The 288358-nt window shown below is 44.0% G+C and overlaps 1 long non-coding RNA gene across 1 annotated transcript; it reads left to right on the forward strand.

The window, feature by feature from the left end:
* The first annotated feature begins 30365 nt into the window (after positions 1–30365).
* Positions 30366–232843, forward strand: LOC307181268. The gene is made up of 3 exons (XR_013826265.1): positions 30366–30440; positions 139949–140030; positions 232755–232843. It is a non-coding gene; the product is annotated as an uncharacterized lncRNA (long non-coding RNA).
* Positions 232844–288358: the final 55515 nt, after the last annotated feature.

Consider the following 288358-nt stretch of genomic DNA (forward strand, 5'->3'; position numbering starts at 1 on the left):
TATCACTGCTGCGTTTATTCCCCTGTACACATGCTTGATTCTCTTTCGGAGACATAGTAATCCATAGGTTTTAAGATACTTACTAGTCAGGTACATTCTTAGGAGTTTAATATGGGGTGTTGAGTCCTTTTCGTTGAGCAAGTAGTAGCTTTTGTCTATTCCATATTTGGCTTAAGGAACTTTATCTGTGCTCATTTCAATCTCTGGTTTTATGCAGCACCCCAACTCACCTTTCCCCTTAAGCAAGCATAAGTTGGTTTTCTAAATTTGAGACCCTGTTCTGTTCTGTAATTCAGTTCCTGTGTAGCCAAGTTTACATTCCGTGTATTAGTGATATCTTATGATGTTTCTTTTTCTGTGTGACTTATTTCCGTTAGAATCATCATACCTGAATCCACTCGTTGTGCTGCTAAGGGCCTGATGACATAGATTTCATTGCTGAGTGATATTGCTTTGTAACTAATTACCACAAGTTCTTTATCCATTTTTCAATTTCTGCGATGTTGAACTTGTACTGTAAACGAGGTTCTTGTAAACAGAGCCGTTCCAAACTTTGGGGTGGCTGTGTCTTTTTGATTTTAATTTCCCTAAGCTATAGGACCATAAGTGGAAGTGCCCTAGGCTCTGTTGCTTTGTTTTTTAGATGTTTCAGGAAACACCATACACTTCTCCCGAGTGTCTGTTGGCAATTTACATCCCGCCCATCAGCATAACAAGGCTCCCAGCTCTCCATGGCCTGTCCTGCCTTTCTGGATTTTACACTTTTTTCAGATGGCCCTTTTGACAGGGGGGAAGTGAGACTTCATTGTAGTGCAGATTTCCTTTGCAAGTTTGCTTGGTTGGCCAAAAAGGGCGTATGCCTTTTTTCCTGAATATATTCAGGAAAAAAGGCATACGCCCTTTTTGGCCAAGTGCATCATTGTGGACGTTCTGCCTCTTCTCCTATGCTTTCAATGCAATTCCAGTCTACCTCCTGAAATCGGTTTCCTGCAATTCTGCCCCGCTTTCAAGTCCTCTTGGCAGCCTTACTTCAGTATATTTTTGGACGATAGCTGTCATTTATAACTCTGCACGTTTGTGAAATACAGTGCCCCTGAGCTCCTTTCTTCAACTCGCTTTCTTGTGACCTGGCCGCAACACCGCAGGATGGCTTCAGGCCCTAATCTGGTTCCGGCACGGCACGCTGAGCCTTTGGTTAATTCCTCTTCCTGGTGGGAAATGAGAGTTAAATTTGCCCGTCCAGACACCTCCAGCTAGTCTCTCATTGGTTCTCGCTATACTTGTTCATCTTCCACAGAAATTGCAAACTGGGCCAAACAGGAGGTTAAAGGGACTGACTCTCCAAGTCGGGAGAGTGTTAGTAAAGCGTCTGGAATGTTGCACCCAAGTACCAGGGGAGGAAAACTGAGACATATTTGAACACGTCTCCCGTTCACACGGTTGGTCATACTCTAGGTTCTGCATGCATGTTTTAGCTGAAGGAAGAATACCTTAAACCTGGAGAGTTGAGACCCGTGGAATGGGTACAATGCAATATGACTTCAAAGGGTCTTCATTTGCTCACCGAACCTCTCCAATCATATCACTGCTGCGTTTATACCCCTGTACACACGCTTGATTCTCTTTTGGAGACATAGCAATCCATAGGTTTTAAGATACTTACTAGTCAGATACATTCTTAGGCGTTTAATATGGGGTGTTGAGTCCATTTCGTTGAGCAAGGAGTAGCTCTTGTCTATTCCATATTTGGCTTAAGGAACTTTATCTGTGTTCATTTCAATCTCTGGTTTTATGCAGCACCCCAACTCACCTTTCCCCTTAAGCAAGCATAAGTTGGTTTTGTAAATTTGAGACCCTGTTCTCTTTTGGAATTCAGTTCCTGTGTAGCCAAGTTTACATTCTGTGTATTAGTGATATCTTATGATGTTTCTTTTTCTGTGTGACTTATTTCAGTTAGAATCATCGTACCTGAATCCACTCATTATGCTGCTACGGGCCTGATGACATAGATTTCATTGCTGAGTGATGCTGCATTGTACGTAAGTACCACAAGTTCTTTATCCATTTTTCACTTTCTGTGATATTGAACTTGTACGGTAAACGAGGTTCTTGTAAACAGAGGCGTCCCAAACTTTGGGGTGGCTGTGTCTTTTTGATTTTAATTTCCCTAAGCTATAGGACCATAAGTGGAAGTGCCCTAGGCTCTGTTGCTTTGTTGTTTAGATGTTTCAGGAAACACCATACACTTCTCCCGAGTGTCTGTTGGCAATTTACATCCCGCCCATCAGCATAACAAGGCTCCCAGTTCTCCATGGCCTGTCCAGCCTTTCTGGATTTTACACTTTTTTCTGATGGCCCTTTTGACCGGGGGGAAGTGAGACTTCATTGTAGTGCAGATTTCCTTTGCAAGTTTGCTTGGTTGGCCAAAAAGGGCGTATGCGTTTTTTCCTGAATATATTCAGGAAAAAACGCATACGCCCTTTTTGGCCAAGTGCATGATTGTGGACGTTCTGCCTCTTTTCCTATGCTTTCAATGCAATTCCAGTCTACCTCCTGAAATCGGTTTCCTGCAATTCTGCCCCGCTTTCAAGTCCTCTAGGCAGCCTTACTTCAGTATATTTTTGGACGATAGCTGTCATTTATAACTCTGCAGGTTTGTGAATTACAGTGCCCCTGAGCTCCTTTCTTCAACTCGCTTTCTTGTGACCTGGCCGCAACACCGCAGGATGGCTTCAGGCCCTAATCTGGTTCCGGCACGGCACGCTGAGCCTTTGGTTAATTCCTCTTCCTGGTGGGAAATGAGTTAAATTTGCCCGTCCAGACACCTCCAGCTAGTCTCTCATTGGTTCTCGCTATTCCTGTTCATCTTCCGCAGAAATTGCAAACTGGGCCAAACAGGAGGTTAAAGGGACTGACTCTCCAAGTCGGGAGAGTGTTAGTAAAGCGTCTGGAATGTTGCACCCGAGTACCAGGGTACGAAAACTGAGACATATTTGAACACGTCTCCCGATCACATGGTTGATCATACTCTAGGTTCCACATGCATGTTTTAGCTGAAGGAAGAATCCCTTAAACCTGGAGAGTTGAGACCCGTGTAATGGGTACCATGCAATATGACTTCAAAGGGTCTTCATTTGCTCACCGAACCTCTCCAGTCCTATCACTGCTGCGTTTATGCCACTGTACATAGGCTTGATTCTCTTTTGGAGACATAACAATCCATAGGTTTTAAGATACTTACTAGTCAGGTACATTCTTAGGCGTTTAATATGCGGTGTTGTGTCCATTTCGTTGAGCAAGGAGTAGCTCTTGTCTATTCCATATTTGGCTTAAGGAACTTTATCTGTGCTCATTTCAATCTCTGGTTTTATGCAGCACCCCAACTCACCTTTCCCCTTAAGCAAGCATAAGTTGGTTTTCTAAATTGGAAACCCGGTTCTGTTCTGTAATTCAGTTCCTGTGTAGCCAAGTTTACATTCCGTGTATTAGTGATATCTTATGATGTTTCTTTTTCTGTGTGAGTTATTTCAGTTAGAATCATCGTACCTGAATCCACTCATTATGCTGCTATGGGCCTGATGACATAGATTTCATTGCTGAGTGATGCTGCATTGTACGTAAGTACCACAAGTTCTTTATCCATTTTTCACTTTCTGTGATATTGAACTTGTACGGTAAACGAGGTTCTTGTAAACAGAGGCGTCCCAAACTTTGGGGTGGCTGTGTCGTTTTGATTTTAATTTCCCTAAGCTATAGAACCATAAGTGGAAGTGCCCTAGGCTCTGTTGCTTTGTTTTTTAGATGTTTCAGGAAACACCATACACTTCTCCCCAGTGTCTGTTGGCAATTTACATCCCGCCCATCAGCATAACAAGACTCCCAGTTCTCCATGGCCTGTACTGCCTTTCTGGATTTTACACTTTTTTCAGATGGCCCTTTTGACCGGGGGGAAGTGAGACTTCATTGTAGTGCAGATTTCCTTTGCAAGTTTGCTTGGTTGGCCAAAAAGGGCGTATGCGTTTTTTCCTGAATATATTCAGGAAAAAACGCATACGCCCTTTTTGGCCAAGTGCATCATTGTGGACGTTCTTCCTGTTTTCCTACGCTTTCAATGCAATTCCAGTCTACCTCCTGAAATCGGTTTCCTGCAATTCTGCCCCGCTTTCAAGTCCTCTTGGCAGCCTTACTTCAGTATATTTTTGGACGATAGCTGTCATTTATAACTCTGCAGGTTTGTGAATTACAGTGCCCCTGAGCTCCTTTCTTCAACTCGCTTTCTTGTGAGCTGGCCGCAACACCGCAGGATGGCTTCAGGCCCTAATCTGGTTCCGGCACGGCACGCTGAGCCTTTGGTTAATTCCTCTTCCTTGTGGGAAATGAGTTAAATTTGCCCGTCCAGACACCTCCAGCTAGTCTCTCATTGGTTCTCGCTATTCCTGTTCATCTTCCGCAGAAATTGCAAACTGGGCCAAACAGGAGGTTAAAGGGACTGACTCTCCAAGTCGGGAGAGTGTTAGTAAAGCGTGTGGAATGTTACACCCGAGTACCAGGGTACGAAAACTGAGACATATTTGAACACGTCTCCCGTTCACACGGTTGATCATACTCTAGGTTCTGCATGCATGTTTTAGCTGAAGGAAGAATACCTTAAACCTGGAGAGTTGAGACCCATGGAATGGGTACCATGCAATATGACTTCAAAGGGTCTTCATTTGCTCACCGAACCTCTCCAATCCTATCACTGCTGCGTTTATACCCCTGTACACACGCTTGATTCTCTTTTGGAGACATAGCAATCCATAGGTTTTAAGATACTTACTAGTCAGATACATTCTTAGGCGTTTAATATGGGGTGTTGAGTCCATTTCGTTGAGCAAGGAGTAGCTCTTGTCTATTCCATATTTGGCTTAAGGAACTTTATCTGTGTTCATTTCAATCTCTGGTTTTATGCAGCACCCCAACTCACCTTTCCCCTTAAGCAAGCATAAGTTGGTTTTGTAAATTTGAGACCCTGTTCTCTTTTGGAATTCAGTTCCTGTGTAGCCAAGTTTACATTCTGTGTATTAGTGATATCTTATGATGTTTCTTTTTCTGTGTGACTTATTTCAGTTAGAATCATCGTACCTGAATCCACTCATTATGCTGCTACGGGCCTGATGACATAGATTTCATTGCTGATTGATGCTGCATTGTACGTAAGTACCACAAGTTCTTTATCCATTTTTCACTTTCTGTGATGTTGAACTTGTACGGTAAACGAGGTTCTTGTAAACAGAGGCATCCCAAACTTTGGGGTGGCTGTGTCTTTTTGATTTTAATTTCCCTAAGCTATAGGACCATAAGTGGAAGTGCCCTAGGCTCTGTTGCTTTGTTGTTTAGATGTTTCAGGAAACACCATACACTTCTCCCGAGTGTCTGTTGGCAATTTACATCCCGCCCATCAGCATAACAAGGCTCCCAGTTCTCCATGGCCTGTCCAGCCTTTCTGGATTTTACACTTTTTTCAGATGGCCGTTTTGACCGGGGGGAAGTGAGACTTCATTGTAGTGCAGATTTCCTTTGCAAGTTTGCTTGGTTGGCCAAAAAGGGCGTATGCGTTTTTTCCTGAATATATTCAGGAAAAAACGCATACGCCCTTTTTGGCCAAGTGCATGATTGTGGACGTTCTGCCTCTTTTCCTATGCTTTCAATGCAATTCCAGTCTACCTCCTGAAATCGGTTTCCTGCAATTCTGCCCCGCTTTCAAGTCCTCTTGGCAGCCTTACTTCAGTATATTTTTGGATGATAGCTGTCATTTATAACTCTGCAGGTTTGTGAATTACAGTGTCCCTGAGCTCCTTTCTTCAACTCGCTTTCTTTTGACCTGGCCGCAACACCGCAGGATGGCTTCAGGCCCTAATCTGGTTCTAGCCCGGCACGCTGAGCCTTTGGTTAATTCCTCTTCCTGGTAGGAAATGAGAGTTAAATTTGCCCGTCCAGACACCTCCAGCTAGTCTCTCATTGGTTCTCGCTATTCCTGTTCATCTTCCGCAGAAATTGCAAACTGGGCGAAACAGGAGGTTAAAGGTACTGACTCTCCAAGTCGGGAGAGTGTTAGTAAAGCGTCTGGAATGTTGCACCCGAGTACCAGGGTACGGAAACTGAGACATATTTGAACACGTCTCCCGATCACATGGTTAATCATACTCTAGGTTCCACATGCATGTTTTAGCTGAAGGAAGAATACCTTAAAACTGGGTAGTTGAAACCCGTGGAATGGGTACCATGCAATATGACTACAAAGGGCCTTCATTTGCTCACCGAATCTCTCCAATCCTATCACTGCTGTGTTTATGCCCCTGTACACATGCTCGATTCCCTTTCGGAGACATAGCAATCCATAGGTTTTAAGATACTTACTAGTCAGGTACATTCTTAGGCGTTTAATATGGGGTGTTGAGTCCTTTTCGTTGAGCAAGGAGTAGGTCTTGTCTATTCCATATTTGGCTTAAGGAACTTTATCTGTGCTTATTTCAATCTCTGGTTTTATGCAGCACCCCAACTCACCTTTCCCCTTAAGCAAGCATAAGTTGGTTTTCTAAATTAGAGACCCTGTTCTGTTCTGTAATTCAGTTCCTGTGTAGCCAAGTTTACATTCCGTGTATTACTGATATCTTATGATGTTTCTTTTTCTGTGTGACTTATTTCAGTTAGAATCATCATACCTGAATCCACTCATTATGCTGCTACGGGCCTGATGACATAGATTTCATTGCTGAGTGATACTGCATTGTACGTAAGTACCAGAAGTTCTTTATCCATTTTTCATTTTCTGTGATATTGAACTTGTACGGTAAATGAGGTTCTTGTAAACAGAGGCGTCCCAAACTTTGGGGTGGCTGTGTCTTTTTGATTTTAATTTCCCTAAGCTATAGGACCATAAGTGGAAGTGCCCTAGGCTCTGTTGCTTTGTTTTTTAGATGTTTCAGGAAACACCATACACTTCTCCCGAGTGTCTGTTGGCAATTTACATCCCGCCCATCAGCATAACAAGGCTCCCAGTTCTCCATGGCCTGTCCTGCCTTTCTGGATTTTACACTTTTTTCAGATGGCCCTTTTGACCGGGGGGAAGTGAGACTTCATTGTAGTGCAGATTTCCTTTGCAAGTTTGCTTGGTTGGCCAAAAAGGGCGTATGCGTTTTTTCTTGAATATATTCAGGAAAAAACGCATACGCCCTTTTTGGCCAAGTGCATCATTGTGGACGTTCTGCCTCTTTTCCCATGCTTTCAATGCAATTCCAGTCTACCTCCTCAAATCGGTTTCCTGCAATTCTGCCCCGCTTTCAAGTCCTCTTGGCAGCCTTACTTCAGTATATTTTTGGACGATAGCTCTCATTTATAACTCTGCAGGTTTGTGAATTACAGTGCCCCTGAGCTCCTTTCTTCCACTCGCTTTCTTGTGACCTGGCCGCAACACCGCAGGATGGCTTCAGGCCCTAATCTGGTTCCGGCACGGCACGCTGAGCCTTTGGTTAATTCCTCTTCCTGGTGGGAAATGAGAGTTAAATTTGCCCGTCCACACACCTCCAGCTAGTCTCTCATTGCTTCTCCCTATTCCTGTTCATCTTCCGCAGAAATTGCAAACTGGGCCAAACAGGAGGTTAAAGGTGCTGACTCTCCAAGTGGGGAGAGTGTTAGTAAAGCGTCTGGAATGTTGCACCCGAATACCAGGGGAGGAAAACTGAGACATATTTGAACACGTCTCCCGTTCACACGGTTGATCATACTCTGGGTTCCACATGCATGTTTTAGCTGAAGGAAGAATACCTTAAACCCTGGAGAGTTGAGACCCATGGAATGGGTACCATGCAATATGACTTCAAAGGGTCTTCATTTGCTCACCGAACCTCTCCAATCCTATCACTGCTGCGTTTATGCCCCTGCACACACGCTTGACTCTCTTTTGGAGACATAGCAATCCATAGGTTTTAAGATACTTACTAGTCAGGTACATTCTTAGGCGTTTAATATGCGGTGTTGAGTCCATTTCGTTGAGCAAGGAGTAGCTCTTGTCTATTCCATATTTGGCTTAAGGAACTTTATCTGTGCTCATTTCAATCTCTGGTTTTATGCAGCACCCCAACTCACCTTTCCCCTTAAGCAAGCATAAGTTGGTTTTCTAAATTTGAGACCCTGTTCTGTTCTGTAATTCAGTTCCTGTGTAGCCAAGTTTACATTCCATGTATTACTGATATCTTATGATGTTTCTTTTTCTGTGTGACTTATTTCAGTTAGAATCATCATACCTGTATCCACTCATTGTTTTGCTAAGGGCCTGATGACATAGATTTCATTGCTGAGTGATATTGCTTTGTAAGTAAATACCACAACTTCTTTATCCATTTTTCACTTTCTGCGATGTTGAACTTGTACTGTAAACGAGGTTCTTGTAAACAGAGGCGTCCCAAACTTTGGGGTGGCTGTGTCTTTTTGATTTTAATTTCCCTAAGCTATAGGACCATAAGTGGAAGTGCCCTAGGCTCTGTTGCTTTGTTTTTTAGATGTTTCAGGAAACACCATACACTTCTCCCGAGTGTCTGTTGGCAATTTACATCCCGCCCATCAGCATAACAAGGCTCCCAGTTCTCCATGGCCTGTCCTGCCTTTCTGGATTTTACACTTTTTTCAGATGGCCCTTTTGACCGGGGGGAAGTGAGACTTCATTGTAGTGCAGATTTCCTTTGCAAGTTTGCTTGGTTGGCCAAAAAGGGCGTATGCGTTTTTTCCTGAATATATTCAGGAAAAAACGCATACGCCCTTTTTGGCCAAGTGCATCATTGTGGACGTTCTGCCTCTTTTCCTATGCTTTCAATGCAATTCCAGTCTACCTCCTGAAATCGGTTTCCTGCAATTCTGCCCCGCTTTCAAGTCCTCTTGGCAGCCTTACTTCAGTATATTTTTGGACGATAGCTGTCATTTATAACTCTGCAGGTTTGTGAATTACAGTGCCCCTGAGCTCCTTTCTTCAACTTGCTTTCTTTTGAGCTGGCCGCAACACCGCAGTATGGCTTCAGGCCCTAATCTGGTTCTGGCACGGCACGCTGAGCCTTTGGTTATTTCCTCTTCCTGGTGGGAAATGAGAGTTAAATTTGCCCGTCCAGACACCTCCAGCTAGTCTCTCATTGGTTCTCGCTATTCCTGTTCATCTTCCGCAGAAATTGCAAACTGGGCCAAACAGGAGGTTAAAGGCGCTGACTCTCCAAGTGGGGAGAGTGTTAGTAAAGCGTCTGGAATGTTGCACCCGAGTACCAGGGGAGGAAAACTGAGACATATTTGAACACATCTCCCGTTCACACGGTTGATCATACTCTGGGTTCCAGATGCATGTTTTAGCTGAAGGAAGAATACCTTAAACCTGGAGAGTTGAGACCCGTGTAATGGGTACCATGCAATATGACTTCAAAGGGTCTTCATTTGCTCACCAAACCTCTCCAATCCTATCACTGCTGCGTTTATGCCCCTGTACACATGCTTGATTCTCTTTAGGAGAAATAGCAATCCATAGGTTTTAAGATACTTACTAGTCAGGTACATTCTTAGGCGTTTAATATGGGGTGTTGAGTCCTTTTCGTTGAGCAAGGAGTAGGTCTTGTCTATTCCATATTTGGCTTAAGGAACTTTATCTGTGCTTATTTCAATCTCTGGTTTTATGCAGCACCCCAACTCACCTTTCCCCTTAAGCAAGCATAAGTTGGTTTTCTAAATTAGAGACCCTGTTCTGTTCTGTAATTCAGTTCCTGTGTAGCCAAGTTTACATTCCGTGTATTACTGATATCTTATGATGTTTCTTTTTCTGTGTGACTTATTTCAGTTAGAATCATCATACCTGAATCCACTCATTATGCTGCTACGGGCCTGATGACATAGATTTCATTGCTGAGTGATACTGCATTGTACGTAAGTACCAGAAGTTCTTTATCCATTTTTCATTTTCTGTGATATTGAACTTGTACGGTAAATGAGGTTCTTGTAAACAGAGGCGTCCCAAACTTTGGGGTGGCTGTGTCTTTTTGATTTTAATTTCCCTAAGCTATAGGACCATAAGTGGAAGTGCCCTAGGCTCTGTTGCTTTGTTTTTTAGATGTTTCAGGAAACACCATACACTTCTCCCGAGTGTCTGTTGGCAATTTACATCCCGCCCATCAGCATAACAAGGCTCCCAGTTCTCCATGGCCTGTCCTGCCTTTCTGGATTTTACACTTTTTTCAGATGGCCCTTTTGACCGGGGGGAAGTGAGACTTCATTGTAGTGCAGATTTCCTTTGCAAGTTTGCTTGGTTGGCCAAAAAGGGCGTATGCGTTTTTTCTTGAATATATTCAGGAAAAAACGCATACGCCCTTTTTGGCCAAGTGCATCATTGTGGACGTTCTGCCTCTTTTCCCATGCTTTCAATGCAATTCCAGTCTACCTCCTCAAATCGGTTTCCTGCAATTCTGCCCCGCTTTCAAGTCCTCTTGGCAGCCTTACTTCAGTATATTTTTGGACGATAGCTCTCATTTATAACTCTGCAGGTTTGTGAATTACAGTGCCCCTGAGCTCCTTTCTTCCACTCGCTTTCTTGTGACCTGGCCGCAACACCGCAGGATGGCTTCAGGCCCTAATCTGGTTCCGGCACGGCACGCTGAGCCTTTGGTTAATTCCTCTTCCTGGTGGGAAATGAGAGTTAAATTTGCCCGTCCACACACCTCCAGCTAGTCTCTCATTGCTTCTCCCTATTCCTGTTCATCTTCCGCAGAAATTGCAAACTGGGCCAAACAGGAGGTTAAAGGCGCTGACTCTCCAAGTGGGGAGAGTGTTAGTAAAGCGTCTGGAATGTTGCACCCGAATACCAGGGGAGGAAAACTGAGACATATTTGAACACGTCTCCCGTTCACACGGTTGATCATACTCTGGGTTCCACATGCATGTTTTAGCTGAAGGAAGAATACCTTAAACCCTGGAGAGTTGAGACCCATGGAATGGGTACCATGCAATATGACTTCAAAGGGTCTTCATTTGCTCACCGAACCTCTCCAATCCTATCACTGCTGCGTTTATGCCCCTGCACACACGCTTGACTCTCTTTTGGAGACATAGCAATCCATAGGTTTTAAGATACTTACTAGTCAGGTACATTCTTAGGCGTTTAATATGCGGTGTTGAGTCCATTTCGTTGAGCAAGGAGTAGCTCTTGTCTATTCCATATTTGGCTTAAGGAACTTTATCTGTGCTCATTTCAATCTCTGGTTTTATGCAGCACCCCAACTCACCTTTCCCCTTAAGCAAGCATAAGTTGGTTTTCTAAATTTGAGACCCTGTTCTGTTCTGTAATTCAGTTCCTGTGTAGCCAAGTTTACATTCCATGTATTACTGATATCTTATGATGTTTCTTTTTCTGTGTGACTTATTTCAGTTAGAATCATCATACCTGTATCCACTCATTGTTTTGCTAAGGGCCTGATGACATAGATTTCATTGCTGAGTGATATTGCTTTGTAAGTAAATACCACAAGTTCTTTATCCATTTTTCACTTTCTGCGATGTTGAACTTGTACTGTAAACGAGGTTCTTGTAAACAGAGGCGTCCCAAACTTTGGGGTGGCTGTGTCTTTTTGATTTTAATTTCCCTAAGCTATAGGACCATAAGTGGAAGTGCCCTAGGCTCTGTTGCTTTGTTTTTTAGATGTTTCAGGAAACACCATACACTTCTCCCGAGTGTCTGTTGGCAATTTACATCCCGCCCATCAGCATAACAAGGCTCCCAGTTCTCCATGGCCTGTCCTGCCTTTCTGGATTTTACACTTTTTTCAGATGGCCCTTTTGACCGGGGGGAAGTGAGACTTCATTGTAGTGCAGATTTCCTTTGCAAGTTTGCTTGGTTGGCCAAAAAGGGCGTATGCGTTTTTTCCTGAATATATTCAGGAAAAAACGCATACGCCCTTTTTGGCCAAGTGCATCATTGTGGACGTTCTGCCTCTTTTCCTATGCTTTCAATGCAATTCCAGTCTACCTCCTGAAATCGGTTTCCTGCAATTCTGCCCCGCTTTCAAGTCCTCTTGGCAGCCTTACTTCAGTATATTTTTGGACGATAGCTGTCATTTATAACTCTGCAGGTTTGTGAATTACAGTGCCCCTGAGCTCCTTTCTTCAACTTGCTTTCTTTTGAGCTGGCCGCAACACCGCAGTATGACTTCAGGCCCTAATCTGGTTCTGGCACGGCACGCTGAGCCTTTGGTTATTTCCTCTTCCTGGTGGGAAATGAGAGTTAAATTTGCCCGTCCAGACACCTCCAGCTAGTCTCTCATTGGTTCTCGCTATTCCTGTTCATCTTCCGCAGAAATTGCAAACTGGGCCAAACAGGAGGTTAAAGGCGCTGACTCTCCAAGTGGGGAGAGTGTTAGTAAAGCGTCTGGAATGTTGCACCCGAGTACCAGGGGAGGAAAACTGAGACATATTTGAACACATCTCCCGTTCACACGGTTGATCATACTCTGGGTTCCAGATGCATGTTTTAGCTGAAGGAAGAATACCTTAAACCTGGAGAGTTGAGACCCGTGGAATGGGTACCATGCAATATGACTTCAAAGGGTCTTCATTTGCTTACCGAACCTTTCCAATCCTATCACTGCTGCGTTTATGCCCCTGTACACACGCTTGATTCTCTTTTGGAGACATAGCAATCCATAGGTTTTAAGATACTTACTAGTCAGGTACATTCTTAGGCGTTTAATATGCGGTGTTGAGTCCATTTCGTTGAGCAAGGAGTAGCTCTTGTCTATTCCATATTTGGCTTAAGGAACTTTATCTGTGCTCATTTCAATCTCTGGTTTTATGCAGCACCCCAACTCACCTTTCCCCTTAAGCAAGCATAAGTTGGTTTTCTAAATTTGAGACCCTGTTCTGTTCTGTAATTCAGTTCCTGTGTAGCCAAGTTTACATTCCATGTATTACTGATATCTTATGATGTTTCTTTTTCTGTGTGACTTATTTCAGTTAGAATCATCATACCTGTATCCACTCATTGTTTTGCTAAGGGCCTGATGACATAGATTTCATTGCTGAGTGATATTGCTTTGTAAGTAAATACCACAACTTCTTTATCCATTTTTCACTTTCTGCGATGTTGAACTTGTACTGTAAACGAGGTTCTTGTAAACAGAGGCGTCCCAAACTTTGGGGTGGCTGTGTCTTTTTGATTTTAATTTCCCTAAGCTATAGGACCATAAGTGGAAGTGCCCTAGGCTCTGTTGCTTTGTTTTTTAGATGTTTCAGGAAACACCATACACTTGTCCCGAGTGTCTGTTGGCAATTTACATCCCGCCCATCAGCATAACAAGGCTCCCAGTTCTCCATGGCCTGTCCTGCCTTTCTGGATTTTACACTTTTTTCAGATGGCCCTTTTGACCGGGGGGAAGTGAGACTTCATTGTAGTGCAGATTTCCTTTGCAAGTTTGCTTGGTTGGCCAAAAAGGGCGTATGCGTTTTTTCCTGAATATATTCAGGAAAAAACGCATACGCCCTTTTTGGCCAAGTGCATCATTGTGGACGTTCTGCCTCTTTTCCTATGCTTTCAATGCAATTCCAGTCTACCTCCTGAAATCGGTTTCCTGCAATTCTGCCCCACTTTCAAGTCCTCTCGGCAGCCTTACTTCAGTATATTTTTGGACGATAGCTGTCATTTATAACTCTGCAGGTTTGTGAATTACAGTGCCCCTGAGCTCCTTTCTTCAACTCGCTTTCTTTTGAGCTGGCCGCAACACCGCAGGATGGCTTCAGGCCCTAATCTGGTTCCGGCACGGCACGCTGAGCCTTTGGTTATTTCCTCTTCCTGGTGGGAAATGAGAGTTAAATTTGCCCGTCCAGACACCTCCAGCTAGTCTCTCATTGGTTCTCGCTATTCCTGTTCATCTTCTGCAGAAATTGCAAACTGGGCCAAACAGGAGGTTAAAGGCGCTGACTCTCCAAGTGGGGAGAGTGTTAGTAAAGCGTCTGGAATGTTGCACCTGAGTACCAGGGGAGGAAAACTGAGACATATTTGAACACATCTCCCGTTCACACGGTTGATCATACTCTGGGTTCCAGATGCATGTTTTAGCTGAAGGAAGAATACCTTAAACCTGGAGAGTTGAGACCCGTGGAATGGGTACCATGCAATATGACTTCAAAGGGTCTTCATTTGCTTACCGAACCTTTCCAATCCTATCACTGCTGCGTTTATGCCCCTGTACACACGCTTGATTCTCTTTTGGAGACATAGCAATCCATAGGTTTTAAGATACTTACTAGTCAGGTACATTCTTAGGCGTTTAATATGCGGTGTTGAGTCCATTTCGTTGAGCAAGGAGTAGCTCTTGTCTATTCCATATTTGGCTTAAGGAACTTTATCTGTGCTCATTTCAATCTCTGGTTTTATGCAGCACCCCAACTCACCTTTCCCCTTAAGCAAACATAAGTTGGTTTTCTAAATTTGAGACCCTGTTCTGTTTTGTAATTCAGTTCCTGTGTAGCCAAGTTTACATTCCGTGTATTAGTGATATCTTATGATGTTTCTTTTTCTGTGTGATTATTTCAGTTAGAATCATCGTACCTGAATCCACTCATTATGCTGCTACGGGCCTGTTGACATAGATTTCATTGCTGAGTGATACTGCATTGTACGTAAGTACCACAACTTCTTTATCCATTTTTCACTTTCTGCGATGTTGAACTTGTACTGTAAACGAGGTTCTTGTAAACAGAGGCGTCCCAAACTTTGGGGTGGCTGTGTCTTTTTGATTTTAATTTCCCTAAACTATAGGACCAAAAGTGGAAGTGCCCTGGGCTCTGTTGCTTTGTTTTTTAGATGTTTCAGGAAACACCATACACTTCTCCCGAGTGTCTGTTGGCAATTTACATCCCGCCCATCAGCATAACAAGGCTCCCAGTTCTCCATGGCCTGTCCTGCCTTTCTGGATGTTAAACTTTTTTCAGATGGCCCTTTTGACCGGGGGGAAGTGAGACTTCATGGTAGTGCAGATTTCATTTGCAAGCTTGTTGGTTGGCCAAAAAGGGCGTATGCGTTTTTTCCTGAATATATTCAGGAAAAAACGCATATGTGTTTTTTGGCCAAGTGCATCATTGTGGACGTTCTGCCTCTTTTCCTATGCTTTCAATGCAATTCCTGTCTACCTCCTGAAATCGGTTTCCTGCAATTCTGCCCCGCTTTCAAGCCCTCTTGGCAGCCTTACTTCAGTATATTTTTGGACGATAGCTGTCATTTATAACTCTGCAGGTTTGTGAATTACAGTGCCCCTGAGCTCCTTTCTTCAAATCGCTTTCTTTTGAGCTGGCCGAAACACCGCAGGATGGCTTCAGGCCCTAATCTGGTTCCGGCACGGCACGCTGAGCCTTTGGTTATTTCCTCTTCCTGGTGGGAAATGAGAGTTAAATTTGCCCGTCCAGACACCTCCAGCTAGTCTCTCATTGGTTCTCCCTATTCCTGTTCATCTTCCGCAGAAATTGCAAACTGGGCCAAACAGGAGGTTAAAGGCACTGACTCTCCAAGTGGGGAGAGTGTTAGTAAAGCGTCTGGAATGTTGCACCCGAGTACCAGGGGAGGAAAACTGAGACATATTTGAACACGTCTCCCGTTCACACCATTGATCATACTCTGGGTTCCACATGCATGTTTTAGCTGAAGGAAGAATACCTTAAACCTGGAGAGTTGAGACCCGTGGAATGGGTACCATGCAATATGACTTCAAAGGGTCTTCATTTACTCACCGAACCTCTCCAATCCTATCACTGCTGCGTTTATGCCCCTGTACACATGCTAGATTCTGTTTTGGAGACATAGCAATCCATAGGTTTTAAGATACTTACTAGTCAGGTACATTCTTAGGCATTTAATATGGGGTGTTGAGTCCATTTCGTTGGGCAAGGAGTGGCTCTTGTCTATTCCATATTTGGCTTAAGGAACTTTATCTGTGCCCATTACAATCTCTGGTTTTATGTAGCACCCCAACTCACCTTTCCCCTTAAGCAAGCATAAGTTGGTTTTCTAAATTTGAGACCCTGTTCTGTTTTGGAATTCAGTTCCTCTGTAGCCAAGTTTACATTCCGTGTATTAGTGATATCTTATGATGTTTCTTTTTCTGTGTGACTTATTTCAGTTAGAATCATCGTACCTGAATCCACTCATTGTGCTGCTAAGGGCCTGATGACATAGATTTCATTGCTGAGTGAGATTGCTTTGTAAGTAAATACCACAACTTCTTTATCCATTTTTCACTTTCTGTGATGTTGAACTTGTACTGTAAACGAGGTTCTTGTGAACAGAGGAGTCCCAAACTTTGGGGTGGCTGTTTCTTTTTGATTTTAATTTCCCTAAGCTATAGGACCATAAGTGGAAGTGCCCTAGGCTCTGTTGCTTTGTTTTTTAGATGTTTCAGGAAACACCATACACTTCTCCCGAGTGACTCTTGGCAATTTACCTCCCGCCCATCAGCATAACAAGGCTCCCAGTTCTCCATGGCCTGTCCTGCCTTTCTGGATGTTACACTTTTTTCAGATGGCCCTTTTGACTGGGGGGAAGTGAGACTTCATTGTAGTGCAGATTTCCTTTGCAAGCTTGCTTGGTTGGCCAAAAAGGGCGTATGCGTTTTTTCCTGAATATATTCAGGAAAAAACGCATACGCCCTTTTTGGCCAAGTGCATCATTGTGGACGCTCTGCCTCTTTTCCTACGCTTTCAATGCAATTCCAGTCTACCTCCTGAAATCGGTTTCCTGCAATTCTAGCCCGCTTTCAAGTCCTCTTGGCAGCCTTACTTCAGTATATTTTTGGACGATAGCTGTCATTTACAACTCTGCAGGTTTGTGAATTACAGTGCCCCTGAGCTCCTTTCTTCAACTCGCTTTCTTGTGAGCTGGCCGCAACACCGCAGGATGGCTTCAGGCCCTAATCTGGTTCCGGCACGGCACGCTGATCCTTTGGTTATTTCCTCTTCCTGGTGGGAAAGGAGAGTTAAATTTGCCCGTCCAGACACCTCCAGCTAGTCTCTCATTGGTTCTCGCTATTCCTGTTCATCTTCCGCAGAAATTGCAAACTGGGCCAAACAGGAGGTTAAAGGCGCTGACTCTCCAAGTGGGGAGAGTGTAAGTAAAGCGTCTGGAATGTTGCACCCGAGTACAAGGGGAGGAAAACTGAGACATATTTGAACACATCTCCCGTTCACACGGTTGATCATACTCTGGGTTCCACATGCATGTTTTAGCTGAAGGAAGAATACCTTAAACCTAGAGAGTTGAGACCCGTTTAATGGGTACCATGCAATATGACTTCAAAGGGTCTTCATTTGCTCACCGAACCTCTCCAATCCTATCACTGCTGCGTTTATGCCCCTGTACACACGCTTGATTCTCTTTTGGAGACATAGCAATCCATAGCTTTTAAGATACTTACTAGTCAGGTACATTCATAGGCGTTTACTATGGGGTGTTGAGTCCATTTCGTTGAGCAAGGAGTAGCTCTTGTCTATTCCATATTTGTCTGAAGGAACTTTATCTGTGCTCATTTCAATCTCTGGTTTTATGCAGCACCCCAACTCACCTTTACCCTTAAGCAAGCATAAGTTGGTTTTCTAAATTTGAGACCGTGTTCTGTTTTGGAATTCAGTTCCTGTGTAGCCAAGTTTACATTCCGTGTATTAGGGATATCTTATGATGTTTCTTTTTCTGTGTGACTTATTTCAGTTAGAATCATCGTACCTAAATCCACTCATTATGCTGCTATGGGCCTGATGACATAGATTTCATTGCTGAGTGATACTGCATTGTACGTAAGTACCACAAGTTCTTTATCCATTTTTCACTTTCTGTGATATTGAACTTGTACGGTAAACGAGGTTCTTGTAAACACAGGCGTCCCAAACATTGGGGTGGCTGTGTCTTTTTGATTTTAATTTCCCTAAGCTATAGGACCATAAGTGGAAGTGCCCTAGGCTCTGTTGCTTTATTTTTTAGATGTTTCAGGAAACACCATACACTTCTCCCGAGTGTCTCTTGGCAATTTACATCCCGCCCATCAGCATAACAAGGCTCCCAGTTCTCCATGGCCTGTCCTGCCTTTCTGGATTTTACACTTTTTTCAGATGGCCCTTTTGACCTGGGGGAAGTGAGACTTCATTGTAGTGCAGATTTCCTTTGCAAGCTTGCTTGGTTGGCCAAAAAGGGCGTATGCGTTTTTTCCTGAATATATTCAGGAAAAAACGCATACGCCCTTTTTGGCCAAGTGCATCATTGTGGACGTTCTGCCTCTTTTCCTATGCTTTCAATGCAATTCCAGTCTACCTCCTGAAATCGGTTTCCTGCAATTCTGACCCGCTTTCAAGTCCTATTGGCAGCCTTACTTCAGTATATTTTTGGACGGTAGCTGTCACTTATAACTCTGCAGGTTTGTGAATTACAGTGCCCCTGAGCTCCTTTCTTCAACTCGCTTTCTTTTGAGCTGGCCGCAACACCGCAGGATGGCTTCAGGCCCTAATCTGGTTCCGGCACGGCACGCTGAGCCTTTGGTTATTTCCTCTTCCTGGTGGGAAATGAGAGTTAAATTTGCCCGTCCAGACACCTCCAGCTAGTCTCTCATTGGTTCTCCCTATTCCTGTTCATCTTCCGCAGAAATTGCAAACTGGGCCAAACACGAGGTTAAAGGCGCTGACTCTCCAAGTCGGGAGAGTGTTACTAAAGCCTCTGGAATGTTGCACCCGAGTACCAGGGGAGGAAAACTGAGACATATTTGAACACGTCTCCCATTCACACGGTTGATCATACTCTGGGTTCCACATGCATGTTTTAGCTGAAGGAAGAATACCTTAAACCTGAGTATTTGAAACCTGTGGAACGGGTACCGTGCAATATGACTTCAAAGGGTCTTCATTTGCTCACGGAACCTCTCCAATCCTATCTCTGCTGCGTTTATGCCCCTGTACACACGCTTGATTCTCTTTTGGATACATAGCAATCCATAGGTTTTAAGATACTTACTAGTCAGGTACATTCTTAGGCGTTTAATATGGGGTGTTGAGTCCATTTCGTTGAGCAAGGAGTAGCTCTTGTCTATTCCATATTTGGCTTAAGGAACTTTATCTGTGCTCATTTCAATCTCTGGTTTTATGCAGCACCCCAACTCACCTTTCCCCTTAAGCAAGCATAAGTTGGTTTTCTAAATTTGAGACCCTGTTCTGTTTTGGAATTCAGTTCCTGTGTAGCCAAGTTTACATTCCGTGTATTAGTGATATCTTATGATGTTTCTTTTTCTGTGTGACTTATTTCAGTTAGAATCATCGTACCTGAATCCACTCATTATGCTGCTACGGGCCTGATGACATAGATTTCATTGCTGAGTGATACTGCATTGTATGTAAGTACCACAAGTTCTATATCCATTTTTCACTTTCTGTGATATTGAACTTGTACGGTAAATGAGGTTCTTGTAAACAGAGGCGTCCCAAACTTTGGGGTGGCTGTGTCTTTTTGATTTTAATTTCCCTAAGCTATAGGACCATAAGTGGAAGTGCCCTAGGCTCTGTTGCTTTGTTTTTTAGATGTTTCAGGAAACACCATACACTTGTCCTGAGTGTCTGTTGGCAATTTACATCCCGCCCATCAGCATAACAAGGCTCCCAGTTCTCCATGGCCTGTCCTGCCTTTCTGGATTTTACACTTTTTTCAGATGGCCCTTTTGACCGGGGGGAAGTGAGACTTCATTGTAGTGCAGATTTCCTTTGCAAGCTTGCTTGGTGGGCCAAAAAGCGCATATGCGTTTTTTCCTGAATATATTCAGGAAAAAACGCATACGCCCTTTTTGGCCAAGTGCATCATTGTGGACGTTCTGCCTCTTTTCCTATGCTTTCAATGCAATTCCAGTCTACCTCCTGAAATCGGTTTCCTGCAATTCTGCCCCACTTTCAAGTTCTCTTGGCAGCCTTACTTCAGTATATTTTTGGACGATAGCTGTCATTTATAACTCTGCAGGTTTGTGAATTACAGTGCCCCTGAGCTCATTTCTTCAACTCGCTTTCTTGTGAGCTGGCCGCAACACCGCAGGATGGCTTCAGGCCCTAATCTGGTTCCGGCACGGCACGCTGATCCTTTGGTTATTTCCTCTTCCTGGTGGGAAAGGAGAGTTAAATTTGCCCGTCCAGACACCTCCAGCTAGTCTCTCATTGGTTCTCGCAATTCCTGTTCATCTTCCGTAGAAATTGCAAACTGGGCCAAACAGGAGGTTAAAGGGACTGACTCTCCAAGTCGGGAGAGTGTTAGTAAAGCGTCTGGAATGTTGCACCCGAGTACTAGCGTACGAAAACTGAGACATATTTGAACACGTCTCCCGATCACATGTTTGATCATACTCTAGGTTCCACATGCATGTTTTAGCTGAAGGAAGAATACCTTAAACCTGGGTAGTTGAAACCCGTGGAATGCGTACCATGCAATATGACTTCATAGGGTCTTCATTTGCTCACCGAACCTCTCGAATCCTATCACTGCTGCGTTTATGCCCCTGTACACATGCTTGATTCTCTTTCGGAGACATAGCAATCCATAGGTTTTAAGATACTTACTAGTCAGGTACATTCTTAGGCGTTTAATATGCGGTTTTGAGTCCATTTCGTTGAGCAAGGAGTAGCTCTTGTCTATTCCATATTTGGCTTAAGGAACTTTATCTGTGCTCATTTCAATCTCTGGTTTTATGCAGCACCCCAACTCACCTTTCCCCTTAAGCAAGCATAAGTTGATTTTCTAAATTTGAGACCCTGTTCTGTTCTGTAATTCAGTTCCTGTGTAGCCAAGTTTACATTCCATGTATTACTGATATGTTATGATGTTTCTTTTTCTGTGTGACTTATTTCAGTTAGAATCATCATACCTGAATCCACTCATTGTGCTGCTAAGGGCCTGATGACATAGATTTCATTCCTGAGTGATATTGCTTTGTAAGTAAATACCGCAAGTGCTTTATCCATTTTTCACTTTCTGCGATGTTGAACTTGTATTGTAAACGAGGTTCTTGTAAACAGAGCCCTTCCAAACATTGGGGTGGCTGTGTCTTTTTGATTTTAATTTCCCTAAGCTATAGGACCATAAGTGGAAGTGCCCTAGGCTCTGTTGCTTTGTTTTTTAGATGTTTCAGGAAACACCATACACTTCTCCCGAGTGTCTGTTGGCAATTTACATCCCGCCCATCAGCATAACAAGGCTCCCAGTTCTCCATGGCCTGTCCTGCCTTTCTGGATTTTACACTTTATTCAGATGGCCCTTTTGACGGGGGGGAAGTGAGACTTCATTGTAGTGCAGATTTCCTTTGCAAGCTTGCTTGGTTGGCCAAAAAGGGCGTATGCGTTTTCTCCTGAATATATTCAGGAGAAAACGCATACGCCCTTTTTGGCCAAGTGCATCATTGTGGACGTTCTGCCTCTTTTCCAATGCTTTCAATGCAATTCCAGTCTATCTCCTGAAATCGGTTTCCTGCAATTCTGCCCCGCTTTCAAGTCCTCTTTGCAGCCTTACTTCAGTATATTTTTGGACGATAGTTGTCATTTATAACTCTTCAGGTTTGTGAATTACAGTGCCCCTGAGCTCCTTTCTTCAACTCGCTTTCTTGTGACCTGGCCGCAACACCACAGGATGGCTTCAGGCCCTAATCTGGTTCCGGCACGGCACGCAGAGCCTTTGGTTAATTCCTCTTCTTGGTGGGAAATGAGAGTTAAATTTGCCCGTCCAGACACCTCCAGCTAGTCTCTCATTGTTTCTCGCTATTCCTGTTCATCTTCCGCAGAAATTGCAAACTGGGCGAAACAGGAGGTTAAAGGGACTGACTCTCCAAGTCGGGAGAGTGTTAGTAAAGCGTCTGGAATGTTGCACCCGAGTACCAGAGTACGAAAACTGAGACATATTTGAACACGTCTCCCAATCACATGGTTGATCACACTCTAGGTTCCACATGCATGTTTTAGCTGAAGGAAGAATACCTTAAACCTGGGTAGTTGAAACCCGTGGAATGGGTACCATACAATATGACTTCAAAGGATCTTCATTTGCTCACCGAACCTCTCCAATCCTATCACTGCTGCGTTTATGCCTCTGTACACATGCTTGATTCTCTTTCGGAGACATAGCAATCCATAGGTTTTAAGATACTTACTAGTCAGGTACATTCTTAGGCATTTAATATGCGGTGTTGAGTCCATTTCGTTGAGCAAGGAGTAGCTCTTGTCTATTCCATATTTGGCTTAAGGAAGTTTATCTGTGCTCATTTCAATCTCTGGTTTTATGCAGCACCCCAACTCACCTTTCCCCTTAAGCAAGCATAAGTTGGTTTTCTAAATTTGAGACCCTGTTCTGTTCTGTAATTCAGTTCCTGTGTAGCCAAGTTTACATTCCGTGTATTACTGATATCTTATGATGTTTCTTTTTCTGTGTGACTTATTTCAGTTAGAATCATCATACCTGAATCCACTCATTGTGCTGCTAAGGGCCTGATGACACAGATTTCATTGCTGAGTGATATTGCTTTGTAAGTAAATACCACAAGTGCTTTATCCATTTTTCACTTTCTGCAATGTTGAACTTGTATTGTAAATGAGGTTCTTGTAAACAGAGCCGTTCCCAACTTTGGGGTGGCTGTGTCTTTTTGATTTTAATTTCCCTAAGCTATAGGACCATAAGTGGAAGTGCCCTAGGCTCTGTTGCTTTGATTTTTAGATGTTTCAGGAAACACCATACACTTCTCCCGAGTGTCTGTTGGCAATTTACATCCCGCCCATCAGCATAACAAGGCTCCCAGTTCTCCATGGCCTGTCCTGCCTTTCTGGATTTTACACTTTATTCAGATGGCCCTTTTGACCGGGGGGAAGTGAGACTTCATTGTAGTGCAGATTTCCTTTGCAAGCTTGCTTGGTTGGCCTAAAAGGGCGTATGCGTTTTTTCCTGAATATATTCAGGAAAATTTTGGCCAAGTGGATCATTATGGACGTTCTGCCTCTTTTCCTATGCTTTCAATGCAATTCCAGTCTACCTCCTGAAATCGGTTTCCTGCAATTCTGCCCCGCTTTCAAGTCCTCTTGGCAACCTTACTTCAGTATATCTTTGGACGATAGCTGTCATTTATAGCTCTGCAGGTTTGTGAATTACACTGCCCCTGAGCTCCTTTCTTGAACTCGCTTTCTTGTGAGCTGGCCGCAACACCGCAGGATGGCTTCAGGCCCTAATCTGGTTCCGGCACGGCACGCTGAGCCTTTGGTTATTTCCTCTTCCTGGTGGGAAATGAGAGTTAAATTTGCCCGTCCAGACACCTCCAGCTAGTCTCTCATTGGTTCTCGCTATTCCTGTTCATCTTCCGCAGAAATTGCAAACTGGGCCAAACAGGAGGTTAAAGGTGCTGACTCTCCAAGTGGGGAGTGTGTTAGTAAAGCGTCTGGAATGTTGCACCCGAGTACCAGGGGAGGAAAACTGAGACATATTTGAACACGTCTCCCGTTCACACGGTTGATCATACTCTGGGTTCCACATGCATGTTTTAGCTGAAGGAAGAATACCTTAAACCTGGGTAGTTGAAACCCGTGGAATGGGTACCATGCAATATGACTTCAAAGGGTCTTCATTTGCTCACCGAACCTCTCCAATCCTATCACTGCTGCATTTATGCCCCTGTACACACGCTTGATTCTCTTTCGGAGACATAGCAATCCATAGGTTTTAAGATACTTACTAGTCAGGTACATTCTTAGGCGTTTAATATGGGGTGTTGAGTCCATTTCGTTGAGCAAGGAGTAGCTCTTGTCTATTCCATATTGGGCTTAAGGACCTTTATCTGTGCTCATTTCAATCTCTGGTTTTATGCAGCACCCCAACTCACCTTTCCCCTTAAGCAAGAAGAAGTTGGTTTTCTAAATTTGAGACCCTGTTCTGTTCTGTAATTCAGTTCCTGTGTAGCCAAGTTTACATTCCGTGTATTAGTGATATCTTATGATGTTTCTTTTTCTGTGTGACTTATTTCAGTTAGAATCATCATACATGAATCCACTCATTGTGCTTCTAAGGGACTGATGTCATAGATTTCATTGCTGATTGATATTGCATTGTACGTAAATACCACAACTTCTTTATCCATTTTTCACTGTCTGCTATATTGAACTTGTATGGTAAACGAGGTTCTTGTAAACAGAGGCGTCCCAAACTTTGGGGTGGCTGTGTCTTTTTGATTTTAATTTCCCTAAGCTATAGGACCATAAGTGGAAGTGCCCTAGGCTCTGTTGCTTTGTTTTTTAGATGTTTCAGGAAACACCATACACTTCTCCCGAGTGTCTCTTGGCAATTTCCCTCCCGCCTATCAGCATAACAAGGCTCACAGTTCTCCATGGCCTGTCCTGCCTTTCTGAACTTTACACTTTTTTCCGATGGCCCTTTTGACCGGGGGGAAGTGAGACTTCATTGTAGTGCAGATTTCCTTTGCAAGCTTGCTTGGTTGGCCAAAAAGGGCATATGCGTTTTTTCCTGAATATATTCAGGAAAATTTTGGCAAAGTGGATCATTATGGACGTTCTGCCTCTTTTCCTATGCTTTCAATGCAATTCCAGTCTACCTCCTGAAATCGGTTTCCTGCAATTCTGACCCGCTTTCAAGTCCTCTTGGCAGCCTTACTTCAGTATATTTTTGGACGATAGCTGTCATTTATAACTCTGCAGGTTTGTGAATTACAGTGCCCCTGAGCTCCTTTCTTCAACTCGCTTTCTTGTGAGCTGGCCGCAACACCGCATGATGGCTTCAGGCCCTAATCTGGTTCCGGCACGGCATGCTGAGCCTTTGGTTAATTCCTCTTCCTGGTGGGAAATGAGAGTTAAATTTGCCCGTCCAGACACCTCCAGCTAGTCTCTCATTGGTTCTCGCTATTCCTGTTCATCTTCCGCAGAAATTGCAAACTGGGCCAAACAGGAGGTTAAAGGGACTGACTCTCCAAGTCGGGAGAGTGTTAGTAAAGCGTCTGGAATGTTGCACCCGAGTACCGGGGTACGAAAACTGAGACATATTTGAACACGTCTCCCGATCACATGGTTGATCATACTCTAGGTTCCACATGCATGTTTTAGCTGAAGGAAGAATACCTTAAACCTGGGTAGTTGAAACCCGTGGAATGGGTACCATGCAATATGACTTCAAAGGGTCTTCATTTGCTCACCGAACCTCTCCAATCCTATCACTGCTGCGTTTATGCAACTGTACACACGCTTGACTCTCCTTCGGAGACATAACAATCCATAGGTTTTAAGATACTTACTAGTCAGGTACATACTTATGCGTTTAATATGGGGTGTTGAGTCCATTTCGTTGAGCAAGGAGTAGCTCTTGTCTATTCCATATTTGGCTTAAGGAACTTTATCTGTGCTCATTTCAATCTCTGGTTTTATGCAGCACCCCAACTCACCTTTCCCCTTAAGCAAGCATAAGTTGGTTTTCTAAATTTGAGACCCTGTTCTGTTTTGGAATTCAGTTCCTGTGTAGCCAAGTTTACATTCCGTGTATTAGTGATATCTCATGATGTTTCTTTTTCTGTGTGACTTATTTCAGTTAGAATCATCGTACCTGAATCCACTCATTATACTGCTACGGGCCTGATGACATAGATTTCATTGCTGAGTGATACTGCATTGTACGTAAGTACCACAAGTTCTTTATCCATTTTTCACTTTCTGTGATATTGAACTTGTATGGTAAACGAGGTTCTTGTAAACAGAGGCGTCCCAAACTTTGGGGTGGCTGTGTCTTTTTGATTTTAATTTCCCTAAGCTATAGGACCATAAGTGGAAGTGCCCTAGGCGCTGTTGCTTTGTTTTTTAGATGTTTCAGGAAACACCATACACTTCTCCCGAGTGTCTGTTGGCAATTTCCATCCCGCCCATCAGCATAACAAGGCTCCCAGTTCTCCATGGCCTGTCCTGCCTTTCTGGATTTTACACTTTTTTCAGATGGCCCTTTTGACCGGGGGGAAGTCAGACTTCATTGTAGTGCAGATTTCCTTTGCAAGCTTGCTTGGTTGGCCAAAAAGTGCGTATGCGTTTTTTCCTGAATATATTCAGGAAAAAACGCATACGCCCTTTTTGGCCAAGTGCATCATTGTGGACGTTCTGCCTCTTTTCCTATGCTTTCAATGCAATTCCAGTCTACCTCCTCAAATCGGTTTCCTGCAATTCTGCCCCGCTTTCAAGTCCTCTTGGCAGCCTTACTTCAGTATATTTTTGGACGATAGCTGTCATTTATAACTCTGCAGGTTTGTGAATTACAGTGCCCCTGAGCTCCTTTCTTCAACTCGCTTTCTTGTGACCTGGCCGCAACACCGCAGGATGGCTTCAGGCCCTAATCTGGTTCCGGCACGGCACGCTGAGCCTTTGGTTAATTCCTCTTCCTGGTGGGAAATGAGAGTTAAATTTGCCCGTCCAGACACCTCCAGCTAGTCTCTCATTGGTTCTCCCTATTCCTGTTCATCTTCCGCAGAAATTGCAAACTAGGCCAAACAGGAGGTTAAAGGCGCTGACTCTCCAAGTCGGGAGAGTGTTAGTAAAGCGTCTGGAATGTTGCACCAGAGTACCAGGGTACGAAAAATGAGACATATTTGAACACGTCTCCCGATCACATGGTTGATCATACTCTAGGTTCCACATGCATGTTTTAGCTGAAGGAAGAATACCTTAAACCTGGGTAGTTGAAACCCGTGGAATGGGTACCATACAATATGACTTCAAAGGATCTTCATTTGCTCACCGAACCTCTCCAATCCTATCACTGCTGCGTTTATGCCCCTGTACACATGCTTGATTCTCTTTCGGAGTCATAGCAATCCATAGGTTTTAAGATACTTACTAGTCAGGTACATTCTTAGGCATTTAATATGCGGTGTTGAGTCCATTTCGTTGAGCAAGGAGTAGCTCTTGTCTATTCCATATTTGACTTAAGGAACTTTATCTGTGCTCATTTCAATCTCTGGTTTTATGCAGCACCCCAACTCACCTTTACCCTTAAGCAAGCATAAGTTGCTTTTCTAAATTTGAGACCCTGTTCTGTTCTGTAATTCAGTTCCTGTGTAGCCAAGTTTACATTCCGTGTATTACTGATATCTTATGATGTTTCTTTTTCTGTGTGACTTATTTCAGTTAGAATCATCATACCTGAATCCACTCATTGTGCTGCTAAGGACCTGATGACATGGATTTCATTGCTGAGTGATATTGCTTTGTAAGTAAATACCACAAGTGCTTTATCCATTTTTCACTTTCTGCAATGTTGAACTTGTATTGTAAATGAGGTTCTTGTAAACAGAGCCATTCCCAACTTTGGGGTGGCTGTGTCTTTTTGATTTTAATTTCCCTAAGCTATAGGACCATAAGTGGAAGTGCCCTAGGCTCTGTTGCTTTGTTTTTTAGATGTTTCAGGAAACACCATACACTTCTCCCAAGTGTCTGTTGGCAATTTACATCCCGCCCATCAGCATAACAAGGCTCCCAGTTCTCCGTGGCCTGTCCTGCCTTTCTGGATTTTACACTTTTTTCAGATGGCCCTTTTGACCGGGGGGAAGTGAGACTTCATTGTAGTGCAGATTTCCTTTGCAAGCATGCTTGGTTGGCCAAAAAGTGCGTATGCGTTTTCTCCTGAATATATTCAGGAAAAAACGCATACGCCCTTTTTGGCCAAGTGCATCATTGTGGACGTTCTGCCTCTTTTCCTATGCTTTCAATGCAATTCCAGTCTACCTCCTGAAATCGGTTTCCTGCAATTCTGTCCCGCTTTCAAGTCCTCTTGGCAGCCTTACTTCAGTCTATTTTTGGACGATAGCTGTCATTTATAACTCTGCAGGTTTGTGAATTACAGTGCCCCTGAGCTCCTTTCTTCAACTCGCTTTCTTGTGAACTGGCCGCAACACCGCAGGATGGCTTCAGGCCCTAATCTGGTTCCGGCACGGCACGCTGAGCCTTTGGTTAATTCCTCTTCCTGGTGGGAAATGAGAGTTACATTTGCCCGTGCAGACACCTCCAGCTAGTCTCTCATTGGTTCTCACTATTCCTGTTCATCTTCCGCAGAAATTGCAAACTGGGCCAAACAGTAGGTTAAAGGGACTGACTCTCCAAGTCGGGAGAGTGTTAGTAGAGCGTCTGGAATGTTGCACCCGAGTACCAGGGTACGAAAACTGAGACATATTTGAACACGTCTCCCGATCACATGGTTGATCATACTCTAGGTTCCACATGCATGTTTTAGCTGAAGGAAGAATACCTTAAACCTGGGTAGTTGAAACCCGTGGAATGGGTACCATGCAATATGACTTCAAAGGGTCTTCATTTGCTCACCGAACCTCTCCAATCCTATCACTGCTGCGTTTATGCCCCAGTACACATGCTTGATTCTCTTTCGGAGACATAGCAATCCATAGGTTTTAAGATACTTACTAGTCAGGTACATTCTTAGGCATTTAATATGCGGTGTTGAGTCCATTTCGTTGAGCAAGGAGTAGCTCTTGTCTATTCCATATTTGGCTTAAGGAACTTTATCTGTGCTCATTTCAATCTCTGGTTTTATGCAGCACCCCAACTCACCTTTCCCCTTAAGCAAGCATAAGTTGGTTTTCTAAATTTGAGACCCTGTTCTGTTCTGTAATTCAGTTCCTGTGTAGCCAAGTTTACATTCCGTGTATTACTGATATCTTATGATGTTTCTTTTTCTGTGTGACTTATTTCAGTTAGAATCATCATACCTGAATCCACTCATTGTGCTGCTAAGGGCCTGATGACATAGATTTCATTGCTGAGTGATATTGCTTTGTAAGTAAATACCACAAGTGCTTTATCCATTTTTCACTTTCTGCAATGTTGAACTTGTATTGTAAATGAGGTTCTTGTAAACAGAGCCGTTCCCAACTTTGGGGTGGCTGTGTCTTTTTGATTTTAATTTCCCTAAGCTATAGGACCATAAGTGGAAGTGCCCTAGGCTCTGTTGCTTTGTTTTTTAGATGTTTCAGGAAACACCATACACTTCTCCGGAGTGTCTGTTGGCAATTTACATCCCGCCCATCAGCATAACAAGGCTCCCAGTTCTCCATGGCCTGTCTTGCCTTTCTGGATTTTACACTTTTTTCAGATGGCCCTTTTGACCAGGGGAAGTGAGACTTCATTGTAGTGCAGATTTCCTTTGCAAGCATGCTTGGTTGGCCAAAAAGTGCGTATGCGTTTTCTCCTGAATATATTCAGGAAAAAACGCATACGCCCTTTTTGTCCAAGTGCATCATTGTGGACGTTCTGCCTCTTTTCCTATGCTTTCAATGCAATTCCAGTCTACCTCCTGAAATCGGTTTCCTGCAATTCTGCCCCGCTTTCAAGTCCTGTTGGCAGCGTTACTTCAGTATATTTTTGGACGATAGCTGTCATTTATAACTCTGCAGGTTTGTGAATTACAGCCCCTGAGCTCCTTTCTTCAACTCGCTTTCTTGTGACCTGGCCGCAACACCCCAGGATGTCTGCAGGCCCTAATCTGGTTCCGGCATGGCACGCTGAGCCTTTGGTTAATTCCTCTTCCTGGTGGGAAATGAGAGTTACATTTGCCCGTCCAGACACCTCCAGCTAGTCTCTCATTGGTTCTCACTATTCCTGTTCATCTTCCGCAGAAATTGCAACCTGGGCCAAACAGTAGGTTAAAGGGACTGACTCTCCAAGTCGGGAGAGTGTTAGTTAAGCGTCTGGAATGTTGCACCCGAGTACCAGGGTACGAAAACTGAGACATATTTGAACACGTCTCCCGATCACATGGTTGATCATACTCTAGGTTCCACATGCATGTTTTAGCTGAAGGAAGAATACCTTAAACCTGGGTAGTTGAAACCCGTGTAATGGGTACCATGCAATATGAGTTCAAAGGGTCTTCATTTGCTCACCGAACCTCTCCAATCCTATCACTGCTGCGTTTATGCCCCTGTACACATGCTTGATTCTCTTTCGGAGACATAGCAATCCATAGGTTTTAAGATACTTACTAGTCAGGTACATTCTTAGGCATTTAATATGCGGTGTTGAGTCCATTTCGTTGAGCAAGGAGTAGCTCTTGTCTATTCCATATTTGGCTTAAGGAACTTTATCTGTGCTCATTTCAATCTCTGGTTTTATGCAGCACCCCAACTCACCTTTCCCCTTAAGCAAGCATAAGTTGGTTTTCTAAATTTGAGACCCTGTTCTGTTCTGTAATTCAGTTCCTGTGTAGCCAAGTTTACATTCCGTGTATTACTGATATCTTATGATGTTTCTTTTTCTGTGTGACTTATTTCAGTTAGAATCATCATACCTGAATCCACTCATTGTGCTGCTAAGGGCCTGATGACATAGATTTCATTGCTGAGCGATATTGCTTTGTAAGTAAATACCACAACTTCTTTATCCATTTTTCACTTTCTGCGATGTTGAAGTTGTATTGTAAACGAAGTTCTTGTAAACAGAGCCCTTCCAAACTTTGGGGTGGCTGTGTCTTTTTGATTTTAATTTCCCTAAGCTATAGGACCATAAGTGGAAGTGCCCTAGGCTCTGTTGCTTTGTTTTTTAGATGTTTCAGGAAACACCATACACTTCTCCGGAGTGTCTGTTGGCAATTTACATCCCGCCCATCAGCATAACAAGGCTCCCAGTTCTCCATGGCCTGTCCTGCCTTTCTGGATTTTACACTTTTTTCAGATGGCCCTTTAGCCCGGGGGGAAGTGAGACTTCATTGTAGTGCAGATTTCCTTTGCAAGCTTGCTTGGTTGGCCAAAAAGTGCGTATGCGTTTTCTCCTGAATATATTCAGGAAAAAACACATACGCCCTTTTTGGCCAAGTGCATCATTGTGGACGTTCTGCCTCTTTTCCAATGCTTTCAATGCAATTCCAGTCTACCTCCTGAAATCGGTTTCCTGCAATTCTGCCCCGCTTTCAAGTCCTCTTGGCAGCCTTACTTCAGTATATTTTTGGACGATATCTGTCATTTAGAACTCTGCAGGTTTGTGAATTACAGCCCCTGAGCTCCTTTCTTCAACTCGCTTTCTTGTGACCTTGCCGCAACACCCCAGGATGGCTCAGGCCCTAATCTGGTTCCGGCACGGCACGCTGAGCCTTTGGTTAATTCCTCTTCTTGGTGGGAAATGAGAGTTAAATTTGCCCGTCCAGACACCTCCAGCTAGTCTCTCATTGGTTCTCGCTATTCCTGTTCATCTTCCGCAGAAATTGCAAACTGGGCCAAACAGGGGGTTAAAGGGACTGACTCTCCAAGTGGGGAGAGTGTTAGTAAAGCGTCCGGAATGTTGCACCCGAGTACCGGGGAGGAAAACTGAGACATATTTGAACACGTCTCCCGTTCACACGGTTGATCATACTCTGGGTTCCGCATGCATGTTTTAGCTGAAGGAAGAATACCTTAAACTTGGAGAGTTGAGACCCGTGTAATGGGTACCATGCAATATGACTTCAAAGGGTCTTCATTTGCTCACCGAACCTCTCCAATCCTATCACTGCTGCGTTTATGCCCCTGTAAACACGCTTGATTCTCTTTTGGAGACATAGCAATCCATAGGTTTTAAGATACTTACTAGTCAGGTACATTCTTAGGCGTTTAATATGGGGTGTTGAGTCCATTTCGTTGAGCAAGGAGTAGCTCTTGACTATTTCATATTTGGCTTAAGGAAATTTATCTGTGCTCATTTCAATCTCTGGTTTTATGCAGCACCCCAACTCACCTTTCCCCTTAAGCAAGCATAAGTTGGTTTTCTAAATTTGAGACCCTGTTCTGTTCTGTAATTCAGTTCCTGTGTAGCCAAGTTTACATTCCGTGTATTACTGATATCTTATGATGTTTCTTTTTCTGTGTGACTTATTTCAGTTAGAATCATCATACCTGAATCCACTCATTGTGCTGCTACGTGCCTGATGACATAGATTTCATTGCTGAGTGATATTGCTTTGTAAGTAAATACCACAACTTCTTTATCCATTTTTCACTTTCTGTGATATTGAACTTGTACTGTAAACGAGGTTGTTGTAAACAGAGCCGTTCCAAACTTTGGGGTGGCTGTGTCTTTTTGATTTTAATTTCCCTAAGCTATAGGACCATAAGTGGAAGTGCCCTAGGCTCTGTTGCTTTGTTTTTTAGATGTTTCAGGAAACACCATACACTTCTCCCGAGTGTCTGTTGGCAATTTACATCCCGCCCATCAGCATAACAAGGCTCCCAGTTCTCCATGGCCTGTCCTGCCTTTCTGGATTTTACACTTTTTTCAGATGGCCCTTTTGACCGGGGGGAAGTGAGACTTCATTGTAGTGCAGATTTCCTTTGCAAGCTTGCTTGGTTGGCCAAAAACGGCGTATGCGTTTTCTCCTGAATATATTCAGGAAAAAACACATACACCCTTTTTGGCCAAGTGCATCATTGTGGACGTTCTGCCTCTTTTCCAATGCTTTCAATGCAATTCCAGTCTACCTCCTGAAATCGGTTTCCTGCAATTCTGCCCCGCTTTCAAGTCCTCTTGGCAGCCTTACTTCAGTATATTTTTGGACGATAGCTGTCATTTAGAACTCTGCAGGTTTGTGAATTACAGTGGCCCTGAGCTCCTTAATTCAACTCGCTTTCTTGTGACCTTGCCGCAACACCCCAGGATGGCTTCAGGCCCTAATCTGGTTCTGGCACGGCATGCTGAGCCTTTGGTTAATTCCTCTTCTTGGTGGGAAATGAGAGTTAAATTTTCCCGTCCAGACACCTCCAGCTAGTCTCTCATTGGTTCTCGCTATTCCTGTTCATCTTCCGCAGAAATTGCAAACTGGGCCAAACAGGGGGTTAAAGGGACTGACTCTCCAAGTCGGGAGAGTGTTAGTAAAGCGTCTGGAATGTTGCACCCGAGTACCGGGGAGGAAAACTGAGACATATTTGAACACGTCTCCCATTCACATGGTTGATCATACTCTGGGTTCCACATGCATGTTTTAGCTGAAGGAAGAATAACTTAAACCTGGAGAGTTGAGACCCGTGTAATGGGTACCATGCAATATGACTTCAAAGGGTCTTCATTTGCTCACCGAACCTCTCCAATCCTATCACTGCTGCGTTTATGCCCCTGTAAACACGCTTGATTCTCTTTTGGAGACATAGCAATCCATAGGTTTTAAGATACTTACTAGTCAGGTACATTCTTAGGCGTTTAATATGGGGTGTTGAGTCCATTTCGTTGAGCAAGGAGTAGCTCTTGACTATTTCATATTTGGCTTAAGGAAATTTATCTGTGCTCATTTCAATCTCTGGTTTTATGCAGCACCCCAACTCACCTTTCCCCTTAAGCAAGCATAAGTTGGTTTTCTAAATTTGAGACCCTGTTCTGTTCTGTAATTCAGTTCCTGTGTAGCCAAGTTTACATTCCGTGTATTACTGATATCTTATGATGTTTCTTTTTCTGTGTGACTTATTTCAGTTAGAATCATCATACCTGAATCCACTCATTGTGCTGCTACGTGCCTGATGACATAGATTTCATTGCTGAGTGATATTGCTTTGTAAGTAAATACCACAACTTCTTTATCCATTTTTCACTTTCTGTGATATTGAACTTGTACTGTAAACGAGGTTGTTGTAAACAGAGCCGTTCCAAACTTTGGGGTGGCTGTGTCTTTTTGATTTTAATTTCCCTAAGCTATAGGACCATAAGTGGAAGTGCCCTAGGCTCTGTTGCTTTGTTTTTTAGATGTTTCAGGAAACACCATACACTTCTCCCGAGTGTCTGTTGGCAATTTACATCCCGCCCATCAGCATAACAAGGCTCCCAGTTCTCCATGGCCTGTCCTGCCTTTCTGGATTTTACACTTTTTTCAGATGGCCCTTTTGACCGGGGGGAAGTGAGACTTCATTGTAGTGCAGATTTCCTTTGCAAGCTTGCTTGGTTGGCCAAAAACGGCGTATGCGTTTTCTCCTGAATATATTCAGGAAAAAACACATACACCCTTTTTGGCCAAGTGCATCATTGTGGACGTTCTGCCTCTTTTCCAATGCTTTCAATGCAATTCCAGTCTACCTCCTGAAATCGGTTTCCTGCAATTCTGCCCCGCTTTCAAGTCCTCTTGGCAGCCTTACTTCAGTATATTTTTGGACGATAGCTGTCATTTAGAACTCTGCAGGTTTGTGAATTACAGTGGCCCTGAGCTCCTTAATTCAACTCGCTTTCTTGTGACCTTGCCGCAACACCCCAGGATGGCTTCAGGCCCTAATCTGGTTCTGGCACGGCATGCTGAGCCTTTGGTTAATTCCTCTTCTTGGTGGGAAATGAGAGTTAAATTTTCCCGTCCAGACACCTCCAGCTAGTCTCTCATTGGTTCTCGCTATTCCTGTTCATCTTCCGCAGAAATTGCAAACTGGGCCAAACAGGGGGTTAAAGGGACTGACTCTCCAAGTCGGGAGAGTGTTAGTAAAGCGTCTGGAATGTTGCACCCAAGTACCGGGGAGGAAAACTGAGACATATTTGAACACGTCTCCCATTCACATGGTTGATCATACTCTGGGTTCCACATGCATGTTTTAGCTGAAGGAAGAATAACTTAAACCTGGAGAGTTGAGACCCGTGTAATGGGTACCATGCAATATGACTTCAAAGGGTCTTCATTTGCTCACCGAACCTCTCCAATCCTATCACTGCTGCGTTTATGCCCCTGTACACATGCTTGATTCTCTTTCGGAGACATAGCAATCCATAGGTTTTAAGATGCTTACTAGTCAGGTACATTCTTAGGCATTTAATATGCGGTGTTGAGTCCATTTCGTTGAGCAAGGAGTAGCTCTTGTCTATTCCATATTTGGCTTAAGGAACTTTATCGGTGCTCATTTCAATCTCTGGTTTTATGCAGCACCCCAACTCACCTTTCCCCTTAAGCAAGCATAAGTTGGTTTTCTAAATTGGAGACCCTGTTCTGTTCTGTAATTCAGTTCCTGTGTAGCCAAGTTTACATTCCGTGTATTACTGATATCTTATGATGTTTCTTTTTCTGTGTGACTTATTTCAGTTAGAATCATCATACCTGAATCCACTCATTGTGCTGCTAAGGGCCTGATGACATAGATTTCATTGCTGAGTGATATTGCTTTGTAAGTAAATACCACAACTTCTTTATCCATTTTTCACTTTCTGCGATGTTGAACTTGTACTGTAAACGAGGTTCTTGTAAACAGAGGCGTCCCAAAAATTGGTTTGGCCCTGTCTTTTTGATTTTAATTTCCCTAAGCTATAGGACCATAAGTGGAAGTGCCCTAGGCTCTGTTGCTTTGTTTTTTAGATGTTTCAGGAAACACCATACACTTCTCCCGAGTGTCTGTTGGCAATTTACATCCCGCCCATCAGCATAACAAGGCTCCCAGTTCTCCATGGCCTGTCCTGCCTTTCTGGATTTTACACTCTTTTCAGATGGCCCTTTTGAACGGGGGGAAGTGAGACTTCATTGTAGTGCAGATTTCCTTTGCAAGCTTGCTTGGTTGGCCAAAAAGGGCGTATGCGTTTTTTCCTGAATATATTCAGGAAATAACGCATACGCCCTTTTAGGCCAAGTGCATCATTGTGGACGTTCTGCCTCTTTTCCTATGCTTTCAATGCAATTCCAGTCTACCTCCTGAAATCGGTTACCTGCAATTCTGCCCCACTTTCAAGTCCTCTTGGCAGCCTTACTTCAGTCTATTTTTGGACGATAGCTGTCATTTATAACTCTGCAGGTTTGTGAATTACAGTGCCCCTGAGCTCCTTTCTTCAACTCGCATTCTTTTGAGCTGGCCGCAACACCGCAGGATGGCTTCAGGCCCTAATCTGGTTCCGGCATTGCACGCTGGGCCTTTGGTTATTTCCTCTTCCTGGTGGGAAATGAGAGTTAAATTTGCCCGTCCAGACACCTCCAGCTGGTCTCTCATTGGTTCTCCCTATTCCTGTTCATCTTCCACAGAAATTGCAAACTGGGCCAAACAGGAGGTTAAACGCGCTCACTCTCCAAGTGGGGAGAGTGTTAGTAAAGCATCTGGAATGTTGCACCCGAGTACCAGGGGAGGAAAACTGAGACATATTTGAACACGTCTCCCGTTCAAAAGGTTGATCATACTCTGGGTTCCACATGCATGTTTTAGCTGAAGGAAGAATACCTTAAACCTGTAGAGTTGAGACCCGTGTAATGGGTACCATGCAATATGACTTCAAAGGGTCTTCATTTGCTCACCGAACCTCTCCAATCCTATCACTGCTGCGTTTATGCCCCTGTACACACGCTTGATTCTCTTTTGGAGACATAGCAATCCATAGGTTTTAAGATACTTACTAGTCAGGTACATTCTTAGGTGTTTAATATGGGGTGTTGAGTCCATTTCGTTGAGCAAGGAGTAGCTCTTGTCTATTCCATATTTGGCTTAAGGAACTTTATCTGTGCTCATTTCAATCTCTGGTTTTATGCAGCACCCCAACTCACCTTTCCCCTTAAGCAAGAAGAAGTTGCTTTTCTAAATTTGAGACCCTGTTGTGTTTTGGAATTCAGTTCCTGTGTAGCCAAGTTTACATTCCGTGTATTAGTGATATCTTATGATGTTTCTTTTTCTGTGTGACTTATTTCAGTTAGAATCATCGTACCTGAATCCAGTCATTATGCGGCTACGGGCCTGATGACATAGATTTCATTACTGAGTGATACTGCATTGTACGTAAGTACCACAAGTTCTTTATCCATTTTTCACTTTCTGTGATATTGAACTTGTACGGGAAACGAGGTTCTTGTAAACAGAGGCGTCCCAAACTTTGGGGTGGCTGTGTCCTTTTGATTTTAATTTCCCTAAGCTATAGGACCATAAGTGGAAGTGCCCTAGGCTCTGTTGCTTTGTTTTTTAGATGTTTCAGGAAACACCATACATTTCTCCCGAGTGTCTGTTGGCAATTTCCATCCCGCCCATCAGCATAACAAGGCTCCCAGTTCTTCATGGCCTGTCCTGCCTTTCTGGATTTTACACTTTTTTCAGATGGCCCTTTTGACCGGGGGGAAGTGAGACTTCATTGTAGTGCAGATTTCCTTTGCAAGCTTGCTTGGTTGGCCAAAAAGGGCGTATGCGTTTTTTCCTGAATATATTCAGGAAAAAACACATACGCCCTTTTTGGCCAAGTGCATCATTGTGGACGATCTGCCTCTTTTCCTATGCTTTCAATGCAATTCCAGTCTACCTCCTGAAATCGGTTTCCTGCAATTCTGCCCCGCTTTCAAGTCCTCTTGGCAGCCTTACTTCAGTATATCTTTGGACGATAGCTGTCATTTATAACTGTGCAGGTTTGTGAATTACAGTGCCCCTGAGCTCCTTTCTTCAACTCTCTTTCTTGTGAGCTGGCCGCAACACCGCAGGATGGCTTCAGGCCCTAATCTGGTTCCGGCACGGCACGCTGATCCTTTGGTTAATTCCTCTTCCTGGTGGGAAATCAGAGTTAAATTTGCCCGTCCAGACACCTCCAGCTAGTCTCTCATTGGTTCTCGCTATTCCTGTTCATCTTCCGCAGAAATTGCAAACTTGGCCAAACAGGAGTTTAAAGGGACTGACTCTCCAAGTCGGGAGAGTGGTAGTAGAGCGTCTGGAATGTTGCACCCGAGTACCAGGGTACGAAAACTGAGACATATTTGAACACGTCTCCCAATCACATGGTTGATCATACTCTAGGTTCCACATGCATGTTTTAGCTGAAGGAAGAATACCTTCAACCTGGGTAGTTGAAACACGTGGAATGGGTACCATGCAATATGACTTCAAAGGGTCTTCATTTGCTCACCGAACCTCTCCAATCCTATCACTGCTGCGTTTATGCCCCTGTACACATGCTTGATTCTCTTTCGGAGACATAGCAATCCATAGGTTTTAAGATACTTACTAGTCAGGTACATTCTTAGGCGTTTAATATGCGGTGTTGAGTCCATTTCGTTGAGCAAGGAGTAGCTCTTGTCTATTCCATATTTGGCTTAAGGAACTTTATCTGTGCTCATTTCAATCTCTGGTTTTATGCAGCACCCCAACTCACCTTTCCCCTTAAGCAAGCATAAGTTGGTTTTCTAAATTTGAGACCCTGTTCTGTTTTGGAATTCAGTTCCTGTGTAGCCAAGTTTACATTCCGTGTATTAGTGATATCTTATGATGTTTCTTTTTCTGTGTGACTTATTTCAGTTAGAATCATCGTACCTGAATCCACTCATTATGCTGCTACGGGCCTGATGACATAGATTTCTTTGCTGAGTGATACTGCATTGTACGTAAGTACCACAAGTTCTTTATCCATTTTTCACTTTCTGTGATATTGAACTTGTACGGGAAACGAGGTTCTTGTAAACAGAGGCGTCCCAAACTTTGGGGTGGCAGTGTCCTTTTGATTTTAATTTCCCTAAGCTATAGGACCATAAGTGGAAGTGCCCTAGGCTCTGTTGCTTTGTTTTTTAGATGTTTCAGGAAACACCATACACTTGTCCCGAGTGTCTGTTGGCAATTTACATCCCGCCCATCAGCATAACAAGGCTCCCAGTTCTCCATGGCCTGTCCTGCCTTTCTGGATTTTACACTTTTTTCAGATGGCCCTTTTGACCGGGGGGAAGTGAGACTTCATTGTAGTGCAGATTTCCTTTGCAAGCTTGCTTGGTTGGCCAAAAAGGGCGTATGCGTTTTTTCCTGAATATATTCAGGAAAAAACGCATACGCCCTTTTTGGCCAAGTGCATCATTGTGGACGTTCTGCCTCTTTTCCTATGCTTTCAATGCAATTCCAGTCTACCTCCTGAAATCGGTTTCCTGCAATTCTGCCCCGCTTTCATGTCCTCTTGGCAGCCTTACTTCAGTATATTTTTGGACGATAGCTGTCATTTATAACTCTGCAGGTTTGTGAATTACAGTGCCCCTGAGCTCCTTTCTTCAACTCGCTTTCTTGTGACCTGGGTGCAACACCGCAGGATGGCTTCAGGCCCTAATCTGGTTCTGGCACGGCACGCTGAGCCTTTGGTTAATTCCTCTTCCTGGTGGGAAATGAGAGTTAAATTTGCCGGTCCAGACACCTCCAGCTAGTCTCTCATTGGTTCTCGCTATTCCTGTTCATCTTCCGCAGAAATTGCAAACTGGGCCAAGCAAGTTAAAAGCGCTGACTCTCCAAGTGGGGAGAGTGTTAGTAAAGCGTCTGGAATGTTGCACCTGAGTACCAGGGGAGGAAAACTGAGACATATTTGAACACGTCTCCCATTCACATGGTTGATCATACTCTGGGTTCCACATACATGTTTTAGCTGAAGGAAGAATACCTTAAACCTGGAGAGTTGAGACCCGTGGAATGGGTACCATGCAATATGACTTCAAAGGGTCTTCATTTGCTCACCGAACCTCTCCAATCCTATCACTGCTGCGTTTATGCCCCTGTACACACGCTTGATTCTCTTTTGGAGACATAGCAATCCATAGGTTTTAAGATACTTACTAGTCAGGTACATTCTTAGGTGTTTAATATGGGGTGTTGAGTCCATTTCGTTGAGCAAGGAGTAGCTCTTGTCTATTCCATATTTGGCTTAAGGAACTTTATCTGTGCTCATTTCAATCTCTGGTTTTATGCAGCACCCAAACTCAGCTTTCCGCTTAAGGAAGCAGAAGTTGCTTTTCTAAATTTGAGACCCTGTTCTGTTTTGGAATTCAGTTCCTGTGTAGCCAAGTTTACATTCCGTGTATTACTGATATCTTATGATGTTTCTTTTTCTGTGTGACTTATTTCAGTTAGAATTATCATACCTAAATCCACTCATTGTGCTGCTAAGGGCCTGATGACATAGATTTCATTGCTGAGTGATATTGCTTTATAAGTAAGTACCACAACTCCTTTATCCATTTTTCACTTTCTGCGATGTTGAACTTGTACTGTAAACGAGGTTCTTGTAAACAGAGACGTCCCAAACCTTGGGGTGGCTGTGTCTTTTTGATTTTCATTTCCCTATGCTATAGGACCATAGGTTGAAGTGCCCTAGGCTCTGTTGCTTTGTTTTTTAGATGTTTCAGGAAACACCATACACTTCCCCCCAGTGTCTGTTGGCAATTTACATCCCGCCCATCAGCACAACAAGGCTCCCAGTTCTCCATGGCCTGTCCTGCCTTTCTGGATTTTACACTTTTTTCAGATGACCCTTTTGACCGGGGGGGGAAGTGAGACTTCATTGTAGTGCAGATTTCCTTTGCAAGCTTGCTTGGTTGGCCAAAAAGGGCGTATGCGTTTTTTCCTGAATATATTCAGGAAAAAACGCATACGCCCTTTTTGGCCAAGTGCATCATTGTTGACGTTCTTCCTCTTTTCCTATGCTTGAAATGCAATTCTAGTCTACCTCCTGAAATCGGTTTCCTGCAATTCTGCCCCGCTTTCAAGTCCTCTTGGCAGCCTTAGTTCAGTATATTTTTGGACGATAGCTGTCATTTATAACTCTGCAGGATTGTGAATTACAGTGCCCCTGAGCTCCTTTCTTCAACTCGCTTCCTTATGAGCTGGCCACAACACCGCAGGATGGCTTCAGGTACTAATATGGTTCCGGTACGACATGCTGATCCTTTGGTTAATTCCTCTTCCTGTTGGGAAATGAGAGTTAAATTTGCCCGTCCAGACACCTCTAGCTAGTCTCTCATTGGTTCTCGCTATTCCTTTTCATCTTCCGCAGAAATTGCCAACTGGGCCAAACAGGAGGTTAAAGGGACTGACTCTCCAAGTCGGGAGAGTGTTAGTAAAGCGTCTGGAATGTTGCACCCGAGTACCAGGGGACGAAAACTCAGACATATTTGAACATGTCTCCCTTTCACACGGTTGATCATACTCTGTGTTCCACATGCATGTTTTAGCTGAAGGAAGAATACCTTAAACCTGGAGAGTTGAGACCCGTGGAATGGGTACCACGCAATATGACTTCAAAGGGTCTTCATTTGCTCACCGAACCTCTCCAATCCTATGACTGCTGCGTTTATGCCCCTGTACACATGCTTGATTCTCTTTCGGAGACATAGCAATCCCTAGGTTTTAAGATACTTACTAGTCAGGTACATTCTTAGGCGTTGAATATGCAGTGTTGAGTCCATTTCGTTGAGCAAGGAGTAGCTCTTGTCTATTCCATATTTGGCTTAAGGAACTTTATCTGTGCTCACTTCAATCTCTGGTTTTATGCAGCACCCCAACTCACTTTTCCCCTTAAGCAAGCATAAGTTGCTTTTCTAAATTAGAGACCATGTTCTGTTCTGTAATTCAGTTCCTGTGTAGCCAAGTTTACATTCCGTGTATTACTGATATTTTATGATGTTTCATTTTCTGTGTGACTTATTTCAGTTAGAATTATCATACCTAAATCCACTCATTGTGCTGCTAAGGGCCTGATGACATAGATTTCATTGCTGAGTGATATTGCTTTGTAAGTATATACCACAACTTCTTTATCCATTTTTCACTTTCTGCAATGTTGAACTTGTACTGTAAACGAGGTTCTTGTAAACAGCGGCGTTCCAAAATTTGGGGTGGCTGTGTCTTTTTGATTGTAATTTCCCTAAGCTATAGGACCATAGGTTGAAGTGCCCTAGGCTCTGTTGCTTTGTTTTTTAGATGTTTCAGGAAACACCATACACTTCCCCCGAGTGTCTGTTGGCAATTTACATCCCGCCCATCAGCACAACAAGGCTCCCAGTTCTCCATGGCCTGTCCTGCCTTTCTGGATTTTACACTTTTTTCAGATGACCCTTTTGACCGGGGGGGAAGTGAGACTTCATTGTAGTGCAGATTTCCTTTGCAAGCTTGCTTGGTTGGCCAAAAAGGGCGTATGCGTTTTTTCCTGAATATATTCAGGAAAAAACGCATATGCCCTTTTTGGCCAAGTGCCTCATTGTGGACGTTCTGCCTCTTTTCCTATGCTTTCAATGCAATTCTAGTCTACCTCCTGAAATCGGTTTCCTGCAATTCTGCCCCGCTTTCAAGTCCTCTTGGCAGCCTTACTTCAGTATATTTTTGGACGATAGCTGTCATTTATATCTCTGCAGGTTTGTGAATTACAGTGCCCCTGAGCTCCTTTCTTCAACTCGCTTCCTTATGAGCTCGCCACAACACCGCAGGATGGCTTCAGGCACTAATATGGTTCCGGTACGACATGCTGATCCTTTGGTTAATTCCTCTTCCTGGTGGGAAATGAGAGTTAAATTTGCCCGTCCAGACACCTCCAGCTAGTCTCTCATTGGTTCTCGCTATTCCTGTTCATCTTCCGCAGAAATTGCCAACTGGGCCAAACAGGAGGTTAAAGGGACTGACTCTCCAAGTCGGGAGAGTGTTAGTAAAGCGTCTGGAATGTTGCACCCGAGTACCAGGGGACGAAAACTCAGACATATTTGAACATGTCTCCCGTTCACACGGTTGATCATACTCTGGGTTCCACATGCATGTTTTAGCTGAAGGAAGAATACCTTAAACCTGGAGAGTTGAGACCCGTGGAATGGGTACCACGCAATATGACTTCAAAGGGTCTTCATTTGCTCACCGAACCTCTCCAATCCTATGACTGCTGCGTTTATGCCCCTGTACACATGCTTGATTCTCTTTCGGAGACATAGCAATCCCTAGGTTTTAAGATACTTACTAGTCAGGTACATTCTTAGGCGTTGAATATGCAGTGTTGAGTCCATTTCGTTGAGCAAGGAGTAGCTCTTGTCTATTCCATATTTGGCTTAAGGAACTTTATCTGTGCTCACTTCAATCTCTGGTTTTATGCAGCACCCCAACTCACCTTTCCCCTTAAGCAAGCATAAGTTGCTTTTCTAAATTAGAGACCATGTTCTGTTCTGTAATTCAGTTCCTGTGTAGCCAAGTTTACATTCCGTGTATTAGTGATATCTTATGATGTTTCATTTTCTGTGTGACTTATTTCAGTTAGAATTATCATACCTAAATCCACTCATTGTGCTGCTAAGGGCCTGATGACATAGATTTCATTGCTGAGTGATATTGCTTTGTAAGTGTATACCACAACTTCTTTATCCATTTTTCACTTTCTGCAATGTTGAACTTGTACTGTAAACGAGGTTCTTGTAAACAGCGGCGTTCCAAAGTTTGGGGTGGCTGTGTCTTTTTGATTGTAATTTCCCTAAGCTATAGGACCATAGGTTGAAGTGCCCTAGGCTCTGTTGCTTTGTTTTTTAGATGTTTCAGGAAACACCATACACTTCCCCCGAGTGTCTGTTGGCAATTTACATCCCGCCCATCAGCACAACAAGGCTCCCAGTTCTCCATGGTCTGTCCTGCCTTTCTGGATTTTACACTTTTTTCAGATGACCCTTTTGACCGGGGGGGAAGTGAGACTTCATTGTATTGCAGATTTCCTTTGCAAGCTTGCTTGGTTGGCCAAAAAGGGCATATGCGTTTTTTCCTGAATATATTCAGGAAAAAACGCATACGCCCTTTTTGGCCAAGTGCCTCATTGTGGACGTTCTGCCTCTTTTCCTATGCTTTCAATGCAATTCTAGTCTACCTCCTGAAATCGGTTTCCTGCAATTCTGCCCCGCTTTCAAGTCCTCTTGGCAGCCTTACTTCAGTATATTTTTGGACGATAGCTGTCATTTATATCTCTGCAGGTTTGTGAATTACAGTGCCCCTGAGCTCCTTTCTTCAACTCGCTTTCTTATGAGCTGGCCACAACACCGCAGGATGGCTTCAGGCACTAATATGGTTCCGGTATGGCACGCTGATCCTTTGGTTAATTCCTCTGCCTGGTGGGAAATGAGAGTTAAATTTGCCCGTTCAGACACCTCCAGCTAGTCTCTCATTGGTTCTCGCTATTCCTGTTCATCTTCCGCAGAAATTGCCAACTGGGCCAAACAGGAGGTTAAAGGGACTGACTCTCCAAGACGGGAGAGTGTTAGTAATGCGTCTGGAATGTTGCACCCGAGTACCAGGGGACGAAAACTGAGACTTATTTGAACACGTCTCCCGTTCAGACGGTTGATCATACTCTGGGTTCCACATGCATGTTTTAGCTGAAGGAAGAATACCTTAAACCTGGAGAGTTGAGACCCGTGGAATGGGTACCACGCAATATGACTTCAAAGGGTCTTCATTTGCTCACCGAACCTCTCCAATCCTATGACTGCTGCGTTTATGCCCCTGTACACATGCTTGATTCTCTTTCGGAGACATAGCAATCCCTAGGTTTTAAGATACTTACTAGTCAGGTACATTCTTAGGCGTTGAATATGCAGTGTTGAGTCCATTTCGTTGAGCAAGGAGTAGCTCTTGTCTATTCCATATTTGGCTTAAGGAACTTTATCTGTGCTCACTTCAATCTCTGGTTTTATGCAGCACCCCAACTCACCTTTCCCCTTAAGCAAGCATAAGTTGCTTTTCTAAATTAGAGACCATGTTCTGTTCTGTAATTCAGTTCCTGTGTAGCCAAGTTTACATTCCGTGTATTACTGATATTTTATGATGTTTCATTTTCTGTGTGACTTATTTCAGTTAGAATTATCATACCTAAATCCACTCATTGTGCTGCTAAGGGCCTGATGACATAGATTTCATTGCTGAGTGATATTGCTTTGTAAGTATATACCACAACTTCTTTATCCATTTTTCACTTTCTGCAATGTTGAACTTGTACTGTAAACGAGGTTCTTGTAAACAGCGGCGTTCCAAAATTTGGGGTGGCTGTGTCTTTTTGATTGTAATTTCCCTAAGCTATAGGACCATAGGTTGAAGTGCCCTAGGCTCTGTTGCTTTGTTTTTTAGATGTTTCAGGAAACACCATACACTTCCCCCGAGTGTCTGTTGGCAATTTACATCCCGCCCATCAGCACAACAAGGCTCCCAGTTCTCCATGGCCTGTCCTGCCTTTCTGGATTTTACACTTTTTTCAGATGACCCTTTTGACCGGGGGGGAAGTGAGACTTCATTGTAGTGCAGATTTCCTTTGCAAGCTTGCTTGGTTGGCCAAAAAGGGCGTATGCGTTTTTTCCTAAATATATTCAGGAAAAAACGCATATGCCCTTTTTGGCCAAGTGCCTCATTGTGGACGTTCTGCCTCTTTTCCTATGCTTTCAATGCAATTCTAGTCTACCTCCTGAAATCGGTTTCCTGCAATTCTGCCCCGCTTTCAAGTCCTCTTGGCAGCCTTACTTCAGTATATTTTTGGACGATAGCTGTCATTTATATCTCTGCAGGTTTGTGAATTACAGTGCCCCTGAGCTCCTTTCTTCAACTCGCTTCCTTATGAGCTCGCCACAACACCGCAGGATGGCTTCAGGCACTAATATGGTTCCGGTACGACATGCTGATCCTTTGGTTAATTCCTCTTCCTGTTGGGAAATGAGAGTTAAATTTGCCCGTCCAGACACCTCCAGCTAGTCTCTCATTGGTTCTCGCTATTCCTGTTCATCTTCCGCAGAAATTGCCAACTGGGCCAAACAGGAGGTTAAAGGGACTGACTCTCCAAGTCGGGAGAGTGTTAGTAAAGCGTCTGGAATGTTGCACCCGAGTACCAGGGGACGAAAACTCAGACATATTTGAACATGTCTCCCGTTCACACGGTTGATCATACTCTGGGTTCCACATGCATGTTTTAGCTGAAGGAAGAATACCTTAAACCTGGAGAGTTGAGACCCGTGGAATGGGTACCACGCAATATGACTTCAAAGGGTCTTCATTTGCTCACCGAACCTCTCCAATCCTATGACTGCTGCGTTTATGCCCCTGTACACATGCTTGATTCTCTTTCAGAGACATAGCAATCCCTAGGTTTTAAGATACTTACTAGTCAGGTACATTCTTAGGCGTTGAATATGCAGTGTTGAGTCCATTTCGTTGAGCAAGGAGTAGCTCTTGTCTATTCCATATTTGGCTTAAGGAACTTTATCTGTGCTCACTTCAATCAATGGTTTTATGCAGCACCCCAACTCACCTTTCCCCTTAAGCAAGCATAAGTTGCTTTTCTAAATTAGAGACCATGTTCTGTTCTGTAATTCAGTTCCTGTGTAGCCAAGTTTACATTCCGTGTATTAGTGATATCTTATGATGTTTCATTTTCTGTGTGACTTATTTCAGTTAGAATTATCATACCTAAATCCACTCATTGTGCTGCTAAGGGCCTGATGACATAGATTTCATTGCTGAGTGATATTGCTTTGTAAGTATATACCACAACTTCTTTATCCATTTTTCACTTTCTGCAATGTTGAACTTGTACTGTAAACGAGGTTCTTGTAAACAGCGGCGTTCCAAAGTTTGGGGTGGCTGTGTCTTTTTGATTGTAATTTCCCTAAGCTATAGGACCATAGGTTGAAGTGCCCTAGGCTCTGTTGCTTTGTTTTTTAGATGTTTCAGGAAACACCATACACTTCCCCCGAGTGTCTGTTGGCAATTTACATCCCGCCCATCAGCACAACAAGGCTCCCAGTTCTCCATGGTCTGTCCTGCCTTTCTGGATTTTACACTTTTTTCAGATGACCCTTTTGACCGGGGGGGAAGTGAGACTTCATTGTAGTGCAGATTTCCTTTGCAAGCTTGCTTGGTTGGCCAAAAAGGGCGTATGCGTTTTTTCCTGAATATATTCAGGAAAAAACGCATACGCCCTTTTTGGCCAAGTGCCTCATTGTGGACGTTCTGCCTCTTTTCCTATGCTTTCAATGCAATTCTAGTCTACCTCCTGAAATCGGTTTCCTGCAATTCTGCCCCGCTTTCAAGTCCTCTTGGCAGCCTTACTTCAGTATATTTTTGGACGATAGCTGTCATTTATATCTCTGCAGGTTTGTGAATTACAGTGCCCCTGAGCTCCTTTCTTCAACTCGCTTTCTTATGAGCTGGCCACAACACCGCAGGATGGCTTCAGGCACTAATATGGTTCCGGTATGGCACGCTGATCCTTTGGTTAATTCCTCTGCCTGGTGGGAAATGAGAGTTAAATTTGCCCGTCCAGACACCTCCAGCTAGTCTCTCATTGGTTCTCGCTATTCCTGTTCATCTTCCGCAGAAATTGCCAACTGGGCCAAACAGGAGGTTAAAGGGACTGACTCTCCAAGACGTGAGAGTGTTAGTAATGCGTCTGGAATGTTGCACCCGAGTACCAGGGGACGAAAACTGAGACTTATTTGAACACGTCTCCCGTTCACACGGTTGATCATACTCTGGGTTCCACATGCATGTTTTAGCTGAAGGAAGAATACCTTAAACCTGGAGAGTTGAGACCCGTGGAATGGGTACCATGCAATATGACTTCAAAGGGTCTTCATTTGCTCAACGAACCTCTCCAATCCTATCACTGCTGCGTTTATGCCCCTGTACACATGCTTGATTTTCTTTCGGAGACATAGCAATCCCTAGGTTTTAAAATACTTACTAGTCAGGTACATTCTTAGGCGTTTAATATGGGCTGTTGAGTCTGTTTCGTTGAGCAAGGAGTAGCTCTTGTCTATTCCATATTTGGCTTAAGGAACTTTATCTGTGCTCATTTCAATCTCTGGTTTTATGCAGCATCCCAACTCACCTGTCCCCTTAAGCAAGCATAAGTTGGTTTCCTAAATTTGAGACCCTGTTCTGTTTTGGAATTCAGTTCCTGTGTAGCCAAGTTTACATTCCGTGTATTAGTGATATCTTATGATGTTTCTTTTTCTGTGTGACTTATTTCAGTTAGAATCATCGTACCTGAATCCACTCATTATGCTGCTACGGGCCTGATGACATAGATTTCATTGCTGAGTGATACTGCATTGTATGTAAGTACCACAAGTTCTTTATCCATTTTTCACTTTCTGCGATATTGAACTTGTACCGTAAACGAGGTTCTTGTAAACAGAGGCGTCCGAAACTTTGGGGTGGCTGTGTCTTTTTGATTTTAATTTCCCTAAGCTATAGGACCATAAGTGGAAGTGCCCTTGGCTCTGTTGCTTTGTTTTTTACATGTTTAAGGAAACACAATACACTTCTGCTGAGTGGCTGTTGGCAATTTACATCCCGCCCATCAGCATAACAAGGCTCCCAGTTCTCCATGGCCTGTCGTGCCTTTCTGGATTTTACACTTTTTTCAGATGGCCCTTTTGACCCGGGGGAAGTGAGACTTTATTTTAGTGCAGATTTCCTTTGCAAGCTTGCTTGGTTGGCCAAAAAGGGCGTATGCGTTTTTTCCTGAATATATTCAGGAAAAAACGCATACGCCCTTTTTGGCCAAGTGCATCATTGTGGACGCTCTGCCTCTTTTCCTATGCTTTGAATGCAATTCCAGTCTACCTCCTGAAATCGGTCTCCTGCAATTCTGCCCCGCTTTCAAGTCCTCTTGGCAGCCTTACTTCAGTATATTTTTGGACGATAGCTGTCATTTATAACTCTGCAGGTTTGTGAATTACAGTGCCCCAGAGCTCCTTTCTTCAACTCGCTTTCTTGTGAGCTGGCCACAACACCGCAGGATGGCTTCAGGCCCTAATCTGGTTCCGGCATGGCACGCTGAGCCTTTGGTTAATTCCTCTTCCTGGTGGGAAATGAGAGTTACATTTGCCCGTCCAGACACCTCCAGCTAGTCTCTCATTGGCTCTCCCTATTCCTGTTCATCTTCGGCAGAAATTGCAAACTGGGCCAAACAGGAGGTTAAAGGCGCTGACTGTCCAAGTGGGGAGAGTGTTAGTAAAGTGTCTGGAATGTTGCACCCGAGTACCAGGGGACGAAAACTGAGACATATTTGAACACGTCTCCCGTTCACAAGGTTGGTCATACTCTGGGTTCCACATGCATGTTTTAGCTGAAATAAGAATACCTTAAACCTGGAGAGTTGACCCGTGGAATGGGTACCATGCAATATGACTTCAAAGGGTCTTCATTTGCTCACCGAACCTCTCCAATCCTATCACTGCTACGTTTATGCCCATGTACACACGCTTGATTCTCTTTTGGAGATATAGCAATCCATAGGTTTTAAGATACTTACTAGTCAGGTACATTTTTAGGCGTTTAATAGGCGGTGTTGAGTCCATTTCGTTGAGCAAGGAGTAGCTCTTGTCTATTCCATATTTGGCTTAAGGAACTTTCTCTGTGCTCATTTCAATCTCTGGTTTTATGCAGCACCCCAACTCACCTTTCCCCTTAAGCAAGCATAAGTTGGTTTTCTAAATTTGATACCCTGTTCTGTTCTGTAATTCAGTTCCTGTGTAGCCAAGTTTACATTCCGTGTATTACTGATATCTTATGATGTTTCTTTTTCTGTGTGACTTATTTCAGTTAGAATCACCATACCTGAATCCACTCATTATGCTGCTACGGGCCTGATGACATAGATTTCATTGCTGAGTGATACTGCATTGTACATAAGTACCACATGTTCTTTATCCATTTTTCACTTTCTGTGATACTGAACTTGTACTGTAAACGAGGTTCTTGTAAAAAGAGGCGTCCCAGAAATTGGTTTGGCTGTGTCTTTTTGATTTTAATTTCCCTAAGCTATAGGACCATAAGTGGATGTGTCCTAGGCTCCGTTGCTTTGTTTTTTACATGTTTCAGGAAACACCATACACTTCTCCCGAGTGTCTGTTGGCAATTTACATCCCGCCCATCAGCATAACAAGGCTCCCAGTTCTCCATGGCCTGTCCTGACTTTCTGGATTTTACACTTTTTTGAGATGGCCCTTTTGACCGGGGGGAAGTGAGACTTCATTGTAGTGCAGATTTCCTTTGCAAGCTTGCTTGGTTGGCCAAAAAGTGCGTATGCGTTTTTTCCTGAATATATTCAGGAAAAAACGCATACGCCCTTTTTGGCCAAGTGCATCATTGTGGACGCTCTGCCTCTTTTCCTATGCTTTCAATGCAATTCCAGTCTACCTCCTGAAATCGGTTTCCTGCAATTCTGCCCCGCTTTCAAGTCCTCTTGGCAGCCTTACTTCAGTATATTTTTGGACGATAGCTGTCATTTATAACTCTGCAGGTTTGTGAATTACAGTGCCCCTGAGCTCCTTTCTTCAACTCGCTTTCTTGTGACCTGGCCGCAACACCGCAGGATGGCTTCAGGCCCTAATCTGGTTCCGGCATGGCACGCTGAGCCTTTGGTTAATTCCTCTTCCTGGTGGGAAATGAGAGTTAAATTTGCCCGTCCAGACACCTCCAGCTAGTCTCTCATTGGTTCTCCCTATTCCTGTTCATCTTTCGCAGAAATTGCAAACTGGGCCATACAGGAGGTTAAAGGCGCTGACTCTGCAAGTGGGGAGAGTGTTATTAAAGCGACTGGAATGTTGCACCCGAGTGCCAGGGGAGGAAAACTGAGACATATTTGAACACGTCTCCTGTTCACACGGTTGATCATACTCTGGGTTCCACATGCATGTTTTAGCTGAAGGAAGAATACCTTAAACCCTGGAGAGTTGAGACCCGTGGAATGGGTACCATGCAATATGACTTCAAAGGGTCTTCATTTTCTCACCGAACCTCTCCAATCCTATCACTGCTGCGTTTATGCCCCTGTACACACGCTGGATTCTCTTTCGGAGACATAGCAATCCATAGGTTTTAAGATAGTTACTAGTCAGGTACATTTTTAGGCGTTTAATATGCGGTGTTGAGTCCATTTCGTTGAGGAAGGAGTAGCTCTTTTCTATTCCATATTTGGCTTAAGGAACTTTATCTGTGCTCATTTCAATCTCTGGTTTTATGCAGCACCCCAACTCACCTTTCCCCTTAAGCAAGCATAAGTTGGTTTTCTAAATTTGAGACACTGTTTTGTTTTGGAATTCAGTTCCTGTGTAGCCAAGTTTACATTCCGTGTATTAGTGATATCTTATGATGTTTCTTTTTCTGTGTGACTTATTTCAGTTAGAATCATCGTACCTGAATCCACTCATTATGCCGCTACGGGCCTGATGACATAGATTTCATTGCTGAGTGATACTGCATTGTACGTAAGTACCACAAGTTCTTTATCCATTTTTCACTTTCTGCGATATTGAACTTGTATAGTAAACGAGGTTCTTGTAAACAGAGGCGTCCCAAACTTTGGGGTGGCTGTGTCTTTTTGATTTTAATTTCCCTAATCTATAGGACCATAAGTGGAAGTGCTCTAGGCTCTGTTGCATTGTTTTTTAGATGTTTCAGGAAACACCATACACTTCTCCCGAGTGTCTGTTGGCAATTTACATCCCGCCCATCAGCATAACAAGGCTCCCAGTTCTCCATGGCCTGTCCTGCCTTTCTGGGTTTTACACTTTTTTCAGATGGCCCTTTTGACCGGGGGGAAGTGAGACTTCATTGTAGTGCAGATTTCCTTTGCAAGCTTGCTTGGTTGGCCAAAAAGGGCGTATGCGTTTTTTCCTGAATATATTCAGGAAAAAACGCATACGCCCTTTTTGGCCAAGTGCATCATTGTGGACGTTCTGCCTCTTTTCCTATGCTTTCAATGCAATTCCAGTCTACCTCCTGAAATCGGTTTCTTGCAATTCTGCCCCGCTTTCAAGTCCTCTTGGCAGCCTTACTTCAGTATATTTTTGGACGATAGCTGTCATTTATAACTCTGCAGGTTTGTGAATTACAGTGCCCCTGAGCTCCTTTCTTCAACTCGCTTTCTTGTGACCTGGCCGCAACACCGCAGGATGGCTTCAGGCCCTAATCTGGTTCCGGCATGGCACGCTGAGCCTTTGGTTAATTCCTCTTCCTGGTGGGAAATGAGAGTTAAATTTGCCCGTCCAGACACCTCCAGCTAGTCTCTCATTGGTTCTCCCTATTCCTGTTCATCTTTCGCAGAAATTGCAAACTGGGCCATACAGGAGGTTAAAGGCGCTGACTCTCCAAGTGGGGAGAGTGTTATTAAAGCGACTGGAATGTTGCACCCGAGTACCAGGGGAGGAAAACTGAGACATATTTGAACACGTCTCCTGTTCACACGGTTGATCATACTCTGGGTTCCACATGCATGTTTTAGCTGAAGGAAGAATACCTTAAACCTGGAGAGTTGAGACCCGTGGAATGGGTACCATGCAATATGACTTCAAAGGGTCTTCATTTGCTCACCGAACCTCTCCAATCCTATCACTGCTGCGTTTATGCCCCTGTACACACGCTGGATTCTCTTTCGGAGACATAGCAATCCATAGGTTTTAAGATAGTTACTAGTCAGGTACATTCTTAGGCGTTTAATATGCGGTGTTGAGTCCATTTCGTTGAGGAAGGAGTAGCTCTTGTCTATTCCATATTTGGCTTAAGGAACTTTATCTGTGCTCATTTCAATCTCTGGTTTTATGCAGCACCCCAACTCACCTTTCCCCTTAAGCAAGCATAAGTTGGTTTTCTAAATTTGAGACCCTGTTCTGTTTTGGAATTCAGTTCCTGTGTAGCCAAGTTTACATTCCGTGTATTAGTGATATCTTATGATGTTTCTTTTTCTGTGTGACTTATTTCAGTTAGAATCATCGTACCTGAATCCACTCATTATGCTGCTACGGGCCTGATGACATAGATTTCATTGCTGAGTGATACTGCATTGTACGTAAGTACCACAAGTTCTTTATCCATTTTTCACTTTCTGCGATAATGAACTTGTATGGTAAACGAGGTTCTTGTAAACAGAGGCGTCCCAAACTTTGGGGTGGCTGTGTCTTTTTGATTTTAATTTCCCTAATCTATAGGACCATAAGTGGAAGTTCTCTAGGCTCTGTTGCATTGTTTTTTAGATGTTTCAGGAAACACCATACACTTCTCCCGAGTGTCTGTTGGCAATTTACATCCCGCCCATCAGCATAACAAGGCTCCCAGTTCTCCATGGCCTATCCTGACTTTCTGGGTTTTACACTTTTTTCAGATGGCCCTTTTGACCGGGGGGAAGTGAGACTTCATTGTAGTGCAGATTTCCTTTGCAAGCTTGCTTGGTTGGCCAAAAAGGGCGTATGCGTTTTTTCCTGAATATATTCAGGAAAAAACGCATACGCCCTTTTTGGCCAAGTGCATCATTGTGGACGTTCTGCCTCTTTTCCTATGCTTTCAATGCAATTCCAGTCTACCTCCTGAAATCGGTTTCCTGCAATTCTGCCCCGCTTTCAAGTCCTCTTGGCAGCCTTACTTCAGTATATTTTTGGACGATAGCTGTCATTTATAATTCTGCAGGTTTGTTAATTACAGTGCCCCTGAGCTCCTTTCTTCAACTCGCTTTCTTGTGAGCTGGCCGCAACACCACAGGATGGCTTCAGGCCCTAATCTGGTTCTGGCACGGTACGGTGAGCCTTTGGTTAATTCCTCTTCCTGGTGGGAAATGAGAGTTAAATTTGCCCGTCCAGACACCTCCAGCTAGTCTCTCATTGGTTCTCCCTATTCCTGTTCATCTTCCGCAGAGATTGCAAACTGGGCCAAACAGGAGGTTAAAGGGACTGACTCTCCAAGTCGGGAGAGTGTTAGTAAAGCGTCTGGAATGTTGCACTTGAGTACCAGGGTACGAAAACTGAGACATATTTGAACACGTCTCCCGATCACATGGTTGATCATACTCTAGGTTCCACATGCATGTTTTAGCTGAAGGAAGAATACCTTAAACCTGGGTAGTTGAAACCCGTGGAATGGTTACCATACAATATGACTTCAAAGGGTCTTCATTTGCTCACCGAACCTCTCCAATCCTATCACTGCTGCGTTTATGCCCCTGTACACATGCTTGATTCTCTTTCGGAGACATAGCAATCCATAGGTTTTAAGATACTTACTAGTCAGGTACATTCTTAGGCGTTTAATATGGGGTGTTGAGTCCATTTCATTGAGCAAGGAGTAGCTCTTGTCTATTCCATATTTGGCTTAAGGAACTTTATCTGTGCTCATTTCAATCTCTGGTTTTATGCAGCACCCCAACTCACCTTTCCCCTTAAGCAAGCATAAGTTGGTTTTCTAAATTTGAGACCCTGTTCTGTTCTGTAATTCAGTTCCTGTGTAGCCAAGTTTACATTCCGTGTATTACTGATATCTTATGATGTTTCTTTTTCTGTGTGACTTATTTCAGTTAGAATCACCATACCTGAATCCACTCATTATGCTGCTACGGGCCTGATGACATAGATTTCATTGCTGAGTGATACTGCATTGTACATAAGTACCACATGTTCTTTATCCATTTTTCACTTTCTGTGATACTGAACTTGTACTGTAAACGAGGTTCTTGTAAAAAGAGGCGTCCCAAAAATTGGTTTGGCTGTGTCTTTTTGATTTTAATTTCCCTAAGCTATAGGACCATAAGTGGATGTGTCCTAGGCTCCGTTGCTTTGTTTTTTACATGTTTCAGGAAACACCATACACTTCTCCGGAGTGTCTGTTGGCAATTTACATCCCGCCCATCAGCATAACAAGGCTCCCAGTTCTCCATGGCCTGTCCTGCCTTTCTGGATTTTACACTTTTTTGAGATGGCCCGTTTGACCGGGGGGAAGTGAGACTTCATTGTAGTGCAGATTTCCTTTGCAAGCTTGCTTGGTTGGCCAAAAAGGGCGTATGCGTTTTTTCCTGAATATATTCAGGAAAAAACGCATACGCCCTTTTTGGCCAAGTGCATCATTGTGGACGCTCTGCCTCTTTTCCTATGCTTTCAATGCAATTCCAGTCTACCTCCTGAAATCGGTTTCTTGCAATTCTGCCCCGCTTTCAAGTCCTCTTGGCAGCCTTACTTCAGTATATTTTTGGACGATAGCTGTCATTTATAACTCTGCAGGTTTGTGAATTACAGTGCCCCTGAGCTCGTTTCTTCAACTCGCTTTCTTGTGACCTGGCCGCAACACCGCAGGATGGCTTCAGGCCCTAATCTGGTTCCGGCATGGCACGCTGAGCCTTTGGTTAATTCCTCTTCCTGGTGGGAAATGAGAGTTAAATTTGCCCGTCCAGACACCTCCAGCTAGTCTCTCATTGGTTCTCCCTATTCCTGTTCATCTTTCGCAGAAATTGCAAACTGGGCCATACAGGAGGTTAAAGGCGCTGACTCTCCAAGTGGGGAGAGTGTTATTAAAGCGACTGGAATGTTGCACCCGAGTACCAGGGGAGGAAAACTGAGACATATTTGAACACGTCTCCTGTTCACACGGTTGATCATACTCTGGGTTCCACATGCATGTTTTAGCTGAAGGAAGAATACCTTAAACCTGGAGAGTTGAGACCCGTGGAATGGGTACCATGCAATATGACTTCAAAGGGTCTTCATTTGCTCACCGAACCTCTCCAATCCTATCACTGCTGCGTTTATGCCCCTGTACACACGCTGGATTCTCTTTCGGAGACATAGCAATCCATAGGTTTTAAGATAGTTACTAGTCAGGTACATTCTTAGGCGTTTAATATGCGGTGTTGAGTCCATTTCATTGAGGAAGGAGTAGCTCTTGTCTATTCCATATTTGGCTTAAGGAACTTTATCTGTGCTCATTTCAATCTCTGGTTTTATGCAGCACCCCAACTCACCTTTCCCCTTAAGCAAGCATAAGTTGGTTTTCTAAATTTGAGACCCTGTTCTGTTTTGGAATTCAGTTCCTGTGTAGCCAAGTTTACATTCCGTGTATTACTGATATCTTATGATGTTTCTTTTTCTGTGTGACTTATTTCAGTTAGAATCATCGTACCTGAATCCACTCAATATGCTGGTACGGGCCTGATGACATAGATTTCATTGCTGAGTGATACTGCATTGTACGTAAGTACCACAAGTTCTTTATCCATTTTTCACTTTCTGCGATATTGAACTTGTATGGTAAACGAGGTTCTTGTAAACAGAGGCGTCCCAAACTTTGGGGTGGCTGTGTCTTTTTGATTTTAATTTCCCTAATCTATAGGACCATAAGTGGAAGTGCTCTAGGCTCTGTTGCATTGTTTTTTAGATGTTTCAGGAAACACCATACACTTCTCCCGAGTGTCTGTTGGCAATTTACATCCCGCCCATCAGCATAACAAGGCTCCCAGTTCTCCATGGCCTGTCCTGCCTTTCTGGGTTTTACACTTTTTTCAGATGGCCCTTTTGACCGGGGGGAAGTGAGACTTCATTGTAGTGCAGATTTCCTTTGCAAGCTTGCTTGGTTGGCCAAAAAGGGCGTATGCGTTTTTTCCTGAATATATTCAGGAAAAAACGCATACGCCCTTTTTGGCCAAGTGCATCATTGTGGACGTTCTGCCTCTTTTCCTATGCTTTCAATGCAATTCCAGTCTACCTCCTGAAATCGGTTTCCTGCAATTCTGCCCCGCTTTCAAGTCCTCTTGGCAGCCTTACTTCAGTATATTTTTGGACGATAGCTGTCATTTATAATTCTGCAGGTTTGTTAATTACAGTGCCCCTGAGCTCCTTTCTTCAACTCGCTTTCTTGTGAGCTGGCCGCAACACCGCAGGATGGCTTCAGGCCCTAATCTGGTTCTGGCACGGTACGGTGAGCCTTTGGTTAATTCCTCTTCCTGGTGGGAAATGAGAGTTAAATTTGCCCGTCCAGACACCTCCAGCTAGTCTCTCATTGGTTCTCGCTATTCCTGTTCATCTTCCGCAGAGATTGCAAACTGGGCCAAACAGGAGGTTAAAGGGACTGACTCTCCAAGTCGGGAGAGTGTTAGTAAAGCGTCTGGAATGTTGCACTTGAGTACCAGGGTACGAAAACTGAGACATATTTGAACACGTCTCCCGATCACATGGTTGATCATACTCTAGGTTCCACATGCATGTTTTAGCTGAAGGAAGAATACCTTAAACCTGGGTAGTTGAAACCCGTGGAATGGTTACCATACAATATGACTTCAAAGGGTCTTCATTTGCTCACCGAACCTCTCCAATCCTATCACTGCTGCGTTTATGCCCCTGTACACATGCTTGATTCTCTTTCGGAGACATAGCAATCCATAGGTTTCAAGATACTTACTAGTCAGGTACATTCTTAGGCGTTTAATATGGGGTGTTTTGTCCATTTCATTGAGCAAGGAGTAGCTCTTGTCTATTCCATATTTGGCTTAAGGAACTTTATCTGTGCTCATTTCAATCTCTGGTTTTATGCAGCACCCCAACTCACCTTTCCCCTTAAGCAAGCATAAGTTGGTTTTCTAAATTTGAGACCCTGTTCTGTTCTGTAATTCAGTTCCTGTGTAGCCAAGTTTACATTCCGTGTATTACTGATATCTTATGATGTTTCTTTTTCTGTGTGACTTATTTCAGTTACAATCATCATACCTGAATCCTCTCATTGTGCTGCTAAGGGCCTGATGACATAGATTTCATTGCTGAGTGATATTGCTTTGTAAGTAAATACCACAACTTCTTTATCCATTTTTCACTTTCTGTGATGTTGAACTTGTACGGGAAACGAGGTTGTTGTAAACAGAGCCATTCCAAATTTTGGGGTGGCTGTGTCTTTTTGATTTTAATTTCCCTAAGCTATAGGACCATAAGTGGAAGTGCCCTAGGCTCTGTTGCTTTGTTTTTTAGATGTTTCAGGAAACACCATACACTTCTCCCGAGTGTCTCTTGGCAATTTCCATCTTGCCCATCAGCATAACAAGGCTCCCAGTTCTCCATGGCCTGTCCTGCCTTTCTGGATTTTACACTTTTTTCAGATGGCCCTTTTGACCGGGGGGAAGTGAGACTTCATTGTAGTGCAGATTTCCTTTGCAAGCTTGCTTGGTTGGCCAAAAAGGGCGTATGCGTTTTTTCCTGAATATATTCAGGAAAAAACGCATACGCCCTTTTTGGCCAAGTGCATCATTGTGGACGTTCTGCCTCTTTTCCTATGCTTTCAATGCAATTCCAGTCCACCTCCTGAAATCGGTTTCCTGCAATTCTGCCCCGCTTTCAAGTCCTCTTGGCAGCCTTACTTCAATATATTTTTGGACGATAGCTGTCATTTATAACTCTGCAGGTTTGTGAATTACAGTGCCCCTGAGCTCCTTTCTTGAACTCGCTTTCTTGTGACCTGGCCGCAACACCGCAGGATGGCTTCAGGCCCTAATCTGGTTCCGGCACGGCACGCTGAGCCTTTGGTTATTTCCTCTTCCTGGTGGGAAATGAGAGTTAAATTTGCCCGTCCAGACACCTCCAGCTAGTCTCTCATTGGTTCTCGCTATTCCTGTTCATCTTCCGCAGAAATTGCAAACTGGGCCAAACAGGAGGTTAAAGGCGCTGACTCTCCAAGTGGGGAGAGTGTTAGTAAAGCGTCTGGAATGTTGCACCCGAGTACCAGGGGAGGAAAACTGAGACATATTTGAACACGTCTCCCGATCACACGGTTGATCATACTCTGGGTTCCACATACATGTTTTAGCTGAAGGAAGAATACCTTAAACCTGGGTAGTTGAAACCCGTGGAATGGGTACCTTGCAATATGACTTCAAAGGGTCTTCATTTGCTCACCGAACCTCTAAAATCCTATCACTGCTGCGTTTATGCCCCTGTACACACGCTTGATTCTCTTTCAGAGACATAGCAATCCATAGGTTTTAAGATATTTACTAGTCAGGTACATTCTTAGGCGTTTAATATGGGGTGTTGAGTCCATTTCGTTGAGCAAGGAGTAGCTCTTGTCTATTCCATATTTGTCTTAAGGACCTTTATCTGTGCTCATTTCAATCTCTGGTTTTATGCAGCACCCCAACTCACCTTTCCCCTTAAGCAAGAAGAAGTTGGTTTTCTAAATTGAGACGCTGTTCTGTTTTGGAATTCAGTTCCTGTGTAGCCAAGTTTACATTCCGTGTATTAGTGATATCTTATGATGTTTCTTTTTCTGTGTGACTTATTTCAATTAGAATCATCGTACCTGAATCCACTCATTATGCTGCTACGGGCCTGATGACATAGATTTCATTGCTGAGTGATACTGCATTGTACGTAAGTACCACAAGTTGTTTATCCATTTTTCACTTTCTGTGATATTGAACTTGTATGGTAAACGAGGTTCTTGTAAACAGAGGCGTCCCAAACTTTGGGGTGGCTGTGTCTTTTTGATTTTAATTTCCCTAAGCTATAGGACCATAAGTGGAAGTGCCCTAGGCTCTGTTGCTTTGTTTTTTAGATGTTTCAGGAAACACCATACACTTCTCCAGAGTGTCTCTTGGCAATTTACATCCCGCCCCTCAGCATAACAAGGCTCCCAGTTCTCCATGGCCTGTCCTGCCTTTCTGGATTTTACACTTTTTTCAGATGGCCCTTTTCACAGGGGGGAAGTGAGACTTCATTGTAGTGCAGATTTCCTTTGCAAGCTTGCTTGGTTGGCCAAAAAGGGCGTATGCGTTTTTTCCTGAATATATTCAGGAAAAAACGCATACGCACTTTTTGGCCAAGTGCATCATTGTGGACGTTCTGCCTCTTTTCCTATGCTTTCAATGCAATTCCAGTCTACCTCCTGAAATCGGTTTCCTGCAATTCTGCCCCGCTTTCAAGTCCTCTTGGCAGCCTTACTTCAGTATATCTTTGGACGATAGCTGTCATTTATAACTCTGCAGGTTTGTGAATTACAGTGCCCCTGAGCTCCTTTCTTCAACTCGCTTTCTTGTGACCTGGCCGCAACACCGCAGGATGGCTTCAGGCCCTAATCTGGTTCCGGCACGGCACGCTGAGCCTTTGGTTAATTCCTCTTCCTGGTGGGAAAAGAGAGTTAAATTTGCCCGTCCAGACACCTCCAGCTAGTCTCTCATTGGTTCTCACTATTCCTATTCATCTTCCGCAAAAATTGCAAACTGGGCCAAACAGGAGGTTAAAGGGACTGAGTCTCCAAGTCGGGAGAGTGTTAGTAAAGCGTCTGGAATGTTGCACCCGAATACCAGGGGAGGAAAACTGAGACATATTTGAACACGTCTCCCGTTCACACGGTTGATCATACTCTGGGTTCCACATGCATGTTTTAGCTGAAGGAAGAATACCTTAAACCCTGGAGAGTTGAGACCCATGGAATGGGTACCATGCAATATGACTTCAAAGGGTCTTCATTTGCTCACCGAACCTCTCCAATCCTATCACTGCTGCGTTTATGCCCCTGTACACATGCTTGATTCTCTTTCGGAGACATAGCAATCCATAGGTTTTAAGATACTTACCAGTGAGGTACATTCTTAGGCGTTTAATATGGGGTGTTGAGTCCATTTCGTTGAGCAAGGAGTAGCTCTTGTCTATTCCATATTTGGCTTAAGGAATTTTATCTGTGCTCATTTCAATCTCTGGTTTTATGCAGCACCCCAACTCACCTTTCCCCTTAAGCAAGCATAAGTTGGTTTTCTAAATTTGAGACCCTGTTCTGTTCTGTAATTCAGTTCCTGTGTAGCCAAGTTTACATTCCGTGTATTACTGATATCTTATGATGTTTCTTTTTCTGTGTGACTTATTTCAGTTAGAATCATCATACCTGAATCCACTCATTGTGCTGCTAAGGGCCTGATGACAGAGATTTCATTGCTGAGTGATATTGCTTTGTAAGTAAATAGCACAACTTCTTTATCCATTTTTCACTTTCTGCAATGTTGAACTTGTACTGTAAACGAGGTTCTTGTAAACAGAGCCATTCCATACTTTGGGGTGGCTGTGTCTTTTTGATTTTAATTTCCCTAAGCTATAGGACCATAAGTGGAAGTGCCCTAGGCTCTGTTGCTTTGTTTTTTAGATGTTTCAGGAAACACTATACACTTGTCCGGAGTGTCTGTTGGCAATTTACATCCCGCCCATCAGCATAACAAGCCTCCCAGTTCTCCATGGCCTGTCCTACCTTTCTGGATTTTACCCTTTTTTTCAGATGTCCCGTTTGACCAGGGGGATGTGAGACTTCATTGTAGTGCAGATTTCCTTTGCAAGCTTGCTTGGTTGGCCAAAAAGGGCGTATGCGTTTTTTCCTGAATATATTCAAGAAAAAACGCATACGCCCTTTTTGGCCAAGTGCATCATTGTGGACGCTCTGCCTCTTTTCCTATGCTTTCAATGCAATTCCAGTCTACCTCCTGAAATCGGTTTCCTGCAATTCTGCCCCGCTTTCAAGTCCTCTTGGCAGCCTTACTTCAGTATATTTTTGGACGATAGCTGTCATTTATAACTCTGCAGGTTTGTGAATTACAGTGCCCCTGAGCTCCTTTCTTCAACTCGCTTTTTTGTGACCTGGCCGCAACACCGCAGGATGGCTTCAGGCCCTAATCTGGTTCCGGCACGGCATGCTGAGCCTTTGTTTAATTCCTCTTCCTGGTGGGAAATGAGAGTTAAATTTGCCCGTCCAGACACCTCCAGCTAGTCTCTCATTGGTTCTCGCTATTCCTGTTCATCTTCCGCAGAAATTGCAAACTGGGCCAAACAGTACGGTAAAGGTGCTGACTCTCCACGTGGGGAGAGTGTTAGTAAAGCATCTGGAATGTTGCACCCGAGTACCGGGAAGGAAAACTGAGACAAATTTGAAAACGTCTCCCGTTCACACGGTTGATCATACTCTGGGTTCCACATGCATGTTTTAGCTGAAGGAAGAATACCTTAAACCTGGAGAGTTGAGACCCGTGTAATGGGTACCATGCAATATGACTTCAAAGGGTCTTCATTTGCTCACCGAACCTCTCCAATCCTATCACTGCTGCGTTTATGCCCCTGTACAAACGTCTGATTCTCTTTTGGAGACATAGCAATCCATAGGTTTTAAGATACTTACTAGTCAGGTACATTCTTAGGCGTTTAATATGCGGTGTTGAGTCCATTTCGTTGAGCAAGGAGTAGCTCTTGTCTATTCCATATTTGGCTTAAGGAACTTTATCTGTGCTCATTTCAATCTCTGGTTTTATGCAGCTCCCCAACTCACCTTTCCCCTTAAGCAAGCATAAGTTGGTTTTCTAAATTTAAGAACCTGTTCTGTTCTGTAATTCATCCTGTGTAGCCAAGTTCACATTCCGTGTATTAGTGATACCTTATGATGTTTCTTTTTCTGTGTGACTTATTTCAGTTAGAATCATCATACCTGAATCCACGCATTGTGCTGCTAAGGGCCTGATGACATGGATTTCATTGCTGAGTGATATTGCTTTGTAAGTAAATACCACAACTTCTTTATCCATTTTTCACTTTCTGCGATGTTGACCGTGTACTGTAAACGAGGTTCTTGTAAACAGAGGCGTCCCAATCTTTGGGGTGGCTGTGTCTTTTTGATTTTAATTTCCCTAAGCTATAGGACCATAAGTGGAAGTGCCCTAGGCTCTGTTGCTTTGTTTCTTAGATGTTTCAGGAAACACCATACACTTGTCCCGAGTGTCTGTTGGCAATTTACATCCCGCCCATCAGCATAACAAGGCTCCCAGTTCTCCATGGCCTGTCCTGCCTTTCTGGATTTTACACTTTTTTCAGATGGCCCTTTTGACCGGGGGGAAGTGAGACTTCATTGTAGTGCAGATTTCCTTTGCAAGCTTGCTTGGTTGGCCAAAAAGTGCGTATGCGTTTTTTCCTGAATATATTCAGGAAAAAACGCATACGCCCTTTTTGGCCAAGTGCATCATTGTGGACGTTCTGCCTCTTTTCCTATGCTTTCAATGCAATTCCAGTCTACCTCCTGAAATCGTTTTCCTGCAATTCTGCCCCACTTTCAAGGTCTCTTGGCAGCATTACTTCAGTATATTTTTGGACGATAGCTGTCATTTATAACTCTGCAGGTTTGTGAATTACAGTGCCCCTGAGCTCCTTTCTTCAACTCGCTTTCTTGTGACCTGGCCGCAACACCGCAGAATGGCTTCAGGCCCTAATCTGTTTCCAGCACGGCACGCTGAGCCTTTGGTTATTTCCTCTTCCTGGTGGGAAATGAGAGTTAACTTTGCACATCCAGACACCTCCAGCTAGTCTCTCATTGGTTCTCGCTATTCCTGTTCATCTTCCGCAGAAATCGCAAACTGGGCCAAACAGGAGGTTAAAGGGACTGACTCTCCAAGTCGGGAGAGTGTAAGTAAAGCATCTGGAATGTTGCACCCGAGTACCAGGGTACGAAAACTGAGACATATTTGAACACGTCTCCTGATCAAACGGTTGATCATACTCTAGGTTCCACATGCATGTTTTAGCTGAAGGAAGAATACCTTAAACCTGGGTAGTTGAAACCCGTGGAATGAGTACCATGCAATATGACTTCAAAGGGTCTTCATTTGCTCACTGAACCTCTCCAATCCTATCACTGCTGCGTTTATGCCCCTGTACACACGCTTGATTCTCTTTTGGAGACATAGCAATCCATAGGTTTTAAGATACTTACTAGTCAGGTACATTCTTAGGCGTTTAATATGGGGTGTTGAGTCCATTTCGTTGAGCAAGGAGTAGCTCTTGTCTATTCCATATTTGGCTTTAGGAACTTTATCTGTGCTCATTTCAATCTCTGGTTTTATGCAGCACCCCAACTCACCTTTCCCCTTAAGCAAGCATAAGTTGGTTTTCTAAATTTGAGACCCTGTTCTGTTCTGTAATTCAGTTCCTGTGTAGCCAGGTTTACATTCCGTGTATTACTGATATCTTATGATGTTTCTTTTTCCGTGTGACTTATTTCAGTTAGAATCATCATACCTGAATCCACTCATTGTGCTGCTAAGGGCCTGATGACATAGATTTCATTGCTGAATGATACTGCATTGTACGTAAGTACCACAAGTTCTTTATCCATTTTTCACTTTCTGTGATATTGAACTTGTACGGTAAACGAGGTTCTTGTAAACAGAGGTGTCCCAAACTTTGGGGTGGCTGTGTCCTTTTGATTTTAATTTCCCTAAGCTATAGGACCATAAGTGGAACTGCCCTAGGTTCTGTTGCTTTGTTTTTTAGATGTTTCAGGAAACACCATACACTTCTCCCGAGTGTCAGTTGGCAATTTCCATCCCGCCCATCAGCATAACAAGGCTCCCAGTTCTCCATGGCCTGTCCTGCCTTTCTGGATTTTACATTTTTTTCAGATGGTCCTTTTGACGGGGGGAAGTGAGACTTCATTGTAGTGCAGATTTCCTTTGCAAGCTTGCTTGGTTGGCCAAAAAGGGCGTATGCGTTTTTTCCTGAATATATTCAGGAAAAAACGCATACGCCCTTTTTGGCCAAGGGTATCATTGTGGGCGTTCTGCCTCTTTTCTTATGCTTGAAATGCAATTCCAGTCTACCTCCTGAAATCGGTTTCCTGCAATTCTGCCCCGCTTTCAAGTCCTCTTGGCAGCCTTACTTCAGTATATTTTTGGACGATAGCTGTCATTTATAACTCTGCAGGTTTGTGAATTACAGTGCCCCTGAGCTCCTTTCTTCAACTCGCTTTCTTTTGAGCTGGCCGCAACACCGCAAGATGGCTTCAGGTCCTAATCTGGTTCCGGCACGGCATGCTGAGCCTTTGGTTAATTCCTCTTCCTGGTGGGAAATGAGAGTTAAATTTGCCGGTCCAGACACCTCCAGCTAGTCTCTCATTGGTTCTCGCTATTCCTGTTCATCTTCCGCAGAAATTGCAAACTGGGCCAAACAGGAGGTTAAAGGGACTGACTCCCCAAGTCGGGAGAGTGTTAGTAAAGCATCTGGAATGTTGCACCCGAGTACCAGGGTATGACAAATGAGACATATTTGAACACGTCTCCCGATCACATGGTTGATCATACTCTAGGTTCCACATGCATGTTTTAGCTGAAGGAAGAATACCTTAAACCTAGGTAGTTGAAACCTGTGGAATGGGTACCATGCAATATGACTTCAAAGGGTCTTCATTTGCTCACCGAACCTCTCCAATCCTATCACTGCTGCGTTTATGCCCCTGTACACATGCTTGATTCTCTTTCGGAGACATAGCAATCCCTAGGTTTTAAGATACTTACTAGTCAGGTACATTCTTAGGCGTTTAATATGCGGTGTTGAGTCCATTTCGTTGAGCAAGGAGTAGCTCTTGTCTATTCCATATTTGGCTTAAGGAACTTTATCTGTGCTCATTTCAATCTCTGGTTTTATGCAGCACCCCAACTCACCTTTCCCCTTAAGCAAGCATAAGTTGGTTTTCTAAATTTGAGACCCTGTTCTGTTCTGTAATTCAGTTCCTGTGTAGCCAAGTTTACATTCCATGTATTACTGATATCTTATGATGTTTCTTTTTCTGTGTGACTTATTTCAGTTAGAATCATCATACCTGAATCCACTCATTGTGCTGCTAAGGGCCTGATGACATAGATTTCATTGCTGAGTGATATTGCTTTGTAAGTAAATACCACAACTTCTTTATCCATTTTCAACTTTCTGAGATGTTGAACTTGTACAGTAAACGAGGTTCTTGTAAACAGAGGCGTCCCAAACTTTGGGGTGGCTGTGTATTTTTGATTTTAATTTCCCTAAGCTATAGGACCATAAGTGGAAGTTCCCTAGGCTCTGTTGCTTTGTTTTTTAGATGTTTCAGGAAACACCATACACTTCTCCCGAGTGTCTGTTGGCAATTTACATCCCGCCCATCAGCATAACAAGGCTCCCAGTTCTCCATGGCCTGTCCTGCCTTTCTGGATTTTACACTTTTTTCAGATGGCCCTTTTGACCGGGGGGAAGTGAGACTTCATTGTAGTGCAGATTTCCTTTGCAAGCATGCTTGGTTGGCCAAAAAGGGCGTATGCGTTTTTTCCTGAATATATTCAGGAAAAAACGTATAGCACTTTTTGGCCAAGTGCATCATTGTGCACGTTCTGCCTCTTTTCCTATGCTTTCAATGCAATTCCTGTCTACCTCCTGAAATCGGTTTCCTGCAATTCTGCCCCGCATTCAAGTCCTCTTGGCAGCCTTACTTCAGTATATTTTTGGACGATATCTGTCATTTATAACTCTGCAGGTTTGTGAATTACAGTGCCCCTGAGCTCCTTTCTTCAACTCGCTTTCTTGTGACCTGGCAGCAACACCCCATGATAGCTTCAGGCCCTAATCTGGTTCCGGCACGGCATGCTGAGCATTTGGTTAATTCCTCTTCCTGGTGGGAAATGAGAGTTAAATTTGCCCGTCCAGACACCCCCAGCTAGTCTCTCATTGGTTCTCGCTATTCTTGTTCATCTTCCGCAGAAATTGCAAACTGGGCCAAACAGGAGGTTAAAGGGACTGACTCTCCAAGTCAGGAGAGTGTTAGTAAAGCGTCTGGAATGTTGCACCCGAGTACCAGGGTACGAAAACTGAGACATATTTGAACACGTCTCCCGATCACATGGTTGATCATACTCTAGGTTCCACATGCATGTTTTAGCTGAAGGAAGAATACCTTAAACCTGGGTAGTTGAAACCCGTGGAATGGGTACCATGCAATATGACTTCAAAGGGTCTTCATTTGCTCACCGAACCTCTCCAATCCTATCACTGCTGCGTTTATGCCCCTGTACACATGTTTGCTTCTCTTTTGGAGACATAGCAATCCATAGGTTTTAAGATACTTACTAGTCAGGTACATTCTTAGGCGTTTAATATGGGGTGTTGAGTCCATTTCGTTGAGCAAGGAGTAGCTCTTGTCTATTCCATATTTGGCTTAAGGAACTTTATCTGTGCTCATTTCAATCTCTCGTTTTATGCAGCACCCGAACTCACCTTGCCCCTTAAGCAAGCATAAGTTGGTTTTCTAAATTTGAGACCCTGTTCTGTTCTGTAATTCAGTTCCTTGTAGCCAAGTTTACATTCCGTGTATTACTGATATCTTATGATGTTTCTTTTTCTGTGTGACTTATTTCAGTTAGAATCATCATACCTGAATCCACTCATTGTCCTGCTAAGGGCCTGATGAAATAGATTTCATTGCTGAGTGATATTGCTTTGTAAGTAAATACCACAACTTCTTTATCCATTTTCAACTTTCTGCGATGTTGAACTTGTACAGTAAACGAGGTTCTTGTAAACAGAGGCCTCCCAAACTTTGGGGTGGCTGTGTCTTTTTGATTTTAATTTCCCTAAGCTATAGGACCATAAGTGGAAGTGCCCTAGGCTCTGTTGCTTTGTTTTTTAGATGTTTCAGGAAACACCATACACTTGTCCCGCGTGTCTGTTGGCAATTTACATCCCGCCCATCAGCATAACAAGGCTCCCAGTTCTCCATGGCCTGTCCTACCTTTCTGGATTTTACACTTTTTTTCAGATGTCCCGTTTGACCAGGGGGATGTGAGACTTCATTGTAGTGCAGATTTCCTTTGCAAGCTTGCTTGGTTGGCCAAAAAGGGCGTATGCGTTTTTTCCTGAATATATTCAGGAAAAAACGCATACGCCCTTTTTGGCCAAGTGCATCATTGTGGACGCTCTGCCTCTTTTCCTATGCTTTCAATGCAATTCCAGTCTACCTCCTGAAATCGGTTTCCTGCAATTCTGCCCCGCTTTCAAGTCCTCTTGGCAGCCTTACTTCAGTATATTTTTGGACGATAGCTGTCATTTATAACTCTGCAGGTTTGTGAATTACAGTGCCCCTGAGCTCCTTTCTTCAACTCGCTTTTTTGTGACCTGGCCGCAACACCGCAGGATGGCTTCAGGCCCTAATCTGGTTCCGGCACGGCATGCTGAACCTTTGGTTAATTCCTCTTCCTGGTGGGAAATGAGAGTTAAATTTGCCCGTCCAGACACCTCCAGCTAGTCTCTCATTGGTTCTCCCTATTCCTGTTCATCTTCCGCAGAAATTGCAAACTGGGCCAAACAGGAGGTTAAAAGGACTGACTCCCCAAGTCGGGAGAGAGTTAGTAAAGCGTCTGGAATGTTGCACCCGAGTACCAGGGTACGAAAAATGAGACATATTTGAACACGTCTCCCGATCACATGGTTGATCATACTCTAGGTTCCACATGCATGTTTTAGCTGAAGCAAGAATACCTTAAAGCTAGGTAGTTGAAACCTGTGGAATGGGTACCATGCAATATGACTTCAAAGGGTCTTCATTTGCTCACCGAACCTCTCCAATCCTATCACTGCTGCGTTTATGCCCCTGTACACAGGCTTGCTTCTCTTTTGGAGACAGAGCAATCCATAGGTTTTAAGATACTTAGTAGTCAGGTACATTCTTAGGCGTTTAATATGGGGTGTTGAGTCCATTTCGTTGAGCAAGGAGTAGCTCTTGTCTATTCCATATTTGGCTTAAGGAACTTTATCTGTGCTCATTTCAATCTCTGGTTTTATGCAGCACTCCAACTCACCTTTCCCCTTAAGCAAGCATAAGTTGGTTTTCTAAATTTGAGACCCTGTTCTGTTTTGGAATTCAGTTCCTGTGTAGCCAAGTTTACATTCCGTGTATTAGTGATATCTTATGATGTTTCTTTTTCTGTGTGACTTATTTCAGTTAGAATCATCGTACCTGAATCCACTCATTATGCTGCTACGGGCCTGATGACATAGATTTCATTGCTGAGTGATACTGCATTGTACGTAAGTACCGCAAGTTCTTTATCCATTTTTCACTTTCTGTGATACTGAACTTGTACGGTAAACGAGGTTCTTGTAAACAAATGCATCCCAAACTTTGGGGTGGCTGTGTCCTTTTGATTTTAATTTCCCTAAGCTATAGGACCATAAGTGGAAGTGCCCTAGGCTCTGTTGCTTTGTTTTTTAGATGTTTCAGGAAACACCATACACTTCTCCCGAGTGTCTGTTGGCAATTTACATCCCGCCCATCAGCATAACAAGGTTCCCAGTTCTCCATGGCCTGTCCTGCCTTTCTGGATTTTACACTTTTTTCAGATGGTCCTTTTGACCGGGGGGAAGTGACACTTCATTGTAGTGCAGATTTCCTTTGCAAGCTTCCTGGGTTGGCCAAAAAGGGCGTATACGTTTTTTCCTGAATATATTCAGGAAAAAACGCATACGCCCTTTTTGGCCAAGTGCATCATTGTGGACGCTCTGCCTCTTTTCCTATGCTTTCAATGCAATTCCAGTCTACCTCCTGAAATTGGTTTCCTGCAATTCTGCCCCGCTTTCAAGTCCTCTTGGCAGCCTTACTTCAGTATATTTTTGGACGATAGCTGTCATTTATAACTCTGCAGGTTTGTGAATTACAGTGCCCCTGAGCTCCTTTCTTCAACTCTCTTTCTTGTGAGCTGGCTGCAACACCGCAGGATGGCTTCAGGCCCTAATCTGGTTCCAGCACGGCACACTGAGCCTTTGGTTATTTCCTCTTCCTGGTGGGAAATGAGAGTTAAATTTGCCCGTCCAGACACCTCCAGCTAGTCTCTCAGTTGTTCTCCCTATTTCTGTTCATCTTCCGCAGAAATTGCAAACTAGGCCAAACAGGAGGTTAAAGGCGCTGACTCTCCAAGTGGAAAGAGTGTTAGTAAAGCGTCTGGAATGTTGCACCCGTGTACCAGGGTACGAAAACTGAGACATATTTGAACACGTCTCCCGTTCACATGGTTGTTCATACTCTGGGTTCCACATGCATGTTTTAGCTGAAGGAAGAATACCTTAAACCTGGAGAGTTGAGACCCGTGTAACGGGTACCATGCAATATGACTTCAAAGGGTCTTCATTTGCTCAGCGAACCTCTCCAATCCTATCACTGCTGCGTTTATGCCCCTGTACACACGCTTGCTTCTCTATTGGAGACAGAGCAATCCATAGGTTTTAAGATACTTACTAGTCAGGTACATTCTTAGGCGTTTAATATGCGGTGTTGAGACCATTTCATTGAGCAAGGAGTAGCTCTTGTCTATTCCATATTTGGCTTAAGGAACTTTATCTGTGCTCATTTCAATCTCTGGTTTTATGCAGCACCCCAACTCACCTTTCCCCTTAAGCAAGCATAAGTTGGTTTTCTAAATTTGAGACCCTGTTCTGTTCTGTAATTCAGTTCCTGTGTAGCCAAGTTTACATTCCGTGTATTACTGATATCTTATGATGTTTCTTTTTCTGTGTGACTTATTTCAGTTAGAATCATCGTACCTGAATCCACTCATTATGCTGCTACGGGCCTGATGACATAGATTTCATTGCTGAGTGATACTGCATTGTACGTAAGTACCACAACTTCTTTATCCATTTTTCACTTTCTGTGATATTGAACTTGTATGGTAAACGAGGTTCTTGTAAACAGAGGCGTCCCAAACTTTGGGGTGGCTGTGTCTTTTTGATTTTAATTTCCCTAAGCTATAGGACCATAAGTGGAAGTGCCCTAGGCTCTGTTGCTTTGTTTCTTAGATGTTTCAGGAAACACCATACACTTGTCCCGAGTGTCTGTTGGCAATTTCCATCCCGCCCATCAGTATAACAAGGCTCCCAGTTCTCCATGGCCTGTCCTGCCTTTCTGGATTTTACACTTTTTTCAGATGGTCCTTTTGACCGGGGGGAAGTGAGACTTCATTGTAGTGCAGATTTCCTTTGCAAGCTTGCTTGGTTGGCCAAAAAGGGCGTATACGTTTCTTCCTGAATATATTCAGCAAAAAACGCATACGCTCTTTTTGGCCAAGTGCATCATTGTGGACGTTCTGCCTCTTTTCCTATGCTTTCAATGCAATTCCAGTCTACCTCCTGAAATCGGTTTCCTGCAATTCTGCCCCGCTTTCAAGTCCTCTTGGCAGCCTTACTTCAGTATATTTTTGGACGATAACTGTCATTTATAACTCTGCAGGTTTGTGAATTACAGTGCCCCTGAGCTCCTTTCTTCAACTCGCTTTCTTGTGAGCTGGCCGCAACACCGCAGGATGGCTTCAGGCCCTAATCTGGTTCCGGCACTGCACGCTGAGCCTTTGGTTAATTCCTCTTCCTGGTGGGAAATGAGAGTTAAATTTGCCCGTCCAGACACCTCCAGCTAGTCTCTCATTGGTTCTCCCTATTCCTCTTCATCTTCCGCAGAAATTGCAAACTGGGCCAAACAGGAGGTTAAAGGGACTGACTCTCCAAGTCGGAAGAGTGTTAGTAAAGCGTCTGGAATGTGGCACCGGAGTACCAGGGTAAGAAAACTGAGACATATTTGAACACGTCTCCCTATCACATGGCTGATTATACTCTAGGTTCCACATGCATGTTTTAGCTGAAGGAAGAATACCTTAAACCTGGGTAGTTGAAACCCGTGGAATGGGTACCATGCAATATGACTTCAAAGGGTCTTCATTTGCTCACCGAAACTCTCCAATCCTATCACTGCTGCGTTTATGCCCCTGTACACATGCTTGATTCTCTTTCGGAGACATAGCAATCCATAGGTTTTAAGATACTTACTAGTCAGGTACATTCTTAGGCGTTTAATATGCGGTGTTGAGTCCATTTCGTTGAGCAAGGAGTAGCTCTTGTCTATTCCATATTTGGCTTAAGGAACTTTATCTGTGCTCATTTCAATCTCTGGTTTTATGCAGCACCCCAACTCACCTTTCCCCTTAAGCAAGCATAAGTTGGTTTTCTAAATTTGAGACCCTGTTCTGTTCTGTAATTCAGTTCCTGTGTAGCCAAGTTTACATTCCGTGTATTACTGATATCTTATGATGTTTCTTTTTCTGTGTGACTTATTTCAGTTAGAATCATCGTACCTGAATCCACTCATTATGCTGCTATGGGCCTGATGACATAGATTTCATTGCTGAGTGATACTGCATTGTACGTAAGTACCACAAGTTCTTTATCCATTTTTCACTTTCTGTGATATTGAACTTGTACGGTAAACGAGGTTCTTGTAAACAGAGGCGTCCCAAACTTTGGGGTGGCTGTGTCTTTTTGAGTTTAATTTCACTAAGCTATAGGACCATAAGTGGAAGTGCCTTAGGCTCTGTTGCTTTGTTTTCCAGATGTTTCAGGAAACACCATACACTTGTCCCGAGTGTCTGTTGGCAATTTACATCCCGCCCATCAGCATAACAAGGCTCCCAGTTCTCCATGGCCTGTCCTGCCTTTCTGGATTTTACACTTTTTTCAGATGGCCCTTTTGACCGGGGGGGAAGTGAGACTTCATTGTAGTGCAGATTTCCTTTGCAAGCTTGCTTGGTTGGCCAAAAACGGCGTATGCGTTTTTTCCTGAATACATTCAGGAAAAAACGCATACGCCCTTTTTGGCCAAGTGCATCATTGTGGACGTTCTGCCTCTTTTCCTATGCTTTCAATGCAATTCCAGTCTACCTCCTGAAATCGGTTTCCTGCAATTCTGCCCCGCATTCAAGTCCTCTTGGCAGCCTTACTTCAGTATATTTTTGGACAATAGCTGTCATTTATAACTCTGCAGGTTTGTGAATTACAGTGGCCCTGAGCTCCTTTCTTCAACTCGCTTTCTTGTGAGCTGGCCGCAACACCGCAGGATGGCTTCAGGTCCTAATCTGGTTCCGGCATGGCACGCTGAGCCTTTGGTTAATTCCTCCTCCTGGTGGGAAATGAGAGTTAAATTTGCCCGTCCAGACACCTCCAGCTAGTCTCTCATTGGTTCTCCCTATTCCTGTTCATCTTCCACAGAAATTGCAAACTGGGCCAAACAGGAGGTTAAAGGGACTGACTCTCCAAGTGGGGACAGTGTTAGTAAAGCGTCTGGAATGTTGCACCCGAGTACCAGGGTACGAAAACTGAGACATATTTGAACACGTCTCCCGTTCACATGGTTGATCATACTCTGGGTTCCACATGCATGTTTTAGCTGAAGGAAGAATACCTTAAACCTGGGTAGTTGAAACCCGTGGAATGGGTACCATGCAATATGACTTCAAAGGGTCTTCATTTGCTCAGCGAACCTCTCCAATCCTATCACTGCTGAGTTTATGCCCCTGTACACACGCTTGATTCTCTTTCGGAGACATAGCAATCCATAGGTTTTAAGATACTTACTAGTCAGGTACATTCTTAGGCGTTTAATATGCGGTGTTGAGTCCATTTCGTTGAGCAAGGAGTAGCTCTTGTCTATTCCATATTTGGCTTAAGGAACTTTATCTGTGCTCATTTCAATCTCTGGTTTTATGCAGCACCCCAACTCACCTTTCCCCTTAAGCAAGCATAAGTTGGTTTTCTAACTGTGAGACCCCGTTCTGTTCTGTAATTCAGTTCCTGTGTAGCCAAGTTTACATTCCGTGTATTACTGATATCTTATGATGTTTCTTTTTCTGTGTGACTTATTTCAGTTAGAATCATCGTACCTGAATCCACTCATTATGCTGCTACGGGCCTGATGACATAGATTTCATTGCTGAGTGATACTGCATTGTACGTAAGTACCACGAGTTCTTTATCCATTTTTCACTTTCTGTGATATTGAACTTGTACGGTAAACGAGGTTCTTGTAAACAGAGGCGTCCCAAACTTTGGGGTGGCTGTGTCTTTTTTATTTTAATTTCCCTAAGCTATAGGACCATAAGTGGAAGTGCCCTAAGCTCTGTTGCTTTGTTTTTTAGATGTTTCAGGAAACACCATACACTTCTCCTGAGTGTCTGTTGGCAATTTACATCCCGCCCATCAGCATAACAAGGCTCCCAGTTCTCCATGGCCTGTCCTGCCTTTCTGGACTTTACACTTTTTTCAGATGGCCCTTTTGACCAGGGGGAAGTGAGACTTCATTGTAGTGCAAATTTCCTTTGCAAGCTTGCTTGGTTGGCCAAAAAGGGCGTATGCGTTTTTTCCTGAATACATTCAGGAAAAAACGCATACGCCCTTTTTGGCCAAGTGCATCATTGTGGACGTTCTGCCTCTTTTCCTATGCTTTCAATGCAATTCCAGTCTACCTCCTGAAATCGGTTTCCTGCAATTCTGCCCCGCTTTCAAGTCCTCTTGGCAGCCTTACTTCAGTATATTTTTGGACGATATCTGTAATTTATAACTCTGCAGGTTTGTGAATTACAGTGCCCCTGAGCTCCTTTCTTCAACTCGCTTTCTTGTGACCTGGCAGCAACACCTCAGGATGGCTTCAGGCCCTAATCTGGTTCCGGCACGGCACACTGAGCCTTTGGTTAATTCCTCTTCCTGGTGGGAAATGTGAATTAAGTTTGCCTGTTCAGACACCTCCAGCTAGTCTCTCATTGGTCCTCCCTATTCCTGTTCATCTTCCGCAGAAATTGCAAACTGAGCCAAACAGGAGGTTAAAGGGACTGACTCTCCAAGTCGGGAGAGTGTTAGTAAAGCGTCTGGAATGTGGCACCCGAGTACCAGGGTACGACAACTGAGACATATTTGAACACGTCTCCCGATCACATCGTTGATTATACTCGAGGTTCCACATGCATGTTTTAGCTGAAGGAAGAATACCTTAAACCTGGGTAGTTGAAACCCGTGGAATGGGTACCATGCAATATGAGTTCAAAGGGTCTTCATTTGCTCACCGAAACTCTCCAATCCTATCACTGCTGCGTTTATGCCCCTGTACACACGCTTGATTCTCTTTCGGAGACATAGCAATCCATAGGTTTTAAGATACTTACTAGTCAGGTACATTCTTAGGCGTTTAATATGGGGTGTTGAGTCCATTTCGTTGAGCAAGGAGTAGCTCTTGTCTATTCCATATTTGGCTTAAGGAACTTTATCTGTGCTCATTTCAATCTCTGGTTTTATGCAGCACCCCAACTCACCTTTCCCCTTAAGCAAGCATAAGTTGGTTTTCTAAATTTGAGACCCTGTTCTGTTCTGTAATTCAGTTCCTGTGTAGCCAGATTTACATTCCGTGTATTACTGATATCTTATGATGTTTCTTTTTCTGTGTGACTTATTTCAGTTAGAATCATCGTACCTGAATCCACTCATTATGCTGCTACAGGCCTGATGACATAGATTTCATTGCTGAGTGATACTGCATTGTACGTAAGTACCACAAGTTCTTTATCCATTTTTCACTTTCTGTGATACTGAACTTGTACGGTAAACGAGGTTCTTGTAAACAGAGGCGTCCCAAACTTTGGGGTGGCTGTGTCTTTTTGATTTTAATTTCCCTAAGCTATAGGACCATAAGTGGAAGTGCCCTAGGCTCTGTTGCTTTGTTTTTTAGATGTTTCAGGAAACACCATACACTTCTCTGGAGTGTCTGTTGGCAATTTACATCCCGCCCATCAGCATAACAAGGCTCCCAGTTCTCCATGGCCTGTCCTGCCTTTCTGGATTTTACACTTTTTTCAGATGGCCCTTTTGACGGGGGGAAGTGAGACTTCATTGTAGTGCAGATTTCCTTTGCAAGCTTGCTTGGTTGGCCAAAAAAGGCGTATGCGTTTTTTCCTGAATATATTCAGGAAAACACGCATACGCCCTTTTTGGCCAAGTGCATCATTGTGGACGTTCTGCCTCTTTTCTTATGCTTGAAATGCAATTCCAGTCTACCTCCTGAAATCGGTTTCCTGCAATTCTGCCCCGCTTTCAAGTCCTCTTGGCAGCCTTACTTCAGTATATTTTTGGACGATAGCTGTCATTTATAACTCTGCAGGTTTGTGAATTACAGTGCCCCTGAGCTCCTTTCTTCAACTCTCTTTCTTTTGAACTGGCCGCAACACCGCAGGATGGCTTCAGGCCCTAATCTGGTTCTGGCACGGCACACTGAGCCTTTGGTTATTTCCTCTTCCTGTTGGGAAATGAGAGTTAAATTTGCCCGTCCGGACACCTCCAGCTAGTCTCTCATTGGTTCTCCCTATTCCTGTTCATCTTCCGCAGAAATTGCAAACTGGGCCAAACAGGAGGTTAAAGGGACTGACTCTCCAAGTCGGGAGAGTGTTAGTAAAGCGTCTGGAATGTTGCACCCGAGTACCAGGGGAGGAAAACTGAGACAAATCTGAACACGTCTCCCGTTCACACGGTTGATCATACTCTGGGTTCCACATGCATGTTTTAGCTGAAGGAAGAATACCTTAAACCTGGAGAGTTGAGACCCGTGTAATGGGTACCATGCAATATGACTTCAAAGGGTCTTCATTTGCTCACCGAACCTCTCCAATCCTATCACTGCTGCGTTTATGCCCCTGTACACACGCTTGATTCTCTTTTGGAGACATAGCAATCCATAGGTTTTAAGATACTTACTAGTCAGGTACATTCTTAGGCGTTTAATATGGGGTGTTGAGTCCATTTCATTGAGCAAGGAGTAGCTCTTGTCTATTCCATATTTGGCTTAAGGAACTTTATCTGTGCTCATTTCAATCTCTGGTTTTATGCAGCACCCCAACTCACCTTTCCCCTTAAGCAAGCATAAGTTGCTTTTCTAAATTTGAGACCCTGTTCTGTTCTGTAATTCAGTTCCTGTGTAGCCAGGTTTACATTCCATGTATTAGTGATATCTAATGATGTTTGTTTTTCTGTGTTACTTATTTCAGTTAGAATCATCATACCTGAATCCACTCATTGTGCTGCTAAGGGCCTGATGACATAGATTTCATTGCTGAGTGATATTGCTTTGTAAGTAAATACCACAACTTCTTTATCCATTTTTCACTTTCTGCAATGTTGAACTTGTACTGTAAACGAGGTTCTTGTAAACAGAGGTGTCCCAAACTTTGGGGTTGCTGTGTCTTTTTGATTTTAATTTCCCTAAGCTATAGGACCATAAGTGGAAGTGCCCTAGGCTCGGTTGCTTTGTTTTTTAGATGTTTCAGGAAACACCATACACTTCTCCCGAGTGTCAGTTGGCAATTTCCATCCCGCCCATCAGCATAACAAGGCTCCCAGTTCTCCATGGCCTGTCCGGTCTTTCTGGATTTTACACTTTTTTCAGATGGCCCTTTTGACCGGGGGGAAGTGAGACTTCATTGTAGTGCAGATTTCCTTTGCAAGCTTGCTTGGTTGGCCAAAAAGGGCGTATGCGTTTTTTCCTGAATATATTCAGGAAAAAACGCATACGCCCTTTTTGGCCAAGTGCATCATTGTGGACGTTCTGCCTCTTCTCCTATGCTTTCAATGCAATTCCAGTCTACCTCCTGAAATCGGTTTCCTGCAATTCTGCCCCGCTTTCAAGTCCTCTTGTCAGCCTTACTTCAGTATATTTTTGGACGATAGCTGTCATTTATAACTCTGCAGGTTTGTGAATTACAGTGCCCCTGAGCTCCTTTCTTCAACTCGCTTTCTTGCGACCTGGCCACAACACCACAGGATGGCTTCAGGCCCTAATCTGGTTCCAGCACTGCACGCTGAGCCTTTGGTTAATTCCTCTTCCTGGTGGGAAATGAGAGTTAAATTTGCCCGTCCAGACACCTCCAGCTAGTGTCTCATTGGTTCTCCCTATTCCTGTTCATCTTCCACAGAAATTGCAAACTGGGCCAAACAGGAGGTTAAAGGGACTGACTCTCCAAGTCGTGAGAGTGTTAGTAAAGCGTCTGGAATGTGGCACCCGAGTACCAGGGTAAGAAAACTGAGACATATTTGAACACGTCTCCCGATCACATGGTTGATTATACTCTAGGTTCCACATGCATGTTTTAGCTGAAGGAAGAATACCTTAAACCTGGGTAGTTGAAACCCGTGGAATGTGTACCATGCAATATGACTTCAAAGGGTCTTCATTTGCTCACCGAACCTCTCCAATCCTATCACTGCTGCGTTTATGCCCCTGTACACATGCTTGATTCTCTTTCGGAGACATAGCAATCCATAGGTTTTAAGATACTTACTAGTCAGGTACATTCTTAGGATTTTAATATGCGGTGTTGTGTCCATTTCGTTGAGCAAGGAGTAGCTCTTGTCTATTCCATAATTGGCTTAAGGAACTTTATCTGTGCTCATTTCAATCTCTTGTTTTATGCAGCACCCCAACTCACCTTTCCCCTTAAGCAAGCATAAGTTGGTTTTCTAAATTTGAGACCCTGTTCTGTTTTGGAATTCAGTTCCTGTGTAGCCAAGTTTACATTCCGTGTATTAGTGATATCTTATGATGTTTCTATTTCTGTGTGACTTATTTCAGTTAGAATCACCATACCTGAATCCACTCATTGTGCTGCTAAGGGCCTGATGACATAGATTTCATTGCTGAGTGATATTGCTTTGTAAGTAAATACCACAACTTCTTTATCCATTTTTCACTTTCTGCTATGTTTGAACTTGTACTATAAACGAGGTTCTTGTAAACAGAGCCGTCCCAAACGTTGGGGTGGCTGTGTCTTTTTGATTTTAATTTCCCTAAGCTATAGGACCATAAGTGGAATTGCCCTAGGCTCTGTTGCTTTGTTTTTTAGATGTTTCAGGAAACACCATACACTTCTCCCCAGTGTCTGTTGGCATTTACATCCCGCCCATCAGCATTACAAGGCTCCCAGTTCTCCATGGCCTCTCCTGCCTTTCTGGATGTTACACTTTTTTCACATGGCCCTTTTGACCGGGGGGAAGTGAGACTTCATTGTTGTGCAGATTTCCTCTGCAAGCTTGCTTGGTTGGCCAAAAAGGGCGTATGCGTTTTTTCCTGAATATATTCAGGAAAAAACGCATACGCCCTTTTTGGCTAAGTGCATTATTGTGGACGTTCTGCCTCTTTGCCTATGCTTTCAATGCAATTCCAGTCTACCTCCTGAAATCGGTTTCCTGCAATTCTGCCCCGCTTTCAAGTCCTCTTGGCAGCCTTATTTCAGTATATTTTTGGACGATAGCTGTCATTTATAACTCTGCAGGATTGTGAATTACAGTGCCCCTGAGCTCCTTTCTTCAACTCGCTTTCTTGTGAGCTGGCCACAACACCGCAGGATGGCTTCAGGCCCTCATCTGGTTCCGGCACGGCACGCTGAGCCTTTGGTTAATTCCTCTTCCTGGTGGGAAATGAGAGTTAAATTTGCTCGTTCAGACACCTCCAGCTAGTCTCTCATTGGTTCTCCCTATTCCTGTTCATCTTCCGCAGAAATTGCAAACTGGGCCAAACAGGAGTTTAAAGGCACTGACTCTCCAAGTGGGGAGAGTGTTAGTAAAGCGTTTGGGATTTTGCACCCATGTACCAGGGGATGAGAACTGAGACATATTTGAACTCGTCTCGCGATCACATGGTTGATCATACTCTGGTTTCCACATGCATATTTTAGCTGAAGGAAGAATCCCTTAAACCTGGAGAGTTGAGACCCGTGAAATGCGTACCATGCAATATGACTTCAAAGGGTCTTCATTTGCTCACCGAACCTCTCCAATCCTATCACTGCTGCGTTTATGCCCCTGGACACTCGCTTGATTCTCTTTCCGACACATAGCAATCCATAGGATTTCAGATACTTATTAGTCAGGTACATTCTTAGGCGTTTAATATGGGGTGTTGAGTCCATTTCGTTGAGCAAGGAGTAGCTCTTGTCTATTCCATATTTGGCTTAAGGAACTTTATCTGTGCTCATTTCAATCTCTGGTTTTATGCAGCACCAAAACTCACCTTTCCCCTTAAGCAAGCATAAGTTGCTTTTCTAAATTTGCGACCCTGTTCTGTTTTGGAATTCAGTTCCTCTGTAGCCAAGTTTACATTCCGTGTATTAGTGATATCTTATGATGTTTCTTTTTCTGTGTGACTTATTTCAGTTAGAATCATCATACCTGAATCCACTCATTGTGCTGCTAAGGGCCTGATGACACAGATTTCATTGCTGAGTGATATTGCTTTGTAAGTAAATACCACACCTTCTTTATCCATTTTTCACTTTCTGCGATGTTGAACTTGTACTGTAAACGAGGTTCTTGTAAACAGAGCCGTTCCAAACTTTGGGGTGGCTGTGTCTTTTTGATTTTAATTTCCCTAAGCTATAGGACCATAAGTGGAAGTGCCCTAGGTTCTGTTGCTTTGTTTTTTAGATGTTTCAGGAAACACCATACACTTCTCCCGAGTGGTTGTTGGCAATTTACATCCCGCCCATCAGCATAACAAGGCTCCCAGTTCTCCATGGCCTGTCCTGCCTTTCTGGATTTTACACTTTTTTCAGATGGCCCTTTTGACCGGGGGGAAGTGAGACTTCATTGTAGTGCAGATTTCCTTTGCAAGCTTGCTTGGTTGGCCAAAAAGGGCGTATGCGTTTTTTCCTGAATATATTCAGGAAAAAACGCATACGCCCTTTTTGGCCAAGTGCATCATTGTGGACGTTCTGCCTCTTTTCCTATGCTTTCAATGCAATTCCAGTCTACCTCCTGAAATCGGTTTCCTGCAATTCTGCCCCGCTTTCAAGTCCTCTTGGCAGCCTTAGTTCAGTATATTTTTGGACGATAGCTGTCATTTATAACTCTGCAGGTTTGTGAATTACAGTGCCCCTGAGCTCCTTTCTTCAACTCGCTTTCTTGTGAGCTGGCCGCAACACCGCAGGATGGCTTCAGGCCCTAATCTGGTTCCGGCACGGCACGCTGAGCCTTTGGTTAATTCCTCTTCCTGGTGGGAAATGAGAGTTAAATTTGCCCGTCCAGACACCTCCAGCTAGTCTCTCATTGGTTCTCCCTATTCCTGTTCATCTTCCGCAGTAATTGCAAACTGGGCCAAACAGGACGTTAAAGGCACTGACTCTCCAAGTCGGGAGAGTGTTAGTAAAGCGTCTAGCATGTTGCACCCGAGTACCAGGGGACGAAAACTGAGACATATTTCAACACGTCTCCCGTTCACACGGTTGATCATACTCTGGGTTCCACATGCATGTTTTAGCTGAAGGAAGAATACTTTAAACCTGGAGATTTGAGACAAGTGGAATGGGTACCATGCAATATGACTTCAAAGGGTCTTCATTTGCTCACCGATCTTCTCCAATCCTATTACTGCTGCGTTTATGCCCCTGTACACATGGTTGATTCTCTTTCGAAGACATAGGAATCCATAGGTTTTAAGATACTTACTAGTCAGGTACATTCTTATGCGTTTAATATGCGGTGTTGAGTCCATTTCGTTGAGCAAGGAGTAGCTCTTGTCTATTCCATATTTGGCTTAAGGAACTTTATCTGTGCTCATTTCAATCTCTGGTTTTATGCAGCACCCCAACTCACCTTTCCCCTTAAGCAAGCATAAGTTGGTTTTCTAAATTGGAGACCCTGTTCTGTTCTGTAATTCAGTTCCTGTGTAGCCAAGTTTACATTCCGTGTAATACTGATATCTTATGATGTTTCTTTTTCTGTGTGACTTATTTCAGTTAGAATCATCGTACCTGAATCCACTCATTATGCTGCTACGGGCCTGATGACATAGATTTCATTGCTGAGTGATACTGCATTGTACGTAAGTACCACATGTTCTTTTCCATTTTTCAATTTCTGCGATATTGCACTTGTACGGTAAATGAGGTTCTTGTAAACAGAGACGTCCCAAACTTTGGGGTTGCTGTGTCTTTTTGATTTTAATTTCCCTAAGCTATAGGACCATAAGTGGAAGTGCCCTAGGCTCTGTTGCTTTGTTTTTTAGATGTTTCAGGAAACACCATACACTTCTCCCGCGTGTCTGTTGGCAATTTACATCCCGCCCATCAGCATAACAAGGCTCCCAGTTCTCCATGGCCTGTCCTTCCTTTCTGGATTTTACACTTTTTTCAGATGGCCCTTTTGACCGGGGGGAAGTGAGACTTCATTGTAGTGCAGATTTCCTTTGCAAGCTTGCTTGGTTGGCCAAAAAGTGCGTATGCGTTTTTTCCTGAATATATTCAGGATAAAACGCATACGCCCTTTTTGGCCAAGTGCATCATTGTGGACGTTCTGCCTCTTTTCCTATGCTTTCAGTGCAATACCAGTCTACCTCGTGAAATAGGTTTCCTGCAATTCTGCCCCGCTTTCAAGTCCTCTTGGCAGCCTTACTTCAGTATATTTTTGGACGATAGCTGTCATTTATAACTCTGCAGGTTTGTGAATTACAGTGCCCCTGAGCTCCTTTCGTCAACTCGCTTTCTTGTGACCTGGCCGCAACACCGCAGGATGGCTTCAGGCCCTAATCTGGTTCCGGTATGGCACGCTGAGCCTTTGGTTAATTCCTCTTCCTGGTGGGAAATGAGAGTTAAATTTGCCCGTTCAGACACCTCCAACTACTCTCTCATTGGTTCTCCCTATTCCTGTTCATCTTCCGCAGTAATTGCAAACTGGGCCAAACAGGACGTTAAAGGCACTGACTCTCCAAGTCGGGAGAGTGTTAGTAAAGCGTCTGGAATGTTGCACCCGAGTACCAGGGGATGAAAACTGAGACATATTTGAACACGTCTCCCAATCACATGGTTGATCATACTCTGGGTTCCACATGCATGTTTTAGCTGAAGGAAGAATACCTTAAACCTTGAGAGTTGAGACCCGTGGAATGGGTACCATGCAATATGAGTCCAAAGGGTCTTCATTTGCTCACCGAACCTCTCCAATCCTATCACTGCTGCGTTTATGCCCATGTACACATGCTTGATTCTCTTTTGGAGACATAGCAATCCATAGGTTTTAAGATACTTACTAGTCACGTACATTCTTAGGCGTTTAATATGGGGTGTTGAGTCCATTTCGTTCAGCAAGGAGTAGCTCTTGTCTATTCCATATTTGGCTTAAGGAACTTTATCTGTGCTCATTTCAATCTCTGGTTTTATGCAGCACCCCAACTCACCTTTCCCCTTAAGGAAGCAGAAGTTGGTTTTCTAAATATGAGACCCCGTTCTGTTTTGGAATTCAGTTCCTGTGTAGCCAAGTTTACATTCCGTGTATTACTGATATCTTATGATGTTTCTTTTTCTGTGTGACTTATTTCAGTTAGAATCATCGTACCTGAATCCACTCATTATGCTGCTACGGGCCTGATGACATAGATTTCATTGCTGAGTGATACTGCATTGTACGTAAGTACCACATGTTCTTTTCCATTTTTCAATTTCTGCGATATTGAACTTGTACGGTAAACGAGGTTCTTGTAAACAGAGGCATCCCAAACTTTGGGGTTGCTGTGTCTTTTTGATTTTAATTTCCCTAATCTATAGGACCATAAGTGGAAGTGCCCTAGGCTCTGTTGCTTTGTTTTTTAGATGTTTCAGGAAACACCATACACTTCTCCCGCGTGTCTGTTGGCAATTTACATCCCGCCCATCAGCATAACAAGGCTCCCAGTTCTCCATGGCCTGTCCTGCCTTTCTGGATTTTAAACATTTTTCAGATGGCCCTTTTGACCAGGGGGAAGTGAGACTTCATTGTAGTTCAGATTTCCTTTGCAAGCTTGCTTGGTTGGCCAAAAAGGGCGTATGCGTTTTTTCCTGAATATATTCAGGAAAAAACGCATACGCCCTTTTTGGCCAAGTGCACCATTGTGGACGTTCTGCCTCTTTTCCTATGTTTGAAATGCAATTCCTGTCTACCTCCTGAAATCGGTTTCCTGGAAGGCTGCCCCGCTTTCAAGTCCTCTTGGCAGCCTTACTTCAGTATATTTTTGGATGATAGCTGTCATTTATAACTCTGCAGGTTTGTGAATTACAGTGCCCCTGAGCTCCTTTCTTCAACTCGCTTTCTTGTGAGCTGGCCGCAACACCGCAGGATGGCTTCTGGCCCTAATCTGGTTCCGGCACGGCACGCTGAGCCTTTGGTTAATTCCTCTTCCTGGTGGGAAATGAGAGTTAAATTTCCTCGTTCAGACACCTCCAGCTAGTCTCTCATTGGTTCTCCCTATTCCTGTTCATCTTCCGCAGAAATTGCAAAGTGGGCCAAACAGGAGTTTAAAGGCACTGACTCTCCAAGTCGGGAGAGTGTTAGTAAAGCGTTTGGGATGTTGCACCCATGTACCAGGGGACGAAAACTGAGACATATTTGAACACGTCTCCCGATCACACGGTTGATCATACTCTGGGTTCCACATGCATGTTTTAGCTGAAGGAAGAATACCTTAAACCTGGAGAGTTGATACCCGTGGAATGGGTACAATGCAATATGACTTCAAAGGGTCTTCATTTGCTTACCGAACCTCTCCAATCCTATCAATGCTGCGTTTATGCCCCTGTACACACTCTAGATTCTCTTTCGGAGACATAGCAATCCATAGGTTTTAAGATACTTACTAGTCAGGTACATTCTTAGGCGTTTAATATGAGGTGTTGAGTACATTTCGTTGAGCAAGGAGTAGCTCTTGTCTATTCCATATTTGGCTTAAGGAACTTTATCTGTGCTCATTTCAATCTCTGGTTTTATGCAGCACCCCAACTCTCCTTTCCCCTTAAGCAAGCATGAGTTGGTTTTCTAAATTTGAGACCCTGTTCTGTTTTGGAATTCAGTTCCTGTGTAGCCAAGTTTACATTCCGTGTATTAGTGATATCTTATGATGTTTCTTTTTCTGTGTGATTTATTTCAGTTAGAATCATCGTACCTGAATCCACTCATTATGCTGCTATGGGCCTGATGACATAGATTTCATTGCTGAGTGATACTGCATTGTACGTAAGTACCACACGTTCTTTATCCATTTTTTAATTTCTGCAATATTGAACTTGTACGGTAAACGAGGTTCTTGTAAACAGAGGCGTCCCAAAGTTTAGGGTGGCTGTGTCTTTTTGATTTTAATTTCCCTAATGTATAGGACCATAAGTGGAAGTGCCCTAGGCTCTGTTGCTTTGTTTTTTAGATGTTTCACGAAACACCATACACTTCTCCTGAGTGTCTGTTGGCGATTTACATCCTGCCCATCAGCATAACAAGGCTCCCAGTTCTCCATGGCCTTTCCTGCCTTTCTGGATTTTAAACATTTTTCAGATGGCCCTTTTGACCAGGGGGCAGTGAGACTTCATTGTAGTGCAGATTTCCTTTGCAAGCTTGCTTGGTTGGCCAAAAAGGGCGTATGCGTTTTTTCCTGAATATATTCAGGAAAAAACGCATACGCCCTTTTTGGCCAAGTGCATCATTGTGGACATTCTGCCTCTTTTCCTATGCTTGAAATGCAATTCCTGTCTACCTCCTGAAATCGGTTTCCTGGAAGTCTGCCCCGCTTTCAAGTCCTCTTGGCAGCCTTACTTCAGTATATTTTTGGACGATAGCTGTCATTTATAACTCTGCAGGTTTGTGAATTACAGTGCCCCTGAGCTCCTTTCTTCAACTTGCTTTCTTGTGAGCTGGCCGCAACACCGCAGGATGGCTTCAGGCCCTAATCTGGTTCTGGCACGGCACGCTGAGCCTTTGGTTAATTCTTCTTCCTGGTGGGAAATGAGAGTTAAATTTGCTCGTTCAGACACCTCTAGCTAGTCTCTCATTGGTTCTCCCTATTCCTGTTCATCTTCCGCAGAAATTGCAAACTGGGCCAAAGAGGAGTTTAAAGGCACTGACTCTCCAAGTTGGGAGAGTGTTAGTAAAGCGTTTGGGATGTTGCACCCATGTAGCAGGGGACGAAAACTGAGACATATTTGAACACGTCTCCCGATCACACGGTTGATCATACTCTGGGTTCCACATGCATGTTTTAGCTGAAGGAAGAATACCTTAAACCTGGAGAGTTGAGACCCATGGAATGGGTACCATGCAATATGACTTCAAAGGGTCTTCATTTGCTCATCGAACCTCTACAATCCTATCACTGATGCGTTTATGCCCCTGTACACATGCTTGATTCTCTTTCAGAGACATAGCAATCCCTAGGTTTTAAGATACTTACTAGTCAGGTACATTCTTAGGCGTTTAATATGAGGTGTTGAGTCCCTTTCGTTGAGCAAGGAGTAGCTCTTGTCTATTCCATATTTGGCTTAAGGAACTTTATCTGTGCTCATTTCAATCTCTGGTTGTATGCAGCACCCCAACTCACCTTTCCCCTTAAGCAAGAAGAAGTTGGTTTTCTAAATTTGAGACCCTGTTCTGTTTTGGAATTCAGTTCCTGTGTAGCCAAGTTTACATTCCGTGTATTAGTGATATCTTATGATGTTTCTTTTTCTGTGTGACTTGTTTCAGTTAGAATCATCATACCTGAATCCACTCATTATGCTGCTACGGCCCTGATGACATAGATTTCATTGCTGAGTGATATTGCATTGTACATCAGTACCACAACTTCTTTATCCATTTTTCACTTTCTGCTATATTGAACTTGTACCATAAACGAGGTTCTTGTAAACAGAGCTGTCCCAAGCTTTGGGGAGGCTGTGTCTTTTTGATTTTAATTTTCCTAAGCTATAAGACCGTAAGTGGAAGTGCCCTAGGCTCTGTTGCTTTGTTTTTTAGATGTTTCAGGAAACACCATACACTTCTCCCGAGTGGCTGATGGCAATTTACATCCCGCCCATCAGCAGAAGAAGGCTCCCAGTTCTCCATGGCCTGTCGTGCCTTTATGGATTTTACACTGTTTTCACATCGCCCCTTTGACCAGGGGAAAGTGAGACTTCATTGTAGTGCAGATTTCCTTTGCAAGCTTGCTTGGTTGGCCAAAAAGTGTGTATGCGTTTTTTCCTGACTATATTCAGGAAAAAACACATACGCCCTTTTTGGCCAAGTGCATCATTGTCGAGGTTCTGACTCTCTTCATATGTTTTCAGTGCAATTCCAGTGTACCTCCTGAAATCGGTTTCCTGCAATTCTGCCTTGCTTTCAATGCTTCTTCATAGCCTTACCTCAATATATTTTTTGAAAATAGTTGGCCTTTATAACTCTGCAGGTTTTTGAATTGCAGTGGCCCTTAGCTCCATTTTTCAGCTCTTATTTTTGTGATCTTGCCCCATAACCACAGGATTCCTTGAAGCTCTATTCTTCTTCTGGGGCACCTTGCTGTGCCTTTGGTTAATTCTTCTTACTGATGTGAAATTAGAGTGACATGTGCCCATTGAAACCACTACAGCTAGTTTCTCACTGGTTCCCGCTATTCCCATTCATCCTCTGCACTAACTGCAGACTGTGCGATACCAGAACTTAAAGGCGTTGACTCTCCATGTGGGGATGTTGTTAGTAAAGCGGCTGGAATGTCGATCCGGAGCCCCAGGAGAGGAAAAATGAGGTGTGTTTTAGAAACCTTTCCCGATCATATGGTATACCAGTCGCTGGGTTTCCCAAGCATGGTTTAGCTGTAGGAAGATTCCCTTCAACCTGGAGTGTTGGGACCCTTGGAATGAGTAGCATGAAGTATTGCATTAAACTTTTGGCAGTTGCTCACCAAAGCTCACCAATCCTCTCAGCCCCAAGTGTCCAGCCTTATGTCTTATCCAGCTGTGGGTTTATATGTGGTCAATCCAGGTTGCATCACAGCCCCTGAGCGAATTTTGTAAGAATTTTTCTCTCTTTCATTGTTTCAGCGTTTTGTTTTTAAAATTTATTTCTATAATGGGGTTTACCTCATTTTCACTGCTGTGTTTGTGCCGCTCTGCACACACTTGATTCCCTTATGGAGATATATCAATATATGGGTTTTAAGATTCTTATTACTCAGATATATTTCTCTGTGGTGTATAGGGTGTGTTGAGGCCAGTTCATTGAGCAAGGTGTAGATCTTGTCTAATACCTATTTGGTTTATTGAACGGTATCTGTGCTAATTTCAAACTCTGGTTTTATGCATCACCCCACCTCTCCTTTCCCCTTAAGCTGACATAAGTGTGTTTTCTAAATGTGAGACACTGTTCTGTTCTGTAATTCATTTCTTGTGCAGCCATATTTACCCTCCCTCTATAAGTGATATCTTATGATATGTTTCTTTTTCTGTTTGACTTATTTCAAGTAGTATTATCGGACCTAAATCCACTCTTTATCCTTCTACTAGCCTTATTACATTGATTTCATGGTGAAGAGATATTCCATTGTACATAAGTACCACATCTTATTTATCCATTGTTCTCTTTCCTGGGATATTTAAGGTGTACTGAAGTTGAGGTTCTTGTAAACAGAGTAGCCCTAAACTGTGGTGTGCTTGTGTCCTGTTGATTTTTAGACTTCTCTAGATATACTCCCATGATTGGAAGTGTCCTATGCTCTGTAGCTCTGTTTTTTAGATGATTTAGGAACCACCATACACTTCTCCAGAGTGGCTCTCGGCAGTTCACACACTGCCCATCAGCGTATAAAGGCTCCCTGTTCTCCATGGCCTGTCCTGCATTTCTGGTTTTTACAATTTTTTAGGATGGCCCTTTTGACCGGTGGGAAGTGAGACTTCTTTGTTGTGCACATTTGCAATGCTTGCTTGCTTCGTTGCCCATAAAGTGCGTATGCGTTTTTTCCTGGATATAATCAGGAAAAAACGCATACGCCCTTTTGGGCCAACTGCATCATTGTCGAAATTCGGCCGCTTTTCATGTGTGTTAAAGACGAGTCCAATCTATCTCTTGAAATCTGTTTCTTGCAATTCTGTCTTGCATTCAGATCCTCTTCTTTGCCTTACCTCAACATATTTTTGGACGTTAGTTTTCATTTATAACTCTGCAGGTTTGTGAATTGCAGTGACCCTGAGCTCCATTTTTTAAGTTGCTCTTTTGTGAGCTGGCCTCAAACCCGCAGGATTGCTTCAGGCCCTATTTTGGCTCCGGCGAGGCAGGCTGAGCCTTTCTTTAATTCTTATTCTTAATGGGAAATTAAAGTGATATGTGCCCGTCCAAACCCCTACAACTATTCTCTCATTGGTTCCCCCTCTTCCCGTTCATCCTCCTCACAATTTGCAAAATGTGTGAAACAGAAGTTTAAATGTGCTGATTCTCCAAGTGGGGAGATTCTAAATAACGTGGCTGGAATGGTGAACAGGAGCACCAGGAGAGGATAAATGAGGTGCATTTTAGACACATCTCCCGATCACATGGTGTACAGTCCTCTGGGTTTTCCATGCATGTTTTAGCTGTAGGAAGATCCCTTGAACCTGCAGATTTGGGACCCATTGAATGGGTACCAGGTAGTATTACTTTAAAGGGTGTGCATTTCCTCACCCAACCTCACATTTCTCTTAGCGCGAACAGTTTCCAGCCTTATGTCTCATCCTGCTGTGGGTCTAGATGTGTTCAATCCATGTTGCATCACCGTCCCTGAGGAAAAGTTGTAAGAGGTTTTCTCTGTCTCTCTGTCGTTTATTTTTTTCAATTTATTACTATATTGGTTACAGCTGATTCTCAAAGCTCTGTTTCTTGCTGCTGTACATCCACTTGATTCACGTACAGAGAGACATCAATAAATTCTTTTTCAGATTCTTACCAGTCGTATATATTCTTTTCCGGTGACTTGAGTGTGCTGAGTGCAGTTCTTTTAGCTACCGTGTAGGCCTTGTTGATTATCAGTTTGGTATTTGGAATGGTATCTTTGCTAATTTCAACCTCCTGGATGATGCCTCACCCCTCCCCACCTTTCCCGTTTAGCAGCCTTATGCGTGTTTTCTACATATTTGACTATGTTTTTGTTTTGTAATTTATTTCATGTATAGCCATTTTGGATTCCACCTTTAAGTGATATCTTATGATATGTGTCTTTTTCTTTTTGAATTCTGTCACTTAGAATGATCATACATAACTCCTCTGGAGTTGTTACAACTGGCCATATTTCATTGATTTCCAGGCTGAATAATATTCCACTCTACCTAAGTACCACATCTCTATCCATTTTTTCCCTCCAGAGACATTTAAGTTATATCCTAGTCGAGGATCTTTTAAACAGAGAGGGGGTAAACATTGGGGTGCCTGTGTCCTCTCGATTTTTGTTTTTCCCAAGATATACGCCCATGAGTGCAAGTGCCCTATGCTCTGTAGCTCATTTTTTAGATGCTTTAGTAAACACAATACATTTCTCCAGAATGGCCGTTGGCAATATACATTTCCACTATAAGTCTCACAGGGCTCCCTCTTCTCCTTGCCCTGTCCTGCATTTCTGTTGTTTACGCTTTATGAGGATGGCTCTTCTGACTGATGCGAAGTGATATCTTTTGTAGTATTGACTTCCAGTGCCCACCTGTTTGGTTGGCTAAAAAAGTGTATGCCCTTTTCTTGAATATATACAGAAAAAAACGCATACACCCTTTTTGGCCAACTGCAATGTTGGTAATGTTCAGCTCCTTTTCTTGTGCTTAATGGCGAGTCCTTTCTACCTCCTCAAATCCCTTTCCTGCCATTCTCCCTTGCTTACAAGTCCTTTTCTCTGACTTTCCTCAAGACATTTTTCAGTGATGGATATTTTCAACTCTGCAGTTTTGTGAATTTTACTGCCCCTGAGTTCCATTGTTCAACTTGTGTTTATGGGAACTGGCCACAAAGCAGCGGGATTTCCTCAAGCCCTATACTGTTTCCATGGGCAACCCTAGCCTTTGGTCAATTCGTCTTCCTGATTGGAAATTAGAGTGACATGTGCCTGTCTGAACACCTAGGACTTGTCTCTCATTGTTCCTCATCCTTCCGCTTCATCCTCTGGACAAATTCCAAACTGTACGCAACAGGATGTTGACAGTGCTGACATCTCCAAGTGGGGAGACTGTTAGTAAAGACGCTGGAGGGGTGAACCCGAGCACCAGGAGATGAGGAGATGAGATGCCTTTTCCAAACTCTTCCCGATCAGACGGTATACCATCCTCTGGGTGTGACAGACATGTTTTAGCAGTAGGAAGAGTCCCATTCATGTAAGGAGAACACCAGGGCTTTTTCAAAATCAGTGTCTCCCCGAAACCCAAACTGGGGAATTTTTTAAGCTACGGCTACACATATGTTCATTAAGGGCCTTGGGAAGTAGGCAGAGTCCAAACTTTAGATGATTGAAGTCTTCAGGGTCAGAAGCACTCACCACCAGCTTCCCTTAGGCTACACTTTAACTGTCATTGATAGATGATGTCAATAAAAATATCTATTCTTTTTCAGATTATTTCCCCTTATAGGTTATTGCAAAATGTTGAGTGTAGTTCCCTGTGCTATACAGTAGTTCCTTGTTGATGATCTATTTTATACATAGCAGTGTGTATGTGTTAATTCCAAACTGTTAATTTATCCCTCCTCCCACCTTTCCCCTTTGGTAATAATAAATTATAAGATTTTATACTTCTCAGAAATGGGGGAGCTGAAAGAGAGGTATCATTTTCAATGGAAAAGCATTTAAAACAAGATTGAAGGTTTAACCAAGATTATTAGATGTACATCCTTGGAAAGAAATCACTTCGTTTCTCTAATATTGACCTGACAAATAAGACAAACCTTTTCACTGAACTTGCTTATAAAAAGTGATGGAAATATCAAATGGAAGTGTTAGAAACATCTTATTTTACCCGAGCCTTATACATTGTTCTATGTTAACTACAGTTTGGCTCACACATCTGTTCATTGAGGTTACAATAGTCTCAATTTCTGTTACTGATCCTCCAGAGTGGACCCCAACAAGTGTCCCCCTGCCCAGTGTCATTGGGGCCAACAGATCGAGACTGAGTTTGGTTCACAAGCAAAGGAAACTTTATATTTTGATCAGAGAATGGAGAGGTGAGAGCATGCACTACCCCGTGGGCTGTGGGCTGGGCTGCTGTGTAGAGATCCTGTCAGAGTCAGTGGGAGGGAGGGAGGGGGCGGAGCTCTCGAGGGCCGGGTTGGCTGTAGCTCAGGCTCTATATCATGGAGTCTGCACTGGGCCCCAGGAGCTGAGGTGTCGACCCAGCCATTCTGCACTAGGAAATCTGGTCTGAAGTGCCGGGTGTGGAACCTCTGCATGCGGGACCCTAGGAGCACGTGAAATTAGACAAAGCACAAAGGATAAAAAAGGTTAGACTTGACTTTATTGCCCAGATTCTATTTTTATCTCCCAGGGATTTTTAATGGGCTTTGCTGGGGACAAACCCCTCCTCTGCCTTTTGTCCCATTCCTCATTCTTGGAGTGCTGAGGGTGCAGACCCTTCTTCTGTAACTGCTGAGTGCTGAGTTGGGAGCCCTCATACCCTGGGGTGAGGGTCAGAGCTTCTCCCCAGCAGCCTCCCGGTGACGTTGACTGTCCCCAGGACCCCTGCCTCCCTGCTCGTCCACCTGAGCACCAGCATTGGAAGTGTTATAGATTCTAATGACCTTTAAGGGTCCAGGAAAGAGATGTGCAGAGACGCTGTGGGGGCCGATTTCACCCCGCCCCACATTTGTTCGGCCACCTTAGGCTGACTGTTTCTGCCAGCCTAGATGCTCTGACCAGTAGTCTGTGCTTTCTTCAATTAGGCCCCTGAATTAATGTAAAAACAGCACCAGGTGTCAGAGCCCTGCCCGCTCAACTCCCAGACAGTCCAGGGTCAGTGGTGATCAAGGACCATGATGGCTACTGAGTCAACAGCCTTTTGAAGTAAACAGGAGTCCAGCCGGTCTTATTGGCCACCATCATCACGGTGTCTGTAGGCTTTTCTATGGTGACAGTGGGGTATACTGTTCCCCCGCCAAGATTATTAGCTCCCTTCTGGGTGCAGTAAGTCCTGCAAGCAGTAGTCTACTCTTTTGGGACACACTCTTGTTGTTTTATGAGAGAAACTCCAGATCAAGTGATGTTCACACGAGTCGTCATGGTGCCCTGTTGCCCCCGGTTATCTCTCTGGATGTTGGGGTTGGAGGGCCTCCTCACTCGAGGTCGGTGTGCCCACGGAGCGAACCCTGCAACTTCAGGGCATGGTTGGTGGTTAGGATCACCACGTGGGGTCCTTTTCCCTTAGGAGGGAGGTGGCCTTTTGGGCTGCTGATTTCCAGGTTTTTAGATACCGCCAGTATCTTGGCCAGTTGTGGCAGTGGGCCAAGCCCCTTAGTGACCGTAGTTTATCCTACCTGGATGGCATTCTTGCATTGTTCCATTTCAAGTGGTCCCAGTTTTTGCACTAATTCTCCAATGGCGATTCACCTTTCACCGGGAATGTAAAGGTCAAAGGGTTTAGCTCAATTAGGGAGTTCCAGGGCAAGGGTCTGAATTGACTGCTCTTTCCATTCTTGAAAGGCCACTTCTGGATTCTATTCAAAAGGATCATCATCTTTTCCTTTCAGTGTTTCATATAGAGGCCCAGCTAGTAGACTGTAGTTAGGGATCCAGAAGCAGCAAACCCTGGCCTCCCCAGGAACCCCTAAGCTGTCTTCTAGTTTTAGAAAGGGGTAAGGCTGAAAATGCTTTCTTCCCTTTCCTGGAATGGGCTTCTCTGACCTTCTGTGAGAATGAAGCCCAGGCAGGTCACTGCAGTCTGTGATATTTGAGCTTTTTCTTGGACAACTTCTATCCTTTATTGGCTTGGTAGTTCAGAGGCCTCCTTAGTAGGGCTGGCGATCAGAATGTCGTCTGCATATTGAAGGAGGGTTTCCTTTTCCAGAGGTAGAACTTTTAGGTCTTTAGCTGAGCTTTCCCCAAAGATGGTGTGGGAATTTTTGCACCCTTGGGGCCAGACGGCCCGGAAGTATTGTTTTAGTTGTATGTTGAGTCCTGCCACTCACAAGCCAAAATTTCTTGTGACTCTGGGACTAATGGAATACAAAAGAAGGCATCATTGAAGACTAATACAGAATACCATGTCCTGGTGGTTGGTAGAATGACCAGCAGGGTGTAGGAATTAGGAGCAACTGGAGGTATATCCTCGGTGGCTTCACTGACTGTCCTGACATCCTTTACCAGGTCCCCAGCAGCCCATGGGGCTCTCGTGGTCAGACCAATCGCAGAATATGGAGCTCACCTGGGCAGGTACCCCACCCCCACCCCAGCCCACGGGGCTCTCGTGGTCAGACCCCTCCCAGGATACAGAGCTACCCTTGCAGGTACCGTGGCAGGGCTGGGCACACAGGAACCGTGCACATAGCCCTCAAGGCAGAGCCCCCCCAGCTCACCTGTCGCTCAGAGCTGACACAGAGCACCTCAGAGCAGGACTTGAACTAACAAACAGCAGCTGTGACAGGTCTGTGACCCTGGGCATCACTCCGTGAGGCCTCCCTCCACCTGGTCTTCCAGAGACTTCCACTGCACCCGGGGCACCAGGCCTCTGTCTCCAACCACCACCCACCCCTCCTCTCCGTGACTCCTGGGTTCCTCTCATTAGGAGAGGGTTTTCTTGAAGTTGTCTCCCACTCATGGGCCAGATAAAATGATTAGAAAACAAGCCAAAGCTGCAGCCCCTTGTCTATCCTGACTCTCAGGAGCCCACACCTGTTCCTTGGACCTGGCCGGTTCAGCAAGTTCCATTTTCTGCAACTGTGAGCCCCTGAGGGGTGATGATTGGCTGACCTGGGCAGCCTTACCGTGCCGGCCAGCCCTCCCCAGGTGTGCCTGGGTTGAGATCAATATAAATACCACTCCAGGCAGCAAGAGCCCCTGCAGCCGTGCCTGACGCCATTTTCTCTGCCCTGTCAGCAGTCTCGGGGCTGGGCTGGTGGGAGGGAGTGAGAGGCTACGGCTTTGTGGGTGGCCCAGTGTGAGTGGGGCTCTGCTGGACTTTCTGCAGCAGTTGCCAGGCTGCCACCTGCTCAAGAAGAGGATGTGTCACCCATACCTGTTGCTGGAATTTCTCCCTGGGCAGAGGTGAGGAAGGAAAAAAGCAGTGGGGGCAGGGACAGGACGGGTATCTCAGGCAGGGAAATGGAAATCTTCCAGAAGAGCACCCAGGGCCAGGACCATCCTGGCTGGCCTGCAGGCACCAAGTCGGCCAGCATGCTGTCACTCGTGTGGCTCTATGGCCCTTCCTCTAGGCTTTCAAGTCCTTGTATATATTCAGGTGTTTTACCTGGGACGGGTGGGAATAGTTCAGCAGCAACTGGCCTGGGGCTCAGCTCACGTTTACTCACAGATGCCTCGGCACGGTGCCCCAGCTTTGCAATGAGGACGCTTGTTGCGTGGGGGCTGCTGGCTGAATGGGAGACGATTCCCCACCACTGACCAACTTCAGAATTGTTTACAACTGGAGCAAGTGCCCTGATACGGTTTTCCTCTGTGTAACTGGTGGGTTCTGTGTTTTTTTCTCTTTTTCGTTTTTGGTTCAAGGTAGATTTTATTCCTCTTTTTTGTATTTACAGATATAAGCATGGAAATAATTTATTCATATAAATACATGTATGTGCAGGGAATAACTGTTTTTTCTGTTTTATTTTTTAAATTTTATTTCTTTTTAATTTTGAATTTTATTTTATATTTTTATACAGCAGGTTCTTATTGGTTATCTATTTTATACATATAAATGTATACATGCCAATCCCAGTCTCTCAACTCCTCCCACCACCACCCCCCCAACAGCTTTCACCCCTTGTTGTCCATACGTTTGTTGTCTACATCTGTTGCTCTATTTATACTTTGTAAAATGGTTAATCTGTACAGTTTTTCTAGGTTCCACATATATGCATGAATATACAAGATTTGTTTTTCTCTTTCTGACTTACTTCACTCTGTATGACAGTCTCTAGATCCATCGACGTCTCTACAAATGACCCAATTTCATTCCTTTTCATGGCTTAGTAATATTCCATTTTATATATGTACCACAGCTTTATGCATTCGTCTGTCTGTGGGCATTTAGGTTGCTTCCATTACCTCGATATTGTAAATAGTGATGCAATGAACATTGCGGTGAATGACTCTTTTTGATTTATGGTTTTGTCTGGGTATATGTCCAGTACTGGGATTGCTGTATCATATGGTAATTCTATTGTTAGTTTCTTAAGAAATTCCATATTGTTCTCCATAATGATGTATCAATTTATATTCCCAACACTAGTGGAAGAGGGTACCTTTTCTCCACACCCTTTCCAGCATTTTTTGTTTGTAGATTTTCTATGATGCCTATTCTACCAGGTGTGAGGTGATATTTCATTGTTGAATCCATTTCGTTGAGCAAGGGGTAGGTCTTGTCTATTACATATTTGGCTTATAGAACGGTATCTGTGCTAATTTCAAACTCTGCTTTTATGCAGCACCCCAACTCACCTTCCCCCTTAAGCAAGCATAAGTTGGTTTTCTAAATTTGAGACCCTGTTCTGTTTTATAATGCAGTTCCTGCGTAGCCAAGTTCACATTCCGTGTATTACTGATACCTTATGATGTTTCTTTTTCTGTGTGACTTATTTCACTTAGAATCATCATGCCTCAATCCACTCATTATGTTGGTACGGGCCTGGTGACATCGATTTCATTGCTGAGTGGTATTCTGTTGTACATAAGTACCGCAACTTCTTTAACCATTATTTGCTCTCTGGGATATTTAACTTGTGCCGCAGAAGAGATTCCTGTAAAAAGAGCCGTCACAAATTTTGGGGTGGCTATGTCTTTTTGATTTTAATTTCCCTAAGCTATAGGACCATAAGTGGAAGTGCCCTAGGCTCTGTTGCTTTGTTTTTTAGATGTTTCAGGAAACACCATACACTTCTCCCGAGTCTCTGTTGGCAATTTACATCCCGCCCATCAGCATAACAAGGCTCCCAGTTCTCCATGGCCTGTCCTGCCTTTCTGGATTTTACACTTTTTTCAGATGGCCCTTTTGACCGGGGGGGGGGGGGGGGGGGAAGTGAGACTTCATTGTAGTGCAGATTTCCTTTGCAAGCTTGCTTGGTTGGCCAAAAAGGGCGTATGCGTTTTTTCCTGATTATATTCAGGAAAAAACGCATACGCTCTTTTTGGCCAAGTGCATCATTGTGGACGTTCTGCCTCTTTTCCTATGCTTTCAATGCAATTCCAGTCTACCTCCTGAAATCGGTTTCCTGCAATTCTGCCCCGCTTTCAAGTCCTCTTGGCAGCCTTACTTCAGTCTATTTTTGGATGATAGCTGTCATTTATAATTCTGCAGGTTTGTGAATTACAGTGCCCCTGAGCTCCTTTCTTCAACTCGCTTTCCTGTGACCTGACCGAACACTGCATAATGGCTTCAGGCCCTAATCTGGTTCCGGCGCGGCACGCTGAGGCTTTGGTTATTTCCTCTTCCTGGTGGGAAATGAGAGTTAAATTTGCCCGTCCAGACACCTCCAGCTAGTCTCTCATTGGTTCTCGCTATTCCTGTTCATCTTCCGCAGAAATTGCAAACTGGGCCAAACAGGAGGTTAAAGGGACTGACTCTCCAAGTGGAGAGAGTGTTAGTAAAGCGTCTGGAATGTTGCCCCCGAGTACCAGGGTACGAAAACTGAGACATATTTGAACATGTCTCCCGATCACATGGTTGATCATACTCTAGGTTCCACATGCATGTTTTAGCTGAAGGAAGAATACCTTAAACCTGGGTAGTTGAAACCCGTGGAATGGGTACCATGCAATATGACTTCAAAGGGTCTTCATTTGCTCACCGAACCTCTCCAATCCTCTCACTGCTGCGTTTATGCCCCTGTACACACGCTTGATTCTCTTTCGGAGACATAGCAATCCATAGGTTTTAAGATACTTACTAGTCAGGTACATTCTTAGGCGTTTAATATGCGGTGTTGAGTCCATTTCGTTGAGCAAGGAGTAGCTCTTGTCTATTCCATATTTGGCTTAAGGAACTTTATCTGTGCTCATTTCAATCTCTGGTTTTATGCAGCACCCCAACTCACCTTTACCCTTAAGCAAGCATAATTTGGTTTTCTAAATTTGAAACCCTGTTCTGTTCTGTAATTCAGTACTTGTGTAGCCAAGTTTACATTCCGTGTGTTAGTGATAACTTATGAAGATTCTTTTTCTGTGTGACTTATTTCAGTTAGAATCATCATACCTGAATCCACTCATTGTGCTGCTAAGGGCCTGATGACATAGATTACATTGCTGAGTGATATTGCATTGTACGTAAATACCACAACTTCTTTATCCATTTTTCACTTTCTGCGATATTGACTTTTACTGTAAACGAGGTTCTTGTAAAGAGAGGCGTCCCAAACTTTGGGGTGGCTGTGTCTTTTTGATTTTAATTTCCCTAAGCTATAGGACCATAAGTGGAAGTGCCCTAGGCTCTGTTGCTTTGTTTTTTAGATGTTTCAGGAAACACCATACACTTCTCCTGAGTGTCTGTTGGCGATGTACATCCCGCCCATCAGCATAACAAGGCTCCCAGTTCTCCATGGCCTGTCCTGCCTTTCTGGATTTTACACTTTTTTCAGATGGCCCTTTTGACGGGGGGAAGTGAGACTTCATTGTAGTGCAGATTTCCTTTGCAAGCTTGCTTGGTTGGCCAAAAAGGGCGTATGCGTTTTTTCCTGAATATATTCAGGAAAAAACGCATACGCCCTTTTTGGCCAAGTGCATCATTGTGGACGTTCTGCCTCTTTTCCTATGCTTTCAATGCAATTCCAGTCTACCTCCTGAAATCGGTTTCCTGCAATTCTGCCCCGCTTTCAAGTCCTCTTGGCAGCCTTACTTCAGTATATTTTTGGACGATAGCTGTCATTTATAACTCTGCAGGTTTGTGAATTACAGTGCCCCTGAGCTCCTTTCTTCAACTCGCTTTCTTGTGAGCTGGCCGCAACACCGCAGGATGGCTTCAGGCCCTAATCTGGTTCCGGCACGGCACGCTGAGCCTTTGGTTATTTCCTCTTCCTGGTGGGAAATGAGAGTTAAATTTGCCCGTCCAGACACCTTCAGCTAGTCTCTCATTGGTTCTCCCTATTCCTGTTCATCTTCCGCAGAAATTGCAAACAGGGCCAAACAGGAGGTTAAAGGGACTGACTCTCCAAGTCGGGAGAGTGTTAGTACAGCGAGTGTAATGTTGCACCCGAGTACCAGGGTAGGAAAACTGAAACATATTTCAACACGTCTCCCGATCACATGGTTGATCATACTCTGTGTTCCACATGCATGTTTTAGCTGAAGGAAGAATACCTTAAACCTGGAGAGTTGAGACCCGTGGAATGGGTACCATGCAATATGATTTCAAAGGGTCTTCATTTGCTCACCGAACCTCTCCAATCCTATCACTGCTGCGTTTATGCCCCTGTACACATGCTTGATTCTCTTTCGGAGACATAGCAATCCATAGGTTTTAAGATACTTACTAGTCAGGTACATTCTTAGGCGTTTAATATGGGGTGTTGAGTCCATTTCGTTGATGAAGGAGTAGCTCTTGTCTGTTACATATTACGATTAAGGAACTTTATCTGTGCTCATTTCAATCTCTGGTTTTATGCAGCACCCCAACTCAGCTATCCCCTTAAGCAAGCATAAGTTGGTTTTCTAAATTTGAGACCCTGTTCTGTTTTGTAATCCAGTTCCTGTGTAGCCAAGTTTACATTCCGTGTATTAGTGATATCTTATGATGTTTCTTTTTCTGTGTGACTTATTTCAGTTAGAATCATCATACATGAATCCACTCATTGTGCTGCTAAGAGCCTGATGACATAGATTTCATTGCTGAGGGATATTGCATTGTACGTAAGTACCACAACTTCTTTATCCATTTTTCACTTTCTGCGATACTGAACTTGTCCCATAAAAGAGGTTCTTGTAAACAGAGCCGTCCCAAACTTTGGGGTGGCTGTGTCTTTTTGATTTTAATTTCCCTAAGCTATAGGACCATAAGTGGAAGTGCCCTAGGCTCTGTTGCTTTGTTTTTTAGATGTTTCAGGAAACACCATACACTTCTCCTGAGTGTCTGTTGGCAATTTGCATCCCGCCCATCAGCATAACAAGGCTTCCAGTTGTCCATGGCCTGTCCTGCCTTTCTGGATTTTACACTTTTTTCAGATGGCCCTTTTGACTGGGAGGAAGTGAGACTTCATTGTAGTGCAGATTTCCTTTGCAAGCTTGCTTGGTTGGCCAAAAAGGGCGTATGCGTTCTTTCCTTAATATATTCAGGAAAGAACGCATACGCCCTTTTTGGCCAAGTGCATCATTGTGGACGTTCTGCCTCTTTAACTATGCTTTCAATGCAATTCCAGTCTACCTCCTGAAATTGGTTTCATGCAATTCTGCCCCGCTTTCAAGTCCTCTTGGCAGCCTTACTTCAGTATATTTTTGGATGATAGCTGTCATTTATAACACTGCATGTTTGTGAATTACAGTGCCCCTGAGCTCCTTTCTTCAACTCGCTTTCTTTTGAGCTGGCCACAACACTGCTGGATGGCTTCAGGCCCTAATCTGGTTCCGGCATGGCACGCTGAGCCTTTGGTTATTTCCTCTTCCTGGTGGGAAATGATAGTTAAATTTTCCCGTCCAGACACCTCCAGCTAGTCTCTCATTAGTTCTCCCTATTCCTGTTCATCTTCCACAGAACTTGCAAACTGGGCCAAACAGGAGGTTAAAGGCACTGACTCTCCAAGTCGGGAGAGTGTTAGTAAAGCGTCTGGAATGTTGCACCCGAGTACCTGGGGACGAGAACGGAGACATATTTGAACACGTCTCCCATTCAAACGGTTGATCATACTCTGGGTTCCACATGCATGTTTTAGCTGAAGGCAGAATACCTTCAACCTGGGTAGTTGAAACTCGTGGAATGGGTACCATGCAATATGACTTCAAAGGCCTTCATTTGCTCACCGAACCTCTCCAATCCTATCACTGTTGCGTTTATGCCCCTGTACACATGCTTGATTCTCTTTCGGAGACATAGCAATCCATAGGTTTTAAGATACTTACTAGTCAGGTACATTCTGAGGCGTTTAATATGGGGTGTTGAGTCCATTTCGTTGAGCAAGGAGTAGCTCTTGTCTATTCCATATTTGGCTTAAGGAACTTTATCTGTGCTCATTTCAATCTCTGGTTTTATGCAGCACCCCAACTCACCTTTCCCCTTAAGCAAGCATAAGTTGGTTTTCTAAATTTGAGACCCTGTTCTGTTTTGGAATTCAGTTCCTGTGTAGCCAAGTTTACATTCCGTGTATTAGTGATATCTTATGATGTTTCTTTTTCTGTGTGACTTATTTCAGTTAGAATCATCGTACCTGAATCCACTCATTGTGCTGCTAAGGGCCTGATGACATAGATTTCATTGCTGAGTGATATTGCTTTGTAAGTAAATACCACAACTTCTTTATCCATTTTTCACTTTCTGTGATATTGAACTTGTACGGGAAACGAGGTTCTTGTTAACAGAGGCGTCCGAAACTTTGGGGTGGCTGTGTCTTTTTGAGTTTAATTTCCCTAAGCTATAGGACCATAAGTGGAAGTGCCCTAGGCTCTGTTGCTTTGTTTTCTAGATGTTTCAGGAAACACCATACACTTCTCCCGCGTGTCTGTTGGCAATTTACATCCCACCCATCAGCATAACAAGCCTCCCAGTTCTCCATGGCCTGTCCTGCCTTTCTGGATTTTACACTTTTTTCAGATGGCCCTTTTGACCGGGGGGGGGGGGGGGGGAAGTGAGACTTCATTGTAGTGCAGATTTCCTTTGCAAGCTTGCTTGGTTGGCCAAAAAGGGCGTATGCGTTTTTTCCTGAATACATTCAGGAAAAAACGCATACGCCCTTTTTGGCCAAGTGCATCATTGTGGACGTTCTGCCTCTTTTCCTATGCTTTCAATGCAATTCCAGTCTACCTCCTGAAATCGGTTTCCTGCAATTCTGCCCCGCTTTCAAGTCCTCTTGGCAGCCTTACTTCAGTATATTTTTGGACGATAGCTGTCATTTATAACTCTGCAGGTTTGTGAATTACAGTGCCCCTGAGCTCCTTTCTTCAACTCGCTTTCTTGTGACCTGGCCGCAACACCGCAGGATGGCTTCAGGCCCTAATCTGGTTCCGGCATGGCACGCTGAGCCTTTGGTTAATTCCTCTTCCTGGTGGGAAATGAGAGTTAAATTTGCCCGTCCAGACACCTCCAGCTAGTCTCTCATTGGTTCTCCCTATTCCTGTTCATCTTCCGCAGAAATTGCAAACTGGGCCAAACAGGAGGTTAAAGGGACTGACTCTCCAAGTCGGGAGAGTGTTAGTAAAGCGTCTGGAATGTTGCACCCGAGTACCAGGGGAGGAAAACTGAGACAAATCTGAACACGTCTCCCGTTCACACGGTTGATCATACTCTGGGTTCCACATGCATGTTTTAGCTGAAGGAAGAATACCTTAAACCTGGAGAGTTGAGACACGTGGAATGGGTACCATGCAATATGACTTCAAAGGGTGTTCATTTGCTCACCGAACATCTCCAATCCTATCACTGCTGCGTTTATGCCCCTGTACACACGCTTGATTCTCTTTCGGAGACATAGCAATCCATAGGTTTTAAGATACTTACTAGTCAGGTACATTCTTAGGCGTCTAATATGTGGTGTTGAGTCCATTTCGTTGAGCAATGAGTAGCTCTTGTCTATTCCATATTTGGCTTAAGGAACTTTATCTGTGCTCATTTCAATCTCTGGGTTTATGCAGCACCCCAACTCACCTTTCCCCTTAAGCAAGCATAAGTTGGTTTTCTAAATTTGAGACCCTGTTCTGTTCTGTAATTCAGTTCCTGTGTAGCCAAGTTTACATTCCGTGTATTACTGATATCTTATGATGTTTCTTTTTCTGTGTGACTTATTTCAGTTAGAATTATCATACCTGAATCCACTCATTGTGCTGCTAAGGGCCTGATGACATAGATTTCATTGCTGAGTGATATTGCTTTGTAAGTAAATACCACAACTTCTTGATCCATTTTTCACTTTCTGTGATATTGAACTTGTACGGGAAACGAGGTTCTTGTAAACAGAGGCGTCCGAAACTTTGGGGTGGCTGTGTCTTTTTGAGTTTAATTTCCCTAAGCTATAGGACCATAAGTGGAAGTGCCCTAGGCTCTGTTGCTTTGTTTTCTAGATGTTTCAGGAAACACCATACACTTCTCCCGCGTGTCTGTTGGCAATTTACATCCCACCCATCAGCATAACAAGGCTCCCAGTTCTCCATGGCCTGTCCTGCCTTTCTGGATTTTACACTTTTTTCAGATGGCCCTTTTGACCGGGGGGGGGGGGGGAGTGAGACTTCATTGTAGTGCAGATTTCCTTTGCAAGCTTGCTTGGTTGGCCAAAAAGGGCGTATGCGTTTTTTCCTGAATACATTCAGGAAAAAACGCATACGCCCTTTTTGGCCAAGTGCATCATTGTGGACGTTCTGCCTCTTTTCCTATGCTTTCAATGCAATTCCAGTCTACCTCCTGAAATCGGTTTCCTGCAATTCTGCCCCGCTTTCAAGTCCTCTTGGCAGCCTTACTTCAGTATATTTTTGGACGATAGCTGTCATTTATAACTCTGCAGGTTTGTGAATTACAGTGCCCCTGAGCTCCTTTCTTCAACTCGCTTTCTTGTGACCTGGCCGCAACACCGCAGGATGGCTTCAGGCCCTAATCTGGTTCCGGCATGGCACGCTGAGCCTTTGGTTAATTCCTCTTCCTGGTGGGAAATGAGAGTTAAATTCGCCCGTCCAGACACCTCCAGCTAGTCTCTCATTGGTTCTCCCTATTCCTGTTCATCTTCTGCAGAAATTGCAAACAGGGCCAAACAGGAGGTTAAAGGCACTGACTCTCCAAGTCGGGAGAGTGTTAGTAAAGCGTCTGGAATGTTGCACCCGAGTACCAGGGGACGAAAACTGAGACATATTTGAACACGTCTCCCGATCACACGGTTGATCATACTCTGGGTTCCACATGCATGTTTTAGCTGAAAGAAGAATCCCTTAAACCTGGAGAGTTGAGACCCGTGGAATGGGTACCATGCAATATGACTTCAAAGGGTCTTCATTTGCTCACCGAACCTCTCCAATCCTATCACTGCTGCGTTTATGCCCCTGTACACACGCTTGATTCTCTTTCGGAGACACAGCAATCCATAGGTTTTAAGATACTTACGAATCAGGTACATTCTTAGGTGTTTCATATGGGGTGTTGAGTCCATTTCATTGAGCAAGGAGTAGCTCTTGTCTATTCCATATTTGGCTTAAGGAACTTTATCTGTGCCCATTTCAATCTCTGGTTTTATGCAGGACCCCAACTCACCTTTCCCCTTAAGCAAGCATAAGTTGGTTTTCTAAATTTGAGGACCTGTTCTGTTTTGTAATCAAGTTCCTGTGTAGCCAAGTTTACATTCCGTGTATTAGTGATATCTTATGATGTTTCTTTTTCTGTGTGACTTATTTCAGTTAGAATCATCATACATGAATCCACTCATTGTGCTGCTAAGGGCATGATGACATAGATTTCATTGCTGAGGGATATTGCATTGTACGTAAGTACCACAACTTCTTTATCCATTTTTCACTTTCTGCGATACTGAACTTAACCCATAAAAGAGGTTCTTGTAAACAGAGGCGTCCCAAACTTTGGGGTGGCTGTGTCTTTTTGATTTTAATTTCCCTAAGCTATAGGACCATAAGTGGAAGTGCCCTAGGCTCTGTTGCTTTGTTTTTTAGATGTTTCAGGAAACACCATACACTTCTCCTGAGTGTCTGTTGGCGATGTACATCCCGCCCATCAGCATAACAAGGCTCCCAGTTCTCCATGGCCTGTCCTGCCTTTCTGGATTTTACACTTTTTTCAGATGGCCCTTTTGACCGGGGGGAAGTGAGACTTCATTGTAGTGCAGATTTCCTTTGCAAGCTTGCTTGGTTGGCCAAAAAGGGCGTATGCGTTTTTTCCTGAATATATTCAGGAAAAAACGCATACGCCCTTTTTGGCCAAGTGCATCATTGTGGACATTCTGCCTCTTTTCCTATGCTTTCAATGCAATTCCAGTCTACCTCCTGAAATCGGTTTCCTGCAATTCTGCCCCGCTTTCAAGTCCTCTTGGCAGCCTTACTTCAGTATATTTTTGGACGATAGCTGTCATTTATAACTCTGCAGGTTTGTGAATTACAGTGCCCCTGAGCTCCTTTCTTCAACTCGCTTTCTTGTGACCTGGCCGCAACACCGCAGGATGGCTTCAGGCCCTAATCTTGTTCCGGCACGGCACGCTGAGGCTTTGGTTATTTCCTCTTCCTGGTGGGAAATGAGAGTTAAATTTGCCCGTCCAGACACCTCCAGCTAGTCTCTCATTGGTTCTCGCTATTCCTGTTCATCTTCCGCAGAAATTGCAAACTGGGCCAAACAGGAGGTTAAAGGGACTGACTCCCCAAGTCGGGAGAGTGTTAGTAAAGCATCTGGAATGTTGCACCCGAGTACCAGGGTATGAAAAATGAGACATATTTGAACACGTCTCCCGATCACATGGTTGATCATACTCTAGGTTCCACATGCATGTTTTAGCTGAAGGAAGAATACCTTAAACCTAGGTAGTTGAAACCTGTGGAATGGGTACCATGCAATATGACTTCAAAGGGTCTTCATTTGCTCACCGAACCTCTCCAATCCTATCACTGCTGCGTTTATGCCCCTGTACACATGCTTGATTCTCTTTCGGAGACATAGCAATCCATAGGTTTTAAGATACTTACTAGTCAGGTACATTCTTAGGCGTTTAATATGCGGTGTTGAGTCCATTTCGTTCAGCAAGGAGTAGCTCTTGTCTATTCCATATTTGGCTTAAGGAACTTTATCTGTGCTCATTTCAATCTCTGGTTTTATGCAGCACCCCAACTCACCTTTCCCCTTAAGCAAGCATAAGTTGGTTTTCTAAATTTGAGACCCTGTTCTGTTCTGTAATTCAGTTCCTGTGTAGCCAAGTTTACATTCCGTGTATTACTGATATCTTATGATGTTTCTTTTTCTGTGTGACTTATTTCAGTTAGAATCATCATACCTGAATCCACTCATTGTGCTGCTAAGGGCCTGATGACATAGATTTCATTGCTGAGTGATATTGCTTTGTAAGTAAATACCACAACTTCTTTATCCATTTTCAACTTTCTGAGATGTTGAACTTGTACAGTAAACGAGGTTCTTGTAAACAGAGGCGTCCCAAACTTTGGGGTGGCTGTGTCTTTTTGATTTTAATTTCCCTAAGCTATAGGACCATAAGTGGAAGTGCCCTAGGCTCTGTTGCTTTGTTTTTTAGATGTTTCAGGAAACACCATACACTTCTCCCCAGTGTCTGTTGGCAATTTACATCCCGCCCATCAGCATAACAAGGCTCCCAGTTCTCCATGGCCTGTCCTGCCTTTCTGGATTTTACACTTTTTTCAGATGGCCCTTTTGACCGGGGGGAAGTGAGACTACATTGTAGTGCAGATTTCCTTTGCAAGTTTGCTTGGTTGGCCAAAAAGGGCGTATGCGTTTTTTCCTGAATATATTCAGGAAAAAACGCATACGCCCTTTTTGGCCAAGTGCATCATTGTGGACGCTCTGCCTCTTTTCCTATGCTTTCAATTCAATTCCAGTCTACCTCCTGAAATCGGTTTCCTGCAATTCTGCCCCGCTTTCAAGTCCTCTTGGCAGCCATACTTCAGTGTATTTTTGGACGATAGCTGTCATTTATAACTCTGCAGGTTTGTGAATTACAGTGCCCCTGAGCTCCTTTCTTCAACTCGCTTTTTTGTGACCTGGCCGCAACACCGCAGGATGGCTTCAGGCCCTAATCTGGTTCTGGCACGGCATGCTGAACCTTTGGTTAATTCCTCTTCCTGGTGGGAAATGAGAGTTAAATTTGCCCGTCCAGACACCTCCAGCTAGTCTCTCATTGGTTCTCGCTATTCCTATTCATCTTCCGCAGAAATTGCAAACTGGGCCAAACAGGAGGTTAAAAGGACGGACTCCCCAAGTCGGGAGAGTGTTAGTAAAGCGTCTGGAATGTTGCACCCGAGTACCAGGGTACGAAAAATGAGACATATTTGAACACGTCTCCCGTTCACATGGTTGTTCATACTCTGGGTTCCACATGCATGTTTTAGCTGAAGGAAGAATACCTTAAACCTGGAGAGTTGAGACCCGTGTAATGGGTACCATGCAATATGACTTCAAAGGGTCTTCATTTGCTCACCGAACCTCTCCAATCCTATCACTGCTGCGTTTATGCCCCTGTACACACGCTTGATTCTCTTTTGGAGACAGAGCAATCCATAGGTTTTAAGATACTTACTAGTCAGGTACATTCTTAGGCGTTTAATATGGGGTGTTGAGTCCATTTCGTTGAGCAAGGAGTAGCTCTTGTCTATTCCATATTTGGCTTAAGGAACTTTATCTGTGCTCATTTCAATCTCTGGTTTTATGCAGCACTCCAACTCACCTTTCCCCTTAAGCAAGCATAAGTTGGTTTTCTAAATTTGAGACCCTGTTCTGTTTTGGAATTCAGTTCCTGTGTAGCCAAGTTTACATTCCATGTATTAGTGATATCTTATGATGTTTCTTTTTCTGTGTGACTTATTTCAGTTAGAATCATCGTACCTGAATCCACTCATTATGCTGCTACAGGCCTGATGACATAGATTTCATTGCTGAGTGATACTGCATTGTACGTAAGTACCACAAGTTCTTTATCCATTTTTCACTTTCTGTGATACTGAACTTGTACGGTAAACGAGGTTCTTGTAAACAGAGGTGTCCCAAACGTTGGGGTGGCTGTGTCTTTTTGATTTTAATTTCCCTAAGCTATAGGACCATAAGTGGAAGTGCCCTAGGCTCTGTTGCTTTGTTTTTTAGATGTTTCAGGAAACACCATACACTTGTCCCGAGTGTCTGTTGGCAATTTACATCCCGCCCATCAGCATAACAAGGCTCCCAGTTCTCCATGGCCTGTCCTGCCTTTCTGGATTTTACACTTTTTTCAGATTGCCCTTTTGACCAGGGGGAAGTGAGACTTCATTGTAGTGCAGATTTCCTTTGCAAGCTTGCTTGGTTGGCCAAAAAGGGCGTATGCGTTTTTTCCTGAATATATTCAGGAAAAAACGCATACGCCCTTTTTGGCCAAGTGCATCATTGTGGACGTTCTGCCTCTTTTCCTATGCTTTCAATGCAATTCCAGTCTACCTCCTGAAATCGGTTTCCTGCAATTCTGCCCCGCTTTCAAGTCCTCTTGGCAGCCTTACTTCAGTGTATTTTTGGACGATAGCTGTCATTTATAACTCTGCAGGTTTGTGAATTACAGTGCCCCTGAGCTCCTTTCTTCAACTCGCTTTTTTGTGACCTGGCCGCAACACCGCAGGATGGCTTCAGGCCCTAAACTGGTTCCGGCACGGCATGCTGAACCTTTGGTTAATTCCTCTTCCTTGTGGGAAATGAGAGTTAAATTTGCCCGTCCAGACACCTCCAGCTAGTCTCTCATTGGTTCTCGCTATTCCTATTCATCTTCCGCAGAAATTGCAAACTGGGCCAAACAGGAGGTTAAAAGGACTGACTCCCCAAGTCGGGAGAGTGTTAGTAAAGCGTCTGGAATGTTGCACCCGAGTACCAGGGTACGAAAAATGAGACATATTTGAACACGTCTCCCGTTCACATGGTTGTTCATAATCTGGGTTCCACATGCATGTTTTAGCTGAAGGAAGAATACCTTAAACCTGGAGAGTTGAGACCCGTGTAATGGGTACCATGCAATATGACTTCAAAGGGTCTTCATTTGCTCACCGAACCTCTCCAATCCTATCACTGTTGCGTTTATGCCCCTGTACACACGCTTGCTTCTCTTTTGGAGACAGAGCAATCCATAGGTTTTAAGATACTTACTAGTTAGGTACATTCTTAGGCGTTTAATATGGGGTGTTGAGTCCATTTCGTTGAGCAAGGAGTAGCTCTTGTCTATTCCATATTTGGCTTAAGGAACTTTATCTGTGCTCATTTCAATCTCTGGTTTTATGCAGCACCCCAACTCACCTTTCCCCTTAAGCAAGCATAAGTTGGTTTTCAAAATTTGAGACCCTCTTCTGTTTTGGAATTCAGTTCCTGTGTAGCCAAGTTTACATTCCATGTATTAGTGATATCTTATGATGTTTCTTTTTCTGTGTGACTTATTTCAGTTAGAATCATCGTACCTGAATCCACTCATTATGCTGCTACGGGCCTGATGACATAGATTTCATTGCTGAGTGATACTGCATTGTACGTAAGTACCACAAGTTCTTTATCCATTTTTCACTTTCTGTGATACTGAACTTGTACGGTAAACGAGGTTCTTGTAAACAGAGGTGTCCCAAACTTTGGGGTGGCTGTGTCTTTTTGATTTTAATTTCCCTAAGCTATAGGACCATAAGTGGAAGTGCCCTAGGCTCTGTTGCTTTGTTTTTTAGATGTTTCAGGAAACACCATACACTTGTCCCGAGTGTCTGTTGGCAATTTACATCCCGCCCATCAGCATAACAAGGCTCCCAGTTCTCCATGGCCTGTCCTGCCTTTCTGGATTTTACACTTTTTTCAGATGGCCCTTTTGACCGGGGGGAAGTGAGACTTCATTGTAGTGCAGATTACCTTTGCAAGCTTGCTTGGTTGGCCAAAAAGTGCGCATGCGTTTTTTTCTGAATATATTCAGGAAAAAACGCATACGCCCTTTTTGGCCAAGTGCATCATTGTGGACGTTCTGCCTCTTTTCCTATGCTTTCAATGCAATTCCAGTCTACCTCCTGAAATCGGTTTCCTGCAATTCTGCCCCGCTTTCAAGTCCTCTTGGCAGCCTTACTTCAGTATATTTTTGGACGATAGCTGTCATTTATAACTCTGCAGGTTTGTGAATTACAGTGCCCCTGAGCTCCTTTCTTCAACTCGCTTTCTTGTGACCTGGCCGCAACACCGCAGGATGGCTTCAGGCCCTAATCTGGTTCCGGCACGGCACGCTGAGCCTTTGGTTATTTCCTCTTCCTGGTGGGAAATGAGAGTTAAATTTGACCGTCCAGACACCTCCAGCTAGTCTCTCATTGGTTCTCGCTATTCCTGTTCATCTTCCGCAGAAATTGCAAACTGGGCCAAACAGGAGGTTAAAGGCGCTGACTCTACAAGTGGGGAGAGTGTTAGTAAAGCGTCTGGAATGTTGCACCCGAGTACCAGGCTACGAAAACGGAGACATATTTGAACACGTCTCCCATTCACATGGCTGATCATACTCTAGGTTCCACATGCATGTTATAGCTGAAGGAAGAATACCTTAAACTTGGAGAGTTGAGACCCGAGGAATGGGTACCATGCAATATGACTTCAAAGGGTCTTCATTTGCTCACCGAACATATCCAATCCTATCACTGCTGCGTTTATGCCCCTGTACACCTGCTTGATTCTCTTTTGGAGACATAGCAATCCATAGGTTTTAAGATACTTACTAGTCAGGTACATTTTAGGCGTTTAATATGGGGTGTTGAGTCCATTTCGTTGAGCAAGGAGTAGCTCTTGTCTATTCCATATTTGGCTTAAGGAACTTTATCTGTGCTCATTTCAATCTCTGGTTTTATGCAGCACCCCAACTCACCTTTCCCCTTAAGCAAGCATAAGTTGGTTTTCTAAATTTGAGACCCTGTTCTGTTCTGTAATTCAGTTCCTTGTAGCCAAGTTTACATTCCGTGTATTACTGATATCTTATGATGTTTCTTTTTCTGTGTGACTTATTTCAGTTAGAATCATCATACCTGAATCCACTCATTGTGCTGCTAAGGGCCTGATGACATAGATTTCATTGCTGAGTGATATTGCTTTGTAAGTAAATACCACAACTTCTTTATCCATTTTTCACTTTCTGCGATGTTGAACTTGTACTGTAAACGAGATTCTTGTAAACAGAGCCGTTCCATACTTTGGGGTGGCTGTGTCTTTTTGATTTTAATTTCCCTAAGCTATAGGACCATAAGTGGAAGTGCCCTAGGATCTGTTGCTTTGTTTTTTAGATGTTTCAGGAAACACCATACACCTCTCCCGAGTGTCTGTTGGCAATTTACATCCCGCCCATCAGCATAACAAGGCTCCCAGTTCTCCATGGCCTGTCCTGCCTTTCTGGATTTTACACTTTTTTCAGATTGCCCTTTTGACCAGGGGGAAGTGAGACTTCATTGTAGTGCAGATTACCTTTGCAAGCTTGCTTGGTTGGCCAAAAAGGGCGTATGCGTTTTTTCCTGAATATATTCAGGAAAAAACGCATACGCCCTTTTTGGCCAAGTGCATCATTGTGGACGTTCTGCCTCTTTTCCTATGCTTTCAATGCAATTCCAGTCTACCTCCTGAAATCGGTTTCCTGCAATTCTGCCCCACTTTCAAGTCCTCTTGGCAGCCTTACTTCAGTATATTTTTGGACGATAGCTGTCATTTATAACTCTGCAGGTTTGTGAATTACAGTGCCCTTGAGCTCCTTTCTTCAACTATCTTCCTTGTGAGCTGGCCGCAACACCGCAGGATGGCTTCAGGCCCTAATCTGCTTCCAGCACGTCACACTGAGCCTTTGGTTATTTCCTCTTCCTGGTGGGAAATGAGAGTTAAATTTGGCCGTCCAGACACCTCCAGCTAGTCTCTCATTGGTTCTCCCTACTCCTGTTCATCTTCAGCAGAAATTGAAAACTGAGCCAAACAGGAGGTTAAAGGGACTGACTCTCCAAGTGGGGAGAGTGTTAGTAAAGCGTCTGGAATGTTGCACCCGAGTACCAGGGTACGAAAACTGAGACATATTTGAACACGTCTCACGTTCACACGGTTGATCATACTCTGGGTTCCACATGCATGTTTTAGCTGAAGGAAGAATACCTTAAACCTGGAGAGTTGAGACCCGTGTAATGGGTACCATGCAATATGACTTCAAAGGGTCTTCATTTGCTCACCGAACCTCTCCAATCCTATCACTGCTGCGTTTATGCCCCTGTACACACGCTAGCTTCTCTTTTGGAGACATAGCAATCCCTAGGTTTTAAGATACTTACTAGTCAGGTACATTCTTAGGCGTTTAATATGGGGTCTTGAGTCCATTTCGTTGAGCAAGGAGTAGCTCTTGTCTATTCCATATTTGGCTTAAGGAACTTTATCTGTGCTCATTTCAATCTCTGGTTTTATGCAGCACTCCAACTCACCTTTCCCCTTAAGCAAGCATAAGTTGGTTTTCTAAATTTGAGACCCTGTTCTGTTTTGGAATTCAGTTCCTGTGTAGCCAAGTTTACATTTCGTGTATTAGTGATATCTTATGATGTTTCTTTTTCTGTGTGACTTATTTCAGTTAGAATCATCATACCTGAATCCACTCATTGTGCTGCTACGTGCCTGATGACAGAGATTTCATTGCTGAGTGATACTGCATTGTAAGTAAATAGCACAAGTTCTTTATCCATTTTTCACTTTCTGCGATGTTGAACTTGTAATGTAAACGAGGTTCTTGTAAACAGAGGCTTCCCAAACTTTGGGGTGGCTGTGTCTTTTTGATTTTAATTTCCCTAAGCTATAGGACCATAAGTGGAAGTGCCCTAGGCTCTGTTGCTTTGTTTTTTAGATGTTTCAGGAAACACCATACACTTGTCCCGAGTGTCTGTTGGCAATTTACATCCTGCCCATCAGCATAACAAGGCTCCTAGTTCTCCATGGCCTGTCCTGCCTTTCTGGATTTTACACTTTTTTCAGATGGCCCTTTTGACCGGGGGGAAGTGAGACTTCATTATAGTGCAGATTTCCTTTGCAAGTTTCCTTGGTTGGCCAAAAAGGGCGTATGCGATTTTTCCTGAATATATTCAGGAAAAAACGCATACGCCCTTTTTGGCCAAGTGCATCATTGTGGACGTTCTGCCTCTTTTCCTATGCTTTCAATGCAATTCCAGTCTACCTCCTGAAATCGGTTTCCTGCAATTCTGCCCCGCTTTCAAGTCCTCTTGGCAGCCTTACTTCAGTATATTTTTGGACGATAGCTGTCATTTATAACTCTGCAGGTTTGTGAGTTACCGTGTCCCTGAGCTCCTTTCTTCAACTCGCTTTCTTGTGAGCTGGCCGCAACACCGCAGGATTGCTTCAGGCCCTAATCTGGTTCCGGCACGGCACGCTGAGCCTTTGGTTAATTCCTCTTCCTGGTGGGAAATGAGAGTTAACTTTGCCCATCCAGACACCTCCAGCTAGTCTCTCATTGGTTCTCGCTATTCCTGTTCATCTTCCGCAGAAATTGCAAACTGGGCCAAACAGGAGGTTAAAGGCGCTGACTCTCCAAGTGGGGAGAGTGTTAGTAAAGCGTCTGGAATGTTGCACCCGAGTACCAGGGGAGGAAAACTGAGACATTTTTGAACACGTTTCACATTCACATGGTTGATCATACTCTGGGTTCCACATGCATGTTTTAGCTGAAGGAAGAATACCTTAAACCTGGAGAGTTGAGACCCGTGTAATGGGTACCATGCAATATGACTTCAAAGGGTCTTCATTTGCTCACCGAACCTCTCCAATCCTATCACTGCTGCGTTTATGCCCCTGTACACACGCTTGATTCTCTTTTGGAGACATAGCAATCCATAGGTTTGAAGATACTTACTAGTCAGGTACGTTCTTAGGCGTTTAATATGGGGTGTTGAGTCCATTTCGTTGAGCAAGGAGTAGCTCTTGTCTATTCCATATTTGGCTTAAGGAACTTTATCTGTGCTCATTTCAATCTCTGGTTTTATGCAGCACCCCAACTCACCTTTCCCCTTAAGCAAGCATAAGTTGCTTTTCTAAATTTGAGACCCTGTTCTGTTCTGTAATTCAGTTCCTGTGTAGCCAGGTTTACATTCCGTGTATTACTGATATCTTATGATGTTTCTTTTTCTGTGTGACTTATTTCAGTTAGAATCATCATACCTGAATCCACTCATTGTGCTGCTAAGGGCCTGATGACATAGATTTCATTGCTGAGTGATATTGCTTTGTAAGTAAATACCACAACTTCTTTATCCATTTTTCACTTTCTGCGATGTTGAACTTGTACTGTAAACGAGGTTCTTGTAAACAGAGGCGTCCCAAACTTTGGGGTGGCTGTGTCTTTTTGATTTTAATTTCCCTAAGCTATAGGACCATAAGTGGAAGTGCCCTAGGCTCTGTTGCTTTGTTTTTTAGATGTTTCAGGAAACACCATACACTTCTCCCAAGTGGCTGTTGGCAATTTACATCCCGCCCATCAGCATAACAAGGCTCCCAGTTCTCCATGGCCTGTCCTTCCTTTCTGGATTTTACACTTTTTTCAGATGGCCCTTTTGACCAGGGGGAAGTGAGACTTCATTGTAGTGCAGATTTCCTTTGCAAGCTTGCTTGGTTGGCCAAAAAGGGCGTATATGTTTTTTCCTGAATATATTCAGGAAAAAACGCATACGCCCTTTTTGGCCAAGTGCATCATTGTGGACGTTCTGCCTCTTTTTCTATGCTTTCAATGCAATTCCAGTATACCCCCTGAAATCGGTTTCCTGCAATTCTGCCCCGCTTTCAAGTCCTCTTGGCAGCCTTACTTCAGTATATTTTTGGACGATAGCTGTCATTTATAACTCTGCAGGTTTGTGAATTACAGTGCCCCTGAGCTCCTTTCTTCAACTCGCTTTCTTTTGAGCTGGCCGCAGCACCGCAGGATGGCTTCAGGCCCTAATCTGGTTCCGGCACGGCACGCTGAGCTTTTGGTTATTTCCTCTTCCTGGTGGGAAATGAGAGTTAAATTTGCCCGTCCAGACACCTCCAGCTAGTCTCTCATTGGTTCTCCCTACTCCTGTTCATCTTCAGCAGAAATTGCAAACTGAGCCAAACAGGAGGTTAAAGGGACTGACTCTCCAAGTGGGGAGAGTGTTAGTAAAGCGTCTGGAATGTTGCACCCGAGTACCAGGGTACGAAAACTGAGACATATTTGAACACGTCTCACGTTCACACGGTTGATCATACTCTTGGTTCCACATGCATGTTTTAGCTGAAGGAAGAATACCTTAAACCTGGAGAGTTGAGACCCGTGTAATGGGTACCATGCAATATGACTTCAAAGGGTCTTCATTTGCTCACCGAACCTCTCCAATCCTATCACTGCTGCGTTTATGCCCCTGTACACACGCTTGCTTCTCTTTTGGAGACATAGCAATCCCTAGGTTTTAAGATACTTACTAGTCAGGTACATTCTTAGGCGTTTAATATGGGGTCTTGAGTCCATTTCGTTGAGCAAGGAGTAGCTCTTGTCTATTCCATATTTGGCTTAAGGAACTTTATCTGTGCTCATTTCAATCTCTGGTTTTATGCAGCACTCCAACTCACCTTTCCCCTTAAGCAAGCATAAGTTGGTTTTCTAAATTTGAGACCCTGTTCTGTTTTGGAATTCAGTTCCTGTGTAGCCAAGTTTACATTTCGTGTATTAGTGATATCTTATGATGTTTCTTTTTCTGTGTGACTTATTTCAGTTAGAATCATCATACCTGAATCCACTCATTGTGCTGCTACGTGCCTGATGACAGAGATTTCATTGCTGAGTGATACTGCATTGTAAGTAAATAGCACAAGTTCTTTATCCATTTTTCACTTTCTGCGATGTTGAACTTGTAATGTAAACGAGGTTCTTGTAAACAGAGGTGTCCCAAACTTTGGGGTGGCTGTGTCTTTTTGATTTTAATTTCCCTAAGCTATAGGACCATAAGTGGAAGTGCCCTAGGCTCTGTTGCTTTGTTTTTTAGATGTTTCAGGAAACACCATACACTTGTCCCGAGTGTCTGTTGGCAATTTACATCCTGCCCATCAGCATAACAAGGCTCCTAGTTCTCCATGGTCTGTCCTGCATTTCTGGATTTTACACTTTTTTCAGATGGCCCTTTTGACCGGTGGGAAGTGAGACTTCATTATAGTGCAGATTTCTTTGCAAGTTTCCTTGGTTGGCCAAAAAGGGCGTATGCGATTTTTCCTGAATATATTCAGGAAAAAACGCATACGCCCTTTTTGGCCAAGTGCATCATTGTGGACGTTCTGCCTCTTTTCCTATGCTTTCAATGCAATTCCAGTCTACCTCCTGAAATCGGTTTCCTGCAATTCTGCCCCGCTTTCAAGTCCTCTTGGCAGCCTTACTTCAGTATATTTTTGGACGATAGCTGTCATTTATAACTCTGCAGGTTTGTGAGTTACCGTGTCCCTGAGCTCCTTTCTTCAACTCGCTTTCTTGTGAGCTGGCCGCAACACCGCAGGATTGCTTCAGGCCCTAATCTGGTTCCGGCACGGCACGCTGAGCCTTTGGTTAATTCCTCTTCCTGGTGGGAAATGAGAGTTAACTTTGCCCATCCAGACACCTCCAGCTAGTCTCTCATTGGTTCTCGCTATTCCTGTTCATCTTCCGCAGAAATTGCAAACTGTGCCAAACAGGAGGTTAAAGGCGCTGACTCTCCAAGTGGGGAGAGTGTTAGTAAATCGTCTGGAATGTTGCACCCGAGTACCAGGGGAGGATAACTGAGACATTTTTGAACACGTCTCACATTCACATGGTTGATCATACTCTGGGTTCCACATGCATGTTTTAGCTGAAGGAAGAATACCTTAAACCTGGAGAGTTGAGACCCGTGTAATGGGTACCATGCAATATGACTTCAAAGGGTCTTCATTTGCTCACCGAACCTCTCCAATCCTATCACTGCTGCGTTTATGCCCCTGTACACACGCTTGATTCTCTTTTGGAGACATAGCAATCCATAGGTTTGAAGATACTTACTAGTCAGGTACATTCTGAGGCGTTTAATATGGGGTGTTGAGTCCATTTCGTTGAGCAAGGAGTAGCTCTTGTCTATTCCATATTTGGCTTAAGGAACTTTATCTGTGCTCATTTCAATCTCTGGTTTTATGCAGCACCCCAACTCACCTTTCCCCTTAAGCAAGCATAAGTTGCTTTTCTAAATTTGAGACCCTGTTCTGTTCTGTAATTCAGTTCCTGTGTAGCCAGGTTTACATTCCGTGTATTACTGATATCTTATGATGTTTCTTTTTCTGTGTGACTTATTTCAGTTAGAATCATCATACCTGAATCCACTCATTGTGCTGCTAAGGGCCTGATGACATAGATTTCATTGCTGAGTGATATTGCTTTGTAAGTAAATACCACAACTTCTTTATCCATTTTTCACTTTCTGCGATGTTGAACTTGTACTGTAAACGAGGTTCTTGTAAACAGAGGCGTCCCAAACTTTGGGGTGGCTGTGTCTTTTTGATTTTAATTTCCCTAAGCTATAGGACCATAAGTGGAAGTGCCCTAGGCTCTGTTGCTTTGTTTTTTAGATGTTTCAGGAAACACTATACACTTCTCCCAAGTGGCTGTTGGCAATTTACATCCCGCCCATCAGCATAACAAGGCTCCCAGTTCTCCATGGCCTGTCCTTCCTTTCTGGATTTTACACTTTTTTCAGATGGCCCTTTTGACCGTGGGGAAGTGAGACTTCATTGTAGTGCAGATTTCCTTTGCAAGCTTGCTTGGTTGTCCAAAAAGGGCGTATGCGTTTTTTCCTGAATATATTCAGGAAAAAACGCATACGCCCTTTTTGGCCAAGTGCATCATTGTGGACGTTCTGCCTCTTTTTCTATGCTTTCAATGCAATTCCAGTATACCCCCTGAAATTGGTTTCCTGCAATTCTGCCCCGCTTTCAAGTCCTCTTGGCAGCCTTACTTCAGTATATTTTTGGACGATAGCTGTCATTTATAACTCTGCAGGTTTGTGAATTACAGTGCCCCTGAGCTCCTTTCTTCAACCCGCTTTCTTTTGAGCTGGCCGCAGCACCGCAGGATGGCTTCAGGCCCTAATCTGGTTCCGGCACGGCACGCTGAGCTTTTGGTTATTTCCTCTTCCTGGTGGGAAATGAGAGTTAAATTTGCCCGTCCAGACACCTCCAGCTAGTCTCTCATTGGTTCTCCCTATTCCTGTTCATCTTCCGGAGAAATTGCAAACTGGGCCAAACAGGAGGTTAAAGGCGCTGACTCTCCAAGTGGGGAGAGTGTTAGTAAAGCGTCTGGAATGTTGCACCCGAGTACCAGGGGAGGAAAACTGAGACATATTTGAACACGTCTCCCGATCACATGGTTGATCATACTCTAGTTTCCACATGCATGTTTTAGCTGAAGGAAGAATACCTTAAACCTGGGTAGTTGAAACCCGTGGAATGGGTACCATGCAATATGACTTCAAAGGGTCTTCATTTGCTCACCGAACCTCTCCAATCCTATCACTGCTGCGTTTATGCCCCTGTACACATGCTTGATTCTCTTTCGGAGACATAGCAATCCATAGGTTTTAAGATACTTACTAGTCAGGTACATTCTTAGGCGTTTAATATGGGGTGTTGAGTCCATTTCGTTGAGCAAGGAGTAGCTCTTGTCTATTCCATATTTGGCTTAAGGAACTTTATCTGTGCTCATTTCAATCTCTGGTTTTATGCAGCACCCCAACTCACCTTTCCCCTTAAGCAAGCATAAGTTGCTTTTCGAAATTTGAGACCCTGTTCTGTTCTGTAATTCAGTTCCTGTGTAGCCAGGTTTACTTTCCGTGTATTAGTGATATCTTATGATGTTTCTTTTTCTGTGTGACTTATTTCAGTTAGAATCATCATACCTGAATCCACTCATTGTGCTGCTAAGGGCCTGATGACATAGATTTCATTGCTGAGTGATATTGCTTTGTAAGTAAATACCACAACTTCTTTATCCATTTTTCACCTTCTGCGATGTTGAACTTGTACTGTAAACAAGGTTCTTGTAAACAGAGGCATCCCAAACATTGGGGTGGCTGTGTCTTTTTGATTTTAATTTCCCTAAGCTATAGGACCATAAGTGGAAGTGCCCTAGGCTCTGTTGCCTTGTTTTTTAGATGTTTCAGGAAACACCATACACTTCTCCCGAGTGTCTGTTGGCAATTTACATCCCGCCCATCAGCATAACAAGGCTCCCAGTTCTCCATGGCCTGTCCTGCCTTTCTGGATTTTACACTTTTTTCAGATGGCCCTTTTGACCGGGGGGAAGTGAGACTTCATTGTAGTGCAGATTTCCTTTGCAAGCTTGCTTGGTTGGCCAAAAAGGGCGTATGCGATTTTTCCTGAATATATTCAGGAAAAAACGCATACGCCCTTTTTGGCCAAGTGCATCATTGTGGACGTTCTGCCTCTTTTCCTATGCTTTCAATGCAATTCCAGTCTACCTCCTGAAATCGGTTTCCTGCAATTCTGCCCCGCTTTCAAGTCCTCTTGGCAGCCTTACTTCAGTATATTTTTGGACGATAGCTGTCATTTATAACTCTGCAGGTTTGTGAATTACAGTGCCCCTGAGCTCCTTTCTTCAACTCGCTTTCTTGTGACCTGGCCGCATCACCGCAGGATGGCTTCAGGCCCTAATCTGGTTCCGGCACGGCATGCTGAGCCTTTGGTTAATTCCTCTTCCTGGTGGGAAATGAGAGTTAAATTTGCCCGTCCAGACACCTCCAGCTAGTCTCTCAGTGGTTCTCCCTATTCCTGTTCATCTTCCGCAGAAATTGCAAACTGGGCGAAACAGGAGGTTAAAGGGACTGACTCTCCAAGTCGGGAGAGTGTTAGTAAAGCGTCTGGAATGTTGCACCCGAGTGCCAGGGTACGAAAACTGCGACATATTTGAACACGTCTCCCGTTCACACGGTTGATCATACTCTGGGTTCCACATGCATGTTTTAGCTGAAGGAAGAGTACCTTAAACCTGGAGAGTTGAGACCCGTGTAATGGGTACCATGCAACATGACTTCAAAGGGTCTTCATTTGCTCACCGAACCTCTCCAATCCTATCACTGCTGCGTTTATGCCCCTGTACACACGCTTGATTCTCTTTTGGAGACATAGCAATCCATAGGTTTTAAGATACTTACTAGTCAGGTACATTCTTAGGCGTTTAATATGGGGTGTTGAGTCCATTTCATTGAGCAAGGAGTAGCTCTTGTCTATTCCATATTTGGCTTAAGGAACTTTATCTGTGCTCATTTCAATCTCTGGTTTTATGCAGCACCCCAACTCACCTTTCCCCTTAAGGAAGCATAAGTTGGTTTTCTAAATTTGAGACCCTGTTCTGTTTTGGAATTCAGTTCCTGTGTAGCCAACTTTATATTCCGTGTATTAGTGATATCTTATGATGTTTCTTTTTCTGTGTGACTTATGTCAGTTAGAATCATCATACCTGAATCCACTCATTGTGCATCTAAGGCCCTGATGACATAGATTTCATTGCTGAGTGATATTGCTTTGTAAGTAAATACCACGACTTCTTTATCCATTTTTCACTTTCTGTGATGTTGACCTTGTACGGTAAACGAGGTTCTCGTAAGCAGAGGCGTCCCAAACTTTGGGGTGGCTGTGTCTTTTTGATTTTAATTTCCCTAAGCTATAGGACCATAAGTGGAAGTGCCCTAGGCTCTGTTGCTTTGTTTTTTAGATGTTTCAGGAAACACCATACACTTCTCCCGAGTGTCTGTTGGCAATTTACATCCCGCCCATCAGCATAACAAGGCTCCCAGTTCTCCATGGCCTGTCCTACCTTTCTGGATTTTACACTTTTTGCAGATGGCCCTTTTGACTGGGGGGAAGTGAGACTTCATTGTAGTGCAGATTTCCTTTGCAAGCTTGCTTGGTTGGCCAAAAAGGGCGTATATGTTTTTTCCTGAATATATTCAGGAAAAAACGCATATGCCCTTTTTGGCCAAGTGCATCATTGTGGACGTTCTGCCTCTTTTCCTATGCTTTCAGTGCAATTCCAGTCCACCTCCTGAAATCGGTTTCCTGCAATTCTGCCCCGCTTTCAAGTCCTCTTGGCAGCCTTACTTCAGTATATTTTTGGACGATAGCTGTCATTTATAACTCTGCAGGTTTGTGAATTACAGTGTCCCTGAGCTCCTTTCTTCAACTCGCTTTCTTGTGAGCTGGCCGCAACACAGCATGATTGCTTCAGGCTCTAATCTGGTTCCGGCACGGCATGCTTAGCCTTTGGTTAATTCCTCTTCCTGGTGGGAAATCAGAGTTAAATTTGCCCGTCCAGACACCTCCAGCTAGTCTCTCATTGGTTCTCACTATTCCTGTTCATCTTCCGCAGAAATTGCAAACTGGGCCAAATAGGAGGTTAAAGGGACTGACTCTCCAAGTCGGGAGAGTGTTAGTAAAGCGTCTGGAATGTTGCACCCGAGTACTAGGGTACGAAAACTGAGACATATTTGAACACGTCTCCCGATCACATGGTTGATCATACTCTAGGTTCCACATGCATGTTTTAGCTGAAGGAAGAATACCTTAAACCTGGGTAGTTGAAACCCGTGGAATGGGTACCATGCAATATGACTTCATAGGGTCTTCATTTGCTCACCGAACCTCTCCAATCCTATCACTGCTGCGTTTATGCCCCTGTACACATGCTTGATTCTCTTTCGGAGATATAGCAATCCATAGGTTTTAAGATACTTACTAGTCAGGTACATTCTTAGGCGTTTAATATGCGGTTTTGAGTCCATTTCGTTGAGCAAGGAGTAGCTCTTGTCTATTCCATATTTGGCTTAAGGAACTTTATCTGTGCTCATTTCAATCTCTGGTTTTATGCAGCACCCCAGCTCACCTTTCCCCTTAAGCAAGCATAAGTTGGTTTTCTAAATTGGAGACCCTGTTCTGTTCTGTAATTCAGTTCCTGTGTAGCCAAGTTTACATTCCGTGTATTACTGATATCTTATGATGTTTCTTTTTCTGTGTGACTTATTTCAGTTAGAATCATCATACCTGAATCCACTCATTGTGCTGCTAAGGGCCTGATGACATAGATTTCATTGCTGAGTGATATTGCTTTGTAAGTAAATACCACAAGTGCTTTATCCATTTTTCACTTTCTGTGATATTGAACTTGTACGGTAAACGAGGTTCTTGTAAACAGAGGCGTCCCAAACTTTGGGGTGGCTGTGTCTTTTTGATTTTAATTTCCCTAAGCTATAGGACCATAAGTGGAAGTGCCCTAGGCTCTGTTGCTTTGTTTTCTAGATGTTTCAGGAAACACCATACACTTCTCCCGAGTGTCTGTTGGCAATTTACATCCCGCCCATCAGCGTAACAAGGCTCCCAGTTCTCCATGGCCTGTCCTGCCTTTCTGGATTTTACACTTTATTCAGATGGCCCTTTTGACGGTGGGGAAGTGAGACTTCATTGTAGTGCAGATTTCCTTTGCAAGCTTGCTTGGTTGGCCAAAAAGGGCGTATGCGTTTTCTCCTGAATATATTCAGGAAAAAACGCATACGCCCTTTTTGGCCAAGTGCATCATTGTGGACGTTCTGCCTCTTTTCCAATGCTTTCAATGCAATTCCAGTCTACCTCCTGAAATCGGTTTCCTGCAATTCTGCTCCGCTTTCAAGTCCTCTTGGCAGCCTTACTTCAGTATATTTTTGGACGATAGTTGTCATTTATAACTCTTCAGGTTTGTGAATTATAGTGCCCCTGAGCTCCTTTCTTCAACTCGCTTTCTTCTGAGCTGGCCGCAACACCACAGGATGGCTTCAGGCCCTAATCTGGTTCCGGCACGGCACGCAGAGCCTTTGGTTAATTCCTCTTCTTGGTGGGAAATGAGAGTTAAATTTGACCGTCCAGACACCTCCAGCTAGTCTCTCATTGGTTCTCGCTATTCCTGTTCATCTTCCACAGAAATTGCAAACTGGGCCAAACAGGAGGTTAAAGGGACTGACTCTCCAAGTCGGGAAAGTGTTAGTAAAGCGTCTGGAATGTTGCACCCGAGTACCAGAGTACGAGAACTGAGACATATTTGAACACGTCTCCCGATCACATGGTTGATCATACTCTAGGTTCCACATGCATGTTTTAGCTGAAGGAAGAATACCTTAAATCTGGGTAGTTGAAACCCGTGGAATGGGTACCATACAATATGACTTCAAAGGATCTTCATTTGCTCACCGAACCTCTCCAATCCTATCACTGCTGCGTTTATGCCCCTTTACACATGCTTGATTCTCTTTCGGAGACATAGCAATCCATAGGTTTTAAGATACTTACTAGTCAGGTACATTCTTAGGCATTTAATATGCGGTGTTGAGTCCATTTCGTTGAGCAAGGAGTAGCTCTTGACTATTCCATATTTGACTTAAGGAACTTTATCTGTGCTCATTTCAATCTCTGGTTTTATGCAGCACCCCAACTCACCTTTACCCTTAAGCAAGCATAAGTTGGTTTTCTAAATTTGAGACCCTGTTCTGTTCTGTAATTCAGTTCCTGTGTAGCCAAGTTTACATTCCGTGTATTACTGATATCTTATGATGTTTCTTTTTCTGTGTGACTTATTTCAGTTAGAATCATCATACCTGAATCCACTCATTGTGCTGCTAAGGGCCTGATGACATAGATTTCATTGCTGAGTGATATTACTTTGTAAGTAAATACCACAAGTGCTTTATCCATTTTTCACTTTCTGCAATGTTGAACTTGTATTGTAAATGAGGTTCTTGTAAACAGAGCCGTTCCCAACTTTGGGGTGGCTGTGTCTTTTTGATTTTAATTTCCCTAAGCTATAGGACCATAAGTGGAAGTGCCCTAGGCTCTGTTGCTTTGTTTTTTAGATGTTTCAGGAAACACCATACACTTCTCCGGAGTGTCTGTTGGCAATTTACATCCCGCCCATCAGCATAACAAGGCTCCCAGTTCTCCATGGCCTGTCCTGCCTTTCTGGATTTTACACTTTTTTCAGATGGCCCTTTTGACCGGGGGGAAGTGAGACTTCATTGTAGTGCAGATTTCCTTTGCAAGCATGCTTGGTTGGCCAAAAAGTGCGTATGCGTTTTCTCCTGAATATATTCAGGAAAAAACGCATACGCCCTTTTTGGCCAAGTGCATCATTGTGGACGTTCTGCCTCTTTTCCTATGCTTTCAATGCAATTCCAGTCTACCTCCTGAAATCGGTTTCCTGCAATTCTGCCCCGCTTTCAAGTCCTCTTGGCAGCCTTACTTCAGTCTATTTTTGGACGATAGCTGTCATTTATAACTCTGCAGGATTGTGAATTACAGTGCCCCTGAGCTCCTTTCTTCAACTCGCTATCTTTTGAGCTGGCCGCAACACCGCAGGATGGCTTCAGGCACTAATATGGTTCCGGTACGGCATGATGATCCTTTGGTTAATTCCTCTTCCTGGTGGGAAATGAGAGTTAAATTTGCCCGTCCAGACACCTCCAGCTAGTCTCTCATTGGTTCTCCCTATTCCTGTTCATCTTCCGCAGAAATTGCAAACTGGGCCAAACAGGAGGTTAAAGGCACTGACTCTCCAAGTCAGGAGAGTGTTAGTAAAGCGTCTGGAATGTTGCACCCGAGTACCAGGGGACGAAAACTGAGACATATTTGAACACGTCTTCTGTTCACACGGTTGATCATACTCTGGGTTCCACATGCATGTTTTAGCTGAAGGAAGAATACCTTAAACCTGGAGAGTTGAGACCCGTGTAATGGGTACCATGCAATATACTTCAAAGGGTCTTCATTTGCTCACCGAACCTCTCCAATCCTATCACTGCTGCATTTATGCCCCTGTACACTTGCTTGATTTTCTTTCGGAGACATAGCAATCCCTAGGTTTTAAGATACTTACTAGTCATGTACATTCTTAGGCGTTTAATATGGGGTGTTGAGTCCGTTTCGTTGAGCAAGGAGTAGCTCTTGTCTATTCCATATTTGGCTTAAGGAACTATATCTGTGCTCATTTCAATCTCTGGTTTTATGCAGCACCCCAACTCACCTTTCCCCTTAAGCAAGCATAAGTTGGTTTTCTAAATTTGAGACCCTGTTCTGTTTTGGAATTCAGTTCCTGTGTAGCCAAGTTTACATTCCGTGTATTAGTGATATCTTATGATGTTTCTTTTTCTGTGTGACTTATTTCAGTTAGAATCATCGTACCTGAATCCACTCATTGTGCTGCTAAGGGACTGATTACATAGATTTCATTGCTGATTGATATTGCATTGTACGTAAATACCACAACTTCTTTATCCATTTTTCACTGTCTGCGATATTGAACTTGTACCGTAAACGAAGTTCTTGTAAACAGAGGCATCCCAAACTTTGGGGTGGCTGTGTCTTTTTGATTTTAATTTCCCTATGCTATAGGACCATAGGTTGAAGTGCCCTAGGCTCTGTTGCTTTGTTTTTAGGATGTTTCAGGAAACACCATACACTTCCCCCGAGTGTCTGTTGGCAATTTACATCCCACCCATCAGCACAACAAGGCTCCCAGTTCTCCATGGCCTGTCCTGCCTTTCTGGATTTTACACTTTTTTCAGATGACCCTTTTGACCGGGGGGGGAAGTGAGACTTCATTGTAGGGCAGATTTCCTTTGCAAGCTTGCTTGGTTGGCCAAAAAGTGCGTATGCGTTTTTTCCTGAATACATTCAGGAAAAAACGCATACGCCCTTTTTGGCCAAGTGCCTCATTGTGGACGTTCTGCCTCTTTTCCTATGCTTGAAATGCAATTCTAGTCTACCTCCTGAAATTGGTTTCCTGAAATTCTGCCCCGCTTTCAAGTCCTCTTGGCAGCCTTAGTTCAGTATATTTTTGGACGATAGCTGTCATTTATAACTCTGCAGGATTGTGAATTACAGTGCCCCTGAGCTCCTTTCTTCAACTCGCTTTCTTATGAGCTGGCCACAACACCGCAGGATGGCATCAGGCACTAATATGGTTCCGGTATGGCACGCTGATCCTTTGGTTAATTCCTCTGCCTGGTGGGAAATGAGAGTTAAATTTGCCCGTCCAGACACCTCCAGCTAGTCTCTCATTGGTTCTCGCTATTCCTGTTCATCTTCCGCAGAAATTGCCAACTGGGCCAAACAGGAGGTTAAAGGGACTGACTCTCCAAGACGGGAGAGTGTTAGTAAAGCGTCTGGAATGTTGCACACGAGTACCAGGGGACGAAAACTGAGACATATTTGAACACGTCTCCCGTTCACACGGTTGATCATACTCTGGGTTCCACATGCATGTTTTAGCTGAAGGAAGAATACCTTAAACCTGGAGAGTTGAGACCCGTGTAATGGGTACCATGCAATATGACTTCAAAGGGTCTTCATTTGCTCACCGAACCTCTCCAATTCTATAACTGCTGCGTTTATGCCCCTGTACACACGCTTGATTCTCTTTTGGAGACATAGCAATCCATAGGTTTTAAGATACTTACTAGTCAGGTACATTCTTAGGTGTTTAATATGGGGTGTTGAGTCCATTTCGTTGAGCAAGGAGTAGCTCTTGTCTATTCCATATTTGGCTTAAGGAACTTTATCTGTGCTCATTTCAATCTCTGGTTTTATGCAGCATCCCAACTCACCTGTCCCCTTAAGCAAGCATAAGTTGGTTTCCTAAATTTGAGACCCTGTTCTGTTTTGGAATTCAGTTCCTGTGTAGCCAAGTTTACATTCCGTGTATTAGTGATATCTTATGATGTTTCTTTTTCTGTGTGACTTATTTCAGTTAGAATCATCATACATGAATCCACTCATTGTGCTTCTAAGGGACTGATGACATAGATTTCATTGCTGATTGATATTGCATTGTACGTAAATACCACAACTTCTTTATCCATTTTTCACTGTCTGCGATATTGAACTTGTACCGTAAACGAGGTTCTTGTAAACAGAGGCATCCCAAACTTTGGGGTGGCTGTGTCTTTTTGATTTTAATTTCCCTATGCTATAGGACCATAAGTGGAAGTGCCCTAGGCTCTGTTGCTTTGTTTTTTAGATGTTTCAGGAAACACCATACACTTCTGCTGAGTGGCTGTTGGCAATTTACATCCCGCCCATCAGCATAACAAGGCTCCCAGTTCTCCATGGCCTGTCCTGCCTTTCTGGATTTTACACTTTTTTCAGATGGCCCTTTTGACCGGGGGGAAGTGAGACTTTATTGTAGTGCAGATTTCCTTTGCAAGCTTGCTTGGTTGGCCAAAAAGGGCGTATGCGTTTTTTCCTGAATATATTCAGGAAAAAACGCATACGCCCTTTTTGGCCAAGTGCATCACTGTGGACGCTCTGCCTCTTTTCCTATGCTTTGAATGCAAATTCCAGTCTACCTCCTGAAATCGGTCTCCTGCAATTCTGCCCCGCTTTCAAGTCCTCTTGGCAGCCTTACTTCAGTATATTTTTGGACGATAGCTGTCATTTATAACTCTGCAGGTTTGTGAATTACAGTGCCCCAGAGCTCCTTTCTTCAACTCGCTTTCTTGTGAGCTGGCCACAACACCGCAGGATGGCTTCAGGCCCTAATCTGGTTCCGGCATGGCACGCTGAGCCTTTGGTTAATTCCTCTTCCTGGTGGGAAATGAGAGTTACATTTGCCCGTCCAGACACCTCCAGCTAGTCTCTCATTGGTTCTCCCTATTCCTGTTCATCTTCCGCAGAAATTGCAAACTGGGCCAAACAGGAGGTTAAAGGCGCTGACTCTCCAAGTGGGGAGAGTGTTAGTAAAGCGTCTGGAATGTTGCACCCGAGTACCAGGGGACGAAAACTGAGACATATTTGAACACGTCTCCCGTTCACACGGTTGATCATACTCTGGGTTCCACATGCATGTTTTAGCTGAAATAAGAATACCTTAAACCTGGAGAGTTGACCCGTGGAATGGGTACCATGCAATATGACTTCAAAGGGTCTTCATTTGCTCACCGAACCTCTCCAATCCTATCACTGCTACGTTTATGCCCATGTACACACGCTTGATTCTCTTTTGGAGATATAGCAATCCATAGGTTTTAAGATACTTACTAGTCAGGTACATTTTTAGGCGTTTAATATGCGGTGTTGAGTCCATTTCGTTGAGCAAGGAGTAGCTCTTGTCTATTCCATATTTGGGTTAAGGAACTTTCTCTGTGCTCATTTCAATCTCTGGTTTTATGCAGCACCCCAACTCACCTTTCCCCTTAAGCAAGCATAAGTTGGTTTTCTAAATTTGAGACCCTGTTCTGTTCTGTAATTCAGTTCCTGTGTAGCCAAGTTTACATTCCGTGTATTACTGATATCTTATGATGTTTCTTTTTCTGTGTGAATTATTTCAGTTAGAATCACCATACCTGAATCCACTCAATATGCTGCTACGGGCCTGATGACATAGATTTCATTGCTGAGTGATACTGCCTTGTACTTAAGTACCACATGTTCTTTATCAATTTTTCACTTTCTGTGATACTGAACTTGTACTGTAAACGAGGTTCTTGTAAACAGAGGCGTCCCAAAAATTGGTTTGGCCCTGTCTTTTTGATTTTAATTTCCCTAAGCTATAGGACCATAAGTGGATGTGTCCTAGGCTCCGTTGCTTTGTTTTTTACATGTTTCAGGAAACACCATACACTTCTCCCGAGTGTCTGTTGGCAATTTACATCCCGCCCATCAGCATAACAAGGCTCCCAGTTCTCCATGGCCTGTCCTGCCTTTCTGGATTTTACACTTTTTTGAGATGGCCCGTTTGACCGGGGGGAAGTGAGACTTCATTGTAGTGCAGATTTCCTTTGCAAGCTTGCTTGGTTGGCCAAAAAGGGCGTATGCGTTTTTTCCTGAATATATTCAGGAAAAAACGCATACGCCCTTTTTGGCCAAGTGCATCATTGTGGACGCTCTGCCTCTTTTCCTATGCTTTGAATGCAATTCCAGTCTACCTCCTGAAATCGGTTTCCTGCAATTCTGCCCCGCTTTCAAGTCCTCTTGGCAGCCTTACTTCAATATATTTTTGGACGATAGCGGTCATTTATAACTCTGCAGGTTTGTGAATTACAGTGCCCCTGAGCTCCTTTCTTCAACTCGCTTTCTTGTGAGCTGGCCGCAACACCGCAGGATGGCTTCAGGCCCTAATCTGGTTCCGGCATGGCACGCTGAGTCTTTGGTTATTTCCTCTTCCTGGTGGGAAATGAGAGTTAAATTTGCCCGTCCAGACACCTCCAGCTAGTCTCTCATTGGTTCTCCCTATTCCTGTTCATCTTCCGCAGAAATTGCAAACTGCGCCAAACAGGAGGTTAAAGGCGCTGACTCTCCAAGTGGGGAGAGTGTTAGTAAAGCGTCTGGAATGCTGCACCCGAGTAGCAGGGGAGGAAAACTGAGACATATTTGAACACGTCTCCCGTTCACATGGTTGATCATACTCTCGGTTCCACATGCATGTTTTAGCTGAAGGAAGAATACCTTAAACCTAGAGAGTTGAGACCCGTGGAATGGGTACCATGCAATGAGACTTCAAAGGGTCTTCGTTGGCTCACCGAACCTCTCCAATCCTATCACTGCTGCATTTATGCCCCTGTACACACGCTTGATTCTCTTTTGGAGACATAGCAATCCATAGGTTTTAAGATACTTACTAGTCAGGTACATTCTTAGGCGTTTAATATGGGGTGTTGAGTCCATTTCGTTGAGCAAGGAGTTGCTCTTGTCTATTCCATATTTGGCTTAAGGAACTTTATCTGTGCTCATTTCAATCTCTGATTTTATGCAGCACCCCAACTCACCTTTCCCCTTAAGCAAGCATAAGTTGCTTTTCTAAATTTGAGACCCTGTTCTGTTTTGGAATTCAGTTCCTGTGTAGCCAAGTTTACATTCCGTGTATTAGTGATATCTCATGATATTTCTTTTTCTGTGTGACTTATTTCAGTTAGAATCATCGTACCTGAATCCACTCATTATGCTGCTACGGGCCTGATGACATAGATTTCATTGCTGAGTGATACTGCATTGTACGTAAGTACCACAAGTTGTTTATCCATTTTTCACTTTCTGTGATATTGAACTTGTATGGTAAACGAGGTTCTTGTAAACAGAGGCGTCCCAAACTTTGGGGTGGCTGTGTCTTTTTGATTTTAATTTCCCTAAGCTATAGGACCATAAGTGGAAGTGCCCTAGGCTCTGTTGCTTTGTTTTTTAGATGTTTCAGGAAACACCATACACTTCTCCCGAGTGTCTGTTGGCAATTTACATCCCGCCCCTCAGCATAACAAGGCTCCAAGTTCTCCATGGCCTGTCCTGCCTTTCTGGATTTTACACTTTTTTCAGATGGCCCTTTTGACCAGGGGGAAGTGAGACTTCATTGTAGTGCAGATTTCCTTTGCAAGCTTGCTTGGTTGGCCAAAAAGGGCGTATGCGTTTTTTCCTGAATATATTCAGGAAAAAACGCATACGCCCTTTTTGGCCAAGTGCATCATTGTGGACGTTCTGCCTCTTTTCCTATGCTTTCAATGCAATTCCAGTCTACCTCCTGAAATCGGTTTCCTGCAATTCTGCCCCGCTTTCAAGTCCTCTTGGCAGCCTTACTTCAGTATATTTTTGGACGATAGCTGTCATTTATAACTCTGCAGGTTTGTGAATTACAGTGCCCCTGAGCTCCTTTCTTCAACTCGCTTTCTTGTGAGCTGGCGGCAACACCGCAGGATGGCTTCAGGCCCTAATCTGGTTCCGGCACGGCACGCTGAGCCTTTGGTTATTTCCTCTTCCTGGTGGGAAATGAGAGTTAAATTTGCCCGTCCAGACACCTCCAGCTAGTCTCTCATTGGTTCTCCCTATTCCTGTTCATCTTCCGCAGAAATTGCAAACTGGGCCAAACAGGAGTTTAAAGGCGCTGACTCTCCAAGTCGGGAGAGTGTTAGTAAAGCGACTGGAATGTTACACCCAAGTACCAGGGGAGAAAAACTGAGACATATTTGAACACGTCTCCCGATCACATGGTTGATCATACTCTAGGTTCCACATGCATGTTTTAGCTGAAGGAAGAATACCTTAAACTTGGGTAGTTGAAACCCGTGGAATGGGTACCATGCAATATGACTTCAAAGGGTCTTCATTTGCTCACCGAACCTCTCCAATCCTATCACTGCTGCGTTTATGCCCCTCTACACATGCTTGATTCTCTTTCGGAGACATAGCAATCCATAGGTTTTAAGATACTTACTAGTCATGTACATTCTTAGGCGTTTAATATGCGGTGTTGAGTCCATTTCGTTGAGCAAGAAGTAGCTCTTGTCTATTCCATATTTGGCTTAAGGAACTTTATCTGTGCTCATTTCAATCTCTGGTTTTATGCAGCACCCCAACTCACCTTTCCGCTTAAGCAAGAAGAAGTTGGTTTTCTAAATTTGAGACCCTGTTCTGTTCTGTAATTCAGTTCCTGTGTAGCCAGGTTTACATTCCGTGTATTACTGATAGCTTATGATGTTTCTTTTTCTGTGTGACTTATTTCAGTTAGAATCATCATACCTGAATCCACTCATTGTGCTGCTAAGGGCCTGATGACATAGATTTCATTGCTGAGTGATATTGCTTTGTAAGTAAATACCACAACTTCTTTATCCATTTTTCACTTTCTGCGATGTTGAACTTGTACTGTAAACGAGGTTCTTGTAAAGAGAGGCGTCCCAAACTTTGGGGTGGCTGTGTCTTTTTGATTTTAATTTCCCTAAGCTATAGGACCATAAGTGGAAGTGCCCTAGGCTCTGTTGCTTTGTTTTTTAGATGTTTCACGAAACAACATACACTTCTCCCGAGTGTCTGTTGGCAAATTACATCCCGCCCATCCGCATAACAAGGCTCCCAGTTCTCCATGGCCTGTCCTGCCTTTCTGTATTTTACACTTTTTTCAGATGACCCTTTTGACTGGGGGGAAGTGAGACTTCATTGTAGTGCAGATTTCCTTTGCAAGCTTGCTTGGTTGGCCAAAAAGGGCGTATGCGTTTTTTCCTGAATATATTCAGGAAAAAACGCATACGCCCTTTTTGGCGAAGTGCATCATTGTGGACGTTCTGCCTCTTTTCCTATGCTTTCAATGCAATTCCAGTCTACCTCCTGAAATCGGTTTCCTGCAATTCTGCCCCGCTTTCAAGTCCTCTTGGCAGCCTTACTTCAGTATATCTTTGGACGATAGCTGTCATTTATAACTCTGCAGGTTTGTGAATTACACTGCCCCTGAGCTCCTTTCTTCAACTCTCTTTCTTGTGACCTGGCCGCAACACCGCAGGATGGCTTCAGGCCCTAATCTGGTTCTGGCACGGCACGCTGAGCCTTTGGTTTTTTCCTCTTCCTGGTGGGAAATGAGAGTTAACTTTGCCCGTTAGACACCTCCAGCTATTCTCTCATTGGTTCTCGCTATTCCTGTTCATCTTCCGCAGAAATTGCAAACTGGGCCAAACAGGAGTTTAAAGGGACTGACTCTCCAAGTCGGGAGAGTGTTAGTAAAGTGTCTGGAATGTTGCACCCGAGTACCAGGGTACGAAAACTGAGACATATTTGAACACGTCTCCCGTTCACACTGTTGATCATACTCTGGGTTACACATGCATGTTTTAGCTGAAGGAAGAATACCTTAAACCTGGGTAGTTGAAACCCGTGGAATGGGTACCATGCAATATGACTTCAAAGGGTCTTCATTTGCTCACCGAACCTCTCCAATCCTATCACTGCTGCGTTTATGCCCCTGTACACACGCTTGATTCTCTTTCGGAGACATAGCAATCCATAGGTTTTAAGATACTTACTAGTCAGGTACATTCTTAGGCGTTTAATATGGGGTGTTGAGTCCATTTCGTTGAGCAAGGAGTAGCTCTTGTCTATTCCATATTTGGCTTAAGGAACTTTATCTGTGCTCATTTCAATCTCTGGTTTTATGCAGCACCCCAACTCACCTTTCCCCTTAAGCAAGCATAAGTTGGTTTTCTAAATTTGAGACCCTGTTCTGTTCTGTAATTCAGTTCCTGTGTAGCCAAGTTTACATTCCGTGTATTACTGATATCTTATGATGTTTCTTTTTCTGTGTGACTTATTTCAGTTAGAATCATCATACCTGAATCCACTCATTGTTCTGCTAAGGGCCTGATGACATAGATTTAATTGCTGAGTGATATTGCTTTGTAAGTAAATACCACAACTTCTTTATCCATTTTCAACTTTCTGCGATGTTGAACTTGTACAGTAAAAGAGGTTCTTGTAAACAGAGGCGTCCCAAACTTTGGGGTGGCTGTGTCTTTTTGATTTTAATTTCCCTAAGCTATAGGACCATAAGTGGAAGTGCCCTAGGCTCTGTTGCTTTGTTTTTTAGATGTTTCAGGAAACACCATACACTTCTCCCGAGTGTCTCTTGGCAATTTACATCCCGCCCATCAGCATAACAAGGCTCCCAGGTCTCCATGGCCTCTCCTGCCTTTCTGGATTTTACACTTTTTTCAGATGGCCCTTTTGACCGGGGGGAAGTGAGACTTCATTATAGTGCAGATTTCCTTTGCAAGCTTGCTTGGTTGGCCAAAAAGGGCGTATGCGTTTTTTCCTGAATATATTCAGGAAAAAACGCATACGCCCTTTTTGGCCAAGTGCATCATTGTGGACGTTCTGCCTCTTTTCCTATGCTTTCAATGCAATTCCAGTCTACCTCCTGAAATTGGTTTCCTGCAATTCTGCCCCGCTTTCAAGTCCTCTTGGCAGCCTTACTTCAGTATATTTTTGGACGATAGCTGTCATTTATAACTCTGCAGGTTTGTGAATTACAGTGTCCCTGAGCTCATTTCTTCAACTCGCTTTCTTGTGAGCTGGCCGCAACACCGCAGGATGTCTTCAGGCCCTAATCTGGTTCCGGCACGGCACGCTGATCCTTTGGTTATTTCCTCATCCTGGTGGGAAAGGAGAGTTAAATTTGCCCGTCCAGACACCTCCAGCTAGTCTCTCATTGGTTCTCCCTATTCCTGTTCATCTTCCGCAGAAATTGCAGACTGGGCCAAACAGGAGGTTAAAGGCGCTGACTCTCCAAGTGGGGAGAGTGTTAGTAAAGCGTCTGGAATGTTGCACCCGAGTACAAGGGGAGGAAAACTGAGACATATTTGAACACGTCTCCCGTTCACACGGTTGATCATACTCTGGTTTCCACATGCATGTTTTAGCTGAAGGAAGAATACCTTAAACCTAGAGAGTTGAGACCCGTTTAATGGGTACCATGCAATATGACTTCAAAGGGTCTTCATTTGCTCACCGAACCTCTCCAATCCTATCACTGCTGCGTTTATGCCCCTGTACACACGCTTGATTCTCTTTTGGAGACATAGCAATCCATAGCTTTTAAGATACTTACTAGTCAGGTACATTCTTAGGCGTTTACTATGGGGTGTTGAGTCCATTTCGTTGAGCAAGGAGTAGCTCTTGTCTATTCCATATTTGTCTGAAGGAACTTTATCTGTGCTCATTTCAGTCTCTGGTTTTATGCAGCACCCCAACTCACCTTTACCCTTAAGCAAGCATAAGTTGGTTTTCTAAATTTGAGACCCTGTTCTGTTTTGGAATTCAGTTCCTGTGTAGCCAAGTTTACATTCCTTGTATTAGTGATATCTCATGATGTTTCTTTTTCTGTGTGACTTATTTCAGTTAGAATCATCGTACCTGAATCCACTCATTATGCTGCTACGGGCCTGATGACATAGATTTCATTGCTGAGTGATACTGCATTGTACGTAAGTACCACAAGTTCTTTATCCATTTTTCACTTTCTGTGATATTGAACGTGTACGGTAAACGAGGTTCTTGTAAACAGAGGCGTCCCAAACTTTGGGGTGGCTGTGTCTTTTTGATTTTAATTTCCCTAAGCTATAGGACCATAAGAGGAAGTGCCCTAGGCTCTGTTGCTTTATTTCTTAGATGTTTCAGGAAACACCATACACTTCTCCCGAGTGTCTCTTGGCAATTTACATGCCGCCCATCAGCATAACAAGGCTCCCAGTTCTCCATGGCCTGTCCTGCCTTTCTGGATTTTACACTTTTTTCAGATGGCCCTTTTGACCTGGGGGAAGTGAGACTTCATTGTAGTGCAGATTTCATTTGCAAGTTTGCTTGGTTGGCCAAAAAGGGCGTATGCGTTTTTTCCTGAATATATTCAGGAAAAAACGCATACGCCCTTTTTGGCCAAGTGCATCATTGTGGACGTTCTGCCTCTTTTCCTATGCTTTCAATGCAATTCCAGTCTACCTCCTGAAATCGGTTTCCTGCAATTCTGCCCCGCTTTCAAGTCCTCTTGGCAGCCTTACTTCAGTATATTTTTGGACGATAGCTGTCATTTATAACTCTGCAGGTTTGTGAATTACAGTGTCCCTGTGCTCATTTCTTCAACTCGCTTTCTTGTGAGCTGGCCGCAACACCGCAGGATGGCTTCAGGCCCTAATCTGGTTCCGGCACGGCACGCTGATCCTTTGGTTATTTCCTCTTCCTGGTGGGAAATGAGAGTTAAATTTGCCCGTCCAGACACCTCCAGCTAGTCTCTCATTGGTTCTCCCTATTCCTGTTCATCTTCCGCAGAAATTGCAGACTGGGCCAAACAGGAGGTTAAAGGCGCTGACTCTCCAAGTGGGGAGAGTGTTAGTAAAGCGTCTGGAATGTTGCACACGAGTACCAGGGTACGAAAACTGAGACATATTTGAACACGTCTCCCGTTCACACGGTTGATCATACTCTGGGTTCCACATGCATGTTTTAGCTGAAGGAAGAATACCTTAAACCTGGAGAGTTGAGACCCGTGTAATGGGTACCATGCAACATGACTTCAAAGGGTCTTCATTTGCTCACCGAACCTCTCCAATCCTATCACTGCTGCGTTTATGCCCCTGTACACACGCTTGATTCTCTTTTGGAGACATAGCAATCCATAGGTTTTAAGATACTTACTAGTCAGGTACATTCTTAGGCGTTTAATATGGGGTGTTGAGTCCATTTCATTGAGCAAGGAGTAGCTCTTGTCTATTCCATATTTGGCTTAAGGAACTTTATCTGTGCTCATTTCAATCTCTGGTTTTATGCAGCACCCCAACTCTCCTTTCCCCTTAAGCAAGCATAAGTTGGTTTTCTAAATTTGAGACCCTGTTCTGTTTTGGAATTCAGTTCCTGTGTAGCCAACTTTACATTCCGTGTATTAGTGATATCTTATGATGTTTCTTTTTCTGTGTGACTTATGTAAGTTAGAATCATCATACCTGAATCCACTCATTGTGCTGCTAAGGGCCTGATGACATAGATTTCATTGCTGAGTGATATTGCTTTGTAAGTAAATACCACAACTTCTTTATCCATTTTTCACTTTCTGTGATGTTGACCTTGTACGGTAAACGAGGTTCTTGTAAGCAGAGGCGTCCCAAACTTTGGGGTGGCTGTGTCTTTTTGATTTTAATTTCCCTAAGCTATAGGACCATAAGTGGAAGTGCCCTAGGCTCTGTTGCTTTGTTTTTTAGATGTTTCAGGAAACACCATACACTTCTCCCGAGTGTCTGTTGGCAATTTACATCCCGCCCATCAGCATAACAAGGCTCCCAGTTCTCCATGGCCTGTCCTACCTTTCTGGATTTTACACTTTTTGCAGATGGCCCTTTTGACCGAGGGGAAGTGAGACTTCATTGTAGTGCAGATTTCCTTTGCAAGCTTGCTTGGTTGGCCAAAAAGGGCGTATATGTTTTTTCCTGAATATATTCAGGAAAAAACGCATATGCGCTTTTTGGCCAAGTGCATCATTGTGGACGTTCTGCCTCTTTTCCTATGCTTTCAGTGCAATTCCAGTCCACCTGCTGAAATCGGTTTCCTGCAATTCTGCCCCGCTTTCAAGTCCTCTTGGCAGCCTTACTTCAGTATATTTTTAGACGATAGCTGTCATTTATAACTCTGCAGGTTTGTGAATTACAGTGCCCCTGAGCTCCTTTCTTCAACTCGCTTTCTTGTGAGCTGGCCGCAACACAGCAGGATTGCTTCAGGCTCTAATATGGTTCCGGCACGGCATGCTTAGCCTTTGGTTAATTCCTCTTCCTGGTGGGAAATCAGAGTTAAATTTGCCCGTCCAGACACCTCCAGCTAGTCTCTCATTGGTTCTCACTATTCCTGTTCATCTTCCGCAGAAATTGCAAACTGGGCCAAATAGGAGGTTAAAGGGACTGACTCTCCAAGTCGGGAGAGTGTTAGTAAAGCGTCTGGAATGTTGCACCCGAGTACTAGGGTACGAAAACTGAGACATATTTGAAGACGTCTCCCGATCACATGGTTGATCATACTCTAGGTTCCACATGCATGTTTTAGCTGAAGGAAGAATACCTTAAACCTGGGTAGTTGAAACCCGTGGAATGGGTACCATGCAATATGACTTCATAGGGTCTTCATTTGCTCACCGAACCTCTCCAATCCTATCACTGCTGCGTTTATGCCCCTGTACACATGCTTGATTCTCTTTCGGAGACATAGCAATCCATAGGTTTTAAGATACTTACTAGTCAGGTACATTCTTAGGCGTTTAATATGCGGTTTTGAGTCCATTTCGTTGAGCAAGGAGTAGCTCTTGTCTATTCCATATTTGGCTTAAGGAACCTTATCTGTGCTCATTTCAATCTCTGGTTTTATGCAGCACCCCAACTCACCTTTCCCCTTAAGCAAGCATAAGTTGGTTTTCTAAATTTGAGACCCTGTTCTGTTCTGTAATTCAGTTCCAGTGTAGCCAAGTTTACATTCCGTGTATTACTGATATCTTATGATGTTTCTTTTTCTGTGTGACTTATTTCAGTTAGAATCATCATACCTGAATCCACTCATTGTGCTGCTAAGGGCCTGATGACATAGATTTCATTGCTGAGTGATATTGCTTTGTAAGTAAATACCACAAGTGCTTTATCCATTTTTCACTTTCTGCGATTTTGAACTTGTATTGTAAACGAGGTTCTTGTAAACAGAGCCCTTCCAAACATTGGGGTGGCTGTGTCTTTTTGATTTTAATTTCCCTAAGCTATAGGAGCATAAGTGGAAGTGCCCTAGGCTCTGTTGCTTTGTTTTTTAGATGTTTCAGGAAACACCATACACTTCTCCCGAGTGTCTGTTGGCAATTTACATCCCGCCCATCAGCATAACAAGTCTCCCAGTTCTCCATGGCCTGTCCTGCCTTTCTGGATTTTACACTTTATTCAGATGGCCCTTTTGACGGGGGGGGGGGGGGGGGGAAGTGAGACTTCATTGTAGTGCAGATTTCCTTTGCAAGCTTGCTTGGTTGGCCAAAAAGGGCGTATGCGTTTTCTCCTGAATATATTCAGGAAAAAACGCATTCGCCCTTTTTGGCCAAGTGCATCATTGTGGACGTTCTGCCTCTTTTCCAAAGCTTTCAATGCAATTCCAGTCTACCTCCTGAAATCGGTTTCCTGCAATTCTGCCCCGCTTTCAAGTCCTCTTGGCAGCCTTACTTCAGTATATTTTTGGACGATAGTTGTCATTTATAACTCTTCAGGTTTGTGAATTACAGTGCCCCTGAGCTCCTTTCTTCAACTCGCTTTCTTGTGAGCTGGCCGCAACACCCCAGGATGGCTTCAGGCCCTAATCTGGTTCCGGCACGGCACGCTGAGCCTTTGGTTAATTCCTCTTCCTGGTGGGAAATGAGAGTTACATTTGCCCGTCCAGACACCTCCAGCTAGTCTCTCATTGGTTCTCACTATTCCTGTTCATCTTCCGCAGAAATTGCAAACTGGGCCAAACAGTAGGTTAAAGGGACTGACTCTCCAAGTCGGGAGAGTGTTAGTTAAGCGTCTGGAATGTTGCACCCGAGTACCAGGGTACGAAAACTGAGACATATTTGAACACGTCTCCCGATCACATGGTTGATCATACTCTAGGTTCCACATGCATGTTTTAGCTGAAGGAAGAATACCTTAAACCTGGGTAGTTGAAACCCGTGGAATGGGTACCATGCAATATGACTTCAAAGGGTCTTCATTTGCTCACCGAACCTCTCCAATCCTATCACTGCTGCGTTTATGCCCCTGTACACATGCTTGATTCTCTTTCGGAGACATAGCAATCCATAGGTTTTAAGATACTTACTAGTCAGGTACATTCTTAGGCATTTAATATGCGGTGTTGAGTCCATTTCGTTGAGCAAGGAGTAGCTCTTGTCTATTCCATATTTGGCTTAAGGAACTTTATCTGTGCTCATTTCAATCTCTGGTTTTATGCAGCACCCCAACTCACCTTTCCCCTTAAGCAAGCATAAGTTGGTTTTCTAAATTTGAGACCCTTTTCTGTTCTGTAATTCAGTTCCTGTGTAGCCAAGTTTACATTCCATGTATTACTGATATCTTATGATGTTTCTTTTTCTGTGTGACTTATTTCAGTTAGAATCATCATACCTGAATCCACTCATTGTGCTGCTAAGGGCCTGATGACATAGATTTCATTGCTGAGTGATATTGCTTTGTAAGTAAATACCACAAGTGCTTTATCCATTTTTCACTTTCTGCAATGTTGAACTTGTATTGTAAATGAGGTTCTTGTAAACAGAGCCGTTCCCAACTTTGGGGTGGCTGTGTCTTTTTGATTTTAATTTCCCTAAGCTATAGGACCATAAGTGGAAGTGCTCTAGGTTCTGTTGCTTTGTTTTTTAGATGTTTCAGGAAACACCATACATTTCTCCCGAGTGTCTATTGGCAATTTACATCCCGCCCATCAGCATAACAAGGCTCCCAGTTCTCCATGGCCTGTCTTGCCTTTCTGGATTTTACACTTTTTTCAGATGGCCCTTTTGACCGGGGGGAAGTGAGACTTCATTGTAGTGCAGATTTCCTTTGCAAGCATGCTTGGTTGGCCAAAAAGTGCGTATGCGTTTTCTCCTGAATATATTCAGGAAAAAACGCATACGCCCTTTTTGGCCAAGTGCATCATTGTGGACGTTCTGCCTCTTTTCCTATGCTTTCAATGCAATTCCAGTCTACCTCCTGAAATCGGTTTCCTGCAATTCTGCCCCGCTTTCAAATCCTGTTGGCAGCCTTACTTCAGTATATTTTTGGACGATAGCTGTCATTTATAACTCTGCAGGTTTGTGAATTACAGTGCCCCTGAGCTCCTTTCTTCAACTCGCTTTCTTGTGACCTGGCCGCAACACCCCAGGATGGCTGCAGGCCCTAATCTGGTTCCGGCATGGCACGCTGAGCCTTTGGTTAATTCCTCTTCCTGGTGGGAAATGAGAGTTACATTTGCCCGTCCAGACACCTCCAGCTAGTCTCTCATTGGTTCTCACTATTCCTGTTCATCTTCCGCAGAAATTGCAACCTGGGCCAAACAGTAGGTTAAAGGGACTGACTCTCCAAGTCGGGAGAGTGTTAGTTAAGCGTCTGGAATGTTGCACCCGAGTACCAGGGTACGAAAACTGAGACATATTTGAACACGTCTCCCGATCACATGGTTGATCATACTCTAGGTTCCACATGCATGTTTTAGCTGAAGGAAGAATACCTTAAACCTGGGTAGTTGAAACCCGTGTAATGGGTACCATGCAATATGACTTCAAAGGGTCTTCATTTGCTCACCGAACCTCTCCAATCCTATCACTGCTGCGTTTATGCCCCTGTACACATGCTTGATTCTCTTTCGGAGACATAGCAATCCATAGGTTTTAAGATACTTACTAGTCAGGTACATTCTTAGGCATTTAATATGCGGTGTTGAGTCCATTTCGTTGAGCAAGGAGTAGCTCTTGTCTATTCCATATTTGGCTTAAGGAACTTTATCTGTGCTCATTTCAATCTCTGGTTTTATGCAGCACCCCAACTCACCTTTCCCCTTAAGCAAGCATAAGTTGGTTTTCTAAATTTGAGACCCTGTTCTGTTCTGTAATTCAGTTCCTGTGTAGCCAAGTTTACATTCCGTGTATTACTGATATCTTATGATGTTTCTTTTTCTGTGTGACTTATTTCAGTTAGAATCATCATACCTGAATCCACTCATTGTGCTGCTAAGGGCCTGATGACATAGATTTCATTGCTGAGCGATATTGCTTTGTAAGTAAATACCACAACTTCTTTATCCATTTTTCACTTTCTGCGATGTTGAAGTTGTATTGTAAACGAGGTTCTTGTAAACAGAGCCCTTCCAAACTTTGGGGTGGCTGTGTCTTTTTGATTTTAATTTCCCTAAGCTAAAGGACCATAAGTGGAAGTGCCCTAGGCTCTGTTGCTTTGTTTTTTAGATGTTTCAGGAAACACCATACACTTCTCCGGAGTGTCTGTTGGCAATTTACATCCCGCCCATCAGCATAACAAGGCTCCCAGTTCTCCATGGCCTGTCCTGCCTTTCTGGATTTTACACTTTTTTCAGATGGCCCTTTAGACCGGGGGGAAGTGAGACTTCATTGTAGTGCAGATTTCCTTTGCAAGCTTGCTTGGTTGGCCAAAAAGTGCGTATGCGTTTTCTCCTGAATATATTCAGGAAAAAACACATACGCCCTTTTTCGCCAAGTGCATCGTTGTGGACGTTCTGCCTCTTTTCCAATGCTTTCAATGCAATTCCAGTCTACCTCCTGAAATCGGTTTCCTGCAATTCTGCCCCGCTTTCAAGTCCTCTTGGCAGCCTTACTTCAGTATATTTTTGGACGATATCTGTCATTTAGAACTCTGCAGGTTTGTGAATTACAGTGCCCCTGAGCTCCTTTCTTCAACTCGCTTTCTTGTGACCTTGCCGCAACACCGCAGGATGGCTTCAGGCCCTAATCTGGTTCCGGCATGGCACGCTGAGCCTTTGGTTAATTCCTCTTCTTGGTGGGAAATGAGAGTTAAATTTGCCCGTCCAGACACCTCCAGCTAGTCTCTCATTGGTTCTCGCTATTCCTGTTCATCTTCCGCAGAAATTGCAAACTGGGCCAAACAGGGGGTTAAAGGGACTGACTCTCCAAGTGGGGAGAGTGTTAGTAAAGCGTCTGGAATGTTGCACCCGAGTACCGGGGAGGAAAACTGAGACATATTTGAACACGTCTCCCGTTCACACGGTTGATCATACTCTGGGTTCCGCATGCATGTTTTAGCTGAATGAAGAATACCTTAAACCTGGAGAGTTGAGACCCGTGTAATGGGTACCATGCAATATGACTTCAAAGGGTCTTCATTTGGTCACCGAACCTCTCCAATCCTATCACTGCTGTGTTTATGCCCCTGTAAACACGCTTGATTCTCTTTTGGAGACATAGCAATCCATAGGTTTTAAGATACTTACTAGTCAGGTACATTCTTAGGCGTTTAATATGGGGTGTTGAGTCCATTTCGTTGAGCAAGGAGTAGCTCTTGTCTATTCCATATTTGGCTTAAGGAAATTTATCTGTGCTCATTTCAATCTCTGGTTTTATGCAGCACCCCAACTCACCTTTCCCCTTAAGCAAGCATAAGTTGGTTTTCTAAATTGGAGTCCCTGTTCTGTTCTGTAATTCAGTTCCTGTGTAGCCAAGTTTACATTCCGTGTATTACTGATATCTTATGATGTTTCTTTTTCTGTGTGACTTATTTCAGTTAGAATCATCATACCTGAATCCACTCATTGTGCTGCTACGTGCCTGATGACATAGATTTCATTGCTGAGTGATATTGCTTTGTAAGTAAATACCACAACTTCTTTATCCATTTTTCACTTTCTGTGATGTTGAACTTGTACTGTAAACGAGGTTGTTGTAAACAGAGCCGTTCCAAACTTTGGGGTGGCTGTGTCTTTTTGAGTTTAATTTCCCTAAGCTATAGGACCATAAGTGGAAGTGCCCTAGGCTCTGTTGCTTTGTTTTTTAGATGTTTCAGGAAACACCATACACTTCTCCGGAGTGTCTGTTGGCAATTTACATCCCGCCCATCAGCATAACAAGGCTCCCAGTTCTCCGTGGCCTGTCCTGCCTTTCTGGATTTTACACATTTTTCAGATGGCCATTTTGACCGGGGGGAAGTGAGACTTCATTGTAGTGCAGATTTCCTTTGCAAGCTTGCTTGGTTGGCCAAAAACGGCGTATGCGTTTTCTCCTGAATATATTCAGGAAAAAACACATACGCCCTTTTTGGCCAAGTGCATCATTGTGGACGTTCTGCCTCTTTTCCAATGCTTTCAATGCAATTCCAGTCTACCTCCTGAAATCGGTTTCCTGCAATTCTGCCCCGCTTTCAAGTCCTCTTGGCAGCCTTACTTCAGTATATTTTTGGACGATAGCTGTCATTTAGAACTCTGCAGGTTTGTGAATTACAGTGGCCCTGAGCTCCTTAATTCAACTCGCTTTCTTGTGACCTTGCCGCAACACCCCAGGATGGCTTCAGGCCCTAATCTGGTTCCGGCACGGCATGCTGAGCCTTTGGTTAATTCCTCTTCTTGGTGGGAAATGAGAGTTAAATTTGCCCGTCCAGACACCTCCAGCTAGTCTCTCATTGGTTCTCGCTATTCCTGTTCATCTTCCGCAGAAATTGCCAACTGGGCCAAACAGGGGGTTAAAGGGACTGACTCTCCAAGTCGGGAGAGTGTTAGTAAAGCGTCTGGAATGTTGCACCCGAGTACCAGGGTACGAAAACTGAGACATATTTGAACACGTCTCCCGATCACATGGTTGATCATACTCTAGGTTCCACATGCATGTTTTAGCTGAAGGAAGAATACCTTAAACCTGGGTAGTTGAAACCCGTGGAATGGGTACCATACAATATGACTTCAAAGGGTCTTCATTTGCTCACCGAACCTCTCCAATCCTATCACTGCTGCGTTTATGCCCCTGTACACACGCTTGATTCTCTTTCGGAGACATAGCAATCCATAGGTTTTAAGATACTTACTAGTCAGGTACATTCTTAGGCGTTTAATATGGGGTGTTGAGTCCATTTCGTTGAGCAAGGAGTAGCTCTTGTCTATTCCATATTTGGCTTAAGGACCTTTATCTGTGCTCATTTCAATCTCTGGTTTTATGCAGCACCCCAACTCACCTTTCCCCTTAAGCAAGAAGAAGGTGGTTTTCTAAATTTGAGACCCTGTTCTGTTTTGGAATTCAGTTCCTGTGTAGCCAAGTTTACATTCCGTGTATTAGTGATATCTTATGATGTTTCTTTTTCTGTGTGACTTATTTCAATTAGAATCATCATACCTGAATCCACTCATTATGCTGCTACGGGCCTGATGACATAGATTTCATTGCTGAGTGATACTGCATTGTACGTAAGTACCACAAGTTCTTTATCCATTTTTCACTTTCTGTGATATTGAACTTGTATGGTAAATGAGGTTCTTGTAAACAGAGGCGTCCCAAACTTTGGGGTGGCTGTGTCTTTTTGATTTTAATTTCCCTAAGCTATAGGACCATAAGTGGAAGTGCCCTAGGCTCTGTTGCTTTGTTGTTTAGATGTTTCAGGAAACACCATACACTTCTCCCGAGTGTCTCTTGGCAATTTCCATCCCGCCCATCAGCATAACAAGGCTCCCAGTTCTCCATGGCCTGTCCTGTCTTTCTGGATTTTACACTTTTTTCAGATGGCCCTTTTGACCGGGGGGAAGTGAGACTTCATTGTAGTGCAGATTTCCTTTGCAAGCTTGCTTGGTTGGCCAAAAAGGGCGTATGCGTTTTTTCCTGAATATATTCAGGAAAAAACGCATACGCCCTTTTTGGGCAAGTGCATCATTGTGGACGTTCTGCCTCTTTTCCTATGCTTTCAATGCAATTCCAGTCTACCTCCTGAAATCGGTTTCCTGCAATTCTGCCCCGCTTTCAAGTCCTCTTGGCAGCCTTACTTCAGTATATTTTTGGACGATAGCTGTCATTTATAACTCTGCAGGTTTGTGAATTACAGTGCCCCAGAACTCCTTTCTTCAACTCGCTTTCTTGTGAGCTGGCCGCAACACCGCAGGATGGCTTCAGGCCCTAATCTGGTTCCGGCACGGCATGCTGAGCCTTTGGTTATTTCCTCTTCCTGGTGGGAAATGAGAGTTAAATTTGCCCGTCCAGACACCTCCAGCTAGTCTCTCATTGGTTCTCGCTATTCCTGTTCATCTTCCGCAGATATTGCAAACTGGGCCAAACAGGAGGTTAAAGGCGCTGACTCTCCAAGTGGGGAGAGTGTTAGTAAAGCGTCTGGAATGTTGCACCCGAGTACCAGGGGAGGAAAACTGAGACATATTTGAACACGTCTCCCGTTCACACGGTTGATCATACTCTGGGTTCCACATGCATGTTTTAGCTGAAGTAAGAATACCTTAAACCTGGGTAGTTGAAACCCGTGGAATGGGTACCATGCAATATGACTTCAAAGGGTCTTCATTTGCTCACCGAACCTCTCCAATCCTATCACTGCTGCGTTTATGCCCCTGTACACACGCTTGATTCTCTTTCGGAGACATAGCAATCCATAGGTTTTAAGATACTTACTAGTCAGGTACATTCTTAGGCGTTTAATATGGGGTGTTGAGTCCATTTCGTTGAGCAAGGAGTAGCTCTTGTCTATTCCATATTTGGCTTAAGGACCTTTATCTGTGCTCATTTCAATCTCTGGTTTTATGCAGCACCCCAACTCACCTTTCCCCTTAAGCAAGCATAAGTTGGTTTTCTACAATTGAGACCCTGTTCTGTTTTGGAATTCAGTTCCTGTGTAGCCAAGTTTACATTCCGTTTATTACTGATATCTTATGATGTTTCTTTTTCTGTGTGACTTATTTCAGTTAGAATCATCATACCTGAATCCACTCATTGTGCTGCTAAGGGCCTGATGACATAGATTTCATTGCTGAGTGATACTGCATTGTACGTAAGTACCACAAGTTCTTTATCCATTTTTCACTTTCTGTGATATTGAACTTGTATGGTAAATGAGGTTCTTGTAAACAGAGGCGTCCCAAACTTTGGGGTGGCTGTGTCTTTTTGATTTTAATTTCCCTAAGCTATAGGACCATAAGTGCAAGTGCCCTAGGCTCTGTTGCTTTGTTTTTTAGATGTTTCAGGAAACACCATACACTTCTCCCGAGTGTCTGTTGGCAATTTCCATCCCGCCCATCAGCATAACAAGGCTCCCAGTTCTCCATGGCCTGTCCTGCCTTTCTGGATTTTACACTTTTTTCAGATGGCCCTTTTGACCGGGGGGAAGTGAGACTTCATTGTAGTGCAGATTTCCTTTGCAAGCTTGCTTGGTTGGCCAAAAAGGGCGTATGCGTTTTTTCCTGAATATATTCAGGAAAAAACGCATACGCCCTTTTTGGCCAAGTGCATCATTGTGGACGTTCTGCCTCTTTTCCTATGCTTTCAATGTAATTCCAGTCTACCTCCTGAAATCGGTTTCCTGCAATTCTGCCCCGCTTTCAAGTCCTCTTGGCAGCCTTACTTCAGTATATTTTTGGACGATAGCTGTCATTTATAACTCTGCAGGTTTGTGAATTACAGTGCCCCTGAGCTCCTTTCTTCAACTCGCTTTCTTGTGAGCTGGCCGCAACACCGCAGGACGGCTTCAGGCCCTAATCTGGTTCCGGCACGGCACGCTGAGCCTTTGGTTAATTCCTCTTCCTGGTGGGAAATGAGAGTTAAATTTGCCCGTCCAGACACCTCCAGCTAGTCTCTCATTGGTTCTCGCTATTCCTGTTCATCTTCCGCAGAAATTGCAAACTGGGCCAAACAGGAGGTTAAAGGGACTGACTCTCCAAGTCGGGAGAGTGTTAGTAAAGCGTCTGGAATGTTGCACCCGAGTACCAGGGTACGAAAACTGAGACATATTTGAACACGTCTCCCGATCACATGGTTGATCATACTCTAGGTTGTACATGCATGTTTTAGCTGAAGGAAGAATACCTTAAACCTGGGTAGTTGAAACCCGTGGAATGGTTACCATGCAATATGACTTCAAAGGGTCTTCATTTGCTCACCAAACCTCTCCAATCCTATCACTGCTGCGTTTATGCCCCTGTACACATGCTTGATTCTCTTTCGGAGAGATAGCAATCCATAGGTTTTAAGATACTTACTAGCCAGGTACATTCTTAGGCGTTTAATATGGGGTGTTGAGTCCATTTCGTTGAGCAAGGAGTAGCTCTTGTCTATTCCATATTTGGCTTAAGGAACTTTATCTGTGCTCATTTCAATCTCTGGTTTTATGCAGCACCCCAACTCACCTTTCCCCTTAAGCAAGCATAAGTTGGTTTTCTAAATTTGAGACCCTGTTCTGTTCTGTAATTCAGTTCCTGTGTAGCCAAGTTTACATTCCGTGTATTACTGATATCTTATGATGTTTCTTTTTCTGTGTGACTTATTTCAGTTAGAATCATCATACCTGAATCCACTCATTGTTCTGCTAAGGGCCTGATGACATAGATTTAATTGCTGAGTGATATTGCTTTGTAAGTAAATACCACAACTTCTTTATCCATTTTCAACTTTCTGCGATGTTGAACTTGTACAGTAAAAGAGGTTCTTGTAAACAGAGGCGTCCCAATCTTTGGGGTGGCTGTGTCTTTTTGATTTAATTTCCCTAAGCTATAGGACCATAAGTGGAAGTGCCCTAGGCTCTGTTGCTTTGTTTTTTAGATGTTTCAGGAAACACCATACACTTCTCCCGAGTGTCTGTTGGCAATTTACATCCCGCCCATCAGCATAACAAGGCTCCCAGTTCTCCATGGCCTGTCCTACCTTTCTGGATTTTACACTTTTTTTCAGATGTCCCGTTTGACCAGGGGGATGTGAGACTTCATTGTAGTGCAGATTTCCTTTGCAAGCTTGCTTGGTTGGCCAAAAAGGGCGTATGCGTTTTTTCCTGAATATATTCAGGAAAAAACGCATACGCCCTTTTTGGCCAAGTGCATCATTGTGGACGTTCTGCCTCTTTTCCTATGCTTTCAATGTAATTCCAGTCTACCTCCTGAAATCGGTTTCCTGCAATTCTGCCCCGCTTTCAAGTCCTCTTGGCAGCCTTACTTCAGTATATTTTTGGACGATAGCTGTCATTTATAACTCTGCAGGTTTGTGAATTACAGTGCCCCAGAACTCCTTTCTTCAACTCGCTTTCTTGTGAGCTGGCCGCAACACCGCAGGATGGCTTCAGGCCCTAATCTGGTTCCGGCACGGCATGCTGAGCCTTTGGTTATTTCCTCTTCCTGGTGGGAAATGAGAGTTAAATTTGCCCGTCCAGACACCTCCAGCTAGTCTCTCATTGGTTCTCGCTATTCATGTTCATCTTCCGCAGATATTGCAAACTGGGCCAAACAGGAGGTTAAAGGCGCTGACTCTCCAAGTGGGGAGAGTGTTAGTAAAGCGTCTGGAATGTTGCACCCGAGTACCAGGGGAGGAAAACTGAGACATATTTGAACACGTCTCCCGTTCACACGGTTGATCATACTCTGGGTTCCACATGCATGTTTTAGCTGAAGTAAGAATACCTTAAACCTGGGTAGTTGAAACCCGTGGAATGGGTACCATGCAATATGACTTCAAAGGGTCTTCATTTGCTCACCGAACCTCTCCAATCCTATCACTGCTGCGTTTATGCCCCTGTACACACGCTTGATTCTCTTTCGGAGACATAGCAATCCATAGGTTTTAAGATACTTACTAGTCAGGTACATTCTTAGGCGTTTAATATGGGGTGTTGAGTCCATTTCGTTGAGCAAGGAGTAGCTCTTGTCTATTCCATATTTGGCTTAAGGACCTTTATCTGTGCTCATTTCAATCTCTGGTTTTATGCAGCACCCCAACTCACCTTTCCCCTTAAGCAAGCATAAGTTGCTTTTCTACATTTGAGACCCTGTTCTGTTTTGGAATTCAGTTCCTGTGTAGCCAAGTTTACATTCCGTTTATTACTGATATCTTATGATGTTTCTTTTTCTGTGTGACTTATTTCAGTTAGAATCATCATACCTGAATCCACTCATTGTGCTGCTAAGGGCCTGATGACATAGATTTCATTGCTGAGTGATACTGCATTGTACGTAAGTACCACAAGTTCTTTATCCATTTTTCACTTTCTGTGATATTGAACTTGTATGGTAAATGAGGTTCTTGTAAACAGAGGCGTCCCAAACTTTGGGGTGGCTGTGTCTTTTTGATTTTAATTTCCCTAAGCTATAGGACCATAAGTGCAAGTGCCCTAGGCTCTGTTGCTTTGTTTTTTAGATGTTTCAGGAAACACCATACACTTCTCCCGAGTGTCTGTTGGCAATTTCCATCCCGCCCATCAGCATAACAAGGCTCCCAGTTCTCCATGGCCTGTCCTGCCTTTCTGGATTTTACACTTTTTTCAGATGGCCCTTTTGACCGGGGGGAAGTGAGACTTCATTGTAGTGCAGATTTCCTTTGCAAGCTTGCTTGGTTGGCCAAAAAGGGCGTATGCGTTTTTTTCTGAATATATTCAGGAAAAAACGCATACGCCCTTTTTGGCCAAGTGCATCATTGTGGACGTTCTGCCTCTTTTCCTATGCTTTCAATGCAATTCCAGTCTACCTCCTGAAATTGGTTTCCTGCAATTCTGCCCCGCTTTCAAGTCCTCTTGGCAGCCTTACTTCAGTATATTTTTGGACGATAGCTGTCATTTATAACTCTGCAGGTTTGTGAATTACAGTGCCCCTGAGCTCCTTTCTTCAACTCGCTTTCTTGTGAGCTGGCCGCAACACCGCAGGACGGCTTCAGGCCCTAATCTGGTTCCGGCACGGCACGCTGAGCCTTTGGTTAATTCCTCTTCCTGGTGGGAAATGAGAGTTAAATTTGCCCGTCCAGACACCTCCAGCTAGTCTCTCATTGGTTCTCGCTATTCCTGTTCATCTTCCGCAGAAATTGCAAACTGGGCCAAACACGAGGTTAAAGGGACTGACTCTCCAAGTCGGGAGAGTGTTAGTAAAGCGTCTGGAATGTTGCACCCGAGTACCAGGGTACGAAAACTGAGACATATTTGAACACGTCTCCCGATCACATGGTTGATCATACTCTAGGTTGTACATGCATGTTTTAGCTGAAGGAAGAATACCTTAAACCTGGGTAGTTGAAACCCGTGGAATGGTTACCATGCAATATGACTTCAAAGGGTCTTCATTTGCTCACCAAACCTCTCCAATCCTATCACTGCTGCGTTTATGCCCCTGTACACATGCTTGATTCTCTTTCGGAGAGATAGCAATCCATAGGTTTTAAGATACTTACTAGCCAGGTACATTCTTAGGCGTTTAATATGGGGTGTTGAGTCCATTTCGTTGAGCAAGGAGTAGCTCTTGTCTATTCCATATTTGGCTTAAGGAACTTTATCTGTGCTCATTTCAATCTCTGGTTTTATGCAGCACCCCAACTCACCTTTCCCCTTAAGCAAGCATAAGTTGGTTTTCTAAATTTGAGACCCTGTTCTGTTCTGTAATTCAGTTCCTGTGTAGCCAAGTTTACATTCCGTGTATTACTGATATCTTATGATGTTTCTTTTTCTGTGTGACTTATTTCAGTTAGAATCATCATACCTGAATCCACTCATTGTTCTGCTAAGGGCCTGATGACATAGATTTAATTGCTGAGTGATATTGCTTTGTAAGTAAATACCACAACTTCTTTATCCATTTTCAACTTTCTGCGATGTTGAACTTGTACAGTAAAAGAGGTTCTTGTAAACAGAGGCGTCCCAATCTTTGGGGTGGCTGTGTCTTTTTGATTTAATTTCCCTAAGCTATAGGACCATAAGTGGAAGTGCCCTAGGCTCTGTTGCTTTGTTTTTTAGATGTTTCAGGAAACACCATACACTTCTCCCGAGTGTCTGTTGGCAATTTACATCCCGCCCATCAGCATAACAAGGCTCCCAGTTCTCCATGGCCTGTCCTACCTTTCTGGATTTTACACTTTTTTTCAGATGTCCCGTTTGACCAGGGGGATGTGAGACTTCATTGTAGTGCAGATTTCCTTTGCAAGCTTGCTTGGTTGGCCAAAAAGGGCGTATGCGTTTTTTCCTGAATATATTCAGGAAAAAACGCATACGCCCTTTTTGGCCAAGTGCATCATTGTGGACGCTCTGCCTCTTTTCCTATGCTTTCAATGCAATTCCAGTCTACCTCCTGAAATCGGTTTCCTGCAATTCTGCCCCGCTTTCAAGTCCTCTTGGCAGCCTTACTTCAGTATATTTTTGGACGATAGCTGTCATTTATAACTCTGCAGGTTTGTGAATTACAGTGCCCCAGAACTCCTTTCTTCAACTCGCTTTCTTGTGAGCTGGCCGCAACACCGCAGGATGGCTTCAGGCCCTAATCTGGTTCCGGCACGGCATGCTGAGCCTTTGGTTATTTCCTCTTCCTGGTGGGAAATGAGAGTTAAATTTGCCCGTCCAGACACCTCCAGCTAGTCTCTCATTGGTTCTCGCTATTCCTGTTCATCTTCCGCAGATATTGCAAACTGGGCCAAACAGGAGGTTAAAGGCGCTGACTCTCCAAGTGGGGAGAGTGTTAGTAAAGCGTCTGGAATGTTGCACCCGAGTACCAGGGGAGGAAAACTGAGACATATTTGAACACGTCTCCCGTTCACACGGTTGATCATACTCTGGGTTCCACATGCATGTTTTAGCTGAAGTAAGAATACCTTAAACCTGGGTAGTTGAAACCCGTGGAATGGGTACCATGCAATATGACTTCAAAGGGTCTTCATTTGCTCACCGAACCTCTCCAATCCTATCACTGCTGCGTTTATGCCCCTGTACACACGCTTGATTCTCTTTCGGAGACATAGCAATCCATAGGTTTTAAGATACTTACTAGTCAGGTACATTCTTAGGCGTTTAATATGGGGTGTTGAGTCCATTTCGTTGAGCAAGGAGTAGCTCTTGTCTATTCCATATTTGGCTTAAGGACCTTTATCTGTGCTCATTTCAATCTCTGGTTTTATGCAGCACCCCAACTCACCTTTCCCCTTAAGCAAGCATAAGTTGCTTTTCTACATTTGAGACCCTGTTCTGTTTTGGAATTCAGTTCCTGTGTAGCCAAGTTTACATTCCGTTTATTACTGATATCTTATGATGTTTCTTTTTCTGTGTGACTTATTTCAGTTAGAATCATCATACCTGAATCCACTCATTGTGCTGCTAAGGGCCTGATGACATAGATTTCATTGCTGAGTGATACTGCATTCTACGTAAGTACCACAAGTTCTTTATCCATTTTTCACTTTCTGTGATATTGAACTTGTATGGTAAATGAGGTTCTTGTAAACAGAGGCGTCCCAAACTTTGGGGTGGCTGTGTCTTTTTGATTTTAATTTCCCTAAGCTATAGGACCATAAGTGGAAGTGCCCTAGGCTCTGTTGCTTTGTTTTTTAGATGTTTCAGGAAACACCATACACTTCTCCCGAGTGTCTGTTGGCAATTTCCATCCCGCCCATCAGCATAACAAGGCTCCCAGTTCTCCATGGCCTGTCCTGCCTTTCTGGATTTTACACTTTTTTCAGATGGCCCTTTTGACCGGGGGGAAGTGAGACTTCATTGTAGTGCAGATTTCCTTTGCAAGCTTGCTTGGTTGGCCAAAAAGGGCGTATGCGTTTTTTCCTGAATATATTCAGGAAAAAACGCATACGCCCTTTTTGGCCAAGTGCATCATTGTGGACGTTCTGCCTCTTTTCCTATGCTTTCAATGCAATTCCAGTCTACCTCCTGAAATTGGTTTCCTGCAATTCTGCCCCGCTTTCAAGTCCTCTTGGCAGCCTTACTTCAGTATATTTTTGGACGATAGCTGTCATTTATAACTCTGCAGGTTTGTGAATTACAGTGCCCCTGAGCTCCTTTCTTCAACTCGCTTTCTTGTGAGCTGGCCGCAACACCGCAGGACGGCTTCAGGCCCTAATCTGGTTCCGGCACGGCACGCTGAGCCTTTGGTTAATTCCTCTTCCTGGTGGGAAATGAGAGTTAAATTTGCCCGTCCAGACACCTCCAGCTAGTCTCTCATTGGTTCTCGCTATTCCTGTTCATCTTCCGCAGAAATTGCAAACTGGGCCAAACACGAGGTTAAAGGGACTGACTCTCCAAGTCGGGAGAGTGTTAGTAAAGCGTCTGGAATGTTGCACCCGAGTACCAGGGTACGAAAACTGAGACATATTTGAACACGTCTCCCGATCACATGGTTGATCATACTCTAGGTTGTACATGCATGTTTTAGCTGAAGGAAGAATACCTTAAACCTGGGTAGTTGAAACCCGTGGAATGGGTACCATGCAATATGACTTCAAAGGGTCTTCATTTGCTCACCGAACCTCTCCAATCCTATCACTGCTGTGTTTATGCCCCTGTACACATGCTTGATTCTCTTTCGGAGACATAGCAATCCATAGGTTTTAAGATACTTACTAGTCAGGTACATTCTTAGGCGTTTAATATGGGGTGTTGAGTCCATTTCGTTGAGCAAGGAGTAGCTCTTGTCTATTCCATATTTGGCTTAAGGAACTTGATCTGTGCTCATTTCAATCTCTGGTTTTATGCAGCACCCCAACTCACCTTTCCCCTTAAGCAAGCATAAGTTGGTTTTCTAAATTTGAGACCCTGTTCTGTTCTGTAATTCAGTTCCTGTGTAACCAAGATTACATTCCGTGTATTACTGATATCTTATGATGTTTCTTTTTCTGTGTGACTTATTTCAGTTAGAATCATCATACCTGAATCCACTCATTGTTCTGCTAAGGGCCTGATGACATAGATTTAATTGCTGAGTGATATTGCTTTGTAAGTAAATACCACAACTTCTTTATCCATTTTCAACTTTCTGCGATGTTGAACTTGTACAGTAAAAGAGGTTCTTGTAAACAGAGGCGTCCCAATCTTTGGGGTGGCTGTGTCTTTTTGATTTTAATTTCCCTAAGCTATAGGACCATAAGTGGAAGTGCCCTAGGCTCTGTTGCTTTGTTTTTTAGATGTTTCAGGAAACACCATACACTTCTCCCGAGTGTCTGTTGGCAATTTACATCCCGCCCATCAGCATAACAAGCCTCCCAGTTCTCCATGGCCTGTCCTACCTTTCTGGATTTTACCCTTTTTTTCAGATGTCCCGTTTGACCAGGGGGATGTGAGACTTCATTGTAGTGCAGATTTCCTTTGCAAGCTTGCTTGGTTGGCCAAAAAGGGCGTATGCGTTTTTTCCTGAATATATTCAGGAAAAAACGCATACGCCCTTTTTGGCCAAGTGCATCATTGTGGACGCTCTGCCTCTTTTCCTATGCTTTCAATGCAATTCCAGTCTACCTCCTGAAATCGGTTTCCTGCAATTCTGCCCCGCTTTCAAGTCCTCTTGGCAGCCTTACTTCAGTATATTTTTGGACGATAGCTGTCATTTATAACTCTGCAGGTTTGTGAATTACAGTGCCCCTGAGCTCCTTTCTTCAACTCGCTTTTTTGTGACCTGGCCGCAACACCGCAGGATGGCTTCAGGCCCTAATCTGGTTCCGGCACGGCATGCTGAGCCTTTGTTTAATTCCTCTTCCTGGTGGGAAATGAGAGTTAAATTTGCCCGTCCAGACACTTCCAGCTAGTCTCTCATTGGTTCTCGCTATTCCTGTTCATCTTCCGCAGAAATTGCAAACTGGGCCAAACAGGAGGTTAAAGGGACTGACTCTCCAAGTCGGGAGAGTGTAAGTAAAGCGTCTGGAATGTTGCACCCGAGTACCAGGGTACGAAAACTGAGACATATTTGAACACGTCTCCTGATCAAACGGTTGATCATACTCTAGGTTCCACATGCATGTTTTAGCTGAAGGAAGAATACCTTAAACCTGGGTAGTTGAAACCCGTGGAATGGGTACCATGCAATATGACTTCAAAGGGTCTTCATTTGCTCACTGAACCTCTCCAATCCTATCACTGCTGCGTTTATGCCCCTGTACACACGCTTGATTCTCTTTCGGAGACATAGCAATCCATAGGTTTTAAGATACTTACTAGTCAGGTACATTCTTAGGCGTTTAATATGGGGTGTTGAGTCCATTTTGTTGAGCAAGGAGTAGCTCTTGTCTATTCCATATTTGGCTTTAGGAACTTTATCTGTGCTCATTTCAATCTCTGGTTTTATGCAGCACCCCAACTCACCTTTCCCCTTAAGCAAGCATAAGTTGGTTTTCTAAATTTGAGACCCTGTTCTGTTCTGTAATTCAGTTCCTGTGTAGCCAGGTTTACATTCCGTGTATTACTGATATCTTATGATGTTTCTTTTTCCGTGTGACTTATTTCAGTTAGAATCATCATACCTGAATCCACTCATTGTGCTGCTAAGGGCCTGATGACATAGATTTCATTGCTGAGTGATATTGCTTTGTAAGTAAATACCACAACTTCTTTATCCATTTTTCACTTTCTGCGATGTTGAACTTGTACTGTAAACGAGGTTCTTGTAAACAGAGGCGTCCCAAACTTTGGGGTGGCTGTGTCTTTTTGATTTTAATTTCCCTAATCTATAGGACCATAAGTGGAAGTGCCCTAGGCGCTGTTGCTTTGTTTTTTAGATGTTTCAGGAAACACCATACACTTCTCCCGAGTGTCTGTTGGCAATTTACATCCCGCCCATCAGCATAACAAGGCTCCCAGTTCTCCATGGCCTGTCCTGCCTTTCTGGATTTTACACTTTTTTCAGATGGCCCTTTTGACCGAGGGGAAGTGAGACTTCATTGTAGTGCAGATTTCCTTTGCAAGCTTGCTTGGTTGGCCAAAAAGTGCGTATGCTTTTTTTCCTGAATATATTCAGGGAAAAACGCATACGCCCTTTTTGGCCAAGTGCATCATTGTGGACGTTCTGCCTCTTTTCCTATGCTTTCAATGCAATTCCAGTCTACCTCCTGAAATCGGTTTCCTGCAATTCTGCCCCGCTTTCAAGTCCTCTTGGCAGCCTTACTTCAGTATATTTTTGGACGATAGCTGTCATTTATAACTGCAGGTTTGTGAATTACAGTGCCCCTGAGCTCCTTTCTTCAACTCGCTTTCTTTTGAGCTGGCCGCAACACCGCAGGATGGCTTCAGGCCCTAATCTGGTTCCGGCACGGCACGCTGAGCCTTTGGTTATTTCCTCTTCCTGGTGGGAAATGAGAGTTAAATTTGCCCGTCCAGACACCTCCAGCTAGTCTCTCATTGGTTCTCCCTATTCCTGTTCATCTTCCACAGAAATTGCAAACTGGGCCAAACAGGAGGTTAAAGGCGCTGACTCTCCAAGTGGGGAGAGTGTTAGTAAAGCGTCTGGAATGTTGCACCCGAGTACCAGGGGAGGGAAACTGAGACAAATCTGAACACGTCTCCCGTTCATACGGTTGATCATACTCTGGGTTCCACATGCATGTTTTAGCTGAAGGAAGAATACCTTAAACCTGGAGAGTTGAGAACCGTGTAATGGGTACCATGCAATATGACTTCAAAGGGTCTTCATTTGCTCACCGAACCTCTCCAATCCTATCACTGCTGCGTTTATGCCCCTGTACACACGCTTGATTCTCTTTGGGAGACATAGCAATCCATAGGTTTTAAGATACTTACTAGTCAGGTACATTCTTAGGCGTTTAATATGGGGTGTTGAGTCCATTTCATTGAGCAAGGAGTAGCTCTTGTCTATTCCATATTTGGCTTAAGGAACTTTATCTGTGCTCATTTCAATCTCTGGTTTTATGCAGCACCCCAACTCACCTTTCCCCTTAAGCAAGCATAAGTTGGTTTTCTAAATTTGAGACCCTGTTCTGTTTTGGAATTCAGTTCCTGTGTAGCCAAGTTTACATTCCGTGTATTAGTGATATCTTATGATGTTTCTTTTTCTGTGTGACTTATTTCAGTTAGAATCATCGTACCTGAATCCACTCATTATGCTGCTACGGGCCTGATGACATAGATTTCAGTGCTGAGTGATACTGCATTGTACGTAAGTACCACAAGTTCTTTATCCATTTTTCACTTTCGGTGATATTGAACTTGTACGGTAAACGAGGTTCTTGTAAACAGAGGCGTCTCAAACTTTAGGGTGGCTGTGTCTTTTTGATTTTAATTTCCCTAAGCTATAGGACCATAAGTGGAAGTGCCCTAGGCTCTGTTGCTTTGTTTTTTAGATGTTTCAGGAAACACCATACACTTCTCCCGAGTGTCTGTTGGAAATTTACATCCCGCCCATCAGCATAACAAGGCTCCCAGTTCTCCATGGCCTGTCCTGCCTTTCTGGATTTTACACTTTTTTCAGATAGCCCTTTTGACCGAGGGGAAGTGAGACTTCATTGTAGTGCAGATTTCCTTTGCAAGCTTGCTTGGTTGGCCAAAAAGTGCGTATGCGTTTTTTCCTGAATATATTCAGGAAAAAACGCATACGCCCTTTTTGGCCAAGTGCATCATTGTGGACGTTCTGCCTCTTTTCCTATGCTTTCAATGCAATTCCAGTCTACCTCCTGAAATCGGTTTCCTGCAATTCTGCCCCGCTTTCAAGTCCTCTTGGCAGCCTTACTTCAGTATATTTTTGGACGATAGCTGTCATTTATAACTCTGCAGGTTTGTGAATTACAGTGCCCCTGAGCTCCTTTCTTCAACACGCTTACTCGTGACCGGGCCGCAACACCACAAGATGGCTTCAGGCCCTAATCTGGTTCCGGCACGGCATGCTGAGCCTTTGGTTAATTCCTCTTCCTGGTGGGAAATGAGAGTTAAATTTGCCCGTCCAGACACCTCCAGCTAGTCTCTCATTGGTTCTCGCTATTCCTGTTCATCTTTCGCAGAAATTGCAAACTGGGCCAAACAGGAGGTTAAAGGGACTGACTCCCCAAGTCGGGAGAGTGTTAGTAAAGCATCTGGAATGTTGCACCCGAGTACCAGGGTATGAAAAATGAGACATATTTGAAAACGTCTCCCGATCACATGGTTGATCATACTCTAGGTTCCACATGCATGTTTTAGCTGAAGGAAGAATACCTTAAACCTAGGTAGTTGAAACCTGTGGAATGGGTACCATGCAATATGACTTCAAAGGGTCTTCATTTGCTCACCGAACCTCTCCAATCCTATCACTGCTGCGTTTATGCCCCTGTACACAAGCTTGATTCTCTTTCGGAGACATAGCAATCCATAGGTTTTAAGATACTTACTAGTCAGGTACATTCTTAGGCGTTTAATATGGGGTGTTGAGTCCATTTCGTTGAGCAAGGAGTAGCTCTTGTCTATTCCATATTTGGCTTTAGGAACTTTATCTGTGCTCATTTCAATCTCTGGTTTTATGCAGCACCCCAACTCACCTTTCCCATTAAGCAAGCATAAGTTGGTTTTCTAAATTTGAGAACCTGTTCTGTTCTGTAATTCAGTTCCTGTGTAGCCAGGTTTACATTCCGTGTATTACTGATATCTTATGATGTTTCTTTTTCCGTGTGACTTATTTCAGTTAGAATCATCATACCTGAATCCACTCATTGTGCTGCTAAGGGCCTGATGACATAGATTTCATTGCTGAGTGATATTGCTTTGTAAGTAAATACCACAACTTCTTTATCCATTTTTCACTTTCTGCGATGTTGAACTTGTACTGTAAACGAGGTTCTTGTAAACAGAGGCGTCCCAAACTTTGGGGTGGCTGTGTCTTTTTGATTTTAATTTCCCTAAGCTATAGGACCATAAGTGGAAGTGCCCTAGGCGCTGTTGCTTTGTTTTTTAGATGTTTCAGGAAACACCATACACTTCTCCCGAGTGTCTGTTGGCAATTTACATCCCGCCCATCAGCATAACAAGTCTCCCAGTTCTCCATGGCCTGTCCTGCCTTTCTGGATTTTACACTTTTTTCAGATGGCCCTTTTGACCGGGGGGAAGTGAGACTTCATTGTAGTGCAGATTTCCTTTGCAAGCTTGCTTGGTTGGCCAAAAAGTGCGTATGCATTTTTTCCTGAATATATTCAGGGAAAAACGCATACGCCCTTTTTGGCCAAGTGCATCATTGTGGACGTTCTGCCTCTTTTCCTATGCTTTCAATGCAATTCCAGTCTACCTCCTGAAATCGGTTTCCTGCAATTCTGCCCCGCTTTCAAGTCCTCTTGGCAGCCTTACTTCAGTATATTTTTGGACGATAGCTGTCATTTATAACTGCAGGTTTGTGAATTACAGTGCCCCTGAGCTCCTTTCTTCAACTCGCTTTCTTTTGAGCTGGCCGCAACACCGCAGGATGGCTTCAGGCCCTAATCTGGTTCCGGCACGGCACGCTGAGCCTTTGGTTATTTCCTCTTCCTGGTGGGAAATGAGAGTTAAATTTGCCCGTCCAGACACCTCCAGCTAGTCTCTCATTGGTTCTCCCTATTCCTGTTCATCTTCCACAGAAATTGCAAACTGGGCCAAACAGGAGGTTAAAGGTGCTGACTCTCCAAGTGGGGAGAGTGTTAGTAAAGCATCTGGAATGTTGAACCCTAGTACCAGGGGAGGAAAACTGAGACAAATCTGAACACGTCTCCCGTTCACACGGTTGATCATACTCTGGGTTCCACATGCATGTTTTAGCTGAAGGAAGAATACCTTAAACCTGGAGAGTTGAGAACCGTGTAATGGGTACCATGCAATATGACTTCAAAGGGTCTTCATTTGCTCACCGAACCTCTCCAATCCTATCACTGCTGCGTTTATGCCCCTGTACACACGCTTGATTCTCTTTGGGAGACATAGCAATCCATAGGTTTTAAGATACTTACTAGTCAGGTACATTCTTAGGCGTTTAATATGGGGTGTTGAGTCCATTTCATTGAGCAAGGAGTAGCTCTTGTCTATTCCATATTTGGCTTAAGGAACTTTATCTGTGCTCATTTCAATCTCTGGTTTTATGCAGCACCCCAACTCACCTTTCCCCTTAAGCAAGCATAAGTTGCTTTTCTAAATTTGAGACCCTGTTCTGTTCTGTAATTCAGTTCCTGTGTAGCCAGGTTTACATTCCGTGTATTACTGATATCTTATGATGTTTCTTTTTCTGTGTGACTTATTTCAGTTAGAATCATCATACCTGAATCCACTCATTGTGCTGCTAAGGGCCTGATGACATAGATTTCATTGCTGAGTGATATTGCTTTGTAAGTAAATACCACAACTTCTTTATCCATTTTTCACTTTCTGCGATGTTGAACTTGTACTGTAAACGAGGTTCTTGTAAACAGAGGCGTCCCAAACTTTGGGGTGGCTGTGTCTTTTTGATTTTAATTTCCCTAAGCTATAGGACCATAAGTGGAAGTGCCCTAGGCTCTGTTGCTTAGTTTTTTAGATGTTTCAGGAAACACCATACACTTCTCCGGAGTGTCTGTTGGCAATTTACATGCCGCCCATCAGCATAACAAGGCTCCCAGTTCTCCATGGCCTGTCCTGCCTTTCTGGATTTTACACTTTTTTCAGATGGCCCTTTTGACCGGGGGGAAGTGAGACTTCATTGTAGTGCAGATTTCCTTTGAAAGCTTGCTTGGTTGGCCAAAAAGGGCGTATGCGTTTTTTCCTGAATATATTCAGGAAGAAACGCATACGCCCTTTTTGGCCAAGTGCATCATTGTGGACGTTCTGCCTCTTTTCCTATGCTTTCAATGCAATTCCAGTCTACCTCCTGAAATCGGTTTCCTGCAATTCTGCCCCACTTTCAAGTCCTCTTGGCAGCCTTACTTCAGTATATTTTTGGACGAAAGCTGTCATTTATAACTCTGCATGTTTGTGAATTACAGTGCCCCTGAGCTCCTTTCTTCAACTCGCTTTCTTGTGAGCTGGCCGCAACACAGCAGGATGGCTTCAGGCCCTAATCTGGTTCCGGCACGGCACGCTGAGCCTTTGGTTATTTCCTCTTCCTGGTGGGAAATGAGAGTTAAATTTGCCCGTCCAGACACCTCCAGCTAGTCTCTCATTGGTTCTCGCTATTCCTGTTCATCTTCCGCAGAAATTGCAAACTGTTCCAAACACGAGGTTAAAGGCGCTGACTCTCCAAGTCGGGAGAGTGTTACTAAAGACTCTGGAATGTTGCACCCGAGTACCAGGGGAGGAAAACTGAGACATATTTGAACACGTTTCCCATTCACACGGTTGATCATACTCTGGGTTCCACATGCATGTTTTAGCTGAAGGAAGAATACCTTAAACCTGGGTATTTTAAACCTGTGGAATGGGTACCATGCAATATGACTTCAAAGGGTCTTCATTTGCTCACGGAACCTCTCCAATCCTATCTCTGCTGCGTTTATGCCCCTGTACACACGCTTGATTCTCTTTTGGAGACATAGCAATCCATAGGTTTTAAGATACTTACTAGTCAGGTACATTCTTAGGCGTTTAATATGGGGTGTTGAGTCCATTTCGTTGAGCAAGGAGTAGCTCTTGTCTATTCCATATTTGGCTTAAGGAACTTTATCTGTGCTCATTTCAATCTCTGGTTTTATGCAGCACCCCAACTCACCTTTCTCCTTAAGCAAGCATAAGTTGGTTTTCTAAATTTGAGACCCTGTTCTGTTTTGGAATTCAGTTCCTGTGTAGCCAAGTTTACATTCCGTGTATTAGTGATATCTTATGATGTTTCTTTTTCTGTGTGACTTATTTCAGTTAGAATCATCGTACCTGAATCCACTCATTGTGCTGCTAAGTGCTTGATTACATAGATTTCATTGCTGAGTGATACTGCATTGTACGTAAGTACCACAACTTCTTTATCCATTTTTCACTTTATGTGATATTGAACTTGTACGGTATACGAGGTTCTTGTAAACACAGGAATCCCAAACATTGGGGTGGCTGTGTCCTTTTGATTTTAATTTCCCTAAGCTATAGGACCATAAGTGGAAGTGCCCTAGGCTCTGTTGCTTTGTTTTTTAGGTGTTTCAGGAAACACCATACACTTCTCCCGAGTGTCTGTTGGCAATTTCCATCCCGCCCATCAGCATAACAAGGCTCCCAGTTCTCCATGGCCTGTCCTGACTTTCTGGATTTTACACATTTTTCAGTTGGCCCTTTTGACCGGGGGGAAGTGAGACTTCATTGTAGTGCAGATTTCCTTTGCAAGTTTGCTTGGTTGGCCAAAAAGGGCGTATTCGTTTTTTCCTGAATATATTCAGGAAAAAACGCATACGCCCTTTTTGGCCAAGTGCATCATTGTGGACACTCTGCCTCTTTTCCTATGCTTTCAATGCAATTCCAGTCTACCTCCTGAAATCGGTTTCCTGCAATTCTGCCCCGCTTTCAAGTCCTCTTGGCAGCCTTACTTCAGTATATTTTTGGACGATAGCTGTCATTTATAACTCTGTAGGTTTGTGAATTACAGTGCCCCTGAGCTCCTTTCTTCAACTCGCTTTCTTTTGAGCTGGCCGCAACACCGCAGGATGGCTTCAGGCCCTAATCTGGTTCCGGCACGGCACGCTGAGCCTTTGGTTATTTCCTCTTCCTGGTGGGAAATGAGAGTTAAATTTGCCCGTCCAGACACCTCCAGCTAGTCTCTCATTGGTTCTCGCTATTCCTGTTCATCTTCCGCAGAAATTGCAAACTGGGCCAAACAGGAGGTTAAAGGGACTGACTCTCCAAGTCGGGAGAGTTTTAGCAAAGCGTCTGGAATGTTGCACCCGAGTACCAGGGTACGAAAACTGAGACATATTTGAACACGTCTCCCGATCACATGGTTGATCATTCTCTGGGTTCCACATGCATGTTTTAGCTGAAGGAAGAATACCTTAAACCTGGGTAGTTGAAACCCGTGGAATGGGTACCATGCAATATGACTGCAAAGGGTCTTCATTTGCTCACCGAACCTCTCCAATCCTATCACTGCTGCGTTTATGCCCCTGTACACACGCTTGATTCTCTTTTGGAGACATAGCAATCCATAGGTTTTAAGATACTTACTAGTCAGGTACATTCTTAGGCGTTTAATATGGGGTGTTGAGTCCATTTCATTGAGCAAGGAGTACCTCTTGTCTATTCCATATTTGGCTTAAGGAACTTTATCTGTGCTCATTTCAATCTCTGGTTTTATGCAGCACCCCAACTCACCTTTCCCCTTAAGCAAGCATAAGTTGGTTTTCTAAATTTGAGACCCTGTTCTGTTCTGTAATTCAGTTCCTGTGTAGCCAAGTTTACATTCCGTGTATTACTGATATCTTATGATGTTTCTTTTTCTGTGTGACTTATTTCATTAAGAATCATCATACCTGAATCCACTCATTGTGCTGCTAAGGGCCTGATGACATAGATTTCATTGCTGAGTGATATAGCTTTGTAAGTAAATATCACAACTTCTTTATCCATTTTTCACTTTCTGCGATTTTGAACTTGTACTGTAAATGAGGTTCTTGTAAACAGAGGTGTCCCAAACTTTGGGGTGGCTGTGTCTTTTTGATTTTAATTTCCCTAAGCTATAGGACCATAAGTGGAAGTGCCCTAGGCTCTGTTGCTTAGTTTTTTAGATGTTTCAGGAAACACCATACACTTCTCCGGAGTGTCTGTTGGCAATTTACATGCCGCCCATCAGCATAACAAGGCTCCCAGTTCTCCATGGCCTGTCCTGCCTTTCTGGATTTTACACTTTTTTCAGATGGCCCTTTTGACCGGGGGGAAGTGAGACTTCATTGTAGTGCAGATTTCCTTTGAAAGCTTGCTTGGTTGGCCAAAAAGGGCGTATGCGTTTTTTCCTGAATATATTCAGGAAGAAACGCATACGCCCTTTTTGGCCAAGTGCATCATTGTGGACGTTCTGCCTCTTTTCCTATGCTTTCAATGCAATTCCAGTCTACCTCCTGAAATCGGTTTCCTGCAATTCTGCCCCACTTTCAAATCCTCTTGGCAGCCTTACTTCAGTATATTTTTGGACGAAAGCTGTCATTTATAACTCTGCATGTTTGTGAATTACAGTGCCCCTGAGCTCCTTTCTTCAACTCGCTTTCTTGTGAGCTGGCCGCAACACCGCAGGATGGCTTCAGGCCCTAATCTGGTTCCGGCACGGCACGCTGAGCCTTTGGTTATTTCCTCTTCCTGGTGGGAAATGAGAGTTAAATTTGCCCGTCCAGACACCTCCAGCTAGTCTCTCATTGGTTCTCGCTATTCCTGTTCATCTTCCGCAGAAATTGCAAACTGGGCCAAACACGAGGTTAAAGGCGCTGACTCTCCAAGTCGGGAGAGTGTTACTAAAGACTCTGGAATGTTGCACCCGAGTACCAGGGGAGGAAAACTGAGACATATTTGAACACGTTTCCCATTCACACGGTTGATCATACTCTGGGTTCCACATGCATGTTTTAGCTGAAGGAAGAATACCTTAAACCTGGGTATTTTAAACCTGTGGAATGGGTACCATGCAATATGACTTCAAAGGGTCTTCATTTGCTCACGGAACCTCTCCAATCCTATCTCTGCTGCGTTTATGCCCCTGTACACACGCTTGATTCTCTTTTGGAGACATAGCAATCCATAGGTTTTAAGATACTTACTAGTCAGGTACATTCTTAGGCGTTTAATATGGGGTGTTGAGTCCATTTCGTTGAGCAAGGAGTAGCTCTTGTCTATTCCATATTTGGCTTAAGGAACTTTATCTGTGCTCATTTCAATCTCTGGTTTTATGCAGCACCCCAACTCACCTTTCTCCTTAAGCAAGCATAAGTTGGTTTTCTAAATTTGAGACCCTGTTCTGTTTTGGAATTCAGTTCCTGTGTAGCCAAGTTTACATTCCGTGTATTAGTGATATCTTATGATGTTTCTTTTTCTGTGTGACTTATTTCAGTTAGAATCATCGTACCTGAATCCACTCATTGTGCTGCTAAGTGCTTGATGACATAGATTTCATTGCTGAGTGATACTGCATTGTACATAAGTACCACAACTTCTTTATCCATTTTTCACTTTATGTGATATTGAACTTGTACGGTATACGAGGTTCTTGTAAACAGAGGAATCCCAAACATTGGGGTGGCTCTGTCCTTTTGATTTTAATTTCCCTAAGCTATAGGACCATAAGTGGAAGTGCCCTAGGCTCTGTTGCTTTGTTTTTTAGATGTTTCAGGAAACACCATACACTTCTCCCGAGTGTCTCTTGGCAATTTACATCCCGCCCATCAGCATAACAAGGCTCCCAGTTCTCCATGGCCTGTCCTGCCTTTCTGGATTTTACACTTTTTTCAGATGGCCCTTTTGACCTGGGGGAAGTGAGACTTCATTGTAGTGCAGATTTCCTTTGCAAGTTTGCTTGGTTGGCCAAAAAGGGCGTATTCGTTTTTTCCTGAATATATTCAGGAAAAAACGCATACGCCCTTTTTGGCCAAGTGCATCATTGTGGACACTCTGCCTCTTTTCCTATGCTTTCAATGCAATTCCAGTCTACCTCCTGAAATCGGTTTCCTGCAATTCTGCCCCGCTTTCAAGTCCTCTTGGCAGCCTTACTTCAGTATATTTTTGGACGATAGCTGTCATTTATAACTCTGTAGGTTTGTGAATTACAGTGCCCCTGAGCTCCTTTCTTCAACTCACTTTCTTTTGAGCTGGCCGCAACACCGCAGGATGGCTTCAGGCCCTAATCTGGTTCCGGCATGGCACGCTGAGCCTTTGGTTATTTCCTCTTCCTGGTGGGAAATGAGAGTTAAATTTGCCCGTCCAGACACCTCCAGCTAGTCTCTCATTGGTTCTCGCTATTCCTGTTCATCTTCCGCAGAAATTGCAAACTGGGCCAAACACGAGGTTAAAGGCGCTGACTCTCCAAGTCGGGAGAGTGTTACTAAAGACTCTGGAATGTTGCACCCGAGTACCAGGGGAGGAAAACTGAGACATATTTGAACACGTTTCCCATTCACACGGTTGATCATACTCTGGGTTCCACATGCATGTTTTAGCTGAAGGAAGAATACCTTAAACCTGGGTATTTTAAACCTGTGGAATGGGTACCATGCAATATGACTTCAAAGGGTCTTCATTTGCTCACGGAACCTCTCCAATCCTATCTCTGCTGCGTTTATGCCCCTGTACACACGCTTGATTCTCTTTTGGAGACATAGCAATCCATAGGTTTTAAGATACTTACTAGTCAGGTACATTCTTAGGCGTTTAATATGGGGTGTTGAGTCCATTTCGTTGAGCAAGGAGTAGCTCTTGTCTATTCCATATTTGGCTTAAGGAACTTTATCTGTGCTCATTTCAATCTCTGGTTTTATGCAGCACCCCAACTCACCTTTCCCCTTAAGCAAGCATAAGTTGGTTTTCTAAATTTGAGACCCTGTTCTGTTTTGGAATTCAGTTCCTGTGTAGCCAAGTTTACATTCCGTGTATTAGTGACATCTTATGATGTTTCTTTTTCTGTGTGACTTATTTCAGTTAGAATCATCGTACCTGAATCCACTCATTGTGCTGCTAAGTGCTTGATGACATAGATTTCATTGCTGAGTGATACTGCATTGTACGTAAGTACCACAACTTCTTTATCCATTTTTCACTTTCTGCGATGTTGAACTTGTACTGTAAACGAGGTTCTTTTAAACAGAGCCATTCCAAACTTTGGGGTGGCTGTGTCTTTTTGATTTTAATTTCCCTAAGCTATAGGACCATAAGTGGAAGTGCCCTAGGCTCTGTTGCTTTGTTTTTTAGATGTTTCAGGAAACACCATACACTTCTCCCAAGTGTCAGTTGGCAATTGCCATCCCGCCCATCAGCATAACAAGGCTCCCAGTTCTAACTGGGCCTGTCCTGTCTTTCTGGATTTTACACTTTTTTCAGATGGCCCTTTTGACCGGGGGGAAGTGAGACTTCATTGTAGTGCAGATTTCCTTTGCAAGCTTGCTTGGTTGGCCAAAAAGCGCATATGCGTTCTTTCCTGAATATATTCAGGAAAAAACGCATACGCCCTTTTTGGCCAAGTGCATCATTGTGGACGTTCTGCCTCTTTTCCTATGCTTTCAATGCAATTCCAGTCTACCTCCTGAAATCGGTTTCCTGCAATTCTGCCCCGCTTTCAAGTTCTCTTGGCAGCCTTACTTCAGTATATTTTTGGACGATAGCTGTCATTTATAACTCTGCAGGTTTGTGAATTACAGTGCCCCTGAGCTCATTTCTTCAACTCGCTTTCTTGTGAGCTGGCCGCAACACCGCAGGATGGCTTCAGGCCCTAATCTGGTTCCGGAATGACACGCTGATCCTTTGGTTATTTCCTATTCCTGGTGGGAAAGGAGAGTTAAATTTGCCCGTCCAGACACCTCCAGCTAGTCTCTCATTGGTTCTCCCTATTCCTGTTCATCTTCCGCAGAAATTGCAGACTGGGCCAAACAGGAGGTTAAAGGCCCTGACTCTCCAAGTGGGGAGAGTGTTAGTAAAGCGTCTGGAATGTTGCACCCGAGTACAAGGGGAGGAAAACTGAGACATATTTGAACACGTCTCCCGTTCACATGGTTGATCATACTCTGGGTTCCACATGCATGTTTTAGCTGAAGGAAGAATACCTTAAACCTGGAGAGTTGAGACCAGTTTAATGGGTACCATGCAATATGACTTCAAAGGGTCTTCATTTGCTCACCGAACCTCTCCAATCCTATCACTGCTGCGTTTATGCCCCTGTACACACACTTGATTCTCTTTTGGAGACATAGCAATCCATAGCTTTTAAGATACTTACTAGTCAGGTACATTCTTAGGCGTTTACTATGGGGTTTTGAGTCCATTTCGTTGAGCAAGGAGTAGCTCTTGTCTATTCCATATTTGTCTGAAGGAACTTTATCTGTGCTCATTTCAGTCTCTGGTTTTATGCAGCACCCCAACTCACCTTTACCCTTAAGCAAGCATAAGTTGGTTTTCTAAATTTGAGACCCTGTTCTGTTTTGGAATTCAGTTCCTGTGTAGCCAAGTTTACATTCCGTGTATTAGTGATATCTTATGATGTTTCTTTTTCTGTGTGACTTATTTCAGTTAGAATCATCGTACCTAAATCCACTCATTATGCTGCTATGGGCCTGATGACATAGATTTCATTGCTGAGTGATACTGCATTGTACGTAAGTACCACAAGTTCTTTATCCATTTTTCACTTTCTGTGATATTGAACTTGTATGGTAAACAAGGTTCTTGTAAACAGAGGCGTCCCAAACATTGGGGTGGCTGTGTCTTTTTGATTTTAATTTCCCTAAGCTATAGGACCATAAGTGGAAGTGCCCTAGGCTCTGTTGCTTTGTTTTTTAGATGTTTCAGGAAACACCATACACTTCTCTGGAGTGTCTGTTGGCAATTTACATCCCGCCCATCAGCATAACAAGGCTCCCAGTTCTCCATGGCCTGTCCTGCCTTTCTGGATTTTACACTTTTTTCAGATGGCCCTTTTGACCGGGGGGAAGTGAGACTTCATTGTAGTGCAGATTTCCTTTGCAAGCTTGCTTGGTTGGCCAAAAAGGGCGTATGCGTTTTTTCCTGAACATATTCAGGAAAAAACGCATACGCCCTTTTTGGCCAAGTGCATCATTGTGGACGTTCTGCCTCTTTTCCTATGCTTTCAATGCAATTCCAGTCTACCTCCTGAAATCGGTTTCCTGCAATTCTGCCCCGCTTTCAAGTCCTCTTGGCAGCCTTACTTCAGTATATTTTTGGACGATAGCTGTCATTTATAACTCTGCAGGTTTGTGAATTACAGTGTCCCTGAGCTCATTTCTTCAACTCGCTTTCTTGTGAGCTGGCCGCAACACCGCAGGATGGCTTCAGGCCCTAATCTGGTTCCGGCACGGCATGCTGAGCCTTTGGTTAATTCCTCTTCCTGGTGGGAAAGGAGAGATAAATTTGCCCGTCCAGACACCTCCAGCTAGTCTCTCATTGGTTCTCCCTATTCCTGTTCATCTTCCGCAGAAATTGCAGACTGGGCCAAACAGGAGGTTAAAGGCGCTGACTCTCCAAGTGGGGAGAGTGTTAGTAAAGCGTCTGGAATGTTGCACCCGAGTACAAGGGGAGGAAAACTGAGACATATTTGAACACATCTCCCGTTCACACGGTTGATCATACTCTGGGTTCCACATGCATGTTTTAGCTGAAGGAAGAATACCTTAAACCTAGAGAGTTGAGACCCGTTTAATGGGTACCATGCAATATGACTTCAAAGGGTCTTCATTTGCTCACCGAACCTCTCCAATCCTATCACTGCTGCGTTTATGCCCCTGTACACACGCTTGATTCTCTTTTGGAGATATAGCAATCCATAGCTTTTAAGATACTTACTAGTCAGGTACATTCTTAGGCGTTTACTATGGGGTGTTGAGTCCATTTCGTTGAGCAAGGAGTAGCTCTTGTCTATTCCATATTTGTCTGAAGGAACTTTATCTGTGCTCATTTCAGTCTCTGGTTTTATGCAGCACCCCAACTCACCTTTACCCTTAAGCAAGCATAAGTTGGTTTTCTAAATTTGAGACCCTGTTCTGTTTTGGAATTCAGTTCCTGTGTAGCCAAGTTTACATTCCTTGTATTAGTGATATCTCATGATGTTTCTTTTTCTGTGTGACTTATTTCAGTTAGAATCATCGTACCTGAATCCACTCATTATGCTGCTACGGGCCTGATGACATAGATTTCATTGCTGAGTGATACTGCATTGTATGTAAGTACCACAAGTTCTTTATCCATTTTTCACTTTCTGTGATATTGAACTTGTACGGTAAACGAGGTCCTTGTAAACAGAGGCGTCCCAAACTTTGGGGTGGCTGTGTCTTTTTGATTTTAATTTCCCTAAGCTATAGGACCATAAGTGGAAGTGCCCTAGGCTCTGTTGCTTTATTTTTTAGATGTTTCAGGAAACACCATACACTTCTCCCGAGTGTCTCTTGGCAATTTACATGCCGCCCATCAGCATAACAAGGCTCCCAGTTCTCCATGGCCTGTCCTGCCTTTCTGGATTTTACACTTTTTTCAGATGGCCCTTTTGACCTGGGGGAAGTGAGACTTCATTGTAGTGCAGATTTCCTTTGCAAGTTTGCTTGGTTGGCCAAAAAGGGCGTATGCGTTTTTTCCTGAATATATTCAGGAAAAAACGCATACGCCCTTTTTGGCCAAGTGCATCATTGTGGACGTTCTGCCTCTTTTCCTATGCTTTCAATGCAATTCCAGTCTACCTCCTGAAATCGGTTTCCTGCAATTCTGCCCCGCTTTCAAGTCCTCTTGGCAGCCTTACTTCAGTATATTTTTGGACGATAGCTGTCATTTATAACTCTGCAGGTTTGTGAATTACAGTGTCCCTGAGCTCATTTCTTCAACTCGCTTTCTTGTGAGCTGGCCGCAACACCGCAGGATGGCTTCAGGCCCTAATCTGGTTCCGGCACGGCACGCTGATCCTTTGGTTATTTCCTCTTCCTGGTGGGAAAGGAGAGTTAAATTTGCCCGTCCAGACACCTCCAGCTAGTCTCTCATTTGTTCTCCCTATTCCTGTTCATCTTCCGCAGAAATTGCCAACTGGGCCAAACAGGAGGTTAAAGGCGCTGACTCTCCAAGTGGGGAGAGTGTTAGTAAAGCGTCTGGAATGTTGCACCCGAGTACCAGGGTACGAAAACTGAGACATATTTGAACACGTCTCCCGTTCACACGGTTGATCATACTCTGGGTTCCACATGCATGTTTTAGCTGAAGGAAGAATACCTTAAACCTGGAGAGTTGAGACCCGTGTAATGGGTACCATGCAACATGACTTCAAAGGGTCTTCATTTGCTCACCGAACCTCTCCAATCCTATCACTGCTGCGTTTATGCCCCTGTACACACGCTTGATTCTCTTTTGGAGACATAGCAATCCATAGGTTTTAAGATACTTACTAGTCAGGTACATTCTTAGGCGTTTAATATGGGGTGTTGAGTCCATTTCATTGAGCAAGGAGTAGCTCTTGTCTATTCCATATTTGGCTTAAGGAACTTTATCTGTGCTCATTTCAATCTCTGGTTTTATGCAGCACCCCAACTCTCCTTTCCCCTTAAGGAAGCATAAGTTGGTTTTCTAAATTTGAGACCCTGTTCTGTTTTGGAATTCAGTTCCTGTGTAGCCAACTTTACATTCCGTGTATTAGTGATATCTTATGATGTTTCTTTTTCTGTGTGACTTATGTCAGTTAGAATCATCATACCTGAATCCACTCATTGTGCTGCTAAGGGCCTGATGACATAGATTTCATTGCTGAGTGATATTGCTTTGTAAGTAAATACCACAACTTCTTTATCCATTTTTCACTTTCTGTGATGTTGACCTTGTACGGTAAACGAGGTTCTTGTAAGCAGAGGCGTCCCAAACTTTGGGGTGGCTGTGTCTTTTTGATTTTAATTTCCCTAAGCTATAGGACCATAAGTGGAAGTGCCCTAGGCTCTGTTGCTTTGTTTTTTAGATGTTTCAGGAAACACCATACACTTCTCCCGAGTGTCTGTTGGCAATTTACATCCCGCCCATCAGCATAACAAGGCTCCCAGTTCTCCATGGCCTGTCCTACCTTTCGGGATTTTACACTTTTTGCAGACGGCCCTTTTGACCGGGGGGAAGTGAGACTTCATTGTAGTGCAGATTTCCTTTGCAAGCTTGCTTGGTTGGCCAAAAAGTGCGTATATGTTTTTTCCTGAATATATTCAGGAAAAAACGCATATGCCCTTTTTGGCCAAGTGCATCATTGTGGACGTTCTGCCTCTTTTCCTATGCTTTCAGTGCAATTCCAGTCCACCTCCTGAAATCGGTTTCCTGCAATTCTGCCCCGCTTTCAAGTCCTCTTGGCAGCCTTACTTCAGTATATTTTTGGACGATAGCTGTCATTTATAACTCTGCAGGTTTGTGAATTACAGTGTCCCTGAGCTCCTTTCTTCAACTCGCTTTCTTGTGAGCTGGCCGCAACACAGCAGGATTGCTTCAGGCTCTAATCTGGTTCCGGCACGGCATGCTTAGCCTTTGGTTAATTCCTCTTCCTGGTGGGAAATCAGAGTTAAATTTGCCCGTCCAGACACCTCCAGCTAGTCTCTCATTGGTTCTCACTATTCCTGTTCATCTTCCGCAGAAATTGCAAACTGGGCCAAATAGGAGGTTAAAGGGACTGACTCTCCAAGTCGGGAGAGTGTTAGTAAAGCGTCTGGAATGTTGCACCCGAGTACTAGGGTACGAAAACTGAGACATATTTGAACACGTCTCCCGATCACATGGTTGATCATACTCTAGGTTCCACATGCATGTTTTAGCTGAAGGAAGAATACCTTAAACCTGGGTAGTTGAAACCCGTGGAATGGGTACCATGCAATATGACTTCATAGGGTCTTCATTTGCTCACCGAACCTCTCCAATCCTATCACTGTTGCGTTTATGCCCCTGTACACATGCTTGATTCTCTTTCGGAGACATAGCAATCCATAGGTTTTAAGATACTTACTAGTCAGGTACATTCTTAGGCATTTAATATGCGGTGTTGAGTCCATTTCGTTGAGCAAGGAGTAGCTCTTGTCTATTCCATATTTGACTTAAGGAACTTTATCTGTGCTCATTTCAATCTCTGGTTTTATGCAGCACCCCAACTCACCTTTCCCCTTAAGCAAGCATAAGTTGCTTTTCTAAATTGGAGACCCTGTTCTGTTCTGTAATTCAGTTCCTGTGTAGCCAAGTTTACATTCCGTGTATTACTGATATCTTATGATGTTTCTTTTTCTGTGTGACTTATTTCAGTTAGAATCATCATACCTGAATCCACTCATTGTGCTGCTAAGGGCCTGATGACATAGATTTCATTGCTGAGTGATATTGCTTTGTAAGTAAATACCACAAGTGCTTTATCCATTTTTCACTTTCTGCAATGTTGAACTTGTATTGTAAATGAGGTTCTTGTAAACAGAGCCGTTCCCAACTTTGGGGTGGCTGTGTCTTTTTGATTTTAATTTCCCTAAGCTATAGGACCATAAGTGGAAGTGCCCTAGGCTCTGTTGCTTTGTTTTTTAGATGTTTCAGGAAACACCATACACTTCTCCCAAGTGTCTGTTGGCAATTTACATCCCGCCCATCAGCATAACAAGGCTCCCAGTTCTCCATGGCCTGTCCTGCCTTTCTGGATTTTACACTTTTTTCAGATGGCCCTTTTGACCGGGGGGGAGTGAGACTTCATTGTAGTGCAGATTTCCTTTGCAAGCATGCTTGGTTGGCCAAAAAGTGCGTATGCGTTTTCTCCTGAATATATTCAGGAAAAAACGCATACGCCCTTTTTGGCCAAGTGCATCATTGTGGACGTTCTGCCTCTTTTCCTATGCTTTCAATGCAATTCCAGTCTACCTCCTGAAATCGGTTTCCTGCAATTCTGCCCCGCTTTCAAGTCCTCTTGGCAGCCTTACTTCAGTATATTTTTGGACGATAGCTGTCATTTATAACTCTGCAGGTTTGTGAATTACAGTGCCCCTGAGCTCCTTTCTTCAACTCGCTTTCTTGTGACCTGGCCGCAACACCCCAGGATGGCTTCAGGCCCTAATCTGGTTCCGGCACGGCATGCTGAGCCTTTGGTTAATTCCTCTTCTTGGTGGGAAATGAGAGTTAAATTTGCCCGTCCAGACACCTCCAGCTAGTCTCTCATTGGTTCTCGCTATTCCTGTTCATCTTCCGCAGAAATTGCAAACTGGGCCAAACAGTAGGTTAAAGGGACTGACTCTCCAAGTCGGGAGAGTGTTAGTTAAGCGTCTGGAATGTTGCACCCGAGTACCAGGGTACGAAAACTGAGACATATTTGAACACGTCTCCCGATCACATGGTTGATCATACTCTAGGTTCCACATGCATGTTTTAGCTGAAGGAAGAATACCTTAAACCTGGGTAGTTGAAACCCGTGGAATGGGTACCATGCAATATGACTTCAAAGGGTCTTCATTTGCTCACCGAACCTCTCCAATCCTATCACTGCTGCGTTTATGCCCCTGTAAACACGCTTGATTCTCTTTTGGAGACATAGCAATCCATAGGTTTTAAGATACTTACTAGTCAGGTACATTCTTAGGCGTTTAATATGGAGTGTTGAGTCCATTTCGTTGAGCAAGGAGTAGCTCTTGTCTATTCCATATTTGGCTTAAGGAAATTTATCTGTGCTCATTTCAATCTCTGGTTTTATGCAGCACCCCAACTCACCTTTCCCCTTAAGCAAGCATAAGTTGGTTTTCTAAATTGGAGACCCTGTTCTGTTCTGTAATTCAGTTCCTGTGTAGCCAAGTTTACATTCCGTGTATTACTGATATCTTATGATGTTTCTTTTTCTGTGTGACTTATTTCAGTTAGAATCATCATACCTGAATCCACTCATTGTGCTGCTACGTGCCTGATGACATAGATTTCATTGCTGAGTGATATTGCTTTGTAAGTAAATACCACAACTTCTTTATCCATTTTTCACTTTCTGTGATGTTGAACTTGTACTGTAAACGAGGTTGTTGTAAACAGAGCCGTTCCAAACTTTGGGGTGGCTGTGTCTTTTTTATTTTAATTTCCCTAAGCTATAGGACCATAAGTGGAAGTGCCCTAGGCTCTGTTGCTTTGTTTTTTAGATGTTTCAGGAAACACCATACACTTCTCCCGAGTGTCTGTTGGCAATTTACATCCCGCCCATCAGCATAACAAGGCTCCCAGTTCTCCATGGCCTGTCCTGCCTTTCTGGATTTTACACATTTTTCAGATGGCCATTTTGACCGGGGGGAAGTGAGACTTCATTGTAGTGCAGATTTCCTTTGCAAGCTTGCTTGGTTGGCCAAAAACGGCGTATGCGTTTTTTCCTGAATATATTCAGGAAAAAACACATACGCCCTTTTTGGCCAAGTGCATCATTGTGGACGTTCTGCCTCTTTTCCAATGCTTTCAATGCAATTCCAGTCTACCTCCTGAAATCGGTTTCCTGCAATTCTGCCCCGCTTTCAAGTCCTCTTGGCAGCCTTACTTCAGTATATTTTTGGACGATAGCTGTCATTTAGAACTCTGCAGGTTTGTGAATTACAGTGGCCCTGAGCTCCTTAATTCAACTCGCTTTCTTGTGACCTTGCCGCAACACCCCAGGATGGCTTCAGGCCCTAATCTGGTTCCGGCACGGCATGCTGAGCCTTTGGTTAATTCCTCTTCTTGGTGGGAAATGAGAGTTAAATTTGCCCGTCCAGACACCTCCAGCTAGTCTCTCATTGGTTCTCGCTATTCCTGTTCATCTTCCGCAGAAATTGCAAACTGGGCCAAACAGGGGGTTAAAGGGACTGACTCTCCAAGTCGGGAGAGTGTTAGTAAAGCGTCTGGAATGTTGCACCCGAGTACCAGGGTACGAAAACTGAGACATATTTGAACACGTCTCCCGATCACATGGTTGATCATACTCTAGGTTCCACATGCATGTTTTAGCTGAAGGAAGAATACCTTAAACCTGGGTAGTTGAAACCCGTGGAATGGGTACCATACAATATGACTTCAAAGGGTCTTCATTTGCTCACCGGACCTCTCCAATCCTATCACTGCTGCGTTTATGCCCCTGTACACATGCTTGATTCTCTTTCGGAGACATAGCAATCCATAGGTTTTAAGATACTTACTAGTCAGGTAAATTCTTAGGCATTTAATATGCGGTGTTGAGTCCATTTCGTTGAGCAAGGAGTAGCTCTTGTCTATTCCATATTTGGCTTAAGGAACTTTATCTGTGCTCATTTCAATCTCTGGTTTTATGCAGCACCCCAACTCACCTTTCCCCTTAAGCAAGCATAAGTTGGTTTTCTAAATTTGAGACCCTGTTCTGTTCTGTAATTCAGTTCCTGTGTAGCCAAGTTTACATTCCGTGTATTACTGATATCTTATGATGTTTCTTTTTCTGTGTGACTTATTTCAGTTAGAATCATCATACCTGAATCCACTCATTGTGCTGCTAAGGGCCTGATGACATAGATTTCATTGCTGAGTGATATTGCTTTGTAAGTAAATACCACAAGTGCTATCCATTTTTTACTTTCTGCAATGTTGAACTTGTATTGTAAATGAGGTTCTTGTAAACAGAGCCATTCCCAACTTTGGGGTGGCTGTGTCTTTTTGATTTTAATTTCCCTAAGCTATAGGACCATAAGTGGAAGTGCCCTAGGCTCTGTTGCTTTGTTTTTTAGATGTTTCAGGAAACACCATACACTTGTCCCGAGTGTCTGTTGGCAATTTACATCCCGCCCATCAGCATAACAAGGCTCCCAGTTCTCCATGGCCTGTCCTGCCTTTCTGGATTTTACACTTTTTTCAGATGGCCCTTTTGACCGGGGGGAAGTGAGACTTCATTGTAGTGCAGATTTCCTTTGCAAGCTTGCTTGGTTGGCCAAAAAGGGCGTATGCGTTTTTTCCTGAATATATTCAGGAAAAAACGCATACGCCCTTTTTGGCCAAGTGCATCATTGTGGACGTTCTGCCTCTTTTCCTATGCTTTCAATGCAATTCCAGTCTACCTCCTGAAATCGGTTTCCTGCAATTCTGCCCCGCTTTCAAGTCCTCTTGGCAGCCTTACTTCAGTATATTTTTGGACGATAGCTGTCATTTATAACTCTGCAGGTTTGTGAATTACAGTGCCCCTGAGCTCCTTTCTTCAACTCGCTTTCTTGTGACCTGGGTGCAACACCGCAGGATGGCTTCAGGCCTTAATCTGGTTCTGGCACGGCACGCTGAGCCTTTGGTTAATTCCTCTTCCTGGTGGGAAATGAGAGTTAAATTTGCCCGTCCAGACACCTCCAGCTAGTCTCTCATTGGTTCTCGCTATTCCTGTTCATCTTCCGCAGAAATTGCAAACTGGGCCAAGCAAGTTAAAAGCGCTGACTCTACAAGTGGGGAGAGTGTTAGTAAAGCGTCTGGAATGTTGCACCCGAGTACCAGGGTACGAAAACTGAGACATATTTGAACATGTCTCCCATTCACATGGTTGATCATACTCTGGGTTCCACATACATGTTTTAGCTGAAGGAAGAATACCTTAAACCTGGAGAGTTGAGACCCGTGGAATGGGTACCATGCAATATGACTTCAAAGGGTCTTCATTTGCTCACCGAACCTCTCCAATCCTATCACTGCTGCGTTTATGCCCCTGTACACACGCTTGATTCTCTTTTGGAGACATAGCAATCCCTAGGTTTTAAGATACTTACTAGTCAGGTACATTCTTAGGCGTTTAATATGGGGTGTTGAGTCCATTTCGTTGAGCAAGGAGTAGCTCTTGTCTATTCCATATTTGGCTTAAGGAACTTTATCTGTGCTCATTTCAATCTCTGGTTTTATGCAGCACCCCAACTCACCTTTCCGCTTAAGGAAGCAGAAGTTGCTTTTCTAAATTTGAGACCCTGTTCTGTTTTGGAATTCAGTTCCTGTGTAGCCAAGTTTACATTCCGTGTATTACTGATATCTTATGATGTTTCTTTTTCTGTGTGACTTATTTCAGTTAGAATCATCATTCCTGAATCCACTCATTGTGCTGCTAAGGGCCTGATGACATAGATTTCATTGCTGAGTGATATTGCTTTATAAGTAAATACCACAACTCCTTTATCCATTTTTCACTTTCTGCGATGTTGAACTTGTACTGTAAACGAGGTTCTTGTAAACAGAGACGTCCCAAACTTTGGGGTGGCTGTGTCTTTTTGATTTTCATTTCCCTATGCTATAGGACCATAGGTTGAAGTGCCCTAGGCTCTGTTGCTTTGTTTTTTAGATGTTTCAGGAAACACCATACACTTCCCCCCAGTGTCTGTTGGCAATTTACATCCCGCCCATCAGCACAACAAGGCTCCCAGTGCTCCATGGCCTGTCCTGCTTTTCTGGATTTTACACTTTTTTCAGATGGCCCTTTTGCCCGGGGGGGAAGTGAGACTTCATTGTAGTGCAGATTTCCTTTGCAAGCTTGCTTGGTTGGCCAAAAAAGGGCGTATGCGTTTTTTCCTGAATATATTCAGGAAAAAACGCATACGCCCTTTTTGGCCAAGTGCATCATTGTGGACGTTCTGCCTCTTTTCCTATGCTTGAAATGCAATTCTAGTCTACCTCCTGAAATCGGTTTCCTGCAATTCTGCCCCGCTTTCAAGTCCTCTTGGCAGCCTTACTTCAGTATATTTTTGGACGATAGCTGTCATTTATAACTCTGCAGGTTTGTGAATTACAGTGCCCCTGAGCTCCTTTCTTCAACTCGCTTTCTTGTGAGCTGGCCGCAACACCGCAGGATGGCTTCAGGCCCCTATCTGGTTCCGGCACGGCATGCTGAGCCTTTGTTCATTTCCTCTTCCTGGTGGGAAATAAGAGTTACATTTGCCCATCCAGACACCTCCAGCTAGTCTCTCATTGGTTCTCCCTATTCCTGTTCATCTTCCGCAGAAATTGCCAACTGGGCCAAACAGGAGGTTAAAGGGACTGACTCTCCAAGTCGGGAGAGTGTTAGTAAAGCGTCTGGAATGTTGCATCCGAGTACCAGGGGACGAAAACTGAGACATATTTGAACACGTCTCCCGTTCACACGGTTGATCATACTCTGGGTTCCACATGCATGTTTTAGCTGAAGGAAGAATACCTTAAACCTGGAGAGTTGAGACCCGTGTAATGGGTCCCATGCAATATGACTTCAAAGGGTCTTCATTTGCTCACCGAACCTCTCCAATCCTATCACTGCTGCGTTTATGCCCCTGTACACACGCTTGATTCTCTTTCGGAGACATAGCAATCCCTAGGTTTAAAGATACTTACTAGTCAGGTACATTCTTAGGCGTTTAATATGGGGTCTTGAGTCCGTTTCGTTGAGCAAGGAGTAGCTCTTGTCTATTCCATATTTGGCTTAAGGAACTTTATCTGTGCTCATTTCAATCTCTGGTTTTATGCAGCACAACAACTCACCTTTCCCCTTAAACAAGCATAAGTTGGTTTTCTAAATTTGAGACCCTGTTCTGTTTTGGAATTCAGTTCCTGTGTAGCCAAGTTTACATTCCGTGTATTAGTGTTACCTTATGATGTTTCTTTTTCTGTGTGACTTATTTCAGTTAGAATCATCATACATGAATCCACTCATTGTGCTTCTAAGGGACTGATGACATAGATTTCATAGCTGATTGATATTGCATTGTACGTAAATACCACAACTTCTTTATCCATTTTTCACTGTCTGCTATATTGAACTTGTACCGTAAACGAGGTTCTTGTAAACAGAGGCATCCCAAACTTTGGGGTGGCTGTGTCTTTTTGATTTTAATTTCCCTAAGCTATAGGACCATAAGTGGAAGTGCCCTAGGCTCTGTTGCTTTGTTTTTTAGATGTTTCAGGAAACACCATACACTTCTCCCGAGTGTCTGTTGGCAATTTACATCCCGCCTATCAGCATAACAAAGCTCACAGTTCTCCATGGCCTGTCCTGCCTTTCTGAACTTTACACTTTTTTCAGATGGCCCTTTTGACCGGGGGGAAGTGAGACTTCATTGTAGTGCAGATTTCCTTTGCAAGCTTGCTTGGTTGGCCAAAAAGGGCGTATGCGTTTTTTCCTGAATATATTCAGGAAAATTTTGGCCAAGTGGATCATTATGGACGTTCTGCCTCTTTTCCTATGCTTTCAATGCAATTCCAGTCTACCTCCTGAAATCGGTTTCCTGCAATTCTGCCCCGCTTTCAAGTCCTCTTGGCAGCCTTACTTCAGTATATTTTTGGACGATAGCTGTCATTTATAACTCTGCAGGATTGTGAATTACAGTGCCCCTGAGCTCCTTTCTTCAACTCGCTATCTTTTGAGCTGGCCGCAACACCGCAGGATGGCTTCAGGCACTAATATGGTTCCGGTACGGCACGATGATCCTTTAGTTAATTCCTCTTCCTGGTGGGAAATGAGAGTTAAATTTGCCCGTCCAGACACCTCCAGCTAGTCTCTCATTGGTTCTCCCAATTCTTGTTCATCTTCCGCAGAAATTGCAAACTGGGCCAAACAGCAGGTTAAAGGCACTGACTCTCCAAGTCAGGAGAGTGTTAGTAAAACGTCTAGAATGTTGCACCCGAGTACCAGGGGACGAAAACTGAGACATATTTGAACACGTCTTCTGTTCACACGGTTGATCATACTCTGGGTTCCACATGCATGTTTTAGCTGAAGGAAGAATACCTTAAACCTGGAGAGTTGAGACCCGTGTAATGGGTACCATGCAATATACTTCAAAGGGTCTTCATTTGCTCACCGAACCTCTCCAATCCTATCACTGCTGCATTTATGCCCCTGTACACATGCTTGATTTTCTTTCGGAGACATAGCAATCCCTAGGTTTTAAGATACTTACTAGTCAGGTACATTCTTAGGCGTTTAATATGGGGTGTTGAGTCCGTTTCGTTGAGCAAGGTGTAGCTCTTGTCTATTCCATATTTGGCTTAAGGAACTATATCTGTGCTCATTTCAATCTCTGGTTTTATGCAGCACCCCAACTCACCTTTCCCCTTAAGCAAGCATAAGTTGGTTTTCTAAATTTGAGACCCTGTTCTGTTTTGGAATTCAGTTCCTGTGTAGCCAAGTTTACATTCCGTGTATTAGTGATATCTTATGATGTTTCTTTTTCTGTGTGACTTATTTCAGTTAGAATCATCATACATGAATCCACTCATTGTGCTGCTAAGGGACTGATGACATAGATTTCATTGCTGATTGATATTGCATTGTACGTAAATACCACAACTTCTTTATCCATTTTTCACTGTTTGCGATATTGAACTTGTACCGTAAACGAGGTTCTTGTAAACAGAGGCATCACAAATTTTGGGGTGGCTGTGTCTTTTTGATTTTAATTTCCCTATGCTATTGGACCATAGGTTGAAGTGCCCTAGGCTCTGTTGCTTTGTTTTTTAGATGTTTCAGGAAACACCATACACTTCCCCCGAGTGTCTGTTGGCAATTTACATCCCGCCCATCAGCACAACAAGGCTCCCAGTTCTCCATGGCCTGTCCTGCCTTTCTGGATTTTACACTTTTTTCAGATGACCCTTTTGACCGGGGGGGGAAGTGAGACTTCATTGTAGTGCAGATTTCCTTTGCAAGCTTGCTTGGTTGGCCAAAAAGGGCGTATGCGTTTTTTCCTGAATATATTCAGGAAAAAACGCATACGCCCTTTTTGGCCAAGTGCATCATTGTGGACGTTCTTCCTCTTTTCCTATGCTTGAAATGCAATTCTAGTCTACCTCCTGAAATCGGTTTCCTGCAATTCTGTCCCGCTTTCAAGTCCTCTTGGCAGCCTTAGTTCAGTATATTTTTGGACGATAGCTGTCATTTATAACTCTGCAGGATTGTGAATTACAGTGCCCCTGAGCTCCTTTCTTCAACTCGCTTCCTTATGAGCTGGCCACAACACCGCAGGATGGCTTCAGGTACTAATATGGTTCCGGTACGACATGCTGATCCTTTGGTTAATTCCTCTTCCTGTTGGGAAATGAGAGTTAAATTTGCCCGTCCAGACACCTCCAGCTAGTCTCTCATTGGTTCTCGCTATTCCTGTTCATCTTCCGCAGAAATTGCAAACTGGGCCAAACAGGAGGTTAAAGGGACTGACTCTCCAAGTCGGGAGAGTGTTAGTAAAGCGTCTGGAATGTTGCACCCGAGTACCAGGGGACGAAAACTCAGACATATTTGAACATGTCTCCCGTTCACACGGTTGATCATACTCTGTGATCCACATGCATGTTTTAGCTGAAGGAAGAATACCTTAAACCTGGAGAGTTGAGACCCGTGGAATGGGTACCACGCAATATGACTTCAAAGGGTCTTCATTTGCTCACCGAACCTCTCCAATCCTATGACTGCTGCGTTTATGCCCCTGTACACATGCTTGATTCTCTTTCGGAGACATAGCAATCCCTAGGTTTTAAGATACTTACTAGTCAGGTACATTCTTAGGCGTTGAATATGCAGTGTTGAGTCCATTTCGTTGAGCAAGGAGTAGCTCTTGTCTATTCCATATTTGGCTTAAGGAACTTTATCTGTGCTCACTTCAATCTCTGGTTTTATGCAGCACCCCAACTCACCTTTCCCCTTAAGCAAGCATAAGTTGCTTTTCTAAATTAGAGACCATGTTCTGTTCTGTAATTCAGTTCCTGTGTAGCCAAGTTTACATTCCGTGTATTACTGATATTTTATGATGTTTCATTTTCTGTGTGACTTATTTCAGTTAGAATTATCATACCTAAATCCACTCATTGTGCTGCTAAGGGCCTGATGACATAGATTTCATTGCTGAGTGATATTGCTTTGTAAGTATATACCACAACTTCTTTATACATTTTTCACTTTCTGCAATGTTGAACTTGTACTGTAAACGAGGTTCTTGTAAACAGCGGCGTTCCAAAGTTTGGGGTGGCTGTGTCTTTTTGATTGTAATTTCCCTAAGCTATAGGACCATAGGTTGAAGTGCCCTAGGCTCTGTTGCTTTGTTTTTTAGATGTTTCAGGAAACACCATACACTTCCCCCGAGTGTCTGTTGGCAATTTACATCCCGCCCATCAGCACAACAAGGCTCCCAGTTCTCCATGGCCTGTCCTGCCTTTCTGGATTTTACACTTTTTTCAGATGACCCTTTTGACCGGGGGTGAAGTGAGACTTCATTGTAGTGCAGATTTCCTTTGCAAGCTTGCTTGGTTGGCCAAAAAGGGCGTATGCGTTTTTTCCTGAATATATTCAGGAAAAAACGCATACGCCCTTTTTGGCCAAGTGCCTCATTGTGGACGTTCTGCCTCTTTTCCTATGCTTTCAATGCAATTCTAGTCTACCTCCTGAAATCGGTTTCCTGCAATTCTGCCCCGCTTTCAAGTCCTCTTGGCAGCCTTACTTCAGTATATTTTTGGACGATAGCTGTCATTTATATCTCTGCAGGTTTGTGAATTACAGTGCCCCTGAGCTCCTTTCTTCAACTCGCTTTCTTATGAGCTGGCCACAACACCGCAGGATGGCTTCAGGCACTAATATGGTTCCGGTATGGCACGCTGATCCTTTGGTTAATTCCTCTGCCTGGTGGGAAATGAGAGTTAAATTTGCCCGTCCAGACACCTCCAGCTAGTCTCTCATTGGTTCTCGCTATTCCTGTTCATCTTCCGCAGAAATTGCCAACTGGGCCAAACAGGAGGTTAAAGGGACTGACTCTCCAAGACGGGAGAGTGTTAGTAATGCGTCTGGAATGTTGCACCCGAGTACCAGGGGATGAAAACTGAGACTTATTTGAACACGTCTCCCGTTCACACGGTTGATCATACTCTGGGTTCCACATGCATGTTTTAGCTGAAGGAAGAATACCTTAAACCTGGAGAGTTGAGACCCGTGGAATGGGTACCATGCAATATGACTTCAAAGGGTCTTCATTTGCTCAACGAACCTCTCCAATCCTATCACTGCTGCGTTTATGCCCCTGTACACATGCTTGATTCTCTTTCGGAGACATAGCAATCCCTAGGTTTTAAAATACTTACTAGTCAGGTACATTCTTAGGCGTTTAATATGGGCTGTTGAGTCTGTTTCGTTGAGCAAGGAGTAGCTCTTGTGTATTCCATATTTGGCTTAAGGAACTTTATCTGTGCTCATTTCAATCTCTGGTTTTATGCAGCATCCCAACTCACCTGTCCCCTTAAGCAAGCATAAGTTGGTTTCCTAAATTTGAGACCCTGTTCTGTTTTGGAATTCAGTTCCTGTGTAGCCAAGTTTACATTCCGTGTATTAGTGATATCTTATGATGTTTCTTTTTCTGTGTGACTTATTTCAGTTAGAATCATCGTACCTGAATCCACTCATTATGCTGCTACGGGCCTTATGACATAGATTTCATTGCTGAGTGATACTGCATTGTATGTAAGTACCACAAGTTCTTTATCCATTTTTCACTTTCTGTGATATTGAACTTGTACAGTAAATGAGGTTCTTGTAAACAGAGGCGTCCCAAATTTGGGGTGGCTGTGTCTTTTTGATTTTAATTTCCCTAAGCTATAGGACCATAAGTGGAAGTGCCCTAGGCTCTGTTGCTTTGTTTTTTAGATGTTTCAGGAAACACCATACACTTGTCCCGAGTGTCTGTTGGCAATTTACATCCTGCCCATCAGCATAACAAGGCTCCCAGTTCTCCATGGCCTGTCCTGCCTTTCTGGATTTTACACTTTTTTCAGATGGCCCTTTTGACCGGGGGGAAGTGAGACTTCATTGTAGTGCAGATTTCCTTTGCAAGTTTGCTTTATGGCCAAAAAGGGCGTATGCGTTTTTTCCTGAATATATTCAGGAAAAAACGCATACGCCCTTTTTGGCCAAGTGCATCATTGTGGACGTTCTGCCTCTTTTCCTATGCTTTCAATGCAATTCCAGTCTACCTCCTGAAATCGGTTTCCTGCAATTCTGCCCCGCTTTCAAGTCCTCTTGGCAGCCTTACTTCAGTCTATTTTTGGACGATAGCTGTCATTTATAACTCTGCAGGTTTGTGATTTACAGTGCCCCTGAGCTCCTTTCTTCAACTCGCTTTCTTGTGACCTGGCCGCAACACCGCAGGATGGCTTCAGGCCCTGATCTGGTTCCGGCACGGCACGCTGAGCCTTTGGTTATTTCCTCTTCCTGGTGGGAAATGAGAGTTAAATTTGCCCGTCCAGACACCTCCAGCTAGTCTCTCATTGGTTCTCCCTATTCCTGTTCATCTTCCGCAGAAATTGCAAACTGGGCCAAATAGGAGGTTAAAGGGACTGACTCTCCAAGTCGGGAGAGTGTTAGTAAAGCGTCTGGAATGTTGCACCCGATTACCAGGGTATGAAAACTGAGACATATTTGAACACGTCTCCCGATCACATGGTTGATCATACTCTAGTTTCCACATTCATGTTTTAGCTGAAGGAAGAATACCTTAAACCTGGGTAGTTGAAACCCGTGGAACGTGTACCATGCAATATGACTTCAAACGGTCTTCATTTGCTCACCGAACCTCTCCAATCCTATCACTGCTGCGTTTATGCCCCTGTACACATGCTTGATTCTCTTTTGGAGACATAGCAATCCATAGGTTTTAAGATACTTACTAGTCAGGTACATTCTTAGTCATTTAATATGCGGTGTTGAGTCCATTTCGTTGAGCAAGGAGTAGCTCTTGTCTATTCCATATTTGGCTTAAGGAACTTTATCTGTGCTCATTTCAATCTCTGGTTTTATGCAGCACCCCAACTCACCTTTCCCCTTAAGCAAGCATAAGTTGGTTTTCTAAATTTGAGACCCTGTTCTGTTCTGTAATTCAGTTCCTGTGTAGCCAGGTTTACATTCCGTGTATTACTGATATCTTATGATGTTTCTTTTTCTGTGTGACTTATTTCAGTTAGAATCATCGTACCTGAATCCACTCATTATGCTGCTACAGGCCTGATGACATAGATTTCATTGCTGAATGATACTGCATTGTACGTAAGTACCACAAGTTCTTTATCCATTTTACACTTTCTGTGATATTGAACTTGTACGGTAAACGAGGTTCTTGTAAACAGAGGTGTCCCAAACTTTGGGGTGGCTGTGTCTTTTTTATTTTAATTTCCCTAAGCTATAGGACCATAAGTGGAACTGCCCTAGGTTCTGTTGCTTTGTTTTTTAGATGTTTCAGGAAACACCATACACTTCTCCCGAGTGTCTGTTGGCAATTTCCATCCCGCCCATCAGCATAACAAGGCTCCCAGTTCTCCATGGCCTGTCCTGCCTTTCTGGATTTTACATTTTTTTCAGATGGCCCTTTTGACCGGGGGGAAGTGAGACTTCATTGTAGTGCAGATTTCCTTTGCAAGCTTGCTTGGTTGGCCAAAAAGGGCGTATGCGTTTTTTCCTGAATATATTCAGGAAAAAACGCATACGCCCTTTTTGGCCAAGGGTATCATTGTGGGCGTTCTGCCTCTTTTCTTATGCTTGAAATGCAATTCCAGTCTACCTCCTGAAATCGGTTTCCTGCAATTCTGCCCCGCTTTCAAGTCCTCTTGGCAGCCTTACTTCAGTATATTTTTGGACGATAGCTGTCATTTATAACTCTGCAGGTTTTTGAATTACAGTGCCCCTGAGCTCCTTTCTTCAACTCGCTTTCTTGTGACCTGGCCGCAACACCGCAGGATGGCTTCAGGCCCTAATCTGGTTCCGGCACGGCACGCTGATCCTTTGGTTATTTCCTATTCCTGGTGGGAAAGGAGAGTTAAATTTGCCCGTCCAGACACCTCCAGCTAGTCTCTCATTGGTTCTCGCTATTCCTGTTCATCTTCCGCAGATATTGCAAACTGGGCCAAACAGGAGGTTAAAGGGACTGACTCCCCAAGTCGGGAGAGTGTTAGTAAAGCATCTGGAATGTTGCACCCGAGTACCAGGGTATGAAAAATGAGACATATTTGAACACGTCTCCCGATCACATGGTTGATCATACTCTAGGTTCCACATGCATGTTTTAGCTGAAGGAAGAATACCTTAAACCTAGGTAGTTGAAACCTGTGGAATGGGTACCATGCAATATGACTTCAAAGGGTCTTCATTTGCTCACCGAACCTCTCCAATCCTATCACTGCTGCGTTTATGCCCCTGTACACATGCTTGATTCTCTTTCGGAGACATAGCAATCCATAGGTTTTAAGATACTTACTAGTCAGGTACATTCTTAGGCGTTTAATATGGGGTGTTGAGTCCATTTCGTTGAGCAAGGAGTAGCTCTTGTCTATTCCATATTTGGCTTAAGGAACTTTATCTGTGCTCATTTCAATCTCTCGTTTTATGCAGCACCCGAACTCACCTTTCCCCTTAAGCAAGCATAAGATGGTTTTCTAAATTTGAGACCCTGTTCTGTTCTGTAATTCAGTTCCTTGTAGCCAAGTTTACATTCCGTGTATTACTGATATCTTATGATGTTTCTTTTTCTGTGTGACTTATTTCAGTTAGAATCATCATACCTGAATCCACTCATTGTGCTGCTAAGGGCCTGATGAAATAGATTTCATTGCTGAGTGATATTGCTTTGTAAGTAAATACCACAACTTCTTTATCCATTTTCAACTTTCTGCGATGTTGAACTTGTACAGTAAACGAGGTTCTTGTAAACAGAGGCGTCCCAATCTTTGGGTTGGCTGTGTCTTTTTGATTTTAATTTCCCTAAGCTATAGGACCATAAGTGGAAGTGCCCTAGGCTCTGTTGCTTTGTTTTTTAGATGTTTCAGGAAACACCATACACTTGTCCCGAGTGTCTGTTGGCAATTTACATCCCGCCCATCAGCATAACAAGGCTCCCAGTTCTCCATGGCCTGTCCTTCCTTTCTGGATTTTACACTTTTTTTCAGATGTCCCGTTTGACCAGGGGGATGTGAGACTTCATTGTAGTGCAGATTTCCTTTGCAAGCTTGCTTGGTTGGCCAAAAAGGGCGTATGCGTTTTTTCCTGAATATATTCAGGAAAAAACGCATACGCCCTTTTTGACCAAGTGCATCATTGTGGACGCTCTGCCTCTTTTCCTATGCTTTCAATGCAATTCCAGTCTACCTCCTGAAATCGGTTTCCTGCAATTCTGCCCCGCTTTCAAGTCCTCTTGGCAGCCTTACTTCAGTATATTTTTGGACGATAGCTGTCATTTATAACTCTGCAGGTTTGTGAATTACAGTGCCCCTGAGCTCCTTTCTTGAACTCTCTTTCTTGTGAGCTGGCCGCAACACCGCAGGATGGCTTCAGGCCCTAATCTGGTTCCGGCACGGCATGCTGAACCTTTGGTTAATTCCTCTTCCTGGTGGGAAATGAGAGTTAAATTTGCCCGTCCAGACACCTCCAGCTAGTCTCTCATTGGTTCTCCCTATTCCTGTTCATCTTCCGCAGAAATTGCAAACTGGGCCAAACAGGAGGTTAAAAGGACTGACTCCCCAAGTCGGGAGAGTGTTAGTAAAGCGTCTGGAATGTTGCACCCGAGTACCAGGGTACGAAAAATGAGACATATTTGAACACGTCTCCCGATCACATGGTTGATCATACTCTAGGTTCCACATGCATGTTTTAGCTGAAGCAAGAATACCTTAAAGCTAGGTAGTTGAAACCTGTGGAATGGGTACCATGCAATATGACTTCAAAGGGTCTTCATTTGCTCACCGAACCTCTCCAATCCTATCACTGCTGCGTTTATGCCCCTGTACACACGCTTGCTTCTCTTTTGGAGACAGAGCAATCCATAGGTTTTAAGATACTTACTAGTCAGGTACATTCTTAGGCGTTTAATATGGGGTGTTGAGTCCATTTCGTTGAGCAAGGAGTAGCTCTTGTCTATTCCATATTTGGCTTAAGGAACTTTATCTGTGCTCATTTCAATCTCTGGTTTTATGCAGCACTCCAACTCACCTTTCCCCTTAAGCAAGCATAAGTTGGTTTTCTAAATTTGAGACCCTGTTCTGTTTTGGAATTCAGTTCCTGTGTAGCCAAGTTTACATTCCGTGTATTAGTGATATCTTATGATGTTTCTTTTTCTGTGTGACTTATTTCAGTTAGAATCATCGTACCTGAATCCACTCATTATGCTGCTACGGGCCTGATGACATAGATTTCATTGCTGAGTGATACTGCATTGTACGTAAGTACCACAAGTTCTTTATCCATTTTTCACTTTCTGTGATACTGAACTTGTACGGTAAACGAGGTTCTTGTAAACAGATGCATCCCAAACTTTGGGGTGGCTTTGTCTTTTTGATTTTAATTTCCCTAGCTTTAGGACCATAAGTGGAAGTGCCCTAGGCTCTGTTGCTTTGTTTTTTAGATGTTTCAGGAAACACCATACACTTCTCCCGAGTGTCTGTTGGCAATTTACATCCCGCCCATCAGCATAACAAGGTTCCCAGTTCTCCATGGCCTGTCCTGCCTTTCTGGATTTTACACTTTTTTCAGATGGTCCTTTTGACCTGGGGGAAGTGACACTTCATTGTAGTGCAGATTTCCTTTGCAAGCTTGCTTGGTTGGCCAAAAAGGGCGTATGCGTTTTTTCCTGAATATATTCAGGAAAAAACGCATACGCCCTTTTTGGCCAAGTGCATCATTGTGGACGCTCTGCCTCTTTTCCTATGCTTTCAATGCAATTCCAGTCTACCTCCTGAAATCGGTTTCCTGCAATTCTGCCCCGCTTTCAAGTCCTCTTGGCAGCCTTACTTCAGTATATTTTTGGATGATAGCTGTCATTTATAACTCTGCAGGTTTGTGAATTACAGTGCCCCTGAGCTCCTTTCTTCAACTCTCTTTCTTGTGAGCTGGCCGCAACACTGCAGGATGGCTTCAGGCCCTAATCTGGTTCCAGCACGGCACACTGAGCCTTTGGTTATTTCCTCTTCCTGGTGGGAAATGAGAGTTAAATTTGCCCGTCCAGACACCTCCAGCTGGTCTCTCAGTGGTTCTCCCTATTTCTGTTCATCTTCCGCAGAAATTGCAAACTAGGCCAAACAGGAGGTTAAAGGCGCTGACTCTCCAGGTGGAGAGAGTGTTAGTAAAGCGTCTGGAATGTTCCACCCGTGTACCAGGCTACGAAAACTGAGACATATTTGAACACGTCTCCCGTTCACATGGTTGTTCATACTCTGGGTTCCACATGCATGTTTTAGCTGAAGGAAGAATACCTTAAACCTGGAGAGTTGAGACCCGTGTAACGGGTACCATGCAATATGATTTCAAAGGGTCTTCATTTGCTCACTGAACCTCTCCAATCCTATCACTGCTGCGTTTATGCCCCTGTACACACGCTTGCTTCTCTTTTGGAGACAGAGCAATCCATAGGTTTTAAGATACTTACTAGTCAGGTACATTCTTAGGCGTTTAATATGGGGTGTTGAGTCCATTTCGTTGAGCAAGGAGTAGCTCTTGTCTATTCCATATTTGGCTTAAGGAACTTTATCTGTGCTCATTTCAATCTCTGGTTTTATGCAGCACTCCAACTCACCTTTCCCCTTAAGCAAGCATAAGTTGGTTTTCTAAATTTGAGACCCTGTTCTGTTTTGGAATTCAGTTCCTGTGTAGCCAAGTTTACATTCCGTGTATTAGTGATATCTTATGATGTTTCTTTTTCTGTGTGACTTATTTCAGTTAGAATCATCGTACCTGAATCCACTCATTATGCTGCTACGGGCCTGATGACATAGATTTCATTGCTGAGTGATAGTGCATTGTACGTAAGTACCACAAGTTCTTTATCCATTTTTCACTATCTGTGATACTGAACTTGTACGGTAAACGAGGTTCTTGTAAACAGATGCATCCCAAACTTTGGGGTGGCTGTGTCTTTTTGATTTTAATTTCCCCAAGCTATAGGACCATAAGTGGAAGTGCCCTAGGCTCTGTTGCTTTGTTTTTTAGATGTTTCAGGAAACACCATACACTTCTCCCGAGTGTCTGTTGGCAATTTACATCCCGCCCATCAGCATAACAAGGCTCCCAGTTCTCCATGGCCTGTCCTGCCTTTCTGAATTTTACACTTTTTTCAGATGGTCCTTTTGACCGGGGGGAAGTGAGACTTCATTGTAGTGCAGATTTCCTTTGCAAGCTTGCTTGGTTGGCCAAAAAGGGCGTATGCGTTTTTTCCTGAATATATTCAGGAAAAAACGCATACGCCCTTTTTGGCCAAGTGCATCATTGTGGACGTTCTGCCTCTTTTCCTATGCTTTCAGTGCAATTCCAGTCTACCTCCTGAAATCGGTTTCCTGCAATTCTGCCCCGCTTTCAAGTCCTCTTGGCAGCCTTACTTCAGTATATTTTTGGACGATAGCTGTCATTTATAACTCTGCAGGTTTGTGAATTACAGTGCCCCTGAGCTCCTTTCTTCAACTCACTTTCTTTTGAGCTGGCCGCAACACCACAGGATGGCTTCAGGCCCTAATCTGCTTCCAGCACGTCACACTGAGCCTTTGGTTATTTCCTCTTCCTGGTGGGAAATGAGAGTTAAATTTGCCCGTCCAGACACCTCCAGCTAGTCTCTCAGTGGTTCTCCCTATTTCTGTTCATCTTCCGCAGAAATTGCAAACTAGGCCAAACAGGAGGTTAAAGGCGCTGACTCTCCAAGTGGAGAGAGTGTTAGTAAAGCGTCTGGAATGTTGCACCCGTGTACCAGGGTACGAAAACTGAGACATATTTGAACACGTCTCCCGTTCACATGGTTGTTCATACTCTGGGTTCCACATGCATGTTTTAGCTGAAGGAAGAATACCTTAAACCTGGAGAGTTGAGACCCGTGTAAAGGGTACCATGCAATATGACTTCAAAGGGTCTTCATTTGCTCACCGAACCTCTCCAATCCTATCACTGCTGCGTTTATGCCCCTGTACACACGCTTGCTTCTCTTTTGGAGACAGAGCAATCCATAGGTTTTAAGATACTTACTAGTCAGGTACATTCTTAGGCGTTTAATATGGGGTGTTGAGTCCATTTCGTTGAGCAAGGAGTAGCTCTTGTCTATTCCATATTTGGCTTAAGGAACTTTATCTGTGCTCATTTCAATCTCTGGTTTTATGCAGCACTCCAACTCACCTTTCCCCTTAAGCAAGCATAAGTTGGTTTTCTAAATTTGAGACCCTGTTCTGTTTTGGAATTCAGTTCCTGTGTAGCCAAGTTTACATTCCGTGTATTAGTGATATCTTATGATGTTTCTTTTTCTGTGTGACTTATTTCAGTTAGAATCATCGTACCTGAATCCACTCATTATGCTGCTACGGGCCTGATGACATAGATTTCATTGCTGAGTGATACTGCATTGTACGTAAGTACCACAAGTTCTTTATCCATTTTTCACTTTCTGTGATACTGAACTTGTACGGTAAACGAGGTTCTTGTAAACAGATGCATCCCAAACTTTGGGGTGGCTTTATCTTTTTGATTTTAATTTCCCTAAGCTATAGGACCATAAGTGGAAGTGCCCTAGGCTCTGTTGCTTTGTTTTTTAGATGTTTCAGGAAACACCATACACTTGTCCCGAGTGTCTGTTGGCAATTTACATCCCGCCCATCAGCATAACAAGGCTCCCAGTTCTCCATGGCCTGTCCTGCCTTTCTGGATTTTACACTTTTTTCAGATGGCCCTTTTGACCTGGGGGAAGTGAGACTTCATTGTAGTGCAGATTTCCTTTGCAAGTTTGCTTGGTTGGCCAAAAAGGGCGTATGCGTTTTTTCCTGAATATATTCAGGAAAAAACGCATACACCCTTTTTGGCCAAGTGCATCATTGTGGACGTTCTGCCTCTTTTCCTATGCTTTCAATGCAATTCCAGTCTACCTCCTGAAATCGGTTTCCTGCAATTCTGCCCCGCTTTCAAGTCCTCTTGGCAGCCTTACTTCAGTATATTTTTGGACGATAGCTGTCATTTATAACTCTGCAGGTTTGTGAATTACAGTACCCCTGAGCTCCTTTCTTCAACTCTCTTTCTTGTGAGCTGGCCGCAACACCGCAGGATGGCTTCAGGCCCTAATCTGGTTCCAGCACGGCACACTGAGCCCTTGGTTATTTCCTCTTCCTGGTGGGAAATGAGAGTTAAATTTGCCCGTCCAGACACCTCCAGGTAGTCTCTCAGTGGTTCTCCCTATTTCTGTTCATCTTCCGCAGAAATTGCAAACTAGGCCAAACAGGAGGTTAAAGGGACTGACTCTCCAAGTGGGGAGAGTGTTAGTAAAGCGTCTGGAATGTTGCACCCGAGTACCAGTGTATGAAAACTGAGACATATTTGAACACATCTCCCGTTCACACAGTTGATCATACTCTGGGTTCCACATGCATGTTTTAGCTCAAGGAAGAATACCTTAAACCTGGAGAGTTAAGACCCGTGGAATGGGTACCATGCAATATGACTTCAAAGGGTCTTCATTTGCTCACCGAACCTCTCCAATTATATCACTGCTGCGTTTTTGCCCCAGTACACACGCTGGATTCTCTTTCAGAGACATAGCAATCCCTAGGTTTTAAGATACTTACTAGTCAGGTACATTATTAGGCGTTTAATATGGGGTGTTGAGTCCATTTCGTTGAGCAAGGAGTAGCTCTTGTCTATTCCATATTTGGCTTAAGGAACTTTATCTGTGCTCATTTCAATCTCTGGTTTTATGCAGCACCCCAACTCACCTTTCCCCTTAAGCAATCATAAGTTGGTTTTCTAAATTTGAGACCCAGTTCTGTTTTGTAATTCAGTTCCTCTGTAGCCAAGTTTACATTCCGTGTATTAGTGATGTCTTATGATGTTTCTTTTTCTGTGTGACCTATTTCAGTTAGAATCACCTTACCTGAATCCACTCATTGTGCTGCTATGGGCCTGATGACATACATTTCATTGCTAAGTGATATTGCATTGTACGTAAATAGCACAACTTCTTTATCCATTTTTCACTTTCTGCGATATTGAACTTGTACTGTAAACGAGGTTCTTGTAAACAGAGGCGTCCCAAACTTTGGGGTGGCTGTGTATTTTTGATTTTAATTTCCCTAAGCTATAGGACCATAAGTGGAAGTGCCCTAGGCTCTGTTGCTTTGTTTTTTAGATGTTTCAGGAAACACCATACACTTCTCCTGAGTGGCTGTTGGCAATTTACATCCCGCCCATCAGCATAACAAGGCTCCCAGTTCTCCATGGCCTGTCCTGCCTTTCTGGATTTTACACATTTTTCAGATGGCCCTTTTGACCGGGGGGAAGTGAGACTTCATTGTAGTGCAGATTTCCTTTGCAACCTTGCTTGGTTGGCCAAAAAGGGCGTATGCGTTTTTTCCTGAATATATTCAGGAAAAAACACATACGCCCTTTTTGGCCAAGTGCATCATTGTGGACGCTCTGCCACTTTTCCTATGCTTTCAATGCAATTCCAGTCTACCTCCTGAAATCGGTTTCTTGCAATTCTGCCCCGCTTTCAAGTCCTCTTGGCAGCCTTACTTCAATATATTTTTGGACGATAGCTGTCATTTATAACACTGCAGGTTTCTGAATTACAGTATCCCTGAGCTCCTTTCTTCAAATCGCTTTCTTGTGACCTGGCCGCAACACCGCAGGATGGCTTCAGGCCCTAATCTGGTTCCGGCACGGCACGCTGAGCCTTTGGTTAATTCCTCTTCCTGGTTGGAAATGAGAGTTAAATTTGCCCGTCCAGACACCTCCAGCTAGTCTCTCATTGGTTCTCGTTATTCCTGTTCATCTTCCGCAGAAATTGCAAACTGGGCCAAACAGGAGGTTAAAGGGACTGACTCTCCAAGTCAGGAGAGTGTTAGTAGAGCGTGTGGAATGTTGCACCCGAGTACCAGGGTACGAAAACTGAGACATATTTGAACACGTCTCCCGATCACATGGTTGATCATACTCTAGGTTCCACATGCATGTTTTAGCTGAAGGAAGAATACCTTAAACCTGGGTAGTTGAAACCCGTGGAATGGGTACCATGCAATATGACTTCAAAGGGTCTTCATTTGCTCACCGAACCTCTCCAATCCTCTCACTGCTGCGTTTATGCCCCTGTACACATGCTTGATTCTCTTTCGGAGACATAGCAATCCATAGGTTTTAAGATACTTACTAGTCAGGTACATTCTTAGGCGTTTAATATGCGGTGTTGAGTCCATTTCGTTGAGCAAGGAGTAGCTCTTGTCTATTCCATATTTTGCTTAAGGAACTTTATCTGTGCTCATTTCAATCTCTGGTTTTATGCAGCACCCCAACTCACCTTTACCCTTAAGCAAGCATAAGTTGGTTTTCTAAATTTGAGACCCTGTTCTGTTTTGGAATTCAGTTCCGGTGTAGCCAAGTTTACATTCCGTGTATTAGTGATATCTTATGATGTTTCTTTTTCTGTGTGACTTATTTCAGTTAGAATCATCGTACCTGAATCCACTCATTATGCTGCTACGGGCCTGATGACATAGATTTCATTGCTGAGTGATACTGCATTGTACGTAAGTACCACAAGTTCTTTATCCATTTTTCACTATCTGTGATATTGAACTTGTACGGTAAACGAGGTTCTTGTAAACAGAGGCGTCCCAAACTTTGGGGTGGCTTTGTCTTTTTGATTTTAATTTCCCTAAGCTATAGGACCATAAGTGGATGTGCCCTAGGCTCTGTTGCTTTGTTTTTTAGATGTTTCAGGAAACACCATACACTTCTCCGGAGTGTCTGTTGGCAATTTACATCCCGCCCATCAGCATAACAAGGCTCCCAGTTCTCCATGGCCTGTCCTGCCTTTCTGGATTTTACACTTTTTTCAGATGGTCGTTTTGACAGGGGGGAAGTGAGACTTTATTGTAGTGCAGATTTCCTTTGCAAGTTTGCTTGGTTGGCCAAAAAGGGCGTATGCGTTTTTTCCTGAATATATTCAGGAAAAAACGCATACGCCCTTTTTGGCCAAGTGCATCATTGTGGACGTTCTGCCTCTTTTCCTATGCTTTCAATGCAATTCCAGTCTACCTCCTGAAATCGGTTTCCTGCAATTCTGCCCCGCTTTCAAGTCCTCTTGGCAGCCTTACTTCAGTATATTTTTGGACGATAGCTGCCATTTATAACTCTGCAGGTTTGTGAATTACAGTGCCCCTGAGCTCCTTTCTTCAACTCGCTTTCTTGTGAGCTGGCCGCAATACCCCAGGATGGCATCAGGCCGTAATCTGGTTCCGGCACGGCACGCTGAGCCTTTGGTTAATTCCTCTTTCTGGTGGGAAATGAGAGTTAAATTTGCCCGTCCAGACACCTCCAGCTAGTCTCTCATTGGTTCTCGCTACACCTGTTCATCTTCCGCAGAAATTGCAAACTGGGCCAAACAGGAGGTTAAAGGCACTGCCTCTCCAAGTCGGGAGAGTGTTAGTAAAGCATCTGGAATGTTGCACCCGAGTACCAGGGGACCAAAACTGAGACATATTTGAACACGTCTCCCGATCACATGGTTGATCATACTCTGGGTTCCACATGCATGTTTTAGCTGAAGGAAGAATACCTTCAACGTGGCTAGTTGAAACCCTTGGAATGGGTACCATGCAATATGACTTCAAAGGGTCTTCATTTGCTCACCGAACCTCTCCAATCCTATCACTGCTGCGTTTATGCCCCTGTACACACGCTTGATTCTCTTTTGGAGACATAGCAATCCCTAGGTTTTAAGATACTTACTAGTCAGGTACATTCTTAGGCATTTAATATGGGGTGTTGAGTCCGTTTCATTGAGCAAGGAGTAGCTCTTGTCTATTCCATATTTGGCTTAAGGAACTTTATCTGTGCTCATTTCAATCTCTGGTTTTATGCAGCACCCCAGCTCACCTTTCCCCTTAAGCAAGCATAAGTTGGTTTTCTAAATTTGAGACCCTGTTCTGTTTTGGAATTCAGTTCCTGTGTAGCCAAGTTTACATTCCGTGTATTAGTGATATCTTATGATGTTTCTTTTTCTGTGTGACTTATTTCAGTTAGAATCATCATAAATGAATCCACTCATTGTGCTGCTAAGGGACTGATGACATAGATTTCATTGCTGATTGATATTGCATTGTACGTAAATACCACAACTTCTTTATCGATTTTTCACTGTCTGCGATATTGAACTTGTACCGTAAACGAGGTTCTTGTAAACAGAGGCATCCCAAACTTTGGGGTGGCTGTGTCTTTTTGATTTTAATTTCCCTATGCTATAGCACCATAGGTTGAAGTGCCCTAGGCTCTGTTCCTTTGTTTTTTAGATGTTTCAGGAAACACCATACACTTCCCCCGAGTGCTGTTGGCAATTTACATCCCGCCCATCAGCACAACAAGGCTCCCAGTTCTCCATGGCCTGTCCTGCCTTTCTGGATTTTACACTTTTTTCAGATGGCCCTTTTGACCGGGGGGAAGTGAGACTTCATTGTAGTGCAGATTTCCTTTGCAAGCTTGCTTGGTTGGCCAAAAAGGGCGTATGCGTTTTTTCCTGAATACATTCAGGAAAAAACGCATATGCACTTTTTGGCCAAGTGCATCATTGTGGATGTTCTGCCTCTTTTCCTATGCTTTCAATGCAATTCCAGTCTACCTCCTGAAATCGGTTTCCTGCAATTCTGCCCCGCTTTCAAGTGCTCTTGGCAGCCTTACTTCAGTATATTTTTGGACGATAGCTGTCATTTATAACTCTGCATGTTTGTGAATTACAGTGCCCCTGAGCTCCTTTCTTCAACTCGCTTTCTTGTGAGCTGGCCGCAACACCACAGGATGGCTTCAGGCCCTAATCTGGTTCCAACACGGCACGCTGAGCCTTTGGTTATTTCCTCTTCCTGGTGGGAAATGAGAGTTACATTTGCCCGTCCAGACACCTCCAGCTAGTCTCTCATTTGTTCTCCCTATTCCTGTTCATCTTCCACAGAAATTGCAAACTGGGCCAAACAGGAGGTTAAAGGCACTGACTCTCCAAGTCGGGAGAGTGTTAGTTAAGCATCTGGAATGTTACACCCGAGTACCAGGGTACGAAAACTGAGACATATTTGAACACGTCTCCCGATCACATGGTTGATCATACTCTAGGTTCCACATGCATGTTTTAGCTGAAGGAAGAATACCTTAAACCTGGGTAGTTGAAACCCGTGGAATGGGTACCATGCAATATGACTTCAAAGGGTCTTCATTTGCTCACCGAACCTCTCCAATCCTATCACTGCTGCGTTTCTGCCCCTGTACACATGCTTGATTCTCTTTCGGAGACATAGCAATCCCTAGGTTTTAAGATACTTACTAGTCAGGTTCATTCTTAGGCGTTTAATATGGGGTGTTGAGTCCATTTCGTTGAGCAAGGAGTAGCTCTTCTCTATTCCATATTTGGCTTAAGGAACTTTATCTGTGCTCATTTCAATCTCTGGTTTTATGCAGCACCCCAACTCACCTTTCCCCTTAAGCAATCATAAGTTGGTTTTCTAAATTTGAGACCCAGTTCTGTTTTGTAATTCAGTTCCTCTGTAGCCAAGTTTACATTCCGTGTATTAGTGATGTCTTATGATGTTTCTTTTTCTGTGTGACCTATTTCAGTTAGAATCACCTTACCTGAATCCACTCATTGTGCTGCTATGGGCCTGATGACATACATTTCATTGCTAAGTGATATTGCATTGTACGTAAATAGCACAACTTCTTTATCCATTTTTCACTTTCTGCGATATTGAACTTGTACTGTAAACGAGGTTCTTGTAAACAGAGGCGTCCCAAACTTTGGGGTGGCTGTGTATTTTTGATTTTAATTTCCCTAAGCTATAGGACCATAAGTGGAAGTGCCCTAGGCTCTGTTGCTTTGTTTTTTAGATGTTTCAGGAAACACCATACACTTCTCCTGAGTGGCTGTTGGCAATTTACATCCCGCCCATCAGCATAACAAGGCTCCCAGTTCTCCATGGCCTGTCCTGCCTTTCTGGATTTTACACATTTTTCAGATGGCCCTTTTGACCGGGGGGAAGTGAGACTTCATTGTAGTGCAGATTTCCTTTGCAACCTTGCTTGGTTGGCCAAAAAGGGCGTATGCGTTTTTTCCTGAATATATTCAGGAAAAAACACATACGCCCTTTTTGGCCAAGTGCATCATTGTGGACGCTCTGCCACTTTTCCTATGCTTTCAATGCAATTCCAGTCTACCTCCTGAAATCGGTTTCCTGCAATTCTGCCCCGCTTTCAAGTCCTCTTGGCAGCCTTACTTCAGTATATTTTTGGACGATAGCTGCCATTTATAACTCTGCAGGTTTCTGAATTACAGTATCCCTGAGCTCCTTTCTTCAAATCGCTTTCTTGTGACCTGGCCGCAATACCCCAGGATGGCATCAGGCCGTAATCTGGTTCCGGCACGGCACGCTGAGCCTTTGGTTAATTCCTCTTTCTGGTGGGAAATGAGAGTTAAATTTGCCCGTCCAGACACCTCCAGCTAGTCTCTCATTGGTTCTCGCTACACCTGTTCATCTTCCGCAGAAATTGCAAACTGGGCCAAACAGGAGGTTAAAGGCACTGCCTCTCCAAGTCGGGAGAGTGTTAGTAAAGCATCTGGAATGTTGCACCCGAGTACCAGGGGACCAAAACTGAGACATATTTGAACACGTCTCCCGATCACATGGTTGATCATACTCTGGGTTCCACATGCATGTTTTAGCTGAAGGAAGAATACCTTCAACGTGGCTAGTTGAAACCCTTGGAATGGGTACCATGCAATATGACTTCAAAGGGTCTTCATTTGCTCACCGAACCTCTCCAATCCTATCACTGCTGCGTTTATGCCCCTGTACACACGCTTGATTCTCTTTTGGAGACATAGCAATCCCTAGGTTTTAAGATACTTACTAGTCAGGTACATTCTTAGGCATTTAATATGGGGTGTTGAGTCCGTTTCATTGAGCAAGGAGTAGCTCTTGTCTATTCCATATTTGGCTTAAGGAACTTTATCTGTGCTCATTTCAATCTCTGGTTTTATGCAGCACCCCAGCTCACCTTTCCCCTTAAGCAAGCATAAGTTGGTTTTCTAAATTTGAGACCCTGTTCTGTTTTGGAATTCAGTTCCTGTGTAGCCAAGTTTACATTCCGTGTATTAGTGATATCTTATGATGTTTCTTTTTCTGTGTGACTTATTTCAGTTAGAATCATCATACCTGAATCCACTCATTGTGCTGCTAAGGGACTGATGACATAGATTTCATTGCTGATTGATATTGCATTGTACGTAAATACCACAACTTCTTTATCGATTTTTCACTGTCTGCGATATTGAACTTGTACCGTAAACGAGGTTCTTGTAAACAGAGGCATCCCAAACTTTGGGGTGGCTGTGTCTTTTTGATTTTAATTTCCCTATGCTATAGCACCATAGGTTGAAGTGCCCTAGGCTCTGTTCCTTTGTTTTTTAGATGTTTCAGGAAACACCATACACTTCCCCCGAGTGCTGTTGGCAATTTACATCCCGCCCATCAGCACAACAAGGCTCCCAGTTCTCCATGGCCTGTCCTGCCTTTCTGGATTTTACACTTTTTTCAGATGGCCCTTTTGACCGGGGGGAAGTGAGACTTCATTGTAGTGCAGATTTCCTTTGCAAGCTTGCTTGGTTGGCCAAAAAGGGCGTATGCGTTTTTTCCTGAATACGTTCAGGAATAAACGCATATGCACTTTTTGGCCAAGTGCATCATTGTGGACGTTCTGCCTCTTTTCCTATGCTTTCAATGCAATTCCAGTCTACCTCCTGAAATCGGTTTCCTGCAATTCTGCCCCGCTTTCAAGTCCTCTTGGCAGCCTTACTTCAGTATATTTTTGGACGATAGCTGTCATTTATAACTCTGCAGGTTTGTGAATTACAGTGCCCCTGAGCTCCTTTCTTCAACTCGCTTTCTTGTGAGCTGGCCGCAACACCACAGGATGGCTTCAGGCCCTAATCTGGTTCCAACACGGCACGCTGAGCCTTTGGTTATTTCCTCTTCCTGGTGGGAAATGAGAGTTACATTTGCCCGTCCAGACACCTCCAGCTAGTCTCTCATTTGTTCTCCCTATTCCTGTTCATCTTCCGCAGAAATTGCAAACTGGGCCAAACAGGAGGTTAAAGGCACTGACTCTCCAAGTGGGGAGAGTGTTAGTACAGCGTCTGGAATGTTGCACCCAGTTACCAGGGGAGGAAAACTGAGACAAATCTGAACACGTCTCCCGATCACACGGTTGATCATACTCTGGGTTCCACATGCATGTTTTAGCTGAAGGAAAAATACCTTAAAATTGGAGAGTTGAGACGCGTGTAATGGGTACCATGCAATATGAGTTCAAAGGGTCTTCATTTACTCACCGAACCTCTCCAATCCTATCACTGCTGCGTTTATGCCCCTGTACACATGCTTGATTCTCTTTCGGAGATATAGCAATCCATAGGTTTTAAGATACTTACTAGTCAGGTACATTCTTAGGCGTTTAATATGCGGTGTTGAGTCCATTTCGTTGAGCAAGGAGTAGCTCTTGTCTATTCCATATTTGGCTTAAGGAACTTTATCTGTGCTCATTTCAATCTCTGGTTTTATGCAGCACCCCAACTCACCTTTCACCTTAAGCAAGCATAAGTTGGTTTTCTAAATTTGAGACCCTGTTCTGTTCTGTAATTCAGTTCCTGTGTAGCCAGGTTTACATTCCGTGTATTACTGATATCTTATGATGTTTCTTTTTCTGTGTGACTTATTTCAGTTAGAATCATCGTACCTGAATCCACTCATTATGCTGCTAAAGGCCTGATGACATAGATTTCATTGCTGAGTGATACTGCATTATACGTAAGTACCACAAGCTCTTTATCCATTTTTCACTTTGTGTATATTGAACTTGTACGGTAAACGAGGTTCTTGTAAACAGAGGCGTCCCAAACTTTGGGGTGGCTGTGTCTTTTTGATTTTAATTTCCCTAAGCTATAGGACCATAAGTGGAAGTTCCCTAGGCTCTGTTGCTTTGTTTTTTAGATGTTTCAGGAAACACCATACACTTCTCTGGAGTGTCTGTTGGCAATTTACATCCCGCCCATCAGCATAACAAGGCTCCCAGTTCTCCATGGCCTGTCCTGCCTTTCTGGATTTTACACTTTTTTCAGATGGCCCTTTTGACCGGGGGAAGTGAGACTTCATTGTAGTGCAGATTTCCTTTGCAAGCTTGCTTGGTTGGCCAAAAAGGGCGTATGCGTTTTTTCCTGAATATATTCAGGAAAAAACGCATACACCCTTTTTGGCCAAGGGTATCATTGTGGACGTTCTGCCTCTTTTCTTATGCTTGAAATGCAATTCCAGTCTACCTCCTGAAATCGGTTTCCTGCAATTCTGCCCCGCTTTCAAGTCCTCTTGGCAGCCTTACTTCAGTATATTTTTGGACGATAGCTGTCATTTATAACTCTGCAGGTTTGTGAATTACAGTGCCCCTGAGCTCCTTTCTTCAACTCGCTTTCTTGTGACCTGGCCGCAACACCGCTGGTTGGCTTCAGGCCCTAATCTGGTTCCGGCACGGCACGCTGAGCCTTTGGTTATTTCCTCTTCCTGGTGGGAAATGAGAGTTAAATTTGCCCGTCCAGACACCTCCAGCTAGTCTCTCATTGGTTCTCCCTATTCCTGTTCATCTTCCGCAGAAATTGCAAACTGGGCCAAACAGGAGGTTAAAGGCGCTGACTGTCCAAGTCGGGAGAGTGTTAGTAAAGCGTCTGGAATGTTGCACCCGAGTACCAGGGTATGAAAACTGAGACATATTTGAACACGTCTCCCGATCACATGGTTGATCATACTCTAGGTTCCACATGCATGTTTTAGCTGAAGGAAGAATACCTTAAACCTGGGTAGTTGAAACCCGTGGAATGGGTACCATGCAATATGACTTCAAAGGGTCTTCATTTGCTCACTGAGCCTCTCCAATCCTATCACTGCTGCGTTTATGCCCCTGTACACATGCTTGTTTCTCTTTTGGAGACATAGCAATCCATAGGTTTTAAGATACTTACTAGTCAGGTACACTCTTAGGCGTTTAATATGCGGTGTTGATTCCATTTCGTTGAGCAAGGAGTAACTCTTGTCTATTCCATATTTGGCTTAAGGAACATTATCTGTGCTCATTTCAATCTCTGGTTTTATGCAGCACCCCAACTCACCTTTCCCCTTAAGGAAGCATAAGTTGCTTTTCTAAATTTGAGACCCTGTTCTGTTCTGTAATTCACTTCCTGTGTATCCAGGTTTACATTCCATGTATTAGTGATATCTTATGATGTTTCTTTTTCTGTGTTACTTAATTCAGTTAGAATCATCATACCTGAATCCACTCATTGTGCTGCTAAGGGCCTGATGACATAGATTTCATTGCTGAGTGATATTGCTTTGTAAGTAAATACCTCAACTTCTTTATCCATTTTTCACTTTCTGCGATGTTGAACTTGTACTGTAAACGAGGTTCTTGTAAACAGAGGTGTCCCAAACTTTGGGGTTGCTGTGTCTTTTTGATTTTAATTTCCCTAAGCTATAGGACCATAAGTGGAAGTGCCCTAGGCTCTGTTGCTTTGTGTTTTAGATGTTTCAGGAAACACCATACACTTCCCCGGATTGTCAGTTGGCAATTTCCATCCCGCCCATCAGCATAACGAGGCTCCCAGTTCTCCATGGCCTGTCCTGCCTTTCTGGATTTTACACTTTTTTCAGATGGCCCTTTTGACCGGGGGGAAGTGAGACTTCATTGTAGTGCAGATTTCCTTTGCAAGATTGCTTGGTTGGCCAAAAAGGGCGTATGCGTTTTTTCCTGAATATATTCAGGAAAAAACGCATACGCCCTTTTTGGCCAAGTGCATCATTGTGGACGTTCTGCCTCTTTTCCTATGCTTTCAATGCAATTCCAGTCTACCTCCTGAAATCGGTTTCCTGCAATTCTGCCCCGCTTTCAAGTCCTCTTGGCAGCCTTACTTCAGTATATTTTTGGACGATAGCTGTCATTTATAACTCTGCAGGTTTGTGAATTACAGTGCCCCTGAGCTCCTTTCTACAACTCGCTTTCTTTTGAGCTGGCCACAACACCGCAGGATGGCTTCAGGCCCTAATCTGGTTCCGGCACGGCATGCTGAGCCTTTGGTTATTTCCTCTTCCTGGTGGGAAATGAGAGTTAAATTTGCCCGTCCAGACACCTCCAGCTAGTCACTCATTGGTTCTCCCTATTCCTGTTCATCTTCCGCAGAAATTGCAAACTGGGCCAAACAGGAGGTTAAAGGCGCTGACTCTCTAAGTGGGGAGAGTGTTAGTACAGCGTCTGGAATGTTGCACCCAGTTACCAGGGGAGGAAAACTGAGACAAATCTGAACACGTCTCCCGATCACACGGTTGATCATACTCTGGGTTCCACATGCATGTTTTAGCTGAAGGAAGAATACCTTAAACTTGGAGAGTTGAGTCCCGTGTAATGGGTACCATGCAATATGACTTCAAAGGGTCTTCATTTGCTCACCGAACCTCTCCAATCCTATCACTGCTGCGTTTATGCCCCTGTACACACGCTTGATTCTCTTTTGGAGACATAGCAATCCCTAGGTTTTAAGATACTTACTAGTCAGGTACATTCTTAGGCGTTTAATATGGGGTGTTGAGTCCATTTCGTTGAGCAAGGAGTAGCTCTTGTCTGTTACATATTAGGCTTAAGGAACTTTATCTGTGCTCATTTCAATCTCTGGTTTTAGGCAGCACCCCAACTCACCTTTCCCCTTAAGCAAGCATAAGTTGGTTTTCTAAATTTGAGACCCTGTTCTGATTTGTAATTCAGTTCCTGTGTAGCCAAGTTTACATTCCGTGTATTAGTGATATCTTATGATGTTTCTTTTTCTGTGTGACTTATTTCAGTTAGAATCATCATACCTGAATCCTCTCATTATGCTCCTATGGGCCTGATGACATAGATTTCATTGCTGAAGTATATTGCATTGAACGTAAGTACCACAACTTCTTTATCCATTTTTCACTTTCTGCGATACAGAATGTGTACCGTAAACGAGGTTCTTTTAAACAGAGCCATCCCAAACGTTGGGGTGGCTGTGTCTTTTTGATTTTCATTTCCCTAAGCTATAGGACCATAAGTGTAAATGCCCTAGGCTCTGTTGCTTTGTTTTTTAGATGTTTCAGGAAACACCATACACTTCTCCAGAGTGGCTGTTGGCAATTTACATCCCGACCATCAGCATAACAAGGCTCCCAGTTCTCCATGGCCTGTCCTGCCTTTCTGGATTTTACACTTTTTTCAGATGTCCCTTTTGACCGGGGGGAAGTGAGACTTCATTGTAGTGCAGATTTCCTTTGCAAGCTTGCTTGGTTGGCCAAAAAGGGCATATGCGTTTTTTCCTGAATATATTCAGGAAAAAACGCATATGCCCTTTTTCGCCAAGTGCATCATTGTGGACGTTCTGCCTCTTTTCCTATGCTTTCAATGCAATTCCAGTCTATCTCGTGAAATCGGTTTCCTGCAATTCTGCCCCGCTTTCAAGTCCTCTTGGCAGCCTTACTTCAGTATATTTTTGGACGATAGCTGTCATTTATAAGTCTGCAGGTTTGTGAATTACAGTGCCCCTGAGCTCCTTTCTTCAACTCGCTTTCTTGTGAGCTGGCCCCAACACCGCAGGATTGCTTCAGGCCCTAATCTGGTTCCGGGACAGCTCGCTGAGCCTTTGGTTAATTCCTCTTCCTGGTGGGAAATGAGAGTTCAATTTGCCCGTCCAGACACCTCCAGCTAGTCTCTCATTGGTTCTCCCTATTCCTGTTCATCTTCCGCAGAAATTGCAAACTGGGCCAAACAGGAGGTTAAAGGCACTGACTCTCCAAGTGGGGAGAGTGTTAGTAAAGCGTCTGGAATGTTGCACCCGAGTACCAGGGGAGGAAAACTGAGACATATTTGAACACGTCTCCCGTTCACACCATTGATCATACTCTGGGTTCCACATGCATGTTTTAGCTGAAGGAAGAATACCTTAAACCTGGAGAGTTGAGACCCGTGGAATGGGTACCATGCAATATGACTTCAAAGGGTCTTCATTTACTCACCGAACCTCTCCAATCCTATCACTGCTGCGTTTATGCCCCTGTACACATGCTTGATTCTCTTTTGGAGACATAGCAATCCATAGGTTTTAAGATACTTACTAGTCAGGTACATTCTTAGGCGTTTAATATGGGGTGTTGAGTCCATTTCGTTGAGCAAGGAGTAGCTCTTGTCTGTTACATATTAGGCTTAAGGAACTTTATCTGTGCTCATTTCAATCTCTGGTTTTAGGCAGCACCCCAACTCACCTTTCCCCTTAAGCAAGCATAAGTTGGTTTTCTAAATTTGAGACCCTGTTCTGATTTGTAATTCAGTTCCTGTGTAGCCAAGTTTACATTCCGTGTATTAGTGATATCTTATGATGTTTCTTTTTCTGTGTGACTTATTTCAGTTAGAATCATCATACCTGAATCCTCTCATTATGCTCCTATGGGCCTGATGACATAGATTTCATTGCTGAAGGATATTGCATTGAACGTAAGTACCACAACTTCTTTATCCATTTTTCACTTTCTGCGATACAGAATGTGTACCGTAAACGAGGTTCTTTTAAACAAAGCCATCCCAAACGTTGGGGTGGCTGTGTCTTTTTGATTTTCATTTCCCTAAGCTATAGGACCATAAGTGGAAATGCCCTAGGCTCTGTTGCTTTGTTTTTTAGATATTTCAGGAAACAACGTACACTTCTCCAGAGAGGCTGATGGCAATTTACATCCCGCCCATCAGCATAACAAGGCTCCCTGTTCTCCATGGCCTGTCCTGCCTTTCTGGATTTTACACTTTTTTCAGATGGCCCTTTTGACCGTGGGGCAGTGAGACTTCATTGTAGTGCAGATTTCCTTTGCAAGCTTGCTTGGTTGGCCAGAAAGTGTGTATGGGTTTCTTCCTTAATATATTCAGGAAAAAACGCATACGCCCTTTTTGGCCAAGTGCATGATTGTTGATGTTCTGAGTCTTTTCATATGTTTTCGATGCAATTCCAGTCTACCTCCTGAAATCAGTTTCTTGCAATTCTGCCTTGCTGTCAGTGCCTCTTCATAGCCTTACCTCAATATACTTTTGGAAAATAGTTGTCGTTTATAACTCTGCAGGTTTTTGAATTGCAGTTGCCCTTAGTTCCATTTTTCAGGTCTTATTTTTGTGATCTTGCCTCATATCCACAGGATTTCTTCAGGCTCCATTCTTCTTCTGGGACACCTTGCTGTGCCTTTGGTTAATTCTTCTTCCTATGTGTAATTAGAGTGACGTGGCCATTGAAACCGCTACAGCTAGTTTCTCACTGGTTCCCCCTATTCCCATTCATCCTCCACACTAACTGCAGACTGTGCGATACCGGAACTTAAAGGCATTCACTCTCCATGTGGGGATGTTGTTAGTAAAGTGGCTGGAATGTTGATCCGGAGCCCCAGGAGAGGAAAATGAGGTGCGTTTTAGAAACCTTTCCCGATCATATGGTATACCATCTGCTGGATTTCCCATGCAAGGTTTAGCTGTAGGAAGATTCCCTTCAACCTGGAGTGTTGGGACCCTTGGAATGAGTAGCATGAAGTATTGCATTAAACTTTCGGCAGTTGCTCACCAAAGCTCACCAATCCTCTCAACCCCAAGTGTCCAGTCTTATGTCTTATCCAGCTGTGGGTTTATATGTGGTGATTCCAGGTTGCATCACAGCCCCTGAGCGAATTTTGTAAGAATTTTTCTCTCTTTCATTGTTTCTGCGTTTTGGTTTTAAAATTTATTTCTATAATGGGGTTTAGCTCATTTTCACTGCTGTGTTTGTGCCGTTTTGCACACACTTGATTCCCTTATGGAGATATATCAATACATGGGTTTTAAGATTCTTATTACTCAGATATATTTCTCTGCGGTGTATAGGGTGTGTTGAGGCCAGTTCATTGAGCAAGGTGTAGATCTTGTCTAATACCTATTTGGTTTATTGAACGGTATCTGTGCTAATTTCAAACTCTGGTTTTATGCATCACCCCACCTCTCCTTTCCCCTTAAGCTGACATAAGTGTGTTTTCTAAATGTGAGACACTGTTCTGTTTTGTAATTCATTTTTAGTGCAGCCATATTTATCCTCCCTCTATAAGTGATATCTTATGATATGTTTCTTTTTCTGTTTGACTTATTTCAAGTAGTATTATCGGACCTAATTCCACTCTTTATCCTTCTACTAGCCTTATTACATTGATTTCATGGTGAAGAGATATTCCATTGTACATAAGTACCACATCTTCTTTATCCATTGTTCTCTTTCCTGGGATATTTAAGGTGTACTGAAGTTGAGGTTCTTGTAAACAGAGTAGCCCTAAACTGTGGTGTGCTTGTGTCTTGTTGATTTTTAGACTTCCCTAGATATACTCCCGTGATTGGAAGTGCCCTAGGCTCTGTAGCTCTGTTTTTTAGATGATTTAGGAACCACCATACACTTCTCCAGAGTGGCTCCCGGCAGTTCACACACTGTCCATCAGCGTATAAAGGCTCCCTGTTTTCCATGGCCTGTCCTGCATTTCTGGTTTTTACAATTTTTTCGGGTGGCCCTTTTGACCAGTGGGAAGTGAGACTTCTTTGTTGTGCACATTTGCATTGCTTGCTTGCTTGGTTGCCCATAAAGTGCGTATGCGTTTTTTCCTGGATATAATCAGGAAAAAACGCATACTCCCTTTTGGGCCAACTGCATCATTCTCGAAATTCTGCCGCTTTTCATGTGCTTTAAAGACGAGTCCAATCTATCTCTTGAAATCTGTTTCTTGCAATTCTGTCTTGCATTCAGATCCTCTTCTTTGCCTTACCTCAACATATTTTTGGACATTAGTTTTCATTTATAACTCTGCAGGTTTGTGAATTGCAGTGACCCTGAGCTCCATTTTTTAAGTTGCTCTTTTGTGAGCTGGCCTCAAAGCCGCAGGATTGCTTCAGGCCCTATTTTGGCTCCGGCGAGGCAGGCTGAGCCTTTTTTTAATTCTTATTCTTAATGGGATATTAGAGTGACATGTGCCCGTCCAAACCCCTACAACTATTCTCTCATTGGTTCCCCCTCTTCCCGTTCATCCTCCTCACAATTTGCAAAATGTGTGAAACAGAAGTTTAAATGTGCTGATTCTCTAAGTGGGGAGATTCTAAGTAACGTGGCTGGAATGATGAACAGGAGCACCAGGAGAGGATAAATGAGCTGCATTTTAGACACATCTCCCGATCACATGGTGTACAGTCCTCTGGGTTTTCCATGCATGTTTTAGCTGTAGGAAGATCCCTTGAACCTGCAGATTTGGGACCCATTGAATGGGTACCAGGTAGTATTACTTTAAAGGGTGTGCATTTCCTCACCCAACCTCACATTTCTCTTAGCGTGAACAGTTTCCAGCCTTATGTCTCATCCTGCTGTGGGTCTAGATGTGTTCAATCCATGTTGCATCACCGTCCCTGAGGAAAAGTTGTAAGAGGTTTTCTCTGTCTCTCTGTCGTTTATTTTTTTCAATTTATTACTATATTGGTTACAGCTGATTTTCAAAGCTCTGTTTCTTGCTGCTGTACATCCACTTGATTCACGTACAGAGAAACATCAATAAATTCTTTTTCAGATTCTTACCAGTCATAGATATTCTTTTCCGGTGACTTGAGTGTGCTGAGTGCAGTTCTTTTAGCTACCGTGTAGGCCTTGTTGATTATCAGTTTGGTATTTGGAATGGTATCTTTGCTAATTTCAACCTCTTGGATGATGCCTCAACCCTCCCCACCTTTCCGTTTAGCGCCCTTATGCGTGTTTTCTACATATTTGACTATGTTTTTGTTTTGTAATTTATTTCATGTGTAGCCATTTTGGATTCCACCTTTAAGTGATATCTTATGATATGTGTCTTTTTCTTTTTGAATTATGTCACTTAGAAAGATCATACGTAACTCCTCCGGAGTTGTTACAACTGGCCATATTTCATTGATTTCCAGGCTGAGTAATATTCCACTCTACCTAAGTACCACATCTCTATCCATTTTTTCCCTCCAGAGACATTTAAGTTATATCCTAGTCGAGGATCTTTTAAACAGAGAGGCAGTAAACATTGGGGTGCCTGTGTCCTCTCGATTTTTGTTTTTCCCAAGATATACGCCCATGAGTGCAAGTGCCCTATGCTCTGTAGCTCATTTTTTAGATGCTTTAGTAAACACAATACACTTCTCCAGAATGGCCGTTGGCAATATACATTTCCACTATAAGCCTCACAGGGCTCCCTCTTCTCCTTGCCCTGTCCTGCATTTCTGGTGTTTACACTTTATGAGGATGGCTCTTCTGACTGATGCGAAGTGATATCTTTTGTAGTATTGATTTCCAGTGCCCACCTGTTTGGTTGGCTAAAAAAGTGTATGCCCTTTTCTTGAATATATACAGAAAAAAACGCATACACCCTTTTTGGGCAACTGCAATGTTGGCAATGTTCAGCCCCTTTTCTTGTGCTTAATGGCGAGTCCTTTCTACCTCCTCAAATCCCTTTCCTGCCATTCTCCCTTGCTTACCAATCCTTTTCTCTGACTTTCCTCAAGACATTTTTCAGTGATAGATATTTTCAACTCTGCAGTTCCGTGAATTTTACTGCCCCTGAGTTCCATTGTTCAACTTGTGTTTATGGGAACTGGCCACAAAGCAGTGAGATTTCCTCAAGCCCCATACTGTTTCCATGGGCAACCCTAGCCTTTGGTCAATTCGTCTTCCTGATTGGAAATTAGAGTGACATGTGCCTGTCTGAACACCTAGGACTTGTCTCTCATTGTTCCTCATCCTTCCGCTTCATCCTCTGGACAAATTCCAAACTGTACGCAACAGGATGTTGACAGTGCTGACATCTCCAAGTGGGGAGACTGTTAGTAAAGACGCTGGAGGGGTGAACCCGAGCACCAGGAGATGAGGAGATGAGATGCCTTTTCCAAACTCTTCCTGATCAGACGGTATACCGTCCTCTGGGTGTGACAGACATGTTTTAGCAGTAGGAAGAGTCCCATTCATGTAAGGAGAACACCAGGGCTTTTTCAAAATCAGTGTCTCCCCGAAACCCAAACTGGGGAATTTTTTAAGCTACGGCTACACATATGTTCATTAAGGGTCTTGGGAAGTAGGCAGAGTCCAAACTTTAGATGATTGAAGTCTTCAGGGTCAGAAGCACTCACCACCGGCTTCCCTTAGGTTACACTTTAACTGTCATTGATAGATGATGTCAATAAAAATATCTATTCTTTTTCCGATTATTTCCCCTTATAGGTTATTGCAAAATATTGAGTGTAGTTCCCTGTGCTATACAGTAGTTCCTTGTTGATGATCTATTTTATACATAGCAGTGTGTATGTGTTAATTCCAAACTGTTAATTTATCCCTCCTCCCACCTTCCCCCTTTGGTAATAATAAATTATAAGATTTTATACTTCTCAGAAATGGGGGAGCTGAAAGAGAGGTATCATTTTCAATGGAAAAGCATTTAAAACAAGATTGAAGCTTTAACCAAGATTATTAGATGTACATCCTTGGAAAGAAATCACTTCATTTCTCTAATATTGACCTGACAAATAAGACAAACCTTTTCACTGAACTTGCTTATAATAAAGTGATGGAAATATCAAATGGAAGTGTTAGAAACATCTTATTTTACCCGAGCCTTATACACTGTTCTATGTTAACTACAGTTTGGCTCACACATCTGTTCATTGAAGTTACAATAGTCTCAATTTCTGTTACTGATCCTCCAGAGTGGACCCCAACAAGTGTCCCCCTGCCCAGTGTCATTGGGGCCAACAGATCGAGACTGAGTTTGTTCACAAGCAAAGGAAACTTTATATTTTGATCAGAGAATGGAGAGGTGAGAGCATGCACTACCCCGTGGGCTGTGGGCTGGGCTGCTGTGTAGAGATCCTGTGAGAGTCAGTGGGAGGGAGGGGGCGGAGCTTTCAAGGGCCGGGTTGGCTGCAGCTCAGGCTCTATATCTCGGAGTCTGCACTGGGCCCCAGGAGCTGAGGTGTCGACCCAGCCATTCTGCACTAGGAAATCTGGTCTGAAGTGCCGGGTGTGGAACCTCTGCATGCGGGACCCTAGGAGCACGTGAAATTAGACAAAGCACAGAGGATAAAAAAGGTCAGACTTGACTTTATTGCCCAGATTCTATTTTTATCTCCCAGGGATTTTTAATGGGCTTTGCTGGGGACAAACCCCTCCTCTGCCTTTTGTCCCGTTCCTCATTCTTGGAGTGCTGAGGGTGCAGACCCTTCTTCTGTAACTGCTGAGTGCTGAGTTGGGAGCCCTCATACCAGGGGACGAGGGTCAGAACTTCTCCCCAGCAGCCTCCAGGTGACGTTGACTGGCCCCAGGACCCCTGCCTCCCTGCTCGTCCGCCTGAGCACCAGCATTGGAAGTGTTATAGATTCTAATGACCTTTAAGGGTCCAGGAAAGAGATGTGCAGAGACGCTGTGGGGGCCGATTTCACCCCGCCCCACATTTGTTCGGCCACCTTAGGCTGACCGTTTCTGCCAGCCTAGATGCTCTGGCCAGTAGTCTGCGCTTTCTTCAATTAGGCCCCTGAATTAACGTACAAACAGCACCAGGTGTCAGAGCCCTGCCCGCTCAACTCCCAGACAGTCCAGGGTCAGTGGTGATCAAGGACCATGATGGCCACTGAGTCAGCAGCCTTTTGAAGTAAACAGGAGTCCAGCCGGTCTTATTGGCCACCATCATCACGGTGTCTGTAGGCTTTTCTATGGTGACAGTGTGATATACGGTTCCCCCGCCAAGATTATTAGCTCCCCTCCGGGTGCAGTAAGTCCTGCAAGCAGTAGTCTACTCCTTCGGGACACACTATTGTTGTTTTATGAGAGAAACTCCAGGTCAAGTGATGTTCACACGAGTCGTCATGGTGCCCTGTTGCCCCCGGTTATCTCTCTGGATGTTGGAGTTGGAGGGCCTCCTCACTCGAGGTCGGTGTGCCCATGGAGCAAACCCTGCAACTTCAGGGCATGGTTGGTGATTAGGATCACCACGTGGGGTCCTTTTCCCTTAGGAGGGAGGTGGCCTTTTGGGCTGCTGATTTCCAGGTTTTTAGATACCGCCAGTATCTTGGCCAGATGTGGCAGTGGGCCAAGCCCCTTGGTGACTCTAGTTTATCCTACCTGGATGGCATTCTTGCGTTGTTCCATTTCAAGTGGTCCCAGTTTTTTCACTAATTCTCCAATGGTGATTCACCTTTCACCGGGAATGTAAAGGTCAAAGGGTTTAGCTCAATTAGAGAGTTCCAGGGCAAGGGTCTGAATTGACTGCTCTTTCCATTCTTGAAAGGCCACTTCTGGATTCTGTTCGAAAGGATCATCATCTTTTCCTTTCAGTGTTTCATATAGAGGCCCAGCTAGTAGACTGTAGTTAGGGATCCAGAAGCAGCAAACCCTGGCCTCCCCAGGAACCCCTAAGCTGTCTTCTAGTTTTAGAAAGGGGTAAGGCTGAAAATGGTTTCTTCCCTTTCCTGGGATGGGCTTCTCTGACCTTCTGTGAGAATGAAGCCCAGGCAGGTCACTGCAGTCTGTGATATTTGAGCTTTTTCTTGGACAACTTCTATCCTTTATTGGCTTGGTAGTTCAGAGGCCTCCTTAGTAGGGCTGGCGATCAGAATGTCATCTGCATATTGAAGGAGGGTTTCCTTTTCCAGAGGTAGAACTTTTCAGTCTTTAGCTAAGCTTTCCCCAAAGATGGTGTGGGAATTTTTGCACCCTTGGGGCCAGACGGCCCGGAAGTATTGTTTTAGTTGTATGTTGAGTCCTGCCACTCACAAGCCAAAATTTCTTGTGACTCTGGGACTAATGGAATACAAAAGAAGGCATCATTGAAGACTAATACAGAATACCATGTCCTGGTGGTTGGTAGAATGACCAGCAGGGTGTAGGAATCAGGAGCAACTGGAGGTATATCCTCGGTTGCTTCACTGACTGTCCTGACATCCTTTACCAGGTCCCCAGCAGCCCATGGGGCTCTCGTGGTCAGGCCAATCCCAGGATATGGAGCTCTCCTCGGCAGGTACCCCACCCCCAACCCAGCCCACGGGGCTCTCATGGTCAGGCCCCTCCCAGGATACAGAGCTACCCTTGCAGGTACCGTGGCAGGGCTGGGCACACAGGAACCGTGCACATAGCCCTCATTGAAGAGCACCCCCAGCTCACCTGTCACTCAGAGCTGACACAGAGCACCTCAGAGCAGGACTTGAACTAACAAACAGCAGCTCCGACAGGTCTGTGACCCTGGGCATCACTCTGTGTGGCCTCCCTCCACCTGGTCTTCCAGAGACTTCCACTGCACCCAGGGCACCAGGCCTCTGTCTCCAACCACCACCCACCCCTCCTCTCCGTGACTCCTGGGTTCCTCTCATTAGGAGAGGGTTTTCTTGAAGTTGTCTCCCACTCATGGGCCAGATAAAATGATTAGAAAACAAGCCAAAGCTGCAGCCCCTTGTCTATCCTGACTCTCAGGAGCCCACACCTGTTCCTTGGACCTGGCCGGTTCAGCAAGTTCCATTTTCTGCAACTGTGAGCCCCTGAGGGGTGATGATTGGCTGACCTGGGCAGCCTTACCGTGCCGGCCAGCCCTCCCCAGGTGTGCCTGGGTTGAGATCAATATAAATACCACTCCAGGCAGCAAGAGCCCCTGCAGCTGTGCCTGATGCCATTTTCTCTGCCCTGTCAGCAGTCTCGGGGCTGGGCTGGTGGGAGGGAGTGAGAGGCCACGGCTTTGTGGGTGGCCCAGTGTGAGTGGGGCTCTGCTGGACTTTCTGCAGCAGTTGCCAGGCTGCCACCTGCTAAAGAAGAGGATGTGTCACCCATACCTGCTGCTGGAATTTCTCCCTGGGCAGAAGTGAGGAAGGAAAAAAGCAGTGGGGGCAGGGACAGGACGGGTATCTCAGGCAGGGAAATGGAAATCTTCCAGAAGAGCACCCAGGGCCAGGACCATCCTGGGTGGCCTGCAGGCACCAAGTCAGCTAGCATCCTGTCACTCGTGTGGCTCCATGGCCCTTCCTCTAGGCTTTCAAGTCCTTGTATATATTCAGGTGTTTTACCTGGGAAGGGTGGGAACAGTTCAGCAGCAACTGGCCTGGGGCTCAGCTCACGTTTACTCACAGTTGCCTCGGCACGGTGCCCCAGCTTTGCAATGAGGACGCTTGTTGTGTGGGGGCTGCTGGCTGAATGGGAGACGATTCCCCACCACTGACCAACTTCAGAATTGTTTACAACTGGAGTAAGTGCCCTGATACGGTTTTCCTCTGAGTAACTGGTGGGTTCTGTTTTTTTTTTTCTCTTTTTCGTTTTTGGTTCAAGGTAGATTTTATTCCTCTTTTTTGTATTTACAGATATAAGCATGGAAATAATTTATTCATATAAATACATGTATGTGCAGGGAATAACTGTTTTTTCTGTTTTATTTTTTAAATTTTATTTCTTTTTAATTTTGAATTTTATTTTATATTTTTATACAGCAGGTTCTTATTGGTTATCTATTTTATACATATAAATGTTTACATGCCAATCCCAATCTGTCAAATCCTCCCACCACCACCCTCCCAAGAGCTTTCCCCCCTTGTTGTCCATACGATTGTTGTCTACATCTGTTGCTCTATTTATGCCTTGCAAAACGGTTAATCTGTACAGTTTTTCTAGGTTCCACATATATGCATGAATATACAAGATTTGTTTTTCTCTTTCTGACTTACTTCACTCTGTATGACAGTCTCTAGATCCATCGACGTCTCTACAAATGACCCAATTTCATTCCTTTCATGGCTTAGTAATATTCCATTTTATATATGTACCACAGCTTTATGCATTCGTCTGTCTGTGGGCATTTAGGTTGCTTCCATTACCTCGATATTGTAAATAGTGATGCAATGAACATTGCGGTGAATGTCTCTTTTTGATTTCTGGTTTTGTCTGGGTATATGTCCAGTACTGGGATTGCTGTATCATATGGTAATTCTATTATTAGTTTCTTAAGAAACTCCATATTGTTCTCCATAGTGACTGTATCAATTTATATTCCCAACAATAGTGGAAGAGGCTTCCTTTTCTCCACACCCTTTCCATCATTTGTTGTTTGTAGATTTTCAGATGATGCCCATTCTAACAGGTGTGAGGTGATACCTCATTGTTGAGTCCATTTCGTTGAGCAAGGGGTAGGTCTTGTCTATTACATATTTGGCTTATGGAATGGTATCTGTGCTAATTTCAAACTCTGGTTTTATGCAGCACCCCGACTCACCTTTCCCCTTAAGCAAGCATAAGTTGGTTTTCTAAACTTGAGACCCTGTTCTGTTTTGTAATTCAGTCCATGTGTAGCCAAGTTTACATTCCGTGCATTAGTGATACCTTATGAGGTTTCTTTTTCTGTGTGACTTATTTCACTTAGAATCATCGTGCCTCAATCCACTCATTATGCTGGTACAGGCATGGTGACACAGATTTCATTGCTGAGTGATATTCTGTTGTACGTAAGTACCGCAACTTCTTTATCCATTATTTGTTCTCTGGGATATTTAACGTGTATTGTAGAAGAGGTTCCTGTAAACAGATCCGTCCCAAATTTTGGGGTGGCTGTGTTTTTGATTTTAATTTCCCTAAGCTATAGGACCATAAGTGGAAATACCCTAGACTCTGTTGCTTTGTTTTTCAGATGTATCAGGAAACACCATACACTTCTCCAGAGTGGCTGTTGGCAATTTACATCCTGCCCATCAGCATAACAAGGCTCCTTTTTCCCCATGGCCTGTCTTGCCTTTCTGGATTTTACACTTTTTTCAGATGGCCCTTTAGACCGGGGGGAAGTGACACTTCATAGTAGTTCGGATTTCCATTGCAAGCTTGCTTGGTTTGCCAAAACGGACGTATGCGTTTTTTCCTGAATACATTCAGGAACAAACTCATACGTCCTTTTTTGCCAAGTGCATCATTGTCGATGTTCTGCCTCTTTTCCTATGCTTTAAATGCAAATCCAGTCTACCTCCTGAAATCGGTTTCCTGAAATTCTGCCCCGCTTTGAAGTCCTCTTCGCAGCCTTACTTCAATATATTTTTGGACGTTATCTGTCATTTATAACTCTGCAGGTTTGTGAATTACAGGGCCCCTGAGCTCCTTTCTTCAACTCGCTTTCTTGTGAGCTGGCCGCAAACCCGCAAGACTGCTTCAGGCCCTAATCTGCTTCTGGCAGGGCATGCTGAGCCTTTGGTTAATTCCTCTTCCTGGTGGGAAATGAGTGTTAAAAATGCCCGTCCAGACACCTACCTCACTCTCAACCCCTTGGTGATGTGGGTCCTCTGGTTTGTGGCCACCTTTGCTGGGTTCCTCACCTTTCGATGATGTGGCCCCACTAGTGTGAGGACACTCCTGCCTGGTTCCTATCCACGTGGTTATGTGGACCCCCTGGTGAGAGTCTGTTCCTGGCTGTGTTCCTCACCCTTCTGTGAGGGAGACCCTTTGCTGATAGGTCACTCCTGCATGGCTGGCACACATTGCCTTGGTGAAATCAGCCGTGTGGTGGCAGTTGGAGCGTGCTGGGAATCTCCTCCCCCCGGTGATGAGGGCCCTCTTGCGTCAGGCCCTAACTGCTGGGCTCACCAACTTTTCTTAGTGAGCCCTGTGATGCTTTGGCACTCCTCTTAGGATCCCATCTCCATGGGGATGTGGGCCTTCTGCTCTGAGGTCCCAACGGCCGGGTTGTTCACATTTTCATGATGTGGGCTCTCTGGTGTTAGTTCACAGAGGCCTGGATCCCATAGCCTCTGTGCTCTTGGCCACCTGCTGGGAGGTTCCAACTGCTGGATTCCTCACTTTTTTAATTTTTGGGGCCCTCTGTTGTGAGGATCCTCCTGTCTGCCTCACTCCCAGCCCCTTCGTGATGTGTGTCGTCTGGTTTGAGGCCACATGTGCTGGGTTCCTCACCTTTCGATGATGTGGGACCAATGGTCTTAGGAGACTCCTGCCTGGTTCACATCCCCTTGGTGATGTGGGCCCTCTGTTGAGAGTCTGATCCTGGCTGGGTTCCTCACCCATCTGTGAGGTGGGCCGTCTGCTGTGAGGTCACTCCTGCCTGGCTTGCTCACCTCGCCTTGTGGACATGAGCCCTCTGGTGGCACTTGGAGCCTGCTGGGAGCCTCCTTCCCTCGGTGATGAGGGCCCTCTGGCATCAGGCCCTAACTGCTGGGCTCCCCACATTTTGTGATGTGCGCCCAGTGGTGCGAGGACACTCCAGCCAGGTTCACATCCCCATTGGGATGTGGGCCCTCTGCTCTGAGGTCCCAACGCCTGGGTTGCTCACAGTTTCATGATGTGGGTTCTCTGCTGTTAGTTCACTCCTGCCTGCATCCCATAGCTTCTGTGCTCTCGGCCGCCTGCTGGGAGGTTCCAACTGCTGGATTCCTCCCCTTTCTTATTCTTTGGGCCCTCTGTTTTTAGGCTACTCCTGCCTGCCTCACTCCCATTCCCTTTGTGATATGTGTCCTCTGATTTGAGGCCACATGTGCTGGGTTCCGCACCTTTCGATGATGTGGCCCCACTGGAGGGAAGACAGTCCTGACTGGTTCCCATCCCCTTGCTGATGTGGGCCCTCAGGTGAGAGTCTGATCCTGGCTGGGTTCCTCACCCTTCTGTGAGGTGGGCCCTCTGCTGTGAGGTCAATCATGCCTGTCTGGCACACGTCACCTTGGCGACGTGGGCCCTCTGGTGGCAGTTGGAGTGTGCTGGGATCCTCCTCCCCTCGGTGATGAGGGCCCTCTTGCCTTAGGCCATAACTGCTGGGCTCCCCACATTTTCTGATGTGCGCCAAGTGAGTGAGGACACTCTTGCCAGGTTCCCATCCCCATGGGGATATGGGCCTTCTGCTCTGAGGTCAAAACGGCTGGCTTGCTCACAGTACCATGATGTGGGCCCTCTGCTGTGAGTTCACTCCGGCAAGGATCCCTTATCATCGGTGCTCTGAGCCGCCTGCTGGGAGGTTCCAACTGCTGGATTCCTCAACTTCTTTATTCTATGTGCCCTCTGTTGTGAGGCTCCTCCTGCCTGCCTCACTGCCAGCCCCTTGGTGATGGCTGTCCTATGGCTTGAGGCCACATGTGCTGCATTCCTCACCTTTCGATGATGTGGCCCCACTCGTGTGAGGACACTCCTGCCTGGTTCCCATCCCCTTGGTGAGGTGGGCCCTCTGGCGAGAGTCTAATCCTGGCTGGGTTCCTCAACGTTCTGTGAGGTGGGCCCTCTGCTGTGAGGTCACTCCTGCCTGGCTGGCACACGTCACCTTGGAGACGTGAGCTCTCTGGTGGCAGTTGGAGCGTGCAGGGTGCCTCCTCCTCTCGGTGATGACGGCCCTCTGGCGTCAGGCCCTAAATGGTGGGCTCCCCACATTTTCTGATGTGCGCCCAGTGGTGCGAGGACACTCCAGCCAGGTTCCCATTCCCATGGGGATGTGGGCCTTCTGTGCTGAGGTCCCAACGCCTGGGTTGCTCACAGTTTTATGATGTGGGCCCTCTGCTGTGAGTTCACTGTGGCCTGGATCCCATAGCCTTGGTGTTCTGGGCCGCCTGCTGGAAGGTCTAAATGCTGGAATCCTCACGTTTTTTATATTATGTGCCCTGTGTTGTGAGGCTACTCCTGCCTGCCTCACTCCAAGGCCCTTGGTGATGTGGGTCCTCTGGTTTGAGGACACATGTGCTGGGTTCCTCACCTTAATATGATGAGGCCCCACTGGTGTGAGGATATTCCTGACTGGTTCCCATCCCCTTTGTGATGTGGGCCCTCTGGTAAGAGTCTGATCCTGGCTGGGTTCCTCACCCATCTGTGAGGTGCGCCCTCTACTATCAGGTAACTCTTGCCTGGCTTGCTCACCTCGCCTTGTTGACATGAGCCCTCTGGTGGCACTTGGACCCTGCTGGGAGCCTCCTCACCTCTGTGATGAGGGCCCTCTGACGTCAGGCCCTAACTGCTGGGCTCCCCAACTTTTCTTAGTGAGCCCAGTGATGCTCGGGCACTCCTCTTAGGTTCCCATCTCCATGGGGATGTGGGCCTTCTGCTCTGAGGTTCCAACGGCTGGGTTGATCACAATTTCATGATGTGGGCTCTCTGGTCTTAGTTCACTGTGGCCTGGATCCCATAGCCTCTGTGCTCTTGGCTGCCTGCTGGGAGGTTCCAACTGCTCGATTCCTCAACTTTTGTATTCTATGGGTCCTGTGTTGTGATGCTCCTCCTGCCTGCCTCACTCGCAACCCCTTCGTGATGTGGGTCTTCTGGTTTGAGGCCACATGTGCTGGGTTCTGCAACTTTCAATGATGTGGCCCCACTGGTGTGAGGACACTCCTGCCTGGTTCCCATCCCCTTGGTGATGTGGGCCTTCTGGTGACAGTCTTATCCTGGCTGGGTTCCTCACTCTTCTGTGAGGTAGGCCCTCTGCTGTGAGGTCAATCCTGCCTGACTTGCACACATCACCTTGGCAACGTGGGCCCTCTGTTGGCACATGGAACCTGCTGGGAGCCTCCTCCCCTCGGTGATGACGGCCCTCTAGCATCAGGCCCTAACTGCTGGGCTCCCCACGTTTTCTGATGTGAGCCCAGTGTTGCCAGGACACTCCTGTCAGGTTCCCATCCCCATGGGGATGTGGGCTTTCTGCTCTGAGGTCCCAACGCCTGGGTTGCTCACAGTTTCATGATGTGGGCTCTCTGGTGTTAGTTCACTCCGGCCTGCATCCCATAGCTTCTGTGCTCTCGGCCGCCTGCTGGGAGGTTCCAAATGCTGGATTCCTCACCTTTTTTATTCTTTGGGCCCTCTGTTTTTAGGCTACTCCTACCTGCCTCACTCCCATCCCCTTTGTGATGTATGTCCTCTGATATGAGGCCACATGTGCTGGGTTCCTCACCTTTCGATGATGTTGTCCCACTGGTGTGGGGACACTCCTGCCTGGTTCCCATCCCCTTGGTGATGTGGGCCCTCTGGTGAGAGTCTGATCCTGGCTGTGTTCCTCACCCTTCTGTGAGGTGGGCCCTCTGCTGTGAGGTCACTCCTGCCGGGCTGGCACACATCGCCTTGGCGACGTTGGCCCTCTGTTGGCAGCTGGAGCCTGCTGGGAGCCTCCTCCTCTCAGTGATGAGTGCCCTCTAGCGTCAGGCCCTAACTTCTGAGCACCCCACGTTTTCTGATGTGAGCCCAGTGATGCCAGGACACTTTTGTCATGTTCCCATCACCATGGGGATGTGGGCCTTCTGCTCTGAGGTCCCAATGTCTGGGTTGCTCACAGTTTCATGATGTGGGCTGTCTGGTGTTAGTTCACTCCGGCCTGGATCCCATAGCCTCTGAGCTCTGGGCCGTCTGCTGGGAGGTTCCAAATGCTGGATTCCTCACCTTTCTTATTTTTGGGCCCTCTGTTATGAGGCTCCTCCTGCCTGCCTCACTCCCAGCCCCTTGGTGATGGGTGTCCTATGGTTTGAAGCCACATGTTCTGGGTTCCTCACCTTTAGATGATGTGGCCCTACTCATGTGAGGACACTCCTGCCTGGTTCCAATCCATTTGGTGATGTGGGCCCTCTGGTGCGAGTCTGATCCTGACTGGGTTCGTCACACTTCTCTGAGGTGGGCCCTCTGCTGTGAGGTCATTCGTGCCTGGTTGGCACACATCACCTTGGCGACGTCAGCCCTCTGGTGGCAGTTGGAGCCTGCTGGGAGCCTCCTTCCCTTGGTGATGAGGGTCCTCTGGCATCAGGCCCTAACTGCCGGTCTCCCAAAATTTTCTGATAAGTTCTCAGTGGTGCGAGGACACTCCTACCAGATTTCCATCCCCATGGGGATGTGGGCCTCCTGCTCTGAGGTCCCAATGGCTGGGTTGCTCAGTTTCATGACATGGGCCCTCTTCTGTGAGTTCACTGTGGCCTGGATCCCATAGCCTCGGTGCTCTGGGCCGCCTGCTGGGAGGTTCCAACTGCTGGATTCCTCACTTTTTTATTCTATGGGCCCAGGGTTGTGAGGCTACTCCTGCCTGCCTCACTCCGAGGCCCTTGGTGATGTGGGTCCTCTGGTTTGAGGACACATGTGCTGAGTACCTCACCTTTAGATGATGTGGCCCCACTGGTGTGAAGACACTCCTGCCTGGTTACCATCCCCTTGGTGATGTGGGCCCTCTGGTGAGAGTCTGATGTTGGCTGGGTTTCTCACCCTTCTGTAAGGTGGGACCTCTGCTGTGAGGTAACTCCTGCCTGGCTTGCTAACGTTGCCTTGGCAATGTGAGCCCTCAGGTGGCAGTTAAACCTGCTGGGAATCTCCTCCCCTCAGTTATGAGAGCTCTGGATAAAACACATATGCCCTTTTTTGCCAAGTCCATTATTTTCCAAGTTCTGTCTCTTTCCTATGCTTTAAGAGCGACTCCCGTGTACCTTCTGAAATCGGTTTCCAGCAATACTGCCCCGCATTCAAGTCCTCTTCGCAGCCTTACTTCAGTATAATTTTGGATGATAGCTGTCATTTATAACTCCGCAGGTTTGTGAATTACAGTGTCCCTGAGCTCCTTTCTTCAACTCGATTTCTTGTGAGCTGGCCGCAAAACTGCAGGATCTCTTCAGGCCCTAATCTAGTTCCAGCACAGCATGCGGAGCCTTTGGTTCATTCGTCTTCCTGGTGGGAAATGAGAGTTAAATTTGCCCGTCCAGACACCTCCAGCTAGTCTCTCATTGGTTCTCCTTATTCCTGTTCAATTTCCGCAGAAATTGTACACTGGGCCAAACAGGAGGTTAAAGGCACTGACTCTCCAAGTGGGAAGAGTGTTAGTAAAGTGTCTGGAATGTTGCACCCGAGTACCAGGGGACAAAAACTGAGACGCATTTGAACACGTTTCCCGATCACATGTTGGATCATACTCTGGGTTCCACATGCATGGTTTAGCTGAAGGAAGAATCCCTTAAACCTGGAGAGTTGAGACCCATGGAATGGGTACCATGCAATATGACTTCAAAGGGTCTGCATTTGCTCACCAAACCTCACCAATCCTATCACTGCTGCGTTTATGCCACTGTACACACGCTTGATTCTCTTTTGGAGACATATAAATCGATAGGTTTTAAAATTCTTAACAGTCAGGTATATTCTTAGGTGTTTAATATGGGGTGTTGAGTCCACTTAGTTGAACAAGGATGAGCTCTTGTTATTACATATTTGGCTTATGGAACGGTATCTGTGCTAATTTCAATCTCTGGTTTTATGCAGCACCCCAACTCACCTTTACCCTTAAGCAAGCATAAGTTGGTTTTCTACATTTGAGACCCTGTTCTGTTTTGTAATTCAGTTCCTGTGTAGCCAAGTTTACATTCCGTGTATTAGTGATATCTTATGATGTTTCTTTTTCTGTGTGACTTATTTCAGTTAGAATCATCGTACCTGAATCCACTCATTATGCTGTTACGGGCCTGATGACATAGATTTCATTGCTGAGGGATATTGCATTGTACGTAAGTACCACAACTTCTTTATCCATTTTTCACTTTCTGCGATACTGACCTTGTACCGTAAACGAGGTTCTTGTAAACAGAGCCGTCCCAAAATTTGGGGTGGCTGTGTCTTTTTGATTTTAATTTCCCTAAGCTATAGGACCATAAGTGGAAGTGCCCTAGGCTCTGTTGCTTTGTTTTTTAGATGTTTCAGGAAACACCCTACACTTCTCCAGAGTGGCTGTTGGCAATTTACATCCCACCCATCAGCATAACAAGGCTCCCAGTTCTCCATGGCCTGTCCAGACTTTCTGGATTTTACACTTTTTTCAGGTGGCCCTTTTGACCTGGAGGCAGTGAGAGTACATTGTAGTGCAGATTTCCTTTGCAAGCTTGCTTGGTTATCCAGAAAGTGCGTATGCGTTTCTTCCTAGGAAAAAACGCATATTCCCTTTTTGGCCAAGTGCATCATTGTGGACGTTCTGCCTCTTTTCCTATGCTTTAAATGCAATTCCAGTCTACCTCCTGAAATCAGTTTCCTGCAATTCTGCCCCGCTTTCAAGTCCTCTTGGCAGCCTTACTTCAGTATATTTTTGGACGATAGCTGTCATTTACAACTCCTCAGGTTTGTGAATTACAGTGCCCCTGAGCTCCTTTCTTCAACTCGCTTTCTTGTGAGCTGGCCGCAACACCGCAGGATTGCTTCAGGCCCTAATCTGGTTCCAGCACGGCACGCTGAGCCTTTGGTTAATTCCTCTTCCTGGTGGGAAATGAGAGTTCAATTTGCCCGTCCAGACACCTCCAGCTAGTCTCTCATTGGTTCTCGCTATTCCTGTTCATCTTTCGCAGAAATTGCAAACTGGGCCAAACAGGAGGTTAAAGGCACTGACTCTCCAAGTGGGGAGAGTGTTAGTAAAGCGTCTGGAATGTTGCACCCGAGTACCAGGGGATGAAAACTGAGACATATATGAAAACGTCTCCTGATCACACGGTTGATCATACTCTGGGTTCCACATGCATGTTTTAGCTGAAGGAAGAATCCCTTAAACCTGGAGAGTTGAGACCCGTGGAATGTGTACCATGCAATATGACTTCAAAGGGTCTTCATTTGCTCACCGAACCTCTCCAATCCTATCACTGCTGCGTTTATGCCCCTGTACACACGCTTGATTCTCTTTCGGAGACATAGCAATCCATAGGTTTTCAGATACTTACTAGTCAGTTACATTCTTAGGCGTTTAATATGGGGTGTTGAGTCCATTTCGTTGAGCAAGGAGTAGCTCTTGTCTGTTACATATTAGGATTAAGGAACTTTATCTGTGCTCATTTCAATCTCTGGTTTTATGCAGCACCCCAACTCACCTTTCCCCTTAAGCAAGCAAAAGTTGGTTTTCTAAATTTGAGACCCTGTTCTGTTTTGTAATTCAGTTCCTGTGTAGCCAAGTTTACATTCCGTGCATTAGTGATATCTTATGATGTTTCTTTTTCTGTGTGACTTATTTCAGTTAGAATCATCATAGCTGAATCCACTCATTATGCTGCTACGGGCCTGATGACATAGATTTCATTGCTGAGGGATATTGCATTGTACATAAGGACCACAACTACTTTATCAATTTTTCACTTTCTGCGATACTGAACTTGTACCGTAAACGAGGTTCTTGTAAACAGAGCAACCCAAACTTTGGGGTGGCTGTGTCTTTTTGATTTTAACTTCCCTAAGCTATAGGACCATAAGTGGAAGTGCCCTAGGCTCTGTTGCTTTGTTTTTTAGATGTTTCAGGAAACACCATACACTTCTCTGGAGTGTCTGTTGGCAATTTACATCCCGCCCATCAGCATAACAAGGCTCCCAGTTCTCCATGGCCTGTCCTGCCTTTCTGGATTTTACACTTTTTTCAGATGGCCCTTTAGACCAGGGGCAAGTGAGACTTCATTGTAGTGCAGATTTCCTTTGCAAGCTTGCTTGGTTGGCCAAAAAGGGCGTATGCATTTTTTCCTGAATATATTCAGGAAAAAATGCATACGCCCTTTTTGCCCAAGTGCATCACTGTGGACGTTCTGCCTCTTTTCCTATGCTTTCAATGCAATTCTAGTCTACCTCCTGAAATCGGTTTCCTGCAATTCTGCCCTGCTTACAAGTCCTCTTGGCAGCCTTACTTCAGTATATTTTTGGACGATAGCTGTTATTTATAACTCCTCAGGTTTGTGAATTACAGTGCCCCTGAGCTCCTTTCTTCAACTCGCTTTCTTGTGAGCTGGCTGCAACACCGCAGGATTGCTTCAGGCCCTAATCTGGTTCCGGCACGGCACGCTGAGCCTTTGGTTAATTCCTCTTCCTGGTGGGAAATGAGAGTTCAATTAGCCCGTCCAGACACCTCCAGCTAGTCTCTCATTGGTTCTACCTATTCCTGTTTATCTTCTGCAGAAATTGCAAACTGGGCCAAAGAGGAGGTTAAAGGCACTGACTCTCCAAGTGGGGAGAGTGTTAGTAAAGCGTCTGGAATGTTGCACCCGAGTATCAGGTGACGAAAACTGAGACATATTTGAACACGTCTCCCGATCACACGGTTGATCATACTCTGGGTTCCACATGCATGTTTTAGCTGAAGGAAGAATCCCTTAAACCTGGAGAGTTGAGACCCGTGGAATGGGTACCATGCAATATGACTTCAAAGGGTCTTCATTTGCTCACCGAACCTCTCCAATCCTATCACTGCTGCGTTTATGCCCCTGTACACACGCTTGATTCTCTTTCGGAGACACAGCAATCCATAGGTTTTAAGATACTTACTAGACAGGTACATTCTTAGGTGTTTAATATGGGGTGTTGAGTCCATTTCGTTGAGCAAGGAGTAGCTCTTGTCTATTCCATATTTGGCTTAAGGAACTTTATCTGTGCTCATTTCAATCTCTGGTTTTATGTAGCACCCCAACTCACCTTTCCCCTTAAGCAAGCATAAGTTGGTTTTCTAAATTTGAGTCGCTGTTCTGTTTTGTAATCCAGTTCCTGTGTAGCCAATTTTACATTCCGTGTATTAGTGATATCTTATGATGTTTCATTTTCTGTGTGACTTATTTCAGTTAGAATCATCATACATGAATCCACTCATTATGCTGCTACGGGCCTGAAGACATAGATTTCATTGCTGAGGGGTATTGCATTGTACGTAAGTACCACAACTTCTTTATCCATTTCCCACTTTCTGCGATACTGACCTTGTACCGTAAACGAGGTTCTTGTAAACAGAGCCGTCCCAAACTTTGGGGTGGCTGTGTCTTTTTGATTTAAATTTCCCTAAGCTATAGGACCATAAGTGGAAGTGCCCTAGGCTCTGCTGCTTTGTTTCTTAGATGTTTCAGGAAACACCATACACTTGTCCAGAGTGTCTGTTGGCAATTTGCATCCCGCCCATCAGCATAACAAAGCTCCCAGTTCTCCATGACCTGTCCTGCCTTTCAGGATTTTACACTTTTTTCAGATGGCCCTTTTGACCGGGGGGGAAGTGAGACTTCATTGTAGTGCAGTTTTCCTTTGGAAGCTTGCTTGGTTGGCCAAAAACGGCGTATGCGTTCTCCCTGAATATATTCAGGAATAAACACATACGCCCTTTTTGGCCAAGTGCATCATTGTGGACGTTCTACCTCTTTTCCTATGCTTTCAATGCAATTCCAGTCTACCTCCTGAAATCGGTTTCATGCAATTCTGCCCCGCTTTCAAGTCCTCTTGGCAGGCTTACTTCAGTATATTTTTGGACGATAGCTGTCATTTATAACTCTGCAGGTTTGTGAATTACAGTGCCCCTGAGCTCCTTTCTTCAACTCGCTTTCTTGTGACCTGGCCGCAACACCGCAGGATGGCTTAAGGCCCTAATCTGGTTCTGGAATGGCACGATGAGCCTTTGGTTAATTCCTCTTCCTGGTGGGAAATGAGAGTTAAATTTGCCCGTCCAGACACCTCCAGCTAGTCTCTCATTGGTTCTCGCTATTACTGTTCATCTTCCGCAGAAATTGCAAACTGGGCCAAACAGGAGGTTAAAGGGACTGACTCTCCAAGTCGGGAGAGTGTTAGTAAAGCGTCTGGAATGTTGCACCCGAGTACCAGGGTACGAAAACTGAGACATATTTGAACACGTCTCCCGATCACATGGTTGATCATACTCTAGGTTCCACATGCATGTTTTAGCTGAAGGAAGAATACCTTAAACCTGGAGAGTTGAGACCCGTGGAATGGGTACCATGCAATATGACTTCAAAGGGTCTTCATTTGCTCACCGAACCTCTCCAATCCTATCACTGCTGCGTTTATGCCCCTGTACACATGCTTGATTCTCTTTCGGAGACATAGCAATCCATAGGTTTTAAGATACTTACGAGTCAGGTACAACTTAGGTGTTTAATATGGGGTGTTGAGTCCATTTCGTTGAGCAAGGAGTAGCTCTTGTCTATTCCATATTTGGCTTAAGGAACTTTATCTGTGCTCATTTCAATCTCTGGTTTTATGCAGCACCCCAACTCACCTATCCCCTTAAGCAAGCATAAGTTGGTTTTCTAAATTTGAGACCCTGTTCTGTTTTGTAATCCAGTTCCTGTGTAGCCAAGTTTACATTCCGTGTATTAGTGATATCTTATGATGTTTCTTTTTCTGTGTGACTTATTTCAGTTAGAATCATCATACATGAATCCACTCATTGTGCTGCTAAGGGCCTGATGACATAGATTTCATTGCTGAGGGATATTGCATTGTACGTAAGTACCACAACTTCTTTATCCATTTTTCACTTTCTGCGATACTGAACTTGTCCCATAAAAGAGGTTCTTGTAAACAGAGCCGTCCCAAACTTTGGGGTGGCTGTGTCTTTTTGATTTTAATTTCCCTAAGCTATAGGACCATAAGTGGAAGTGCCCTAGGCTCTGTTGCTTTGTTTTTTAGATGTTTCAGGAAACACCATACACTTCTCCCGAGTGTCTGTTGGCAATTTACATCCCGCCCATCAGCATAACAAGGCTCCCAGTTCTCCATGGCCTGTCCTGCCTTTCTAGATTTTACACTTTTTGCAGATGGCCCGTTCGACCGGGGTGAAGTGAGACTTCATTGTAGTGCAGATTTCCTTTGCAAGGTTGCTTGGTTGGCCAAAAAGGGCGTATGCGTTTTTTCCTGAATATATTCAGGAAAAAACGCATACGCCCTTTTTGGTCAAGTGCATCATCGTGGATGCTCTGCCTCTTTTCCTATGCTTTCAATGCAATTCCAGTCTACCTCCTGAAATCGGTTTCCTGCAATTCTGCCCCGATTTCAAGTCCTCTTGGCAGCCTTACTTCAGTATATTTTTGGACGATAGCTGTCATTTATAACTCTGCAGGTTTGTGAATTACAGTGCCCCTGAGCTCCTTTCTTCAACTCGCTTTCTTGTGAGCTGGCCGCAGCACCGCAGGATGGCTTCAGGCCCTAATCTGGTTCCGGCACGGCACGCTGAGCCTTTGGTTAATTCCTCTTCCTGGTGGGAAATGAGAGTTAAATTTGCCCGTCCAGACACCTCCAGCTAGTCTCTCATTAGTTCTCCCTATTCCTGTTCATCTTCCGCAGAAATTGCAAACTGGGCCAAACAGGAGGTTAAAGGCGCTGACTGTCCAAGTCGGGAGAGTGTTAGTAAAGCGTCTGGAATGTTGCACCCGAGTACCTGGGGACGAGAACGGAGACATATTTAAACACGTCTCCCATTCAAACGGTTGATCATACTCTGGGTTCCACATGCATGTTTTAGCTGAAGGAAGAATACCTTAAACCTGGAGAGTAGAGACCCGGTGAATGGGTACCATGCAATATGACTTCAAAGGGTCTTCATTTGCTCACCGAACCTCTCCAATCCTATCACTGCTGCGTTTATGCCCCTGAACAAACGCTTGATTCTCTTTTGGAGACATAGCAATCCATAGGTTTTAAGATACTTACTAGTCAGGTACATTCTTAGGTGTTTAATATGGGGTGTTGAGTCCATTTCATTGAGCAAGGAGTAGCTCTTGTCTATTCCATATTTGGCTTAAGGAACTTTATCTGTGCTCATTTCAATCTCTGGTTTTATGCAGCACCCCAACTCACCTTTACCCTTAAGCAAGCATAAGTTGGTTTTCTAAATTTGAGACCCTGTTCTGTTTTGGAATTCAGTTCCTGTGTAGCCAAGTTTACATTCCGTGTATTAGTGATATCTTATGATGTTTCTTTTTCTGTGTGACTTATTTCAGTTAGAATCATCGTACCTGAATCCACTCATTATGCTGCTACGGGCCTGATGACATAGATTTCATTGCTGAGTGATACTGCATTGTACGTACGTACCACAAGTTCTTTATCCATTTTTCACTTTCTGTGATATTGAACTTGTACGGTAAACGAGGTTCTTGTAAACAGAGGCGTCCCAAACTTTGGGGTGGCTGTGTCTTTTTGATTTTAATTTCCCTAAGCTATAGGACCATAAGTGGAAGTGCCCTAGGCTCTGTTGCTTTGTTTTTTAGATGTTTCAGGAAACACCATACACTTCTCCTGAGTGTCTGTTGGCGATTTACATCCTGCCCATCAGCATAACAAGGCTCCCAGTTCTCCATGGCCTGTCCTGCCTTTCTGGATTTTACACTTTTTTCAGATGGCCTGTTTGACCGGGGGGAAGTGAGACTCCATTGTAGTGCAGATTTCCTTTGCAAGCTTGCTTGGTTGGCCAAAAAGGGCGTATGCGTTTTTTCCTGAATATATTCAGGAAAAAACGCATACGCCCTTTTTGGCCAAGTGCATCATTGTGGACGTTCTGCCTCTTTTCCTATGCTTTCAATGCAATTCCAGTCTACCTCCTGAAATCGGGTTCACGCAATTCTGCCCCGCTTTCAAGTCCTCTTGGCAGCCTTACTTCAGTATATTTTTGGACGATAGCTGTGATTTATAACTCTGCAGGTTTGTGAATTACACTGCCCCTGAGCTCCTTTCTTCAACTCGCTTTCTTGTGACCTGGCCGCAACACCACAGGATGGCTTCAGGCCCTAATCTGGTTCCGGCACGGCACGCTGAGCCTTTGGTTATTTCTTCTTCCTGGTGGGAAATGAGAGTTCAATTTGCCCGTCCAGACACCTCCAGCTAGTCTCTCATTGGTTCTCGCTATTCCTGTTCATCTTCCGCAGAAATTGCAAACTGGGCCAAACAGGAGGTTAAAGGGACTGACTCTGCAAGTGGGGAGAGTTTTAGTAAAGCGACTGGAATGTTGCACCCGAGTACCAGGGTAGGAAAACTGAAACATATTTCAACACGTCTCCCGATCACACGGTTGATCATACTCTAGGTTCCACATGCATGTTTTAGCTGAAGGAAGAATACCTTAAACCTGGAGAGTTGAGACCCGTGGAATGGGTACCATGCAATATGACTTCAAAGGGTCTTCATTTGCTCACCAAACCTCTGGAATCCTATCAATGCTGCGTTTATGCCCCTGTACTCACGCTTGATTCTCTTTCGGAGACATAGCAATCCATAGGTTTTAAGATACTTACTAGTCAGGTACATTCTTAGGCGTTTAATATGGGGTGTTGAGTCCATTTCGTTGAGCAAGGAGTAGCTCTTGTCTATTCCATATTTGGCTTAAGGAACTTTATCTGTGCTCATTTCAATCTCTGGTTTTATGCAGCACCCCAACTCACCTTTCCCGTTAAGCAAGCATAAGTTGGTATTCTAAATTTGAGACCCTGTTCTGTTCTGTAATTCAGTTCCTGTGTAGCCAAGTTTACATTCCGTGTATTACTGATATCTTATGATGTTTCTCTTTCTGTGTGACTTATTTCAGTTAGAATCATCATACCTGAATCCACTCATTGTGCTGCTATGGGCCTGATGACATACATTTCATTGCTGAGTGATATTGTTTTGTAAGTAAATACCACAACTTCTTTATCCATTTTTCACTTTCTGCGATGTTGAACTTGTACTGTAAACGAGTTTCTTGTAAACAGAGACATCCCAAACTTTGGGGTGGCTGTGTCTTTTTGGTTTTAATTTCCCTAAGCTATAGGACCATAAGTGGAAATGCCCTAGGCTCTGTTGCTTTGTTTTTTAGATGTTTCAGGAAACACCATACACTTCTCCCGAGTGTCTGTCGGCAATTTACATCCCGCCCATCAGCATAACAAGGCTCCCAGTTCTCCATGGCCTGTCCTGCCTTTCTGGATTTTACACTTTTTTCAGATGGCCCTTTTGACCGGGGGGAAGTGAGACTTCATTGTAGTGCAGATTTCCTTTGCAAGCTTGCTTGGTTGGCCAAAAAGGGCGTATGCGTTTTTTCCTGAATATATTCAGGAAAAAACGCATACGCCCTTTTTAGCCAAGTGCATCATTGTGGACGCTCTGCCTCTTTTCCTATGCTTTCAATGCAATTCCAGTCTACCTCCTGAAATCGGTTTCCTGCAATTCTGCCCCGCTTTCAAGTCCTCTTGGCAGCCTTACTTCAGTATATTTTTGGACGATAGCTGTCATTTATAACTCTGCAGGTTTGTGAATTACTGTGCCCCTGAGCTTCTTTCTTCAACTCGCTTTCTTGTGACCTGGCCGCAACACCGCAGGATGGCTTCAGGTTCTAATCTGGTTCCGGCACGGCATGCTGAGCCTTTGGTTAATTCCTCTTCCTGGTGGGAAATGAGAGTTAAATTTGCCCGTCCAGACACCTCCAGCTAGTCTCTCATTAGTTCTCCCTATTCCTGTTCATCTTCCGCAGAAATTGCAAACTGGGCCAAACAGGAGGTTAAAGGCACTGACTCTCCAAGTCAGGAGAGTGTTAGTAAAGCATCTGGAATGTTGCACCCGAGTACCAGGGTACGAAAACTGAGACATATTTGAACACGTCTCCCGATCACATGGTTGATCATAATCTGGGTTCCACATGCATGTTTTAGCTGAAGGAAGAATACCTTAAACCTGGGTAGTTGAAACCCGTGGAATGGGTACCATGCAATATGACTTCAAAGGGTCTTCATTTGCTCACCGAACCTCTCCAATCCTATCACTGCTGCGTTTATGCCCCTGTACACATGCTTGATTCTCTTTCGGAGACATAGCAATCCATAGGTTTTAAGATACTTACTAGTCAGGTACATTCTTAGGCGTTTAATATGCCGTTTTGAGTCCATTTCGTTGAGCAAGGAGTAGCTCTTGTCTATTCCATATTTGGCTTAAGGAACTTTATCTGTGCTCATTTCAATCTCTGGTTTTATGCAGCACCCCAACTCACCTTTCCCCTTAAGCAAGCATAAGTTGGTTTTCTAAATTTGAGACCCTGTTCTGTTCTGTAATTCAGTTCCTGTGTAGCCAAGTTTACATTCCGTGTATTACTAATACCTTATGATGTTTCTTTTTCTGTGTGACTTATTTCAGTTAGAATCATCATACCTGAATCCACTCATTGTGCTGCTAAGGGCCTGATGACATAGATTTCATTGCTGAGTGATATTGCTTTGTAAGTAAATACCACAACTTCTTTATCCATTTTTCACTTTCTGCGATGTTGAACTTGTACTGTACACGAGGTTATTGTAAACATAGACATTCCAAACTTTGGGGTGGCTGTGTCTTTTTGATTTTAATTTCCCTAAGCTATAGGACCATAAGTGGAATTGCCCTAGGCTCTGTTGCTTTGTTTTTTAGATGTTTCAGGAAACACCATACACTTCTCCCCAGTGTCTGTTGGCATTTACATCCCGCCCATCAGCATTACAAGGCTCCCAGTTCTCCATGGCCTCTCCTGCCTTTCTGGATGTTACACTTTTTTCACATGGCCCTTTTGACCGGGGGGAAGTGAGACTTCATTGTTGTGCAGATTTCCTCTGCAAGCTTGCTTGGTTGGCCAAAAAGGGCGTATGCGTTTTTTCCTGAATATATTCAGGAAAAAACGCATACGCCCTTTTTGGCTAAGTGCATTATTGTGGACGTTCTGCCTCTTTGCCTATGCTTTCAATGCAATTCCAGTCTACCTCCTGAAATCGGTTTCCTGCAATTCTGCCCCGCTTTCAAGTCCTCTTGGCAGCCTTATTTCAGTATATTTTTGGACGATAGCTGTCATTTATAACTCTGCAGGATTGTGAATTACAGTGCCCCTGAGCTCCTTTCTTCAACTCGCTTTCTTGTGAGCTGGCCGCAACACCGCAGGATGGCTTCAGGCCCTCATCTGGTTCCGGCACGGCACGCTGAGCCTTTGGTTAATTCCTCTTCCTGGTGGGAAATGAGAGTTAAATTTGCTCGTTCAGACACCTCCAGCTAGTCTCTCATTGGTTCTCCCTATTCCTGTTCATCTTCCGCAGAAATTGCAAACTGGGCCAAACAGGAGTTTAAAGGCACTGACTCTCCAAGTGGGGAGAGTGTTAGTAAAACGTTTGGGATTTTGCACCCATGTACCGGGGGACGAAAACTGAGACATATTTGAACACGTCTCCCGATCACACGGTTGATCATACTCTGGGTTCCACATGCATGTTTTGGCTGAAGGAAGAATACCTTAAACCTGGAGAGTTGAGACCCGTGGAATGGGTACAATGCAACATGACTTCAAAGGGTCTTCATTTGCTTACCGAACCTCTCCAATCCTATCACTGCTGCGTTTATGCCCCTGTACACACGCTTGATTCTCTTTCGGAGACATAGCAATCCCTAGGTTTTAAGATACTTACAAGTCAGGTACATTCTTAGGCGTTTAATATGGGGTGTTGAGTCCGTTTCGTTGAGCAAGGAGTAGCTCTTGTCTATTCCATATTTGGCTTAAGGAACTTTATCTGTGCTCATTTCAATCTCTGGTTTTATGCAGCACCCCAACTCACCTTTCCCCTTAAGCAAGCATAAGTTGCTTTTCTAAATTTGCGACCCTGTTCTGTTTTGGAATTCAGTTCCTGTGTAGCCAAGTTTACATTCCGTGTATTAGTGATATCTTATGATGTTTCTTTTTCTGTGTGACTTATTTCAGTTAGAATCATTGTACCTGAATCCACTCATTATGCTGCTACGGGCCTGATGACATAGATTTCATTGCTGAGTGATACTGCATTGTACGTAAGTACCACAACTTCTTTATCCATTTTTCATTTTCTGCGATATTGAACTTGTACCGTAAACGAGGTTCTTGTAAACAGAGGCGTCCCAAACATTGGGGTGGCTGTGTATTTTTGATTTTAATTTCCCTAAGCTATAGGACCATAAGTAGAAGTGCCCTTGGCTCTGTTGCTTTGTTTTTCAGATGTTTCAGGAAACACCATACACTTCTCCCGAGTGTCTTTTCGCAATTTACATCCCGCCCATCAGCATAACAAGGCTCCTAGTTCTCCATGGCCTGTCCTGCCTTTCTGGATTTTACACTTTTTTCAGATGGCCCTTTTAACCGGGGGGATGTGAGACTTCATTGTACTGCAGATTTCCTTTGCAAGGTTGCTTGGTTGGCCAAAAAGGGCGTATGCGTTTTTTCCTGAATATATTCAGGAAAAAACGCATACGCCCTTTTTGGCCAAGTGCATCATTGTGGACGTTCTGCCTCTTTTCCTATGCTTTCAATGCAATTCCAGTCTACCTCCTGAAATCGGTTTCCTGCAATTCTGCCCCGCTTTCAAGTCCTCTTGGCAGCCTTACTTCAGTCTATTTTTGGACGATAGCTGTCATTTATAACTCTGCAGGTTTGTGAATTACAGTGCCCCTGAGCTCCTTTCTTCAACTCGCTTTCTTGTGAGCTGGCCGCAACACCGCAGGATGGCTTCAGGCCCTAATCTGGTTCCGGCACGGCACGCTGAGCCTTTGGATAATTCCTCTTCCTGGTGGGAAATGAGAGTTAAATTTGCCCGTCCAGACACCTCCAGCTAGTCTCTCATTGGTTCTCCCTATTCCTGTTCATCTTCCGCAGTAATTGCAAACTGGGCCAAACAGGAGGTTAAAGGCACTGACTCTCCAAGTCGGGAGAGTGTTAGTAAAGCGTCTGGAATGTTGCACCCGAGTACCAGGGGACGAAAACTGAGACATATTTGAACACGTCTCCCGTTCACACGGTTGATCATACTCTGGGTTCCACATGCATGTTTTAGCTGAAGGAAGAATACTTTAAACCTGGAGAGTTGAGACCCGTGGAATGGGTACCATGCAATATGACTTCAAAGGGTCTTCATTTGCTCACCGATCTTCTCCAATCCTATCACTGCTGCGTTTATGCCCCTGTACACATGGTTGATTCTCTTTCGAAGACATAGGAATCCATAGGTTTTAAGATACTTACTAGTCAGGTACATTCTTAGGCGTTTAATATGCGGTGTTGAGTCCATTTCGTTGAGCAAGGAGTAGCTCTTGTCTATTCCATATTTGGCTTAAGGAACTTTATCTGTGCTCATTTCAATCTCTGGTTTTATGCAGCACCCCAACTCACCTTTCCCCTTAAGCAAGCATAAGTTGGTTTTCTAAATTGGAGACCCTGTTCTGTTCTGTAATCCAGTTCCTGTGTAGCCAAGTTTACATTCCTTGTAATACTGATATCTTATGATGTTTCTTTTTCTGTGTGACTTATTTCAGTTAGAATCATCGTACCTGAATCCACTCATTATGGTGCTACAGGCCTGATGACATAGATTTCATTGCTGAGTGATACTGCATTGTACGTAAGTACCACATGTTCTTTTCCATTTTTCAATTTCTGCGATATTGCACTTGTACGGTAAATGAGGTTCTTGTAAACAGAGACGTCCCAAACTTTGGGGTTGCTGTGTCTTTTTGATTTTAATTTCCCTAAGCTATAGGACCATAATTGGAAGTGCCCTAGGCTCTGTTGCTTTGTTTTTTAGATGTTTCAGGAAACACCATACACTTCTCCCGCGTGTCTGTTGGCAATTTACATCCCGCCCATCAGCATAACAAGGCTCCCAGTTCTCCATGGCCTGTCCTTCCTTTCTGGATTTTACACTTTTTCCAGATGGCCCTTTTGACCGGGGGGAAGTGATACTTCATTGTAGTGCAGATTTCCTTTGCAAGCTTGCTTGGTTGGCCAAAAAGGGCGTATGCGTTTTTTCCTGAATATATTCAGGATAAAACGCATACGCCCTTTTTGGCCAAGTGCATCATTGTGGACGTTCTGCCTCTTTTCCTATGCTTTCAGTGCAATACCAGTCTACCTCGTGAAATTGGTTTCCTGCAATTCTGCCCCGCTTTCAAGTCCTCTTGGCAGCCTTACTTCAGTATATTTTTGGACGATAGCTGTCATTTATAACTCTGCAGGATTGTGAATTACAGTGCCCCTGAGCTCCTTTCGTCAACTCGCTTTCTTGTGACCTGGCCGCAACACCGCAGGATGGCTTCAGGCCCTAATCTGGTTCCGGTATGGCACGCTGAGCCTTTGGTTAATTCCTCTTCCTGGTGGGAAATGAGAGTTAAATTTCCTCGTTCAGACACCTCCAGCTAGTCTCTCATTGGTTCTCCCTATTCCTGTTCATCTTCGGCAGAAATTGCAAAGTGGGCCAAACAGGAGTTTAAAGGCACTGACTCTCCAAGTCGGGAGAGTGTTAGTAAAGCGTTTGGGATGTTGCACCCATGTACCAGGGGACGAAAACTGAGACATATTTGAACACGTCTCCCGATCACACGGTTGATCATACTCTGGGTTCCACATGCATGTTTTAGCTGAAGGAAGAATACCTTAAACCTGGAGAGTTGATACCCGTGGAATGGGTACAATGCAATATGACTTCAAAGGGTCTTCATTTGCTTACCGAACCTCTCCAATCCTATCAATGCTGCGTTTATGCCCCTGTACACACGCTTGATTCTCTTTTGGAGATATAGCAATCCATAGGTTTTAAGATACTTACTAGTCAGGTACATTCTTAGGCGTTTAATATGAGGTGTTGAGTCCATTTCGTTGAGCAAGGAGTAGCTCTTGTCTATTCCATATTTGGCTTAAGGAACTTTATCTGTGCTCATTTCAATCTCTGGTTTTATGCAGCACCCCAACTCACCTTTCCCCTTACGCAAGCATGAGTTGGTTTTCTAAATTTGAGACCCTGTTCTGTTTTGGAATTCAGTTCCTGTGTAGCCAAGTTTACATTCCGTGTATTAGTGATATCTTATGATGTTTCTTTTTCTGTGTGATTTATTTCAGTTAGAATCATCGTACCTGAATCCACTCATTATGCTGCTATGGGCCTGATGACATAGATTTCATTGCTGAGTGATACTGCATTGTACGTAAGTACCACACGTTCTTTATCCATTTTTTAATTTCTGCAATATTGAACTTGTACGGTAAGCGAGGTTCTTGTAAACAGAGGCGTCCCAAAGTTTGGGGTGGCTGTGTCTTTTTGATTTTAATTTCCCTAATGTATAGGACCATAAGTTGAAGTGCCCTAGGCTCTGTTGCTTTGTTTTTTAGATGTTTCAGGAAACACCATACACTTCTCCTGAGTGTCTGTTGGCGATTTACATCCTGCCCATCAGCATAACAAGGCTCCCAGTTCTCCATGGCCTTTCCTGCCTTTCTGGATTTTAAACATTTTTCAGATGGCCCTTTTGACCAGGGGGCAGTGAGACTTCATTGTAGTGCAGATTTCCTTTGCAAGCTTGCTTGGTTGGCCAAAAAGGGCGTATGCGTTTTTTCCTGAATATATTCAGGAAAAAACGCATACGCCCTTTTTGGCCAAGTGCATCATTGTGGACATTCTGCCTCTTTTCCTATGCTTGAAATGCAATTCCTGTCTACCTCCTGAAATCGGTTTCCTGGAAGTCTGCCCCGCTTTCAAGTCCTCTTGGCAGCCTTACTTCAGTATATTTTTGGACGATAGCTGTCATTTATAACTCTGCAGGTTTGTGAATTACAGTGCCCCTGAGCTCCTTTCTTCAACTTGCTTTCTTGTGAGCTGGCCGCAACACCGCAGGATGGCTTCAGGCCCTAATCTTGTTCTGGCACGGCACGCTGAGCCTTTGGTTAATTCTTCTTCCTGGTGGGAAATGAGAGTTAAATTTGCTCGTTCAGACACCTCTAGCTAGTCTCTCATTGGTTCTCCCTATTCCTGTTCATCTTCCGCAGAAATTGCAAACTGGGCCAAAGAGGAGTTTAAAGGCACTGACTCTCCAAGTTGGGAGAGTGTTAGTAAAGCGTTTGGGATGTTGCACCCATGTAGCAGGGGACGAAAACTGAGACATATTTGAACACGTCTCCCGATCACACGGTTGATCATACTCTGGGTTCCACATGCATGTTTTAGCTGAAGGAAGAATACCTTAAACCTGGAGAGTTGAGACCCATGGAATGGGTACCATGCAATATGACTTCAAAGGGTCTTCATTTGCTCATCGAACCTCTACAATCCTATCACTGATGCGTTTATGCCCCTGTACACATGCTTGATTCTCTTTCAGAGACATAGCAATCCCTAGGTTTTAAGATACTTACTAGTCAGGTACATTCTTAGGCGTTTAATATGAGGTGTTGAGTCCCTTTCGTTGAGCAAGGAGTAGCTCTTGTCTATTCCATATTTGGCTTAAGGAACTTTATCTGTGCTCATTTCAATCTCTGGTTGTATGCAGCACCCCAACTCACCTTTCCCCTTAAGCAAGAAGAAGTTGGTTTTCTAAATTTGAGACCCTGTTCTGTTTTGGAATTCAGTTCCTGTGTAGCCAAGTTTACATTCCGTGTATTAGTGATATCTTATGATGTTTCTTTTTCTGTGTGACTTGTTTCAGTTAGAATCATCATACCTGAATCCACTCATTATGCTGCTACGGCCCTGATGACATAGATTTCATTGCTGAGTGATATTGCATTGTACATCAGTACCACAACTTCTTTATCCATTTTTCACTTTCTGTTATATTGAACTTGTACCATAAACGAGGTTCTTGTAAACAGAGCTGTCCCAAGCTTTGGGGAGGCTGTGTCTTTTTGATTTTAATTTTCCTAAGCTATAAGACCATAAGTGGAAGTGCCCTAGGCTCTGTTGCTTTGTTTTTTAGATGTTTCAGGAAACACCATACACTTCTCCCGAGTGGCTGATGGCAATTTACATCCCGCCCATCAGCAGAAGAAGGCTCCCAGTTCTCCATGGCCTGTCGTGCCTTTATGGATTTTACACTGTTTTCACATCGCCCCTTTGACCAGGGGAAAGTGAGACTTCATTGTAGTGCAGATTTCCTTTGCAAGCTTGCTTGGTTGGCCAAAAAGTGTGTATGCGTTTTTTCCTGACTATATTCAGGAAAAAACACATACGCCCTTTTTGGCCAAGTGCATCATTGTCGAGGTTCTGACTCTCTTCATATGTTTTCAGTGCAATTCCAGTGTACCTCCTGAAATCGGTTTCCTGCAATTCTGCCTTGCTTTCAATGCTTCTTCATAGCCTTACCTCAATATATTTTTTGAAAATAGTTGGCCTTTATAACTCTGCAGGTTTTTGAATTGCAGTGGCCCTTAGCTCCATTTTTCAGCTCTTATTTTTGTGATCTTGCCCCATAACCACAGGATTCCTTGAAGCTCTATTCTTCTTCTGGGGCACCTTGCTGTGCCTTTGGTTAATTCTTCTTACTGATGTGAAATTAGAGTGACATGTGCCCATTGAAACCACTACAGCTAGTTTCTCACTGGTTCCCGCTATTCCCATTCATCCTCTGCACTAACTGCAGACTGTGCGATACCAGAACTTAAAGGCGTTGACTCTCCATGTGGGGATGTTGTTAGTAAAGCGGCTGGAATGTCGATCCGGAGCCCCAGGAGAGGAAAAATGAGGTGTGTTTTAGAAACCTTTCCCGATCATATGGTATACCAGTCGCTGGGTTTCCCAAGCATGGTTTAGCTGTAGGAAGATTCCCTTCAACCTGGAGTGTTGGGACCCTTGGAATGAGTAGCATGAAGTATTGCATTAAACTTTTGGCAGTTGCTCACCAAAGCTCACCAATCCTCTCAGCCCCAAGTGTCCAGCCTTATGTCTTATCCAGCTGTGGGTTTATATGTGGTCAATCCAGGTTGCATCACAGCCCCTGAGCGAATTTTGTAAGAATTTTTCTCTCTTTCATTGTTTCAGCGTTTTGTTTTTAAAATTTATTTCTATAATGGGGTTTACCTCATTTTCACTGCTGTGTTTGTGCCGCTCTGCACACACTTGATTCCCTTATGGAGATATATCAATATATGGGTTTTAAGATTCTTATTACTCAGATATATTTCTCTGTGGTGTATAGGGTGTGTTGAGGCCAGTTCATTGAGCAAGGTGTAGATCTTGTCTAATACCTATTTGGTTTATTGAACGGTATCTGTGCTAATTTCAAACTCTGGTTTTATGCATCACCCCACCTCTCCTTTCCCCTTAAGCTGACATAAGTGTGTTTTCTAAATGTGAGACACTGTTCTGTTCTGTAATTCATTTCTTGTGCAGCCATATTTACCCTCCCTCTATAAGTGATATCTTATGATATGTTTCTTTTTCTGTTTGACTTATTTCAAGTAGTATTATCGGACCTAAATCCACTCTTTATCCTTCTACTAGCCTTATTACATTGATTTCATGGTGAAGAGATATTCCATTGTACATAAGTACCACATCTTATTTATCCATTGTTCTCTTTCCTGGGATATTTAAGGTGTACTGAAGTTGAGGTTCTTGTAAACAGAGTAGCCCTAAACTGTGGTGTGCTTGTGTCCTGTTGATTTTTAGACTTCTCTAGATATACTCCCATGATTGGAAGTGTCCTATGCTCTGTAGCTCTGTTTTTTAGATGATTTAGGAACCACCATACACTTCTCCAGAGTGGCTCTCGGCAGTTCACACACTGCCCATCAGCGTATAAAGGCTCCCTGTTCTCCATGGCCTGTCCTGCATTTCTGGTTTTTACAATTTTTTAGGATGGCCCTTTTGACCGGTGGGAAGTGAGACTTCTTTGTTGTGCACATTTGCAATGCTTGCTTGCTTCGTTGCCCATAAAGTGCGTATGCGTTTTTTCCTGGATATAATCAGGAAAAAACGCATACGCCCTTTTGGGCCAACTGCATCATTGTCGAAATTCGGCCGCTTTTCATGTGTGTTAAAGACGAGTCCAATCTATCTCTTGAAATCTGTTTCTTGCAATTCTGTCTTGCATTCAGATCCTCTTCTTTGCCTTACCTCAACATATTTTTGGACGTTAGTTTTCATTTATAACTCTGCAGGTTTGTGAATTGCAGTGACCCTGAGCTCCATTTTTTAAGTTGCTCTTTTGTGAGCTGGCCTCAAACCCGCAGGATTGCTTCAGGCCCTATTTTGGCTCCGGCGAGGCAGGCTGAGCCTTTCTTTAATTCTTATTCTTAATGGGAAATTAAAGTGATATGTGCCCGTCCAAACCCCTACAACTATTCTCTCATTGGTTCCCCCTCTTCCCGTTCATCCTCCTCACAATTTGCAAAATGTGTGAAACAGAAGTTTAAATGTGCTGATTCTCCAAGTGGGGAGATTCTAAATAACGTGGCTGGAATGGTGAACAGGAGCACCAGGAGAGGATAAATGAGGTGCATTTTAGACACATCTCCCGATCACATGGTGTACAGTCCTCTGGGTTTTCCATGCATGTTTTAGCTGTAGGAAGATCCCTTGAACCTGCAGATTTGGGACCCATTGAATGGGTACCAGGTAGTATTACTTTAAAGGGTGTGCATTTCCTCACCCAACCTCACATTTCTCTTAGCGCGAACAGTTTCCAGCCTTATGTCTCATCCTGCTGTGGGTCTAGATGTGTTCAATCCATGTTGCATCACCGTCCCTGAGGAAAAGTTGTAAGAGGTTTTCTCTGTCTCTCTGTCGTTTATTTTTTTCAATTTATTACTATATTGGTTACAGCTGATTCTCAAAGCTCTGTTTCTTGCTGCTGTACATCCACTTGATTCACGTACAGAGAGACATCAATAAATTCTTTTTCAGATTCTTACCAGTCGTATATATTCTTTTCCGGTGACTTGAGTGTGCTGAGTGCAGTTCTTTTAGCTACCGTGTAGGCCTTGTTGATTATCAGTTTGGTATTTGGAATGGTATCTTTGCTAATTTCAACCTCCTGGATGATGCCTCACCCCTCCCCACCTTTCCCGTTTAGCAGCCTTATGCGTGTTTTCTACATATTTGACTATGTTTTTGTTTTGTAATTTATTTCATGTGTAGCCATTTTGGATTCCACCTTTAAGTGATATCTTATGATATGTGTCTTTTTCTTTTTGAATTCTGTCACTTAGAATGATCATACATAACTCCTCTGGAGTTGTTACAACTGGCCATATTTCATTGATTTCCAGGCTGAATAATATTCCACTCTACCTAAGTACCACATCTCTATCCATTTTTTCCCTCCAGAGACATTTAAGTTATATCCTAGTCGAGGATCTTTTAAACAGAGAGGGGGTAAACATTGGGGTGCCTGTGTCCTCTCGATTTTTGTTTTTCCCAAGATATACGCCCATGAGTGCAAGTGCCCTATGCTCTGTAGCTCATTTTTTAGATGCTTTAGTAAACACAATACATTTCTCCAGAATGGCCGTTGGCAATATACATTTCCACTATAAGTCTCACAGGGCTCCCTCTTCTCCTTGCCCTGTCCTGCATTTCTGTTGTTTACGCTTTATGAGGATGGCTCTTCTGACTGATGCGAAGTGATATCTTTTGTAGTATTGATTTCCAGTGCCCACCTGTTTGGTTGGCTAAAAAAGTGTATGCCCTTTTCTTGAATATATACAGAAAAAAACGCATACACCCTTTTTGGCCAACTGCAATGTTGGTAATGTTCAGCTCCTTTTCTTGTGCTTAATGGCGAGTCCTTTCTACCTCCTCAAATCCCTTTCCTGCCATTCTCCCTTGCTTACAAGTCCTTTTCTCTGACTTTCCTCAAGACATTTTTCAGTGATGGATATTTTCAACTCTGCAGTTTTGTGAATTTTACTGCCCCTGAGTTCCATTGTTCAACTTGTGTTTATGGGAACTGGCCACAAAGCAGCGGGATTTCCTCAAGCCCTATACTGTTTCCATGGGCAACCCTAGCCTTTGGTCAATTCGTCTTCCTGATTGGAAATTAGAGTGACATGTGCCTGTCTGAACACCTAGGACTTGTCTCTCATTGTTCCTCATCCTTCCGCTTCATCCTCTGGACAAATTCCAAACTGTACGCAACAGGATGTTGACAGTGCTGACATCTCCAAGTGGGGAGACTGTTAGTAAAGACGCTGGAGGGGTGAACCCGAGCACCAGGAGATGAGGAGATGAGATGCCTTTTCCAAACTCTTCCCGATCAGACGGTATACCATCCTCTGGGTGTGACAGACATGTTTTAGCAGTAGGAAGAGTCCCATTCATGTAAGGAGAACACCAGGGCTTTTTCAAAATCAGTGTCTCCCCGAAACCCAAACTGGGGAATTTTTTAAGCTACGGCTACACATATGTTCATTAAGGGCCTTGGGAAGTAGGCAGAGTCCAAACTTTAGATGATTGAAGTCTTCAGGGTCAGAAGCACTCACCACCAGCTTCCCTTAGGCTACACTTTAACTGTCATTGATAGATGATGTCAATAAAAATATCTATTCTTTTTCAGATTATTTCCCCTTATAGGTTATTGCAAAATGTTGAGTGTAGTTCCCTGTGCTATACAGTAGTTCCTTGTTGATGATCTATTTTATACATAGCAGTGTGTATGTGTTAATTCCAAACTGTTAATTTATCCCTCCTCCCACCTTTCCCCTTTGGTAATAATAAATTATAAGATTTTATACTTCTCAGAAATGGGGGAGCTGAAAGAGAGGTATCATTTTCAATGGAAAAGCATTTAAAACAAGATTGAAGGTTTAACCAAGATTATTAGATGTACATCCTTGGAAAGAAATCACTTCGTTTCTCTAATATTGACCTGACAAATAAGACAAACCTTTTCACTGAACTTGCTTATAAAAAGTGATGGAAATATCAAATGGAAGTGTTAGAAACATCTTATTTTACCCGAGCCTTATACATTGTTCTATGTTAACTACAGTTTGGCTCACACATCTGTTCATTGAGGTTACAATAGTCTCAATTTCTGTTACTGATCCTCCAGAGTGGACCCCAACAAGTGTCCCCCTGCCCAGTGTCATTGGGGCCAACAGATCGAGACTGAGTTTGGTTCACAAGCAAAGGAAACTTTATATTTTGATCAGAGAATGGAGAGGTGAGAGCATGCACTACCCCGTGGGCTGTGGGCTGGGCTGCTGTGTAGAGATCCTGTCAGAGTCAGTGGGAGGGAGGGAGGGGGCGGAGCTCTCGAGGGCCGGGTTGGCTGCAGCTCAGGCTCTATATCATGGAGTCTGCACTGGGCCCCAGGAGCTGAGGTGTCGACCCAGCCATTCTGCACTAGGAAATCTGGTCTGAAGTGCCGGGTGTGGAACCTCTGCATGCGGGACCCTAGGAGCACGTGAAATTAGACAAAGCACAAAGGATAAAAAAGGTTAGACTTGACTTTATTGCCCAGATTCTATTTTTATCTCCCAGGGATTTTTAATGGGCTTTGCTGGGGACAAACCCCTCCTCTGCCTTTTGTCCCATTCCTCATTCTTGGAGTGCTGAGGGTGCAGACCCTTCTTCTGTAACTGCTGAGTGCTGAGTTGGGAGCCCTCATACCCTGGGGTGAGGGTCAGAGCTTCTCCCCAGCAGCCTCCCGGTGACGTTGACTGTCCCCAGGACCCCTGCCTCCCTGCTCGTCCACCTGAGCACCAGCATTGGAAGTGTTATAGATTCTAATGACCTTTAAGGGTCCAGGAAAGAGATGTGCAGAGACACTGTGGGGGCCGATTTCACCCCGCCCCACATTTGTTCGGCCACCTTAGGCTGACTGTTTCTGCCAGCCTAGATGCTCTGACCAGTAGTCTGTGCTTTCTTCAATTAGGCCCCTGAATTAACGTACAAACAGCACCAGGTGTCAGAGCCCTGCCCGCTCAACTCCCAGACAGTCCAGGGTCAGTGGTGATCAAGGACCATGATGGCTACTGAGTCAACAGCCTTTTGAAGTAAACAGGAGTCCAGCCGGTCTTATTGGCCACCATCATCACGGTGTCTGTAGGCTTTTCTATGGTGACAGTGGGGTATACTGTTCCCCCGCCAAGATTATTAGCTCCCTTCTGGGTGCAGTAAGTCCTGCAAGCAGTAGTCTACTCTTTTGGGACACACTCTTGTTGTTTTATGAGAGAAACTCCAGATCAAGTGATGTTCACACGAGTCGTCATGGTGCCCTGTTGCCCCCGGTTATCTCTCTGGATGTTGGGGTTGGAGGGCCTCCTCACTCGAGGTCGGTGTGCCCACGGAGCGAACCCTGCAACTTCAGGGCATGGTTGGTGGTTAGGATCACCACGTGGGGTCCTTTTCCCTTAGGAGGGAGGTGGCCTTTTGGGCTGCTGATTTCCAGGTTTTTAGATACCGCCAGTATCTTGGCCAGATGTGGCAGTGGGCCAAGCCCCTTAGTGACCGTAGTTTATCCTACCTGGATGGCATTCTTGCATTGTTCCATTTCAAGTGGTCCCAGTTTTTGCACTAATTCTCCAATGGCGATTCACCTTTCACCGGGAATGTAAAGGTCAAAGGGTTTAGCTAAATTAGGGAGTTCCAGGGCAAGGGTCTGAATTGACTGCTCTTTCCATTCTTGAAAGGCCACTTCTGGATTCTATTCAAAAGGATCATCATCTTTTCCTTTCAGTGTTTCATATAGAGGCCCAGCTAGTAGACTGTAGTTAGGGATCCAGAAGCAGCAAACCCTGGCCTCCCCAGGAACCCCTAAGCTGTCTTCTAGTTTTAGAAAGGGGTAAGGCTGAAAATGCTTTCTTCCCTTTCCTGGAATGGGCTTCTCTGACCTTCTGTGAGAATGAAGCCCAGGCAGGTCACTGCAGTCTGTGATATTTGAGCTTTTTCTTGGACAACTTCTATCCTTTATTGGCTTGGTAGTTCAGAGGCCTCCTTAGTAGGGCTGGCGATCAGAATGTCGTCTGCATATTGAAGGAGGGTTTCCTTTCCCAGAGGTAGAACTTTTAGGTCTTTAGCTGAGCTTTCCCCAAAGATGGTGTGGGAATTTTTGCACCCTTGGGGCCAGACGGCCCGGAAGTATTGTTTTAGTTGTATGTTGAGTCCTGCCACTCACAAGCCAAAATTTCTTGTGACTCTGGGACTAATGGAATACAAAAGAAGGCATCATTGAAGACTAATACAGAATACCATGTCCTGGTGGTTGGTAGAATGACCAGCAGGGTGTAGGAATTAGGAGCAACTGGAGGTATATCCTCGGTGGCTTCACTGACTGTCCTGACATCCTTTACCAGGTCCCCAGCAGCCCATGGGGCTCTCGTGGTCAGACCAATCGCAGAATATGGAGCTCACCTGGGCAGGTACCCCACCCCCACCCCAGCCCACGGGGCTCTCGTGGTCAGGCCCCTCCCAGTATACAGAGCTACCCTTGCAGGTACCGTGGCAGGGCTGGGCACACAGGAACCGTGCACATAGCCCTCAAGGCAGAGCCCCCCCAGCTCACCTGTCACTCAGAGCTGACACAGAGCACCTCAGAGCAGGACTTGAACTAACAAACAGCAGCTGTGACAGGTCTGTGACACTGGGCATCACTCCGTGAGGCCTCCCTCCACCTGGTCTTCCAGAGACTTCCACTGCACCCGGGGCACCAGGCCTCTGTCTCCAACCACCACCCACCCCTCCTCTCCCTGACTCCTGGGTTCCTCTCATTAGGAGAGGGTTTTCTTGAAGTTGTCTCCCACTCATGGGCCAGATAAAATGATTAGAAAACAAGCCAAAGCTGCAGCCCCTTGTCTATCCTGACTCTCAGGAGCCCACACCTGTTCCTTGGACCTGGCCGGTTCAGCAAGTTCCATTTTCTGCAACTGTGAGCCCCTGAGGGGTGATGATTGGCTGACCTGGGCAGCCTTACCGTGCCGGCCAGCCCTCCCCAGGTGTGCCTGGGTTGAGATCAATATAAATACCACTCCAGGCAGCAAGAGCCCCTGCAGCCGTGCCTGACGCCATTTTCTCTGCCCTGTCAGCAGTCTCGGGGCTGGGCTGGTGGGAGGGAGTGAGAGGCTACGGCTTTGTGGGTGGCCCAGTGTGAGTGGGGCTCTGCTGGACTTTCTGCAGCAGTTGCCAGGCTGCCACCTGCTAAAGAAGAGGATGTGTCACCCATACCTGTTGCTGGAATTTCTCCCTGGGCAGAGGTGAGGAAGGAAAAAAGCAGTGGGGGCAGGGACAGGACGGGTATCTCAGGCAGGGAAATGGAAATCTTCCAGAAGAGCACCCAGGGCCAGGACCATCCTGGCTGGCCTGCAGGCACCAAGTCGGCCAGCATGCTGTCACTCGTGTGGCTCTATGGCCCTTCCTCTAGGCTTTCAAGTCCTTGTATATATTCAGGTGTTTTACCTGGGACGGGTGGGAATAGTTCAGCAGCAACTGGCCTGGGGCTCAGCTCACGTTTACTCACAGATGCCTCGGCACGGTGCCCCAGCTTTGCAATGAGGACGCTTGTTGCGTGGGGGCTGCTGGCTGAATGGGAGACGATTCCCCACCACTGACCAACTTCAGAATTGTTTACAACTGGAGCAAGTGCCCTAATACGGTTTTCCTCTGTGTAACTGGTGGGTTCTGTGTTTTTTTCTCTTTTTCGTTTTTGGTTCAAGGTAGATTTTATTCCTCTTTTTTGTATTTACAGATATAAGCATGGAAATAATTTATTCATATAAATACATGTATGTGCAGGGAATAACTGTTTTTTCTGTTTTATTTTTTAAATTTTATTTCTTTTTAATTTTGAATTTTATTTTATATTTTTATACAGCAGGTTCTTATTGGTTATCTATTTTATACATATAAATGTATACATGCCAATCCCAGTCTCTCAACTCCTCCCACCACCACCCCCCCAACAGCTTTCACCCCTTGTTGTCCATACGTTTGTTGTCTACATCTGTTGCTCTATTTATACTTTGTAAAATGGTTAATCTGTACAGTTTTTCTAGGTTCCACATATATGCATGAATATACAAGATTTGTTTTTCTCTTTCTGACTTACTTCACTCTGTATGACAGTCTCTAGATCCATCGACGTCTCTACAAATGACCCAATTTCATTCCTTTTCATGGCTTAGTAATATTCCATTTTATATATGTACCACAGCTTTATGCATTCGTCTGTCTGTGGGCATTTAGGTTGCTTCCATTACCTCGATATTGTAAATAGTGATGCAATGAACATTGCAGTGAATGACTCTTTTTGATTTATGGTTTTGTCTGGGTATATGTCCAGTACTGGGATTGCTGTATCATATGGTAATTCTATTGTTAGTTTCTTAAGAAATTCCATATTGTTCTCCATAATGATGTATCAATTTATATTCCCAACACTAGTGGAAGAGGGTACCTTTTCTCCACACCCTTTCCAGCATTTTTTGTTTGTAGATTTTCTATGATGCCTATTCTACCAGGTGTGAGGTGATATTTCATTGTTGAATCCATTTCGTTGAGCAAGGGGTAGGTCTTGTCTATTACATATTTGGCTTATAGAACGGTATCTGTGCTAATTTCAAACTCTGCTTTTATGCAGCACCCCAACTCACCTTCCCCCTTAAGCAAGCATAAGTTGGTTTTCTAAATTTGAGACCCTGTTCTGTTTTATAATGCAGTTCCTGCGTAGCCAAGTTCACATTCCGTGTATTACTGATACCTTATGATGTTTCTTTTTCTGTGTGACTTATTTCACTTAGAATCATCATGCCTCAATCCACTCATTATGTTGGTACGGGCCTGGTGACATCGATTTCATTGCTGAGTGGTATTCTGTTGTACATAAGTACCGCAACTTCTTTAACCATTATTTGCTCTCTGGGATATTTAACTTGTGCTGCAGAAGAGATTCCTGTAAAAAGAGCCGTCACAAATTTTGGGGTGGCTATGTCTTTTTGATTTTAATTTCCCTAAGCTATAGGACCATAAGTGGAAGTGCCCTAGGCTCTGTTGCTTTGTTTTTTAGATGTTTCAGGAAACACCATACACTTCTCCCGAGTCTCTGTTGGCAATTTACATCCCGCCCATCAGCATAACAAGGCTCCCAGTTCTCCATGGCCTGTCCTGCCTTTCTGGATTTTACACTTTTTTCAGATGGCCCTTTTGACCGGGGCGGGGGGGGGGAAGTGAGACTTCATTGTAGTGCAGATTTCCTTTGCAAGCTTGCTTGGTTGGCCAAAAAGGGCGTATGCGTTTTTTCCTGATTATATTCAGGAAAAAACGCATACGCTCTTTTTGGCCAAGTGCATCATTGTGGACGTTCTGCCTCTTTTCCTATGCTTTCAATGCAATTCCAGTCTACCTCCTGAAATCGGTTTCCTGCAATTCTGCCCCGCTTTCAAGTCCTCTTGGCAGCCTTACTTCAGTCTATTTTTGGATGATAGCTGTCATTTATAACTCTGCAGGTTTGTGAATTACAGTGCCCCTGAGCTCCTTTCTTCAACTCGCTTTCCTGTGACCTGACCGAACACCGCATGATGGCTTCAGGCCCTAATCTGGTTCCGGCGCGGCACGCTGAGGCTTTGGTTATTTCCTCTTCCTGGTGGGAAATGAGAGTTAAATTTGCCCGTCCAGACACCTCCAGCTAGTCTCTCATTGGTTCTCGCTATTCCTGTTCATCTTCCGCAGAAATTGCAAACTGGGCCAAACAGGAGGTTAAAGGGACTGACTCTCCAAGTGGAGAGAGTGTTAGTAAAGCATCTGGAATGTTGCCCCCGAGTACCAGGGTACGAAAACTGAGACATATTTGAACATGTCTCCCGATCACATGGTTGATCATACTCTAGGTTCCACATGCATGTTTTAGCTGAAGGAAGAATACCTTAAACCTGGGTAGTTGAAACCCGTGGAATGGGTACCATGCAATATGACTTCAAAGGGTCTTCATTTGCTCACCGAACCTCTCCAATCCTCTCACTGCTGCGTTTATGCCCCTGTACACACGCTTGATTCTCTTTCGGAGACATAGCAATCCATAGGTTTTAAGATACTTACTAGTCAGGTACATTCTTAGGCGTTTAATATGCGGTGTTGAGTCCATTTCGTTGAGCAAGGAGTAGCTCTTGTCTATTCCATATTTGGCTTAAGGAACTTTATCTGTGCTCATTTCAATCTCTGGTTTTATGCAGCACCCCAACTCACCTTTACCCTTAAGCAAGCATAATTTGGTTTTCTAAATTTGAAACCCTGTTCTGTTCTGTAATTCAGTACTTGTGTAGCCAAGTTTACATTCCGTGTGTTAGTGATAACTTATGAAGATTCTTTTTCTGTGTGACTTATTTCAGTTAGAATCATCATACCTGAATCCACTCATTGTGCTGCTAAGGGCCTGATGACATAGATTACATTGCTGAGTGATATTGCATTGTACGTAAATACCACAACTTCTTTATCCATTTTTCACTTTCTGCGATATTGAACTTTTACTGTAAACGAGGTTCTTGTAAAGAGAGGCGTCCCAAACTTTGGGGTGGCTGTGTCTTTTTGATTTTAATTTCCCTAAGCTATAGGACCATAAGTGGAAGTGCCCTAGGCTCTGTTGCTTTGTTTTTTAGATGTTTCAGGAAACACCATACACTTCTCCCGCGTGTCTGTTGGCAATTTACATCCCGCCCATCAGCATAACAAGGCTCCCAGTTCTCCATGGCCTGTCCTGCCTTTCTGGATTTTACACTTTTTTCAGATGGCCCTTTTGACCGGGGGGAAGTGAGACTTCATTGTATTGCAGATTTCCTTTGCAAGCTTCCTTGGTTGGCCAAAAAGGGCGTATGCGTTTTTTCCTGAATATATTCAGGAAAAAACGCATACGCCCTTTTTGGCCAAGTGCATCATTGTGGACGTTCTGCCTCTTTTCCTATGCTTTCAATGCATTTCCAGTCTACCTCCTGAAATCGGTTTCCTGCAATTCTGCCCCGCTTTCAAGTCGTCTTGGCAGCCTTACTTCAGTATATTTTTGGACGATAGCTGTCATTTATAACTCTGCAGGTTTGTGAATTACAGTGCCCCTGAGCTCCTTTCTTCAACTCGCTTTCTTGTGACCTGACCGCAACACCACAGGATGGCTTCAGGCCCTAATCTGGTCCCGGCACGGCACACTGTGCCTTTGGTTATTTCCTCTTCCTGGTGGGAAATGAGAGTTAAATTTGCCCGTCCAGACACCTCCAGCTAGTCTCTCATTGGTTCTCCCTATTCCTGTTCATCTTCCGCAGAAATTGCAAACTGGGCCAAACAGGAGGTTAAAGGCGCTGACTCTCCAAGTGGGGAGAGTGTTAGTAAAGCGTCTGGAATGTTGCACCCGAGTACCAGGGGAGGAAAACTGAGACATGTTTCAACACGTCTCCCGATCACACGGTTGATCATACTCTGGGTTCCACATGCATGTTTTAGCTGAAGGAAGAATACCTTAAACCTGGAGAGTTGAGACCCGTGGAATGGGTACCATGCAATATGACTTCAAAGGGTGTTCATTTGCTCACCGAACATCTCCAATCCTATCACTGCTGCGTTTATGCCCCTGTACACACGCTTGATTCTCTTTCAGAGACATAGCAATCCATAGGTTTTAAGATACTTACTAGTCAGGTACATTCTTAGGCGTCTAATATGTGGTGTTGAGTCCATTTCGTTGAGCAAGGAGTAGCTCTTGTCTATTCCATATTTGGCTTAAGGAACTTTATCTGTGCTCATTTCAATCTCTGGTTTTATGCAGGACCCCAACTCACCTTTCCCCTTAAGCAAGCATAAGTTGGTTTTCTAAATTTGAGACCCTGTTCTGTTCTGTAATTCAGTTCCTGTGTAGCCAAGTTTACATTCCGTGTATTACTGATATCTTATGATGTTTCTTTTTCTGTGTGACTTATTTCAGTTAGAATTATCATACCTGAATCCACTCATTGTGCTGCTAAGGGCCTGATGACATAGATTTCATTGCTGAGTGATATTGCTTTGTAAGTAAATACCACAACTTCTTTATCCATTTTTCACTTTCTGTGATATTGAACTTGTACGGGAAACGAGGTTCTTGTAAACAGAGGCATCCGAAACTTTGGGGTGGCTGTGTCTTTTTGAGTTTAATTTCCCTAAGCTATAGGACCATAAGTGGAAGTGCCCTAGGCTCTGTTGCTTTGTTTTCTAGATGTTTCAGGCAACACCATACACTTCTCCCGCGTGTCTGTTGGCAATTTACATCCCACCCATCAGCATAACAAGGCTCCCAGTTCTCCATGGCCTGTCCTGCCTTTCTGGATTTTACACTTTTTTCAGATGACACTTTTGACCGGGGGGAAGTGAGACTTCATTGTAGTGCAGATTTCCTTTGCAAGCTTGCTTGGTTGGCCAAAAAGGGCGTATGCGTTTTTTCCTGAATACATTCAGGAAAAAACGCATACGCCCTTTTTGGCCAAGTGCATCATTGTGGACGTTCTGCCTCTTTTCCTATGCTTTCAATGCAATTCCAGTCTACCTCCTGAAATCGGTTTCCTGCAATTCTGCCCCGCTTTCAAGTCCTCTTGGCAGCCTTACTTCAGTATATTTTTGGACGATAGCTGTCATTTATAACTCTGCAGGTTTGTGAATTACAGTGCCCCTGAGCTCCTTTCTTGAACTCGCTTTCTTGTGAGCTGGCCGCAACACCGCAGGATGGCTTCAGGCCCTAATCTGGTTCCGGCATGGCACGCTGAGCCTTTGGTTAATTCCTCTTCCTGGTGGGAAATGAGAGTTAAATTTGCCCGTCCAGACACCTCCAGCTAGTCTCTCATTGGTTCTCGCTATTCCTGTTCATCTTCCGCAGAAATGGCAAACTGGGCCAAACAGGAGGTTAAAGGGACTGACTCTCCAAGTCGGGAGAGTGTTAGTAAAGCGTCTGGAATGTTGCACCCGAGTACCTGGGGACGAGAACGGAGACATATTTAAACACGTCTCCCATTCAAACGGTTGATCATACTCTGGGTTCCACATGCATGTTTTAGCTGAAGGAAGAATACCTTAAACCTGGAGAGTAGAGACCCGGTGAATGGGTACCATGCAATATGACTTCAAAGGGTCTTCATTTGCTCACCGAACCTCTCCAATCCTATCACTGCTGCGTTTATGCCCCTGTACACATGCTTGATTCTCTTTTGGAGACATAGCAATCCATAGGTTTTAAGATACTTACTAGTCAGGTACATTCTTAGGCGTTTAATATGGGGTGTTGAGTCCATTTCATTGAGCAAGGAGTAGCTCTTGTCTATTCCATATTTGGCTTAAGGAACTTTATCTGTGCTCATTTCAATCTCTGGTTTTATGCAGCACCCCAACTCACCTTTCCCCTTAAGCAAGCATAAGTTGGTTTTCTAAATTTGAGACCCTGTTCTGTTTTGGAATTCAGTTCCTGTGTAGCCAAGTTTACATTCCGTGTATTAGTGATATCTTATGATGTTTCTTTTTCTGTGTGACTTATTTCAGTTAGAATCATCGTACCTGAATCCACTCATTATGCTGCTACGGGCCTGATGACATAGATTTCATTGCTGAGTGATACTGCATTGTACGTAAGTACCACAAGTTCTTTATCCATTTTTCACTTTCTGTGATATTGAACTTGTACGGTAAATGAGGTTCTTGTAAACAGAGGCGTCCCAAACATTGGGGTGGCTGTGTCTCTTTGATTTTAATTTCCCTAAGCTATAGGACCATAAGTGGAAGTGCCCTAGGCTCTGTTGCTTTGTTTTTTAGATGTTTCAGGAAACACCATACACTTCTCCTGAGTGTCTGTTGGCAATTTACATCCCGCCCATCAGCGTAACAAGGCTCCCAGTTCTCCATGGCCTGTCCTGCCTTTCTGGATTTTACACTTTCTTCAGATGGCCCTTTTGACCGGGGGGAAGTGAGACTTCATTGTAGTGCAGATTTCCTTTGCAAGTTTGCTTTTTGGCCAAAAAGGGCGTATGCGTTTTTTCCTGAATATATTCAGGAAAATACGCATACGCCCTTTTTGGCCAAGTGCATCATTGTGGACGTTCTGCCTCTTTTCCTATGCTTTCAATGCAATTCCAGTCTACCTCCTGAAATCGGTTTCCTGCAATTCTGCCCCGCTTTCAAGTCCTCTTGGCAGCCTTACCTCAGTATATTTTTGGACGATAGCTGTCATTTATAACTCTGCAGGTTTGTGAATTACAGTGCCCCTGAGCTCCTTTCTTCAACTCGCTTTCTTGTGACCTGGCCGCAACACCGCAGGATGGCTTCAGGCCCTAATCTGGTTCCGGCACGGCACGCTGAGCCTTTGGTTATTTCCTCTTCCTGGTGGGAAATGAGAGTTAAATTTGCCCGTCCAGACACCTTCAGCTAGTCTCTCATTGGTTCTCCCTATTCCTGTTCATCTTCCGCAGAAATTGCAAACAGGGCCAAACAGGAGGTTAAAGGGACTGACTCTCCAAGTCGGGAGAGTGTTAGTAAAGCGACTGGAATGTTGCACCCGAGTACCAGGGTAGGAAAACTGAAACATATTTCAACACGTCTCCCGATCACATGGTTGATCATACTCTGGGTTCCACATGCATGTTTTAGCTGAAGGAAGAATACCTTAAACCTGGAGAGTTGAGACCCGTGGAATGGGTACCATGCAATATGACTTCAAAGGGTCTTCATTTGCTCACCGAACCTCTCCAATCCTATCACTGCTGCGTTTATGCCCCTGTACACATGCTTGATTCTCTTTCAGAGACATAGCAATCCATAGGTTTTAAGATACTTACTAGTCAGGTACATTCTTAGGCGTTTAATATGGGGTGTTGAGTCCATTTCGTTGATCAAGGAGTAGCTCTTGTCTGTTACATATTACGATTAAGGAACTTTATCTGTGCTCATTTCAATCTCTGGTTTTATGCAGCACCCCAACTCATCTTTCCCCTTAAGCAAGCATAAGTTGGTTTTCTAAATTTGAGACCCTGTTCTGTTGTGTAATTCAGTTCCTGTGTAGCCAAGTTTACATTCCGTGTATTAGTGATATCTTATGATGTTTCTTTTTCTGTGTGACTTATTTCAGTTAGAATCACCATACCTGAATCCACTCATTGTGCTGCTAAGGGCCTGATGACATAGATTTCATTGCTGAGTGATATTGCTTTGTAAGTAAATACCACAACTTCTTTATCCATTTTTCACTTTCTACGATGTTGAACTTGTACTGTAAACGAGGTTCTTGTAAACAGAGGCATCCCAAACTTTGGGGTGGCTGTGTCTTTTTGGTTTTAATTTCCCTAAGCTATAGGACCATAAGTGGAAATGCTCTAGGCTCTGTTGCTTTGTTTTTTAGATGTTTCAGGAAACACCATACTCTTCTCCGGAGTGTCTGTTGGCAATTTACATCCCGCCCATCAGCATAACAAGGCTCTCAGTTCTCCATGGCCTGTCCTGCCTTTCTGGATTTTACACTTTTTACAGATGGCCCTTTTGACTGGGGGGAATTGAGACTTCATTGTAGTGCAGATTTCCTTTGCAAGCTTGCTTGGTTGGCCAAAAAGGGCGTATGCGTTTTTTCCTGAATATATTCAGGAAAAAACGCATACGCCCTTTTTGGCCAAGTGCATCATTGTGGACGTTCTGCCTCTTTTCCTATGCTTTCAATGCAATTCCAGTCTACCTCCTGAAATCGGTTTCCTGCAATTCTGCCCCGCTTTCAAGTCCTCTTGGCAGCCTTACTTCAGTATATCTTTGGACGATAGCTGTCATTTATAACTCTGCAGGTTTGTGAATTACAGTGCCCCTGAGCTCCTTTCTTCAACTCTCTTTCTTTTGAGCTGGCCGCAACACCGCAGGATGGCTTCAGGCCCTAATCTGGTTCCGGCACGGCACACTGAGCCTTTGGTTATTTCCTCTTCCTGGTGGGAAATGAGAGTTAAATTTGCCCGTCCAGACACCTCCAGCTAGTCTCTCATTGGTTCTCGCTATTCCTGTTCATCTTCCGCAGAAATTGCAAACTGGGCCAAACAGGAGGTTAAAGGGACTGACTCTCCAAGTCGGGAGAGTGTTAGTAAAGCGTCTGGAATGTTGCACCCGAGTACCAGGGGACCAAAACTGAGACATATTTGAACACGTCTCCCGATCACATGGTTGATCATACTCTAGGTTCCACATGCATGTTTTAGCTGAAGGAAGAATACCTTAAACCTGGAGAGTTGAGACCCGTGGAATGGGTACCATGCAATATGACTTCAAAGGGTTTTCATTTGCTCACCGAACCTCTCCAATCCTATCACTGCTGCGTTTATGCCCCTGTACACATGCTTGATTCTCTTTCGGAGACATAGCAATCCATAGGTTTTATGATACTTACGAGTCAGGTACAACTTAGGTGTTTAATATGGGGTGTTGAGTCCATTTCGTTGAGGAAGGAGTGGCTCTTGTCTATTCCATATTTGGCTTAAGGAACTTTATCTGTGCTCATTTCAATCTCTGGTTTTATGCAGCACCCCAACTCAGCTATCCCCTTAAGCAAGCATAAGTTGGTTTTCTAAATTTGAGACCCTGTTCTGTTTTGTAATCCAGTTCCTGTGTAGCCAAGTTTACATTCCGTGTATTAGTGATATCTTATGATGTTTCTTTTTCTGTGTGACTTATTTCAGTTAGAATCATCATACATGAATCCACTCATTGTGCTGCTAAGGGCCTGATGACATAGATTTCATTGCTGAGGGATATTGCATTGTACGTAAGTACCACAACTTCTTTATCCATTTTTCACTTTCTGCGATACTGAACTTGTCCCATAAAAGAGGTTCTTGTAAACAGAGCCGTCCCAAACTTTGGGGTGGCTGTGTCTTTTTGATTTTAATTTCCCTAAGCTATAGGACCATAAGTGGAAGTGCCCTAGGCTCTGTTGCTTTGTTTTTTAGATGTTTCAGGAAACACCATACACTTCTCCCGAGTGTCTGTTGGCAATTTACATCCCGCCCATCAGCATAACAAGGCTTCCAGTTGTCCATGGCCTGTCCTGCCTTTCTGGATTTTACACTTTTTTCAGATGGCCCTTTTGACTGGGGGGAAGTGAGACTTCATTGTAGTGCAGATTTCCTTTGCAAGCTTGCTTGGTTGGCCAAAAAGTGCGTATGCTTTCTTTCCTTAATATATTCAGGAAAGAACGCATACGCCCTTTTTGGCCAAGTGCATCATTGTGGACGTTCTGCCTCTTTAACTATGCTTTCAATGCAATTCCAGTCTACCTCCTGAAATCGGTTTCATGCAATTCTGCCCCGCTTTCAAGTCCTCTTGGCAGCCTTACTTCAGTATATTTTTGGATGATAGCTGTCATTTATAACACTGCATGTTTGTGAATTACAGTGCCCCTGAGCACATTCTTCAACTCGCTTTCTTTTGAGCTGGCCACAGCACCGCTGGATGGCTTCAGGCCCTAATCTGGTTCCGGCATGGCACGCTGAGCCTTTGGTTAATTCCTCTTCCTGGTGGGAAATGATAGTTAAATTTGCCCGTCCAGACACCTCCAGCTAGTCTCTCATTGGTTCTCGCTATTCCTGTTCATCTTCCGCATAAATTGCAAACTGGGCCAAACAGGAGGTTAAAGGGACTGACTCTCCAAGTCCGGAGAGTGTTAGTAAAGCGTCTGGAATGTTGCACCCGAGTACCAGGGTACGAAAACTGAGACATATTTGAACACGTCTCCCGATCACATGGTTGATCATACTCTAGGTTCCACATGCATGTTTTAGCTGAAGGAAGAATACCTTAAACCTGGAGAGTTGAAACCCGTGGAATGGGTACCATGCGATATGACTTCAAAGGGTCTTCATTTGCTCACTGAACCTCTCCAATCCTATCACTGCTGTGTTTATGCCCCTGTACATTGCTTGATTCTCTTTCGCAGACATAGCAATCCATAGGTTTTAAGATACTTACTAGTCAGGTACATTCTTAGGCGTTTAATATGGGGTGTTGAGTCCATTTCGTTGAGCAAGGAGTAGCTCTTGTCTATTCCATATTTGGCTTAAGGAACTTTATCTGTGCTCATTTCAATCTCTGGTTTTATGCAGCACCCCAACTCACCTTTCCCCTTAAGCAAGCATAAGTTGGTTTTCTAAATTTGAGACCCTGTTCTGTTTTGGAATTCAGTTCCTGTGTAGCCAAGTTTACATTCCGTGTATTACTGATATCTTATGATGTTTCTTTTTCTGTGTGACTTATTTCAGTTAGAATCATCATACATGAATCCACTCATTGTGCTGCTAAGGGCCTGATGACATAGATTTCATTGCTGAGGGATATTGCATTGTACGTAAGTACCACAACTTCTTTATCCATTTTTCACTTTCTGCGATACTGAACTTGTCCCATAAAAGAGGTTCTTGTAAACAGAGCCGTCCCAAACTTTGGGGTGGCTGTGTCTTTTTGATTTTAATTTCCCTAAGCTATAGGACCATAAGTGGAAGTGCCCTAGGCTCTGTTGCTTTGTTTTTTAGATGTTTCAGGAAACACCATACACTTCTCCCGAGTGTCTGTTGGCAATTTACATCCCGCCCATCAGCATAACAAGGCTTCCAGTTGTCCATGGCCTGTCCTGCCTTTCTGGATTTTACACTTTTTTCAGATGGCCCTTTTGACTGGGGGGAAGTGAGACTTCATTGTAGTGCAGATTTCCTTTGCAAGCTTGCTTGGTTGGCCAAAAAGTGCGTATGCTTTCTTTCCTTAATATATTCAGGAAAGAACGCATACGCCCTTTTTGGCCAAGTGCATCATTGTGGACGTTCTGCCTCTTTAACTATGCTTTCAATGCAATTCCAGTCTACCTCCTGAAATCGGTTTCATGCAATTCTGCCCCGCTTTCAAGTCCTCTTGGCAGCCTTACTTCAGTATATTTTTGGATGATAGCTGTCATTTATAACACTGCATGTTTGTGAATTACAGTGCCCCTGAGCACATTCTTCAACTCGCTTTCTTTTGAGCTGGCCACAACACCGCTGGATGGCTTCAGGCCCTAATCTGGTTCCGGCATGGCACGCTGAGCCTTTGGTTAATTCCTCTTCCTGGTGGGAAATGATAGTTAAATTTGCCCGTCCAGACACCTCCAGCTAGTCTCTCATTGGTTCTCGCTATTCCTGTTCATCTTCCGCATAAATTGCAAACTGGGCCAAACAGGAGGTTAAAGGGACTGACTCTCCAAGTCCGGAGAGTGTTAGTAAAGCGTCTGGAATGTTGCACCCGAGTACCAGGGTACGAAAACTGAGACATATTTGAACACGTCTCCCGATCACATGGTTGATCATACTCTAGGTTCCACATGCATGTTTTAGCTGAAGGAAGAATACCTTAAACCTGGAGAGTTGAAACCCGTGGAATGGGTACCATGCGATATGACTTCAAAGGGTCTTCATTTGCTCACTGAACCTCTCCAATCCTATCACTGCTGTGTTTATGCCCCTGTACATTGCTTGATTCTCTTTCGCAGACATAGCAATCCATAGGTTTTAAGATACTTACTAGTCAGGTACATTCTTAGGCGTTTAATATGGGGTGTTGAGTCCATTTCGTTGAGCAAGGAGTAGCTCTTGTCTATTCCATATTTGGCTTAAGGAACTTTATCTGTGCTCATTTCAATCTCTGGTTTTATGCAGCACCCCAACTCACCTTTCCCCTTAAGCAAGCATAAGTTGGTTTTCTAAATTTGAGACCCTGTTCTGTTTTGGAATTCAGTTCCTGTGTAGCCAAGTTTACATTCCGTGTATTACTGATATCTTATGATGTTTCTTTTTCTGTGTGACTTATTTCAGTTAGAATCATCATACCTGAATCCACTCATTGTGCTGCTAAGGGCCTGATGACAAAGATTTCATTGCTGAGTGATATTGCTTTGTAAGTAAATACCACAACTTCTTTATCCATTTTTCACTTTCTGCGATGTTGAACTTGTACTGTAAACGAGGTTCTTGTACACAGAGGCGTCCCAAACTTTGGGGTGGCTGTGTCTTTTTGATTTTAATTTCCCTAAGCTATAGGACCATAAGTGGAAGTGCCCTAGGCTCTGTTGCTTTGTTTTTTAGATGTTTCAGGAAACACCATACACTTCTCCCGAGTGTCTTTTGGCAATTTACATCCTGCCCCTCAGCATAACAAGGCTCCCAGTTCTCCATGGCCTGTCCTGCCTTTCTGGATTTTACACTTTTTTCAGATGGCCCTTTTGACCGGGGGAAGTGAGACTTCATTGTAGTGCAGATTTCCTTTGCAAGCTTGCTTGGTTGGCCAAAAAGGGCATATGCGTTTTTTCCTGAGTATATTCAGGAAAAAACGCATACGCACTTTTCGGCCAAGTGCATCATTGTGGACGTTCTGCCTCTTTTCCTATGCTTTCAATGCAATTCCAGTCTACCTCCTGAAATCGGTTTCCTGCAATTCTGCCCCGCTTTCAAGTCCTCTTGGCAGCCTTACTTCAGTATATTTTTGGACGATAGCTGTCATTTATAACTCTGCAGGTTTGTGAATTACAGTGACCCTGAGCTCCTTTCTTCAACTCGCTTTCTTTTGAGCTGGCCGCAACACCGCAGGATGGCTTCAGGCCCTAATCTGGTTCCGGCATGGCACGCTGAGCCTTTGGTTATTTCCTCTTCCTGGTGGGAAATGAGAGTTAAATTTGCCCGTCCAGACACCTCCAGCTAGTCTCTCATTGGGTCTCGTTATTCCTGTTCATCTTCCGCAGCAGTTGACAATTGGGCCAAACAGGAGGTTAAAGGGACTGACTCTCCAAGTCGGGAGAGTGTTAGTAAAGTGTCTGGAATGTTGCACCCGAGTACCAGGGTACGAACACTGAGACATATTTGAACACGTCTCCCGATCACATGGTTGATCATACTCTAGGTTCCACATGCATATTTTAGCTGAAGGAAGAATACCTTAAACCTGGGTAGTTGAAACCCGTGGAATGGGTACCATGCAATATGACTTCAAAGGGTCTTTATTTGCTCACCGAACCTCTCCAATCCTATCACTGCTGCGTTTATGCCCCTGTACACATGCTTGATTCTCTTTTGGAGACATAGCAATCCATAGGTTTTAAGATACTTACTAGTCAGGTACATTCTTAGGCGTTTAATATGGGGTGTTGAGTCCATTTCGTTGAGCAGGGAGTAGCTCTTGTCTGTTCCATATTTGGCTTAAGGAACTTTATCTGTGCTCATTTCAATCTCTGGTTTTATGCAGCACCCCAACTCACCTTTCCCCTTAAGCAAGCATAAGTTGGTTTTCTCATTTGAGACCCTATTCTGTTCTGTAATTCAGTTCCTGTGTAGCCAAGTTTACATTCCATGTATTAGTGATATCTTATGATGTTTCTTTTTCTGTGTGACTTATTTCAGTTAGAATCATCATACCTGAATCCACTCATTGTGCTGCTAAGGGCGTGATGAAATAGATTTCATTGCTGAGTGATATTGCTTTGTAAGTAAATACCACAATTCTTTATCCATTTTTCACTTTCTGCGATGTTGAACTTGTACTGTAAACGAGGTTCTTGTAAACAGAGCCGTTCCAAACGTTGGGGTGGCTGTGTCTTTTTGATTTTAATTTCCCTAAGCTATAGGACCATAAGTGGAAGTGCCCTAGGCTCTGTTGCTTTGTTTTTTAGATGTTTCAGGAAACACCATACACTTCTCCCCAGTGTCTGTTGGCAATTTACATCCCGCCCATCAGCATAACAAGGCTCCCAGTTCTCCATGGCCTGTCCTGCCTTTCTGGATTTTACACTTTTTTCAGATGGCCCTTTTGACTGGGGGGAAGTGAGACTTCATTGTAGTGCAGATTTCCTTTGCAAGCTTGCTTGGTTGGCCAAAAAGGGCGTATGCGTTTTTTCCTGAATATATTCAGGAAAAAACGCATACGCCCTTTTTGGCCAAGTGCATCATTGTGGACGTTCTGCCTCTTTTCCTATGCTTTCAATGCAATTCCAGTCTACCTCCTGAAATCGGTTTCCTGCAATTCTGCCCCGCTTTCAAGTCCTCTTGGCAGCCTTACTTCAGTCTATTTTTGGACGATAGCTGTCACTTATAACTCCGCAGGTTTGTGAATTACAGTGCCCCTGAGCTCCTTTCTTCAACTCGCTTTCTTTTGAGCTGGCCGCAACACCGCAGGATGGCTTCAGGCCCTAATCTGGTTCCGGCACGGCACGCTGAGCCTTTGGTTATTTCCTCTTCCTGGTGGGAAATGAGAGTTAAATTTGCCCGTCCAGACACCTCCAGCTAGTCTCTCATTGGTTCTCCCTATTCCTGTTCATCTTCCGCAGAAATTGCAAACTGGGCCAAACAGGAGGTTAAAGGCGCTGACTCTCCAAGTGGGGAGAGTGTTAGTAAATCGTCTGGAATGTTGCACCCAAGAACCAGGGTACGATAACTGAGACATATTTGAACACGTCTCCCGTTCAGACGGTGATCATACTCTGGGTTCCACATGCATGTTTTAGCTGAAGGAAGAATACCTTAAACCTGGGTAGTTGAAACCTGTGGAATGGGAACCATGCAATATGACTTCAAAGGGTCTTCATTTGCTCACCGAACCTCTGCAATCCTATCACTGCTGCGTTTATGCCCCTGTACACACGCTTGATTCTCTTTTGGAGACATAGGAATCCATAGGTTTTAAGATACTTACTAGTCAGTTATATTCTTAGGCGTTTAATATGGGGTGTTGAGTCCATTTCGTTGAGCAAGGAGTAGCTCTTGTCTATTCCATATTTGGCTTAAGGAACTTTATCTGTGCTCATTTCAATCTCTGGTTTTATGCAGCACCCCAACTCACCTTTACTCTTAAGCAAGCATAAGTTGGTTTTCTAAATTTGAGACCCTGTTCTGTTCTGTAATTCAGTTCCTGTGTAGCCAAGTTTACATTCCGTGTATTATTGATACCTTATGATGTTTCTTTTTCTGTGTGACTTATTTCAGTTAGAATCATCATACCTGAATCCACTCATTGTGCTGCTAAGGGCCTGATGACATAGATTTCATTGCTGAGTGATATTGCTTTGTAAGTAAATACCACAACTTCTTTATGCATTTTTCACTTTCTGCGATGTTGAACTTGTACTGTAAACGAGGTTATTGTAAACATAGCCATTCCAAACTTTGGGGTGGTTATGTCTTTTTGATTTTAATTTCCCTAAGCTATAGGACCATAAGTGGAAGTGCCCTAGGTTCTGTTGCTTTGTTTTTTAGATGTTTCAGGAAACACCATACACTTCTCCCGAGTGTCTGTTGGCAATTTACATCCCGCCCATCAGCATAACAAGGCTCCCAGTTCTCCATGGCCTGTCCTGCCTTTCTGGATTTTACACTTTTTTCAGATGGCCCTTTTGACCGGGGGGAAGTGAGACTTCATTGTAGTGCAGATTTCCTTTGCAAGTTTGTTTGGTTGGCCAAAAAGGGCGTATGCGTGTTTTCCTGAATATATTCAGGAAAACACGCATACGCCCTTTTTGGCCAAGTGCAGCATTGTGGACGTTCTGCCTCTTTTCCTATGCTTTCAATGCAATTCCAGTCTACCTCCTGAAATCGGTTTCCTGCAATTCGGCCCCGCTTTCAAGTCCTCTTGGCAGCCTTACTTCAGTCTATTTTTGGACGATAGCTGTCATTTATAACTCTGCAGGTTTGTGAATTACAGTGTCCCTGAGCTCCTTTCTTCAACTCGCTTTCTTGTGATCTGGCCACAACACAGCAGGATGGCTTCAGGCTCTAATCTGGTTCCGGCACGGCATGCTGAGCCTTTGGTTAATTCCTCTTCCTGGTGGGAAATGAGAGTTAAATTTGCCCGTCCAGACACCTCCAGCTAGTCTCTCATTGGTTCTCGCTATTCCTGTTCATTTTCGGCAGAAATTGCAAACTGGGCCAAATAGGAGGTTACAGGGACTGAGTCTCCAAGTCGGGAGAGTGTTAGTAAATCGTCTGGAATGTTGCACCCGAGTACCAGGGTACGAAAACTGAGACATATTTGAACACGTCTCCCGATCACATGGTTGATCATACTCTAGTTTCCACATGCATGTTTTAGCTGAAGGAAGAATACCTTAAACCTGGGTAGTTGAAACCCGTGAAATGGGTACTATGCAATATGACTTCAAAGGGTCTTCATTTGCTCACCGAACCTCTCCAATCCTATCACTGCTGCATTTATGCCCCTGTACACATGCTTGATTCTCTTTCGGAGACATAGCATTCCATAGGTTTAAGATACTTACTAGTCAGGTACATTCTTAGGCGTTTAATATGGGGTGTTGAGTCCATTTCGTTGAGCAAGGAGTAGCTCTTGTCTATTCCATATTTGGCTTAAGGAACTTTATCTGTGCTCATTTCAATCTCTGGTTTTATGCAGCACCCCAACTCACCTTTACTCTTAAGCAAGCATAAGTTGGTTTTCTAAATTTGAGACCCTGTTCTGTTCTGTAATTCAGTTCCTGTGTAGCCAAGTTTACATTCCGTGTATTATTGATACCTTATGATGTTTCTTTTTCTGTGTGACTTATTTCAGTTAGAATCATCATACCTGAATCCACTCATTGTGCTGCTAAGGGCCTGATGACATAGATTTCATTGCTGAGTGATATTGCTTTGTAAGTAAATACCACAACTTCTTTATGCATTTTTCACTTTCTGCGATGTTGAACTTGTACTGTAAACGAGGTTATTGTAAACATAGCCATTCCAAACTTTGGGGTGGTTATGTCTTTTTGATTTTAATTTCCCTAAGCTATAGGACCATAAGTGGAAGTGCCCTAGGTTCTGTTGCTTTGTTTTTTAGATGTTTCAGGAAACACCATACACTTCTCCCGAGTGTCTGTTGGCAATTTACATCCCGCCCATCAGCATAACAAGGCTCCCAGTTCTCCATGGCCTGTCCTGCCTTTCTGGATTTTACACTTTTTTCAGATGGCCCTTTTGACCGGGGGGAAGTGAGACTTCATTGTAGTGCAGATTTCCTTTGCAAGTTTGTTTGGTTGGCCAAAAAGGGCGTATGCGTGTTTTCCTGAATATATTCAGGAAAACACGCATACGCCCTTTTTGGCCAAGTGCAGCATTGTGGACGTTCTGCCTCTTTTCCTATGCTTTCAATGCAATTCCAGTCTACCTCCTGAAATCGGTTTCCTGCAATTCGGCCCCGCTTTCAAGTCCTCTTGGCAGCCTTACTTCAGTCTATTTTTGGACGATAGCTGTCATTTATAACTCTGCAGGTTTGTGAATTACAGTGTCCCTGAGCTCCTTTCTTCAACTCGCTTTCTTGTGATCTGGCCACAACACAGCAGGATGGCTTCAGGCTCTAATCTGGTTCCGGCACGGCATGCTGAGCCTTTGGTTAATTCCTCTTCCTGGTGGGAAATGAGAGTTAAATTTGCCCGTCCAGACACCTCCAGCTAGTCTCTCATTGGTTCTCGCTATTCCTGTTCATTTTCGGCAGAAATTGCAAACTGGGCCAAATAGGAGGTTACAGGGACTGAGTCTCCAAGTCGGGAGAGTGTTAGTAAATCGTCTGGAATGTTGCACCCGAGTACCAGGGTACGAAAACTGAGACATATTTGAACACGTCTCCCGATCACATGGTTGATCATACTCTAGTTTCCACATGCATGTTTTAGCTGAAGGAAGAATACCTTAAACCTGGGTAGTTGAAACCCGTGAAATGGGTACTATGCAATATGACTTCAAAGGGTCTTCATTTGCTCACCGAACCTCTCCAATCCTATCACTGCTGCATTTATGCCCCTGTACACATGCTTGATTCTCTTTCGGAGACATAGCATTCCATAGGTTTAAGATACTTACTAGTCAGGTACATTCTTAGGCGTTTAATATGGGGTGTTGAGTCCATTTCGTTGAGCAAGGAGTAGCTCTTGTCTATTCCATATTTGGCTTAAGGAACTTTATCTGTGCTCATTTCAATCTCTGGTTTTATGCAGCACCCCAACTCACCTTTACCCTTAAGAAAGCATAAGTTGGTTTTCTAAATTTGAGACCCTGTTCTGTTTTGGAATTCAGTTCCTGTGTAGCCAAGTTTACATTCCGTGTATTAGTGATATCTTATGATGTTTCTTTTTCTGTGCGACTTATTTCAGTTAGAATCATTGTACCTGAAACCACTCATTATGCTGCTACGGGCCTGATGATATAGATTTCATTGCTGAGTGATATTGCTTTGTAAGTAAATACCACAACTTCTTTATCCATTTTTCACTTTCTGCGATGTTGAACTTGTACTGTAAACGAGGTTCTTGTAAACATAGCCTTTCCAAACTTTGGGGTGGCTATGTCTTTTTGATTTTAATTTCCCTAAGCTATAGGACCATAAGTGGAAGTGCCCTAGGCTCTGTTGCTTTGTTTTTTAGATGTTTCAGGAAACACCATACACTTCTCCCGAGTGTCTGTTGGCAATTTACATCCCGCCCATCAGCATAACAAGGCTCCCAGTTCTCCATGGCCTGTCCTGCCTTTCTGGATTTTACACTTTTTTCAGATGGCCCTTTTGACCGGGGGGAAGTGAGACTTCATTGTAGTGCAGATTTCCTTTGCAAGTTTGCTTGGTTGGCCAAAAAGGGCGTATGCGTTTTTTCCTGAATATATTCAGGAAAAAACGCATACGCACTTTATGGCCAAGTGCATCATTGTGGACGTTCTGCCTCTTTTCCTATGCTTTCAATGCAATTCCAGTCTACCTCCTGAAATCGGTTTCCTGCAATTATGGCCCGCTTTCAAGTCCTCTTGGCAGCCTTACTTCAGTATATTTTTGGAAGATAGCTGTCATTTATAACTCTGCAGGTTTGAGAATTACAGTGCCCCTGAGCTCCTTTCTTCAACTCGCTTTCTTTTGAGCTGGCCGCAACACCGCAGGATGGCTTCAGGCCCTAATCTGGTTCCGGCACGGCACGCTGAGCCTTTGGTTATTTCCTCTTCCTGGTGGGAAATGAGAGTTAAATTTGCCCGTCCAGACACCTCCAGCTAGTCTCTCATTGGTTCTTCCTATTCCTGTTCATCTTCCGCAGAATTTGCAATCTGGGCCAAACAGGAGGTTAAAGGCGCTGACTCTCCAAGTGGGGAGAGTGTTAGTAAAGTGTCTGGAATGTTGCACCCGAGTACCAGGGGAGGAAAACTGAGACATATTTGAACACGTCTCCCGTTCACACGGTTAATCATACTCTGGGTTCCACATGCATGTTTTAGCTGAAGGAAGAATACCTTAAACCTGGAGAGTTGAGACACGTGTAATGGGTACAATGCAATATGACTTCAAAGGGTCTTCATTTGCTCACCGAACCTCTCCAATCCTATCACTGCTGTGTTTATGCCCCTGTACACACGCTTGATTCTCTTTCGGAGACATAGCAATCCATAGGTTTTAAGATACTTACTAGTCAGGTACATTCTTAGGATTTTAATATGCGGTGTTGTGTCCATTTCGTTGAGCAAGGAGTAGCTCTTGTCTATTCCATATTTGGCTTAAGGAACTTTATCTGTGCTCATTTCAATCTCTGGTTTTATGCAGCACCCCAACTCACCTTTACCCTTAAGCAAGCATAAGTTGGTTTTCTAAATTTGAGACCCTCTTCTGTTCTGTAATTCAGTTCCTGTGTAGCCAAGTTTACATTCCGTGTATTACTGATATCTTATGATGTTTCTATTTCTGTGTGACTTATTTCAGTTAGAATCATCATACCGGAGTCCACTCATTGTGCTGCTACGGGCCTGATGACATAGATTTCATTGCTGAGTGATATTGCTTTGTAAGTAAATACCACAACTTCTTTATCCATTTTTCACTTTCTGCGATGTTGAACTTGTACTGTAAACGAGGTTCTTGTAAACAGAGCCGTCCCAAACTTTGGGGTGGCTGTGTCTTTTTAATTTTAATTTCCCTAAGCTATAGGACCATTAGTGGAAGTGCCCTAGGGTCTGTTGCTTTGTTTTTTAGATGTTTCAGGAAACACCATACACTTCTCCCGAGTGTCTGTTGGCAATTTCCATCCCGCCCATCAGCATAACAAGGCTCCCAGTTCTCCATGACCTGTCCTGCCTTTACGGATTTTACACTTTTTTCAGATGGCCCTTTTGACCGGGGGGGAGTGAGACTTCATTGTAGTGCAGATTTCCTTTGCAAGCTTGCTTGGTTGGCCAAAAAGGGCGTATGCGTTTTTTCCTGAATATATTCAGGAAAAAACGCATACGCCCTTTTTGGCCAAGTGCATCATTGTGGACGTTCTGCCTCTTTTCCTATGCTTTCAATGCAATTCCAGTCTACCTCCTGAAATCGGTTTCTTGCAATTCTGCCCGCTTTCAAGTCCTCTTGGCAGCCTTACTTCAATATATTTTTGGACGCTAGCTGTCATTTATAACTCTGCAGGTTTGTGAATTACAGGGCCCCTGAGCTCCTTTCTTGAACTCGCTTTCTTGTGAGCTGGCCGCAACACCGAAGGATGGCTTCAGGCCCTAATCTGGTTCCGGCACGGCACGCTGAGCCTTTGGTTAATTCCTCTTCCTGGTGGGAAATGAGAGTTAAATTTGCCCGTCCAGACACCTCCAGCTAGTCTCTCATTGGTTCTCGCTATTCCTGTTCATCTTCCGCAGAAATTGCAAACTGGGCCAAACAGGAGGTTAAAGGGACTGACTCTCCAAGTCGGGAGAGTGTTAGTAAAGCATCTGGAATGTTGCACCCAAGTATCAGGGTACGAAAACTGAGACATATTTGAACACGACTCCCGATCACATGGTTGATCATACTCTAGGTTCCACATGCATGTTTTAGCTAAAGGAAGAATACCTTAAACCTGAGTAGTTGACACCCGTGGAATGGGTACCATGCAATATGACTTCAAAGGGTCTTCATTTCCTCACCGAACCTCTCCAATACTATCACTGCTGCGTTTATGCCCCTGTACACATGCTTGATTCTCTTTCAGAGACGTAGCAATCCATAGGTTTTAAGATACTTACTAGTCAGGTACATTCTTAGGCGTTTAATATGCGGTGTTGAGTCCATTTCGTTGAGCAAGGAGTAGCTCTTGTCTATTCCATATTTGGCTTAAGGAACTTTATCTGTGCTCATTTCAATCTCTGGTTTTATGCAGCACCCCAACTCACCTTTACCCTTAAGCAAGCATAAGTTGGTTTTCTAAATTTGAGACCCTGTTCTGTTCTGTAATTCAGTTCCTGTGTAGCCAAGTTTACATTCCGTGTATTACTGATATCTTATGATGTTTCTTTTTCTGTGTGACTTATTTCAGTTAGAATCATCGTACCTGAATCCACTCATTATGCTGCTACGGGCCTGATGACATAGATTTCATTGCTGAGTGATACTGCATTGTACGTAAGTACCACCAGTTCTTTATCCAATTTTCACTTTCTGTGATATTGAACTTGTACGGTAAACGAGGTTCTTGTAAACAGAGGCGTCCGAAAATTTGGGGTGGCTGTGTCTTTTTGAGTTTAATTTCCCTAAGCTATAGGACCATAAGTGGAAGTGCCCTAGGCTCTGTTGCTTTGTTTTTTAGGTGTTTCAGGAAACACCATACACTTCTCCCGAGTGTCTGTTGGCAATTTCCATCCCGCCCATCAGCATAACAAGGCTCCCAGTTCTCCATGGCCTGTCCTGACTTTCTGGATTTTACACATTTTTCAGTTGGCCCTTTTGACCGGGGGGAAGTGAGACTTCATTGTAGTGCAGATTTCCTTTGCAAGTTTGCTTGGTTGGCCAAAAAGGGCGTATGCGTTTTTTCCTGAATATATTCAGGAAAAAACGCATACGCCCTTTTTGGCCAAGTGCATCATTGTGGACGTTCTGCCTCTTTTCCTATGCTTTCAATGCAATTCCAGTCTACCTCCTGAAATCGGTTTCCTGCAATTCTGCCCCGCTTTCAAGTCCTCTTGGCAGCCTTACTTCAGTCTATTTTTGGACGATAGCTGTCATTTATAACTCTGCAGGTTTGTGAATTACAGTGCCCCTGAGCTCCTTTCTTCAACTCGCTTTCTTGTGACCTGGCCGCAACACCGCAGGATGGCTTCAGGCCCTAATCTGGTTCCGGCACGGCACGCTGAGCCTTTGGTTATTTCCTCTTCCTGGTGGGAAATGAGAGTTAAATTTGCCCGTCCAGACACCTCCAGCTAGTCTCTCATTGGTTCTCCCTATTCCTGTTCATCTTCCGCAGAAATTGCAAACTGGGCCAAACAGGAGTTTAAAGGGACTGACTCTCCAATTCGGGAGAGTGTTTGTAAAGCGTCTGGAATGTTGCACCCGAGTACCAGGGTATGAAAACTGAGACATATTTGAACACGTCTCCCGATCACATGGTTCATCATACTCTAATTTCCACATGCATGTTTTAGCTGAAGGAAGAATACCTTAAACCTGGGTAGTTGAAACCCGTGGAATGTGTACCATGCAATATGACTTCAAAGGGTCTTCATTTGCTCACTGAACCTCTCCAATCCTATCACTGCTGCGTTTATGCCCCTGTACACATGCTTGATTCTCTTTCGGAGACATAGCAATCCACAGGTTTTAAGATACTTACTAGTCAGGTACATTCTTAGGCGTTTAATATGCGGTGTTGAGTCCATTTCGTTGAGCAAGGGGTAGCTCTTGTCTATTCCATATTTGGCTTAAGGAACTTTATCTGTGCTCATTTCAATCTCTGGTTTTATGCAGCACCCCAACTCACCTTTCCCCTTAAGCAAGCATAAGTTGGTTTTCTAAATTTGAGACCCTGTTCTGTTCTGTAATTCAGTTTCTGTGTAGCCAGGTTTACATTCCGTGTATTACTGATATTTTATGATGTTTCTTTTTCTGTGTGACTTATTTCAGTTAGAATCATCGTACCTGAATCCACTCATTGTGCTGCTACGGGCCTGATGACATAGATTTCATTGGTGAGTGATATTGCTTTGTAAGTAAATACCACAACTTCTTTATCCATTTTTCACTTTCTGCGATGTTGAACTTGTACTGTAAACGATGTTATTGTAAACATAGCCATTCCAAACTTTGGGGTGGCTATGTCTTTTTGATTTTAATTTCCCTAAGCTATAGGACCATAAGTGGAAGTGCCCTAGGTTCTGTTGCTTTGTTTTTTAGATGTTTCAGGAAACACCATACACTTCTCCCGAGTGTCTGTTGGCAATTTACATCCCGCCCATCAGCATAACAAGGCTCCCAGTTCTCCATGGCCTGTCCTGCCTTTCTGGATTTTACACTTTTTTCAGATGGCCCTTTTGACCGGGGTGAAGTGAGACTTCATTGTAGTGCAGATTTCCTTTGCAAGCTTGCTTGGTTGGCCAAAAAGGGCGTATGCGTTTTTTCCTGAATATATTCAGGAAAACACGCATACGCCCTTTTTGGCCAAGTGCAGCATTGTGGACGTTCTGCCTCTTTTCCTATGCTTTCAATGCAATTCCAGTCTACCTCCTGAAATCGGTTTCCTGCAATTCTGCCCCGCTTTCAAGTCCTCTTGGCAGCCTTACTTCAGTCTATTTTTGGACGATAGCTGTCATTTATAACTCTGCAGGTTTGTGAATTACAGTGTCCCTGAGCTCCTTTCTTCAACTCGCTTTCTTGTGAGCTGGCCACAACACAGCAGGATGGCTTCAGGCTCTAATCTGGTTCCGGCACGGCACGCTGAGCCTTTGGTTAATTCCTCTTCTTGGTGGGAAATGAGAGTTAAATTTGCCCGTCCAGACACCTCCAGCTAGTCTCTCATTGGTTCTCCCTATTCCTGTTCATTTTCGGCAGAAATTGCAAACTGGGCCAAATAGGAGGTTAAAGGGACTGACTCTCCAAGTCGGGAGAGTGTTAGTAAAGCGTCTGGAATGTTGCACCCGAGTACCAGGGTACGAAAACTGAGACATATTTGAACACGTCTCCCGATCACATGGTTGATCATACTCTAGTTTCCACATGCATGTTTTAGCTGAAGGAAGAATACCTTAAACCTGGGTAGTTGAAACCCGTGAAATGGGTACTATGCAATATGACTTCAAAGGGTCTTCATTTGCTCACCGAACCTCTCCAATCCTATCACTGCTGCATTTATGCCCCTGTACACATGCTTGATTCTCTTTCGGAGACATAGCATTCCATAGGTTTAAGATACTTACGAGTCAGGTACATTCTTAGGCGTTTAATATGGGGTGTTGAGTCCATTTCGTTGAGCAAGGAGTAGCTCTTGTCTATTCCATATTTGGCTTAAGGAACTTTATCTGTGCTCATTTCAATCTCTGGTTTTATGCAGCACCCCAACTCACCTTTACCCTTAAGCAAGCATAAGTTGGTTTTCTAAATTTGAGACCATGTTCTGTTCTGTAATTCAGTTCCTGTGTAGCCAAGTTTACATTCCGTGTATTATTGATACCTTATGATGTTTCTTTTTCTGTGTGACTTATTTCAGTTAGAATCATCATACCTGAATCCACTCATTGTGCTGCTAAGGGCCTGATGACATAGATTTCATTGCTGAGTGATATTGCTTTGTAAGTAAATACCACCAGTTCTTTATCCATTTTTCACTTTCTGCGATGTTGAACTTGTACTGTAAACGATGTTATTGTAAACATAGCCATTCCAAACTTTGGGGTGGCTATGTCTTTTTGATTTTAATTTCCCTAAGCTATAGGACCATAAGTGGAAGTGCCCTAGGTTCTGTTGCTTTGTTTTTTAGATGTTTCAGGAAACACCATACACTTCTCCCGAGTGTCTGTTGGCAATTTACATCCCGCCCATCAGCATAACAAGGCTCCCAGTTCTCCATGGCCTGTCCTGCCTTTCTGGATTTTACACTTTTTTCAGATGGCCCTTTTGACCGGGGTGAAGTGAGACTTCATTGTAGTGCAGATTTCCTTTGCAAGTTTGCTTGGTTGGCCAAAAAGGGCGTATGCGTTTTTTCCTGAATATATTCAGGAAAACACGCATACACCCTTTTTGGCCAAGTGCAGCATTGTGGACGTTCTGCCTCTTTTCCTATGCTTTCAATGCAATTCCAGTCTACCTCCTGAAATCGGTTTCCTGCAATTCTGCCCCGCTTTCAAGTCCTCTTGGCAGCCTTACTTCAGTCTATTTTTGGACGATAGCTGTCATTTATAACTCTGCAGGTTTGTGAATTACAGTGTCCCTGAGCTCCTTTCTTCAACTCGCTTTCTTGTGAGCTGGCCACAACACAGCAGGATGGCTTCAGGCTCTAATCTGGTTCCGGCACGGCATGCTGAGCCTTTGGTTAATTCCTCTTCCTGGTGGGAAATGAGAGTTAAATTTGCCCGTCCAGACACCTCCAGCTAGTCTCTCATTGGTTCTCGCTATTCCTGTTCATTTTCGGCAGAAATTGCAAACTGGGCCAAATAGGAGGTTAAAGGGACTGACTCTCCAAGTCGGGAGAGTGTTAGTAAAGCGTCTGGAATGTTGCACCCGAGTACCAGGGTACGAAAACTGAGACATATTTGAACACGTCTCCCGATCACATGGTTGATCATACTCTAGTTTCCACATGCATGTTTTAGCTGAAGGAAGAATACCTTAAACCTGGGTAGTTGAAACCCGTGAAATGGGTACTATGCAATATGACTTCAAAGGGTCTTCATTTGCTCACCGAACCTCTCCAATCCTATCACTGCTGCATTTATGCCCCTGTACACATGCTTGATTCTCTTTCGGAGACATAGCATTCCATAGGTTTAAGATACTTACTAGTCAGGTACATTCTTAGGCGTTTAATATGGGGTGTTGAGTCCATTTCGTTGAGCAAGGAGTAGCTCTTGTCTATTCCATATTTGGCTTAAGGAACTTTATCTGTGCTCATTTCAATCTCTGGTTTTATGCAGCACCCCAACTCACCTTTACCCTTAAGAAAGCATAAGTTGGTTTTCTAAATTTGAGACCCTGTTCTGTTTTGGAATTCAGTTCCTGTGTAGCCAAGTTTACATTCCGTGTATTAGTGATATCTTATGATGTTTCTTTTTCTGTGTGACTTATTTCAGTTAGAATCATTGTACCTGAAACCACTCATTATGCTGCTACGGGCCTGATGATATAGATTTCATTGCTGAGTGATATTGCTTTGTAAGTAAATACCACAACTTCTTTATCCATTTTTCACTTTCTGCGATGTTGAACTTGTACTGTAAATGAGGTTCTTGTAAACATAGCCATTCCAAACTTTGGGGTGGCTATGTCTTTTTGATTTTAATTTCCCTAAGCTATAGGACCATAAGTGGAAGTGCCCTAGGCTCTGTTGCTTTGTTTTTTAGATGTTTCAGGAAACACCATACACTTCTCCCGAGTGTCTGTTGGCAATTTACATCCCGCCCATCAGCATAACAAGGCTCCCAGTTCTCCATGGCCTGTCCTGCCTTTCTGGATTTTACACTTTTTTCAGATGGCCCTTTTGACCGGGGGGAAGTGAGACTTCATTGTAGTGCAGATTTCCTTTGCAAGGTGCTTGGTTGGCCAAAAAGGGCGTATGCGTTTTTTCCTGAATATATTCAGGAAAAAACGCATACGCCCTTTTTGGCCAAGTGCATCATTGTGGACGTTCTGCCTCTTTTCCTATGCTTTCAATGCAATTCCAGTCTACCTCCTGAAATCGGTTTCCTGCAATTCTGCCCCGCTTTCAAGTCCTCTTGGCAGCCTTACTTCAGTATATTTTTGGAAGATAGCTGTCATTTATAACTCCGCAGGTTTGTGAATTACAGTGCCCCTGAGCTCCTTTCTTCAACTCGCTTTCTTTTGAGCTGGCCGCAACACCGCAGGATGGCTTCAGGCCCTAATCTGGTTCAGGCACGGCACGCTGAGCCTTTGGTTATTTCCTCTTCCTGGTGGGAAATGAGAGTTAAATTTGCCCGTCCAGACACCTCCAGCTAGTCTCTCATTGGTTCTTCCTATTCCTGTTCATCTTCCGCAGAATTTGCAAACTGGGCCAAACAGGAGGTTAAAGGCGCTGACTCTCCAAGTGGGGAGAGTGTTAGTAAAGCGTCTGGAATGTTGCACCCGAGTACCAGGGGAGGAAAACTGAGACATATTTGAACACGTCTCCCGTTCACACGGTTAATCATACTCTGGGTTCCACATGCATGTTTTAGCTGAAGGAAGAATACCTTAAACCTGGAGAGTTGAGACACGTGTAATGGGTACAATGCAATATGACTTCAAAGGGTCTTCATTTGCTCACCGAACCTCTCCAATCCTATCACTGCTGTGTTTATGCCCCTGTACACACGCTTGATTCTCTTTCGGAGACATAGCAATCCATAGGTTTTAAGATACTTACTAGTCAGGTACATTCTTAGGATTTTAATATGCGGTGTTGTGTCCATTTCGTTGAGCAAGGAGTAGCTCTTGTCTATTCCATATTTGGCTTAAGGAACTTTATCTGTGCTCATTTCAATCTCTGGTTTTATGCAGCACCCCAACTCACCTTTACCCTTAAGCAAGCATAAGTTGGTTTTCTAAATTTGAGACCCTGTTCTGTTCTGTAATTCAGTTCCTGTGTAGCCAAGTTTACATTCCGTGTATTACTGATATCTTATGATGTTTCTATTTCTGTGTGACTTATTTCAGTTAGAATCATCATACCAGAATCCACTCATTGTGCTGCTAAGTGCCTGATGACATAGATTTCATTGCTGAGTGATATTGCTTTGTAAGTAAATACTACAACTTCTTTATCCATTTTTCACTTTCTGCGATGTTGAACTTGTACTGTAAACGAGGTTCTTGTAAACAGAGCCGTCCCAAACTTTGGGGTGGCTGTGTCTTTTTAATTTTAATTTCCCTAAGCTATAGGACCATAAGTGGAAGTGCCCTAGGGTCTGTTGCTTTGTTTTTTAGATGTTTCAGGAAACACCATACACTTCTCCCGAGTGTCTGTTGGCAATTTCCATCCCGCCCATCAGCATAACAAGGCTCCCAGTTCTCCATGACCTGTCCTGCCTTTACGGATTTTACACTTTTTTCAGATGGCCCTTTTGACCAGGGGGGAGTGAGACTTCATTGTAGTGCAGATTTCCTTTGCAAGCTTGCTTGGTTGGCCAAAAAGGGCGTATGCGTTTTTTCCTGAATATATTCAGGAAAAAACGCATACGCCCTTTTTGGCCAAGTGCATCATTGTGGACGTTCTGCCTCTTTTCCTATGCTTTCAATGCAATTCCAGTCTACCTCCTGAAATCGGTTTCTTGCAATTCTGCCCGCTTTCAAATCCTCTTGGCAGCCTTACTTCAATATATTTTTGGACGCTAGCTGTCATTTATAACTCTGCAGGTTTGTGAATTACAGTGCCCCTGAGCTCCTTTCTTGCACTCGCTTTCTTGTGAGCTGGCCGCAACACCGAAGGATGGCTTCAGGCCCTAATCTGGTTCCGGCACGGCACGCTGAGCCTTTGGTTAATTCCTCTTCCTGGTGGGAAATGAGAGTTAAATTTGCACGTCCAGACACCTCCAGCTAGTCTCTCATTGGTTCTCGCTATTCCTGTTCATCTTCCGCAGAAATTGCAAACTGGGCCAAACAGGAGGTTAAAGGGACTGACTCTCCAAGTCGGGAGAGTGTTAGTAAAGCATCTGGAATGTTGCACCCAAGTATCAGGGTACGAAAACTGAGACATATTTGAACACGACTCCCGATCACATGGTTGATCATACTCTAGGTTCCACATGCATGTTTTAGCTAAAGGAAGAATACCTTAAACCTGGGTAGTTGAAACCCGTGGAATGGGTACCATGCAATATGACTTCAAAGGGTCTTCATTTGCTCACCGAACCTCTCCAATACTATCACTGCTGCGTTTATGCCCCTGTACACATGCTTGATTCTCTTTCAGAGACATAGCAATCCACAGGTTTTAAGATACTTACTAGTCAGGTACATTCTTAGGCGTTTAATATGCGGTGTTGAGTCCATTTCGTTGAGCAAGGAGTAGCTCTTGTCTATTCCATATTTGGCTTAAGGAACTTTATCTGTGCTCATTTCAATCTCTGGTTTTATGCAGCACCCCAACTCACCTTTACCCTTAAGCAAGCATAAGTTGGTTTTCTAAATTTGAGACCCTGTTCTGTTCTGTAATTCAGTTCCTGTGTAGCCAAGTTTACATTCCGTGTATTAGTGATATCTTATGATGTTTCTTTTTCTGTGTGACTTATTTCAGTTAGAATCATCGTACCTGAATCCACTCATTATGCTGCTACGGGCCTGATGACATAGATTTCATTGCTGAGTGATACTGCATTGTACGTAAGTACCACCAGTTCTTTATCCAATTTTCACTTTCTGTGATATTGAACTTGTACGGTAAACGAGGTTCTTGTAAACAGAGGCGTCCGAAAATTTGGGGTGGCTGTGTCTTTTTGAGTTTAATTTCCCTAAGCTATAGGACCATAAGTGGAAGTGCCCTAGGCTCTGTTGCTTTGTTTTTTAGATGTTTCAGGAAACACCATACACTTCTCCTGAGTGTCTGTTGGCAATTTACATCCCGCCCATCAGCATAACAAGGCTCCCAGTTCTCCATGGCCTGTCCTGCCTTTCTGGATTTTACACTTTTTTCAGATGGCCCTTTTGACCGGGGGGAAGTGAGACTTCATTGTAGTGCAGATTTCCTTTGCAAGCTTGCTTGGTTGGCCAAAAAGGACGTATGCGTTTTTTCCTGAATATATTCAGGAAAAAACGCATACGCCCTTTTTGGCCAAGTGCATCATTGTGGACGTTCTGCCTCTTTTCCTATGCTTTCAATGCAATTCCAGTCTACCTCCTGAAATCGGTTTCCTGCAATTCTGCCCCACTTTCAAGTGCTCTTGGCAGCCTTACTTCAGTATATTTTTGGACGATAGCTGTCATTTATAACTCTGCAGGTTTGTGAATTACAGTGCCCCTGAGCTCCTTTCTTCAACTCGCATTCTTTTGAGCTGGCCGCAACACCGCAGGATGGCTTCAGGCCCTAATCTGGTTCCGGCACGGCACGCTGAGCCTTTGGTTATTTCCTCTTCCTGGTGGGAAATGAGAGTTAAATTTGCCCGTCCAGACACCTCCAGCTAGTCTCTCATTGGTTCTCGCTATTCCTGTTCATCTTCCGCAGAAAAGGCAATCTGGGCCAAACAGTAGGTTAAAGGCGCTGACTCTCCAAGTGGGGAGAGTGTTAGTAAAGTGTCTGGAATGTTGCACCCGAGTACCAGGGGAGGAAAACTGAGACAAATGTGAACACGTCTCCCGTTCACACGGTTGATCATACTCTGGGTTCCACATGCATGTTTTAGCTGAAGGAAGAATACCTTAAACCTGGGTAGTTGAAACCCGTAGAATGGGTACCATGCAATATGACTTCAAAGGGTCTTCATTTGCTCACCGAACCTCTCCAATCCTATCACTGCTGCGTTTATGCCCCTGTACACATGCTAGATTCTCTTTCGGAGACATAGCAATCCATAGGTTTTAAGATACTTACTAGTCAGGTACATTCTTAGGCGTTTAATATGGGGTGTTGAGTCCATTTCATTGAGCAAGGAGTAGCTCTTGTCTATTCCATATTTGGCTTAAGGAACTTTATCTGTGCTCATTTCAATCTCTGGTTGTATGCAGCACCCCAACTCACCTTTCCCCTTAAGCAAGCATAAGTTGGTTTTCTAAATTTGAGACCCTGTTCTGTTTTGGAATTCAGTTCCTGTGTAGCCAAGTTTACATTCCGTGTATTAGTGATATCTTATGATGTTTCTTTTTCTGTGTGACTTATTTCAGTTAGAATCATCGTACCTGAATCCACTCATTATGCTGCTACGGGCCTGATGACATAGATTTCATTGCTGAGTGATACTGCATTGTACGTAAGTACCACAAGTTCTTTATCCATTTTTCAATTTCTGTGATATTGAACTTGTACGGTAAATGAGGTTCTTGTAAACAGAGGCGTCCCAAACATTGGGGTGGCTGTGTCTCTTTGATTTTAATTTCCCTAAGCTATAGGACCATAAGTGGAAGTGCCCTAGGCTCTGTTGCTTTGTTTTTTAGATGTTTCAGGAAACACCATACACTTCTCCTGAGTGTCTGTTGGCAATTTACATCCCGCCCATCAGCATAACAAGGCTCCCAGTTCTCCATGGCCTGTCCTGCCTTTCTGGATTTTACACTTTTTTCAGATGGCCCTTTTGACCGGGGGGAAGTGAGACTTCATTGTAGTGCAGATTTCCTTTGCAAGTTTGCTTGGTTGGCCATAAAGTGCGTATGCATTTTTTCCTGAATATATTCAGGAAAAAACGCATACGTCCTTTTTGGCCAAGTGCATCATTGTGGACGTTCTGCCTCTTTTCCTATGCTTTCAATGCAATTCCAGTCTACCTCCTGAAATCGGTTTCCTGCAATTCTGCCCCGCTTTCAAGTCCTCTTGGCAGCCTTACTTCAGTATATTTTTGGACGATAGCTGTCATTTATAACTCTGTAGGTTTGTGAATTACAGTGCCCCTGAGCTCCTTTCTTCAACTCGCTTTCTTGTGACCTGGCCGCAACACCGCAGGATGGCTTCAGGCCCTAATCTGGTTCCGGCACGGCACGCTGAGCCTTTGGTTATTTCCTCTTTCTGGTGGGAAATGAGAGTTAAATTTGCCCGTCCAGACACCTCCAGCTAGTCTCTCATTGGTTCTCCCTATTCCTGTTCATCTTCCGCAGAAATTGCAAACTGGGCCAAACAGGAGTTTAAAGGGACTGACTCTCTAATTCGGGAGAGTGTTTGTAAAGCGTCTGGAATGTTGCACCCGAGTACCAGGGTATGAAAACTGAGACATATTTGAACACGTCTCCCGATCACATGGTTGATCATACTCTAATTTCCACATGCATGTTTTAGCTGAAGGAAGAATACCTTAAACCTGGGTAGTTGAAACCCGTGGAATGTGTACCATGCAATATGACTTCAAAGGGTCTTCATTTGCTCACTGAACCTCTCCAATCCTATCACTGCTGCGTTTATGCCCCTGTACACATGCTTGATTCTCTTTCGGAGACATAGCAATCCATAGGTTTTAAGATACTTACTAGTCAGGTACATTCTTAGGCGTTTAATATGCGGTGTTGAGTCCATTTCGTTGAGCAAGGGGTAGCTCTTGTCTATTCCATATTTGGCTTAAGGAACTTTATCTGTGCTCATTTCAATCTCTGGTTTTATGCAGCACCCCAACTCACCTTTCCCCTTAAGCAAGCATAAGTTGGTTTTCTAAATTTGAGACCCTGTTCTGTTCTGTAATTCAGTTTCTGTGTAGCCAGGTTTACATTCCGTGTATTACTGATATCTTATGATGTTTCTTTTTCTGTGTGACTTATTTCAGTTAGAATCATCGTACCTGAATCCACTCATTATGCTGCTACCGGCCTGATGACATAGATTTCATTGCTGAGTGATACTGCATTGTACGTAAGTACCACAAGTTCTTTATCCATTTTTCACTTTCTGTGATATTGAACTTGTACGGTAAACGAGGTTCTTGTAAACAGAGGCGTCCCAAACTTTGGGGTGGCTGTGTTTTTTTGATTTTAATTTCCCTAAGCTATAGGACCATAAGTGGAAGTGCCCTAGGCTCTGTTGCTTTGTTTTTTAGATGTTTCAGGAAACACCATACACTTCTCCTGAGTGTCTGTTGGCAATTTACATCCCGCCCATCAGCATAACAAGGCTCCCAGTTGTCCATGGCCTGTCCTGCCTTTCTGGATTTTACACTTTTTTCAGATGGCCCTTTTGACCGGGGGGAAGTGAGACTTCATTGTAGTGCAGATTTCCTTTGCAAGCTTGCTTGGTTGGCCAAAAAGGGCGCATGCGTTTTTTCCTGAATATATTCAGGAAAAAACGCATGCGCCCTTTTTGGCCAAGTGCATCATTGTGGACGTTCTGCCTCTTTTCCTATGCTTTCAATGCAATTCCAGTCTACCTCCTGAAATTGGTTTCCTGCAATTCTGCCCCGCTTTCAAGTCCTCTTGGCAGCCTTACTTCAGTATATTTTTGGACGATAGCTGTCATTTATAACTCTGCAGGTTTGTGAATTACAGTGCCCCTGAGCTCCTTTCTTCAACTCGCTTTCTTGTGAGCTGGCCACAACACAGCAGGATGGCTTCAGGCTCTAATCTGGTTCCGGCACTGCATGCTGAGCCTTTGGTTAATTCCTCTTCCTGGTGGGAAATGAGAGTTAAATTTGCCCGTCCAGACACCTCCAGCTAGTCTCTCATTGGTTCTCGCTATTCCTGTTCATTTTCGGCAGAAATTGCAAACTGGGCCAAATAGGAGGTTAAAGGGACTGACTCTCCAAGTGGGGAGAGTGTTAGTAAAGCGTCTGGAATGTTGCACCCGAGTACCAGGGTACGAAAACTGAGACATATTTGAACACGTCTCCCGTTCACACGGTTGATCATACTCTGGGTTCCACATGCATGTTTTAGCTGAAGGAAGAATACCTTAAACCTGGAGAGTTGAGACCCATGTAATGGGTACCGTGCAATATGACTTCAAAGGGTCTTCATTTGCTCACTTAACCTCTCCAATCCTATCTCTGCTGCGTTTATGCCCCTGTACACACGCTTGATTCTCTTTTGGAGACATAGCATTCCATAGGTTTTAAGATACTAGTCAGGTACATTCTTAGGCGTTTAATATAGGGTGTTGAGTCCATTTCGTTGAGAAAGGAGTAGCTCTTGGCTATTCCATATTTGGCTTAAGGAACTTTATCTGTGCTCATTTCAATCTCTGGTTTTATGCAGCAACCCAACTCACCGTTCCCCTTAAGCAAGCATAAGTTGGTTTTCTAAATTTGAGACCCTGTTCTGTTTTGGTATTCAGTTCCTGTGTAGCCAAGTTTACATTCCGTGTATTACTGATATCTTATGATGTTTCTTTTTCTGTGTGACTTATTTCAGTTAGAATCATCATACCTGAATCCACTCATTATGCTGCTATGGGCCTGATGACATAGATTTCATTGCTGAGTGATATTGCTTTGTAAGTAAATACCACAACTTCTTTATCCATTTTTCACTTTCTGTGATATTGAACTTGTACGGTAAATGAGGTTCTTGTAAACAGAGGCGTCCCAAACTTTGGGGTGGCTGTGTCTTTTTGATTTTAATTTCCCTAAGCTATAGGACCATAAGTGGAAGTGCCCTAGGCTCTGTTGCTTTGTTTTTTAGATGTTTCAGGAAACACCATACACTTCTCCCGAGTGTCTGTTGGCAATTTACATCCTGCCCATCAGCATAACAAGGCTCCCAGTTCTCCATGGCCTGTCCTGCCTTTCTGGATTTTACACTTTTTTCAGATGGCCCTTTTGACCGGGGGGAAGTGAGACTTCATTGTAGTGCAGATTTCCTTTGCAAGTTTGCTTGCTTGGCCAAAGAGGGCATATGCGTTTTTTCCTGAATATATTCAGGAAAAAACGCATATGCCCTTTTTGGCCAAGTGCATCATTGTGGACATTCTGCCTCTTTTCCTATGCTTTCAATGTAATTCAAGTCTACCTCCTGAAATCGGTTTCCTGCAATTCTGCCCCGCTTTCAAGTCCTCTTGGCATACTTACTTCAGTATATTTTTGGACGATAGCTGTCATTTATAACTCTGCATGTTTGTGAATTACAGTGCCCCTGAGCTCCTTTCTTCAACTCGCTTTCTTGTGAGCTGGCCGCAACACCGAAGGATGGCTTCATGCCCTAATCTGTTTCTGGCACGGCACGCTGAGCCTTTGGTTAATTCCTCTTCCTGGTGGGAAATGAGAGTTAAATTTGCCCGACCAGAAACCTCCAGCTAGTCTCTCATTGGTTCTCGCTATTCCTGTTCCTCTTCCGCAGAAATTGCAAACTGGGCCAAACAGGAGGTTAAAGGGACTGACTCTCCAAGTCCGGAGAGTGTTAGTAAAGTGTCTGGAATGTTGCACCAGCGTACCAGGGTACGAAAAATGAGACATATTTGAACACGTCTCCCATTCACACGGTTGATCATACTCTAGGTTCCACATGTATGTTTTAGCTGAAGGAAGAATACCTTAAACCTGGGTAGTTGAAACCCGTGGAATGGGTACCATGCAATATGACTTCAAAGGGTCTTCATTTGCTCACCGAACCTCTCCAATCCTATTATTGCTGCGTTTATGCCCCTGTACACATGCTTGAATCTCTTTCGGAGACATAGCAATACATAGGTTTTAAGATACTTACTAGTCAGGTACTTTCTTAGGCGTTTAATATGTGGTGTTGAATCCATTTCGTTGAGCAAGGAGTAGCTCTTGTCTATTCCATATTTGGCTTAAGGAACTTTATCTGTGCACTTCTCAATCTCTGGTTTTATGCATCATCCCAACTCACCTTTCCCCTTAAGCAAGCATAACTTGGTTTTCTAAATTTGAGACCCTGTTCTGTTCTGTAATTCAGTTCCTGTGTAGCCAAGTTTACATTCCGTGTATTACTGATATCTTATGATGTTTCTTTTTCTGTGTGACTTATTTCAGTTAGAATCATCATACCTGAATCCAGTCATTGTGCTGCTAAGGGCCTGATGACATAGATTTCATTGCTGAGTGATATTGCTTTGTAAGTAAATACCACAACTTCTTTATCCATTTTTCACTTTCTGCGATGTTGAACTTGTACTGTAAATGAGGTTCTTGTAAACAGAGGCGTCCCAAACTTTGGGGTGACTGTGTCTTTTTGATTTTAATTTCCCTAAGCTATAGGACCATAAGTGGAAGTGCCCTAGGCTCTGTTGCTTTGTTTTTTAGATGTTTCAGGAAACACCATACACTTCTCCCGAGTGTCTGTTGGCAATTTACATCCCGCCCATCAGCATAACAAGGCTCCCAGTTCTCCATGGCCTGTCCTGCCTTTCTGGATTTTACACTTTTTTCAGATGGCCCTTTTGACCGGGGGGAAGTGAGACTTCATTGTAGTGCAGATTTCCTTTGCAAGCTTGCTTGGTTGGCCAAAAAGGGCGTATGCGTTTTTTCCTGAATATATTCAGGAAAAAACGCATACGCCCTTTTTGGCCAAGTGCATCATTTTGGACGTTCTGCATCTTTTCCTATGCTTTCAATACAATTCCTCTCTACCTCCTGAAATCGGTTTCCTGCAATTCTGCCCCGCTTTCAAGTCCTCTTGGCAGCCTTACTTCAGTATATTTTTGGACGATAGCTGTCATTTGTAACTCTGCAGGTTTGTGAATTACAGTGCCCCTGAACTCCTTTCTTCAACTCGCTTTCTTTTGAGCTTGCCGCAACACCGCAGGATGGCTTCAGGCCCTAATCTGGTTCCGGCACGGCACGCTGAGCCTTTGGTTAATTCCTCTTCCTGGTGGGAAATGAGAGTTAAATTTGCCCGTCCAGACACCTCCAGCTAGTCTCTCATTGGTTCTCGCTATTCCTGTTCCTCTTCCGCAGAAATTGCAAACTGGGCCAACCAGGAGGTTAAAGGCCCTGACTCTCCAAGTGGGGAGAGTGTTAGTAAAGCGTCTGGAATGTTGCACCCGTGTACCATGGGAGGAAAACTTAGACATATTTGAACACGTCTCCCGTTCACACGGTTGATCATACTCTGGGTTCAACATGCATGTTTTAGCTGAAAGAACAATACCTTAAACCTTGAGAGTTGAGACCCGTGGAATGGGTACCATGCAATATGACTTCAAAGGGTCTTCATTTGCTCTCTGAACCTCTCCAATCCTATCACAGCTGCGTTTATGGCCCTGTACACACGCTTGATTCTCTTTTGGAGATATAGCAATCCATAGGTTTTAAGATACTTACTAGTCAGGTACATTCTTAGGCGTTTAATATGCGGTATGAGTCCATTTCGTTGAGCAAGGAGTAGCTCTTGTCTATTCCATATTTGGCTTAAAGAACTTTATCTGTGCTCATTTCAATCTCTGGTTTTATGCAGCACCCCAACTCACCTTTCCCCTTAAGCAAGCATAAGTTGGTTTTCTAAATTTGAGACACTTTTCTGTTCTATAATTCAGTTCCTGTGTAGCCAAGTTTACATTCCGTGTATTAGTGATATCTTATGATGTTCCTTTTTCTGTGTGACTTATTTCAGTTAGAATTATCAAACCTGAATCCACTCATTGTGCTGCTAAAGGCCTGATGACATCGATTTCACTGCTGAGTGATATTGCTTTGTAAGTAAATACCACTACTTCTTTATCCATTTTTCACTTTCTGCGATGTTGAAGTTGTACTGTAAATGAGGTTCTCGTAAACAGAGCCGTTCCAAACTTTGGGGTGGCTGTGTCTTTTTGATTTTAATTTCCCTAAGCTATAGGACCATAAGTGGAAGTGCCCTAGGCTCTGTTGCTTTGTTTTTTAGATGTTTCAGGAAACACCATACACTTCTCCCCAGTGTTTGTTGGCAATTTACATCCCGCCCATCAGCATAACAAGGCTCCCAGTTCTCCATGGCCTGTTCTGCCTTTCTGGATTTTACACTTTTTTCAGATGGCCCTTTTGACCGGGGGGAAGTGAGACTTCATTGTAGTGCAGATTTCCTTTGCAAGCTTGCTTGGTTGGCCAAAAAGGGCGTATGCGTTTTTTCCTGAATATATTCAGGAAAAAACGCATACGCCCTTTTTGGCCAAGTGCATCATTGTGGACGTTCTGCCTCTTTTCCTATGCTTTCAATGCAATTCCAGTCTACCTCCTGAAATCGGTTTCCTGCAATTTTGCCCCGATTTCATGTCCTCTTGGCAGCCGTACTTCAGTCTATTTTTGGACGATAGCTGTCATTTATAACTCTGCAGGTTTGTGAATTACAGTGCCCCTGACCTCCTTTCTTCCACTCGCTTTCTTGTGACCTGGCCGCAACACCACAGGATGGCTTCAGGACCTAATCTGGTTCCGGCACGGCATGCTGAGCCTTTGATTATTTCCCCTTCCTGGTGGGAAATGAGAGTTAAATTTGCCCGTCCAGACACCTCCAGCTAGTCTCTCATCGGTTCTCGCTATTCCTGTTCATCTTCCGCAGAAATTGCAAACTGGGCCAAACAGGAGGTTAAAGGCACTGACTCTCCAAGTGGGGAGAGTGTTAGTAAACTATCTGGAATGTTGCACCCGAGTACCAGGGGAGGAAAACTGAAAAATATTTGAAGACGTCTCCCGTTCACACGGTTGGTCATACTCTGGGATCCACATGCATGTTTTAACTGAAGGAAGAATACCTTAAACCTGGAGAGTTGAGACCCGTGGAATGGGTACCATGCAATATGACTTCAAAGGGTCTTCATTTGCTCACCGAACCTCTCCAATCCTATCACTGCTGCGTTTATGCCCCTGTACACATGCTTGATTCTCTTTCGGAGACATAGCTATCCATAGGTTTTAAGATACTTACTAGTCAGGTACATTCTTAGGCGTTTAATATGCGGTGTTGAGTCCATTTCTATGAGCAAGGAGTAGCTCTTGTCTTTTCCATATTTGGCTTAAGGAACTTTATCTGTGCACATTTCAATCTCTGGTTTTATGCAGCACCCCAACTCACCTTTACCCTTAAGCAAGCATAAGTTGGTTTTCTAAATTTGAGACCCTGTTCTGTGTTGGAATTCAGTTCCTGTGTAGCCAAGTTTACATTCCATGTATTACTGATATCTTATGATGTTTCTTTTTCTGTGTGACTTATTTCAGTTAGAATCATCGTACCTAAATCCACTCATTATGCTGCTACGGGCCTGATGACATAGATTTCATTGCTGAGTGATACTGCATTGTACGTAAGTACCACAAGTTCTTTATCCATTTTTCACTTTCTGTGATATTGAACTTGTACGGTAAATGAGGTTCTTGTAAACAGAGGCGTCCCAAACTTTGGGGTGGCTGTGTGTTTTTGATTTTAATTTCCCTAAGCTATAGGACCATAAATGGAAGTGCCCTAGGCTCTGTTGCTTTGTTTTTTAGATGTTTCAGGAAACACCATACACTTCTCCCGAGTGTCTGTTGGCAATTTACATCCCGCCCATTAGCATAACAAGGCTCCCAGTTCTCCAAGGCCTGTCCTGCCTTTCAGGATTTTACACTTTTTTCAGATGGCCCTTTTGACTGGGAGGAAGTGAGACTTCATTGTAGTGCAGATTTCCTTTGCAAGCTTGCTTGGTTGGCCAAAAAGGGCGTATGCGTTTTTTCCTGAATATATTCAGGAAAAAACGCATACGCCCTTTTTGGCCAAGTGCATCATTGTGGACGCTCTGCCTCTTTTCCTATTCTTTCAGTGCAATTCCAGTGTACCTCCTGAAATCGGTTTCCTGCAATTCTGCCCCGCTTTCAAGTCCTCTTGGCAGCCTTACTTCAATATATTTTTGGACGATAGCTATCATTTATAACTCTGCAGGTTTGTGAAATACAGTGCCCCTGAGCTCCTTTCTTCAAGTCGCTTTCTTGTGAGCTGGCCGCAACACCGAAGGATGGCTTCAGGCCCTAATCTGGTTCCGGCACGGCACGCTGAGCCTTTGGTTATTTCCCATTCCTGGTGGAAATGAGAGTTAAATTTGCCCGTCCAGACACCTCCAGCTAGTCTCTCATTGGTTCTCGCTATTCCTGTTCATCTTCCGCAGAAATTGCAAACTGGGCCAAACAGGAGGTTAATGGGACTGACTCTCCAAGTCGGGAGAGTGTTAGTAAAGCATCTGGAATGTTGCACCCGAGTACCAGGGTACGAAAACTGAGACATATTTGAACACGTCTCCCGATCACATGGTTGATCATACTCTAGGTTCCACATGCATGTTTTCGCTGAAGGAAGAATACCCTAAACCTGGGTAGTTGAAACCCGTGGAATGGGTACCATGCAATATGACTTCAAAGGGTCTTCATTTGCTCACCAAACCTCTCCAATCCTATCACTGCTGCGTTTATGCCCCTGTACACAAGCTTGATTCTCTTTCGGAGACATAGCAATACATAGGTTTTAAGATACTTACTAGTCAGGTACATTCTTAGGCGTTTAATATGTGGTGTTGAGTCCATTTCGTTGAAAAAGGAATAGCTCTTGTCTATTCCATATTTGGCTTAAGGAACTTTATCTGTGCTCATTTCAATCTCTGGTTTTATGCAGCACCCCAACTCACCTTTACCCTTAAGCAAGCATAAGTTGGTTTTCTAAATTTGAGACCCTGTTCTGTTCTGTAATTCAGTTCCTGTGTAGCCAAGTTACTTTCCGTGTATTACTGATATCTTATGATGTTTCTTTTTCTGTGTGACTTATTTCAGTTAGAATCATCGTACCTGAATCCACTCATTATGCTGCTACGGGCCTGATGACATAGATTTCATTGCTGAGTGATACTGCATTGTACATAAGTACCACATGTTCTTTATCCACTTTTCACTTTCTGTGATACTGAACTTGTACGGTAAACGAGGTTCTTGTAAACAGAGGCGTCCCAAATTTTGGGGTGGCTGTGTCTTTTTGATTTTAATTTCCCTAAGCTATAGGACCATAAGTGGAAGTGCCCTAGGCTCTGTTGCTTTGTTTTTTAGATGTTTCAGGAAACACCATACACTTCTCCCGAGTGTCTGTTGGCAATTTACATCCCGCCCATCAGCATAACAAGGCTCCCAGTTCTCCATGGCCTGTCCTGCCTTTCTGGATTTTACACTTTTTTCAGATGTCCCTTTTGACAGGGGGGAAGTGAGACTTCATTGTAGTGCAGATTTCCTTTGCAAGCTTGCTTGGTTGGCCAAAAAGGGCGTATGCGTTTTTTCCTGAATATATTCAGGAAAAAACGCATACGCCCTTTTTGGCCAAGTGCATCATTGTGGACGTTCTGCCTCTTTTCCTATGCTTTCAATGCAATTCCAGTCTACCTCCTGAAATCGGTTTCCTGCAATTCTGCCCCGCTTTCAAGTCCTCTTGGCAGCCTTATTTCAGTATATTTTTGGACGATAGCTGTCATTTATAACTCTGCAGGTTTGTGAATTACAGTGCCCCTGAGCTCCTTTCTTCCACTCGCTTTCTTTTGAGCTGGCCGCAACACCGCAGGATGGCTTCAGGCCCTAATCTGGTTCCGGCATGGCACGCTGAGCCTTTGGTTATTTCCTCTTCCTCGTGGGAAATGAGAGTTAAATTTGCCCGTCCAGACACCTCCAGCTAGTCTCTCATCGGTTCTCGCTATTCCTGTTCATTTTCCACAGAAATTGCAAACTGGGCCAAACAGGAGGTTAAAGGCGTTGACTCTCCAAGTGGGGAGAGTGTTAGTAAAGCGTCTGGAATGTTGCACCCGAGTACCAGGGGAGAAAAACTGAGACATATTTGAACACGTCTCCCGTTCACACGATAGATCATACTCTGGGTTCCACATGCATGTTTTAGCTGAAGGAAGAATACCTTAAACCTGGAGAGTTGAGACCCGTGTAATGGGTACCATGCAATATGACTTCAAAGGGTCTTCATTTGCTCACCAAACCTCTGGAATCCTATCACTGCGGCGTTTATGCCCCTGTACACATGCTTGATTCTCTTTCAGAGACATAGCAATCCATAGGTTTTAAGATACTTACTAGTCAGGTACATTCTTAGACGTTTAATATGCGGTGTTGAGTCCATTTCGTTGAGCAAGGAGTAG

This window comes from Stenella coeruleoalba (genome assembly GCF_951394435.1).
Source record: "Stenella coeruleoalba genome assembly, contig: scaffold_41, whole genome shotgun sequence".
In the NCBI taxonomy this organism is placed as follows: Eukaryota; Metazoa; Chordata; class Mammalia; order Artiodactyla; family Delphinidae; genus Stenella; species Stenella coeruleoalba.